Source organism: Gouania willdenowi, chromosome 15 (genome assembly GCF_900634775.1).
Source record: "Gouania willdenowi chromosome 15, fGouWil2.1, whole genome shotgun sequence".
NCBI classification, from domain to species: Eukaryota; Metazoa; Chordata; class Actinopteri; order Blenniiformes; family Gobiesocidae; genus Gouania; species Gouania willdenowi.
In genome coordinates this window covers 28,316,854-28,574,865 of record NC_041058.1, presented here as the reverse complement: position 1 = coordinate 28,574,865, position 258,012 = coordinate 28,316,854, and the positions used below count along the sequence as shown (strand labels likewise).

The 258,012-nt window shown below is 40.2% G+C and overlaps 3 protein-coding genes and 1 pseudogene across 12 annotated transcripts in view; 2 read left to right on the top strand and 2 right to left on the bottom strand.

The window, feature by feature from the left end:
- Positions 1-17,705: 17,705 nt before the first annotated feature.
- birc6 (baculoviral IAP repeat containing 6) lies at positions 17,706-197,286 on the top strand. Of its 9 annotated transcripts, none has more exons than XM_028467678.1 (73): positions 17,706-18,117; positions 27,921-28,102; positions 38,912-39,049; positions 40,537-40,730; positions 41,236-41,347; positions 52,098-52,180; positions 52,293-52,518; positions 54,573-54,742; positions 56,067-56,125; positions 56,238-57,881; positions 59,534-59,683; positions 59,781-60,006; positions 63,419-63,579; positions 64,236-64,367; positions 66,072-66,203; positions 66,272-66,438; positions 66,630-66,763; positions 66,873-67,031; positions 67,137-67,268; positions 68,614-68,711; positions 68,789-68,936; positions 69,014-69,147; positions 81,942-82,085; positions 82,173-82,360; positions 82,864-83,166; positions 83,474-83,573; positions 83,663-83,877; positions 83,980-84,188; positions 84,352-84,704; positions 84,782-85,001; positions 85,074-85,210; positions 85,314-85,451; positions 88,309-88,436; positions 91,304-91,435; positions 92,235-92,450; positions 92,540-92,723; positions 95,153-95,326; positions 95,787-95,920; positions 96,227-96,380; positions 96,474-96,590; positions 97,649-97,809; positions 98,134-98,260; positions 98,338-98,448; positions 99,323-99,581; positions 99,764-100,332; positions 100,992-101,167; positions 101,259-101,355; positions 101,794-101,988; positions 102,092-102,292; positions 102,372-102,651; positions 102,734-102,990; positions 104,659-104,767; positions 104,976-105,206; positions 105,620-106,457; positions 106,646-106,789; positions 109,723-109,852; positions 119,781-119,912; positions 121,270-121,431; positions 121,539-121,712; positions 125,220-125,419; positions 126,162-126,495; positions 126,622-126,839; positions 132,159-132,323; positions 137,574-137,745; positions 160,191-160,416; positions 161,699-161,844; positions 164,319-164,429; positions 164,766-164,983; positions 171,990-172,151; positions 176,404-176,481; positions 183,845-184,033; positions 192,571-192,705; positions 196,497-197,286. In XM_028467678.1, the coding sequence occupies exons 1-73, from the start codon at positions 17,907-17,909 to the stop codon at positions 196,659-196,661; spliced, it is 14,910 nt and encodes a 4,969-aa protein (XP_028323479.1). In that variant the 5' UTR covers positions 17,706-17,906; the 3' UTR covers positions 196,662-197,286. The 9 variants fall into 9 exon arrangements, with proteins under 9 accessions (XP_028323479.1, XP_028323475.1, XP_028323474.1 ...); XM_028467674.1 differs by having other exon boundaries at positions 95,153-95,356; XM_028467673.1 differs by having other exon boundaries at positions 66,272-66,447; positions 95,153-95,356.
- Positions 197,287-216,782: 19,496 nt separating this feature from the next.
- LOC114476991 (uncharacterized) lies at positions 216,783-219,573 on the bottom strand. The gene is made up of 2 exons (XM_028469014.1): positions 219,390-219,573; positions 216,783-217,470 (listed from the first exon to the last, which is right to left on the bottom strand). Exons 1-2 carry the CDS (start codon positions 219,416-219,418, stop codon positions 216,783-216,785), a joined length of 717 nt encoding a protein of 238 aa, XP_028324815.1. The 5' UTR covers positions 219,419-219,573.
- Positions 219,574-225,090: 5,517 nt separating this feature from the next.
- Positions 225,091-226,358, bottom strand: LOC114476988 (olfactory receptor 6N2-like; annotated as a pseudogene).
- Positions 226,359-247,809: 21,451 nt separating this feature from the next.
- Positions 247,810-258,012, top strand: part of ttc27 (tetratricopeptide repeat domain 27) — a 172,427-nt gene continuing 162,224 nt past the window's right edge. For both annotated transcript variants that reach the window (XM_028467681.1, XM_028467679.1), the window contains exons 1-2: positions 247,810-248,049; positions 254,734-254,917. In XM_028467681.1, coding sequence (XP_028323482.1) covers positions 247,959-248,049; positions 254,734-254,917 — 275 coding nt within the window. In that variant the 5' untranslated portion in view covers positions 247,810-247,958. The remainder of the gene's footprint in view (positions 248,050-254,733; positions 254,918-258,012) is intronic.

Genomic DNA, 258,012 nt, shown 5'->3' with positions numbered 1-258,012 from the left:
CAGTTAGTTGAAATCACAGCCGTCTCTGTGTGCTCTCTGGCGGGGACGAGCTGACAGCAGCAGCTGCTGCTCGGGGCAGTAACTGAGTGATTTTTGCATTCATGTCAGAGTCTCTAAAACACCAGAAAACTCTCCAATTACACAAGATGAAGTACCGACATTTGTCACTAGTCTCTATTGAGAAAAAGTAACTAAGAGCATTCACAAAATATACCGGTAAGGGAGGCTAAGTTTTGGTTTTGGTTTCAAAATGGAGTGGAGAGAGGATTCCACAAACTGCAGCTTTAACATGTAAATCCTGAATCATGCTACTGCACCAGGAGATACGCCGTCGCTATGGCGTTGACGTGACAAAGGTTAACCAACATGACTTCTGCGTTGACGGAACATGTCGCTCTACAATTTTGCTACCATGCCATCTAGAGGTTTGTGGCTGTGTGGTTTCAGAGAGGCATTAAAAAGTCATTGTTTATATTCCGGTCTCAGTAAATGTTTGATAGATTTTAAGACATCTTGAAATGCAATTTCTTTCGAGATTAAAGCCTGGACCTACGACATAGTTATGGCATAGACTTAACACAGAGGTTGGCCAACAGCACTTCTGCATCGAGGGAACGCATTGCTATTGCAATTGGCTGTCGTGCCGCTAGGGGGCTGTGGCTGTGTGTGGCTACAGACAAGCATTACAAAAATTCTCGTTTATCTTCCGGTCACGAATGTTTTGTGTATCTATGCATTATAGAATGCAATTTATTTCGGGATTATTACGTACCTACCTATTCATGTGTGTATTGTTGAACAGAAAACCACGGTTTCATAATGTGCGCTTTATTCTTCAATATTAACATATGCAACATGCAAACAAAGTATAAAAGTTTAACACTGTTGTGTTGTGCATCGAGTAGTAGACTTTAAAGACAACATAATGTCTGTGCTTCTCTGGCAACCTCTCCAGCATGTTGGTCATTGTTTGCCATTAATGAAACACACACATTGTAGGTACAGAGACGTGTGTGAGATTAATGAAAATCCAGAATGAATAATACAGTTCAACAAAATAACAAAAGGCAAAGCAGCGAAGAGTTAAGACAGCAGCGACAAGCAGGGAGCAGTGGTCATAGTCAGCTGTCCCACAATTTCTGCAGCCTTAAGTTTTTTCGGCCTAAAGGAATATTGGTGCGCCCATCTGATGCTGATAATTATACACAGCAACCAGAGCCAACAGGCTGCTAGACCCAGTAGTAGGCCTCAGTCATTGCAACCTCCGTCTCCCTTATCCCAGTGAGCAAAAAGTGGTCCGAAATACATTCAAAAGACGTCTTCTCCATATATCCTGAAGTTGTCCTCAGAGGAGCCAGAATGAAAGTTCTTTTTACATCTTTTCTAGACGTTTTATATTGGACGTTAAAATACGTCAAAAAGACGTTTTAGAATGAACATTTATTTTACGTCTTTTCTAGACGTTGTATAGATGTTCTATTTTGGATGTTATATAGACGTCATTAAAAGACATTGTCAAGACATAATTAAGACATAATTGAAGAAGCCAGAATGAACGTTATTAATATGTCTTAGTTGTTTGTATGTTCTTAAGTCATTAAAATATGTTTGAAACACAATTAATGAATTGAATAAGGTCAACATAGCCCACATCTTTTCTGGATCTTAATTCTTAAGAATTTAAACTGGGTTTACTAGTCAGAACAACTTGTAAAAGTAGCACACGTCACTATGAAATGCAGTGACCAGCTATTATACAATGTAGGAACCTTGAACAGGTGGACGTGTCCAACTATGCAACATACTACATGGATTTCCCGAAAGACATGATTTTGACACGACAAGCAGTGCAACACAGTTAGTAAAATGTATTTTAATGCTGTAGTTTGTCGATGTCTGTTAATTTGATGTGACATGCTGAGATCTTCAGGTTTACATGTGGTTACGGTAGCTGAATAGATTAGGAAATGCGCTTGAAAGCAGAAGGTCTACGGATCGGGGCCACCTTTCTTATTTTGTCTTTTTTGGGATGTCTGGAATACGTCTGCTGAGCAGACCAACGTTGAAATGACATGATGGCCTGAAGTTGAGACGATGTCTCTGGTGGGTGCAGAATGAAAATGTTTCCAACTTTCTAGCATTAAAATACATTTTAATAACTGTGTTGCACTGTTGTGTTGGGAGTGTACTATGAAGTGCAGCTGGTACACCTGCCATGACTGAGCGCTCGATCTTTCGGTGCGGGGAAAGAACCAGCCATACATATCACCCAGGCAGGCATCGGTGAATGGTGAAGAGGTGGGTGGGAGCAGCTGTGTAGCTGTGTGTGTCTCTGCTTATGTATTGGTTGAGGTTACAAGGGGCGGGGTCAATTATCATATGTGCGAAACATTTAAGTTCAACATTTATATTTAACATTTAGATATAAGATTAAGCATTTAGATATGATATATAACATTTAGATTTAATGCTTTTTGCCTCTATATATGTGGTTAAATGTAGGAAAATATGAGAAAAGTGAGATAATAATGAAAATGTGTTAACTACAACTTTAATTCTAAATTTTTACACTTGGCACCCCATAGATATAAGCTCTCCGATAAAATTTTCCGTCCAGCACTTCTATCCATAGGTGACTGTGGTTCACACTCCAACAAAGTAACCTACTGTATGGCCCTATAAAATCCGTGTTCACGGAATTGGGGACAAAATCGACCAATGGAAACAGTTAAACGCAGAAATGGACAGAATCGGCATGAAACGCTATCACCGTGGGGCAAAGAACGTTTCTTCAATGGGGAAATGTTTCCGGGGACCCCTTGTTAGGTGTACCGCCAACCCCCTCCTGTCCTGGCTGCATTAAACTCCGCCTAACACTAACTTAACCGCCACAAACTCCGCCTAAAAACAACGCAAAACATCACTGACTCCTAAATACAGAACCCTCAGTGCCCGTTTAACTTTGCTGTGCCTGTAAAGCTCCACCCGTTTTTCATGTTGCGCAGAGGTGCTCCGTGAGAATGTGATCAGCTTTAATCATCTTCCCCTGCTCAGTGTTTGAACTGTTGTGCCTGGCTAACTAGGAATAAGTCAGTCCGTGTTGTCCTTTAGTTGTTTTTATTCCAGCCTTTTGTCCGTGCCTCGTACACATTTACAGTCAGCAAGTTACCGCAAGTACAAACGTTTCAGTGGGAACTTCCGGTTTACAAAATAAAAGTCCGTTGGAGCAACGTTATTGGATTGTTACATTATAACAACATCTCATCAGAGCTACAGAAGATCCGTGGGAGAAGTTGTTCTGTTGTTGTGGACAAGACCACCATGTCAGGGATTGTAGAGTCTGAAACATCGTAAGTTAATGATAACTTCTGATACTGTCAAATATTCTGGCCCCTAGTGGTGAAATAACTGATCCTTCCTTGTGTCCATTTAGTTTTGTTTAATCATTACGGTCCGGAATGATGTCATCAGGATCATTTAAATTAGGTTAATTTAAACTAAGTTGATCAAAACTGAATCAATACCTGATCAGATTCAGTAAATCATTGATCCCTGAGAGGAAATCAGGTGACATTAAGGTTGTTCTCATACATCTTTATATAACATATAAATAATTTAAAAGGAGCAGTCAGAATAATCCATGTCACTATATCTTATATCTACTTTTTAATTGTATCTTATTTTAGACATAATTTTTTGTTTATTTATGTTTTTTATTTATTAATTAGTATTTATTTTGTTTCCTCACAGGAGTTAAAAACTAATATTTTCTTTAAAAAATGATAAATATTTCTAAACAAAAAAAAAAAAAACAGAATTAAAAAAATGAAAGTGGAAAACATGGAATTTGGGAAAAAATAAAACTGATTTTATGGGCCCGACTACTGTTGCTGACTATTGTTCTCTGTTTGAGTAACATCACTTGATCAAGCCTTTTCTAACATTCCACATTACAAAATAAGTAATAAAAGTATGTATGATCCGTGCTGATATTGTATCAGATCAATATCAGTATCGGCCGATACGCAAGGCTGCTATATCGGTATCATATGGAAATGAAAAATGTTGTATCGAGACATCCCTAGTTGACAGGACAAATAGTCTGTTCTGTGTTAAGTGAATACACCCTAAGAGTCCTCCTGCAACTGTCTCCTAAATATAACTTGCTTTGTTTCTCATCACTGCTTGCACTCTGAATTTTTATACAAACCTTAGAGACTGGCAGTATCAGGTCTTAAATTCTTCACCCAGTTGCACCACATTTGTAACGGAAGACTTCTGCCAAGGGTGTAGTATAAACAGGGGCGTTTCTAGACCCCCTGGGGGCCCGAGGCAAGAAGGACTATGGCCCCAGAATGATGATGAATGAAGTCCAGGACGACAGATAAGTAAAGAAAGACTTTATTAAATAATTAACATATAAAATAAATAGCATAGTCATCTAAACTAAATGCAAACTTTACACATAATATATACAGTAGATGCCAGAAAAACAAACACAACTGAAATGTGCAAAATTTTAAGTATGATAAAAATGCAACCAAGCAAAAAAACAAGGAATTGAAGTGGAAAGTAAGAGTACAATAACCATTGGATTTTCAAATCATTTCTCATTGTCATTTTGTAATTTTCTTTTGATGAATCTCCCGAGGTGGGTTTTCTGAACTTTAGGGAAGTCCATGTCTGTTATTTGGAGTGGTTCTTTTCTCACAATTTGACACTGAGCATTGTCATTGATAGCTTTTGGCCACAGCGCAGGATCACCTGATATTATTTGATTTACTATTGTTTGAGTACCTTCTGGTGATGTGGTGTCATGGGGGTGGTGAGGAGGTGGTGATGGAATGCTGTGCTGCAATGCTGCTGCTGCATGAAGGTACCATCATGTCCTACTCTTCTTCTTCAAGACCCCTCTCATGATCTGAGGTTGATATTGCTAGAAAGAAAATAGTATAAGTAGCAATTGTTTAAGACAAATATTTGTGTGCTCATATTAAATCAGATAGCTCCCATGATATATTTTAAACTTTAAAATGTATTTTAAAAAGTTAAACTAATTAAGTTCCTACTTTCATGTAGAGAGGTCTGCTGTTGCTGCTGCTGCTGATGTTGGTGTTGTTGTGGTCGTGATGGTCCAAAAAACTTCAACAAAACACCTCGAGGAAGAAAAAAGAAAAGAGCACAATGCATTTGGTTGGCTTGCATAAAGTAAGGTAAAGAAATGTGCATGCTACATAAACACTAAACATTTGAGATATGTATGAAATAATTAATGAACATTAATTTGCAGTAACAACTTTAATGCTTCATGTTAACATTTTATTTAATATAACATTTAGGTTATAGCAGAACATTTATGTATGTATCAGTTTTACCATTTGACAACAAACACTTAATTCTGTGAGAAAATATCATTGGCAGCAAAGGACTAAATTATTGTGTGGCTATGAATGTACAGTATGTACATGTACACAGTCATTGGCAACAAGACTTATGATGTGTAAGCAAAGCTGGACTACTTCTTAACCTTTAAGCTGTTAAAATAAGTAAGAATAAATATGTGCTCTAAGTTTGTCATACCACAGAAGTTTGTTGTTAACCACACTGTCAAATTTGAATGATTAATATATACACAAAAACACACTGTCTGTGTGTGTGTGTGTGTGTGTGTGTGTGTGTGTGTGTGTGTGTGTGTGTGTGTGTGTGTGTGTGTGTGTGTATGTGCGTGTGTGTGTGTGTGTGTGTGTCACTATACTATTTATTTACATGGGAACAAGTTGAAAATGACATAAAACTACAGCGAACACATAATATGTACATTTTGTTATTTAGTCCTACAAAGGTAATCATGATACAAATTTAAAGTTTTGGAATACTTCATGATCATCATCAGCTTGTCGAATGCTGATGCAACAGCTGACAGGACAATCTCATCAATTAATTTTGGCTGTGATATGGACGTCTAGATGATGGCCTAGCAGAACATCTATTTGCAACTCATTATGGTTGTCTATAGACGTCCAGAACCAGGTCACGGTGGACGTATAATCGCAATGTCTTTTATCAACTAATTCTGGCTTGGCTGTGATAGCGACGTCCAGATGATGGCCTAGAGGAACGGTACATCTGCCATCACCACGAGCTCGATCTCCGCCGCCGGGAAAGAACCAGCCATACGTATCACCCAGGCAAGCATCAGTGAAGAGGTGGGTGGGAGCGGCTGTGTGCGTCTCTGCTTGTGTATTGGTTGAGGTTACAAAGGGCGGGGTAAATTAGCATATGTGCGAAACTTTTTAAAAAAAAATTATATTTAGCGTGAGCATATCGATAATCGATCGTGCGAAAATATATTGCGATACATCGCCATTTCGAGATATCGTCACACTCCTACTCTACAGTACCGTAAATTACATTATTATCTGTCTGTGGAGGCCACAGCATTTAAAAAACAACTTTATCATATGTGACAGTCTCCTGCCTAGTAGGCCCTGTTTTGTCTTTTTCGTGGTGTTGTGATTTGTTTTGCAGGTACCTGACTGGTGGGCGGAACCTCGTCAGACTGACTGGGAGCACCTGGCAAGTCACCAGTGGATGGACTATTTAAAGATTCCCTGTCAGCTCCTCAGGGGTTGTTGATTTTCTGCTCCATTCTGGTGGCTCCTTGTTTTCGCTTGGTTGGCATTTGGCCTGCTTTTGGTTTAGTTTGTATGGTTTTATTGTGATTAAATCCTTTAAACTTACTTTACTGTGTACCTCCTTTTCTTTGTCATGGCTCAACAAGCCAGGTCGTGACACATACTGTAACATGACACATTTCTTATGATGCAAGTTCCGTGTTATGGCAAGGTATTTCAACATTTAACATCTCGCTATGGCAAAATAATTATTTAATGTTATAAGATGGTATAAATGTCACACCTTCACATTATGACAATATAAATATTTTGCATATTTCCACAAAAAAAAATAGTTGTTATACCACATTTTCAAGTTGTGTAATGATAAAGAAGATAAGATATAGAGAAGATATTTTTGGTTGTGTTATAACGTGATATCTTGTATGTTATAATGTGAAATTGGTGTTATAAAATGAGATATCACATGTTGTAGTCATTAATATTGTGATTTCCTGAACAGGAGTTGGCCCGAGCATGGACAAGCAGGTCTACAACTACCACCATTCCAGGGCCAGACGAGTGATAGAAAACTTTAGGTTATTTACATAACCCCGGTTCTATGAGTGAGATGTCTTACTATGGGATGCACACTCCATATGCAGCCCTCAAAAGCATTTTTCTCATACTGTCAATCCTGACATACTGATACTCCCACCTCCTATAAGAGGAGGAGGTGGCGGACGACACATCATTCAAAATAAGCACCTCTTCTCACTCACCCAAGCAAGAAGGGTTGTTTGGTGAGACATCACACTCATATTACTCATAGAACTGGGGTTATGTAAATAACCTAAAGTTCTATTTCATAATATGTCGTGAGATGTCGCACTATGGGATGTGGTAGCTCCGGTATTGCTGACATGCTTATTGAGCGTACACCAGCCTGCAGGGCAGAAGTCTGTACACATCAGGATAGTAAAACAGCTCGTGCCACGCACAGAGTGGAGATGTCCAGCATGTAAAGGCGGACAAACGTCAGGGGCGAGGTCCAACTTTCCTCTGCACAAATGTCCTGAACAGACACTCCCCTGAACAAAGCCCAGGATGTGGCGAGACCCAGAGTTAAGTGTGCGTGCAGATCCTGACTCGTATAAGACAAAGCTATTGCCTCCACAACCCAGTGTGACAGGGGTTGCTTAGTAACAGGCTTTCCCTTACGAGGATTTGCCCAGAAGATGAATAGTCGATCGCTCCTCCTGAGGCTCCTTGTCATGTCCATGTAAGTGCATACCACATAAACCAGACACAGCACATGAGGCCGCTGCTTACCTTGTGGGGCAGAAAAGGCCAACAGGTCACTAGAAGAACATGAGCCAATCACCTTCTGCACAAAGGCCGGGTTGGGCTTCAAAATCATCTTCACATTGCCCGAGTAGAGTAGAGTGAATGACAGTGCACCGAGAGTGCATGGATGTCACCCGCTGAACTGACGCCAGAGCCAGTAATAACACAGCCTTTAGAGAGGCAAACTTCAGGCCTGTCCCCCCCGGCGGTTCAAAATGACTTTTAAGTCCCGCCAGAACCACAGCCAGATCCCACGGTGGTACCAGTTGTCTGGACACGGGATCAGCCTCCATGCTCCCTTCATAAACCGATCAGTGGGTGCTGGCTTGCCGATTTTTTTCCCAAAGCCTATACGACAGGCAGCGATCGCAGCCAAATACACTTTCACAGTGGAAAAGGCTTTGCGCTTGTCAATCAGGTCCTGCAGGAATGACAAAATCACTCCCACCGGGCACTGAAAAGGGATCTCCTCTGGAGACACCATCCCTCAAATATCGTCCACTTGCAATCATAAAGACTTCTAGTGGAGGCTCGAGCACTCTGTATAGTGGAAATCACAATCTGTGAGAGTCCCACAACTGACAGATTGAGCCACTCGGGCCAAGCCCACAGCACCAGGCACTCTGGGTGCAGGTGGAAAATCAAGCTCCTCGTCTGCGACAGCAGGTCCCTGCGCAACCAGAGCTACCAGGGATGAGCACACAGAAGCTGGTAAATCTCCCCCAGCCAGTGCATGGCAGCCCAATGTGCAGCCACCAGGATCAGTGCATGACCGTGATCCCTCACCTTGGACAGAGTGGGGGTATCAGGGCCAACGGAGGGAATGAGTAAGAAGCAGCGGCCAACCGTGCGCTAGTGCGTCTATGCTGAGTGGAGCATCCGTGCTGCACAGGGAATAAAACATTGCGCACTGCTTGTTTTTCCCCGCGGCAAACACTCGGCCCATCTGTCTGGGTGCACTAAGTGGGCTGTGCCAGCGAAACTGCAGCTGAAGCCAAAGGTTTCCCGGGCCAGCTGGACGAATAGTGTTGAGACGGCGGGCGGGCCGAGGAGGCAACGGAGGCCGCAGGCTGTGCAGCCTGGGTCGGTCTGACCCATCTTTCTCATCTTCTCCTGACATGAGGAGGTCAGAGGAGATAGCAGCCAGGATTTGAGCTTGGAGCTCCAGCTGGAACCGTGTGCCGCCTTAGTGTCCATCAGGATGCCCGCCTCTTCTCTCACTGTGACGGAAGCGCCGTGAGGAGGAAGAAAGGGGTCCTTCTCAAACAAGCTACGATGTGCTAACTCCTGTGGAGACTCTTTGTGGTGAACATTGCACAGTGCTGACAAGAGCTGGGAAAATTGACCGCCAGCCTGGTATGTTCCAGCCCCAGACAGCTCGAGCAGACCTGGTGTGTGTCTTTGCTTGAGATTTTATTGCCACATTGGCAAAGGCATGCCTCAGAGCCTCCAAGCCCATTGGCCTCCATTTCCGCAGGCAGGGAGAACAGGTGGATAGCTTGATGCTACCACATAGCAGCTAGCAGGTCTGCCGGTCGTGATGCGGACCAACGTGCACCGGACCGTCAAAAAACGTCGAGGGCAGTGTTGGATCCGAGCGGCCAGCTAGTGTGCTATCGCCCGGGAGCTCAAAGACTGTGGTGTGGCGTTGAGTGTGGAGACAGGCCACTGGTATGTGTACACCCGCGAGGAGGACCCATGTGCACCGGACCACCGGAGGCATCGAGGGCAACGTTGGAACCAAGCTGTCAGCTGGTATGCTAACTCTCGGATGTTCAAAATCGTGGTGTGGCATTAAACCAAAGACAGCGCCGACCAAGCAGAAGCAAGGTAAACGCTGGATGTTTTTGACCTGGTGTGGTCCACCAAAAAGCAAGTGCGTCCAAAATCCTATCAGCGTACGTTGAAGGAGACTAAAAAAGATCCGCCCGACAGTTGAGCTGGTAGGAAAGACGCAAGAAATGCTTAAGAGTAAGAAGAGGTGTTTGCATCATGTGTGTCGTCTGCCTCCTCCTCATATAGGAGGGGGGAGTGTCCCTGATGGACAAACACATTTCACCAGCCAATCAGGATTGGCAGATTGAGAAAAATGATTCTGAGGGCTGCAGATGGAGTGTGGATCACATATTGAGACATCTCACAACATATTATGAAATAGAACACGATTAAGAGTTCTTGGGGGACCAATAGAGTTTCTGCCTGAGAAAGCGGTGGATGTAGTGATAGCCTGTGTGATAATACATACGTAACTACCTCACCTACACAGATGAGACAAGCACCCCATAGAGCAGATAGGTCAGTGCGGTGTGGCGAATGGAGACAAGTAACTACAACCTTGTGCAATCTGTCGATTCAATCACGACAATGAACCACAGCATGGCAAAATGACGTCCTCCTCACAGCAAGAAGGTTCTGGGTTCAAGCCCTGGGGTGGACACCTGGGTCCTTTCTGTGTGGAGTTTACATGTTCTCCCCATGCTGCGTGGGTTTCCTCTGGGTACTTAGGCTTCCTCCACAATCCAAAAAACATAACTGTAAGGTTGATTGGCGTCTCTAAATTGCCCATAGGAGTGAATGGGAGTGAGTGTTTGTCTGTCTGTGTTGCCCTGCGATGGACTGGCGCCCTGTCCAGGGTGTACCCCCGCCCAGTGCCCAATGAGAGCCGGAGATTGGCACCGGCACCCGCGACCCTGAACAGGAATAAATGGGTCTGAAAATGAATGAATGATTGGTACTGTGTATGCGCCTCAGTAGTTATAGCTGCTAGTTAACGCACACACACTGTGCTGCTGAGGAATATAGTATGTCCGGCTTCCTGTTTATTTTGTCATGAGTAAAGTGCATAAGAGATATATATATTATTTTACTGTCAAAGCTGCTTTGTTTTTCCGGTTTCTAGAGGCAATGGTATTTCACTAAAAATATGGAATGTACATACACATTTAAATATTTTGACAAATGTTGCTGCATCATGTGAATTTCTTCTCTGGGGATCAATAAAGGTGTATTCTGTTCTATTCTAATAGTAAATTAAATTGTATATACTTTGTTAGTGTATATTAAAATGTTCTTTTTTTTCACTTTTGTTGTATTTGAAATATTAGGTAAATATCGAGAGGTTGGATGAAACTATGTCCACATTATGTTTAAAAGGTGGAAACACCTGTCTGGGGCTGGTGTGCCTTAGATGATCTTTAGTTTTCATTACAATGCTGACATTTTTTCAAGTCTGAATGAGTGTGTGAAAGTGTTTTGTTGCAAATGTTTACTTGTTATGGAAGCTCTATGTGAAATTAAATGTAAACTGAAAGAAAAAGCATCATACGGTTAAAGACAATATTAAGACAATATTATTTTGGGTAAAAGGTTTTAAAATTGCTCATTTGAATATATGCAGTTTAAAAAATAAAGTAGATGATATTCAAGATCTAGTACTGATTATAATATACAGGTATTGGTACTTTCAGAAACACACCTAGATTCAACTATAAACAACCCCGCTCTGAGCATAGATGGATTTAATATTTATAGATTAGACAGAACTATTCATGGTGGGGGAGTTGCCTGTTACGTTCAAAGTCACATCATTGTCAAAGTTAGACATGATCTTACAATCACAGGAGTAGAAGTAATGTGGTTACAGCTACAACTACCTCATCTAAAGCGTGTTCTCATAGGATCTTGTTACAGACCACCAAATGCTGCAATAATATACCTCGACCAAATCTATAAAATATTGGATAGGGCATGTGATTCTGAAAATGAAATGCTTTTTTTAGGTGATTTCAATATAGAGTCGAAATCTGGAAGTTGTGCTCTAAAGAATAAATTATTCTAATTTGCCAATACCTGTAATTTATCACAATTGGTTAATAAATATACAAGAGTAAATGTAAAAGTAGATGGATCGCACTCGGAAACTGTAATTGATTTTGTCACATACAGTATGATGAAATGTAATGAGCAGCGTTATGACCCTGCTTTACGGCTGCCGTAAAACCAGGAAGTAAAAGGTACTGGTAGTGGACGCATGGGTTCCGAGCTGTATGCTAAGAGAGTGTGCAGCAATAAAGAAGTGTTGTAAAAGCAGATCCGCCTCGGTTCATCTTACATAGTGTCAGAAGTGGCTGATGTCATGGAAAAGGGAGTCACGAACTGCTGACGAGATGGAGAAGTTTAATCCACCAACTGACTTTCTTTTTCGATAAGCCGACGGAATGGCCGGACTGGAGATAGTGCTTTGAGCGGTACAGGGTCACCACGAAGCTGGACAGAGATGAAGGAAAAGTCCAGTGAGCGGCCTGATATACGCTATAAGCAAAGAGGCAGATAATATATTCAAATCGTTCACTTTTGCTGACAAGGGGCACAGGAATGACTTTGGAATAGTGGTGAGAAAGTTTGATGATTACTTCTTTCCACGAAGGAATAGCATACATGAGAGAGGGTGTTTCAACCAGCGCATCCAGCGGCCGGGGGAGAAGGTGGAGTGCTTAATTCGTGCACTGTATGACCTGTCGGAGCACTGCGAGTTTGATATGTGCCGGGAGGAAAACAACAGCGACCGTATCGTCGTCGGGATAGTGGACAAAGAGCTCTCACACCGACTGCAGCTGATGCTAAACCTGACGCTCGCACTGACGATACAGACCGTCAGACAGTCCGAGGAGGTGGCAGCTCAAGTAAGCCAGCAGGGAGACTCGGCAGGATCAGCACAAAAGGTACAACACAAATGAAATAAAAATGGTGGGAGACAGTGACAAAAAAGCTAATTTAAAGACAGAAGAGGGGGTGTAAAGGACATTAAATGTGGAAAAGCACAACACAGCAAAGCTGAAAGATGGCCTGCAGGCAGATGCACATGCTATCACTGCCATAAAATGGGACACTGGGCCAGGGTGTGCTGCAGCAGCAACAGGTCAGTTAACTAAATCACAGAGACTGAGCAAGCAGATGGGGTATTATTTTATTTAGGTTCAGTGAACAGTGCTGAGGGAAAAGAGCAGTGGACTGAGCAGCTGCCGGTGCAGACACAGGTGCTGATGTCAGTGTGCAAAGTGAAATATCATTTCAGAATATTAATCCACCAAAAGCTCTGAAACCAGCCATTTCATTAGACAGCCCGGGTGGTGAACTATTGTGTCTTGGCCATATACTGTAGATGCTACAATCTGCTACAAGGGAAAGAAATACCCACTAAAAGCATATGTTGTTCAGAGCAAGAGTGTCAACAATCTGCTCAGCCGACCGCTGTCAGTAAAAACGAACTTAGTATGGCAGGTGGATGAGGTAACAAGGGCTACCTACACATCTCAGCAAGCTTTTGGTGAGCAAGGCACCCTAAAAACTGAACCACTAAAAATCCAGCTAAAAGACGACACTCAACCATATGTTGTGCATACTGCTCGCCATGTCCCTTTTCCAATGTTACAAAAAGTACATAGCCAACTGAATAGTGTGTGCCCCTGTTGCAGTTCTGAAGAAAAACACTGGCAGAGCCAGAATCTGTGTAGACTTAAAGAAATTAAATTTGTCTGTAAAAAGAGAAATAATTGCCAAGTTGAGTGGAGCAGCTGTGTTCACCTCTCTAGATGCTGCAAGCGGGTTCTGGCAAATCGCTCTACATTTGGACAGCTGCAGACTAACAACCTTCATTACACTTTTAGTAAGTGACTGCTTTAAAAGATTACCCTTTGGAATTTCCAGCATGCCTCATATCTTCCAGTGAAAAATGTTAGAAACTCTGCAAGGCCTGGAAGGGGTTGAAATCTTGTGATTTCAGACTACTATTCACATTTCATGGTGATACTGTATTTTCCATCTACAACCAGCGCTCAAGTGGTACAGAGACTGAAAGTGTCCTTTACTAGGTTCGGGATCCCTGGGGAGGTGGTGAGTGACAATGGACCTCAGTTTTCCAGTGCAGAATTCAGAGAGCTGGCACAGCAGCTCAGCTTCACTCACGTTACGTCGAGCCCCCATATCCCTCAGGGAAACGGTCATGCTGAAAGGGCAGTGCAGACCGCAAAGAGGATCCTTCGGCAGAAAGACCCACTGATAGCCCTCATGTGCTATCGCTCGACCCCATGTTCCACTACTTGTTTCAGTCCTACAGAACTGCTGATGGGAAGAAAAATCAGAACAACACTCCCTATGCTTGAGAGAAATCTTCAGCCCAAATGGCCCAACAAGAAGACTGTTGAACAGAAAGATGCTAGTGAGAAGGCTAAACAAGCTATCTACTATAATCGACAGCACGGTGCCAGACGTTTACCAGCACTTTGTTTGGGGGACACTATTTACACAAAGCTAGACCACGAAAAAGGTTTGATAGATGCCAGCTGTTGTGTTAAAAGAGTGCTATTGTGTTAAAAAAGTCTGTTACCCCAAGGTCTTACATCATCGACTTCCAGGGAGGAGAGGTGCAGCAGCGGAATATACAGTACTTAATTTCTGGGCAGGACCCACTCCTCCGCCTGCAATGTCTGACCAACCAGCTCCCATGGTGGGTGCAGGTGTAGATCCCCAGTCTGCAGGTGTTGACTAATAAACACTCTGGTGCAACTTAGACACATCATCAGTGTTGTATCCTGGGTTCATTTTGTGTTTCGGGTCTCACAACAGACACCCTCACCCAGGTGACCCAGCCGAGGTTGATCAGGCCCCGGCTTGTGTCTGAGTATCTTATTTGGTCCACGGACCCCCCCTCTTGATTCACAGCCATCTTGATGCCGTCTTGATTCGCAATGTTCTCTGGGAACTTGAGCTGTTTCCCGAGATTAACCTTTAGCTGCCAGTCCTGAGGTGTTGCCAGCAACCCCCTGCTTGACTCCGGTGCCGCTGTGGCTTCTCTCCAGCCCTAACAAAGGCAAAGGACTGCCTTGTTGGTTGTTCGTGTTTGCTGATGGAGATCCCTGTGCTAATGACCTCTGCAATAACCCGTAGCACTTGGTTGTGGCACCAGCGGTATCATCCCTCTCCATTGCTCACGGGCAGCAGCTTAGGATGTGCTCCAGTGATCCACCTTTCTGTGCAGCGAGGGCACAGTTGGGTCTCGGCCAAGCCCCAGCGGAAGAGATTGGATGGATTTGGGAGTACATCATACACCGACTGTATGAGGAACTTGATCCGGTGTGGCTCAGATATCCATAGCTCTGTCCACGAGATCTACCGGTCAGCTGCCTCATCCCATCTGGTCCATGCACCCTGCTGCCGCATCCCTACTGTCCTACAGCTTCGGGCTTCCTCCACCTCCGCTTGGACCTCCTCCTGGATCAGCTAACGCCTTTCTTTTCCCTGGAACTTGTTGTATTGAGGTCTTGGATTGCTCCCGAGACCAGCCCGTCCAGATGCCACTGTTCCCATCAGCTCGCTGTGTTGCAACCGTGCCTCAGCCTGGTTGACTGCCTGATGAGCCTTCAACTTTCTGCCGGTTCTAACTTCTATGCCTGCCGAGGAAACTTTGATATCACTGGAGTCCCTATACAGCAGCACCTCTCTTGCTCAAGTTACCATAAACTCCTCCGTCAGACTACTGAAGGGCAGTTTTAGCTTGTTGTTCCTCCCGTACAAGGCATTGCTGCTGAGACTTTGTGGTAGGCCCAACCACTTCCGGAGGAAACAGTTGACCTTCCTCTCGAAGCACTCAATGGTGGTCAGTGGCACGTCATAGACCACTAGTGGCCAGAGGAGTTGTGGCAAGATGCCGTGTTGGTAGATCCAGGCTTTAAACTTGCCTGGAAGCCCTGACTTATCCACAGCTGTCAGCCAGGTTCCCAATTCCTCTGTTGTTGATCGGAGTGCTGCGGTGTCCTTCAAGGTGCAGTCGCAGATCTTGCCCAGGCTCTTAACTGGCTTCTCTCCCACAGATGAAGAGAAGATAAACTGGTCTGTGACCTCTCCCATCCTCACAACTTGGGCCTGGACTTGGCTGGCTTGAAGTCCATCCATGCCCAGCTGATGAGACACTCAAGGCCTTCCAGGATCCAACTGCAGCCCAGAACTGATGTTGTAGTCACTGTCACATTATCCATAAATGCTCTGATGGGGGGCTGCTGCATACCGGAGTTGGTGAGTGGGCCTCTGCCCCGAATAAGCGCATCTGGTGATAATGCCCTTCTCAAGCCGATGAAATGTAGATGTTACTGTTCCAGAGGTGACTCTCAAACTGAAGCAGCTGTAATAGTCCAGTATGAGGTCTCTGATCTGGATTCCTGGAATGTGGTGTCGTTCAAACAAAGTGAAGTAACTGTGTACACACAAATGCCGAGACGGGCCTCCATATATATATATATATATATATATATATATATATATATATATATATATATATATATATATATATATATATATATATATATATTATTTTGGTAGCAGGTAGCAAGAACATCACCAAAATTTAATCACCTGTTCCTTGTCCCATTTATCAATTTTCCTGAAAATGTCATCCAAATTCGTTCATAACTTTTGAAGTTATCTTGCTAACAGACTGACTGACAGATAAACGGAGGGTAAAACATAACCTTCCGCTCTTGGCGGAGGTAATAAGAGACAATCATATTATCATAGGAAGATCAAATATGCTAAATTAGAGAAAGCAAACCCAGGTGTAGGCAATCAGCCACTCAGTCAGTCCCACGCAGAACCTCAGTGAAGGGGAAAAAATGAAAGGGGTGGAGATATAACACAGCCATTCTTGTCCACCTGACATTATAATACTTTCTTTAAACTAGCAGTGCATCATAACCCTGCAGGCTTTAGAGCTCACAGTACTGATGACAGATGATGATGATAACTGATTTGCTCATCGTTTTTGAATACAGGAATGTAAGAAATTTATAAAATTGTGCTTTCCATACAAACTAACGTTCATGTTTCATTACTAGTATGACTTAAAAAAGAGAATTTAATTGTGGCTCGGTCAAAAAAATGTGGCCAATCCACACACTGCAATTTTATTAAAAAAAAAACTGTTACATTGCTCAACAACGAATAATGCCTTTCAAATTCAAATTTGAAATGGATTTCAATGACAATTCATTATGAAATATGTTCTGTTCTGTGATTTCCAGACAGCCCAGCCTGCCTCCTTGTAAATTAAACACTGGCTGCGTCTGAATAGTCCCTCCCTCTATTCCTATCCACTTTTCCTTAACGCTGTGGATGACGTCACGGGGTTAAGGAAAGGCGCACGGTGGGCGTGTCAGGAGTCTGGATGGGAGAATACGCTTTGTAGGAGAATTAGAGCTTCCTGGGTCAAGGCAAGATGGCTGTCCAATATTTGTTGCAATATTCAAACGGGTTTTCTGTCTGTCACAATTCCATTTAACCAACGTTTTTGGTACATCTGTAGTCATGGCACTGAACAGAAGTATCCATTTGCTGTCCAATAAGCATTGCTACTTCAGCCACATCATGCCCTTTTAACGCCAGAGACTCTTTTTGCTTTCAAGGGTGCGTTTGCTTAGCACAATTTCAGTAATTGTAAGCTGCTATAAATGTGTTTAAGTATCTAAATTAATTATGACTTTCCATCTCATAAATGTGTTCTCATAATTACGATTTTCTTTCTCATAATTATATTTTTGTGTGGCGAAAACGGGCTTCTATACTAAATATATTCTTAATAATTTAATTCAACACATTAAAAAAATAAATAAATCCATGTTTACTATTTTATTTCATCCCCTCGTCCTGGATAAACGTCAATCTTATGTTCCCGTCTGCTAACTCTCGCGAGATGAGGTGGAGCCATAGACAGCTCCGTCCACCCATGGTGTATCTGAGAGCTATCAGAGAGCCAGGCCTGGCGGGGAAGCCGCAGGAAGAGTCAGCAGTGGCAGACGAGGGACTTATCGCAGTTAGTCTCGTAGTTTGAACTAATTTTGTGTGTGTCATTGATTAATATAGAATTCATACGGGATAGGAAGGTGGAAAATAAGAAAGATGGCGGCCGCGGCCTCGCCGGGCTCTGGCTCGTCCACCTCCTCAGACTGGATCGTACTGAGAGACGGCTGCCTGCGCTGCGACGACGAGGGCCTGCGTAGCCTCTCCTATCACCCGGCCCTCAACGCTATCCTGGCTGTCACTAGCCGTGGCAGTATCAAAGTCATTGACGGCACGTCTGGGGCTATTCTACAGGCATCAGCGCTGCACGGTAAGAACTGGGAAACCCTGCCAATGCCAAACTTTCCCGATGTGAGCTCTGACAGACCGGACAACGAGTGTCAACATACTGCAAGCGGCTCTGCTGCCTAACCGCTAGCTCCTTGTAGCATTCGTCTTTTGGCCTAGTTAAACTTTCTGGTTTAGTCAAAGCTGCAATGTGTTTTAGTGTAGGCACCTTGTCGGTTTTGTCATTATGATACGTTTTCGGTGAGACAGTGCATTGTAACTTTCAGTTTTTTAGTTACAATGACACATTTTGTGATTAAGTTGATAGTTTCGATTGGGAGAATGTAGCACAGTGCTAATTTGCCGGTTAGCCATCCTCAGCAGTTTATTTGCTCTCGGAAATTTAGCGCCTTAATGTAAAAAGATAGTTAAAGCATAACTTTGACCGGTGAAGCGGGATACTTAATAATGTCTTAAATTATCTCAGCACTTGTAGCCTTAAAGCTAAGCAAGCCGCTAGTCACCAGCTGCACTTCCCTGTGCGCCGTACCTATTACTGGGATACAGTACGTGTTTAAACCGATCTGACTCATAATTCCCCTAAAACTGCCTTTACGTTTTATGACAATACGTAGTTTACATCCACTTTTATTTTTTAAGGGGGTCAGAAGAAACACTCTTTATGATCTCAAGTAGTTTCTGCAGTGTGGACCGTTGGCAGCTGCTTTATATATACAGTACTACAAAGAAATGAGGCTCTGTTACCCGTTTGAAAGAATGATTATCACAAGGGCAATATGTCACACTGTACTGGTGCACAATGTACACGGAACTGATCATTGAATAATTTCAACTTTTTCTTAGGGGCATGGTTAAGATGTTAGAATGCCTTGTTTGCATTGTATGCAGGTACAAGTGTAAAGGTACACGAGTGTGTAGAGGTGAATCTTTAATAACGGTAAGAAATTGGGCTTGTAATCGGAGGGTCAACTGGTTCGAATCCAACCTGGGCCATCACTGTCAGATTTTGAGCAAGTCCCTTAACCCTAACTGCTCGTGTTGTTCTTTGATAACAATCTGTTAAATAAAATTGTAATTTTAATACTTCTCCAGAAGGAAAGTGTTTTCTCCCAATAGACCAAAGACATTTAAGCTTCTACATTTTGGTATTAGGTCAAAGGTCAGATTAATCAATATACAGGCCTTGACGAAAGTATTGGCACCCCTAAAATGTTTTCATTTCTCCCAGAAATGGTTGCAATTACAGATGTTTTTGGTATATACGTGTTTATTTCTTTTATGTGCATTGAAAAGCCAACATTTACATAATTTTGCCCACATTAAAAAAGGCAGTGGCTATTCATACGGAAACATATGAATAGCCACTGCCGGTCTTCATGTGGAGTGCCCCTCCTTGGCCAGTTTAGGTGACGTGATAGTTAGGAATGCACCGAAATGAAAATTTGTGGCCGAAGCCAAATAAAATGTAAACGCTTGGCCGAATACTGAATGCGGTTAAGTTTTTCACTATTTTTTAAAGAAAGTAAATGTTTATTGAATATTCTGACATTTTAAAAAAAATTCCAGTAGCCTTTGCTTTTCAAAAAAGCACAACAAAGTTTTTCATTTATATTACCCCTTCAAATAAAACAAAACATGCATTCCAAAAAAAAAACATTGAGCTAGTGGTGGTGGAGGCAGTGGTGCATGGACATAACGACAAAGAGTTATTTCTCAATCTCTAAATAGATTTATTTGTTGAATTTTGAACCGATTTCCAAATTGTTTAATTTTTTTAAAAACGTCACATGTAGCTATGATACAAGGTGCTTGGATATATTTAAAATGCTGGTTATACCACTCTACACTTAATCTCCACACCCACATCCTTGAATATTTCAGTTCTTTGGCTACAATAATTAATGATGATGATATAATAGTAACAGTAATAATAGTAAAACAGTAATGGTAATAATAATAATAATAAGAAGCCAGTTACTATAATACAATAATAAAAATAATGATAAACAATATTTATTTATTATGAATATCATAATAGCAATAATAATAATACAATGAGGATACCACTAGCTATAATATAAAGTATTAACAATAATTAAAATACAATATTATGAGAATATAATTATAATAACAATAATACAGTAGTAGTACAATTACACAATAATAATAATTCTCAAATGCAATGTATAGCCTTAAACAATGTTGTCAATAAAAACCTGAGCACATCTGAACGTTTTCTAGGTTCCTTTTGTACTATTTATGTCCGTCTGTCGATCTATCTATCATGTCTGATGTTTGTGACAGCGATTTGTGACAATTTTAATAGTGTAGCACATAATTCCTTTATAGATGTAATGCACTGTAGGAGCAATTGCCACTGGTACAAGATGGCCGCCCTGTTGACACACTGCTCTGATGGGTGGCAGCAGTTGATGCGGCGTCTACGTATTATGATGTCCAGTGATGTTGGTAGGTTTTAAATGTAGTGAGTCCCCGGGACCCACAGGTAGTGATTTGAGTGGGTCTCTGGGAAATTCAATTGGTCCCTAATAAAAAAAACTTACTCCTTTATATTTCTTATATTCTTCTATTTCTTAAATTGTAATGTTAAACTCTTTTAATGGTGGTATGATATGGCTATAATTAGCAGATATATTCATGTATGTCCAAATTGTATCTTAAATTAAACAAATACAATTAAAATGAAAACAAAATGGTGTCTGTTGTACAAAAATAAATTAACGATAAAAGTGCCGATTTTAACACAAACAAAACATTCTCATCACCATGACGGAGTCAAAAAATAAATTGTCACCAAAATCTTCTTGTCTGAACATCAACTAAATCAAATGAACTGAGTCAATCACTGTGAAACTTATAGCACTTAACAGAGTGCAAAGTCTGTTGAGAAAAATAAAATGATGCAGATATGTTTGTGGTGTATTGTAAGCAGCTAGTTTACTGGCTGATTGTTGTTGTAGTGGCTAAACTAGCATGTACTCAAGGCGATCATGTCTGCGTTGAGTTAATGCGTAAAGGGGTCTGCTGACGGCTAGATTTCTTTTGCTAGTTACTGTGATTTTAAACATAAGTTGATGTTCACAATGTATCGTACCTAGTAGTGTTGTGTTCAAGACCACCCTATCCGAGACCAAGACTTGCCCGAGACCAGAATACACCGAGACCAAGACAAGACCAAGACTTTCGGGAGCCGAGACTGAGTCAAGACCAAGACGAGCCGAGACCAAGACCGTAAACATTTTTTTTTTTATTTAAAAAAAGATATAAATAAATAAAATTATGACAAGGTTCGACAGTTAAATAACATTCTCTCTTAATTTTAGTTTCTTTTAAATACATTTGACAAACAAAAAAGGTGCCTGCCAAAAATGAACTAAAATATGAAAACTACCACTGCTAAATTAACAATTATTCTACATATTTGAAAACAAGATTATGTCAGCTGAATGTACAGCAAGAGTTTAAAAGTAAAGAAATAACATGGCTGGTCACCTACACACGCAGAGTGTTTCCTCTTTACAGTTATTTGGGTCATTCTGCACTTGCCCGACTTGCGGTGATGACGCGCTGGTGACGACATAATCAAAGATGGCGGCGGCCCGGACTACAGCCGACACTATTTAATAAGAGACTTAAAAGACATGGATATAATGAAAAGACTGGATGGACAGAGTCATAAACATGCAGACTTTCACACAGACACACACGGACTTATTAAACACACACGGACCTCGGTAAATGGAACAGGCTTCACTGGACGGCAGGCACTAGGACCCAGAGGCGGAGTAAATGCGTCCCCGTACTGCATTCACAGGCTGTAAAATCACCAGTATATCATTTTACCAGTTGTTAGAGCTACTATCTTTACCAGTGAGCAAATATTTATTCATGGTGATTGTTTTCCAGAGTTTTACTGGGCTTTTTACCGGTGATTAGTTTCTATCTCCCTTCCGCTCCACGGTCCAAACTGAAACCGTAGACACACACATACACACATACACACTTTTACAAATGTATTCTTATTGATTGTGAAATTTGGTTTCACGAATCACAAAGTTAGTGGACATGTTTAGCTCCCGCCTCTCTTCTGCTTGTGTGTGTGTGTCACACACGTCACTCAGTCACATTAAGGAAGGTTGCGGGCATTATATGGGGTGGATTAAAGAATTATTAAAGGATTGTTTTATCCCGTTCTTCTCCTTGTGATTATCACATTATAAAAAAGTTTTAAAATAGCAGGAATTAGTGCTGGTCTTGAGGGAAAATCCCAACTCTGGGCAGCCTGAGTCCGAGACCTTTAAAATTTGATCTCGAGACCGGCAACATCAACATCACTGCATGTCTATGGGTTTTGCTACAGTGATATACATTCCTTAAGCTATATTCACAGGGTCAAAGTTGAAAAAATTGTTTCCTCCCTCCCTTGTTATTTCACATTTTGTAAAAAGTCAGCTCCAAGCGGGCATGTTGGATTTTGCCCACGTTGGCAGGTAACGTCACCTAACATGCTTCCTAGAACGTGAGCTCCTCCCTCTCCAACTATTTAATAGCTAAAACAAACACTGGTGTTTAATATAGAATATTTATTATACTTTATTGCCATATATGTAAATGCAAACTGCACTACTATTTTCTGCTGCTGATCGTGTTGGGAGTCACTGCTTGGAGCTACGGGTCCATTGTTTGTACACATCAGCTGTTAGCACTCCGTGCTAATGCTACACCAGCCAATGCAGTGACACCCGACATCGCTTGTAAACTGAGGAGGAAACAATGGGGTTGTTTACGGATTCGTGGCTCACAGCGCTAACAATGGACTCGGTTGTAGAATTGGACGGCTTCCAACTTTTACGAGGTGATGGACCACGGAGAGCAGTAAAGTGATAGGCTGGCTGTGTTTGTGAGCGGAAAGGAGGAATTTGTCGTGTTAAATATGTTCAAATGAAAAAATCTATATGACAAAAGTGGGATTCAAACCCACTTTAGCGTAAGGAAGAATCCTTGAGTACGGCGCACACAGGCACATTACGCTCATGTAGAGAAGGTCCGGAAAGCACGGAAACAATACCCATATTCCCATATTCCACTTTGATTAAAAAATGGACTTGACAAAATTGTTTGCACTCTTTTAAAAATGTGGACAATTCATTTTATTTGTACTATGTGAAGCTTGTTTAAACTCTCCTGTGACAAATAACAGGTGCTGGTAATCTAGAAATCGCACCTAAAGCCATTTAAAATGTATAGGGCCCTATAGAAAGTTTTCTACATTCATTTTTTAAAATTAAGTTTTTTTTTTTTTTTTTTTAAATGTTAATCAATTTTTTTTTGAAAATATTAGTTTTTAACTCCTCTGAGGAAACAAAATAAATACTAATAAAAAAGAAATACATAATTAAACAAAAATATATGTCAAAAATAAAATTTCAAAATGAGTAAGATACAAATCCTGACATCAATTATTCTGACTGCTCCTTTTTAATTATTTATGTAATATAAATGTATAATATGTATGATAGCATCATTATTATCACCCAATTTTCCCTCAGGAATAAATGGTGAATGATTACTGAATCTGAGCAGGTTTATTGTTTAAGTTTTGATCAACTTAATTTAATTAACTTAATAAAAATTATCCTATCAATAATTCCAGAATGCAATGATTAGACAAAAACAAATGGAGGCAAGGATGTTTCAATTATTTTACCACTAGGGGCCAGAATGTTGTACAGTATTAAAAGCTATGATTAATAGGGGTGGAAACCCCTGGGTACCTCACGATACGCGATACAAAGCTGGCGATAACGATTATCTCACAATATGACGATACTGCGATTACCGATATATTGGTCAGAAATATGATAATCTATGACAACAAAAAAGATTAAGTGAAAATACAATTTTTATTTTATATCTCTGAGATACAATAAACTGAAAGTGTCCTATGAACAGTGACACTATTTTAGTGCAACATTTCTGTAAATAACTGTCAACATACCAATGTAAACGAATAGGTATTTCCAATAGTGCTTTCTGTAAACAAAAAATAGTCTTTCTTACCAGTGACTCTATTATTGTACAATATTCCAGTAAACAAAATATTGGTTCTTTCAACAAACAGTGACAAAATTTCTGTGAAGATGACAAAGCAAAAAAGGTTTTTGGAAAAAAAAAAATTGATACTTGACGCAAGCATATCAATAATTGATCGTGCGAAATATTGAGATATATCGCCACATCGAGATATTGTCACACTCCTAATGATTAACCTACAATGTTTCAGACTCGACAATCCCTGGCATCAGTGGCATCTTCCACAACAACAGACAACTTTGTCGAGACGGTGTTTCGGGTGGTTTAGACAGTGTTTAAAGTGGCCAGGAAGCGAGGGGGGCGGGCGATGCACCTAATAGTGGTCCCCAGAAACCTTAATTGCATCGATATTAAGGTTTTTGCTACTGCGATAACGTAGCTTCAGATGCTGAGGGTTTTTCTTCCGTCTTCATCATTTGAGTGATACTGTATATATGTTCACCAATCAGAAATGCCGAGAACCGCCTTCCTGGGCTGCTGGCCAATCAGAGATAGTTACAGGACACGAGCTTGTATGCGCTGCAGCGAGTCTCAGTTACCCCTCAGTTGAGTGCACTAACAACAACTAGGGGCTCTAGGGCCCTATAAAATTCACATTAATGGAATCACGGAATCGACCAACGAAAATGGAATCTACCGTTGAATGCAGAAATGGATAGAATCTTGTTGAAACGCTGTCACCGTGAGGAAAAGGAAGGTTTTTTTTATGGGGAAATGTTTCGGGGAATGCTTGTTATGGTGCACCGCCCGCCCCCCTCCTATCCTGGCCACTTCAAACACAGTCTGAACCGCACTAAAACACGTCTAAACTGCCAAAAAACTACGCAAATCATCACTGACTCCTAAATCAGAGCCACCAGTGCCCTCTTAACTTTAACATGTCTGCTGACCTCTGTCCCTTTCTCATGTAGCGCTGCTGTGCACCATGAAAACATGAGTCAGCTTCACCTGCTCAGTGTTTAAACATTTCATCGGAGAAGATTTTTTATTTTATTTTTTATTTTTGTTTAATCATTACGGTCTGGAATGATGTCATCAGGATAATTTAAATTAGGTTCATTATTTAAATTAAGTTGATCAAAACTTAGTTAATAAACTTGCTCAGATCCAGTAAACCATTGATCCCTGAGAAGAGATTGGGTGCTATTAATGCTGCTCTCATACATACAGTATATGACATGAATAAATAAAAAGGAGCAGAACAATCCATGCCAGTACAACTTGTATACCTTTTAATTGCATCTTACTCATTATTTTAAATTCCATTTTTATTTTTGACGTACATTTTTGTATATAGTTTTCTTTGTATTAGTGTTTATTTTGTTTCGTCATATGAGTTAAAAACAAAAACGGAATTTTGAAAAATGTGGAATTTAAAAAAAAAAAAATGCATATGCATTTAAATAGGGGTGCATCGAATGTTCGGTGGCTGAATATATTTGGCCGAATATTGCAAAAAAAAGCCACATTCGGCCTTCAGTTTCGTAAGTTAAAAGCAAAGCCAAATAGTAGTGTGTGACGCAATGACGCAATCAAACAACCTGCAGTGATTTTGAATCTGAAAAGTGTGTGCGTGTTGCTGGAGTACCACAAGCAGCAACAGCTCTTCCTTTCGGCACACAAACACAGTCAGACTCTCTCCTTTCCGCTTACCGCTTTCTGTCGTTCATTACCGAGTCCGTTGTTAGTGCTGTGAGCCACAAATCCGTAAACATCCCCTCTGTTTTCTCCTCAGTTCACAAGCGATGTCGGGTCTTGCAGCATAGTCTTGTGTATAGGGAAGTAACGATTAATCGTAAGGCAGTTAAAAATCGATTCATAGGTATCAAGGTTCACATCGATGCTGTGAAAATTGAATCACGGTACTTTTTTAACCAGCAGAGGGCGCTATCCAGAAGTCATGGCGGCGGGCGAAATCTTTCAATACTTTCTTTCTGGCCGCCTTCTACTCTTAAACATATTCATAAATGATCCCTTACCCCTTTAGCACCAAAAGAATGTCTGTAATATTAAGTGAATATCTGTAAAAGTCACGTTTTTCTATTAACCCTGTCTGCTAGCGTAGCATCTCTTCTTCACTGCACTAAGCTGCATGCCAACCGACCACTGGGTTACCAGCGCCCTCTGCTGGTTCAAACAAATATCTGACGCAAATACAGTGCAGACTGTTTTTTTTTTTTTTAAGGTCCAATTGTTAAGTCACAAAATACATTTTCAGTTGCACTTTTAAAAAGAAAAATAACTATTATGCAGTTTTGTATTATTTACTATGGAACCAGAATTTAAATGAATAGGCTTCTTAATTTGTATTATTCCTTTATTTATTTCATTCAAGATTTATTTTTAGTTAAATTGCATTGTTTGAATAGTTCATCAAGGGATTCTTTTGACAATGAAAAATAAAAGGAAAATAGTAGTATTTTCTAGTTTTTTTTTTTTCCCCCAAAAAAATAAAGGAATATTTTTCAGTCATTTAAGTACAGTCCCATTTTGTAAAATGAATCGTGAGAGAATCGTATCGTGAACCCAGTATCGTGAATCGAATCGTATCGGGAGTTGAGTGAATCGTTACATCCCTACTTGTGTAGCATTAGTACGGAGTGCTAACAGTTGATGTGTGTAAACAATGGGTCCGTAGCTCCAAGCAGTGACTCCCAACACGATCGGCAGCAGAAAAAGTAGTGCAGTTTGCATTTACATATATGGCAATAAAGTATAATATATATTCTATATTAAACCACAGTGTTGTTTTAGCTGTTGGAGAGGGAGGAGCTCACATTCTAGGAGTGGTGTTCGGTGACGTCACCTGCCAACGTGGGCAAAATCCAACACGCCCGCTTGGAGCTGACTTTTTACAAAATGTGAAATAACGGGAGGGAGGAAACAATTTTTTCAACTTTGTCCCTCTGAATTAGGCTAAAGGGATGTATATCACTGGAACAAAACCATTATAAAGTGATTTTTTTCCATCTTACCTCCCCTTTAATGCACTTTAGTTTTTTTTTTCTTTTCGAATGCATGTTTTGTTTTATTTGAAGGGCTAATATAAATGAAAAACTTTGTGCTTTTTTTGAAAAGCAAAGGCTCCTGGAATATTTAAAAAATGTCAGAATATTCAATAAACATTTACTTTCTTTAAAAAAAAAAAAAAAAAAGTCTAAAAATGTATTCTAGGCTATTTATGCACTATTAAAAATGTAGTGAAAAACTTAACCGCATTAGGTATTCGGCCAGGCATTTATATTTTATTTGGCTTCGGCCACAAATTTTCATTTCGGTGTATCCCTACCTTTTATATTAGGATGTTTACTGGTTTTGCTGTTTATAGTGGTATTTATTTCAACTTTGTTTTTTTATTCTTTCCAACTTTTTTTTTAACTTTGTTAGCTTTTTTCAACTATTTCAACCTTTTCAAACATTTTTTACTTTTTTCAATTTTATGCAACTAATTTCAATGTTTTTCCAACTTTTAAAAAACATTTTTCAACATTGGTACTGCATTCCTTGATGCATCATTCAGCATGTGCATTTTAGCCGATGTATTCTCATTGAGTTTTCTTTAGAAAATGTGATTCTTTTCAAGTTTTTTTTTTTTTGTCTTCCATACATTTACTTTCTTAGTAGGTACAATCCTGATATGTCCTGGCATTTTTGTAAGTTTTAGCCTTATTGATTAATTTTTTATTACATTTTTCTATGTTCTTGTTCCAGCTAAACCTGGCAGTCGAGTCAGATGTCAGTACTTTCCCGCTGTCGACAAGGTGCTTTTTGTGGATGACTATGCAGTGGGATGCAGGAAGGACCTGAACGGCATTCTGCTCCTGGACACAGCCCTCCAGCCTCCCGTGGCCAAGCCAGAGGATATGGTTCAGTTGGAGCTACCGGTCACTGAGGTGAGTGTGAAATTTAGGGCTGCAATACACGATTCTTTTAGTAATCGCTTTATTCATCCTTTTTTAAATGATCGATCGAATCATCATGATTACATTGAAATGACACCTTTTCAGGGCCTGACATTGGCACTGGCCCACTTGCCAATGACAAGACAAAGTTTTGTGGCTAGTTGTCGTCATACCTTACTTGTCTAACCTGCCAAGTTTATTTTGTACAAGTTCAGTTTGCTAACCAAACCCACTAGCTTCTGTAGCAGTTCTTGATCGCGAGTTCTTATACCACCGTGTCGAAAACACTCTGTTAGCTTGGAGGTTAGCCATTGGCTAATTGTATTGTGCTGCCTCTGGGAGGCAGGTAACACAATAATTAGGAATACATTTTTGCTGATATTGGGCTTATATCAATATTGGATCAACTGCCCCTAAAAACTGAATTATTCCTTACTTGATTAAACTAGGGCTGCAAATAACAACTATTTTGATAATCAGTCGTTGATTAATGAAAGGAATAATCGACCAATCAGTTAATCAATTTAACAAAATCAAACAATAGATTTTAAAAAGGGCTTTTATTTTTTCATTTAGGAAAAGAGAAAACATTACATTTCATTACATAAACTGCAAAGACCAAAACATGAAAATATGAAACAAATTAAATCAACCAGTCACCAGCAGAGTACTAGCAATAAATATCTAAACAAATGCAACAAAAACAAATGAAGTGCTCCAAATACTTTTCCAATGCAAACAGACTTCTGTGGCTTATGGAGATAACATAATACTTAAACTTCTTCCACAAAAAGTTCCACATGCAGACTCTTTTTTTTTTTTTACAAATAAAAGGCCTTAAAATGTCTCAATTTGTCTTAAATTCTGAAGAGATGGGTCTTAAATGTGTTTAGTCACGTCACCACGAGAATTTCTTGTGAGCACGGACTGAACGCTCTTATTTTCTGGCTGCGTTGTGAGATTAAGTTTCACTGAGGATTTAAATGTGCTTTATATATAGACTTAACTTGTACACAATGGTGGTAATAGTTTAAAGATATAGCCTGGTCTGTAATGGAGTGAGGCTGGATGAATTGCATTTAGACAGGGGTTAAAGTAAGTTATCAAATTTGTTTGATTTTTTTTTTTTAAGGTCCTTGTACTTTATGTGCTAGTGTATGTGTGTGTTTTGCTATTTGGGCTACTAACTTGCCTTAACCTAATACTGCAAATAAAAAAATGTTAATTTAGTTGTTGTAAATTGTGCCTATACATACTAATACTATACTATATTTCTTATTTCATCAATGATGATAAACACATGATGTAACCACAGAGAGAATATCCTCTACATGATTATCACTGACATGAAGTTTGTGTCCATGATTGAAGATGAAGCTTCACTACAGTCATCCTCGCCTTTAATCCAGGACACATTCTGCCCTCAACGACACATTTTACATTTTACAAAGCTCATGGAGAGAAAATATGAAGAGAGTAAAGAAAGTGAAAAATGCAATTAACACAAACCGCAAACTGTCTCTCATTGCTGATTTACAGTAGTCCCTCGCTATAACGTGGTTCACCTTTCACGGCCTCTGTGTTTCGCAGATTTTCTTTTTACATTGCAATTTTGCGTGCATTTTTTTTTTACAGTGTACGAACGCGCATTGTCTTCTGCGCCATGATTGGCTGCTGCGTTTACACTGGATGCGTCATGAAATGTCCATACGTCCAGATTACATACAAAGTCAGTGGATAGATGCGGCCCAAATCTTTCCTCTGCGGCATTGCGGTCCGATCGTTATTTGTTGACGATGACGTCAGGCCGTCAACACGGACACTGGTCTGTTCACCCATTCAACCATGTAGTAGAAGCTGTGTGTGACCACCTGTAGCCTATGACATGGCCTATATAACCGAGACTGGACTAGGAAGGATTAGACGTGGAGGAGAATCAGCGAGGAGGCGGTAGGAGCCGGTAAAAGTTCTCTCTGTAGCACTGAGCTAGGATAGCATTAGCCGCTAATCACACCAGCTTTTTTCACTGGTGGTTTATGTTTATGAGAGGAGAAAAAGGAGCGCAGCTCCTCGCTTCAGCAGGCAGTGAAACTCACCAAGTTGGATGTGTCGCTGGTGGGCGGGTGAATGGGGAATTTTTTTTATTCTGCGCACACTGAAGTGCTGTATGTTTGCAAGTTTTCTCCCCGACAAAACCCACAATGTCTATGTCTGTCTGAGAAAAGTGTATAAAGTGTGTGTGGAGGGGTTTTACAGCCTTAAAACATGTATAATAATTGTAAAAAAAAAAGTGAGTACTTCGCAGATTTTGCCTATTGCGGGTTATTTTCAGAACGGAACCCCCGCAATAAGCGAGGGACTACTATATAGACACACGTATAGCTAATGAAGTCTACCTTACCTGTCACTACATTCATAATGAGACAAATAAAGAGGCTGTTTTTTTTATCCGATTAATCAATTAATTTATTGACCAATTATTCGATTATGAAAATAATAATTTGTTGCAGCTCTAGTTTAGAGGGAGCTGGAAGACAAATCAACTGAACTCAGGAATATGCCTTGATGTCCAGTCAGACATTTTCTCTTTCCCTTACCTTCTCACCTAACTTTTACCTCGCCCCAGCATTTCAAATGAAAATTGTGCTTTTCACATTATGTCTAAGGTGGTCCCGTAATGGAAATATAAGTTTTAATTTGCTAGGACAGAAATTAAACCGCTAATGTAGTAATATGCAAGTAGTATGGTATAGTGGCTTCTTTGCTGGAATTTTTTTTAAATTTATTGATCATTTATTGTTTCCTTCAAAAGACAGTTTTAGTTTAGTTCTTTACAGTTTCTTAGAAGGCCTAATTTCAGATCAAAGATCCACATATAGCATTACACAGTGAAGGATCTGATAAAAGCACTTTGGCGTTTGGTTTGCTCACAGGTTCCAGTCAATTTTTATTGTTTGGTTATTGTCCACTAATATTAAATGTTATGAGAATTGTTACAATAAATATCATTTAGGACAATGTTGAAATTTCTGTTCACTTTCCACATTAATAAACACATTTGAAGAATGTTCTTGAACTTCCGGCAGCTGAGCTGACAGCAGCAAAAGAGCAGAGCGGAGCTCACAGAGGAATTTATTTACTAAACATGAACTTTTTCTTCTGAGAAATGATACGATACCTCAACATCAAACTCTATCATTTACCCTCTGGCTCTGAGGTAATCATCTACTGCTTTTTTATTTGCTGGCTCAACTGGAAAGCTAAGTAGCAAGCTAGCTAGCTACAAGTAGCAAGCTAACTAGCAGAAGAATGGCTCTTTCCACAACAGAATACAGCAGTCTCCTCCAAAAGATTACTGAACTGGAGACTACAGTGCGAGGAATACAAGTAAACATTGAGGTTAATGGACACTGTGGATATGATAATGATACGACTGTGCCGCTGTTTCAAAACAGCGGAGTGGATAAAGCTAACTCGCTACCAGCCCGTGCTAACAAAGCTATCAGGCCTAGGGAGGATCCTGTTCCCGTTGATAAGCCAACAGGTGCGAGTCCTCCCTGGAATACTCTGGGAGCTAAGCCTAAGAAAAAGTCATATCCACTTCAAAGGCTAACGGGCCGAGCAAAGCGCCCTGATATCAATAATGAGACGGACTGGCCTGCACTGGCTTCGCAGACTGCAGCCTCAACATCAACTCCCTTGTCTGCCCAGGCACAAAAGTGGACATCTGCTAAAGGCAGGAGTATCACCAAGTCACAAACCCAGTTTCATGTAGAACTGGGTAATCGATTCGCCCCACTGCTGAATGACCTAGGATCTGGCTCTAATGAGGTCAACACACAACCTTCTGGAACTGCGAAGACTGAAAGTGCTTCAGGAAAACAAAAGCGACAGGGTAGGCCAAAGCAACAACCTCACACACTGATAGTGGGAGACGTTTCTGTTAAAGATGCTCAGAAGATGTTTAGCAGCAACGTGAAAGTGATCTGCTTACCTAATGACACAGTATCAGACCTGGCTGACAAAATCTTGCATATCGTTGCAGATTACCCACATTTGAAAAATGTTGTGATTCATTTTGGGTTAAATGATTTAGCCAAGGAGGAGTCTGAGGTGTTAAAGCAGGATTTCACCCATCTGCTAAAAACTGTGAGCTGTATACAGCCTAAAGTGTTCATCAGTGGCCCGATACCTCCAGTCCGCAAAGGAGATCTGAAATTCGCAAGGATTTACTCTTTGAATAAATTTCTGTCTTCGGCTTGTGCTGCCCTTTCACTAAATTTTATAGAAAATTTTCCTATTTTTTGGGAACGTCGTCATCTTTTTAGAGCAGATGGACTGTGTCTAAACAAGGCTGGAGTAAAACTCTTCACATCCAACTTGTTTTACTTCACCAGTCACACTGCTATCAGTTCTGATAAAGACAGAGGACAACATGTACCATCGGAGAACAAAACAACAAGGAAAGAACATGGAGTCAATGAGCTTCCAGCAAGAAATAAAAATCACCAAAATGAAGAGGTCAACCCAACCCCCGCATCTCAGGACCCACCTGCTTCACCCCAAAATTCACCTACTTCCACCTCATCCAGCTTCTCTCCTACCCCTGCCTTCTTGGATTTAACTGCCCAGATGAACGAGCTGGTTCTGGCTGGCACAAGACTAACACCCCACCCTTTACCCCACCATGGTCAATCTGCACCACCCATCCCTCCTCGACGATACCAGGCTCAGGATCACTCTTCTCCTCAGGCCAGCTGTGTTCAACTTAGAGCGACACAGGCCTGATGTGTGCTGGGTCCAGACTGCAATAGCTCTATTTTTAGGAACAACCAGAAAAAGCCAGGGCCCTATGGAGTTAATGCAGCTTCTTTAATTCCTGTGGTGACAGGTAACACAGGTAAAATTGTGAAATTAAAGAAAAGCAAAAAGCTTTATAGAGATAAAAATTTGACTCCTATAACATGTCATCCAAAAAGTCCACCAGTGTCTCCAGTAAAGTCTTTAAAATTAGCTCTTCTTAACGTTAGATCTCTTGTTAACAAGTCACTAATAATTAATGATTTTATTTTGACACATCACTTGGACTTTTTATTTCTTAATGAAACATGGTTGAATGATGGTATCAGTAATACTATTCTCAATGAAAGTGCACCACAAGACTTTATTTATTTAAATAAGTGTCGTACTTGCAGGAAAGGTGGTGGAGTTGCTGCCATTTTTAAATCAATATTTCAGTGCAAAGAAATAACATTTGGTGATTTTATCTCCTTTGAATATATGTCATTCTTACTGAAGGGTGATTCAAGAATTCTGTTTTTAGTCGTTTATAGACCCCCAAAATATTCTGGAGAATTCATGGATGAGTTTGCTGAACTGCTGTCAGTTGTATGCACTGAATACAACTTTTTAATAATAACAGGTGACTTAAATATTCATGTAGACAATAACATGGACAATACTGCCAAAGAACTGTATGCTTTAATGGATACTTTTGGTCTTACACAACATGTGACTGGTCCGACACACACTCAAGGTCACACTTTGGATCTGGTTATCTCTAAAGGTGTTGATATCTCTGCTGTTGATGTAAGAGACTTAGCTCTATCTGATCATTTCTGTGTCTTTTTTGACCTAGAGACTGTAACATCTGTTCCCCCTAGTTATGTGTGTTTAAAGAAAAGGTACATAAATGAGAACACAAGTGCACAGTTTATGGAAGCCATAGCAATGACACCAACATTGAGTGCTGAGACAGTTGATGATCTTCTGGATGAGTATAATAGAAACGTCTGTAATGTCATAGATGTGGTGGCTCCAATCAAAACTAAGAGAAAACCAAACACACAGAAAACACCTTGGAGGAGGACTGAGATAATGCAGAATTTGAAATCTGACTGTAGAAGAGCTGAGCGTAAATGGAGATCAACAAAACTCCAAATTCATCTAGAACTGTACAAAATAAGTCTGCGAAAATTCAATGATGGCTTGTTCAAAGCAAGGCAGCAATACTTTTCTGAAATTATTGCCAAAAATGTCAACAACTCTCGCACGTTGTTTTCTGTAATTGAAAAGCTCACAACCCCCCCAGATCAGATAGCCCCTGAATTACTGTCAGCTGGAAAATGCAATGAATTTGCTGTATATTTCAATGAAAAAATACAATCAATAAGGTCAAACATCAGAACAAACCAGCAAAATCACAAAAAGCTTGAACAGCTTCAACCACTGAGGGATGAGTCAACTACAATGTTAGAGTTTATTACAGTGAACCCAAAAACAATAGAGGAGACTGTTCAGCAGCTGAATCCATCAACGTGTTGCCTTGACACAATACCCTCAAACTTCTTTAAAACTGTTGTAAAGTCAATTGTCACTGATTTGTGTCAGATAATTAACTGCTCATTCCAATCAGGCATCGTACCAAAATCCCTGAAAGTAGCTGCTGTGAAACCGCTGTTAAAAAAGAGAACACTGGATGCCTCTATACTGGCTAACTATAGACCAATCAGTAACCTTCCATTCATGGCCAAGATCATTGAGAAGGTGGTCTTCAACCAACTGAGTCAATTCTTAACATTCAACAAAATATTTGATAAATTTCAGTCAGGTTTTCGTTCTCATCACAGCACTGAAACTGCTCTTATCAAAGTGATCAATGACATAAGGTTGAACACTGATTCAGGAAAAGTATCTGTTCTCATTCTGTTGGATCTAAGTGCTGCATTTGACACTGTAGATCATACAATTTTGTTGCACAGATTGCAAACATGGGTTGGACTAAATGGAAAAGTAATGCAATGGTTTAAGTCATACTTGGAGGAGCGAAGCTAGTTTGTAAGCATTGGAAACTTTGAATCTGACAGATTACCAATGTCCTGTGGGGTTCCTCAGGGATCTGTTCTTGGACCCCTTCTGTTTAACCTTTACATGCTTCCTTTAGGACAAATTTTACAGAACTGTAAGGTTGATTATCAGAGCTATGCAGATGACACACAACTATATCTATCACTGAACCCAGATGACCATGGTCCCATTGAGGTGTTGTGTGACTGTTTAGAAAAAGTAAACTGCTGGATGAGTGAAAACTTCCTTCAACTAAACCATGACAAGACGGAGGTGATTGTCTTTGGTAACAAGGAAAAGAGGACTGCTGTCAGCAATTATCTTGAGTCTCGATCTTTAAAAGCTAAAGACCAAGTCAAAAACCTTGGTGTTCTGATTGACTCAGATCTTACATTCAGCAGTCAGATCAAATCTATCACAAAAACAGCCTTCTACCACCTAAAGAACATCTCCAGAGTGAGAGGTTTAATGGCTCAGAAAGATCAGGAGAAACTGGTCCATGCTTTTATCTCCAGCAGACTGGACTATTGTAATGGTCTTCTGACAGGAATCCCCCAAAAGAGCATCAAACAGCTACAGCTGGTTCAGAACGCTGCAGCTCGGGTCTTAACCAGAACAAAGAGGTCAGAGCACATTACTCCAGTTTTAAAGTCTTTACACTGGCTCCCAGTCAGCCTCAGAATAGACTTTAAAGTTCTGCTGCTGGTGTATAAATCTGTGAATGGGTTTGGTCCAGAATACATCAGTGACATGTTAGTCAGGTATGAACCCAGCAGGTCTCTCAGATCTATGGACACAGATCAGATAGTGGAGCCCAGAGTTCACAGTAAACATGGTGATGCTGCTTTTAGTTGTTATGCTGCAAAGAAGTGGAACAAACTGCCAGCGGAGCTGAAGTCAGCATCCAATGTGAACATTTTTAAATCAAAGTTAAAGGCACTTTTTTTCTCTACTGCATATGATTGAGAGAGAGATTTTTTGTCATGTTGTTGATGTCATGATGATTTTACTGATGATTTTAATTGATTTTACTGATGCTTTTAAATGTTCTTATTGATTTAAATGTTCTTATTGATTTTAAACAATTGAATGTTTTATCATGTAAAGCACATTGAGTTGCCTTGAGTATGAAATGCGCTATATAAATAAATTTGCCTTGCCTTGCCTTGCCTTGAGCAACTGCCTCTTTTCATTTTTCCTTATTGTACATTATCAACTGACATCAATGCCTTTAATTGTAAAATAATATACTGAATTTTCCCTTTGGTCTGTGTTTCCATCGTAAGTTTGGTCTTAAATTTTCTTTAAGAGAGGGAGAGGGACCACCACCCCGGTTTGCCAATCCAGAGGCACTGTCCCCAACTGCAACACGATGTTGCAGAGACGTGTCAACCAAGACAGTCCTACAACATCCAGAGACTTAAGGTACTCAGGACGAATCTCATCCACCCCCGGAGCCCTGCCCCCGAGGAGCTTTTCAACCACCTCGGTGACTTCAGCCCGGGTGATGGGTGAGTCCGCCTCTGAGTCCCCAGCCTCTGCTTCCTCATCGGAAAACGTGGCAGTGGGATTGAGGAGACCCTCGAAGTACTCCTTCCACCGCCTGACAACATCCCCAGTTGAGGTTAGCAGCTCCCCCCCTGCACCGTAAACAGTGTTGGTGAAGCACTGCTTCCCCCTCCTGAGGCGCCGAACGGTTTGCCAGAATCTCTTCGAGGCCGACCGATAGTCCTCCTCCATGGCTTCTCCGAACTCCTCCCAGACCCAAGTTTTTGCCTCTACGACCGCACGGGCAGCAGCATGCTTGGCCGGCCGGTACCTCTCGGCTGCCTCCGGAGTCCTACCAGCCAAAAAGGCCAGGTAGGTCTCCTTCTTCAGCTTGACGGCATCCCTTACTTCCGGGCGCCACCACCGGGTTCGAGGATTGCCGCCGCGACAGGCACCAGAGACTTTACGGCCACAGCTGCGAATGGCCGCATTGACAATGGAGGAGGAGAACATGGTTCACTCGGACTCCATGTCTCCCACCTCCCTCTGGATCTGGGAGAAGCTCATCCGGAGGTGGGAGTTGAAGACCCCACTGACAGAGGGATCCACCAGACGTTCCCAACAGACCCTCACCACACGTTTGGGCCTGCCAGGTCTGACCGGCTTCCTCCCCTGCCAGCGGATCCAGCTCACCACCAGGTGGTGATCAGTTGACAGCTCAGCCCCTCTCTTCACCCGAGTGTCCGAGACACGTGGCCGGAGATCAGGTGATAAAACTACGAAGTCGATCATCGAACCCCGGCCTAGAGTGTCCTGGTGCCACGTGCACCATGGACACCCTTGTGCTCGAACATGGTGTTCGTTATGGACAAATTGTAACTAGCACAGAAGTCTAATAACAAAACACCACTCGGGTTCAGATCGAAAGGGCCGTTCTTCCCAATCACCCCTGTCCAGGTCTCACTGTCGCGGCCCACGTGGGCGTTGAAGTCCCCCAGTAGAACAATGGATTACCCGGGACACTGTCTAGTACCCTTCCCAGGGACTCCAAGAAGGCCGGGTACTCTGCGCTGATGTTGGGCCCGTAGGCCGAAACAACGGTGAGAGACCTGTCCCCAACCCGAAGGCGTAGGGACGCGACCCTCTCGTTCACTGGGGTAAACTCCAACACGTGGCGGCTGAGCTGGGGGGCAATAAGCAAGCCCACCCCAGCCCGCCGTCTCTTCCCGCGGGCAAAGCCAGAGAAGTGGAGCGTCCAGCCTCTCTCCAGGAGTTGGGATCCAGAGCCCAAACTGTGCGTGGAGGTGAGCACGACTTTATCTAGCCGGTACCTCTCAACCTCCCGCACAAGCTCAGGCTCAGTCCTCTCTGCACCCGAGCCCTACGGATCCCTCTGCGGGTGGTGGGTCCACTGGAGGGCGGGCCCACGTCGTCCTTTCGGGCAAGGCCCGGCCGGGCCCCTTGGGCAAAGGCCCGACCACCAGGCGCTCGCATTCGAGCCCCAGGTCTGGATCCAGGGTGGGGCCCCGGCTGCGCCATTCTGGGCGACGTCACGGTCCATGCTTTTATAATGTCCATAGAGGGTCTTCTGAACTGCGCTTAGTCTGTATATCAATGTTCTCTAATAATTTGGCTGATTTATCGGTTATCAAGCAATTTATCAGCATCCGCCGATTTATCAGCTTTTCAACCCCCACAAAATCGGTATTGGTATGTGCCCCAAAAGTCCTCAATTAGTTGGGCTTTGTTTACGAGCTCTGCAAATAACTACAGCTTTGATGATCTTATGATTGCACTGTTTGGAATATTAATTTTCATGAGAAAACAATAAATTGAGGCGATAAACCCTTTGGTTACTGGACAACCCACTGAGCCATGGGGCGACCATGGCTCAGTGGGTTGTCCAGTAACCAAAGGGTTGGGGGTTCAAATCCCGCTCTAACCGAGTCATTGTCGTTGTGTGCTTGGGCAAGGCACTTTACCCACATTGCCTTGTTTGAGTGAGTATGAATTGTGCATGAATGTTGGTGGTGGTTAGAGGGGCCGTAGGCGCGAAATGGCAGCCACGTCTCTGTCAGTCTGCCCCAGGGCAGCTGTGGCTACATTGTAGCTTACCACCACTGGTATGACTGTGTGAGTGACTGGTGTGAATGAATAATGGTTTCTGTAACGCGCTTTGAGTCTCCGCGAAGAAAGCGCTATATAAATTCAAGCCATTATTATTATTATTAAATTGTTCAGTCTTATGCCCAGTCACACTCTCACAGCAACCCTGGTCAGTCAATCAACTTGCTTTTATAGGAGGGGTGAAGCAAACAGTGGTGGTACTTACTCATTGGCCTTCAATCTCGCGCTCAAATTCAAGGCTATTGAACTTCAAGCTGGTCATTCTATCATATTCAGTCAGAAAAACTTACTGAGAAACCCTTCATAAGACTTATTATTCTGAATTTTGTGTCCATTCAGGCCCAGCAGATGCTTACAGCATGTCAAGAAAAGATTGATGTGTCCAACACGGAGGGCTATGAACTTTTTATCAGTCAGTTGAAAGAAGGCCTCAAGAATACCTCACACGAGACAGCAGCCAATCATAAAGTGGCCAAGGTGAGTCTCAGTTTCTAAGTTACTACTTAGTGTTTTCCTGTGCTACCTTTGCCAATGACAGATGTGAGATTTTGAATTTAGCTGTCTCTGACACAGGAGGGGATTTATCTTTCTCCAAACCATTTGATAGTGTTTCAGTGGAGTGACTCTGCATGATCATTTTTTAGTTATACTTTTTTTAGTGCCAAATTTGCGCTCAACTTTTATAACCTATATTCGGTGATATCATGTTAGCATTTCATTTTCAGTTTTATTTATGTAATTTGACCCGCAGTGTAAACAATATATAGCTGTGGTGTAGTGGACTGTGATGATGATGTGGTTAATGAGTGCTTGTTGTTTTTTAGATTGCAAAACAACTTCATGTGTAATGCTTATGCAAACAATTGTTTGATGCTTTGATTGTAGTTTTATTAAAATATTTGGACCACAGTTAACCTTGATTTGCCATTTACTACATATTTTGTTTAAGTAGTGCCTGTTTGACGGTGGCTTAGTGGTTAGCACGTCCGCCCCACAGCAAGAAGGTCCTGGGTTTAAGCTCTGGGGTGGACTTGGGTCCTTTCTGTGTGGAGTTTGCATGTTCTCCCCGTGCTGCGTGGGTTTCCTCCGGGTACTCCGGCTTCCTCCCACAATCCAAAAACATGACTGTAAGGTTGATTGGAGTCTCTAAATTGCCCATAGGAGTGAATGAGAGAGTGAATGGTTGTCTGTGTCTGTGTTGCCCTGTGATGGACTGGCGCCCTGTCCAGGGTGTACCCCCGCCCAGCGCCCTATGAGAGCCGGAGATTGGCACCGGCAGACCCCCGCAACCCTGTTAAACGGGAATAAGCGGGTATGAAAATGGATGATGGATGGATAGTGCCTGTTTGACTTGTGACAACAGTCCAATGATTTCAAATTGCATTAGTGCTGGCTCAGTTTTGTTTGCATTGGCTGTGCATTTTGTCCGATAATACTTTAGCAACCGAGACAGTATCAATAATATTTGAGGCAGTATTAGGAATAAAAATAGCATTCTGCTACTATTAGCAAACATCATTGCTGCTATAAATAAGTAAAGTAGGAAATGTGCTGGTCACATGTTAATACTACTCTTTAAGGCTCAGACAACTAATTGCTCAATGGGACTCGGAATTTTTTAACTGCAGATTAGTCATAATCTGGCAAAATGTTTTGCCAACCACATTATGGGATGGAGAAGTGGCTGGGAAGTTGATGTGTTTCAAATTCAGTCTGAAATAGTGGGAAATATATAAGCTTTGCAAAATTTTTGCAATGACTTTAGGATTGTAGTGATTCATTTTGGCATTCGATTCCAATCACGATTCATCGACCCATGACGTAAAATTAGTTGTTTTAGGTCCACTGTAATGTTAGGAAAACTGACAATATTTTGATGTTTTACAGTTTTCTTGAGATTTATGTATGGTATCTAGTTTACTCCTTTTCTTACCTTTTATTTTTCTCACACCTCTGTTTACCAGTGGGCAACAGTAACTGTCCATCTTCCCCACCACGTTCTCAAACTGGTGGCCAGTGCCATCATCAATGAGCTGAAGAAGATCAACCAGAACATAGCTGCCTTGTCTGTGGCCTCATCCATAATGGACAGGCTGTCCTACCTCTTGTCAAGCGCCAGGCCTGAGCTCGGGGTTGGCCCTGGACGTTCTGTAGATAGGCAAGTATGGCTTTCTAATCACATTCACGTTGTACGCACTGAACATTTAAAACTTGGATGACACAAAGACCAGAATTTAAGTAATGTCTTAAATGCTTGAAATAAAGTGTGGGAAAAGAATGGCTTGCAAAAAGCACCCATCTCAGATGTTATATTTTGTCTTTTGGCAACACACTTGATGAACACATGAATCACTCAGGTGTTGTAATGTCCATTAAATAGAAGTCTTGCTTTCGTCAGACTGCCCCAGGGCAACTTCGGCTGCACACTAAATAAATCCAAGTTGTTATTGCAGCTTTATTCTCATTTCATAACATCTGTTTTTGACGTTTTGGAAATTGTATGACTATACCAGAGTATACTTTCATGTGTATTCAGTTTATAAAGCCAACAATATATTGACCCTTTGTAGTAATTGGAAACAAAACAAACTTACAGTAACTTACCTTGTACTTAACAACAACACCCTAGTTATGGTTGTTTGTAAAAGGCTTTTTCCATCCAGATCTCTGATGTACAGTGAAGCCAACAGGAGAGAGACGTTTACATCATGGCCACATGCTGGGTACAGGTGGGCTCAACCTGACCCAATGGCTCAAGCTGGTTTTTACCATCAGGTAGGTTTAAGACGACCATCTTAGATCCTTATTTTATACTGAATGTCATATAGTTTGTGACTTAACCTTTTATCAGGTTTGCAATCAATCATATCATTTGAGGTACTAGTACAGTGCCCGTCGGAAGTATGTAGTGGGCGCTTAAGTAGAGTAATAACATACTCTGTAGCATTATAAAGGGGTATATTTTCAGGTGCAAAGTAAGATAGCATGTGCAATTTCCCTGGTTTAATTCTATTGGACATGCGCATGATATGTGTTGGTTTTTTTTTTTACTCATTTTTATATTTTTTTCGTTTGGTGTATTTTTCTGTAATGTATGTTTTTTGGAGTCATGTGTATTTTTGTATCTTTCTGTTGTCTTTTTGTGCATTTTTTTGTATAATTATTGTTTTTTGTTGCATTTGTAGTGTGATTCTGGAGTCATTTTGTATCTTTTTTTAGTGTAGTTTTTTTGCATTTCTGTTGTCTTTTGTGTATTTTTTGAATACATATTTAGTTTTGTGTATTTGAGTCATTTTCATATTTTTGTTGTCGTTTGGTGTGTGTGTTTCGGGGGGAAAGGGTGAATCCATTCTAAATGTATGAGCACCAGTCCATCCACATGTACCTGCCTAACTTTCACTAAACGTGTCTATTTTCAGTAGTTAGTAGGGAAGTAACGATTCACTCAACTCCCGATACGATTCGATTCACGATACTGGGTTCACGATACAATTCGCTCACGATTTTTTATACAAAGTGGGACTGAAGACAAATGACTGAAAAATATTCCTTTATTTTTTTGGGGGAAAAAACTATAAAAAACTGTACTGTTTTCCTTTTATTTTTCATTGTCAAAAGAATTCCTTGATAAACTATTCCAAACAATGCAATTTAACTAAAAATAAATCTTGAATTAAATAAATAAAGGAATAATACAAATGAAGAAGCCTATTAATTTAAATTCTGGTTCTATAATAAACAATGTAAAACTGCATAATAGTTCTTTTTCTTTTAAAAGTGCAACTGAAAATGTATTTTGTGCCTTAACAATTGGACTTTAAACAAAAAAACAAAAAACGTCATTGCACTGATTTACGTCATATTTGTTTGGACCAGCAGAGGGCGCTGGTAACCCAGTGGTCGGTTGGCATGCAGATATCTTGCAGTGAAGAAGAGAAGCTATGCTAGCAGACAGAGCTAATAGAAAAACGTGACTTTTACAGATATTCAAGTAATATTACAGATATTCTTTCGGTGCTAAAGGGGTAATGAATCATTTATTAACATATTTAAGAGTAGAAGGAAGCCAGAAAGAAAGTATTAGCAGACTCCGCCCGCCGCCAACACTTCCGGATAGCGCCCTCTGCTGGTTAAAAAAAGTACTGCGATTCAATTGTCAGAAAATCGATATCAACCGTGATACCGATGAATCGATTTTTAACTGCCTTACGATTAATCGTTACATCCCTAGTAGGACTAGAAGCCGACCGTGAGGACATCGGTCTGGACGTTCATGGTTTGTCGGAGGATGAGCTAGATGCGTTGTCGCCTGGGGAATGTGCCACCGCTACTGCACCGGTTAACCAGGACGACACATCTTTCTACTCTCTGTGCCGCCGTGCAGCTGAGAGACTGGAAGTGGAGTGGCCCTCTCCTCCCCCGGTTGAAAAACCGTCACGGTTTGTGGGATTTTTTCTCCCTCCCGAGCCTAGGGCGGTTAAGAATAGCCTGCCCATGTTCCCGGATTTTATCTCGGAGTTGACATCAACATGGAACAAACCACTGTCTACCCGCGTCACGGTGCCCGGCTATGGACAGTTTTTGGATTTAGATGGAGCGGAAAAGGCTGGCTTAGTCAACCCTCCACCTATGGAGCCTCCTCTGGCTGCGTATCTGGCGCCTCCTCGCAGCTGGATAAAATCTACAGAGCGCAGGCAGGCACCGCTCTTGCACTGAGCTCTGTCACCATGCTGCAGACCTATCAGGCTATGCGGCTGGCTGAGCTCAGTTCGCTGCTTCCCCCCGACAGCTCTCTGGCTCCTCTCCTTAACGAGGTGAGGGTCGCCACGGATTATATCCTCTGGGTGTCCCGCTGTGCAGCGCTCTCCCTTGGCAGAGGAATGGCGTCTACCGTGGTGGCACAGAGACACCTGTGGCTGACTCTATCGGATGTTCCAGAGAGAGACCGGGCCGTTTATTTGGACGAGCCGATATCTCCCATGGGTTTGTTCGGGCAATCTCTTGACGCCATTCAGGCACGTTTTGAGTTAGGGAAGAAACAAGCTGAAGCCCTGCGCAGCATCATTCCCAGGCGTGACGCTAAACCCAAACTCTCTGTGGCCCCCCTTTTGAGCCTATGGAGTCAGCAGATATGAAATTTCTTTCATATGACTGCACTACTTCTCGCTTTGACCTCCGCTAAGCGAGTGGGCGTTCTTCATGCTTTATCAGTGCATCCTTCTTGTACCCAGTTCACTTCAGATGGTTCTAAGGTCCCATGACGCCCAAACATGGCATATGTGCCTAAGATCATCCCTTCAACTCATAGCTCCATGATTTTTGAGCTAATGAGTTTTTGCCCTCCTCCTTTTGCATCTGAGGAGCAGAGGAGGTTACATTCCTTGTGTCCTGTACGTGCTCTACGTGAATACATAGACCGCACTAGGAGTGTGCGTTTATGTGACCAGCTGTTTGTGTGTTTTGCTAATCCAGCTAAGGGTAAAGCCCTGTCTAAACAGCGGCTTTCTCACTGGATTGTGGAGGCTATCTCCCTGGCCTACAACAGCAGGGGCCTTCAGTTACCTCAGGGTGTGATAGCACATTCGACCAAGGGCGTATGTACATCATGGGCTTTGTTTAGGGGGTATCTTTGAGTGACATCTGTCGTGCTGCCAGTTGGTCATCACCACACACTTTTGTTCGGTTTTACCGTCTGGACGTAACGGCCCCTTCGGTGGCCCATTCGGTTCTTTCCACTGGGTCGAGCATGCACTAGAGGTGCTGGAGGTTGATTTCCGGTTCATAGCTGCTCTGCGGGGCGTGTATACATGTCCCATACTATATGTGTACCAAGTGAATCGACTGAAAGGGAACGAAATTTTATGTCTATAACTTCTGTTCCTGAAGGAGAGGAACGAGGTACAACACTTCTTTGCCCCGCTACACAGATGGGCTCGGTGAAGAGCGGCTACTGAACTGAAGGATGACTGTGATGACAGCATATTTATGAGGCAGGCGGAGCCTCATTTACGTCATCACAGATCATCTGCCTTAAAGGCGTGATTAGAGGTTTTCTTCAGTAGGCCACGCGGGGGCGTGATATCCCATATTATGTGTGTTGTACCTCGTTCCTCTCCTTCAGGGAACAGAAGTTATAGACATAACATTTCGTTTTTAAACGTCATCACCAAATAAGGAACAGTAAAAAGTGTTTTTCCTCAAAAGAGAAAAGAGTTGTCCACAGGAGCTCTGGCACTGCCCGGAAGTGTGCAGTGAAATAGATATAGATGGTGCGCAGCTGAGGTCAAAAGCTGCCGTAAATAAAATAAAATAAAATAAACATTTGGAAATCACCAATTTACTCCAAAATAACAGATACACACACATGCACACAGACCTTCCTGTCATTATAGTATAGACTAGTACAGTGCCCATCGGAAGTATACATTCATGTAAAGTTAATTATGGCCAAATGAGTATATGTTTGAAGACTGGATGTACAAAGAGGTGTACATACTCTGTACTCTAGTGTTATAAAGGGTTTATTTGCGGGTGCAAAATAAAACATTTTGTGCGATTTTCCTGGTTTAATTCTATGGGACATGAACATGATAAATGTGTTTGTTGTTTTTTTTAAACTCACTTCTACATTTTTTTGTTTGGTGTATTTTTCTGTAATGTATGTTTTTTGGAGTCATTATGTGTATCTTTCTGTTGTGTTTTTGTATAATTATAGTTTTTTGTTGCCATTGTAGTGTGGTTCTTTTGTCATTTTGTGTATTTTTTTGTATAAATATTTAATTTTGTGTATTTTTATGCATTTCTGTTGTAATTGTGTGTACTTTTTGTATAAATATTTAGTTGTTTTATTTTACACATTTAGCATATTTTTTTTTATAAAGTGTGTCTGTCTACATCCATCTGCTTCGTGCACCTGCATTGTATTTTTCTGTAATGTATATTTTTTGGAGTCGTGTATATTTTTTATTTTTTCAGTTGTCTTTTTGTGCATTTTTTTGTGTTTTACTTTACTCATTTAGTATATTTTTATTATAAATAAATAAATACCGTGTGTTTGTGCTCCGTGAAATGTTTGAGACACTGATAACCAAACTCCATAGACATTGTAGCGCCAATCAGAAAAACAACAAAACTGCGCAAAACAAGACGTAAAACTCCAAACTACATGAGAGAGTAAGTAAATTAAAGTAATATCTACAATTCTGCTGTCTTTTAAAAAAACAAAAATCATGTTTTACCTTCGAACCGAGTGGTCAGAGCTTAGCTTCCATGCACGGCACCACAGAGAATCTGCAGTTTTCCAGATGGAGTATTGAACGGGTTGAGTTCAATACCGACTCTAGTGAAACAGCGCGTTATTGAACAACAGTTATATGGTTTAAACAATGGGAAACATGTCTGCAAAAGACTCACCAGTGGCTGACTTTTTCAGATGATCTATTCAGAGAGCTCCCGTGTTTGAGAAGCTACCGATAGCATGGCACAGGAGGAAGTGGAGGAGGGGTGGCCGCACACATGACTCTTGCTCGCGTGAGGAGCTGTGTAGTGAAATAGATATAGATGGTGCGCTTGCGCCCCCTCACACCCTGAGATCAAAAGCTGAATAGGTTTCATTTCGGGGCCGTCCAGAAGTGAAATAAAATTAAAATAAACATTTTGAAATGACCAAATTACTCCAAAAAAACAGATACACACACTCGGGGTATTTGGAACTCATTGACCGAGTTTCAGATCGAACTCGCACCGCGTCGGGGATATATTTGCAACACACACACACACACACAGACACCCCTTGCTTTCATAGGTAGATAATTAAATTAAGTATAACTAATAGGGTTGTAACGATTTTTTTTTAGCAACGCTTTGATTCGTATTACGATTCCTTGGTGCTGATTCAATCCGAAACGATTCAGAGACTTGAAATTGATTCAGTAACTTTTTAGCCAAAATAATTATTCAACCAGTGTGACTGAAATAAATATCTGGATACTATACAGTGCAGGTGAGGATTTATAGATTCCTGTTGTACGAGTAAACAACATTTACAGTGGGGCAGAAAAAGTATTTAGTCAGCCAACCATTGTGCAAGTACTCCCACTTAAAATGATGAGAGGCCTGTAATTTTCATCATAGGTATACCTCAACTATGAGAGACAAAATGAAAAAAAAATCCAGAAAATCACATTGTAGGATTTTAATGAATTAATTGGTAAATCCCTCTGTAAAATAAGTATTTGGTCACCTACAAACTAGAAAGATTTCTGGCTCTCACAGACCTGTAACTTCTTCTTTAAGAGGCTCCTCTGTCCTCCACTCATTACCTTTATTAATGGCAGCTGTTTGAACTAGTTATCAGTATAAAAGACACCTGTCCACAACCTCAAACAATCACACTCCAAACTCCACTATGGCCAAGACCAAAGAGCTGTCAAAGGACACCAGAAACAAAATTGTAGACATGCACCAGGCTGGGAAGACTGAATCTGCAATAGGTAAGCAGCTTGTTGTAAAAAGTCAACTGTGGGAGCATTTATTATAAAATGTTAGACATAGAAGACCACTGATAATCTCCCTCGATCTGGGGCTCCATGCAAAATCTCACCCCGTGGGGTCAAAATGATCACAAGAGCAGTGAGCAAAAATTCCAGAACCACATGGGGGGACCTAGTGAATGACCTGTAGAGAGCTGAACCAAAGTAACAAAGGCTACCATCAATAACACACTACGCCACCAGGGACTCAAATTCTGTTTGCTTGAGAGCATTTGGATGATCCAGAAAAGGATTGGGCGAATGTCATATGGTCAGATGAAACCAAAATAGAACTTTTTGGTAAAAACTCAACTTGGGATGCACCGAAATGAAAATTTAAGGCCGAAGCCGAATAAAATATAAACGCTTGGCCGAATATCGAATGCGATTACGTTTTTCTCTATTTTTTTAAATAATGCATAAATAGCCTAGAATACATTTTTAGACATGTTTTTTAAAGAAAGTAAATGGTTATTGAATATTATGACATTTTTTTAAATATTCCAGAAGCCTTTGCTTTTCATAAAAAGCACAACAAAGTTTTTCATTTATATTAGCCCTTAAAATAAAACCAAACATGCATTCCAAAAAAAAGCTAAACTGCATTAAAGGGGAGATATGATGAAAAAATCACTTTATAATGATTTTGATAGTGGTCATACATCCCTTTAGCCTTATTCAGAGGGACAAAGTTGAAAATGTTCGGTTTCCTCCCTCCCTTGTTATTCCACATTTTGTAAAAAGTCAGCTCCAAACGGAAGAGTTGAATTTTGCCAAAGTTGGGCAAAACGCCTCCTAGAATGTGAGCTCCTCTCTCTCTAACTATCTTACAGCTAAAAAAATACTGCTGTTTAATAAAGAATATATGTTCTACTTTATTGCCATATATGTAAATGCAAACTGCACTACTAGACGCCCAAACTGCTCTACTTTTTCTGCTGCCGATCGTGTTGGGAGTCACTGCTTGGAGCCACAGACACATTGTTTACACACATCGTAAGATTTTGAGTAAAAACCTCCTTCCATCAGCAAGGGCATTGAAGATGAAACGTGGCTGGGTTTTTCAGCATGACAATGATCCCAAATACACCGCCCGGACAACAAAGGAGTTGCTTTCGTAAGAAGCATTTCAAGGTCCTGGAGTGGCCTCGCCAGTCTCCAGATCTCAACCCCATAGAAAATCTTTGGAGGGAGTTTAAAGTCCGTGTTGCCGAGCGATAGCCCCAAAACATCACTGCTCTAGAGGAGATCTACATGGCGGAATGGGCCAAAATACCAGTGTGTGAAGACTTGCAGAAAATGTTTGACCGCTGTCATTGCCAACAAAGTATACATTCCAAAGTATTGAGGTGAATTGTTGTTTCTGACCAAATACATATTTTCCACCATAATTAAAAATCCTACAATGTGATTTTCTGGATTTTTTTTTATTTATTTTGTCTCTCATAGTTGAGGTATACCTATGATGAAAATTACAGGTTTCTCTCGTCTTTTTAAGTGGGAGAACTTGCACAATTGGTGGCTGACTAAATAATTTTTTGCCCCACTGTACTTGTTAAGCACATATGTGCTCTTTAAACAAAGGAATTTTTAAGACCACATCAGAAATGGGATCAATCTCCTTAATAAACAGATCCTCCAATGCTGATCTTTAATAACTAATTGGTTAAGTAAATCCTTGAGCATGAGCATTTATGGTGTAATCATTTCAGCTCCTCCATCTATTTTCATCAACTTATTTTACTCTGACTTGTTTTGAAGGGAATTGGCTAGGGCTGTATAATCCACACAACAAGCACATTGATAGTGTTGTATGCTGTTTTGCACAATTTAAATCTGATCTCAGAATGGATGCACTGTACGTCAATGAAGTGGCCAGCACCATTTATGAATATTAACGTGGCAGGCCATAGTGGAGTGGTTGCCAAATCGTCGATCGCGATTGACTGGTCGATCTTTGAAACAATCGCTGTAGATTGCTTCTCCTGTGTATGAAAGTGTGTGATTACTCGGACACCTCATCCACACAGTTGCTACGGTCAGAGAGCACACAGCCACAGCATGACAACAGTGATGAGCTGTTCATTAGTTCACTGATGTAAAGGATTAACGATGTGATGAGATGGTATTTTCCTCATGAGCGCCGAACATTTGCGGGGTGTGACCCTGGATTTCCACTGGATGCGTATCTGCACCGAAACTGCTCCACTGCGTGACTTCAGAGTATTCTGCAGTCCAGCAATTCCATCCTACTCCAGTGTTGCAGCAAGGACTCAGGAGATACTGCTAATTCATGTGTAATCGTGCGATACATATGTGTGATTCAACCATGGATAAATGCAATATGTGTGTGAAATGCGATTTTAAAAGTGCTAGGATCGGGTCAACCACGATATATCAATGGAAAGGTCAGTCCCCCGAATCCGAATATGTGCTTGGTTTTTGGGTTGAGTCCGAACTGCGTCCGCTCGAGCCGAAACGCACAATTATATTGCCGGAAAAAAAATTGTTTATTTTTTTTGGAAAATGTGATATCAGCAGACAGGTTTTATTCCCGATTACGAATATGTGCTCGTTGGAGGTCCCGGAAGGTTGGTGTTTCCCCCCTTGAACACGTATTTTATTTTAAAAATAATCCAGATATTTTATTCTGTGTCTATGTACTATTTCCTGTCCCACACGGGCGTATTTTTGTTAACTTGCTGCAGCACAGCTCCAGTGTCCAGCAAAAATAGAAGTGCTGCTTATTTGCTGTTGAGGGCAGCAGCATGACTCAGCAGTGACGATGCTGTGCTGCAGCAGATTCACATGTGATGGAAACCACATGACTGGAAACCTATCAGCTGCGTTGCTGTTTCGCAGCAGTTAGGGTGCAGTTACGCATCCAGTAGAAATCCAGGGTGACAGAAAAATATTACCACCCGTACATTCCGCGGTCAAGACCCCTGCGGCCGAACACAACGGTGTTAAAAACAATAGCTGCCCGTTTAGATGCCTGAACAAAACCACTGGAACACAAATGAAACATAGGAAATTTAAAATAACCGCAAAAAATAAATGAAAAAAATACCAAATACATTATGGCTGATTAATGTTCACTTTTGCGAACGCACTTTTCTCTTTTGGTTGCATAGACTGTATTAGGGGTGTGCCAAAATATCGATACGACATATCGCGATATTTCGTCTTGCGGTACGAATATTGTGTTTTGTTTTTTTTACACGAGTTTAGTACAAGTTCAGTGTTCTCAGTTTTTCAAGTTTACAAAGAACAAATTGATTAGTATTAGCACTGAAATGTATGTGCAGTCTGCAGTGCAGGTTTAAGTTGAACTTTACACATGGTGGTAAGTATAAGTTAAAATGTGTGCCCAGGTTTTCATAGACCACACAGTTGTTTATTTTATAATGCACTAACTGAAATGTAAATTTTTTTTATATGCGGTGAAATTTTCCAGTTTTCATAAAACAAGGTCATTGTGTTTGTTGAGCAGCACTGATATGTGTCCATGTTTACAGAGAACTTGATAATATTAGCACTGAAATGAGTTTTTTCTGCATTCAATTTGCACAAACATCACTGGTGAAGCAGTATTTTGTATCAGTCTTCCCTTAAAGACTTAAACATAACACAAGGACATTAGACTATTTGTGATCAATGTGTGTTAAGAAGAGCCACTGTGCAGTATACACTTTGTTTTACTTGGCTGTAGGGATGTAACGATTAATCGTAAGGCAGTTAAAAATCGATTCATAGGTATCACGGTTGATATCAATTTTCTGAAAATTGAATCGCAGTACTTTTTTTAATTATCCACAAGTGTAGGCGGCGGGCGGAGTCTGCTAATACTTTCTTTCTGGCTGCCTTCTACTCTTAAATATGTTAATAAATGATTGATTACCCCTTTAGCACCGAAAGAGTATCTGTAATATTACTTGAATATCTGTAAAAGTTACGTTTCTCTATTAGCTCTGTCTGCTAGCATAGCTTCTCTTCTTCACTGCAAGATATCTGCATGCCAACAGACCACTGAGTTACCAGCACCCTCTGCTGGTCCAAACAAATATGACGTAAATCAGTGCAATCACGGTTTTTTTTTTTTTTTTTAAAGTCCAATTGTTAAGGCACAAAATACATTTTCAGTTGCACTTTTAAAAGAAAAAGAACTATTATGCAGTTTTGCATTGTTTATTATAGAACCAGAATTTAAATTAATAGGCTTCATTTTCATTTGTATTATTCCTTTATTTATTTCATTAAATTGTATTGTTTTGAATAGTTTATCAAGGAATTCTTTTGACAATGAAAAATAAAAGGAAAATAGTACAGCATTTTCTAGTTTTGTTCCCAAAAAAAAAATTTGTCTACAGTCCCATTTTGTAAAACAAATCGTGAGAGAATCGTATCATGAACCCAGTATCGTGAATCGAATCGTATCGGGAGTTGAGTGAATCGTTACATCCCTACTTGGCTGTCATTCATGTGAAATTGATTGCCAATGTTTCGTAATTCCTGCGAAATGGATTCATTGCAGTCAATAAATTGTGAATTTCTTCAGTGACACAGATATTGTAATGTATCGTGTATTAATTTTCTCGGGATATATCGATTATTGCAAAACTGCAATAATGTTGTTGTGGGCAAAAATATTGCAATGTATCACGAGGTACCTGGCGATACCCAGCCCTGGACTGTGTGGTTGATGTTTATCTTTACTCGCACAATGTGGACTAAATAATTTTTGTGGTTCGCACAAATGCTTTTTTTGGGACATATGTTAGTGAAATGTTTGTACTGTCGAGCCCTGGCTGAGAGTGATGTATTTGTCAAACTTGGACAGAGGAATGGGGATTCCAAAGCACCTGATAAGGCCAATAAGTAAAGGATCAAAGAGTGGGAGATGTCAACCTGCTAATACATTTTTTGAAAGATAAAATGTTGGACCAAATGAGCTGTTGACATAATTTAATGACCAAACTTTTGTTTTTCCACAGCCTGCATCCACAGGAGATGACAGAGCAATGTGTTTTACCTGCAGCGTGTGTCTGGTCTGCTGGGAACCCACAGATGAGCCCTGGTTTGTGTTGATTGTCGATGTTTCGTATCTGTGTAGTCTAGCTACAAACCTGCAGTCAGTATAATAATGTCTCGCTTCTGATATTTTGTCACATCTCTCTGGTCCCTCTCAGGTCAGAACACGAGCGACATTCCCCTAATTGTCCCTTTGTGAAAGGCGAGCACACGCAGAATGTCCCTCTGTCGGTGACACTGGCAACAAGCCCTGCCCAGTTTCCCAACAGCCTCGATAGTTCAGACAACATCACCTGCTATGGTTTTGGAAGCTGCCCACAGTTCCTGGCAGCTGCTACCAAGAGGGGCAAAATTTGCATCTGGGATGTCTCCAAAATGATGAAGGTCAGTGTAGTAAAGCTAACCAGCTATTGGAGCCAAAACCGTTAACCACAAATCATGTCATCACATTTACTTTTGTTTAGGCTGAGGTTTATCAATCAATCAATCAATCAATCTTTATTTGTATAGCGCCAAATCATAACCAATGGTATCTCAAGGCACTTTACAGTAGAGCAGTCTTAAGGATGGACTCTTCATTTTATGGATACACACATATGCATATATACGTATATACACATACATATGTATCCCACACCCAACATGAATTCATCATGGCGGCAAGGAAAACCTTCTGTTAAGCAGCAGGAACCTTGTGTGGATCCCATTCCTATGATGAACAGCCATCCACGTTATGCTGTGTTGGGTGATTAACTGTTAATCAGCATTGGGTTTGTTAAGAGTAGGGCCAACATATGTCATCTGCAGACAACATGCATGATTAGATACTTAATCGTATTACCTGAACTTTAAACAGCTGGGATGCTGCCGCATGCACCCAGGATATGACGAGTTCATCTATTGCACACCTACTGATAAAAACACAAAAGATGCGTTAGCGTCATGAGGGGGTAAATTTCCAACCACTGACAGTTTAAAGATAAATTAACTATTGAGTGGAGGAACTAACTAGCAAGGATAAAATATAACAGAAACTTACGCGAGTATAGTAATTCTCCAATCATGCGTTGGACAATTACTAGGGCCCTATAAAATCCGCGTTAACGGAATCGCGGACGGAATCGACCAATAAAAATGTTTAAACGTGGAAATGCACAAAATCGGCATGAAACGCCGTTACCGTGGTGCAAAGAACGTTTTTATGGGGAAATGTTTCCGGGGGGCCCTTATTAGGTGCACCACCCTCCCTCCTCCTGTCCTGGCTGCATTAAACTCATCTTAAAACAACGCAAATCATCACTGACTGCTAACTACAGAACCTCTAGTGCCAGTTTAACTTTGCTGTGTCTGTAAAGCTCCGTCCGTGTTTCGTGTAGCGCAGAGGTGCTCCGTGAGAACGTGATCAGCTTAATCATCTTCACCTGCTCAGTGTTCAAACTGTTTCGCCTGGTTAACTAAGAATAACTCAGTCCTTGTTGTCTTCAAGTGCCTCAAGTGCAACCGTTTCAGTGGGAACTTCCGGTTTGCAAAATAAAAGTTCGTTGGAGCAACGGTATTAGAATGTTACATTCTGACATCTCATCATAGCTACAGTAAAATGCATGTTGCATTAATAAATTAATAAAAAATTAACTAATGAAACACAATCAAAGCTTATACTTGATTTTTTTAGTTAAGCAATGAAAAATTTAATATTTTTTTCTATTTATAGAGTGCATGGCTTATTAGCCAGAACATTTTGTTGTTTTCCTAAAAAAGATGTTTTGTTTTCTTTTGTTTTTTAACTTCAGTGTATTGCATGGTGTTACTTTCGTCCTGACTATGGGGGACAAAAGTAACAAAGTGCAACATCTAGTCAACAACAAATTCCACATTACACAGAAGATAGGTTAATTTAAGCTAAGTTGATCAGAACTTAATTATTAAACCTGATCAGATTCAGTAAACCATTGATCTCTGAGAGGAAATCAGGTGACATTAATGTTGTTCTTATACATCTTTATGACGTATAAATAATTAAAAAGGAGAAGTCAGAATAATCCATGACACAACAACATATATCTACCTTTTAATTGTGTACTTTATTTTTGACATACATTTTTGTTTAATTGAGTTTTTTTTAATTTATTAATATTTATTTTGTTTTGTTTTTATTTAGTTAAAAACTAATATTTTCTTTAAATGATAAATATTTCTAAAAAAAAAAACAGAATTAAAAAATAAATAAAACAGAATTTGGAAAAAATAAGAAATATTTTATAGGGCCGTAAATTACAAATGTCATTACATTTGTAAATGTAAAACAATTTATTAAAGAAATTAAATAAATTGTAAATGGTAAACCGATATTTATTAGAAGGGTTGGCACGAAATTGATTTATCTAATTGAAAATGTTTATATTTGCTCTGGATTAAAGTGAAACGTCTGTGTTGAGCAGGTTCACTTGAAGTTTGACATCAACCCCTATGACCCAGTTATCTTGAGGCAACTGATCCTGTGCAGTGGGGAGCAAAACCAGCAGATGCTGACTGAGTCTCGAAGACCAACTCTAGCTTGGTTAGAGAAGGCATCAGCCTGCTATGACTTGCCAAAGTTAGAGGGAGACAGGTAAAGCTCTCATCCTTGCTATCTCACTCACTTTGACACACACACGCACACACACACACACTATGGCTGAATGATTTTGGAAAATCTAATTGCGATTTTTTTTTTTTTTTTTCCCTCAATATTGCGATTTAATATGCGATTATTTTTTTCAAGGGCCTCTTTTCATGTATTTTCCAATGCACACAAGCAATGTTTCATAATAAACAATTTCAGAATTATTTAAACTTTAAATAATTATGAAACATACATTTTAAAGCACAAATTACAACAATAAAGCAAACATCTGTGGCTTTACCTCTTCAACACAAGGGATGGGTATACTACTATACTACTACTCTTATCGATCCTGTACTTTATCGATACCCTTATTGATACCTTACTTTTTTTTAAAACAATGAAAAAACACAAAAATCTGATTATTTTTTACATGATTTTTTAACAATATGGCACACAAAATAAATTAAAAATACAAAATAGTTCTAATCTAAACACTATAAATGTATAAATAAAACAGTAAAAAAATACCGTATGAATACATATTTTATATTAAAAAAGCACCAAACAAACCATCTAAACAATACAAATATTCAAATCAAGCATATCAAACATAAGTTAACAATGAAAAATTGTGCAAAAGGAAAATATGTGAGCTGTGCCTCTAATGGCTGCTGCGGCACTGGCTCGTGACAAAAGGCTAACTGTTGATTTATCCCTGTTTTACCTTTATTAACTGACGATGTTTTTGCTGTAAGATATTATATTATCCCAAGTCACTACTCCAACTATACGTTGACGGCAGCTGAGGCACGGTAGTGGTCGATGTGCGCGCGCACACACAACTCATCTCCTTCTGCTGCTCTGGTTCTGCAGTGGCACACACTTTTCTGACTCAAAATCACAATAGCCGCTTAAATAGCCATGTGTTTTATTGTAGTGTGCAGTTTTTTGGCTGAAAACAATAACAAATGTGTCTATAGCGTCTACAGACACACCTATTCATGAAGCGAGGCGAGTACTGTCTACAGTAGCCCCTCCGCATGTGGGTTCATAAGGTGGACTGACAGGCAGCACGGCAGTATCAATGCTTGTCTGAGGATTAACGCAACCTTAAAAACACCGGTAACAGGGCTGATAAAGATGTAGCTTGTCGGTCCAAAAAATTGCGTTTTATGATATTGTGAGAATATCGCAAATGCGATTACTCGTTCAACCTTAACACACTCACACACACACCACAGTGTCACCAAACTTGGTGATTACACAATTGAACAAAAACTAATTACGACACATTACTGATGATTTTAACCCATCTCATCTTTTCCAGCGATGACCAGTTAGTGGACTCAGACAATGATGAGCATTCCCGATCAGAGTCAGTGACAGGTAAGTGTTTGACACTTGAACATCATCTCTGCCTTTTTTAAAGAAGTGTGAATAACTTGCCCATTTGTTTTAGCATTAACAGCAAAAACTTCCAACCCTCCTTCTCTTTTAGGTCAGCCTTCTCAGTGGGAAAGCATGGATGTAAACCTTGAGGTTACAGCCCTAAGTGTGCTCCAGCAGCCAGAGAAGTTGCAGTGGGAGGTTGTGGCCAGTGTGTTGGAGGACACGGTCAAAGACCTGGAGGAACTGGGCGCAAACACATCACTAAACCAAACCAAGGCCCATAGCCAGGCCAAAACAAAAGACAAGGTCTCTGACCACCACAATATTCCCTTTCCCTGCCTGCTGGCTGGAGGTCTGCTTAGCTACTGCTCAGCTTCTAACACCCCCATGGCCGGACTTCCATCCACATCAGCAGTTCGCCGAACTACAGATGGTTCACTGAGGACTCAGATTCCTAAGCCTCTTAACCCTGAGCCTCAAGAACATGGTCCAATGGAGATTGAGACTTGCCACCCCCAGACAGTACATACGCAGGGTATCTGTAACTTTGCAAGTTCCCAACTTCCAAGCCCCACTTCTTTATCCACTGTGCGGAGGACTATACCTGTTTTGCTGTTGTACAGTATCAGAGAGGTTGATGAGAAGTCATCAGGACAGGTGTTTACCCAGATGAACAACCTCATGGGCAAGAGCCTCCATGAAGATGGCTTTACAGTGCCTCAGATCATTGAGATGGAGTTCGACACGCATGAGCAACTACTTCTTCAGGATCCTCCCATTACATACATTCAACAATTTGCTGATGCTGCTTCAAATCTTACAGGTTTAGATGGACATCCAGACAAATGGAGCACATTGGCTGCAGGGAACATGTCCACCCCCCCTCGACCTGGAGCTCTAGTGCAGTGCTTAAGGCTCCCCAAACACCTGGAGGAGGAAAATCTTTTTGTGGAGTCTGTTACACCCTGTTGGGATGGCGTGCACCTTCTGGTTTGCTTGCAGCCATGTGGCTCTGAGTCTCTCAGTGCCACAAACCAAGTGGAGGCTCTTAACAATCTTAACCGCCTGCATTCTGCCCTGTGCAGCCAGCGCAAAGGAGAGCCCTTACTTCCTGTGGCCAATGGAGTCGAAAGCCTTCAGGGTGGGTCACCACCTCCGACACCCCTAATTCTACCTCCTGGGAACCAACAGCAGCAGAGGTCCTTAAGTGGTGGCAGTGCAGGGGGGTATCTGGCACTCTATAAGCTCAACTACTCTACCCATGTTGTCACTTTGGACAGTGAACCCATCAAGGTGCAGCAGATCCGGGACCCCTGTGATGCCATCACCTCTTTAATTTTACTTCCCCCAGATGTGCTTGACGGCAGGGAAGATGACGGTGAAGAGATCCCTGAGATGTCTCACCCCTCGATGGCAAAACATGCTCCTAAATTTGGTGTTGGTCTGGCAGGCACAGCTGGGTTTGGAACTGAGACTGCATGTGAGGCAGCCTCAATCAGCAGCAGTACCACTTCAGCCAGCATATCCACCTCTGCCTTCAGCCACAAGGAATGCAATCATCCAGAGGTGGTTGGCCTCGGTCACCTTGTAGTCACTACGAGGGATGGCTACATTATGATACTTGACCTGTCCACGTTGGAGGTCCTTGCTAAGGTGGAACCACCTAAAAAAGAGGGGTTAACAGAGGTGACAGACCCTTTCGTCTCAGTTACATATTGCTCTGGGACAGACCGCCTTTGTGCCTGCACCAAAGGTAAGAGATAACGGCTCTGTCCCATAGATTGTTGACTACTGGGTTGTCCATCTATAGTTTGCACATTAAAGGGTTTATTTTTATTTTCTACTTTTTAATGGTTAAATGGACAAGGTATCAGTAACTTTTTCAAACAATTTTGGTTTCTCTTGCAGGCAAATAACCAATATAAAGCAGTAAGACCTTAGCAATTATCAATTTTATAGATAAATCATTGGTATCTGTAGAGATATCTATATTTTCTCTTAGTCTCTTTATGACTTTCGCTGTAATTATCTATTGTTATTTTACCTAATGGAGAAAATAACCACTGAGCAAATGTGCTTTTTTAAATTATGCTGTCCATGTTTAAAGCAACCAAAGTGGTTTTAACCACCCATTGGAAGCTCTTACGGAGTCATTCTGCATATTGTGATTATTGTACAGAATAGAAACCATTAATATACTGAATCACATTGAGCCGAGCTCAGAATGTGCATCTTCATATAAAGCATTGCCAAATGCCAGAGGCAAGTCCACAGGATGTTTACAGTGGTGGGAAAGTTTATTTTTTTAGTAGCTCAAACTTCATTTCCCAAATTTTAAAATGAACTAGTTCAGTTAATAGTTAGAAATTCAAAAAATGTTTACATTGAACTAAAGCACCCAGCTACTAAGGACTGAAATGAAATTTGATGTTATTTGTGTCCAGGTTTAAAACATTTTAGCACTACCGTCCTGTTTTTGTGTTAATAGTTAATCATTGCAAAGACCAAGTTTTCCACGTTTTTGAGAAAATGCTGTAGGGGTGAAAGCTGCGGCTAGCTACTACTGTGGGATGAATGGCTGCCATTTCAGGTTTACTGTTGATGTTGTCGATGTGCGCAGTGGTTTTTTGAAACCCAGCGGCCAATGTTTAATCATCCTGGATCATCACTGACATTCTTTTAAGTGATCATACGGAGATGCTATATTAATTGCAGGGACAGAATCTGAGGTGAAGCAGTGTTACTCTGTGGTGGCTGGGGTTGCCAGATTTTTTTCAATACGTAATTAGGGCCAGTGTGAAGCGTTTTAGCTGGGTTTACGTCTGAAAGGCTTTATAGAAATCTGGCACTCTGCTGAACGAAGTTAAGAGCGACAATATCATACCTTCAGTTCACATTCGCCCAAAATATGAACGATTGTTCATTGAAGGCGTTCAGGCACAACGCTGATATTTGATGTTTGCTTATACCTCCATCTTTCTTACCGTTAACCTGATTGGGTAAAGGGCACAGCAGCCTGTCTCAGCACAAGGTGAGACACCCTCAGTTCATCGCAAAGAAATTTTTTTTTAAGTCCAATTGTTAAGGCACAAAATACATTTTCAGTTGCACTTTTAAAAAGAAAAAGAACTATTATGCAGCTTTACATTGTTTACTATAGAACCAGAAATTAAATTAATAGGCTTCTTCTTCGTTTGTATTATTCCTTTATTTATTTAGCTAAATTGTATTGTTTTGAATAGTTTTTTAATAGTTTATCACAGTCCCATTTTGTAAAATAAATTGTGAGAGAATTGTATCGTGAATCGAATCGTATTGGGAGTTGAGTGAATCGTTACATTGTTTTGCTGGAGATTTTGAAAAAGTACAACATTCTGATTGTGGTTTTATTTCTACTCTTTAAAGGTGGAGAACTTCATTTCCTTCAAATTGGAGGTGTTTGTGATGATATAGATGATGGAGAGATGTTTATTGATGGCCCCCATTCTAAAGGGGCTGACCTGCTGCTTGAGGGGGCAAAACCCTCCTCCATCCCTTCTAGCCCTGGGATCACAGGTTGAAAAACATTTGTGACAAACAGTGTTAAACAGGAGACTGTGAACAAGGAAACTTCCGTTATTTCATCACTAAGTTCCAGGTGCTCTCTGTGCAGGAGTCGACCTTTTGGTGGAACAGCTGCTGACCACTGAGTGTCTCAGGTCATTGGTGGAAATGACACGTTTTGAGACACTGACCCCTCGCTTTTCAGCCACTGTCCCACCCTGTTGGGTGGAAGTGCAGCAAGAGCAACAGCAGCGGCGACACCCACAGCACCTACACCAGCAGCATCACGGCGATGCTGCGCAGCACACCCGTACATGGAAGCTTCAGAATGACAGGTAGCTTTTGCTTCTGCCAGGATTTTTATTTTCATTTGGCAGAAATAGGATGATTTCTCCTCAACAGTCTTTGTGGATCAGAGCCACATCATTGCATCGCATTAATTTATTAAATGAAAGTGGGTAACGGAACATTTTTAGGAACTTAGTTCTCAAATGTTATTTTGTTTTTTATTTTTTTAAACAATATCTTTATTGAATTTTCCAAGTGTAAAAACAAAAAGAAACAAAAAACAAACACAAGTCCAACAAATATTCAAGTAAAACAATGTGTTGGATGGGGACTTTTCAATGAAACAAAAACATTAAAACCCTACATTGGGTTTTTTCCCCTTTATGCAAATATGATCACTATAACTGTGCAGACAAAATGGGACCAAAAAATAAATAAGTAAATACACGACAACAAAACAATCAAACAGAACATGGCGGTTAACATAGTACTTCTGTAAAAATTAGATCATGAGTCCATACAAGTTTCTATGCAGTAACATCCAGTGACCCAGGAATGGGGGAAAAGTTAAGCAGAGGGTGCTCTTATTCTACTCAATGTTCGTTCAACAGATGAGACAAGTCTTTGTTTTTAATGTAATGAATAAATCGACCCCACACTTTTTGATTTGTCTCCTGTTTGTTCTTAAGGATGTAGGAATTTTTTTCCAAAGACAAACAGGAAGATAATTCACTAAACCACATTACACTACCTGGCCTACTCGCAGGTAGGCCAGGTATTTTAAAAAAGAATTTTTTAAAAATATGTTTAAAAAAATTCTTTCATGAAATTTTATATTATGAGCAGCTGGGTAGAGGCCCAGTAGAAATAGTTTGGGATCTAGCTCTAATCTGATTGAGAGTATGTCTTGCACATTTAATCTAACCTCTTCCCAAAACTCCCTCACTCTAGGGCACTGCCATAGGCAGTGAAAGATAGTGCCTCTGTCTACACCACACCTATTGAAAGTATCTGGGATATTCATATTACATTTATTAAATTTTTCTGGAGTGATATACACCCTCATCAGCCAGTTGTATTGTAGGAGATTTAAGCGAGTATTACTCGTCCCTGTCTGGGCTGCCTTACATGCTCTGTGCCACTGTTCCAGTGTTAGATCCTCCTGTAAATCACATTTCCAGGCATTAAATTTAGAGTCAGAAGACTCATTGGAGGAGGCTCATGAAAGTCATAAAAAACAGAAATGATGCCCTTGCCAAGAGGATTTTTAATCAGAGTTTTCCCCAGGAGGGTCAGGGGTGGGCAGGACATGTATTGTTCTTGATTTGCTCTCAAAAAATGCCTGAGCTGGAGATATTTAAAAAAATGCTTGCGAGAGATATTGTATTTTCTTATCAGCTCTTTGAATGTTAAAATATACCCGTTAATACCATAGATATCCTTTATTTGTTTTACCCCTCTATCTGCCCAGAGTTTAAAACCAGCATCCTTTTTTCCTGGGGTGAAAAAATTATTGCCCCAGATTGGACTGAAACAGGAAAAAGAGGAGGAATCTATTTGGTATTTCCTAACTTCTTGCCAGACTCTTATTATATTTTGGACTACAGGATTTGTGGATAGCTTTTTGAGTTTTTTAGGTTCATCTGAGTACAAATAAGTGGGGAATGTGAGCTTTAAGGAGTATGACTCAATAACCCTCCATAGAAGAGGTCCATCTGTGTTAAAGTGAAACATAAGCATCCTCAGCTGAACTGCCCAGTAGTACCACTGCATATTAGGGCACTGTAACCCTCCTCTGTCATAAGGTAGGTATATATAGGCTTATATAGGTATAAGCGGAGCCTGGGACGCTTATTGTTCCATAGGAAGTTACTGAATAGATTTTTCATTCTGGGGAAAAAATTTGGTGGAGGTGGCAAAGGGATATTTTGAAATAAGTATAGGAGCTTGGGAAGTATGTTCATTTTGAGTATATTGATTTTACCAATGAGAGAGACATGAAGGCTTGACCATCTTTCAAAAGTTTTAGAAATAGATGTAATCACCGGGTTATAATTAACTTCGACCATGTTTTCTAATTTAGGGGTGATTTGGAAACCTAGGTAAGTAAAATAGTCTACTATTCTAAAATGACGAGCAGAGATAAGAGGATTGGTCCTCTACTCCCAGTTCAGAAGCATTATCGAGGATTTTGAATTATTAATTTTATAGCCTGAGATTTTTCCAAACGACTTGATAAAGTCGAGAAGAGGTGGACTAGATCTATCCAATTTTTGAAGAAAAAAAAAACATCATCCGCGTAAAGAGCGATTCGATGCTCCATCTCTCCCGTCTTTATAACTGTAATTATGTTATGTTTTCTTACAGTCATTGCTAATGGTTCAATTGCAATTATAAATAGTAGGGGGGATAAGGGACATCCCTGCCTGCAACCTCTACTGATTAATATTGGTTTTGAAATGTTGTTGTTGGTAATGATTTCTGCATAGGGATCCATATACAAAATTTTAACCCAATTACAAAAACCCTCCCCCAGGCCAAAATGTCCCATAACTTCAAATAAGTAAGTCCACTCGACTCTGTCAAAAGCCTTCTCAGCATCTAGTGCTAAGAAGGCTGTATCTGACGCTCCCTTTTGGTCGTGCAAGATGTTCAAGATCCTTCTCACGTTATGGAAACCCTGACGACCAGTTATGAAACCATTTTGGTCCTCCCTTATTAGACCTGGTAATATAGACTCCAGTCTATTAGCTAAGATTTTGCAAAGTATTTTCAGGTCCGAGTTCAGAAGGCTGATCGGCCTCATGTTTTCGCACTTATCATTCAGTTTTCCGGGCTTCGGGAGTAGCGTGATCAGGGCACCCCTCAAGGAGGGGGGGAGAATCCCTTTTTGAAAGGATTCTGAAAACATTTCGAGTAGGGGTGTTCTCAGTTTTGATTCAAATATTTTACAGATTTTGATGAGTAGGCCATCCGGGCATGCTGCTTTCCCAGGATTCATGCATTGTATTGCTACCGAGATTTTTTCTAATGTCAGGTTTGCACCCAGCTCTGACCTTTCATTTTCCTCTATTTGGGGGACCTAAGTTCGTTTAGGAATGAATCTGAGCTATGGTCTGTTAGTCCAATGTTTATTTCAGAGCTGTATAACCCTTCATAAAAGTTTCTAAACCTGTCATTTTATTTTGTATTTTATAAGTGAAAGTTATTACACCAAAACCACATCTGAGATCTAGATTCTAAATTAGGAAACAATTATTGGCACTACGGCACCTGGTTTGCCTTTAATTTGTCTCACACCTCCAAGGACTAATGCATGACATGTTGGTTATCTACTGCTATGGCTTTTATCAACAGTGCTATGTCAAAACCGCTTTAGCTTTCAGATTGACACCTCTAGTTAAAGTACCTGACATGTAGTCAAAAGCTGTTTTTTTAAATTATTTTTTTTTTGTGCAGCTCCAGCTGGGATGAGCATGTCTTTGAACTGGTGCTTCCAAAAGCCTGCATGGTGGGCCACGTGGACTTCAAGTTTGTCCTGAATGCCAACATCATCAACATTCCACAGATCCAAGTCACTCTGCTAAAGAATAAAGCACCAGGGTTAGGCAAAGTTAATGGTGAGTCCTTGTTTTTGGTCTTTGACTCATGCTTTGACTTAAGGGCATCCTCCACTGCTTTTACAAATGTGGCTTAAAACCTTTGAAATGTTCTTATTAGAAGATCTATGTCTAACAGAATACATTATTTTGCACTACATTCATTTGATTAACCTTTAAAAAAAGTGACTTTACCGTTTAAAGACTTGTGCGCCGCCATCTTGAAACGACTTGATTGAGGACGTGATTAGCCCCTTTCAGCCCATTGTGTTCTATTGGAGTGAACCATTCAGGATCATTTAGCAGCTTTTTCAGTCAAAATGACAACTTGTGCTACTTTAGATTGCCCTAAAAAGTAATTAAAAGTAAAAAAAAATGTTGATGTAAACATTTTTTGTTTGCCGAAATAGGTTAAACCAAATCCATGAAAAAAATCTGTGACCACAGGGGGCAACAGTTCCAACTCTGCCCTTTCATAGACAAACATTTCAAATGTTTTAAGCCACATTTGTAAAAACAGTGGAGGATTGCTTTAATTGATTGAGGAGGCTTTTATTCTTTCTTTGATCTTTAGTTATTTTTTGATATCGGAAAATTTGTCTGAATTTAGTTATTTTTTGATATCGGAAAATTTGTCTGAATTTTTGACGCTATATGAGCACTTCCCTCTTGCACAGAAACCGCAGTGGACAGGCAGATCTCCTTCCCTCTCTCCACTGCCCTCCACGCAAATGGGGAGAGAAACAGCCAGCCCCTGCAGCATGACTTCACAGAGGACATCCAGTTCATGGATATAGAGGAGAGCTCAGGTCGGCTTCATAACATAAAATCTATCATCATTATTCATCATACAGATAGCTTTATTGAAAAACTTTCTACTTCAGTCCTATTATTTCTTCTGTAGATTAAAAAAGTACCCAATATTTTAACTTTCCTCACAGAATTTATATTTTCTTTAGTCCTTTTTAGTTCAGGAGAGATGATAATTAAGTAATATTACATGAGAGGTTGTGCTGAATATCAGCATTGGTGTGATTTGGTCACAGGCCTCGTATCGTAGATAATCAGAATCAGAAATACTTTATTTATCCCAGGGGGTAATTACTTGCCTTACAGAGGCTCAATAAATATTACAAATAAAAAAAAAATAAACACTAAACAAAGAAAGAAAAGCGTACATAATTAAGTAAAAGAATGTTAATTAAATAAGGATTAAATGCAAGTACACACATTTTAAAAGTAAGATTAATATTAATACATATATATATACAACAATCAAAGCAGTCAGGTTACAGTGATAAATTGTACAGAGGCAGGAATGATTTCCTGTGGCGTTGTGTTGAGCACCGTGGTGGGATCAGCCTGGTGCAGAAGGTGTTCCTGTGGCTGACCAGCACATCATGGAGTGGGTGGGACACATTCACCAAGATGGACTTCACCTTGGACAGCAACCTCCTCTCTGTCATCACTGTCATAGAGTCCAGTTTAATTCCTGCAATGTCGCTGGCTTTGCAGATGAGTCTGTTTAGGCTGTTGGCGTCTGTGACCCTCATTCTGCTCCCCCAGCAAACAACAGCATAGGGGATTGCACTCACGACCACAGACTCGTAAAACACCATAATCACACCAGTGCTGATATTCAGCACAACACATCCTCAACTGTGATGTTGCTTTTATAAACAGTTCTACAAGTGCATTTTATTAGTCAACAGTATTAAGATACAAGAGATTATGATTTGTTAATTTAATCATTTATTTTGCTCCGCTGAAACAATTAAGTCCACAACTGGAAGAAAGACGAGGCTGTTGCAAGGCAACACAAACATTTCCTAACTAAAAGTTGACTAACACTTAATAGAACACCTGCAGTGATAATGCCTGAAAAACGTCACGGTGCTGTTCTTACTCTGTATCAGCACTCATGGACTGTCTCTTGTCCAATTAAATGACTTGGTTTGAACTAACTGTTGTATGAAATTACAACTGTGAGAGGAGGAAGCCCTCCTCCCTCCTCTCAGCTTTTATAGGAGGGCCGGGGCCATCAGTGAAAGTTGGTGACGCACAATAATCTGTCTCAGCCAATAGCAGAATGAAATTGTATTAGTCGTCATTCAACCCTTACAGGGCAGTCACTCTGACATTTCACAACTAAATATGCAAAATTAAATATTTTTACTAAAATGTTAAAAGTTGGACAAGGATAAAGCAATAGCACTACTTAATACCCCTAAACATATGTTGGTTTGGGGTTTAGTTACTCTTTAATGAAGTTACAAAAAGTTTGGTCACACATCTTAATCATCTGCTTGATGAATCTATCCAGACTAACAAAAATTGAGCCAAAAGACCCAACAAGTATCGTTATTTAGATGTTTAGCCCATCTGTTCTTGATGAAAATTGCTTATCTCTAAACAAGTCTGAGGGTAGTTTTCTTTCTCACTACTTACTATTAGTGAGTCTGTTGGTGTCTAGTATTCTACCTGATCAAATATGTGTTCTGTTTCTGCTGCAGGCTCAGTGCTATGTCCATTTCTTGAGGACCACAAAGAGGATATCCTGTGTGGTCCAGTGTGGCTGGCTAGTGGGCTGGACCTGTCTGGACATGCTGGCATGCTGAGCCTTACCAGTCCCAAATTGGTCAAAGGTAAGTTTGTATGTTGAAAGACATCACATGAAAATGTGCTGACATAGATAATGATTTTTCTAAAACAGGTATTGCAGGAGGGAAGTATCGCTCCTTCTTGGTTCACATCAAAGCAGTGAGTGATAAGGGGATTGAAGATGGTCCCCGACCTGTGGTCAGGATGCCCTGTGCCAAGCCTCAGGGAACCAAAGCGCATGCCCTGTCCTCCTTACTGCAACGAGCTCAGGCTTCCAAGGTACATATTGTGAGTGTCATTAATCGTACTTGCTTACATGCTTTTTAGATTATTGTTTGTTTCTGCAGCCTGGTTAGCAATCAAAGTGCTTCCACTAGTTCTTCAACACCAACCAGTGATGTAACATTTTTAAGTGCAAACGTGACAAAGAAGGGATTTTCAATATATTTCACTTTTGTCCCTGTGTGTAGGAGAAGGTGTCTGCAATGAAAACTGAGACCTCTGCGCCTTCAAAGAAAGTAGAAAACCTCCGCGGCTGTGACCTGCTGCAGGAAGTTTCTGTCACTATCAGAAAGTTCAAGAAGACATCCATCCCCAAAGAAAGGTTCATTCTATGCTCAGCTGTAGCTTAATTACTTCCCACAGTTTTGTCTGAAGATGGGACATTTTTCCATGCAAATCTAACAGCCTGCGCTATTTTGTTTTGTCTTCAGGGTGCAGCGCTGTGCTATGCTGCAGTTCCCAGACTTTCATGAGAAGCTCTTGGATGTGTTGTGTTGGACAGAGGGCAGTATGACCACTGAACACACCCAAAGCCTCACGCTGGACATTCTGTGCTGGCTGGCTGGTGTTTTCTCAAACGGACCCTGCAGGTGTGCCCAACGACAGTTAAAACCACAGTAACCCTTCAATTTACAGAAGGATTCTTTATTGTTTGTGCATTGTACAGTTGAATGAAACAAGTTTTGTCCCCTCAGTCTGAAAGAAGGGAAGGAGGGTCTGTTGGTAAAAACTCGAACAAGACTGACCAGTATTGTGCGGATGTGTTTCTTCGAGGCCGGTCGCAGTATAGCACACAAATGTGCTCGCTTTCTTGCACTTTGCATTAGGTGAGAAATGGCTTTGCAGAAATGTTTATATGTATTATTGGAGGACCTTATTTAGGATATACTCTGTCTCTTTTGACTTGAAACCACAAAAGGTTTTCTTTGGAAAACATCTGTACCTTAATTTGCATAATCCTAATGGAGAGATGTGCATGTTCACCGGTTTCCCAATTGAATTACAATGATCTAACCTGTTTATATGGAGTCATAGCCATTTTAATGTATTTTTTCTTCTTTTTTTTTTTTTTTACTAAAAATAGGTAATTTATTGAGTCCAGAAGTGCGATTGCTCCTGAACAAACCTAATGTGATTATTTGATAACTTTAGGCCATTTATTATTTCCTACTAAGACAAACTGCCTCAGATATCGTACATTTTAAATCTTTCGGTATCTTTTAATTACCATGTTCCTGCTGTAGATGCATATGAGCTTGTTGCCCTGGTTCAGAAACATTTAAATTCAATTTATTATTTTTTTCTTTTCAGTCAAGGAAACTTCTTATCTATACCTTGAGGCTTATAGAATGAAATACATGAATCATTTCTGCAGTCACTCTGTCCTACTCACTTTCCCCCCCCACTCAAACATTGTCCTGGGCATACGAGTCTCATCTGTTTTGTGTGTTGTGAATGCATCACTTTTCCTTCAGCTTCTGAAGCTTGTTTTTGAACGTTTGGTTCACAAAGATGTACAGTGGCTGTGCGAGTTTAGTCTTCCCACCAGTGATGGTGGTCGGCACTAAACAGTTTTGCCTCCTGACAGCGACTGAACAAATGTGGGCCAACTTGCTGAAAAATCCCCACTAAAACTGCGCTGCCATGTTGGCCACATCCTCAGATTTAAATGAAAAAATAATGGCCTATACAACAAAAATACGGTAGATGTTAGATGTAGATATGACCAAATTACCTCACATCAACTTAAGTAATGGATATTAATGGCTCATACCCACAAGGTACCTGTCATAGTGATGAACACTGACATGAACCGCAGAGGGTGGCAGACACGGTTTTAAACAGTGTATGACCACCTTAGGTTAGATGTTAACTCAAAATACAAACATAAAAGGAGGCTCTAATTAATCATGTGCTGCCCGAATTGATTTAGAATTGACGAGGTTGCATCGAGATGTATTAATTCTGTACTGGCTCCTAAAAAATGCAAGTGCAAGTCATTTCTACAGATACCAGAGAGGAAGTAATGGATACTACCCTTAACATACATTCTATCCATTCCTTTCCCCTGAGAACACCTGATTCTGTATGCTGTAATTGCGACATTCTTTAATTTCTTTTGTGTGCTTGTAAACATGATGTAATGATGAACACTGTTCTTCCTCTCTGTAGTAATGGAAAGGGAGAGCCAAGTCAACAGGGTTTTGGTGGGAGTCTATTAAAGGCCCTGCTGGACAATATGCCTTACTTGCCTGCAGCAGCAACAGGTGGTGAGTTATCATGCTTCAGTTTAGAAGTCATTCATTACACTTCAGCTTTTCCCTGAGGTTTGTTTCGCTGCCTCCAGGTTCAGTGTTCTGGTACTTTGTGTTGCTGAACTATGTGAAGGAGGAGGACTTGGCAGGCTGCAGCACTGCTTGTGCGTCCTTACTCACAGCCATGTCTAGACAGCTGCAGGACCGCCTCACCCCACTGGAGGCACTGCTTCAGACCCGGTATTTGTTTTATTTGTTTTATTAACAGTATACTTTCACATAGGTACAATTGGCTCTGGTTAATCTCCACCCCACAGATATGGCCTGTACAGCTCGCCGTTTGACCCTGTGCTGTTTGACCTGGAAGTCAGTGGTTCCTCCTGTAGAAATGCCTTCAACAACAACGTTGGAGTCCAATCAGATGAGATTGATCTATCCGACATTCTCTCAGGTATGAGCAGAAATCGACATCAGTTGGTGCTTATCACATTCAACTAAATTTGTTAGAATAGGCGTCTTTATTAAACCAATATGAATTATAGTTTGCAAGCATGCAATTACCATTATTTTGACACAAGTAAACAAAACATGTCTCCTGGACAGCACACAGGAAAACAACACTGGAACCTGTGAAAGTCTTGTTTCACCACCAGTGAAAAAAGCCGGTGTGATTAGCGGTTATGCTATCCTAGCTCGGTGCCGACTTTCAAAGGTGAAAACTACAGAGATAACTTTTAACTGCTACTACCACCTCCTCGCTGATTCTCCTCCACGCCAAATCCTTCCTCGTCCGGTCCCGGTTATAAAGGCCCAGCTCCAGGTGGTCACACACAGTTTCTACTCCATGGTTGAATGGGTGAACAGACCGGTGTCCGTGTTGATGGCCTGATGTCATCGTCAACAAAGACTCTGATTGGCTTTCGTCATGCGAAACAGCCGCTGGAGTATGATAATATTATAATAATATTTTCAACTCTTGCGAATATGCGTAATATCGGGAGCGCGCTCGCACGGCCAGCGTACTTGACGTGCGGATCGGACTGCACCGCCTCACAGGAAAGATTAATTTGTATGTAATCTGGACGTAAGGACTTTTCTAGACGCATCCGGTGCGAACACAGCATTAAGGCTCATACTTGGGTGGATACCTCACGGAGTCCGCCAGGCCAATTAAATGCAAAGCTCAGACTTCTCCGTGTAGTTGGTGTCACGTAAAACACTGCACGGCATTGTATCGACCCACATTAAATGTAACACCAACCTGCATTTCACCATCCTGATGAAACAGAGCAGGAGAGATGAACACGAGATTAGAGGAGAGACTGGCAGATGAGCTACAAAAGTAGCGACACCTTTAAAACACGTCCCAGGAGTACAAGGACAGCAGAGAGGCTCTAAGAATCATGGGACATGTAGGATTTTAATGGAAACTACAACACAGCTCTGCGCCCGGGTCTGTAAGCTCTGAGGAGAGCGGACAGTCCTTGCAGAGCCCGTTGTGTGCGGGGTCCGCCCGAGTATGTTTGAGCCTTATTTCCCATGCAGCTGTAGTAATCCTTTTGTTGTATCATTGGTTGATGTTCGCTCAAGAACCAGACAACTTTTATTCAGCTGTTGCTTTACTCACTGAACAGTCTTCTTCACTTTACACAGACATCAAAACACATCTTAAAGTAGTGTGCCCCCTGGTCCTGTTATCTGTACAAGAAGACACTTAACAAACGTTGCTTTTTTTTTTTTTTTTTTTTAGAAGAAAACAAAACAAAACAAAAATAAGTAAACAGTTCTTTTAGCATAGAAACATTGGCAGGATTCTCGCCAGCACTGTTAAGCATAGGGGCCTTGTGATTTTGCTCCTATTTGGAGTGATTTTGCCCCTACGCTGTGTTTTCAACAGTGTTGGGGGGGCTTTTCTGTTGTTTTTTTCTTTTTTAATTAGTACCGTTGTAACAATTGTTTCACACTTGGACACAAAACTCTTTTTAATCTGCATAACTGAGAAACACATACATCAGCAACACCGTCTATTTAATTCAGGCGATTTGCTAGTATGCTCCTGCCTTTAACTGAGGACCCCTGCAACCCTTCAGCTGCCTCCGATGCTGCCTGTGTGCATTCTCAGCTTACGTAATCGTAATCACCGTCCACAAGTATGTTAGCTCCGAAGAGTACGGACATGTCCGCTCGAGTATGTTTTAGCCTTAAACAGTATACTTCAATCGGGATGTAGCTTGTAGCGACACATGAAGCTGCTCGTCATGTTTAGAACTCGCAACAGATCATTCTACATGCACGCACATGGATGTGAATATGGGTTGAAAAGTGTTCGGGCTTAAAGAGACATTGGCTTCATCTGAGGCCCACAGGTTTGGGTCGTGTTCTTGGACAGGGTACGGTCTTTTTCTGGCACGATTAAAGCTCTACTGTGTGCATCCTCTGCTCTGTAACCCATAATCCCGATCCAGTATATACAGTGTGCTTCATTATCTAAACAGAACCAATCAGCTACATAAAATAGAAAATTAAATAATGTGTGGTGGAGGGCGCGTGTCTATAACTATGCAGTGTTTGAGTATGTATTAGTGGAGGACCAATACCAGGCATGAGTAACTAACTGCATTCATCATGTCCCCTCACCAACTGATTTGATTTAATTTTGAACATGAACACAATAACAGTGTATTTACCACAATGAAAACAATAATAATAATAACAATAATAGGGATTCACCAAAATGAAAATTTGTGGTCGAAGCTGAATAATATTTAAATGCTTGGCCGAATATCGAATGTTAAGGTTTTCACTATTTTTTTTTAATAGTGCATAAATAACCTAGAATACATTTTTACATGTTTTTTAAAGAAAGTGAATGTTTATTGAATGCTCTGACGTTTTTTAGATATTCCAGTAGCCTTTGCTTTAAAAAAAAACAACTAAGTTTTTCATTTATATTAGCCCTTGAAATAAAACAAAAACAAAAAAATCTAAAGTACATTAAAGGGGAGGTATGATGAAAAAAATCACTTTCTAATGGTTTTGCTACAGTAATATACATCCCTTTAGCCTCATTCAGAGGGACAGAGTTGAAAAAGTTCTGTTTCCTCCCTCCCTTGTTGTTTCACATTTTGTAAAAAGTCAGCTTTAAACGGCCAAGTTGGTTTTGGCCCACGTTGACAGGTGTCGTCACCTAGCACGCCTCTGAGAATGTGAGCTCCTCCCTCTCCAACTATCTAACAGATAAAACAAGCACTGTGGTTTAATATAGAATACATTTTATATATATTGCCATATATGTAAATGAAATCTGCACAACTGGACGCCCAAACTGCACTACCTTTTCTGCTGCCGATCGTGTTGGTAGTCACTGCTTGGAGCCATGTACCCATTGTTTACACACATCAGCTGTTGGCACTCCGTGCTAATGCTACACCGGTTTATGCAGCAAGACCCAGTGTAGGGTAAGGAGGAAACAATGGGGATGTTTACGGATTTGTGGCTCACAGCGCTAACAACGGACTTGGTGGTTTTTTTAAAAAATCGTTTTATTTATAAAATGCAAGTCACAGACATCATTGTATACAAAAGTGTACAATTTCTTTTCTTTTTATACAGTTGAACAATTCAGACAAAAAAGAAACTTGATCCGAACAAAACAAAGAAAACCCGCCCTCCCCTCACCCCAATCCCCCTGAGCCTCTTAAATAATTACATTGCAAATATGACAACAAAATAGAGACGATAGAAATATACATAAAAAATATATACATGTACATACTGTATACATACATACATCTGCATAGCACATACACCACCACATATACACGTCCCCACACATACTTAAATGCACACGTGCAGCTACACATGAACCATGCATGTGCACATCCGCATGCCTGCCTGAATAGCTGTCATCAGCAGTACAGAAAGAATATCAATGGCTGCCTACTCCCTGGTTGTTGATGCGGAATCGTTATGCTGGCATATTTTATAATGAATACGTTGTGCGGGGTGGTCATCTGCCGTCGGTGGACTGACACAGAGGGAAGTTGTGCTCACATATGACCCCACAGTGGGTGCTTACAAATAGACTTCCGTAGCTGGGAGCCCATCCAAATAGGTGACAATGGTCTCCAGTGGGAGTAAAATCTATTAGAGCCTCTAAGTGAGAACTTGATCTTTTCCAGTTTAAGAAGAGGATGTTGTGTAACCAAACTTTGACTGATGGTGGTTGGAGAGACTTCCATAACAAGAGGATTCTACTATAAGCAATAAGGGAGGCAAAAGCTATGACATTGTTTTCAATATTTGTAGTACGAAGGTCATCTGGAGGTTTGCCGAAAATGGCAATTTGTGGGGTCGGAATTATATTAATGTCCAAAACATCTGAAATTGTTTTAAAGAATAGTTACCAAAATTTTGACAGTTTAGGACATGACCAAAACATGAGTGAGACTGCATGAGGTCTGTGAACATTTATTTCAATTTTGGTCAACTGTGTCTGGATAGAGCGTTGAAAGTTTCTCCTTGCTATAATGTAATCTGTGCAGGACCCTAAATTGTATACGAGAAAGGCTGGCGCAACTGGATGACGAGTTAACAGCCATTAAGGCCCCCTCCCAGAAATCCTCAGAGAAATGAAGTTGTAGTTCTGACTCCCAGTGTACCTTGATCTTATTAACAATAGATTAATTCATAGGAGGGAGTAATTTATAAACGAATGAAACATGGCCTTTTGTTCAGGTTTTAGCTTTAAGAACCAAGTCTATTCCACTGGGTGTTGGAGTCTGTGGGAATGATGTAAGTATGCGTTTTTGCGAAGTTTTGCTGTTGAAAGTACTGGAAGAAATCTGATTTATGTAGGTTGAGAGTAGAGATTAATTGATTAAAACTTGCTAACACACCATCCATGTACAGGTCCCCCAAATTACATAATACCTTTTTTTCTAAGGTAGCAAATCGTGGGTCGGCCTTTGCTGGAATAAAGAGATGATTACAAATAGGAGATGCTAGAGGGACAGTGAGCCATCCAAGGTGGTGTCTTATTTGGGCCCAAATTTTAAGAGTTCCAACAACAACCGGATTAGAAGTGAAATCTGACAGGGTGAGGGGCAAGGTACTGCAAGCCAAAGCCAGCAGGGATGAGGAGCATGAGACTGACTCGGATTTAACTGCTGTTGTTAATGAGGTCAAATTCCTCGCACGCATAGTTTGTATAGAGTGTGTAATTGTAATGCCAAGGTATTTAAATCCTGTGTTGGCTGGTTTAAAAGGAATAGAAGAGGGAGGTATGTCTTTGGCTGATTGGTTTATTGGGAAGTATTCACTTTTAGAGATGTTAAGTTTATATTCATATATGCAACCAAAAGAGTTCAATAGTGTCAGGATGTGCGAAATGCTTTTCAGAGGATTGTTGACATAGAGAAGCAGCTCATCTGCATATAATGAAACCCGATGTTCTATGCCCCATCTTTCAATACCCTCAAATCCTACCTCCCTTTTCAGAGCAGCCGACAACAGCTCAAGTCCCAGTGCAAACAGCAATGGGGATAACGGGCACCCCTGTCGGGTGCCCCGAAAAAGTGAAAACGCGTAGAGCGCTGATTATTCGTGCACACTAAAGCATAGGGAGAAGAGTAGAGTAATTTGACCCATGAGATAAGATTACTATTAAACCCAAAACTGTCGCAGGGTAAAAAAAAAGATATTCCCACTCCACCCTGTCAAATGCCTTCTCGGGGTTGAAAGATATTATGGCCTCTGGGACATTGGAGGAAGATGGTGAGAGGATGATGTTGAGGAGCGTTCTTATGTTAGAATATGAATGTCTTCCTCTTATAAATCCTGTCTGGTCATCTGAAATGATCAGGGGAATGACGAGCTAATAGTTCTGCAAGTATTTTAACATCTACTGGAAGGAGCGATATTTGGTGGTAGGATGCACAGTTTAGTGGGTCTTTACCCTTCTTGAAAATTAAGGAGATGGAAGCTTGCATTAGTGTGGGTGACAGGGTGCCTTGTTGAAATGAATGATTAAACATGTCGAGTAAAAGTGGAGCTAACTGATCTGAGCATTTTTTAAAGAATTCGACCAGGTATCAGTCGGGACCAGGTGATATGCCACTGTTTATTAATTGTATCGCTTCCTTGATTTTGGACAGACTGATAGCAGTGTCCAGTATCAGATTATTTTCAGGTGAGATCTTAGGTAGGTCTAGATTTTCAAAAAAATAATTTAGTTGATTTTCATCCGTGAGAGAGTCCGATGTGTATAGCTGGGAAAAGAATGATTTAAAAGTGCTATTCATTTTGTCCGGGTCAAAGGTTACGGAGCCTGATTCGTACATTATCTGGATATTTTGATTTGAAGAAGTTCTTGTTTTCAGCTGATGTGCTAATAGGCATCCAGCTTTGTCACCGTGTTCATATACTAGTCCCCGAGAGTGAAGGAGGAGCTGTTTAGCTTCAGTGGTGAGAAGGAGATCTAGTTCGGTTCGAGTCTTATTCTTTCATTGTACAAGTCCGGTGTACCTGTAGTTGAGTCGGTTATCCAAGTCTCCAATAGATTCCTCTAGCTCTTTCTGCCGGGACCTCCATAATTTATTTGCATGTGGAGTGAAAAATTATTCTACCCCTCAGATAGGCTTTGAGAGTGTCCCATAATATAGCTGGAGTGGTTTCATTATTTACAGTGCATACGGAAAGTATTCACAGCGCTTTGCTTTTCCCACATTTCTTCATGTTACAGCCTTATTCCAAAGGGGAGTCAATTCATTTTTTCCCTCAAAATTCTACACACAATAACCCATAATGACAACATGAAAAACCATTTTTTTTTCTCTCTCTCTTGTTTGCACATGCTGTCAAAGGTCAACACTACAAGAAGTGCAATCATTATGAGACAGCAATGCATGTTTTGTGACCATCACCAGCCCTCCCTAAGGAAGGGTAAGAAATATTTTATTATAGGGAGGATATAAAAATGGAGAGCAGTGTTACACCTATGTGGAGAGGGAGGGGGAGGGGAAAGGGAGCAGGGAGGAGAGACTCAAGGTAGGAAATAGAAAGGGTGGGGAAGAATAGATTGTTTTACAGTGAGGGTGAGATGTGAAGTTGTAGAATTTATTGTGCTTATTATGTTGTATAATCAAGCCTTTATAGTGACAAGTGTGAAGCTTAGCGATAATGGTGGTGGCTGTGGACAGGGGGAATTAGTGAGTGGTAGTACCTAAAGCAGGTATTTGGGATTAACGTGTCTAAAGTTAAGCCCAGTATGAGTTTTATCCCACATCCCAAGGCGTGCCATTGCATCGTATACCAGTATATGTGCAAAAAACCGCTACCGCAAACCCAGGAACTACCCGCGGGCCGGCAGATGCAGCCAGGCCAGCAGAAACAGTGAGGGCCAGGGAGCCCCAGGCCACCCCCCCACGGCCGAGCAACGCCCCCAAGATCCCAGGCTGAGAGGCAGCCACCGCCCCCCACACACACATCCGAGGAAGCCCCAAGCAGCCGAGCACCCAGCGCATCCCGCCACTGACCCCAAGGCCTCCCGCCAGCATCCCGCCCCACCCACACCCAAGCACCCAGAGAGCCCCCCGCCCGAGACCCCAGCAGCGGAGCTAAGGCCCACGCCCAGCAGACAGCCAGAGCCGCGCCGAACGGGCAGCCAGCGGGTACTCGCCGGCGGGCCCAGAGCCAGCAGGGACCGGACCCCAGGCCAGAAGGACCCGGAACGGAAGCAGCACCAAGAGCAGCGCCCCAAGGGACAGCGACCATGCCCATTGTCGCCGAGGGCACCAAGGGGATGCTGCAAGTTGTCTCGCCGGCCCCCAGGCACCCCAGTGCGCGCCAGATCGCCTTTCCTTGATACCGCCTGCGCGATGAGCCCTAGAAAGCCCCCCCGACCAAAGCTCCCAGCCACACCGCAGAGCCCGGCTCACAGGGCACCCCGGCCCACCGGACCCGAAGGGCACCACCGCAGGACAGGGAAACCCCAAGGGCGAGTCCCCGGGCCAAACCCCACGTGGGGGGTGCCCCCCCACCCGGAGTGCCAAGCAACCCCGGCGCAGAGGCCAGCACCCCTTAGCGCGCCCACACTGCCGCGGCAGGCCACCCCAGACCCACACACCGCGAGGCGCGCCCCAATGCAACCAGGAGACAAGACAAGCACCAAGCCCCACCCGTAGGGAAGGGGCACCCCCACGCCCCACCAGGCCGGCACCGCCCGGAGAGACCCCACAAAGAGAGCCCCCAGCAACTGCTATTGCTATTTCCATTAGCACCGAAATAATATCTGTAATATTACGTGAATTATTATTAGCTCTGTCTGCTAGCACATAGCATCTCTTCTTCACAGCAAGAATATCTGCATGCTATACGACCACTGGGTTACCAGCGCCCTCTGCTGGTTCAAGCATATCTGACGTAAATACAGTGCAGACTTTTTTTTTTATTTTTTTAAGTCCAATTGTTAAGGCACAAAATACATTTTCAGTTGCACTTTTAAAAAGAACAATAACTATTATGCAGTTTTGCATTGTTCACTATAGAACCAGAATTTAAACGAATAGGCTTCTTCTTCATTTGTATTATTCCTTTATTTCATTCAAGATTTATTTTTAGTTACATTGCATTGTTTTGAATAGTTTATCAAGGGATTCTTTTAACAATGAAAAATAAAAGGAAAATAGTACAGTATTTTCTAGTTTTCTCCCCCAAAAAATAAAGGAGTATTTTTCAGTCATTTGACTACAGTCCCAATTTGTAAAAGAAATCGTGAGAGAATCGTATCGTGAATCCAGTATTGTGAATCGAATCATATCGGGAGTTGAGTGAATCGTTGCATCCCTACCTTAGGGCATAAACCATGGAGAGCCGCCATTTTGCCCATGTCCTAAAACGGCTGTAATCCTGTTGTACTTCCCACCCGACCCCCTTCCCCAGCCCACCTCCTACCCAACCCTACCCACGTGCCTTGTCTCATGTTCTTTGACTGTGTTCTGCTTAAATTTATGTTTGCGGAGGCGGTGTTACACTGCTTTCTTTGTTTAGGGAAATCAGTTTCAGACTGGCCGTTTTTTCCCCTCACCCCTCCTCTCCTCCTGTTGTTCATCCCTTTTTCACCTAAATATGTGGGTGCCGCAAATGGCTGCTCCGGTGTGTATTCTTTCGCTGCAACTACCAAGTCAAATTCCTTGTGTTGTTCTAAACTGTACCTGGCCAATAAAGCTGATTCTGATTCTTCTGATTCTGATAAAGAAGAGCAAATAAACAGATCCAGGATGTCCCTTATTTATTTTATACACCTTATTTTATCATTCAACCATAAACAGAGCACTTCTGTGACGTAGCTTGATCAGTCAAGCAATAAATAAGTTTTAAAAAAAAATCCACTTTAGACTTAAATGTAAGATTAAATAATATTAAATAAAAATGTCTAATATAAAAATGGATAGTGCCTCATCTTAAAATACCCAACAGGCATGTTAACAAATAAGAAAATAAAAGGGCCTCAGTGCTGTAAAGTAAGGTCAGTAATGTGCTTTTAGGAACTACACTCTTAATGCATAGGGTGCTTTCACACATATAGTCCGGTGGACTCGGTGCGATTCAGTTTAGTCCGTTTCGCTTTCACACATTCTATTTGCCAAACGCACCAAACTTTCTGAACTACGTCACTCAAGCGAAACGTTTGGTCTCCGAATGGACAGAAACCTCCAATGCCGTGACAATGTGGCGCTGCCCTGTCACTACTGACAGTCGTGCCGTCATGTCCTATATTTGGCCTCTCTTCCTATGTTTTCCCAAAGGAAATCCTAAAATAATCCCCGCAGAAAAGTCATTAATGATCTTTCAAAAATAACCCATAATCACACGATGCAACAACATGTGCTAATGCTCTACATAAACACAGAGATGACTCCTCTCCGTCTATATCTGTCAGCGCTCAGAGCCGTCATATCACCGGTAACTTAATGGTAAGCATGTGTAATGTGTGAAGATATGAGTATATATACGCAGATAAAACAGAGCAGTCAAATGTGCAGCCATTGCTGATCATGTGAACAGTTTGGGAAAACAGAGATGAGTGAAATAAATGAATGATGTGGGAGAAATACGGAAGGGAGTGAGGAAATGTGACGTTTTTGCTGACAACGACTCTGAAAATGGATGGATGGACGGAAGGATTAATGGATGTGTGTGTATTGCTGCTGGAGCACTGGGTTGTGAATGTGTGCTCGTGTCTATTATCGTGACGGCAGGCACGCAGCGGCACATTGGCTGCTGCTGCGCTGTCACTGATGGAGTTGCTCCATTAACATTGCGCTTCAATGTAAAGTCCTAGGTCTGCTCCTGGTTCATTTCTCACATGGTTAAAGACCGCACCATGCTTCGCTTGAGCCGAACCGAGACCTGTTATCACTGTTATCAGCTCTTGTTTAAACATTTTTTTACCATTCTGCAGGATTGCCATGGCTACTCAGGGTTTTATTGTTTTTTAGCAAAGTGATTGCTTTATTTATCTCTTCAAGAATGATATCTGCCATTAAGATATTTTGATAGGTACCTATTGTTAGTAATTCCAATTGATTTAAGAAGGGTTCCATTTCACTCATCTGCCGCTAGGGGTTGTGTATATAGGCTTTCATATTTTGTGGCTCTGGCGCCCATTTCTTAATAACTCGGCTTTAGATATAAACATTTTTTCTGTTTTTTCTGCTTCTGTTTTTTCTGTTTCATTTAATAGTATGTCATTAATTTTGGTTTTAGTTTCCAGAATTTGCTGATACTCTATGTTCTTTTGTAATTGCATGTTGCTGCTCCAATTCCCTTAATCTTTCAGTTTGGTTCTTGTATGTTGTTAATGTCTTTAGTGATGCCGTTTTTGCTGTAAGCCTTCGCCGAATAACCACTTTCAGAGCATCCCAGACAAAGTCCCTGTTGGAGGGTGGATAGGGAATCCTCATTTTGCATGAGGGCCCATCCTTAGACATTGATGTATAACCATCTTGAGGCTCTCTACCCTGTCTAGAAGTGTCCAACATTTTTTAAACTTGTCCTCTCTGTCGGTTGGTAATGAATTACAACAGTTATAGTTAAAGTCCTGGTGTGCTGATAATCTCCCTCTGATGTATTTCTATGTAAATTTAACCTGTTTAATAGCTTTTTTTTATGCCCAGGTATGATCAACGTTTCTGAACAATCTTGGGTTGGTAATCGAGGTCAAACCCGATTATCTCTCCTCCCACTATCACCTTCTTCTGCCACACCTTTTTCAGAATCATTTTGGTTTCAAACTGTAGGAGGTTGATGACTACTGATCTCGGAGGGGCACCTGCGCTCCGTTTTAATGGCGGGGTTCTGTATTTGCAGTTGTATTTCCTCAAGAAGCTCCAATTCTGTTCTCAATAGTTGATCTACGTAGTTTATCATTGAATTTCCTTCAGATTCTTCTGGTAGACCGAATATGCAGATTTTGTTTCTCTGTGACCTAGTCTCCTTATCCGTTAATTTGTCTTGCATTGGTCGGGTCTGGTTTAGTAGTTTCAGCAGAGCTCCGTTCGCATCGGTATTCCACTCGTCCAGCTCGGTTATACGGCCCTCAGCTTTGGTTAGCTTAGCCTTTTGGTCTTGTAACGCTTTGTTATTTTCTTGGAGTTTGTGGTCAATGTCTTCTCGAAGCAAAGTCAGTTCATGTTTCATTTCACTCTTTATGTTGTTCTTAAATATTTGCAGCTCCTTTCTGATGATTTGGTGGAGGTCTTTTATGTCTCTGCTGATATTTACTAGCCCCGCTCTGTTCGTCTGCTGATTTCTTGATTCTGTGGCTTTCACGTTGAGTGTCTCCACTCATTACGAGATGTAAAGCATTTGTATATCGAGTTAACTTGTTTTAGTGGGGCTTTTTTAACCAACTTCGAGGAGCTCCAAACAACGCGGCTGCTCACTTTTTCAGACCTACATTTTTCAGAGGACCAGAGTTCGCTTGTTTGCTCCGCACCAGAGTTGCAGTGACCTTTCACATATCGCAAAAAGACCGGAGTATCTGAGGAAGCGAAACATGGTGCGGAGCAAAGAGGCATGTGTAAAAACACCGTTACTGTCCTCATTTAGTTTCACAGATTGAAATGTATGTTTTTGTTGATGAAAAGTATGACAACTTAATTTTGTTGGCATTGCAGGTGCAGAGCATGTAAAGTATTAGCTGCTTACTAAATAAAGCGTGTGATGTCTGCAGATGGAGGTTGATTTAGAACATACCTACACGTCCTGCTGTAGGCGCTTGATATAACAAATATTGCTGTTGATTGACTTGGGGTGGTCTATTCCAGGGGTGCCAAACTCATTTTAGTTCAGGGGCCAAATACGGAGCAGTTTGATCGCTTGTGGGCCATAGATTTTATGCAGGAAAACGAGTAATTTCAACATTATTGTGCCCTAGTTTGCACTTTTCCGTATACATAAAATAAAATCAGTCCCAACAGTATCTTCACTTTAAATTTCCTAAATCTAGTGACCAATTACTATTTAATTAAGGGAGAGATTATGGAATAATTGGAGGAAAAATGAAAGATTTTGTAAGATTTTTGAGTTTTTTCAACATTAAATATGACTGCAATCATGTGACTTAAGAGTGTTGAGTTTCATTTACACAATGATTCATGTTTTCGCTATAATTTTTTACTTACTCCTTCGGGCCAAATTGGATGCCCGCGGGCCATAAGTTTGACGCATGTGGTCTATTCCCACACACAAACACGCATTCACGTGCAAACAAACACTTGTTCGGTGCACACAAACACGTCCTCGAACATCTGTGCACAGTGCGCACACACGCTAGCATCAGGCTAGTTACCAGAGAGGCTAACGATATGTTTTGTCTCTTCTAAACAGAACAAATGTTGTAGGGATTTACCTGCTGTTGAACTCCTTTATTCGCAAATGTGTGGGAGCACGTCTGAGAACTTTGGTCTAACTCTCTACCTGTGTCCAACTTGCTCTGCCGACCCAACAACAGACAGGGCTCCTCTTTTTGACACAAGTTCTTCTGTGTCATTATGTTCTACTAGTTCTGCAGCTTCAGAACTTTCTTATTCATTTACACCGTAACCAGAGCACTAATATACACCGGTATTTGGTATGAACCGGTATACCGCCCGCCCCTATAATGATAATAAATATACATAAATACCCGAGTCCTGATCGGGAGATTATGTCCGATTTGTTTTTTTTTTTATTTTGTTGCAGGAAATGGAAAAGTGAGCAGCTGTGCTGCAGCAGAGGGCAGCTTTACTGCATTAACTGGTCTTCTAGAGGTGGAGCCTTTGCACTTTACCTGTATTTCTACCAGCGATGGCACGCGGGTTGAACGAGATGATGCCATGTTCACTGGTAACCCTCCTATATTTTTACTTGTCTTTTTCTGGAGCCTTTCTGTTTACACTGGTCATTTTGTGAACGTGTCCTGTTTACTTTTAGTGAGTACCTTTGGTGTGACGCCCACAATGGGCAGTTTAACGACAGGAACAGTGGGTGAAGCTTCCACCGCTCTGAGCTCAGCGGCTCAGGTAGCTCTTCAGTCACTGTCTCACGCCATGGTGTCAGCAGAACAGCAGCTGCAGGTCCTACAAGAGAAACAACAGCAGCTGTTGAAGCTGCAGCAACAGGTGAAGAGAGTAGTTGGTTCATATTGGAGCTGGAAAATATTTTCATGTTTAATAGTGCTATTAAAGTTTTTAATCAGTTTTTTTTTTTTTTAAGTTTTTTTTGCTCATACTTGTGGCAAGATTACAATCCTGCAACGATACAAACTACCCTCCAATGAATCATGGATGCCTTAAAAAAAAAGAAAGAAATTTGTGATTAATGCATGTTCAAATAATTAGCACTGATAAGATAATGCATTAACGTGATAACATGTTAACTTTGACAGATATTGTCTTTAATAAATGCTGCTTGTTTCTGGATGCTCAGAATTTTTTTTATAGTGAATTTGAACTTTTGCATTGTAAAGATGGATAGTTAGAGGAAACCAAAAATGTGTATCAAATTTCTAATAAATATGAAATAAGAAATTAATCTCAGGACAAGGTTTTCTTTTACTAAATTATTGGAGTTTATCTTACACTGAAATAATTTTTTTTAATGTTTTTGTGTGTGATGTAAGCAGAAGGCCAAACTAGAGGCCAAACTACACCAAACCACCTCCGCCGCCGCCTCAGGAGTGGGACCCATTCACAACTCTGTGCCTTCAAACGCCACCTCTGCCCCAGGCTTTTTCATTCACCCGTCTGATGTCATCCCACCAACACCCAAAACCACACCCCTGTTCATGACTCCTCCTCTTACACCACCAAATGAGGCTGTGTCTGCAGCCTTCAGTGCTGAGCTGGCTCACCTGTTCCCCGGCTCCATGATGGACGCGGGGCCCGTGAACCTGGCTGCACACAAGAACACCCAGAAATCCAAGGCGGTTAGTATCAAGCTGCCTAATTAGGAGCGATGATTCTTGATTGACTTGAGAATTGAACGATTTGCATTGTAGTAGCCACATGTATATTTTAATACACACTCATTGTAGATTTGTTGTATTCTTATCTGTGCGTGTGTGTGCTAGCACTGTGATAAACTGGAGGCCTGTCCTGATTGTACTCTACCTGTGATCCTAAAGTGTTAAGTGTTTTTTTGCCAGGTGTTTCCTTAAGCTAAGCCTGTTTATTTATTTTTAGAGTTGTTGTACATACTTGTTCAAGCAGCCAAATATTCTATTTATTCCACAGAACCCAATCGGCAGTGGTTTGGCTTTAGCCATTTCGCAGGCTTCACATTACCTGCAGCCGCCTCCGCACCAATCAATCATCATAGAACGAATGCACTCTGGTATGTTATGTGGCCTCAATGTTGCTTTGTTACCTCCAAATTCAACAGTTTTCTGGTTTGTGACAAAAAATGTTTCTGTTTTTTCCTAGGAGCACGTCGCTTTGTCACACTGGACTTTGGCCGCCCTGTCCTGTTAACTGACGCTCTCATCCCAACCTGTGCTGACCTGGCCTCTCTCTCCATAGATATTTGGACTTTGGGTGAGGAAGTGGATGGGCGCAGATTAGTAGTTGCCACTGACATAAGCACCCACTCTCTGATTCTGCACGATCTGCTGCCGCCACCTGTCTGCAGGTTCATGAAGGTCTGTTTGCCTTTATTGTATTTAAAAGTGAATAGGCTTTTTTACATTCCACAATGCTGGGTCTAAGTTCTCCTTTGCTTTTCTGTTGCCTCTTCCATGCAGATCACTGTGATTGGGCGTTATGGCAGTACCAATGCTCGGGCGAAGATTCCTCTTGGCTTCTACTATGGCCACACTTACATCCTGCCATGGGAGGGTGAGCTTAAGTTGATGCATGATCCTCTTAGAGGAGAGAGTGAGGCTGCCAGTCAACCCGATGTGGATCAGCACCTAACGATGATGGTGGCATTGCAGGAGGACATCCAATGCAGGTGGGTCATTGTCTTCACAATGTCAAACTTGGGGGCTTTAAGCAACAAGCTACTCTGTAACAAAAACAGCTTGTAGCAGCATGATTAGTTGCTTAATGCAGTCAGTTTTGTTTTTCTGACTGTGTTCTGGGTACAGCTCCATAATTAATTTTCTGTGATTTAGGTACAACCTTGCCTGCCATCGTCTAGAGATCCTCCTTCAAAACATTGACCTGCCGCCTCTGAATAGTGCCAACAATGCCCAATATTTCTTAAGAAAGCCAGACAAAGTGGTGGAGGAGGACCAGCGTGTTTTCTCAGCCTATCAAGACTGCATCCAGCTACAGCTGCAACTTAACTTGGCTCACCATGCTGTTCAGAGGTTGCGTGTTTCGCTTGGTGCAAGTCGCAAGTCACTCTCCTCCTCAAGTGCTCCAGAGGCTCAGGAACTTGTCCAAAACTCCTCAACAGAGCAGTTAAGGACCATTATCCGCTACCTGCTGGACACGATGCTCAGCCTGTTGCACTCCAACAACGGTAAACGAAAATACGTTTGTTAAAACATGTCTAACACAATGTTTCACTCTAATGCATGTGTGTGTGTATGATTTCAGGCCACAGTGTGCCATCAGTGCTGCAGATTACCTTTCATGCTCAGGCATGTGAGGAGCTGTTCAAGCACCTCTGTCTCAGTGGAACACCTAAGATCCGCCTTCATGCTGGCTTGCTATTGGTGCAGCTCTGTGGAGGTGAGCACTGGTGGGGCCAGTTCCTTTCCAATGTACTGCAGGAACTTTACAACTCTGAGCAACTGCTCATCTTCCCCCAGGACAGGTAAAACTCCTCAGAAGGCTAACAAAGTCTATTTGTTTCATTGGGACAATGAAACATTATTGTTTTTTCCAGGGTATTCATGCTCCTATCCTGCATTGGACAAAGATCTCTGAGTAACAGTGGTGTGTTGGAGGGTCTACTGAACCTCCTGGATTGCCTGCTGTCACCACTGCAGCAGCCACTACCTACAGCTCAGCACAGGACTGAAGGTAAATAATTCTGTAGAGCTGATAAACATCCTTCTGCACAATCAAAACACAAATGTACCTGAAGGTATCAGATTTGTTAAAAGAAAGTTTGTGTGTTTTCCAGGTGTTTTGGATATTCCAATGATCAGTTGGGTCGTCATGCTGGTTTCCAGGCTGTTGGATTATGTAGCTAGTATGGAAGATGAGGCCTCTGGTGCAAAGAAGCATCTTGGAGTGAAGGAGCGAGAGAAATCGTCCACGGGTATATGACGTCCACTCCCATAATATTCAAACTCAATTCTGTTTTTTTTTTTTTTTTTTTAAGTATTTGTCCAGAATTGTATGGATTTGCAGTTTTACTCTTAAACAAGAATAAGGTCTGTCTCCAGTAAATCAGCTTGTCAGAAATCAGAAATACGTTAATAATCCTAGGGGGAAATTACTTTTGTTCAGAAAGAATCAGAATCAGCTTTTTGTTTGCCAAGTACAGTTTAAAACAGCACACAGAATTTGACTTGGCAGTTGGTGCGAAGAACAAAAAAACAAAAAGCTCACCGAAACAATAATAATAATGGTAAATATAAAAGATAAGGGATAAATAAAGGATACATATATACATATATAAAAGTGCTGCAGGTAAAATTGTCTTTTTGGAGGTGGTGTTGGTGGTGTGGGATCAGTATGGGACTAGGGCTGTTTTCATGAAGCTGGTAGCAGAAGTGAAGAGCCTGTTTTTGTGTCTGGAGAAAAGAAATAAAAGCGCTCTGTGCTCCTAGTAATGAATGGAGAATAAAATCAACAGATCATACTTGGACTGCATTAAGAAATATATAATCATGAAATTAATTTAATTCAGCAAAATTACATTAATGTACACAGCTTAAAATGATTAAACCTCATTCACAAGCCAATTACTATATTAATTTACTTATTGTAGTTAAAGGTGCAGTCTGCAACTCTTATAAAAGTGAATTTTTGTCATTTTCTAAAGCTGTCACTATATAAGGACAGCTTTCCATGAAACTAGTAGTTTGTGTAAGTAAGTCATTTATTTATAAAGCGCTTTTTGCAGATAAAATCATAAAGTGGTGAAAATACAAGTGCAACATCAAAATAGAATCATAAAACATGGGTGCATATACATCATAAAAGCAGTAACACTAAAGGATAATAACATTTTAAAATCCAGTTAACTAAAAGCGTTCCTGAAAAGCAAAGTCTTCAACAGTTTTTTAAAAGTGTCCACACAAGTTCCCGGAGAGACTGATGCGGGTTATTCTAGAGTCTGGGGGCTACAGCCTGGAACGCCAGGTCTCCTTGGGTTTTAAATTTTGTTTTTGGGATCTTTAGGAGACCCTGACCTGAAGACCGAGGCTGGTTTTACCAGATGAGCCCAGATCACCAAGGGAGTTTTTAATCAGATGGATCTTTTTATCAGGAGCAATGATCAGAGTTTCTGTTTTGTTTGAATTCATCTGGAGATAGTTTGATGACAACCACTTTTTGATACAGGATATACAATCTAAGAACTCAGATAAAAAGTGAAACTGAGTCATTAAAGAAGCAGTACAACTGGATATTGTCAGCATAAAAATAAGACATTTTTAAAACCATGGATCAACTGATCAAGAGGCATTAGATACAGTAAAAACAAAACAGGCCCCAGAACAGAGCCTTGGGCTACTCCACATGACAGGTTCGACATATTAGACATTACATCATTAATAGCAACATTAAAAGTTCTTCCATTTATATAAGAGGTAAACCACTAGTTGTTACACTAGAACTCTGTGGTGCACGTGTTGTTTGAGTGCGCGCAGCAGCCTCCGTGTGGCTGCTGCGCGCACTCATAGAGAGAGAAGCGCTGCAGTAATATGCTTTTAACAGTGCATATTACTGTGATGTTGCTGTCGGACTAACGTTAGCTTGTTAGCTCCTCTGACGGAGGGACTTCGGAAAGTTTGGAGGCAGGGCAAGAGAGCAGCGGGGAGGGAGGGGGAGAGAGGGATTGAAAGTCGTGGACTGCGCCTTTAACTGTCCACGTTGGTAATTTTACCGTTTTATGTATTTGATATTAATGGTGGAGCAGACACAACTGACAGTTATTACTGTTATTGTTGGCCCTGCTAATCAATTCATCTTTTATTGTCTTGTGTGGCACAAGATACCATTCTGAAGCACTGTTACCTGCTGCAATCAAAGCGAGGGCGGCGATTACGGCACACAAGCAAGGGAGCGAACAAATCGTGCAGCAATAAAAGGCTGCTATAATTTAGACTTTTTAAAAGTCCTCCTCACTACTCCTAATAGTTTTTCACCTTAGGAGTTCTATTAGGGCCTAAGATGCTTTGTGATTTATTTCTATTCTAACAAGGACAAATTTTAAGAAAAAACGTAAAATGCGAGGAAATCTAAGATATTTCTAAGAGTAACATCACTAAGAGCTACTTTTAGCCACAGGTTGTTCTGGCTGCACCAGGACACCAGCCGGTCTGTCTCCCACCTGTAGGTGGACTCATCTCCATCCTAGATGAGTTCGATGATAGTTGTGTCGTCCGAAAACATCAGGAGTTTGACAAAGGATAATACGATTGTTGGAACCGGTATTAAAAATAATAGATGCGGGTCTATGAATTATTTATAACTTATATATAAAATAATAATTTAAATCAAGGGTTCTCAACTGGTCTCACCCTGGGACCCACATTTTGCCACGGTCAATAAATCGTGACCCACCTTTTTTGTTTTTTTTTTTTTAGAATGTGACCAGCCAAAGCTAGTATTTAAAAAAAAAAAAATATATATATATAAAGTCTTTTTTAAACATAAATCCATATATTTTTCTGTACAACATGTGCCTGTCAAAAGAAAAGTGTCTTTCAAAAGAAAATACAAGCTCATTATGAGAGACATTATGTATTTATTTTTGACCAGCTGTTTCCGACCCATCCAGTACAGGTCCGCGACCCACTTTTGGGTCCTGACCCACCAGTTGAGAATAACTGATTTAAATTACATACAATAAATATGTAATTGTTTATAGTAATGTATCTGTCATCACTACAATGGAAAATCCACAGTTGCCTGTGTTTTAAGGCATTGTTGTTTTCACCTGTCAGGTATTCAGTGGAGCTTCATCAATAACAGCCTTCAGACTCAGAACTCCAGCAGGTCAGCAAAAGGCAGCAGCAGTCTGGATCGTCTCTACTCGCGTAAGATCCGGAAGCAGCTTGTACATCACAAACAGGTAAATGTGTTTCAAACTAAACACTACCAAACATTATACACTTTTTATTCCATCATAAAATTGGTTGAAGGTCAAATATATAACTTTTCATGGTGTGTGTGTATATATACAGTAGGGCAAAAAAGTATTTAGTCAGCCACCAATTGTGCAAGTTTTCCCACTTAAAAAGAGCCTGTAAATTTCATCATAGGTATACCTCAACTATGAGAGACAAAGTCAGAAGAAAAAATCCAGAAAATCACATTGTAGGATGTTTAATGAATTTATTTGCAAATTATGGTGGAAAATATGTATTTGGTCAATAAAAAAAGTTTATCTCATTAGTTTGTAATGTACCCTTTCTTGGCAATGACAGAGGTCAAACGTTTTCTGTAAGTCTTCACACACTGTTGCTGGTATTTTGGCCCATTCCTCCATTACAGTAGATATGGTGTTCTTTCTCCTCCAAACACGACAAGTTGAGTTTTTACCAAAAAGTACTATTTTGGTTTCATCTGACCATATGACATCCAAATGCTCTCTAGCAACTTCAGACAGGCCTGGACATGTACTGGTTTAAGCAGGGGGACACGTCTGGCACTGCAGGATTTGAGTCCCTGGCGGCTTAGTGTGTTACTGATGATAGCCTTTTTTACTGTATATGTAACCGGTGTAGTCAAATAAAATTCTTAAAAGTCCACACAGAATTCAAAGGTCAATTTTTTATAATATATATAAATAAAAAATAGAACTGAATATTAATTGTTCAAGCCATAAATGGCCTGTGACGGGCCACGAGAAAACCAGGAACATGTTGCCCAGGGGGCATTTTCAGTTATTTACAGATTCTAAAAGGCCCCATTTTAAACAAGAACAAGAAGTGACAATGCAAAAGTTTTGTTGCGTTTTGACTGTTTTTTTTTTTTTTACACGGCAACGCAGTTAAGGTGCTTGAAAACTGAACTTTTTATTAACGGCTCCAGAGTGGAAGTTTTTGAAAAACACTTCCCCCTCCGTCTTTGCGTAAAAAAGGAAACAACACTTTCTGTGTTACGGGCATGTGCACTGCGGCTGCCGTGCCTCAGAGGCTAGCTTTAATCGGACCTTCAAAGTTAGAGGCGACCCGGAGTGGCCATCTGAATATGGCCCGAACCCGAATACTGACTGTTCATTCACCATGCAGCTTTGGACTCTAATCCAACCAGAGTCCGTGCTGTGATAAACACATAATCCCGAAGCAGCGTTTTATCGGACTCATTATCAGAATGGATGCTTAAGTAGCCATGTGTTTTACGTTTGTTTACATTTTAAAAACATTTTAAAAACCTCTGATAGGGTTATTTGAAGAATTTTTAAGTTCATCTAGCATGTTTTGTAGAAATCCGAAAATCACTATTTTTTCAGAAAATGAAGGTTTTTGTCCTTTACCTCATTTTCTCTCATGCCAACTTGTTAATGGTTTTCTCACGGTGCGTCATATAAAGGTCTACAAGAAAAGAGAAAAAAATGCATTGCTGTTCTCACGTATTAAAAATTAGCAAACTAAAATAAAACAAATGTACCTGTTACGAGCCATAGGATGATAGGTCTAGGACGATGGATCAAATAACAAAAAAATGTTTTACCAGGTGGGGAACATAAGACGGGAGTGGGTTGTCCAAAAATTAAAAGATTTATTGTACAAAAATTAGATGTAAATGTGCCACAAAGAATAAATCTACTACATCAAAATAAAAGTCTAACAAAAGAAGAAATGCTGCAGTGGAGGACCCACTGGTCGGTCAGCCTGGTCTGGTGTTTTCCCAGGTCTTTTATTCCCCAGCTGATTAGGTGCAGGTGTAGGACAGCATCAGAGCTGTGTGAGGAGATCTGGGCGAGTTGAGGCAAGGAAGATTACAAAGGATTTGACATAAAGGTCTTGGTCCTTAACAATACCCATTTCAGTTAAACAAAAAAAATCCACCCCTCCATAGAATCTTTTGTTAAAGATATATCCGGATGTGATATTGATTAATTGTTTTAATAAACTACGCTGTTTAATTAGAAAAATTGGATCTTGCATCTTTTGTCAATACTTTGAACTTAGCCACACTTGGTATGATGGCCAGGTGTAGACACTGGCACAAATGCTCATTTGTGAGTTGACTGTGGTACCGGTATTTGTTCTTCGATCAATCTGGGCTCTGACTTGTTGAAAAGTATCAGTTACCGGATTGCTTCAAAAATTAATTTGCAAAAACAAACAGCTTTTTCCCTTTGCGGAGTTGACACAGTGGAACACCATTGGAAACCGGCTGATCACTGTTAATACACCTGACACACACAACCCTCTCGTATATCTGGGTTTTTGGCCAGCAGGGAAAACAGGCTGGTGCATTAAGGATCTTACCTCAGAATGCACACTGGATTTTTTTCACTGCTAATGAACTGAGCCCAGGTTGCCATAATAGAAAGAGGTGTGAACTACTGCTCTCTCCGACAGGAGGAAGTAAGATGCTGAACATTGAGCGCATCACAGACACACTACAAGCCACGTAAGGCAGAGACAAGAGACTAAAAAGCATGTTTAGTTCAGAGATTGAGAACTGTTTAATAAATAGGAATCAATTCCACATAAGCTGCTGTGAAGCATATGGATGTACTGTATAACAGATGTTAGAGATGACACATGTTGACAAAACAGAAACACACGTGAAAGAGTCACATACTCACTGTCCGGGGGAACCGGAGGTTGCCTATTGAGGACTCCTGGTATATAAAAAATCATCATCCTAAAATTAACATCAACTTAAACTTCATTGAGAGTCCATGGGCAGTAGGTCATCATGGGTACCATAACAAGCTGCAGTAGACAAGTTTCCATATTTACCCTGCCTTTTTATTTGCAGCAGTTAAATCTATTGAAAGCAAAACAGAAAGCGCTGGTGGAGCAGATAGAAAAAGAGAAGATCCAGAGTAACAAAGGTTCTTCCTACAAACTGTTGGTGGAGCAGGCAAAGCTCAAACAAGCCACATCCAAGGTGAGCAGATCATCAGAACAACAACAAATGTATAGTAGGGATGTAACGATTCACTCAACTCCCGATACGATTCGATTCACGATACGATTCGAACAATGCAATTTAACTAAAAATTAAATCTTGAATGAAATAAATAAAGGAATAATACAAATGGAGAAGAAGCCTAATAATTTAAATTCTGGTTCTATAGTAATCAATACAAAACGGCTTAATAGTTTTTTTTCTTTTTAAAAGTGCAACTGAAAATGTATTTTGTGCCTTAACAATTGGACTTAAAAAAAACCCAGTATGCATTGTATTTGCATCAGATATTTGTTTGGACCAGCAGAGGGCGCTGGTAACCCAGTGGTCGGTTGGCATGCAGATATTATAGCAGTGAAGAGATGCTATGCTAGCAGACAGAGCTAATAGAAAAACATGACTTTTACAGATATTCACGTAATATTACAGATATTCTTTCAGCGCTAAAGGGGTAAGGAATCATTTATGAATATGTTTAAGAGTATAAGGCGGCCAGAAAGAAAGTATTAGCAGATTCCGCCCGCCGCCAACACTTCTGGATAGCGCCCTCTGCTGGTTAAAAAAAGTACTGCTATTCAATTTTCACAGCATCGATGTAAACCGTGATACCAATTAATCGATTTTGAAACTGCCTTACGATTAAATTTTACATCCCTAATGTATAGTATTTCTAAAAAGGCAATGTTGAGGGTTTTTTCTGAAAGTACTAGAGACTTGTCATTGTTCTGTTGAATTTGTGATCGGTTTAAAAAACTTCTGCGCCTTTACCTCCTTTCAGCACTTTAAAGATCTGATACGTTTGCGACGGACAGCTGAATGGCCACGCTCCACTTTGGACACAGAGTCCTCAACATCCAAAGAAGCCCCAGAGGTCGAACCGCTGCCTTTCACACTTTCTCATGAACGCTGCATCTCTGTGGTGCGGAAGCTGGCTCTCTTCCTCCTTTCCATGGACTTCACCTGCCATGCTGACCTCCTCCTCTTCATCTGCAAGGTGCATAGCTGGAATTCTGACATCAACCTTTCTTTACCTTTTTTGTTATTACCTGTAACCATCGACCAAATCTTTTGTATACTCCTCAGGTGCTTGCTAGGATAGCAAATGCCACACGACCCACTATCCACTTGTGTGAGGTAGTTTCTGAGCAGCAGTTGGAACGCCTGCTGCTCTTGCTTGTGGGGACAGACTTTAACCGAGGTGACATCTCCTGGGGGGGAGCTTGGGCTCAGTATTCTCTCACCTGTATGCTTCAAGACATCCTGGCAGGTAAGTTAAATACTTGCTGTCCAGTGTCGCAACTACTTCAAATGTATAACATGTTGAATTATCACAGTACACACTAGGACTATAACTAATTAAAGTATACAAGTATTGATAGTAGTATAGTGACTGACTATTGACATAATTAGTCAACTGCAGCTTTCCTATTATCATATAATCAAACTGGCACCTTTAATGCATTAAACATTGTGCTAAAAAGTGAAACGAAACCTTTTAATCAAGTCAATGGGATTAAATAAAAATCAAACAAATTTTAGGCTGATGTTGCAGGCCAAGTCCAGCAAGCGCCCAGCAGCTTGACTTCTGTCGGAGCAGAGCTAACTAAAAGCATTCTGTCTTGGACATGGCTAATTTAACATTGATGTAGTACTGCTGCTAGCTTGTTAACCCTAGCCTCTAGCTCACTGTTCCCTGCTTCAGGAGCTACCTATGTTTTTGTATCATTTCTGTTTTATCAGAACTACCTTAGTTCAGAGATTGAGAACTGTTTAATAAATAGGAATCAATTCCACATAAACTGCTGTGAAGCATATGGATGTATAACAGATGTTAGAGATGACAGTCATTTACACATGCTGACAAAACAGAAACACACGTGAAAGAGTCACATACTCACTGTCCGGGGGAACCGGAGGTTGCCTATTGAGGACTCCTGGTATATAAAAAATCATCATCCTAAAATTAACATCAACTGAAACCTCATTGAGAGTCCATGGGCAGTAGGTCATCATGGGTACCATAACCCAGAGTCGTTTAATGGTGACGCAATGCCATATGTGTCATAAATTAACGTGATGACGAGTTTGTCTGTGGGAACCAAGTTGAGCTGGTGATCACGTCCGTTCTACCATGCCAGAGGAGGGACGTGGAGGGGAGATTCCTGCTGTGAGCTTGGAACGGCCCTGGTTGCCAGTGTAAAACTTACAGGTTAGCCACAGATATAGGAAAGTTGATGGTCTGTAGATGTTGCAGGAGGTGAAATAGGAAGGTACTGAGTCATTGCACAACATGATTTATTTTAAGTTAACAAATTGTTATATTTTTATTCTCTTTGTCATTAATCATTAATAGCCTCTGTAAAAAATTACTTTATTTCTATAGTTTTTTTAAAGTTATAGAGTCATTGCAAAAGGGCCACATTATGCCCCAGAGCCGCAGGTTGCAGACCCCTGCTCTAAGAGAACCACAGCTGAACATCTGGCCTGGTATCATAGTCCATCAGTTCTGGTTCCTCCATGCTGAATCACTGCGCTCTGCACATTTTTCCTTTTTACTTCTGCCCTCAATGTGAGCGCGCACTCAGTGAAGGGCTTGTAATGCCTGGCTCAGTTTGCGGACCGTGCGCACTCCAAAGGGGCTCATTGGTGTTAATACTCAAACATTCATTGTTGCATTACCCGCAGCCACATTGCGTGACCGCGCGCCGTTTCCTCGGCTCACCTGCAGCGTGGAGCGAGAGAGAGAGAAGTGCACTCTGTGGGACGTGACAAAGCACTCAGCCGCTCCGTCCAAAATAAGGTCACCTATACGCACTCACACAGATGCAACCAGATAAAATTTTCACTTGCACACATTGAAAATATCTTGCATATGTGATCATTTTGGTCGCAGTCTCGAGCCCTGGCGCTGCTTCCTGTTGCTCAAGGGCAGGTGTCTCTATGTTGGACCAGCAGGGGGAACGCTGCTTTATACCCCAGAGAAAGTGTGCAACATTGTTTTGGCCTGTTTAGTTTTGAGCCTCTGCCTCACAAACTGGACAACTCATGCCCAGGCGGCCACCCTGTGCACCAGTCTTTACCTGTGTCACAGGCTATTCTCCCATATGCTGCAATCACTGTTTACAGAGTCGGAAACACTCATTTTGTGTGTGGCCTCATGGTTAAGGAAGCGGGATTGTAATCGGAGGGTCACCGGTTCGAATCTCACCGGGGCCATCACTGAGAGATGTTGAGCAAGTCCCTTAACCCCAATCCAACTGCTCCCCGGGCATCTACAATTGGCAGCCCACTGCTACCCCTCGAGGAAAATGGGTGTAAAGCAGAGAATAATATCATTACAGTGATGAATAAAGTTTACATTATATTGTTATGAAAACTGAAAGTTTTTTGGACATTTCAGCTCTCTCCTAATTATTTGATGTTTTTAGATGTCTAGACGAGCTCCCAGCCGTAATGGCGTGTTTGGATGAATGAGCGTAGACGGAGTCGAGCTTTAGGGTTGTTTTGTCAGTTTCTGACACAGGGTTTATTATCAAAAGTTGCAGTAGCGGACTGACTGCTCTGGGATTTGCAGGTTAATCGTCTGGGCAAGTGTGTCACTGCAAATCTGCTGCCGTTTAGCGCTTTAGTCAAAACATGTCCATCTCCTTGCAGAGACTTTGGTGTAAGTTATCAGTGTGCTTGTTTCTCTTTCAGGTGAGTTGCTGTCACCAGGCTGTTTGGATGTGATGGATGAGGTGGTAGTGGGTGAAGAGACCGGGGCCTCGTCTTCTTCAGCAGGGGCTGACTCTGATGAATCTCTGCCTCAGCCAGCACCCATCCCACTAGTAGAGAGCATCAATGAGGCCCTGGTGCCTGATATCATCGCAGGTACTCCCGGGACCTCCTCAGTGTTCCAAAGTGCGTGGGTTGCCCTGTCCATTCACCATACTCTACACAAAAAACACTTATCTTTTTATTTGTTATATATTTTCATGAATATTTTTCTCTTTCTTTTAGTGCTGCATAATATTATTTTGACCTTCTTGTTTTGGTACAAGTGGGAGTCCAGATACAAATAATTTTATCTTTTTAAATGATCAATTAGTTATTATTTAAAGAAAGTTGGAGATTTGTACTTTAACTGCCTGAGCCTAACTAAACCTAAGTGCAGATTTATTTTTTACTTTTTGTGTCTGAATCCTTTTTGATCTCTGTTAACGGGAGCAACAATTTTGGCTGGATCGGCATTAAAATTGCCCAGTGACGTGCTAAAGAAAGCGTTCTCTTGCTTGTGTATTACTCTAGTGTGCTTGCTTGGCAATATTAAAGCTGTTTTCATTACCCAAAGGTGCTCCACCTCTTTCATCTTTGGAAAAAGATAAAGACATAGACTTTGACTTGCTACAAGACCTGATGGATGTTGATATTGATCCTTTAGATATTGATTTGGAAAAAGATCCCCTCGCTGCCAAAGTGTTCAAGGTATGTAGACACTTTTTAGTCTTTCTGTCACGTTCTATGCATTGTCTAGTGATGTTATGACTTTACAGTTTAATACTGCAGTATTACAATTGATAGCTGCTATCAATTTAATCCAGCTTGAGCAACAGGCATATAAAACAGTGCTTCACATCAAGGGCAGGATTTTTTTTTTTTTATACTCAGATTTAGTAAGATAAATATCTTGTTCCACTTACATTGAACCTATAAATGATGTGGATGAGATGACTAAGATGTTTTTGTATTTCTGGCCTCATGTCTGTCATTCCCTCCGTCTTTTATTACCAGCCTATTAGCAGCACCTGGTATGATTACTGGGGTGCCGACTATGGCACATACGGGTACAATCCGTACATCGGAGGAGTAGGTATTCCAGTATCTAAACCTCCGGTTGCTGTGGAAAAGTCTGCATCGCAGAGCTTGTCAGTATCAGTGTCTCAAGGTGAGTGTAGGTCCAACTTTATCCAATGTATTGGCTTAATGGCCCTGTCGGGCCTCTTCTATTAACTTTAAAGCTTCTGACTGCATTTGACAGCACTGGATGCAAGGCTGGAGGTGGGCCTGGAGCAGCAGGCTGAGCTGATGCTCAAAATGATGGCAACTCTACAGGCCGACTCCATTATACAAGCCTTGACTTCAGGCTCATCTACAGGTAACCACAGAGCACTATATAAAGGAATATGTCCAATAAAATGGCTTTGTGAAAAATGAGTTTTAAGCAAATCTAAAAGCTTTCCATTTATTTTTGTTAATGCGATGTGCGATTAATGTGTCTTGGCCATTGATACCTGCACCAAGGTCAACTGTGGTGGTAGAAAGGTTGCCTTCTGATCGTGAAGTTGGGGTTCGATCCCAGGGCTATATCTGTCTGTGTCAAAGTGTCTTTGGACAAAACACTAAACCCCTAAAGTGAATGAGCTGATATTGTGAAGCGCTTTGGGAATACCTCAGTGGTTATAAAGCCCTATGCTAAATTAAGTCCATTTATCATTTACTTTAATTTATGTTTTATCATGTCACACTTTAATTAGCTTTCAAAGGATTTTTGTTTGTTATCTGTTTATCTTTCTGAAAACTTGTAGGTTCTTTTTGAATTTCTGCATTTTTCAAAAGTGCTGCAAAGACAAGCTTCGATTTGAGTACAGTATGGAGTACATCCTATCCCAATTCCTCATAGATGAGGGACTGGGATACCACTCTACCACCTGACCGTGGTAATCGAGAGGTGGGGGTTCGATCCCAGTACCTGTCTGTGTCGAAGTGTCCTTGGGTAAGAACCCAAACTTGCTCTTAGTGGTCGAATAGCGCCTTGAATGGCAGCTCTGTCCCATTGGTGTGTGAATGTGAGAGTGAATGAGGTGACATGTAAAGTGCTTTGGGACTGCTTCAGTGTAGGGATAAATCGCTATATAAATCAAGTCCTCTTACATGATCATGGACACCCTTAATAAACACCTGCAGGAATCCTGCATTTCTTGTCATGTCTGCTGGACCCTTCGAGCTGGAAAACACACAACTCTTATGTGATTTTATACTTGTTTGACACATTTATACAAGTGTGCTTTGTTGCACCTCTACTGTGTTAACTAAAGTGTGTTCCGTCTTCTATAACCCAAAAACCAAATGTTCTTTCCAGAATCTCACTGTCGTGCTGGAGACCCATTGTCTGTGCATGTCATGGCTGTATGATGTTTTATGTCTGACTTCCAGTGAGCCAGGCCTCCAATGGCACTGATGATTCCATGCTGAGAGTTCTTCATGGTGGAGGTTCTCCCCCTGCCACCAACCTGATGGTACAGCCCTCATCAATCCCCATTCTGAGTGCCTGCTTCAACAAGCTCTTCTCCATGCTGCAGGTTCACCATGTACAGGTTGGCAGCCTTGTTTTATGTACTAAAATTAATAATATATTACAAATATCCAAGAGCTCTCTTATGTTAAATATTAAATTCAATGTTAGATAATGTCACATCTTTCTTAAAGCCTTTGTTAAAAGCTCCTCTGCATTGTACAAATGGCATGTAATTTCCTTCTGTTTGCTGTATATAGTCATGTGAATCCACCTTTTGTCAATCCATCATCCTTTTTTAATCGGTAAATCTCTTTAAAGCCTCCTCCTTTACCTTGACAAATGCAGAAGTGTTGTGGTATAGCTCAAAGCCACACTTTATGATCAATCTGTCGTTGCCTGGCAGCTAGAGTCCCTGCTTCAGTTGTGGTTAACGCTCAGCCTCAACACCAGTTCACTCAGCAACGAGGAGAGTGGATCAGATATCTTTTTATTCAATGCCAGCCGAGTGCCAACTATCCCTCTCAACCAAGGTCAGGACACCAACAAATACTTTATGTAAAACAGGAATCTGTTAGTTAGTTCACCTTTCATTTCTTTCTGTGTTCAGCCTCTATAAGCAGCTTCTTAACAGTGCTGGCGTGGTACCCCAACACATCCCTAAGAACGTGGTGTCTGGTTCTGCACTCACTCACCCTGATGACCAACATGACAGCCTGCGGTCAGTAGTCGACTCTTTATTGGTTTCCCTTTGCGGACGAGTGTTTCCTGTAAAACACCGGCTGGGGTTGATCTTGTCTGGTTGAAACCAAAACAGTAAAAACAATCCATCCACTGGTCTTATCGGGCAGCAGGTTTGATATGGCATTAAACACACATCTCAGTACACCATTATTCGGTTCCTTTTTCTGTTGTGGTCAATGATGATGTGCATTCTTTAAGTTTTTGTAGTTTACAGATGCCTGTTTTTACAGTCGGCTGTTAGATTGGATTGAGCCCTACTTTATTTTTTTTCAAGACAGATGTCCTGTGAAGTGAAATTCTTCGTTTTCAATGCTTGAATGTTGCCTCAGACCAAATAAATCTCTCTGCTGACATAAAAAAAACTTATAAAATGAGTGTTTTTCAATGTTATTATGCTACATACATTACTTGGTGGTTCAAGGTGTGGCTACTTTTTTGTATTGGACTACTATGTTGTTGAAGTACAGTCATTTAAAGCTTTCCTGTACAACCACCACACTCCCAGTTCACAATCTGCTTTCCATACTGCTGTGGCAATGTGTCACTTTTTTAAAAGCTTGTTTTTGATTGGTGGTGGCATTTTATCAATAGGTGACCATTAAACAGGAATAGACTGTACAAGAGAGAGTGAATTGAGCAGTTACTCAAAAGTGCAATATTTACCAAAAAAGAAAGAGAAACATTGGTGTTACATGAAGTGCAAACTATTATGTTAATGTGGCAGTTGTGTGATATGCTGCTGAAAAAAGATGTGATAATCGCACTGTGAAGATGTTTACATCAGCATGATCTTTAACCTTAAAACAATCACAATTTCTGCGTTTTCATGACACCTTGGTTTATGCTTCCAGCTTCTGGCAATGGGATGATCTCTCAAGAAAGCACTGCTCAGCAGATGGTTTCGGAACCCATATTGGTTCATGTCCTGGTCCGCTTCCTGTCTGGCAGCAGCAACAATGGCACAAGTCAACACAGCTCTCAGGTGGGACCCACCGCCACTCAAGCCATGCACGAGTTTTTGAGCCGCCTGCAGGTCCACCTCTCCTCCACTTGTCCCCAGATGTTCAGTGAATTCCTTCTCAAGCTCATCCATATACTGTCCACTGAAAGGTAAGTTCTGGATATGCTAGTCAAAGCACCCAAATACACAGGAATTGAAACCTAAAGCATGACAGTAACAGTATTCTTGTAAAATCTAAATCTACAAATGAAATTATTTGTATTGATCTACTTATTTATAATATTTCAAATGAATTGTAATAAAATTGATCTTATGGTTTCTGAACCATCAGAGGCCCGTTCCAGTCGGGCCAGGGTCCTTTGGATGCCCAGGTGAAACTTCTGGAGTTCACCCTTGAGCAGAACTTTGAGGTTGTGTCAGTGGCTACTATCTCTTCCGTCATTGAGTCCGTCACATTCTTGGTTCACCACTACATCACCTGCTCTGACAAGGTGGTTTCCCGTAGTGGCTCAGATGGCTCTGTGGGTGCTCGAGCTTGTTTTGGGGGTCTTTTTGCCAATATCATCCGGCCGGGAGACGCTAAAGCTGTCTGTGGAGAAACAACACGTGACCAGCTAATGTTTGACCTACTAAAGTTGGTGAATGTACTGGTGCAGCTGCCCCTGTCCGGGGATAGAGAGTTCAGTGGACGGCTGCCACCTGTTGGTAGTGGAGCAACCGACAGTGTGTCAGATGAGGAGAAGGTTTGTGGCAGCAAAGAAAGTGTTGTCGGAGGATCGATATCCAGTCAGGGACCGACTGCTGGAGTGGCCGATCTGGTGCTTTCCAATCAGCAGATAATGAGCCAGATTTTGTCCGCACTGGGCCAATGCAACAGCAGCGCCATGGCAATGATCATAGGTAAGAAATGCTGCATGGGCAAAATGCATCAAATTACATTATGTATTGTATTGTCTACATTAAAAAACAAACAAACTGCAAATGATAGTATTGAGTAATTTTTGCTTAAGAAGTTTGCGTAGTTCTGAGATGCAGAGGACACACTCCTCACTTAAGGCTAAAACATACTCAGGTGGACATCTGCGGAGCATGGAGTCCACTCAAAGTCAATTAAATTTGAAGCTCATATTTTACGACCTTGCAGACTTGAAAAATATAGATATATACTGTACATTTTGGCCAATATTGCTCAGCCCTAATTTGAATGCTGCTTTACTTCCTGCCTCACCAAAGCTTGCTCTACTGCTTGATGCCCTCTCACAGTAAATATGAGGTGAATGCAAGTTTGAAATGAAGAAAGCATTTTTTTTGTATAATAAGTAATATTCCAATATTCACATCAAAAGTAAAACATGCTACTATTTGGCTAAGGCTGGTTCATTGTAAACAAACTTTTTTAGTTTTTTAATGATGGGATTTTTCCAACATCGTATCATAGGAAACAGTTAGAGGTTTGTAACAAAGGTATCCCCTGTCTTGGAGTGCATCACTAATGCATATTTCAGGCGTCAGGTGTAGAAGACCTTGGCTACCAGCTGATTGTTGTTTCTGTTCCTAAGGAGCAAGTGGCCTCCACTTGACCAAACACGAGAATTTTCATGGCGGTCTGGATGCCATATCAGTGGGAGATGGCCTTTTCACCATTCTAACCACCCTCAGCAAGAGAGCCACCTCAGTTCAGGTCATGTTGCAGCCCATTCTCACATACATGGCTTGTGGCTACATGGGCAGACAGGTGAGCTTTAATCTGATACACTTAGAACTTTGAGTATAAGCAGTCGCCATTACAGAAATGGTGCCAAATGCTTGTTCTGATGTTGTTGTAGGGCTCTCTTTCCACCTGCCAGCTGTCAGAGCCTCTGCTGTGGTTCATCTTACGGGTATTGGACACGAGCGAGGCACTCAAGGCCTTCCACGAAATGGGTGGGTTGACATGATGCATGAAGTGATTATTAAAAAAAGAGAAGGCAATTTGTTTAACTGCAAAATCATGCTCGGAGATTTACACACTGACCATTTGTATGTGTGAAACCTTTTTTTTTAATTAATTTTTTTATTAAACGTGATTTTTGTCGAGCATCATTTACCATTTCCAGTTACCTTCACACGTTCATTTGTGATTCATGCATTTAAAAAGGGAGTTTGGATGGTGGATGCCGAGCTACTTATATACATAAATGAAAAATAGCCATTAAGCTGACACTGGTACATTTACTGCAATGTTGATGAATGTACTTTGTCTTTGTAATATATATATATATACAGTATATATATAATATTAAAGTAGGACAGGCAACTTCGCTCTACTGTTGTCCAATGAATATACTGTCTGGCTCTTTTGTCTTTCTTTTACCTAACCAGGTGGTGTGCAGTTGATATGTAACAACATGGTGACCAGCACTAGGGCAATAGTGAATACAGCACGAAGCATGGTGTCCACCATAATGAAGTTTTTGGATTCAGCTCCTGGAAAGACGGCTGATGGGAACCTCAAAGCTAGAATGCTAACCTCAGAACCGGACAATGCTGAGGGACTCCACAATTTTGCACCTTTAGGTGATTTTTGTTTCATTTTATTAAAATGCAACAGCACAATAATATTGATTGAAACTAAATTTACATCCGTATTTAAGCTTTTGATGTCTTTGTTCCCTTGTAGGAACAATCACAACCAGTAGCCCCACAGCTCAACCTGCTGAGGTCCTGCTTCAGGCCACGCCCCCACATCGACGGGCTCGCTCTGCAGCTTGGTCCTACATCTTCCTGCCAGAGGAGGCCTGGTGTGACCTCACCATCCACCTTCCAGCTGCTGTGCTGCTGAAAGAGCTCCACATCCAGCCACACCTTGCTTCCCTTGCTAGTGAGTAACTCACAGCTGATCACTGAGTACATTGTTTCTTTACTGTTTGTCAAAAACAGCATCAAACTTTTTGCTACAGCCTGCCCATCCTCAGTTTCTGTGGAGATCAGTGCAGACGGACTCAACATGCTTCCTCTCTCCACACCAGTCATTACCAGTGGTTTGACTTACATAAAGATTCAACTGGTCAAGGCAGAGGTTGCCTCATCTGTTTGTCTGAGGCTTCACAGGCCACGGGATGCCAGCACATTAGGGCTGTCTCAGATCAAACTTTTGGGTCTAACAGCTTTTGGTAACACCTCTTCTGCCACAGTCAACAATCCTTTTCTGCCTTCTGAGGACCAGGTCTCTAAAACTAGGTACAAATAGCAGATCATTCAACAGCTTGTTTTTGTGTATCAGATGTAAAACATTGTAAACATAATCGTGTCTCCTTCACAGCATTGGGTGGCTGCGTCTTCTCCATCATTGCCTGACTCATGTGAGTGACCTGGAGCCTATGATGGCTAGTGCTGCTGCACCTACTGCCAACCTGTTACAGACATGTGCTGCGCTGCTGATGTCACCTTACTGTGGCATGCACTCACCCAACATTGAAGCTGTGCTGGTCAAAATTGGCCTGCAGTCAACTCGCATTGGACTGAAACTCATTGACATTCTGCTGAGAAACTGTGCAGCCTCTGGCACCGACCCTGCTAGTGAGTCACACACAAACACAACATTGCAAAGACATATTTATCAGCAAGACTTCCCAAATGCACCGAGGAGCTTCTAGATTTATTACTTTATTGCCTCAAATGCTTCTTCAATTAAAGTATTTTGACAAGCAAAGAAAGAAACAAGGTCACATTTTGCATTCTGTTTGATTCTTGAGCTACTTAAAGTATTTTTGTTATATCAAAAAACAGCTGCATGGGTTTTAAGAAGTTTTTTTTTTTTTTTTAAAAATGCTTGAAAAAACGTAATCTTTCTGGTGCTCATCAGTGTGGGGATCCAACTTGAAGTTTTGAAGAGATCTGAGGCACTTCCATCAATCTTGTATTTGTATAGCGCCAAATCATAACGGTATCTCAAGACACTTTACAGTAGAGCAGTATTAAGGACGGACTCTTCATTTTATGGATACACACATATGCATATATACGTATATACACATACATATGTATCCCACACCCAACATGAATTCATCATGGCGGCAAGGAAAACCTTCTGTTAAGCAGCAGGAACCTTGTGTGGATCCCCCTTACGTATTCTTCATTGTGTACTGCAGCAAGACACTTCACCCATTAATGTGGTGTGTGTTGGTGGTGGCTAAAGGAGCCAATGGTGGACCATGACCGCCTCACTTTCGTCAGTCTGCCCCAGGACAGCTGTGGCTACAATAGTAGCTTGCCACCACTAAGTGTGGAGTGAAAGAATAATGCCATGTACAGCACTTTGAGTGACCAAAAAAGGCACTTTATAAATCCAATGCATTAAAAAAGTGGGTTTACGGGTCTCTACTGTGCCATAAACAAACATAAAGATGGTAGCGGGATGCAACACTGGTGCCACTGTCTTACACGTAACTGAGGTAAAATGATCCTTGGGAGAAGAGTGTACCCAACAAATCACAACTTAAACACACTCACCAATCATCGAAACTTACAGACAAGTTGCTTCAATAACCATACCGTCCACCAGGGGGAGGTTAGAGCATTTTTTGACCACTTCTGGTCTCAAACTAAAAAAAAAACAAAAAACAGCAGGGGCGTTAAACAAGAGAAAAAAGGAAAAAAAATGCCGCTGCTCCGACCAAGATGGCCACAAGGCTACCAGCAAGTGATAACGCTGTTGGTTATTTCTTTTAGCTTCAACTGTAGCTCTATACAGCGGTATGCATGGCACGCGAGAAGAAAAAGGAAATGCACCTCTGACACCGAACTTATTACTTTTCTCGGCCTTCCAAGGGTCAAAGGTTATCTTGTTATGTATACTCGAACTGCACATGCGCATATGTAACATTTGGTGCTTTAAGTGCCGCCTCTGGCGGTCAGCAGGAATGAAATGGAACAAGCCTCTCACTTAAGATGAGCTTAAAATTAGTTTCCAAACAGGAGCAGACTCAAGTTGTTCACTTCTATTGATCCCCAAATTATAGGTGTGCAAATTCATTATTTAATTCAGTTATTTTTGCTCCACATGCACACCGCTTATGTGCACTCCAGTTAATAATGTCTCGGCCTCACAGACTAAGAACCATGGACGTGTTTGCAATGAACAAATAGTATAAAATGAATGTCTTCAAAAGGGGCACATGTTATTGTTGTATTAAAATATCTAACCTCACAGCATTAATATATTTTATTTTGTTTCTGTGATTTTAGATTTAAACAGCCCTCTGCTGTTTGGAAGACTTAATGGCCTGTCCTCAGACTCTACCATTGACATTCTGTATCAGCTGGGGACCACTCAGGACTCAGGAACCAAAGACAGGTAACTGAAATATTTAGCCATTACCTTGAGTTGAAAGCACATCAACATAAAAAACTATCTGTCAAGGTGAACGGCCAGACATTTTGTAGTAAATAGTATCCTTACAAACACCTTGATGATTTTTTATTCTCCCCTGGTGTTGCATATAAATGCAAAGATTTTTTAATCCTTCCACTTATTAAATAAAAACTGACTTTTTACCCTGCAGAATCCAAGCTCTACTTCAATGGGTTCATGACTCCTCTCAAGTGGCAGCCCATAAGATCAGTGTTCCGAATGCATACAGTGGACTTGGCACTTCCTCAGCAACATCCCGGGAATATGGCCTGCTCATGCCCTCGCCCTCTCACCTTCATTGTGTGGCGTCCATCTTGTGGCACAGCTATGAGCTGCCGGTTGACTACGACCTGCCTGCACTGCTCAACAGAGAGCTGTTTGAGTCAGTCACTGTTTATTTGGTCAAAATCAGTTTTTTATGTACAATAATGTTGTTAGGAAAGCATACAATCTCACAATATGATGGTAAAGATGATCGATCCTTTTATTGGGGCACAAGATAAACTGATTGAGATGAGCAAATAAAAGAATGCCTAAACATTTTGAAATTGAATTGAATTTTACAGTTTGCCTCAGCTGTGTTCTTGTATTCTGTTGATCAGTGTCACCAAGGATCCTTGTTACCCATCAAGCTACAATTATAAAGAAACCTACAAACACATAACTGGTTTTACATGAACATCGATTAGCATTGTGTGATAGACGCATTGTGCATTTTTCTTAAAGCTGTTGAGTGTAGATTTGTCTTGTTACTTTTCAAGTTTGTCTAATAGTTGTTTTGCTTTCCCCCATTAGGCTGCTGTATAATTGGACCATGTCTTTGCCGTGTAACATTGTTCTGAAGAAGGCTGTGGACAGCCTTCTCTGTTGCATGTGTCACATCCACCCATCTTACTTCTCCTTGCTCATGTCCTGGGTGGGAATTTTATCAGTGCCCAGTGCCAATCAATCCCAAGCCCAGTATCGTCGCCTCGCCATGACTGATGATGGAAAAAAGCAACATGCCAGCACAAATATTGCAGGGCTTACAGATGACTCCAAACATGCAAGGCTGCCTATAAATCTGTCGGAGTCCCAGTTAACTACACTGGCAGCTGCCTCCCAGTCTCCAGGAGCCATTGAGCAGCTGCTGGATTCAGGCTTACCTTCACTGCTGGTTCACAGTCTGGCACAATTCTGTGTCAGCCTCCTGGCCAATGCTGACCTACCACTTCCTGCCAGTCAAAGACACCACCATCACTTCTACCATCCGCCCTCCTCTTCCCTACACAGTAGGCCACCTTTGGCTGCTGAACTGACTGCTCCTGTACTGCGTTTCCTCACTGAAGTGGGCAGCAGTCAGACAATGAAGGACTGGTTGGGAGGACCAGAGGTTAATTCGCTGTGGACTGCCTTACTGTTCCTACTATGCCACTTCAGTGGAAGTGCCGGGGCCAATGCAGGATACCAGTCCCTCAGTGCTGGATCTGCAGCTGCACCTCCTCAGTCTTTGGGGTCGCACTGTTCCCTGGCATCCGTTGAACAGACTGGAAGTCTGTCCACCCAGCAGAGAACAGCTCTAGAAAATGCGACAGTGGCTTTCTTTCTCCAGTGCATATCTTGTCACCCTAATAATCAACGGCTCATGGCACAGGTCTGCTTTCACATCAGACTGTGCAAAATGCACTAGAAATTGAGTTTTAGATTTAAATTTTCACAAAACACCTCTAGATATATAGAAATAAACTTGTATTGATACCAGATTTTTTTAATAACTAATTTAAAAAAAAAAAAAAAAAAAAAATTATGTTGTCTTTGTCTTTTTTTGGGGGGGGGGGGCAGGTTCTCTGTGAACTCTTCCAGTCAGCGCCTCAGCGAAGCAGCGTGCCAATCTCTGGTAACATCTCAGGATTTATTCGAAGACTATTCCTTCAGCTGATGCTGGAGGATGAGAAGGTCACGGTTTTCCTCCAGTCACCCTGTCCGGTAAATATCTCTCTCTCTCCATCATTGATAGCTGCTTGTACACATGCTTTTTTTTCGGCATTTGCGAAAGAGATTTAAATAATTGCTTTAGACAACTTGTTCCGACTCCATACTGGACTTAACTCCAGGGCTTGTTGGGGTAGGTGGCCATAACAGGTTTTTTTACATTTATAAAAACAGTAATTTGGTTATAAAATTGTATAATCAAATTAAGGAGCTTTGGTGTCACTAATACAGTTGCCAGTGAAATTTTGCATCTAGTGATAATGTGGTATTTTTTGGAGAATGCAGAATTAATCACAGTATTACTAAAAGTCTTGCAAAGTGTGGCACGTACATCTTATTCGTTTTTTTCTGTTGTTGTTGATGCACGTCATTAACACATTTTGTTAACCTTATTAGCTTGTACTAGATGTCCACACACTTTTTTTTTTTTTTTTTTTTACATTATTGAGAAGTCGTGTGACTTATCTTGGTTATCTGAAAATATTAATGAAAATCCCAAACTTGATGATTTTGAACATGAATGTTGCATAAGTGACTGAACACTAGAAGGCACCACGGCATCATGAAGCAGAATACACTTTTCTCCAGTTAAAATGAAAAATTATTCCATCAGACAAAATAATGTCTTTCTTATTTGTTCTGGATGTCTTCCTAATGCCATGTGCTTACAGCTTTAAACAATGATGTTGATTTTATTTTGTTAGCTCTGTAGAAAGATAAAGGTTATTAACAATGGGTTACATGAATGAAAATATGAATTATGATTATTAATATTACTTCAAATTTTGCCAGGGTGCCAGTCCTTTTAACAAGAGAAATGTCTTAGTTGTTAGACTAAACCCATTAATTTGAAACCATGGAAGTAGATCGTACAGCAACATCTACACCTTAATACACAGCTTTAATGAATCAGAGGAATCAAAGATTACGTTTAACCTTTTATTCAAAATTCATCAATTAACACAGTCAAAATATCAATTAAAATGGGATAATTAAATCATGATAAAATGCATTTCTAGGCTAATAAAAGTGAGGATTATATGTAAAAGTGAAATCGCTATTCTAGGAGAATGCTAGTCTACTAAATATTAAAAAAGAAATGCAGGATACATATTTGAATAAGATCATAAAATCAAACAATAAAATCATAAAGAGAGCTCATAAAACAAAGAGGGGAAGACAGACGGGAGAACGGACAAACATGAATGAAATGAACTGTGTGGAACATGTTGTGAGTGTATGTAAGTGTGTAGCTATGGAAGTATGTACTGTATGTGAGCTATTGTGGATCAAGCTTGCTGATCAGAGTTCGTTCAGGTACCTTGAAGATAATGTCCGGTAGAACTAGCAGGTGCTGTGTTGAAGAAACGCAGCGGGACGTGCCACCGTTGAGTTCTGTTGCGTTTCCACAGATTAGCCCCTTCAGCCAATCCAGTTCTGGCCTTCGCAGCTGGGTTAGAGAACGGCTCGTGGCTTACCACAGTGGGTCACGGGCCGGGCTTCTTTCGGCTGTTACGCACTCACTATGCTGGATTTGTCCGAACCAAGCAAGCCGTTGTTTCCAAAAATGTAACCGTTTCAACTAAAAATGAATTAAAATAAATGAATAGATGGGGAAGGGAAATGCGATGAGCATGAAACGGCCAGCGTCCCAAAACTAAAGTTTTGGACGGTTTTCGTCCTTTTAAAAGATGACCTTTGAGGCTCGCCTCCTAAGAATGGGTTTTGTTGATTGGTTTAAAGTTGCCAGCATCTCAGCTAGCTGTGTGTGGGTGTGTCTGGGGTGTGTGTATATGTGATGACAATCATGAGGGATGATAATAATGAGTTCAGCATATTCAAATAATCTTTTCGACATATCATGAAATATCATGTATTATGAGACAGTTTGATACCAAACACGACTGGAAAATAGCCTAGTATTACTTCAGGAAGAGGTTAATAAATTTTACTTAAATTTTACTCTCAAAAATCACGTTATGCCTCTTCTTTACTATATGGTTGCAGTAGATACTTTAAACTAACTTCTGTGATGTTTACTGATATTATAAGCACTTTTGAAATGATGAAACTTCTAAAATAGCATTCTGTTGGGGATAGAATCACCTGAAAAGAGTGGCATAGGACAGACAATATTTACAATTTAAATTTCTGAGGGAACCATTCCAATAATGTTTTCTTTTGTGACTTTTCAAACATAGTACAGTTTCTTTGTTCTCATTTGGTTTTGAAAATTACTAATATTTCTCCACTGGGACACATCCCAGAGGAGGCCTGGGAAGTGTCCTTGTGTGACACACCACAGGTGGTCAGGGATCAATGGGACAAGTTCTGTGACCTTACAGCATCCCAAAGGTATCCGTTTGTGAAAGTGGGAGAAGACGGGGGTTCTTCCTCTTGTGTGGAGTCGTAAAAAGAGTTTGTACTGAAAAGTTCAAAGTGCTAGAGCCAGTCTCCTTGGCTCCGTTATTGGGTTCAAAGGAAGCATAGTGGGGTTAGCTATGCACCTCAAAGTTGCTGGAGAGGTATTCTGTAAACAGTTATAAAGAAACAGGCTCCTTGGTTAATCCTGTTAGAAAGAGGGTCTTTAGGTTAAAGTTTAGCTTAGATTGGTTTGGTTTCCTATTGTAGGCCCGAGCCCGAGGCACACCCGACGTAAATTATTCTTTTATTGAACGTATTGCAGCCGGTAGATTAATAGTGCGGTTGCCTTGTGCAGCGGCTTGGACCAATAATCTAAACTCTAATCCAGATACCTATGATTAGATTCAAACCCAAGCAACTATTCAGGCATGCATAATTTGACATCCACATAAGACATAAAAGACGCAAAGCTTTGGTTGATTAAGAATTATTTCTGAAAAGTAAATAAAGGCATGTGTGGACCTGAAGCTGAAGAAATTCTAATTCAAATCTTTACCCCCCAGTTATACAAAGGACGCATAAATGCCACCAGCCACATGATCCAGCATCCAATGTATGGAGCTGGGCACAAGTACCGCACTCTCCATCTACCCATCTCCACCACGCTGGCTGAAGTCCTGGACCGGGTCTCGGGTACGTTTCACACTTGTAGTGTTTAGTTCCACTGCAGATTGATGTCTTTGTTGTGCATTATGTCTCATTTTTTGTAAGAGTTCAGGTTGAGCATGACGCACACTACACAACATAAGCAAATTAATACACACTATCACACCAGTGTCCCATGTAGGCCAGAATGACCAGAGGGTCATTGGTTTTGCTGGGTAAAATACAGTTTTGTTTTTTGGCTAAAAAGAAAGTCTTTATTCATGCCACTGCTGTTATTGATCGACAGCTTTTTTTTTTTTTTTTTTTTAATCAAAGTCTTTTATTTTTCACAATGTTAAACAAGAAAAACACAAACAAAACTAAACGAAATGCATCCAAATGCATATGACCCATAACTTCTTTCACCCAATGACCATATGTTGGAGGACGTTCCATTTATACAATATTAGCCTTCGAGACAACAATGAGCAAAAAGTAATCATGCCGATTTGATGCCTACTCAAGGGAGCATCTACAGAGACCACCCCGAATAAAGCAGTCAAAGGACAGGGGTGTACCGCTTTCCTACTAATGCTGGAAAAAGCCTCAAAGACGGATTGCCAATATCCAAAAAGTTGCGGACAGGTCCAAAGTGTGTACATAAGCGTAGCAGGAGTTTGGTTGCTGCGGTCACATGAAGGATCCAGGTCCAGCTTGAACTTAGACAACTTGCCCTTGAACAAGTGCAGACGGTATACCATTTTAAACTGAACCACAGCATGTGTAAGTGAGATCGAAGAAGAATGAATGTTCTGTATGACCTTTTGCCAAACTGAGTTATGGTTTTATTCAGATCGGTTTCCCATTTCCGCTTAAGTTCTTCCAGGCTCGCCCTAACAAAGTTTCTCAGTTGTAAATATCTAAAAAAAAAAAAAATGCGACTTAGGAATATTGAATTTTTCCACCAACTGTTCAAAGGAACTGAAAGGACTGTCTATATATACATTGTGCAAAGAATGTATTCCATTCCCATCCCAGATGTTAAAGGCCTCATCAGTCACCGACGGAGTAAACATATGGTTCTTTGAAATGGGTGCTGTGAAAAATAACTTGGTCGACTTCAAAGACCGCCTCCACTGATTACAAAATGTAACTGTGAACTACAACTGGTTCGGAAGAATATGATGAGATGGACAGTTTGGGAACGATAATTCAGAACAAAGCAGTGCGGCAGGAGAGGCAGATATGATCGAGCCTTTCTCCAAAATTACCCAGCTAGGTACTGCAACGTCATTTCTTAGCCAGTGCAACACTGAGCCAATGTTTGCTGCCCATTAATAGCACATAAAGTTAGGGAGCCACATACCACCCAAAATGCAAGGTAGCTGTAGTATCTCTTGCCCATTCTTGGATACTTTTTTATTCCATATCAAATAAGAAATCTGGCTATTTAGATTTTGAAAGATTAATGGGTAGACTTTGTAACAAGTAAAGAAATTTAGGCAAAATATTGATTTTAACCGAATTAATTCTTCCCCCCATGGAGAGAGGCAACAAATCCCAACGGGCTATGTCTTGTTTAATATTTGACAACGGCGGTAGATAATTAGCCTTGTGTAAGTCTTTATAACTACTTGTTACCCAGATACCAAGGTATCTTAAGTATTTTAGAATTGCTTTTAAAGGGGACTGTTTTTGAAAAATTTCCTTCCAGTGATGTTTTGGGCATCATCTCACTTTTCTGGAGATTGACTTTATAGCCAGATATTTTCCCGAATTTACCAAGCGAATCTAGATGCTATAGCAGGGATGCTAGACAAAGGATTGGAAATAAACAAGAGTGTCATCATCATAAAGCAAAACTTTATGCTCTGAACCCATACTGTACATATTATTCCTTTAATGTCTATACTTTGCCTCATGGTTATAGCCAATGGTTCAATCACAACCACAAATAGAAGTGGAGAGAGCGGACACCCCTGCCTTGTGTCTCATTGTAACTGAAAATAGGATGATGTATTATTGTTGGTAAGGATAGCCGCCAATGGAGAAGCATAAAGCAGCCTCATCCATGACAGAAATTTAGAACCAAATTTAAACATTTCTAAGGGTTTGAAAAGGTAGTCCCACTCCACCCGGTCAAAAGCTTTTTCGGCATCTAGGGAAATTATCACCTCATCTTTATGACCAGGTGGAGTGGGAGAATACAAAATATTCACCTTATGTTAAAAAAAAAAGGATTGTCGATTTTTCACAAACCCCGTCTGGTCAGGTGAAACAATAGTGGGAATAACCCTCTCAAGGTGCTTTGCCAGTACCTTTGCTAATACTTTAGCATGTTAAAAAGTGACACTGGTCGGTAAGAGTTGCAATTTAGGGGATTTTTATCCTTTTTGAGTAGCAAAGTAAAAACAGCCTGACACATGGACAATGGAAGTAGTAACATAGTCAAAGATTCCATGAAGACTGACAGCAATATTGGAGAAAGCAAATCGGAAAATTTCTTTAAAAAATCAACTGAAAAGCTATCTGGCCTCGGAGACTTGCCACTCTGCATGTCACTTATTGCCAAGCCATTCTCAGCTGCCAAGATGTCTATGAAGGTAGATATGTTGCAAAATGTGAGAGCTTGTAAAATGTGGTGTCAGCGCTTCTAGAATGCGTTGTGAGCTTGTGTAAAAAAAAATCCACACACGTGAAATAAATTTAATGTCACAAATTATGAAAAAAAATGTAGACTGATATTTCCACATAGAGTTACAGCTGCAAACTTGTAATCCAGCATTTATTCACATGTTTCTTATTTACTTGCGTAGATCATAATTTACAACACACCTCTCCGGTTACAACTTCTCGAATCTACAGCTACAGATGATTAAACTACTTTTCTCGTGTGAATCTGCGCTGCTTGAGTTTTGCAACACATTTTGCGTGACGTCTGTATCAAAACTGATTTATGCTCATAAAAATGGTTCCTCCCCTCCCCGCTCCCCTGTGTGTGTGATTGGCCAATCAAAAGAGAGGATTTGTTCCCTCCCGAACTTTCAACAATACCACTGGGCTGCCAATATACGAAATATACTCTACTGGAAAGGATCCCAAAACTCTGATTCAACCCCTAAATGGCTTCAATAGGAACATTTGTCCTGTCATTCTACCTCTTAAGATGCATTGCTTAATACAAATCTTTCTTTACTTAAACGTATATTTGAATATTCTTCAAATCCAATAATTAAACACTCTTAAGATATGGACGCAATTTCGAAGAGTTTTTTCGTTAAAAGATAATTTAATCCACGCCCCTATAACAAGAAATCATCTCTTCAAACCATCAATTATGGACAAAGTGTTCGATGTCTGGGTTAAAGGAGGAGCCACTACAATTGGAAATGTGTTTATTAACGACACTTTTGCATCTTTTGATCAATGGACATCAAAATTCAATATTCCAAGGTCACATTTCTTCAGATATCTTCAGATTCGTAATTTTGTATCAACATTTATCTCCTCTTTTCCATCCACACTGACCAGCTCTCTCCTAGACTTGATTTTAAAACTGAACCCATCTTCTAAAGGCTCGATTGGACTTGTTTATTCTTGAATTAACACTCACGACTTGAAACCTTTGATCAGGTTGAAAAACTTTTGGGAGGAAGAATTGGTGTTAGAACTTTCTAAGAGAATCTGGGAAGAAGCTGTGGGAAATATACACTCTTCTTCCATTTGTTTAAGACACGCCATGATCCAATTTAAGGTTATGCATCGTCTCCACTGGTCCAAAATCAAACTATCTAAAATGTTTCCTGATATTGATCCCTTGTGTGACCGTTGTAGGCAAGCACCAGGCACTCTTACACACATGTTTTGGTCCTGCCCAAAACTGGATGGGTTTTGGAAACTGATATTTTCAACATTTACAGATGTCATAAAAACGTCATTAAAACCCACTCCCATAGCGGCAATATTTGGGGTCATACCACATGACTTGCATCTCAGTCGTCGGGCCAAAACTATGGTTGCTTTTGGTTCTCTTTTGGCACGCCAACTGATATTGTTTAAATGGAAGGACAAACATCCTCCGAGTTTTCAATCATGGCTAAATGATATTGTTCATTTCTTGAAATATGAGAAAATACGATACACCACAAGGGGCAGTGCCCAGAAATTTTATACTATCTGGCGACCTTTTCTCACTTACATAGAGAAAATGGAATCTATCATACTGTAAATTAGAGCTGATGATCCCACCACTTTTTGGGTAAGTTACTTATTTTGTTGTTCACTCATTATTTTTTTTCAATTCGTTTTTAGTTTATGTATGCATATATGTGGGTATGTATGTATTGTGTACATATGCATATATTTTTTTTGTATATTTTATATACTTTCTATAATTTACCCTTTTTCAGCATGTTTGAACTTCCGTTATTGTTTATAAAACATGAGAATAGCTCAGCTGGAGCTATGGGGTGGGGAAGGGGGATGTTTCACTGTTCTTATTTGAAACATCATTGATGTTAATGTTTTTGTTTATATGTATGTATAATTGAAAAAGTAACAATAAAAAGACCTTGACAAAAAAAAGAGAGGATTTGGAGACAGTGGGCTGTCTTTTTAGCGCAGAAACCGGTGATATGATGGAAACAAAGTAATTTTTCTTTACTGTAAAGGCAAAATGCTGAAATTTGCCTCCACAGATTGTTTGAAAAAGGTTGGTAGTCATTTACGAACAAAAATAGTCATAGTGATTCTCCTTGTTGAAATTTAGGGTAACGCTATGTGGAGATGAGGATCGAGAGCTGACAGCTGATGCAGTGGCCAAGCGGTTAATGTATTTTACAAAATCTACAATCTGTATAACGTGACAAAGCAATAAAACAATGAACATGTATGTGAACTGTCTCATAAAAATTAAGATTTTGAAAAAATACAATTGACATCTCCGACAATTAGAATACTGTGTGTTGACATATTTGGAATCATTGAGAAAAAAATATTAAAGAAGCCACAATCATTCCAGTTTGGTGCGTAGACCGAGGCTAAAATGACAGGGAGTGTGAATCCCTACCGCTATTACAAAGCGCCCTGCGGAATCTGCATGCACCTGATGCAGTAAACTGCATGTCTACCAATCATAATGGCTACACCTCTTGATCTTGTGGAAATTAGATTGGAACACCTGACCAGACCACTTTTTGCTCAGACTCTCACTATCCGCAGAAGTATTTTACTATATTTTAAGGTGTGATTAAGAGATTTCACATTCCAACTTACAAAATTGACTGGACAACCAAGGGGATACCTGATTACTGTCGTGCTAGCCATTTCACAAGTACCTTAGGTGTTACATGTACACAAACCATATTCATTGCACACATGCAGGCAAACAAAAGAGAAATAATCCAATAGCAAAGATCCGGTAAAGCAACCCCCTCTACTGTTTGAACCAGGAGACAAAAAACAACCAAAAAAACCCAACAATTCTGAACAAAAAAAATCCACACATTACTGTGCTTGTACTGGGTAATACTGCTTTAACCACTTGGGCTCCCAAGCAGCCTCAAGCTTAAAGTAACATAATAATAATAATAATGATTTATGAGCATAATAAAGTTACACAGCCTACTCAACTGAGCAAAAATACCCCCCTCACAAAAATAGGAATGTGGCTGATGTATGTGGAATGAAGATATCGATTATATGCAAACAAAAAGTAAACACACTTCAAAGAGAAACTAATGCGTCAATATACAACCTGAGAAGACCATGGATAGCAGGGTTACAGTCTTAAAGTCATTGTTCATCCTCCGTCACGGGAATAACTTTCTCCTTCACATACGCCATGGCAACAGCTGGATCAATAAACTCCAAGTCCTCTTCACCGTCTGTGATGTGGAGCTGTGTCAGGAAAAGTAATCCATAGCGCACTCCTTTTCGGTCGCGAAGAAGCCTCCTCACATCGTAAAAGCTGCTCAAGCCTTGGCCACGGTAGTAGTGTAGTCGGGAAGAATTGTATCCGGTGCATCCATGAAGCGCAGCGCGCCACGGGTACAAGCCCGATGAAACACCTCCGCACAATCTTGATCATAATAGAGCTTTGCCACTATCACTCGGGGTCTTTCGCCCAGTTTCTTTTGTCCGGATGAGCAATGTGCACAATCTACCAGCGGCTCCTTCTCAAGCTGTAAAACCTCTTTCAGCATTTTGGCCACCGTCACAGGGGAGCCATCTCGTCACATTTCCCCTTTAGCCCCTTTACCTCTGCTTTCAACTCGGCCACTGTATCTCGTAAGGCGACAACCTCATCTGACCAAGTGGACAAACCATGTCATTTACTTCCACTTTTACTTTGTCCGAACGAAGTGCAGCAGTGTTAATTAAAGCTGTCTTCACTGACTGTATTTCAACTTTAAGAGTGTTGAAATCCTCTGCTAGGGCCTCTTTCATCTCTTTCTTTATCATGGCCGAAATATCAGCTTTAAGGTCGAGAAGAATTTGTGCTTTCAGGTCCGCCATTGTGTCAGCTTTGTTGGGCAAGGGAGGGGCTGCATCACCTGTGGTCTTGGGTGAACTCTGGTCCGAGGCTGCGTTGGGCCTACCTCCGGCTGGTCCAGTCTATTTATATTTTCGGAGGTTTGAAGCCATTTCAGTGTTTTTAAGACGTCAAAATCACCAGTATCCAAAACGAAGCCGAATAAACCTGAATTTTGCTAGAACAACTTAAAATGCTTCTCGGGAGCCCTGATCAGACACGTCTTACTCCGTCGCCGCCATTCAGTAACCCCCTGATCGACTGCTTTTAATGAAAGTATACATCATGTGTTTACTGAATTGTAACTTCTACAACTATTAAATAATTTTAAAGAAAATGATGCCCTGGGATTGATTAAAGAAAATGGTGCAAAATTTTTGTACATTTTAAGATTAAGAAGTCTAAAAATAAAAAAAACGGAACAATGTGGTTATTTGCATGATTTAACTTTGCTTCAACCTTTACCCAAATTTATCTTTCTTGCTAAAAAAGTACAAAAACATGTATGAACATCAAACAATATTATTATTTTTTATTATTATTAAAGAACACCATTTCAAAATAACTTGCATGAGAACAAGACATGGTGTGGCTAACTTGGATAAATAAAATAAATGTCAAGGATGTCAATTCAATGAGTGTCAGTACATCCAATGTGTCAGAGCATCCAATAAAACATTTTCCAGTAAGAGAACAATTCCTATCTTTAGGAATCTCTGAAAGCAAGAAATGTGTACAGTATGTTATATAAAGTCTATAAAACATTCTAGGTGGAATGTCAAAAACTTTCTATGCATTTAAAACAGATTACATTGATTATGCATAAATTGTGCATAAACATCAAAGAAAAAAATGAGGTAACGGTGCTTGTGTCTAGTGTTGTGTTCAAAACCTCACTATCCAAGACCAAGACTTGCCTGAGACCAGAATGCACCGAGACCAAGACTTTCGGGAGTTGAGACCGAGTCAAGACCAAGACCGACACAAGCCGAGACCAAGACCGTATTTTTTTTTTTCAATTTAAAAAAATATATAAATAAATAAAATTATGACCAGGTTCAACAGTTAAATAACATTCTCTCTTTAATTTTAGTTTATTTTAAATACATTTGACGGACAAAAAAGGTGCCTGCAAAAAATTAACTAAAATATTAAAACTACTACTGCTACTGATAAATTCACAATTATTCTACATATTTGAAAACAAGATTTTTATGTCAGCTGACTGTACAGCAAGTGTTTAAAAGAATTTCTGCCAAGAAATAATGATTCTTGATTCTGATTCTTTGAGTTGTGCAGGTCAACAGGTCACAGAGTTTCACAAGATCATTTTTTAGTTTGAAAAAGCCTTTATACAGGCCATTTTTATTAATTGACTTAGTTGATATCGTTTAATTTGGTTGCTGTAATGCATCTAGAATATTCAATTAACAAAGGTTTCCAGCTGTAACTGTAAAAGTGAAAGTTTCTGAAATAAAACTACAAACAAGTTGTCATCAGTCTAAAAAACATAGAGCTACAGGTAGATGTGAAACTAAATAAAACAAACTCAAACCCTGGAACAATCATGTGACAAAACAATCAGCAGTTCTTGTTCAGAATTATTATTATTATTCTGGATACAGTGGAAACAAACTATAAAAAATAATTATATTGTGAACCTGTTTATATTGTAGAGAACATATTATATACATAAATGTAACTGGAGTATAAAGCCACCAAAAAAACACCACTTTAAAAAGATAATAGACTAATATAAGACCTCTTTACAGTTATTTGACTCATTCTGCGCATGTGTAACTTGCGTTGGTGACAACATAAACCAAGATGGCGGCGGCCCGGACGACAGCCAACGCTATGTAATAAAAGCCTTAAAAAACATGGATATAATGAAAAGAGTGGATGGACAGAGGCATAGACATGCGGCCTTTCACACGGACTTATTAAACACACACGGACCTCGGTAAACGGAACAGGCTTCACCGAGTAAATGCGTCTTCATACTGCATTCACAGGCTGTAATATCACCAGTTTATCATTTTACCTGTTGTTAGAGCTACTATCTTTACCAGGGAGATAATATTTATTCATGGTGATTGTTTTCTGGAGTTTTACTGGGATTTTTACCGGTGATTAGTTCATATCTCCCTTGCGTTCCGCGGTCCAAGCTGAAACCGTAGCCAGACACACACACACACACACACAAATGCAGTTTTATATTAATAATAATAATTGTAATTAAAATTACATGATCATTGCGCAAACTGCTGATCAATTGGCTGCAACACCTGTAGCTGTTATAAAAAGGAACCCGCACACAATGCGTAAAGACGCACAGCTTATTTGGCACTTCTGGAGGACGAGATGCACGGGGGACTCCAGAGGGAGAGGATCTACAGAGACCAGCGAGATCTGTAGGCAGGCAGGACCCCCCCCAATGAGTTGGATATTCACTCTTCATTGAAATCCAGAACTTGGAAAGTGTCTGTAAAATGAAAATCTGTCTTTAAGGCAATAGCAGGGTGTGTAGTTTTCAAGTGTCTGATCATTTTTACGGGCTTTAAAATGATACCCAACCCTAGATCTGGCCCAGACTCGGCCAGGTAATTTCCTTTATTTGTTTTTTATTTGGAGGTTTGCTTGCAAGATGAATTTAATGTGTTTTTGAAGCTTCTTATGACACAGTTGCACCTTTTTCTGTAATTCAATGTAAATGCTTTCAATTGTAACCAGGAAAGTGTATTTGTATTTGGGAGTGATACGCAAACTACTTACTAGAATTTTACTGATACGATCTCTGTCTTCCTTGGATGTACTAACATAGTTTAGTAAAACAAATATGGCCGTTCTAGTTATACAGCAATATTGTTCCTCATCCAATAGCAGATTAACATAGGCTTTTATGATTGATAATTTCAGAAAATATCCAATAGTTTTGTTTCCAGTTAACATTTTACCATAACAAATGAAAAAGCAAATTGTTCAGAATATTGCTAACTTATTTGTTATTCTTATGACCATGCTTTAGCATATGAATGGTCCGTAAGAAATTTACCATTATTGATGAATAACTCAGCCCAAATTATAAAAGCATGTGCCAGATAACACCTTCATGTTTTCTTTGATGTGCTGTTCGTAGTTCACAAAGGTCTCTGGTATGAAGGACAGGGGTACGCAGCTTATCCTGTGTGCTTCAATACTGTAGTGCCCCTTTGCTTTTAGCTAGCCATGTACATGATTAGTGGCTCACTTCTTGCGACCTTGAACAGCTGATATTTCGCCAGATACACTGTATTCTATATTCATGGATTTAAGTGTGTGCGCTTCAAGTGTGTAGTGTGTGGGTAGCTTCAAAAGTTTTTACTTGCTGTCTTAAATATTTTTGGCATTATATTGCATTAAGGTTTTATTTACCATATGGCTCTCCTTTGTTCATTTGCACAGACACACCAAGCATCACAGCTAAACTGATCAGTGAGCAAAAGGAGGACAAAGAAAAGAAGAATCATGAGGAGAAGGAGAAGATGAAAGCAGACAGTGGCTTCCAGGACAACTACAGTGTTGTTGTGGCCTCGGGTACTTAAGCCATCTTATTCTTTGTTGTTTGGGAGTAAGAGTAGATAAACAATCTAATAAAAGCTTTAGCAAGCTTATTTTTCCATGTTGGCTGTGATACTATCCCCAGCTTGATTTATTTAACATTTTTTAACCTTCGTTAAGGCAGAGCAGACTAAGAACATTTTTATTTACAACTGCGGGCAAATTCTTTCATACTCTTTGTGGTTACAAGGATCATATAACAAAATAATACTTGTTATAAAGCAGACTGGGAGATTGCATATTACTTATTTAAGTGTTTTAAAACATGCAGAACGGTGGCTCTCCATGAATGGAGATTGAGCCCCCCATCGTAGCCTCCCCCAGCTCGGTACAACACCCTCACAAAGCAAAAACAGTACTTCAAACCAGAAATGGTTTTAGGAACAAAATAATCACACCTTTATCAGCCTTGCTTTGAGATAAACTAATGTAGTTTTAAATGTATTGACATGCACATTAAAACAAATTTTAACCTGAAATTTACAAAGTGTCACTATTTACGATGGCTGCCAACTTTGGTCGTTTAGTCGACTAATTGATCAATGCCGTCGTGGTAAATCAAGATTTTCATTGGTTGACCAGCAATGGTATCAATTTCAATACCGTAAAAAAAAATGCAATGCACTTATATAGGTGATAAGGATTAAATATCAATATCATGTATTTAATGCGTAAACATGATTCTATGTCCAGCAACAGCTCTGTGTAAGTGCGTGCGTGCTGCGCTGCAAAAAAAAAGTGTTGCGCTTCATCTGTCACTGCGCAGTGCGCCGTCCTCAGAGCAGAGAGGGAAAAAATTAAGATGGTCTTGAAACAAGCATCCACTGTTAAATCAATGGTTTTTCTGCACAAGAACATGGATTGTTTTTATAATTGATACGTGGATTATGTTAATTGTCAGTTTCAGGTCAGGTTCTGATATTGATACCTAATGTCTGTCGGACCTGTAGGTTTCAGTTTTGCTTTGTCCGGTTCTGGTCAAAGCTTGAAAGTTCATATCATAAATGGTCTGTTTAAAAGCAAATCGGCACCACAAAAAGCCAAAACAAAATTTTTTTTCTCCTCGTCCTCCTCTGCACCTGCTCATTCATTTTTGTTTTTTTCTCCATTCTCAGTTTTTTTTTTTTTGGTCGACTAATCGCTACCTGTGCCATAGTCTTGGTCAATCAACCATTGCCTTGGTTGACTACAGTCCTACTATTTACGTTACTTGAATTTGTTGGCTGTGTTTAAAAATGTATGCTTATTGAATAAGTCATACAAGCTCAGTAAATAGGACTATGCTATAATTAGTTGAAGACCAACAAGAGTAATTTTTTTTTTTTGTCTTTAGGTTTGAAGTCCCAGTCAAAACGAGCCTTGTCAACTCCTCCTCGCCCACCATCCAGAAGGGGTCGCGTTTTGAGCGACAAGTTGACAGCTTCATCTGGTGTGGATCCATCATCTAAAACCATCAGCGTACCTGTCTTCCACCTTTATCACAAGCTGCTTCCAGGTACAGCACACAGTCTATTGGAGACAGCTTTGTAAGACAAATATGTAAAATCTTTCTATATATCTTGATAAAATGTCATTGAACGTCTTTCTGGCTTTCCCCTTCAGGCCAGCCCCTCCCACCTGAGATGACCCTGGCCCAGCTGTTGACACTCCTGTATGACCGCAAGTTACCACAGGGCTACCAGTCAATTAACCTTACAGTGAAACTGGGCTCCAAGGTCATTTCAGATCCCGGCCTTTCAAAAACAGACTCCTTTAAGAGGCTCCGCACTGAGAAAGGTAATGTTTTATTTATCACTTTGCTGTCACTTTTGGTTTGGGCTATCTTATTGTATTAAATACACTATATTGGCTACATTCCAATAATTCAGCATTTTTCTAAGAAAAATCCATACAAAGGCCACATTGTAACATTGGTCACACTCTATTGGCTGATTAGGGTGCCCTTCAAACATCTCGGCTAATCAAAATGGGCAGAGAGGCGGGCTGCTATGCTAATGTTAGATTTAATGGAGATTTTTGTGTTTCAACTAAGTTTCCTTCTCCACATGAAGTCGTCTCCTCACTGCCCCACGTCTACTGTGTGGGGGGGGGGGGGTGTCAGTCATAGGCTGTTTGCTGCTCCTTGCACGCTGGAGGCTAGATCCATTCCATACATCTACCATACACAAACGGATGTAATTTGTATATATTACTCTGCGGTGGACTGATATGTGAACGCATAGACCGCAGCGCTCGCGCTCTGTACGTACCTGCTTGCGACAAATCACAGAAGTGGACTTAACTGGTTTCACTTGACCGGGAAAACGCGCAGATTCTTATCAGGTATGTAGTGCCCTATATCGTTTAGGAATCATTTAATCAACCAATAAAAATTGAATCCACTGAAAGTGTCATATTGTGAATGAAACGCCATCATCATGAAAAGGCCGTTCATTCATTCCCCCCTGCTCCGCACCCCTCCCGCTCCAGAGCTGAACACGTCTAATCAGTCACCTGCAACACCGACTAAACTGCCAAAAAAAACTGTTCAACTTATCAAGCACTCTGAATTACAGAGCCGAGCAGTTCCTGCTTAACTTGTGTGTCTGTGAAGCTAGACTCGTTTCTGGTGAAGCTACAAACGGGGAGGGAGGAGCTGAGCAGCCTTCGTCAGCTTCAACTGCTCAAAATGTTAACTGGTAATTTGAACAACATCTCATCAGTTCTACAGAAGATCTGTGGGAACAAGTTGTGTGTTGTTGTGGACGAGACTGATTCCAGTGATTGTTGAGTCTGAAACATCGTAGGTTCATCATAACTTGATAGCTTTGAATATTCTGGCCCCTAGGTTTTGTGTTTTTACTTGTATTGTTTGACTGAAAATAAAAAATAAAAAAATTGTTTTTTTGTTTTTTTTTTAAATTTATGAATCAATTTTGAATTGTGGATGATTAGAATTGTGATTCTTATGTGAATCAATTTTTCCCCCACCCCTACTGACTCACGCACACACATGAAAAGCATCACACCTGTATATTACATCCACACCTCTCATTTACAGCAACACATCTGGGCAAATGCATCCACACCTCATTTACAGCAACACATCTGGACAAAATCTTAAGAATGCTTTCAGAATCGTTTATTTCCTTGCCAGTGTTTGTTTGACTTTAGTGGGCGGGGCCTCCGTATCAGGTATATTTAAATGCGTAACATGTTAATGATGATCAAATTCAACTGCCGCATTTATCAACACCCGATCATTGGTACGCTGGGATTAGTCAAATACGAATGTTTCATAACTCCCAAGTTGGTCCTGTCGTACAACACAATGTGCATTCAGATTTGCACCCATTTTCACGCAAGGTTGATAAATGAGGGCCAGTGTCTCATAAGGCTCCTCCGATTATTTCCTCACTGTCCTTGTGATCACTGCTGTGGATCTGCTCTGGCACATACATTTCCATTCTAGTCAATGTATCATTTCTCACCGCCTGCTGATGCGGTGTGTCTCAGCTCTGGAAGGAGTCTGACGCCCTCTGTAACGCTTGCGCAGAGCTTTTATTTTTGCCAGGCGCTGGAACACGGTGTATACATTAAGCAAAGTGGTGCACAGACACGTAATCCAGTTTATTTTTATAATAAAATGCTCCGAGTTCAAGGCGGATTGTATTTCCATCCATTTTCCGACCCACTTGCTTCTTTTCAAGGTGGCGGGGGTGTGCTATCTCCAGCTTACTTCAAGTGCTAGATGGGGATACACCCTGGACAGGGTGGCAGTGAGTGGATCATATTTCACTTGTAGATATTGCACACATCTATGATTGAATCACAATAATCTCCATAAAAGCGCAATATCTACAGGGCAGGACCAAATGATTTATTTCTGAATGGCCAAGTTGGAAGAGGTGAGCCAGGCCATGGCCCAACAGAGGTCGTACATATATTTTGTAGATGGGAACCAGGCTAGCTTGAGGGCGTTGCGCGCACACAAACCAGGCCAGCAGGTGGGAATTTGGAATTAGGCTGTAACATATCAAAATGTGGAATAAGTGAAGCGCTGTGATTGTTTTCCGGATCCACTGTAGCTTTATGTCAGTCACGTCTTCTAATGTCCCACCCTTACTTCCTCCTCCTCTAGCTTTCCTCCTCACCAGGGTGTAACACTAACCTCTCTTTTTATGTATTCCATTCTAATAAAATTTAGCTCACCCTTCCTTAGAGAGGGTTGGTGATGGTCACAATTAAGCAATTAAATAAATATATATTTTCCATGGCAATAATAAAACGTGCATAGCTGTTGCAAAAAGATTGGACAACATTTAGTTTAAACCTTCGACAGCCTAAACAGACAAGGTAAAAAATAAATGTTTGTTTTCAGTAGAAAAAAGTGGTTTTGGGGTTTAGTTACTTTTTAAAGATAAAGCAGGACAATGCTGTGAATGCACCTTTTTGTAAGAATGGGAAACCAGGAATGAATGAAGGCATTTGTAGATGGGCTTTGTATATGAAGCTGATATAAAATGTGATTGTAGGACTTTCTATTTCTCTTCTGTGAAGGCTGGAAAGCCACATTTGCAGTCTTAGAAACAAAGTAATGCCAGTACCTGCAGTGCATGTAAAACGGAGCTCAAAATAAACACATTGTTTTGTCATGTTTTTTTTGACATTCATTTAAGTTTTTTTATTCTTCTTGTTGCCCTAGCAACCTAAAAATACCCACTGTGGGATGAAAAAAGATCTTATTTATGTCTGTGTTTTCTAAGATCAACTTTACTATTTGGGTGCAAGTGTAAAAGTACAAAGGAATGTTTGTTGATGTTTTAGGGAAGCAACCAAATGAGCCTCTCGTCAAAAACTCACCGAAAAGACAAGCATTCTGTTTAGGAAGTTCGAACACGTTAAACCCTTCTATTAACAGTCTCTGACATTTTTGTTAAATGCCTAGATAGAGGAGTCTAAGAAATACGATTAATCAGCGAGTCTCCCTTTTGAAGAGATAAGATTGTAAGACGACCCATCTATCAACCTGACTTTTATGCAGTCATAAATTAACAAGGCAGTCCGGCCAAAAAAAAGAATTAATGGAGATGGGATCTGTGTTTTCTGCCTTCTTTTTTTATCCTTCTTTGGCAACATTATTGAGGCATGAACAACACATTGGTATTAGTCTTCTTGATCCATACACTGTTCTTGGAGGGAACAGAGATTGTCTTCATACTCTGCTTGTGTTGCACTGCTATTTGGAGTCCCAAATACAATTACATACGCACACAATAGGTCCTGTTTTTGCTCTTCTTGCAGGTGACCACTGTGACCTGCTGAACAGCTGTCCTGAGGATGAGCCAATGACACCATGTGAAGAGTGTCTGGATTCTGCGAGAGACGAGTCACTGTTGGAGACCTGCCCCATCCAGTCACCACTGCAGGTCTTTGCTGGCATGGGTGGCCTGGCCCTCATCGCAGAGAGGCTGCCCATGCTCTACCCTGATGTTATCCAGCAGGTGAATCTCACAAGCTAGACAAAAATTTCCATCTTCTTTCATTTCGGCTTTAATTTAGTATAATGCATTAAACAAAGTTCACAATAAATTCATATTCAGGTATAGCTGTTATTCATTTTCTAAATGTTATTGGTTGTAGCAAAAGCCTTAGTTGAACACCATGAGATTTTGAAGTATTAACCCTTGCCCCAGGAGCAGTGATCAGACTTGGTGTAGTGCTCGAGAAGCATTTTGGTGTTAAAGGGCTTGCTCAGAGGCCTGCAGGGGTGAAGGTCAATGGGTGATTCCAACCTGTAATCCTCCAATCACTAGTCCCCCTCTTCAACCCTACTGTTCAGAAGATATTTATCCTTTCTAGAGGTGGGCTATTCAGGCCCTCCATGGCCACAGTCCTGCATGTTTTCGAAGTCTCCCTGTTTTCGCACTGCTTTCAAAAGCCTAAGGAGCAGAGAGAAAATTAAAACATCCAGGACTGGATTGTCCACATTGACCTATTGCATTGACATGGACATGTTTAGTTTTGCATCATGCAGTAAAATGTAGAAATCTAAAACCTGATTGTCTTTTGCTCTTCTAATCAGGAGCTTTATTTTAGGATTTTCATTGTATTTAATTAAAGTCAGCTTCCTTTTCCACCATGCAGATTGAACATATGACAGTGCAGAATCTCTTTTCTCCTGACCTGTCAGTATCAGCATTATCTGCTGCTTTGTATATAACACTTGGCAATGGTTCTTCATAGGTCAGCACCCCTGTGGTGTCCTCAGCCCAACAGGAGAAGCCGAAGGACAGTGACCAGTTTGAGTGGGTAACTATCGAACAGTCAGGTGAGCTGGTGTATGAGGCACCGGAGTCCATGGCAGCTGAGCCTCTACCGATCAACAAACAGCAGTCCCAGTCGTCCTCGTCCTCATCATCCTCTGTGCAGACCATGTCGCCCATCCCTGCCCACTCACTTGCTGCTTTCGGGCTCTTCTTGCGCCTGCCGGGTTATGCAGAGGTGCTGCTCAAAGAGAGGAAGCATGCCCAGTGTCTTCTTCGCCTTGTCCTGGGTGTCACAGATGATGGCGAGGGCAGTAAGTTTATAAATACTTCTGTCTGTAGACAGTTTAGTGTTAAAAGGATCCACATGCACAATCATTTTTTTTTCTGTGACAATTCTGTTACACAAATACCTGCAATTAATTCCTTCTCCTTCTCAGGTCACATCCTACAGTCTCCATCCGCTAACGTGTTACCCACATTGCCTTTCCATGTCCTAAGAGCATTGTTTGGCAGCACTCCATTAACCACAGATGATGGTGTGCTTCTGCGTCGAATGGCCCTGGAGATTGGTGCCGTCCACCTCATTCTGGCTTGTCTGTCAGCTCTTAGCCACCATGCTCCTCGTAACCCCAATACCAGCAGTAGTGTATCTGAGGTATAATACTCACTCTCAAACATATTGATGTGGAATTGCTTTGGACATGCATTTTCTCAAACAGAAAATTGTTTTTAAGCACATTTTTTTAATTTTTTTGGCCATCACCATGCTTATATGATTGAAAGAATCTAAAACAGCTTAATTGTTTATTCAAACAGCAAGTAGAGAAAGGTAGCACTGGAGAAAATGACGCTTAGTGCAGTCCGTTCCTTTCAGATCCCTCCCTCCAAAGTCCCTCCCTCAGAGAGCTAACAAGCTAACGTTAGCCCGTAGCGTTAGCCAGTAATGCCAGTAATATAACGTGCACTGTTAAAAGCATATTACTGCAGCGTCTCTCTCTCTCTCAATGTGCACACACCAATCTATCAGCAGCAGCAGCGTAACAGCAGTGTCACTCACAGCAGCCCGCACGGAGGCTGCAGTGAGAGTAGCGTGCACACGAACAAACACATGCACTACAGAGTTCTAGTGTAACAATTACAAATCAAACATAATGTAAATCAAGCAGCAGTAATTACCTTCCAAGCAGAAAAGTCGCCAATTCCATCTTCTACTCTTCCAGACCATACACTGTAAAGAAAAAGCGGCACTCCAGGCGCTACCTTGATATGAGCATTGCTGCATTTTGGCCATGGTGGAAAGGCTGTAAGCAACAGCTGTCAAACAGTCCATCAAACACAATCCTGGCTCTAATTGGTTCTTTTTGCTCAGTCGCGTTGCATCTACCAAAGGCAGCAGGTGCAGCAGGCGGGACTCAATGAGCCTGTTTTTTTCACACAAACTACTAGTGTCATCTAAGGCTGTCCTTACATAGTGACCGCTTTAGCAAATATGACAGTCACCTTTATAAGAGTTACGGACTACTTTAAATGGTGAATGGCAGGGGGTAGTTTTTATTATGACTGGTCGGCTTCCTTTGTAGTAATTTTTGCTGGCTATCATAAAATACCATCTGCAGCTTTTTATTCATTTTGCCAACCAGAAAACCACAACCAATTAGTTGTTTTAAGTGTGCATGTACATAATTTTGCAAATATTTGGAAACATTCCTACTTAAAAATTTGCTAAAGATTTTACATCTTTTTCTGATTGATTATGCCATGTTTATCATAGTTTGATCAACCATGTTTATTTATTAGGACAAGGACTGTACATTTCCCTGTGTCAGCAGACGTCATATCACTAGACACATTCTGTAGGGCAGTTTCTGTATAGTGGTGTACTTGAAACCTGACTGAAAAGTGTCATACATGCTATGAGTACCTAGGAAAGACATGAGCTGTTTTGAAGCCACCTTTTCCTGAACTTTGGCCACAAATGGGTGCTTAGATATTGTCCTGAAGTTCTTAAAATCACTGTGGGCCAAGCTAATTTTTTTGTATAGGCTTTACGAGAACAGGCTTAAAAGAGGTCGGAAACACTCCAGACAAAAGTGACCGATTGAACATTTTGGTAACCCATGGACCAGTTGTGTTAAAAACATTAAAAAAAAGTGAAGTGGAGAAGACCTTACTAGTGCTGAATGACGGTTTCCTTTTAACTAGTGTTGCAGCAATGTCTTCCAATGATACAGGACCATTTTTGATGGAGAAGTTTGTCGTGGGCTGGACTACAAGAAGGCGGAGGTTTTTTACTTTTTGAATCTTGATTTTGTTCATAAAAAAGTGAAAAGGGTCATTGTTGTCTGCCTTAATGAGCACAGAGGCAGAAGGACCAGAAGGGGACACAATTTAACTTAGCGTGTCAAATAGAACTTGGGGTTTTTTTTGTTTGTTAGATGCTATCAGTTGAGCAAAGTACAGTGATCTTGCATTCTGTTTTTGTTGTATTTGACCCCCTTGGATTTGACCCCCTTTGCTGATGGTATCCAGCTTTACTGCTCTTTTAAGCCGTCTGAGATGCAGTAGCTTAACTCCCTACTGCATTGTTTAGTGGAAATAAAACAATGGTTAAGCGACAACTCTGCTGCTAAGTGCAGACAAAACAGAAACGCTGATTATTGCCCCTGATGACTCAATTCCAGGGATTAAACAGTTCTTGGGTGACTTAGGCCAGTCTGCTAAGCCAAGCCTGAGAAACTTGGGAATTATCTTTGACAAAGACATGTAATTAGTACTCTTTTGTGTTTTTGTTGTTTTTTTTTCTTGTCTACTTTGAGACAGCAATGCATGTTTTGTTATTGCAATAAAATAAATTGATTCATTTTATTGCTTAATTGTGACCATCACCAGCCCTCCCTAAGGAAGGGTAGGAAATCCTTTATTATAGGGAGGATATAAAAAGGGAGAGCAGTGTTACACCTAAGTGGAGGGGGAGGGGAAAGGGAGCAGGGAGGAGAGACTGAAGGTAGGAAATAGAAAGGGTGGGGAAGAATAGATTGTTTTACAGTGAGGGTGAGATGTGAAGTTGTAGAATATATTGTGCTTATTATGTTGTGTAATCAAGCCAGTATAGTGACAAGTGTGAAGCATAGCTATAATGGTGGTGGCTGTGGACAGGGGGAATGAGTGAGTGGTAGTACCTAAAGCAGGTATTTGGGATTAACGTGTCTAAAGTTAAGCCCAGTATGAGTTTTATCCCACATCCCAAGACGTGCCAGTGCATCGTATACCAGTATATGTGCAAAAAACCGCTACCGCAAACCCAGGAACTGCCCCGGGCCCGCAGATGTAGCCAGGCCAGCAGAAAGAGTGGGGACCAGGGAGCCCCAGGCCACCCCCCCACGGCCGAGCAAACCCCCCAGACTCCCCCACCCACAGGCATGGTAGGGCACGGCCCGCACCACCCTCCCCGGAAGACCCCGGCCAGGCCCGCCGGACCCCAAGGGCACCACCGCAGGACAGGGGACCCCAAGGGCGAGCCCCCGGGCCAAACCCCCGTGGGCATGCCCCCAAGGTAACCAAGAGAAGAGACAAGCACCAAGCCCCACCCGTAGGGAAGGGGCACCCCCACGCCCCACCAGGCCGGCACCGATCGGAGAGACCCTGCAAAGAGAGCCCCCAGCAACACGCCCCCCAGAGAGCCACTGCCCCGCCACGCCCGACCGCACCCTCCCGATCCCCACACTGCGGCCCAGCCATCAACAGAGGGGCTCGGCCCACACCCGACAGGCCCGAATGTGTGAAGTTACCCACCACCCTGTTATGGTGCCTCTCCATTCCCCAATGGAGAGGCACTTCCCTATCCCCTGAGTGAATGTATGAAATGCTATTAAAAAGGGTGGATGGAGGGGAGCGGTGCACCACATCCAGCCTGTGTATAAATGTGTATGTGGTGCAATAGCTCCGGAGGTTGGAAGTGGTTGTCCCATCCTCCGGGGGGTGGTGTGTTGAGGTGTAATTAAAATTGGAGGGATTAGGGCAGTCAGAGGTGGGAGTGCCGCCCCTGTGCCACTACTTAGTAGCACAGGCGGAAGCCCTCTCCACCCCCAGCCCCCCAAGGGTTGGGCATGTGAGTGTGGTGCAACAAGTGGGTGAGCCAGACCAGCTGGGAGTGAGTGATGTGAAGTGCCCATGTAGGAAGCCTGTCTGGTAGGAGCCCGGCCCATCCGCATGGCGGGCCACCGGTGAGGGTAGATGGCGCAGACGGGCACGCGGCACTGCCGGCCCCAGGGACGCACTGAGCAGCACAACCGGAACTGGTCATACACGCATTTATATCATCACGCATTGACTTTTGTAATTCTGTTTTTACTTGTTTCAATAAGTCGACCCTAAACAGACTCCAGATCGTTCAGAACGCTGCTGCCAGACTTTTAACTGGTGCTCCCAGAACATCCCACATCACCCCCATTCTTTCTACTCTTCACTGGCTTCCAGTTAAGTTTCAAATAGAATACAAAATCTTAGTTCTTACGTTCCAAGCGTTACATGGTCAGGCCCCTCAAAATATCACGGACTTGTTGTGCCCCTACACTTCAGGGCGAAGCCTTCGGTCTTCAGGTCCCAAAAACTAAATTTAAAACCCGAGGAGACCTGGCATTCCAGGCTGTGGCCCCCAGACTCTGGAATAACCTGCACCAGTCTCTCTGGGAGCTCAACTGTGTGGACATTTTAAAAAACTGTTGAAGACTTTGCTTTTCAGAAAAACTTTTAGTTAACTGGATTTTAAATTTTCATTATCCATTTATGTTGTTGCTCTTATGATGTATATGCACCCATGTTTTATTCTATTATGATGTTGCACTTGTATTTTCACCACAGCTCTGTAAAAGCGCTTTATAAATAAATTACTTTATTTATTTATTATTATTATTATTTATTTTTTTTATATAGCGCTTTATCACCACACTGAAGCAGTCTCAAAGCGCTTTACATATCAGCTCATTCACCCAATCACTCTCACATTCACACACCAGTGGGACAGGACTGTCATGCAAGGCGCTAGTCGACCACTGGAAGTAACTTAGGGCTCAGTGTCTTGCCCAAGGATACTTCGACACATAGTCAGGTACTGGGATCAAACCCCCAACCGCTCGATCAGAAGACGACCCACTACCACCTGAGCCACGGTCGCCTTATCTTGTCTTGTCTGTGACAGGTGCTATAGAAATCAATGTTACTTACTCCTCTATGATTTTGTTTAGGGAAGACATATGGTCATAAGCTGTGTTTTACATTTACATGCAGCTGATTGACCCAAATCAATATCAAAAACATGTGAATGAGGTGTGAATATGTTGAGAAAGTTGGTATATTAATCTTCCTGAACCTGAAAACCAAAACTAGGAAGCCTCCGGGCAGGGATTTTACACTAAAAAGAGCCTAACCTTACCATTTTAAAATCTTCAATGCTGTTTTTTAAAGCATGGAGTGGTTTCTTCATGACCTAAATACAAATTACCAACAAGCCATTTCTCTTATTTCCTGCTGAGCTGTGCTCCTGGATTGTGTGGGTGGGGGTGGGGCGGTACTACCAGCCTGTGACAGAGGGGGGAGGAAGAGGAGGAGGTTTAACACAGATGTTGATTAATCTGTGACATGCCAAAATCGGCCATATTAATCGGTCAGACTCTAATGACATATATATATATAGAATATTAACGGAAAAACATCCCAATGCTCATATACTATAAAACGTAGACAGAGGGAGATCTAGAGTGGTTCCAAGTGTAACAGGAATATTTGTTAAAAATATGTCACGAGAACTCTCCCGTAGCCCTAGGCATGCCTGTGCTACCACAACAGATGTGCGTGTAATTGCTGCTATTGGATCCCATACTGCTGCCCTGTCTGGGATATGTAGTCCCAATAGTGCACACCAAAAATACCTGCAAGCTAATTGAAATGAGATATTTTCTTGCATGTGTTTTTGCAGCCACAGATGTCAAGTTGTCATGGTGGGGCAACCAGTGAGGAACAGCAGTTGTACTGGGCAAAAGGAACTGGTTTTGGTACTGGTTCTACGGCATCAGGCTGGGACGTGGAGCAGGCCCTCACCAAACAGCGGCTGGAAGAGGAGCATGTCACTTGTCTTCTCCAGGTAAATCACATCACATAACTTTGTCTAGGGCAGTGGTTCCCAAATGGTGTGCCGCGACACATTGGTGTACCGTGAGGCAAGTCAAGGTGTGCTGTGGGATTTTGTGACAACCATACTGTTGCGGCGATCTGCCTGAGTGCTTCAAGCACGGGGTGCGCTGTGATGTCATTTTTGGCACGGGCACCTCATGACGTCTCGCGCCCGTCAAGCATAAATCAGGCTGGGTGCATGTGCCGGTCCACGCGCATGCCGGCGTGCTCATACTGATCCGTGTGCATGCAGCCTTGCACACTGCTCCGTGTGCTTGCATGATTCTCCGAGCCACACCTCAACGGGTGAGCGCAATCAAACTAATGAGAAAGTCAACCTATGAATGGCCTTTAACTGTGCACAACTTAGCTGAGAACCGCTGAAAAGTGCACTGCACAATACGCACAGGAAAAGGACTGAAAGCAAAGGGCTACTGGGGAGCTTTTAAGGACTAGACTGTTAAAATGTAAACTCATCATTATTTAATGAATTTGCTCAATTCATTTGGTGAGTTACGTTGTTTATATGAGAAGAGGAAAATAGTTTAAAATTTGCTTAAAACCTTGTTTATGTATTTAAGGGCTAAAATAAGTTAGTATTTAAAATATAGCAAATTTCTCTTTAATAAAATTCAGAGTGAAATATTTATTTTATATAGTGTATAGGAATAGTATGATATAAAAGTATTTCTGTTGAGAAATTGTTGAAATAAAAATTGAAATTGCAATATCTATAATTGATATAAACCTAAGGAAAATGGTTTCAGGTTATAAAAGTAGACCTAGTTTTCTGTTTGGTTAATGCCTATTTTTACAGATTACTACCTGCATGGATTTAATTTAAAAAAAAAAGTATAAAATATACTTTTACCAAATGAAATGTACTGACGTGAAATTGTGTTTATTACCTTACCTTGTTTGGTGAAAAATTATGAAGTTATTTGCATTGTGTTTGGTGTTCAAAGGTTTTTCACCTTTGTTGTCACTTGAAAGAATAAAAGTAAGAATAGGTGAAATCCTTAGTCTAATCAAGTCCTTCCTTTTTCAAGTGTGGGAAGCCATGACATAGACACTTGACACATACATTATTATTGCAATACAACTACACAAAAATAATTACATTTAAATGTACTACTTTGTATGCACTTATTTCTTAATAGAGAGGCAAACTCTATACCTAAGAACAAAGCAGTGAGAGGGAAACATGTCATAAAGGCTATTTTGCACAATAGGTGTGCCTTCAGATTTTTGCTTTTCTTTTGGTGTGCTTTGGGCACAAAAAGTTTAAGAACCACTGGTCTAGGGTCCTAGATCTGTTCATTTAAAGTACAGGATCTCAGTGTCAGTTTCAAAAGTGGATTGCAAGCTAAGTGTGTTTTTATTCTTTGCAAGCTTTTGAGATGCACCAAAATTCATATCTGGATATTTTTTCAACAAGCGGAAATATACTACATAAACCTTACCATTTTTTTTCCCCCAACAAGCTCGTTCCAGAAAGAAGAGGAGAAGTGAGTAAGGCAGTCACTGACACTTAACCCTGTTAATGTTTTTGGTTTTTACTGATAAGTCCTATCCTTGCATATTGTGCATCATAAACAAGCAGTTCTGCTACTGACAAGGTTTTCCCTCTCATTTTGGAGTGGATCAACAAGTGGGCTGTGAACTCAAAATCAAGCCAAATCGAATTGATAGATGGAATATAAGCTGTTCTCCGCCCATTCGGACTGAGTCCTGGACTATATTCGTGTGAAAGCAGTCTAAGTTTTATAGCATAGCTTGTTTCAGGGCAGGTCTGTGTTGCAGCATTCAGTTCTTAAGGCACACTCTGCAATCTATCGTCATCCATGTGCTGTTGTAAGAGTACGTGGCCCCTTTAAGAGAGGAGAGATCAGCTTACCACATGGTTTTGAGAGAGGGAGAGACCTAGAACCAGTGTCTGTCACACTTCTGTTGATAATTGCTTGTCAGGCTTGAACATAGTGAGTTTGTTAAGGATAGGAAAAAATGCAAATTTTTTTCACATTGTCTCAGAGATTCCAACACTTGTACAGCTGATGGTGTTATACGAGGATATGATCAGATGTCTCCCTGATGTTTCATACAATTAGCTGCTAATGCAGAAAGTCAACGTAGTTCATCAAACTCTGCTGTTGCGTCATTATGTTGCCTCTCAACTTGTGAGATTGAGTAAGTGAATGAATAAGTGAGTGAGGGTGGGGCGTTTTTACTCAGAGGTTGTTCTCTGTAAAGTGGAGTTTGTGTGAGAGCCAGGCAGAAGAAGTAGCAAAAGCAGCAACTCCTTTAACTTAAAAATGTAAAAATATAAGCAATACTGTACATTTTAATATGATCTCTCTATATATTGTTATTAAGCAATGTCACATGAGTGGGAGTGTTGTTCTAATGAAATATCAGCCCTGGTGTGATTTAGTCATCTGAATGCCGTAGATAATCACACCAGTGTTGATATTTCATCACAACAGCGCGAGGGCTTCTGATTGGACAGGAGGGAACAAAAAGCCCCACAACAAATCTTTTCTTTTCGGCTACAACATTGAAGACCACATAATAAGAGCTGTTTTCACTTTCATTTTTTTTTTTTTGAACAAGGTTTATTTATGATTTTTACAATACAGTCATCAGAATAAGCCATTCTCATTATTGAAATAAAACAAGGAACCCCGCCCCCTCCACCCTCCCACAGAAACATTGAGGAAGCCACAATAGTCAAAAGATTACAAAATAATAACAATAATAATGAAAAACATACAGTAATTAAACAAGATAACGATAATACCTAACAATGATAACAATAACAAAGAAGAATATATGTATACATATGCATACACACATAAAATAAAGACGAGTAAACAAAATACAGTCCAGTGAGTTACAATAAATTATACATTACGTCATCTTGGTCACAAACTGACTTTGGAAAGCATAGCTGCGCGGAGCAGTGACATGTGAACCAAAGGGGCACCTAAAGACCAAAGAAAGTTTCTAATGTTTGGGTTTGTAATATCTGTTACAGAGAAAGAACTTAAGGTTCAGTCACTTATAAAATTATCAGAGCTTAGACTTTCAACATGACTTAGAAAGGGCTGCCATGACAGTAAAAATTTGTCAGCTGACCCTCTGACTGTATACCTTATCTTTTCTAGTTTAACAAAGTACAGCATGTCTTTAATCCACTGTGTAAATGTTGGAGGGTTACATTCTTTCCATCTAATCAAAATCTGTCTTCTGGCTATAAGAGTGGCAAAAGACAGACAGCTTTGTGTGTGGTGTTCCAAGCCCAGGTTTGTCGTCTCCACACCAAATACAGCCAGGAAGGCAGATTGTCTTAAGTCCTTGCCTATAATTTTGGAAAGTGTATCAAATATGAACTTCCAGTAATTAGATAACCCAGGGCATTCCCAAAGCATATGAATTAAAGTGGCTGGGAATTGCTTGCAACGATCACATATGGGATTTATATTTATTAAAAATCTTGAAAGTTTAACTTTGGTCCAGTGTAGCCGGTGAAATATTTTAAATTGCATGATGGTATGTTTCATACATGTTGAAGATGTGTATATTCTATAAATCATCTTTGACCATAGGATGTCTGAAACGCTCACACCGAGGTCCTTCTCCCAGATGTTTTTAAGAGACTTTAGACTGGTTGAGCCTTCTCCCATTAGTAACGAGTAGATGTCACCTATCTTTCCCCTCTTGGATGATCTGAGATCATAAATCAAGTCCAGGAGAGTGTCTGGGGGCTTTAAAGGGTTCACTTTCATTTTTATTTTAATTTTGAGCAGCAGCTCGACAATAACATACTGTTTCACTTTTTTCCTCGGAGCAGGAGAAGAGAGAGAGAGTAGCAGAGAAGGGAGGCTGAAGCCAGCAGTTAATGCAACAGCTGTTTTACCACCACAACACAGGACGTTCAGTGAAAAATTAACTTCATAATGATCTGCGTGTCATTATTGAAGCTCTGTGGATCTGTTGCTTCATGCTCCGATGAAGCCTGTTCCGTTTGTCGATGTCTGTGTGCGCCTAATGAGTCTGTGTCCGTGTAAATTTCCGCATGTTTATGCTTCCATCCATCCACTCTTTTCATTATATTCATATAAGTCTCTTATTAAAAAATAGTCTTGGCTTCAATCCGGCCGGGCCAGCTTGGACTAAGTTGTCAACAGCGCATCATTGGGAGAAGTCAAACATGCACAAAATAACCGGAATTAACTTAAAGCGGAATTTAGTGTTTGCAAAATCGAGCCACCTAATTCTGATTTAAATTTATTTTGCATTACATTTGCGTTCAGAATTAAGTGTTTGCTTGGTAAGTCTAAAGAGGAATTAACTTTTATTCTGAATTAAAGGGGAATTAACGCTCCCATGTTCACGTGGCTACTGTGTTTTCACAGGTGGCATAGAACCTTAGGGTTAGTGTACAAGGGCTAAATATTATCCAGATATATATCAAGCTGAAGGTCAAAAGCTGACGTGAATATCCAAGTAACAATTAAGGGAACAAATCCACTTTTACTATTTACATAGTATTTTAGTATAGAGTTTAGGGCTGTAATCAACCAAGGAAATGGTTGGTCGACCAAGACTATGGCACACGTAGTAATTAGTCTACCCAAAAAAAAAACGGAGAATAAATGAGCAGGTGCAGAGGAGGGTGAGGAGAAGGAAAAGAGAGACCAATATTTTGTTTTCCCGTTTTGTGGTGCCGATTTGCTTTTAAACACAGACCATTTATGATATGAACCTTATTCAAGCTTTGACCAGAACCCGACAAAGCAAAAGAAAAACCTGCAGGTCCTACAGACATTAGGTATTTATATCGGAGCCCGACCTGAAACCGACTGCGCAGTGACAGCTGAAGCGCAACATTTTTGCAGTGCAGCACGCACTGCTGGACATATAATGTCTGCTGGACATATAATACATTATATGTCCAGCTGTTGCTGGACATATAATGTATTTAATGCCTAAACATGATTCTATTGATATTTAATCCTAATCACCTATGTAAGTGCATTGCATTTTTTTTTTGTTACTGTACTGAAGCTGATACAATTGCTGGCGACCAATGAAAATCTTGGTCGACCAAGACGGCATCGATCAATTAGTCGACTAAACGACCAAAGTTGGCAGCCCTATTAGATTTTGCATGTTCTCCATTGGCTTGTCTATTAAAAATTGGATTTTTTTTCCCCTGTAGGTCCTGGCAAGCTATATCAATCCAGCAGGCTCCAGCAGCTGTCACAGCGCTGATGCATGTTCTTCAGACAGTAGAAGCCACAACAGCCCAGCCCTGCCAGCAGTGCTGCAGGAGCTCTTGAGCCAATCCTGCCTCATTCCTGCCATGTCGTCCTACCTACGCAACGACTCAGGTAATCCAAGTTTTCTCACTGAACAAAAGAAGGCAGTGTTTGGCGTAAAGCAAGGAACATGTGACGACGTAGGTCCTGTGAACCTTGGAAAAAGTTCTATGTATGAGTTCACCTGCCCCTTTGTTTTCAAGGCTTGTAATTATTTTTATTTATTTATTTTTTTATTTATTCAGTTTATTTCCGACATGGTTACATTCACTTTTTTTTTTTTTTTTTTTTTCTTTTTTTTCTTTTTTTGTACATGCCGAAAAAGGAGACGAGAGAAGCAGTTTGCTTATCCGGGTCCCGTCCCCTGTTTTACCATCGCAAATTTACATGGGTTTACATGTCTCTCTGGTCAAACATTCTTGATTTCTTCTGAACGTCCATCTGTAGTCAGTGTTGTCCTCTCTATCTTTGTTTGTGTTGGCTTTGTTCCCTGCCAGACGTTGTTAGCATTCCTCCAGTTCAAGAATAGTTCCTCTTTCGAAGGTGTTTGGAAGGTTTTTCCCTTTTCATCCACAATGTCACCTTGTTTTGTCTCTACATCAAGGGTAATCCAGCTGTTGTTAGTTCCATTGGCAGTGTTGTATCCTCCACTGTCTAATGATGGGATCAGATCCAACTTGTATAAACACATCACTACATCCCAGTTCACAAGCAAGGCAGTATTTTAATGTAATATATCTTAGTTCATAAGTGTGTTTCTAACTGCTGTTGTTAGTTTTATTGGCAGTGTTGTATTTTCCACTGTTAGATTTAACTTGTATAAACACATTATTATATCTTAGTTCATAAGCAAGGTAGTAATTTCATTGTATATAAAAAAAATCGTGTTTCTAACTGCACATATGACAATAAACACTTTGAATTTAAATTTAATGTAATCCTTAATCACCCCACCACCTAGCAATTGAAATGAATAAATGACAGACCTTTTTTACTCTTGGTTTCACATTTAAATCGGTCTCCGTAAAATAATCACAGTCTGAGTTTTGTTTCCAGTGTTTATATAGATCTGGGTCCATATCCATGATTACCATCAGTAGTGTTGTTGTTTAGGTGGATCCTTCGTATTTTCCCAAGTTGTCCATCGTTTTGATGAGAAGTGGTTTTCCGTCCTCTTCTTCCAGGATGTAAATCCTGCAGTTTTTTGACCAAGTCTTGACAATCTTTCCTTCTTTTTTTATTTGACGTGCCTTCCATGCAATGCTTGCATTTTGTTTCGTCAGGTTTTCATTGATGTACACCTTCGTTCCCTTGAGTTTATTTCTTTGCTTGAGTATTTCTCCTTTGAATTTTATATTCGTGAAGGTTATTTTTACAGCTCTGGTATCATTTCTCTTTGGCAGGAGATGGCAGGAGTTGATGTTGTCAGGGTTCAGGACAATGTCCTTCGACTTCAGGAAGTCAATGACCTGTTGTTCAATCGATTTTGTTTCTTCGTCACTCCTGGGTTTTATCTTTAGGCCTGTGATGATGACATCTTTCTCTCTTTCCTTTTGTTCCAGCTGTTCAACCCTCGCGTTCAACAATTTTATCTCTTCAGCATTTCTTTCATTCTTTTCTTTCAGTACCTTTGTTTCGCTTTGTAGTCTTTCCAGTGAGTTTTCCAGCGTCTTTTCCAACGACTTTATCTCGGCAGATAGGTTTTGTAGACCCTCGCGTATCATCTCCTTGACCTCTTCCAAACCCGAATTGGGTTCTGAAGGGCCTCCCTGCGGTTTTTTCACCATTTTCCTTCAGTCTTGGGCCCAGTTTTTCAGGCTGTTCAGGCTGTTCAGCTGTAGCCAGCTGTAGCCAAGGTCGTGTTATCGGAGCAAACGAAAACACGTCTGCTCTCTCCAAAGACCAGAGAAGTTAACTTTGGGTTCAGTGTCTTGCCCAAGGACACTTCGACACATAGTCAGGTACTGGGATCGAACCCCCAACCTCTCGATCAGAAGACGACCCACTGGTAGAGACGGTAAAGCAATAGGAGATCCACTGTGCAGGTGCTGTCACCAAGCTATAGGAGGAGGGAACACTTTTTTTTTTGTTTTTTCCGCACGGACTTAGAACGATTTTTTTTTTTTTTTTTATTTTGTTATTTTTTTTATTTACAGAGATACTTACAATGTACAAACAATATTTACAAATCATATACATACAAAGGAGGGATCACATCAATCTCATAAAACACCAGTGACATCACCCAGAAAATGCATACAAATATAGTTTTCTCAGGGAATCAGTTCCTGTTTATTGTATTTTATCCTTTATGGTTTATTATGTTAGAGAAGAAGCATTATTGTCAAATAGTTTTTTTTTAAAAAGACAGTGGATTTGTTATGAGTTGATTATTTATATTAGTTAAACATAAATTGATGTGCAAAGGAAACTGAATGATTATTTTTTTTAATTTCAACCATATAAATTCTAACTTCATTTATTAGTTTTTTTTCATTATTATCATTTCATTATATTCTTTTGTTTATGTACTCTGATCATGCACCAAACAACACTATAAGTAATTCATAAGTATTTCTAACTTGGACAAATACAATAATAATAATACAAAAAGGCTTCAGTATTGCGATATTACCCGGAACTGTGATACTTTGTCTGGTATAGTATCGTTGTTACTCATTTTGGTATTGTGACAACTCTAATTTTAATGTTTTTCTTGCTAAATCACACTAAGAACTTTTTTTAAAAAACATTAGTTCTGTGCATTGGAAGGTCTGAATTTTTAACCTTAAGTATCGCATAGGACTGGGATAAATGATTACTTTTTTAAACGATTAATCCAGCGATAATTTTTTCGATGCATCGATTATTCTAACGATTCATTTTTCCAATTCTATTCGATTTGACTCGATTCAATTATCGATCATCTCCCCATTAATTGATTAAAAGTAATTTATACATGTTGATTTACATATTTAAAATGAAAAAAAATACATGAATTGCTTAACATTGCAATATGTTTATTGCTATTTAACTCAAAATTCCAAAATAAAGTTCAAGTACGAATATAAAATTGTTTGGAAAATGCAGCACATATTAAAAAAAAAACCTGAAAAGAAATGTCCTTCTGTAGCAACATTGTTGATAAAGGATGAGGGTTATGAGGAATAGCTACCTTCGACGAATGAGTGCGTGTCAACACTGCCTTGCACTTTTGAATCTCCGAGGAGCCACTCGCGTTAGTTATTCTTTGCCCGCCGCCATCTTTGTTTTGGTCTGACGACGCATCGGCGCGCATATTTTGCATCGTCCCGGCCCTAGTATCGCATATTCTAGAGCTGGGCAATATGGATACAATCCTATATCTTGATAATTTTTTCTCAAAGTGACGATATACAATATAAATCTCGATAATTTTAATTTAAAAAAAGTCTTTCAAGAAAGACAATTCAAAATACAGATACAAAATACAGTAAGCAGAACATTAAACTGTGAGCCAGATAGCTAATTAATAATTAACATGTAGGTGGTAGCAGCGTACCTTAGGATGAGAGATCACCCGTGATGGGCAGAGCTCAGAGGAAGAGGAAAGGAATTTACAAAACAGAAAATGGCGCTACGAGAGTTGATGCTGAAGTTCCCACCAGCTCACAGCCGCGCACACTTGACCAGAGCATGTGTGGAACTAAGTGGACCATTGGGTGGTGAGAGAAAACAATCAACTAACCGGGCTAAACGGGTCATCTCTGTCGGGAGGAAAAGGAAGTTGCGTGTGTGGAGAATGATGGGGGAGAGACTTGGAGGATGGCCAAAATACAGTAAGCAAACCATTCAACTCTGACTAAGACAGCAAATAATAATTTTGCCATCAAAAGCCCGTTTTCAAAGTTGTTTTTGTAGTTTTATAGAAGGAAACGAATGTTGAGATGTCCCTAAAGCAAAAAAAAATGCTTCAAAGTCACTAATACATTTTTTCAGAAAAAGCCGTTTTTCTCAGCTTTTTGTCACAAACTAAAGATTTGTGTGAAACTTGCCTCTATTCAACTGCGGATTACAGAAGAATGAAACAAGCTTGAAAATTTTCTGATGAAATTACAGACTTTAATCTTTGAAAATCTGGTGTCAGAATTCAAATTGGTACAAAATATTCTGTGGGTCTTTATAAATCAGTCAAAATGCTCAAAAACGGCTGGCACTCTAGGGGGTAGAAATTGTGAAAATGGCTGGCACTGAATGAATTAATGCATTTTTGCTACATTAGTCACATTTCTGCCACTTCTCTATCAGATTTTAATGCCTTTTCTGCACATTTTTTTCACTTTTGAGACATTTTCCGCACTTATAAACCCTTTCCACCATTTTTACCACCTAATGTTGCATATATTGACCCATTATTGTCACTTTTAACTTCTTGTCACCATATCATGCTTATTTTTGCCAATTTAACCACATTTATGATTAATCATGTCCTTTATTTGCCAGTTTAAACTAATTGTTTCTACTTTTTAAATTTCATTATCCCAACCCCTAAAACATATATTAATATAAAATAAGTGAGAAAGACATGTATAGATATAGGCGATATTCTAATTTTCTTTATCATCAAAATAGAAAACTCGATATATCTTATATATTAATATATATCCCAGCCCTAGCATATTCACATAGATATTTTGTCTTAATGTTGTTGGCGTTGTCTGTTTGTGATTGTATCAAGAAGGTTTTCTTAGGGATATTAAGATCACGAGTCTTTCTCCTGCTTTTATGACTGCATTGGCTTTGACCAGGTACTCTGATCTCCTCTCAGAACATGTATGTTAGGTCCATTGAAATATCAAGTACAGCAAACCTTAAAAAAAACCAGATCTAATTTCCAAAAGTGTTGGTATGCTAATGTAATATAATTGGACAGAAGGACGGACACACAACAGTGTAGATTGACCATCAAATGTATATAAACGGCTCAGGTTTATTAGCCCTGCAATGGACAGGTGACCTGTAAATAGGCATTCTTGGCCTAAACATGGAGACTTCTAAAAAAAAAATTCCACTTGTACGTAGCCTTCTCTGTAGATGGCTGCTTCAAGACCAAGTTAAACTGATGAAAACAGCATTTTTTTTTCTGTCCTTTATTTTTATTTTTTATATTTCTCTAAAATAATAGAATAATGTCTCTAAAATAGTGAAGTTAAAATGACAGAACACATCCTAAATTTGATCAAATACTAAATGTTCAATAAATTTGGTCAATAGTAATATGAAATACTGAAAGTTTCCAGTTCATGAGAGCTAAAACTTAATTAAATAACCCTAACATATAATGTAGTGTCATATTATGTTTTTATATTGTTACGGCAAAATTTGCGGTTGACCTCATTTGGAGACATGATTTATTGCTCTGGTTGAGTGATGGAGTCCAGGCGAAGCATTGATGATTTTATAAAAAAGGTTTATTATAAAACTAAGTAAAAAAAAAAAGTACAAAGTGGAACAAAAAGAAAAGGTCCCAACCCTGAAAGAAAGAAAAGGAGGGAGTCAGATGCTCCCACAGTGGAAATGTTGGAGGATGATGAAGATGTGTATATTATGAGGAAGATTGGGCGCCACTCTTATCTATCCTTGATCGTGTGTGCGTTCGTGTATATCTGCATGTGAGTTTGAGTTTTGGCCTCAGCAGAGACTGTGTTGCACTGAGTACAATACGATCTGTACTGTTTAATCTAACATGATTCAGCTGTTCAAAAGTGTAAAAAGTAATGGAGTCATCATGTATTAAAACATGACAAATTGTACACATGAACATACATTTGACGATATGATGATGAATATAAAAATCTGCCATAATATCTAAAAAGGTACAATCATACTGAATATCCATATCTTTTATACCAGCTGTTGTGACCCAACAATATGGATCAAGTACAGTTGCAATGAAGTGCAGATAATTCAAATAGATCTCTTTGAAACATGTGCTGACATACTCTAAATCCTAAATTATGCTATTTGTAACTACAGCATTGCTGTGACGCAGAAACACTTGACAGTGTACTTTTCATTGTTTTAATTCCATTGTTTGTTTCAACCTCTGCTTAGATGACACTGAAATACTCACATATACTGAAATACAGTGGGGCAAAAAAGTATTTAGTCAGCCACCAATTGTGTACTCCCACTTTAAAAGATGAATGAGGCCTGTAATTTTTTCATATACCTCAACTATGAGAGACAAAATGAGAAAAAAAAATCACATTGTAGGATTTTTAATGAATAATTGGTAAATCCCTCTGTAAAATAAGTATTTGGTCACCTACAAACAAGCAAGATTTCTGGCTCTCACAAACCTTTAACTTCTTCTTTAAGAGGCCCCTCTGTCCTCCACTTGTTACCTGTATTATTGGCACCTGTTTGAACTCGTTATCAGTATAAAAGACACCTGTCCACAACCAGTCGCACTCCAAACTCCATTATGGCCAAGACCAAAGAGCTGTTAAAGGACACCAGAAACAAAATTGTAGACCTGCACCAGCCTGGGAAGATTGAATTTGCAATTGGTAATCAGCTTGGTGTGAAGAAATCAACTGTGGGAGCAATTATTAGAAAATGGAAGACATACAAGACCACTGATTATCTCCCTCGATCTGGGGCTGCACGCAAGATCTCACCCATGGGGTCAAAATGATCACAAGAACGGTGAGCAAAAATCCAAGAACCACATGGGAGGACCTAGTGAATGACCTGCAGAGAGCTGGGACCAAAGTAACAAAGGCTACCATCAGTAACACACTACGCCACCAGAGACTCAAATCCTGCAGTGCCCGACGTGTCCCCCTGCTTAAGCCAGTACATGTCCTGGCCCATCTGAAGTTTGCTAGAGAGCATTTGGATGATCCAGAAGAGGATTGGGCGAATGTCATATGGTCAGATGAAACCAAAATAGAACTTTTTGGTAAAAACTCAAGTCGTCGTGTTTGGAGGAGAAAGAACACCATATCTACTGTAAAGCATGGGTGTGGTAACATCATGCTTTGGGGCTGTTTCTCTGCAAAAAGACCAGGACAACTGATCCGTGTAAAGGAACGAATGAATGGGGCCATGTATCATGAGATTTTGAGTGAAAACCTCCTTCCATCAGCAAGGGCATTGAAGATGAAATGGGGCTGGGTCTTTCAGCACAACAGTGATACCAAACACACCACCCGGGCAGCGAAGGAGTGGCTTCGTAAGAAGCATTTCAAGGTCCTGGAGTGACCTAGCCAGTTTCCAGATCTCAACTCCATAGAATATTCTTTGGAGGGAGTTGAAAGTCCGTGTTGCCCAGCGACAGCCCCAAAACATCACTGCTCTAGAGGAGATCTGCATGGAGGAATGTGCCAAAAATTCCAGCAACAGTGTGTGAAGACTAACAGAAAATGTCATGGCATGCTCGGTTGGAGAGAGGTTGGAGAGGGCGTTAAGAGAGAGGTCATTTAGGCTAGAGAGGGACCGGAGAGGGTCCCATTCCTCTCTCAAACACTCCCTCTATGTCTGCTTCTTCCCTTGTGTGTTTGCTCCTGTACTCCTTCTGGCTTTTGTCTTGCAGGTCCGTGGGATCCTCAGTGTGGAGTTACAGAGTCTCAGCGGCTCTGTCTCCACCCTCTCCTCTGCACACACCCAACACAGCATAACGTGGATGGCTGTTCATCATAGGAATGAGATCCACACAAGGTTCCTGCTGCTTAACAGAAGGTTTTCCTTGCCGCCATGATGAATTCATGTTGGGTGTGGGATACATATGTATGTGTATATACGTATATATGCATATGTGTGTATCCATAAAATGAAGAGTCCGTCCTTAAGACTGCTCTACTGTAAAGTGCCTTGAGATACCATTGGTTATGATTTGGCGCTATACAAATAAAGATTGATTGATTGATTGATTGATAATGTTGTGTAAAAGCACTTTTAGCCATCACAAGTCCACATATTTTAAAATACAAATGAATATGAAATTGTTAATGACAAGCAGTCTCCAGAGATAGAAATGTCAGTTAATGGAGAGTTTGTCTTCCCTGTCAGACTATAAATGGCATCAGTCCTCATATCTGTGATGCTCCACTCAGCCTGGTTCCAGAATTGCTCTGCTCCTGCCATGTCTTCCAGCCATTTTTTTTATCTCCCTGGTCTGTGGCTATGACTTTGTAATATCGCTTGTTGGTCTTCATCCTTGTCCACTCTGGGCTCTTTCCACCACCCCCATCTCGGATAGACGTTCATGTCAAAGTTTTATGTTGCCAACGCTGCTCCTTTGCAGCGGCTTTTTTTTTATTTTCCACTTTTTTATTTTGAATTTATTTTTGGTGCATTTTACAATGTGGTGTAGATGTACACAAAAACAATCACAAAGAGATCCAGGAATGTGCCAATATTAACCAACATGGCCAAGATAGATTGTATTTCTGTTCCTTCTTGATCTCCAGTGCCCTTACATCATCAAGGTGCCCATGATCCTGTTGCTTACCTAATGTTAAAAAGGGAAGCTTATCTGAAACAAAAAAAAAAAAAACTTTCAAAGAATAATTAAACAGAACAAAAAGAAAGCTACATGCATTATTTCATTTCTAATCACTTAACTGGTGGTAAAATCAAAACAAAGGCAGTGTAGAGCAAGTTTGGAGCTCAGTTTGTACGTGTTTATGACCAGCTTCGAGCTCTGGTTCTACACCATTGTGAGCTCTGTCACCTTTTCCTCTAACTTAGGTTATATGCAGTGTAACTGACAGCAGTTTCATTTTAATGTCAAAATAAGAGATATGTGTTTTACATAAATGACCACCCCAACCTCAGGTCCTTTAACCCCTCTATCTCTATGAAGTAGTTAAAAGCTGTTTTAGGCATCATCTAAAAACAATGTCATTTGCAGTGTTAGTTTTTGAAGGATATACATCCTGTTAACCTGGCAAGAGCCAGATTGATGTGTACCCCTCCCTCTAACTCGAGTTCTCCACAATCTGGGTTCGTGTCAGGTGAATCCTTTCTGAACCAGGGAGGGAGGGACATGAACAGAATGCTTGAAGCTGATTGGGCGAAGTGCCTGTCCACCATAATTTGTTTTAGCCAATCACACGGCAGAGACGCTGCTATGGCTACAACAACAAGGCTCCGCTGGTGAAATCGTATGTCTCGATACAACTTTTTCACTTCCGATAATATACCGATATTGCAGACTTGCGTATCGGCCGATACCGATATTGATCCAATAAGATATCAGCAAGAATCATACATACTTTTATTCCTTATTTTGTAGTGTGGAATGTTAGAAAAGGCTTGATCAAGTGATGTTACTCAAACAGAGAACAATAGTAAGCAACATAGGTATGAGAAAAACTCTCATGCATTTAGGTTGTAAAACCACATTATTCAACATGCTGTTAAGATCTTCAAAGGAAATCGATTACTTTAAGGGCATTGCACATGTGGTGCCTGCGAGTTAGAATGGGAGAAAGGCTGGCTATGATGAATGGTCCCAGTGCCTCTGAGCCACTTTCAGAAAAATTTAAGCTTCTAGGCAACAACACTGTCATTGACATTTTTTATTATGTAATTTCCCTGGTCCCCCAGTCTATAGTGCTAGCTCTCACGTTCAGCAACCCCAAATATTTTCATAGATTAAAATGTGTCCGTTTTCACCTCAAATTCTATTATCACCAGTTTTGCTCCACTGACGGTCTCTGTTTAGGAATCTAGAAATATATTTTAATTTTCTTAACTTGATTTCACTTGCCTTCTCAGCATTCCCATTATTTCATTTCTCCTTTTGTTGATTTTATAATAAAACTGCATTACCTCGATTCCATGGACACCTGATTGTGTCTTGGTCTAATCCAGTAGCTACTAAAAAAGGTTAAAGCAGGCAAGATAATTAATAGGTTTGTTATGAAAGGTGGTATTCCACAGAAGCAGAAAGAACTGTAAAATCTAAGATGTAAAAAATACATCAGACTGCTACTCTGCCTGGATCTGCATGGATCAGGGAAAACACTGCTCTGGCTGGTCTCTAGTCATTACGGGAGGACTGCATTGCATAACCCTGCAGAATGATGGCAGGAGAGAGAACGGCTCCTGATGGTTGTACCAATGAAGGAGCGCATGAGAGAAAGGGAAAGAGGTAATGGAAAAGAAGAGGTGCTCACAGGGAGGGAGGAGATGGCATCGTTCAGTCTTATTTATAGTAGTCTCCTCCTTTCTTTCTTCTGTGGAGGCTGTTGAAAACTTCTGCAGTAACACAGGTTTCACAAGAGGACATACGAAAAATCTGCTTTTGCAGTTTTTTTGATCACATACAGTATGAGGTAACACGAGTGTCCACCGGCACACAAAATGTGAAATAAAACCATCCAGTGGTCTGTGTAAGTCTTAGGACACAGAGGAAATTGCTCCGTTTAAAATGTTCTACATTTGTGATATCACAAGTGAAATCGGGAAAGAAAATACCCTGCACTCTGCTGGTATCTCCACCCATGGACTCCACCTCCAACCTGATGAAAACTTTTGCGAAAGTTTGCCATTGTTTTTCCGCTACAGAAGGAGTGTTGGCTACCTGTAAAACTAAATACAGAACTTGCCTGCTGCCAGTGCCGTGCCTCCACAGTCTACATACTGTAGTGTAAGCACTATTTGTTAATGCGGAGGTGTACTCAGCTCTTGTGGTTCGACGCATTGGCGAACCTGTTTTATCGCCTTGTATTGCTGATCTGTGACGCGATGCGACGCAGCAGTTGGAGAAAACAAATGATTATCACATTAAATGCACTATTCCTGTAGCTAGAAGAGCAGAGGAGGAGAAAGTGACTTAGCAGCTTCACACTCCGGTGAGTTTGAATGACTGCTGCTGCTGTGAGACCCTAAGCACTTAGATGGACTCACTTAGTGTTTTACTGTAATGTGCAGTTTTTTGGCTGAAAACATTGTGTGTGGATAGCAAAAATAAACTCGCTTTGGTGATCACTGATCACCCTGTAAAAGAGCGAGACATGAAGTGAGTGAGCGTCTATAGACACGCCCACTTGTGAATATGCATAAGTAGGCCCCTAAATGGCCCGATTTCAGAACTGCTCAGAAAGTGTTTTTTCAGAGGGCTAAAACTCTAGAAAACAGGCGAGTTTGGGAAATTAAACCTCAAATACTATGTTTTTGGGGTTCTTAGAGCAAATTAAGATGGGTGAAAAATTACACAATATGTCCCCTTTAACAATTAACATGCAAACACATCCAAATAGAAGGTAAATTTAGCCTCAGTGTACAGTGCATCATCAGCTTTTGTTATTTTGGCAGACCTGAGGAGAAGCAGACAAGGAGGAAACAATAAGAGGAGACAGAAGAATAAAGCAAAAATATGGTTGTGTGGAAGACTGAGAGTGGGTCACTGAAAGATGTGGGAGTGCAGACATTTAAATCTCTGCGGGGCAGCTTTGTGTTAAATAAAAGAAGAAAGTACAGGACTTCATACTGATTTAAGGCTAGATAGAAAACAGAATAAAACTAGAACTGCAAGCGGTTATGAAAGGGAGCCAAGCCTTCCCGAGCGACTCGGCCCCCAGGTTTCGCGGAGCCCATGGAAGTACGTCACGAAGGATGACAGGCTTGGGGCGAGTGTCAGGACACAGGCCAACGTGCCATTTGCATTGAACAGGTGGATATGTCATTTTGGAAGCTGAGATTGAAAATGTGCACCAATTATAGCGCCACCTAGTGGCTCACTTTTTGGTAAGGGTGATCTGTGTGCTCTTCTATATATATTCTGTAAATTTCACAGCCCTCAACATAATAAATCAGCTGAAATAAATGTTTGTTGATTTACATGTTATGTTGTAATAAGCCACGCCCACCTTGACCAATCGCAATTAACTTTAAGATATGGCCTCAGGATCAACCCAAGGGCTTACCCACCAAGTTTTGGCAAAAATTGGTCTTGCCATTTAGGAGATATACATTTTCCATATAGTGACCTAAATTATTCAAATTTTGCTCACATGCCAACCAAGGAACTTAGATTTGGTGGTGTTAGCCTTTATTTTGACCGAGATATGCACCAGTTTGTGTTTTTATAGCTGGCTTGAAAACTTTTCTCGTTATTAATTTTCGCGTTTTTGCTCGAGCAAAATTATAGTCTGAACTTTAGATCAGGTCCAACTGAAGACTCTACGTGCCAAGTTTCACGCTGATAGGACAAAACCCCAAGGAGGAGTTCGAAAAAGTAGGTTTTCCAGTTTTTGCAATTTTGCACCAAAAAAACTATAGGCGGAAATGGGCGTGGCCTAGCCCAGCTGATTCAGTGCTATTCAGGGTGTCTGTGGATATGAAGTTTTTGAATATGCGACATACGGTGTGGGAGTTATAGGCCAAAATGCGTTGACCTTTGTTATAGCGCCACCTGCTGGTGGACATGTGAATTTTTATGTCAAAGGTAAGCTGGGGGTTTTGGACCCTCCAAAGAGCATAGCCCTCCCTTGCACGGTTTAGCCTGCAGCAACACTTTTACCCAAAGAAAAATAAAAGGTAACTATAACTATAACTGCAAGCAGTTATGAAAGGGAGCAAAGCCTTCCCACGCGACTCGGCACCCAGGTTTCTCGGAGCACATGGAAGTTCCTCACAAAGGATGATGGCTTGTGGCTAGCATCAGGACACAGGCCAACGTGCCATTTGCTGTGAACAGATGGATATGAAGTTTTGGGAGATGTGATTTAAAATGTGAAATTTACAGGCCAAAATGCGTTTGCACCCATTATAGCGCCACCTAGTGGCGCACATTTTGGTATGGGTGATCTGTGTACTCATATGTACCCTGTAAATTTCACAGCCCTTAACATAATACTTCAGCTGATATAAAGGTTTGTTTATTTATGTTGTGTTGTAATAAGCCACACCCACTTTGACCAATCGCAATTAACTTTGATATACGGCCCCAGGAGCGACCCAAGGTCATGCCCACCAAATTTGGTAAAAATCGATCTTGCCATTTATGAGATAAAAATTTTCCATATTTGCAGCGCCCCCTAGTGGCATAAAATATTGAAATTTTGCTTATACCCTTACAGTCACGTGCAAACCAAGGATCTCAGATTTGGTGTTGTTAGCATTTATTTTGACCGAGATATGCAACAGTTATGCAATTTTATAGCTAGCTAGAAAAATTTACTCAATAATTATTCGTGCATATTTTGAGCCAACAAAATTATTTTATCAACTTTAGATCAGGTCCAACTGAAGACTCTACGTGCTAAGTTTCATGCTGATTAGACAAAACCCCAAGGAGTAATTCGAAAAAGTAGGTTTTTGATATGTAATGACTTACAAAAAGCAATATGCCGTAGGAGTGGGCGTGGCCTATGTCAGAAGATGCGACTCTATATAGGAAACTATAGGATATGAAGTTTTGAAGATTTGAATTAAAATGTGAAAAATAAAGGCCAAAATGTGTTTGCAATTATAGCGCCACCTAGTGGCGCAAATTTTGGTATGGATGGTCTGTGTTGTCTTCTATATCTACCCTGTAAGTTTTACAGCCCTCAACATAATAATTCAGCTGAAATAAATGTTCATTTCTATGTTATGATGTAATAAGCCATGCCTACTTTGACCAATCGCAAATAAATTTGAGTGAAAATGTGGTGAAAATTTGTCTTGCCATTTAAGAAATATAAATATTCGTTATTTGCAGCGCCCCACATACCACACATAGTCACATGCCAACGAGGGACCTCAGATTTGGCGTTGTTAGCATTTATTTTGACCGAGATATGCGCCAGTTTGCATTTTTGTAACCAGCTAGAAAATTTTACTCGATAATAATTTGCGCATATTTTACCCGAACAAAATTATTTTGATCAAGACCAACTGAAGACTCTACGTGCCAAGTTTCACGCTGATTGGACAAAACCCCAAGGAGGAGTTTAAAAAAGTAGTTTTTCCAGTTTTTGTGATTTTGCTCCCACAAAAGTTTCGGCGGAAATGGGCAGGGCCTAGCCCAGGTGATTCAGTGCTTTTCAAGGAATTTGTGGATATGAAGGTTTTAAATGTGCAACAAACAATGTGGGAGTTATGGGCCAAAATGGAAGATGTGGATACTTGTTAATAATTTATGCATATTTTGCCCGAACAATTTTTTTTTTTGAACTTTTGATTAGGTCCACATTAAGTCTCTTCGTTTGTTTTACTCAGCCTATCAAGATAATTCAAAAATTGGTACATAGTTTAAATGGACACTGATGCTTCATTTTGCCGCTGTGATTCGTCGACTCGTGAGGGTTATTGTTTTGTTTCGCTGCGTAGCCAGCTCTCCTGCCCACTCACAATGTCATGTGCTCCACATCATCGCCGATATTTCCTGTAAATAAACTGAGCCGCGAGCCGCTCTTGACTTCCGATGGAAACACTCCTCGTCCGGCCAAAACAATTGCTATAGAATTTGCCTGCCTGGTCATCTCTAGACTATGTTTACGTGTTCACACCGCTCAAACATGGCGGACTATCCAGGCAAATGAATCCTAGAGCATTTTAACCACTCTAAGATTATTCTGCGTGAACGCACCCTCAAAGGCAAGCACAAGGATGCAAAAGTATATCCTCATATACTGGATTGCCAATCACAGAAACTGATTAATTTACTGATGTCCTCTCATGAAATAAATCTTGTTTGATTAGCTTTGCAACAAAAGGTCTTGGTGCAAATACAAAAAAGGGGTGAGCCACACAAGCCAAGCTTTTTGACACAGTTGTTTCTGTCACCCATTATTTTTCAGCTTGGCAAGTATGGCAAGAGACAAATGAACACTTAATTCCTTTTAAAACCAAGGAGTCTTCAAATCAGCATAACACTTAGCTTTGGCACTAGGGATGCCCATGGGTAAGCGAAAACAAAAACCTAAACCGATTTATACTAACGGTTAATTTTTAAAAAATAAGGTACATATGTCAATCAACTCATGGAGGCACATGAACGCAACACATGTGTAACATGAGCGCCCTCCCTAAAGCAAAAAAAACTCGCCAGTTTTCTAGTCTACGACTTACTTCGCACGTAACAACAAACGCAAGTTCCTCGGGCTCGTGTCATGTATGATATGCATCCTGTGTGAGACTCTCAGAGGAAAAGCAAGGAGGAAGGGTGAAGGACGGACCAACATTTGGATGATGGATCCCCGTTTTGTTTTCACTTAATCCCAGCTGACAGTGGCTCAAGCAGAGAATCTGATTAACAGACCAGGCTGACCTTAGAGGATATACTATTCTATTCTCAGTGGAACATTTAAATCTTAATGGTTCTTAATCGTTAATGAGCCCCGGTTATGAAAATAAATAAAAATGTGCATCCCTATTTCAAGGTTCAAGATTTTTTGTTACGATGTTACCATAAAAATTAAATTTGGTCCTCGGGACCAGAATACAAGAAAAGTATGCTGCTGTAGCTATACCAGCCTGTCATTGCCCGATCTCATTACATCTCGAAGGCTAAGCAGTTCTATTTCATCCTTACTGACCGCCAGAAAAGCACTGGATGTTCCATCTCGCATATGCGCAGGTCGAGTAATTATATCAACACAGTCATCTGTGACCCCTGGATGACCCGGAGAGTCTATCTACCAGTGTCATCAAGTGATCTGTTCCTTCTATCTTCTCACGATTGCGGATAACGATAGCAGGTCAGTTGTTTGCTATTCACAGCTTGTCGCTTGTAGCTTCGGAACCGTAAGGTTGGCGCCTCGAGTGTTCTCGTCCGCTAGAAGCTGCGACTCGCTGTTTTCCCTTTAAGTGGGGCTGGGACTTAGTGACCAGTTTACCAGGGGCTGGTTGAGGTGGTTAGTACCGTACACTTTGATGTCATCGGCGGTGTTTTGTCTTGTGATTGTGTGCTGATTCAGACTCGGTAGCTACGCCGCTGTCTCTTTTCAGTGATTAAACGGCTATGGTTAATCTGCTGTGTTGCTATGCTGCTCTGTTAGCATCGTTAGCGGACCTCCCGGCACGTTGCTGCTAAGCGGCGGCCGGTGTTTTGAGTGTGCATGTTGAGCGGCTGCGTTGCATCGCCGCTTTTCTTTCTCTCTCTCTCTCTCACCTGCTAACGGCAGTGTGCACGCTGCGTTTTGTCAGGTGTTGCTCCAGTTAGATTCACTGGGAGCACAGTTTGATCACTCCAGGCCGGTGTGCTCGCTGGCCTGAGTGAAGTTCCTTAATTGAAGCCGCTGCAGCTCGTATATATATATATTTGTATATAATTAATATAATTATTATCATAATTATTATTCATATAATGATCATTTGTATAGTTGTTATTCATATAATAATAATTTGTGTAATTATTTATATAATTTTATTAATAATATTAATTAATATTAAGGAAGAATGGACTGCCATTTGTGTCTCTCCTGCGTGGCCCCCCTTCAGGCAGAGGATGGTCACGATCAGTGTCCTGCTTGCCTGGACATTGACCACCTAAGAGAGGGGTGTCCGGTAATCCGTGCATGAAGTGCAGTTTTATGCCTCATGCACTGTGACTCTCCAGGTTGGCTGAGGCTGAGGGCACAATAGACCTGCCCTCTTCAGGTAGAGCCACTGGCGTTGCTAAGCGTGTCAGCACAGCGTCTGTCGATCCTCCTTGGAAGACAAGGAAGGTTGATGCTCTGGCTAATAAGGTGGATGCTCTCACCACCAAGTTTGCTCAGATTAAGGCCATCTTGCTTAACCTACAGACAAAGCCCAGTGCGCCAGCCTTCGCGGCTAAACCTGTTGCAGGTCCATCCCACCTTCAGGAGGAGGATGCGCTGTCCACGGCAGCGGCATGTACCCTGTTTGGTGACGCTGACTGGGATGGGCATGGGGAGCTTGCATCACAGGCTTCTGATGCTTTTTCAGAGGGTTCTAGTGGGACCTCTTCTCTAGGTTTAGTGTCCAGCCGTGGCACTGTGCAGGCGGCAATGCGCACGGCCTTGGCACGCCTTGGGTTGGATGAAGCCCCGCTCCCTACCCGAATGGTCAAAGCAAACAAGCGATGGCAGGGCTCTGACAGCCATGGCTTGGAACAGCTAGCTCCAGTTGAGCCTGCCATTGCAACCCTGATAGTTTCCCCAGATGAGGCTGTGAGACCGGATGCACGCTGCCCCTGGCCTCAGTGCAGGTTGACTGACGATCTGATGACTCGCAGTTATAACATTGCTACCCGAATGGGACGGTTAAGTAATTCTCTGTCACACCTGATACTGGCTTTGTCGAAAACTTTGCAGGATTTCGGGGGGAGCCTGCAGCTCAGTCTCACAGCGATGCCTCATTGCAGACATTTGCATTTATGACCAGGGAGCTGGGCGGGCTAATGTCGACGATAATGCTGACTCGTCACCAGGTCTGGCTGGTACATTCCCCTCTATCTGAGCCATGTCGCAGAACATTGCGTTCTCTTCCGGGTGTGCCGGCCTGGACCTTTGGCCGAGCGGCATTCCAGGCCTTGGAGCGTAGCGTGCAGGTTGGCCAAGTGAGGCAGCAGTTTGCCAGTTTGCGTCAGGCTCCCCATGCAGGGACATTTGGCAGGAATGGCAGGGACATTTGGCAGGAATGGGTGCAGATAACCCATACCTACGGCCGACTGCTCGTTTGCCTGGGCAGCCCAGAGGATTGCAAGTCACAGTGCCAGGAAATCGGCAACGCCGTGCAGCAACACGTACATCGGCTCAGGGGCTGGTCGTCGGACTCTTTTCCCAAAAGCAGCTTCTCTGCTGGGAAGAGCAGACCACAGTCCCTTGGGTAGTGTCCACGCTATCCAGAGGTTACACATTACAGTTCCGACGCTGGCCCCCTACATTCAGCGGGATCAAACGCACTGTGGTCAAAGATCCCGTAAAATCCCTTGTGCTACGTCACGAGGTAGTCACCCTTCCGGGGAAGGGTGCCATCGAGCTTGTGGAACCAGAGGCTTGCCTCAGTGGGTTTTACTCCACTTATTTTCTTGTGCCCAAAAAAGAGGGCGGATTTCACCCGATCCTGGACTTGAAGGGGTTGAACCGGTTTCTCAAAGTTCTCCCCTTCCATATGCTGCGTGTAGCAGATGTCCTTCGGATTGTCTCAGCAGGAGACTGGTTAGTGACGGATCTGAAAGATGCTTACTTTCATGTTCCCGTTGCCCCTCATCACAGACCATTCCTTTGTTTCATGTTCATGGACAAGGTTTATCAGTTCAGGGTTCTACCATTTGGGCTATCCTTGGCCCCTCGAATATTTACCCGGTGTGTGGCAGCTGCTCTGTCACCGTTACAGGCCAGCAGAGTTTCAATACTCCCCTATCTGGACGACTGGCTCATTATTTCCCCGTCTCGGGAGCAGGTGTTGAGGGACACTGCTGCTCTTCTCAGTCACGTAGGCAATCTAGGCCTCAAGGTGAATTATGCCAAGAACAACATTGTACCCAGCCAGGTGGTGAGGTACTTGGGGCTTGTGCTGGATTCATCAGTAATGCGGGCCTCCCTCTCTCTAGAGCCGAGTCTCCGCCATCCTATGCCTTCTACGGCGTTTCCAGCATGGCGCCCTCCTGCAGTATGGCCTGGTCCTGCGACTCATGGGGATGTTGGCCTCGGCATCCATGGTCGTACCACTGGAGCTTCTAACACTGCGCCCATTTCAGGTTTGGATGAACAGCCTGCATTTAGACACCAGCCGCCACCGGCTCAAGGTGGTCAGGGTAAACTGGGTATCTGCCCAGTGTCTCTTTACCCTCCAACCCTGGACGAGGGAATACTTAATGTCGGGTGTACCCATAGGGAGGGTAGGGAGGGAGAGACGGACGCCTCTCCTATGGGTTGGGGTGCTGTGTGGCAGTCCAGGACTGTCAGGACTGTCAGGAGCCTGTGGAGTGCCCAGTAGAAGCAGCAGCACATAAATGTGTTGGAACTTCAGGCTGTATTCCTGGCGCTCAGGCACTTTCTCCCTGTTCTGAAAGATTGGCATCTTCTCGTCCGGTTAGACTATACCTCAGCTGTGTACCACATCAACCACCAGGGCGACACCAGATCTCTGACGTGTCTGCGGGTGGCACACTGGCTCCTCACATGGGCTTACCCCAACTTCCTGAGCCTCCGGGCAATGCTTGTTCATGGTCTCGAGAACACTGCAGCGGACCTCCTCTCCCGTCAGAAGCCTCCATCCGGGGAGTGGAGACTTCACCCAGAGGTGGTGGCTGTGATATGGGCCACGTTTGGCGGACTCTTTGCCCCGGAGGCAACGACTCACTGCCCTCTATAGTTCTTTCTGAGAGAAGAGACCAGCCCCCTCGGGCGGGACGCCCTGGCGCATACCTGGCCGGACGGCCTACTTTATGCATTTACTCCACTCCCCCTCATATCAGCAACGCTTCACAGGGCTCAGCAGGGTGTTCTCCGGCTGCTTCTGGTTGCCCCATGCTGGCTAGGAAGACCATGGCTCAAACTCCTGTGTGGGACACCGTGACGTCTTCCAAAAAGGAAAGACCTCCTGTCTCAGGGCAACGGACGTATATGGCACTCGAGTCCGGGTCGTCTGAGGCTGTTCTTGTGGCCCCTATAGTTGTGGACCCACTTTTGACATCCTGCGATAGGGCGGTGGCCCACACAAATTTAAACTGTCGAGCACCATCCACCAGGGCGCTTTACGCTAACAGGTGGAGGCTATTTGTGGAGTGGTGTGACTCTCACAACGAGGTGCTGGGGACATGTTCAATGGTGGCAATACTGCGTTTCCTGCAGTCAATTTTTGACAGAAACAGGACTACTGCCACCCTCAGGGTGTATTTGGCTGCTATCTCAGCCAATCGTTCAAAGGTGGATGGCCAGACAGTGGGATCACATTATCTAGTCAAGCAGTTTCTGAAAGGGACTCAGAGACTCAGACCACATCGGGTCTATGGGTCGCCATCATGGGACTTGCTAGTTGTCCTTCAGTCCCTTTCCCAGCTGCCCTTTGACCCGCTGGGACACACTGATTTGAAGTGGCTGTCTCTCAAGATGGCCTTTCTTCTTGCTGTGGCAACGGCAAAATGTGTGGGGGCGCTGCATGCGCTGTCAGTGAGCCAAGCATGTCTTTGCTGGAAAGCTGATGCCTCTGGGGTGAGTCTCAGGCCAAATCCTTTGTTTTTGCCCAAGCGGTTGCCCCTCATCATGTGAAACAGCCTATCGAGTTGGCTGCTTTCAGTCCTCCGGGCTCCTCTCGGGGGAATGGCGAACCATCACCACTCTTGTGCCCCGTGCGGGTGCTTAAGGCTTACATGGAGGCGACTGCTAGCCTACGAACGACAGACAGCCTTTTCGTCTGTCATGGAGGCTGTAGAAGGGAGACCGCACTTTCTAAACAGAGACTCTCTCACTGGGTAGTGGAGGTCATTCATTATGCCTATAGTGCACTGAATGTCCCAGTGCCTCAGGGCATAACGTGCCATTCTACTAGAGGCATGGCTGCGTCACGGGCCTCCTTGAGGGGCGTTCCCCTGCAGGACATCTGTTCTGCAGCTACCTGGTCCTCATCATGCACCTTTGGACGTTTCTACAGGGTGAACGTTGCTGGTGTCCAGCCTATGGCAATGACCGTGCTGTCCTCAGCTTCAGGCCTTGAGTAGGTGAGGATTCTTTCGTGACCCTTCTGGTTTAAGTCATCCAGTGCTTTAAGCACCGCCTCTGGCGGTCAATAAGGATAAAAGAAAACGAGAGTTACGTACGTAACTACGGTTCTATGAATCCTGGATGACCGCCAGAGCATCCTGTCACTCAGGATCCTGTGTTCTCGCGAGAAGATTTTGACAGGAACAGATCACCTGATGACACTGGTAGATATAGACTCTCCGGGTCATCCAGGGGTCACAGGTGACTTTGTTGATATAATTACTCGACCTGCGCATGCGCGAGATGGAACATCCAGTGCTTTAAGCACCGCCTCTGGCGGTCATCCAGGATTCATAGAACCGTAGTTACATACGTAACTCTCGGTCTGGGCCTTGGTAGTAGTTGGATGGGAGACCACTGAGAATTCCAGGTGCCACAATGGGGGACAGTCGCTCAAATGGTATGTCATTTTGTTCTTGTGCAAGACACTTCACCCATATTGTCTAGTATGAATGTAGTGTGTGAGTGAGTGTTGGTGGCCGATGGTGCACTACGGCAGCCTCGCTTCCGTCAGTCTGCCCAAGGGTAGCTGTGGCTACAATAGTGGCTTACCACCAGTAAGTGTGGAGTGAAAGAATATTGCCTTGATTCTGTAAGGCGCTTTGAGTGTCTATGATAAAACGCTATATGAAATCCAATGCATTATTATTATTATTACTCCTGTATTAGCCTCTCTGCATTGGCTTCCCATAAAATATAGAATAGAATTCAAGATTCTTCTTCTCACTTATAAAGCCCTAAATGGACAGGCACCAGTCTATCTCAAGGAGCTTGTAGTGCCATACAATCCCCCCAGAACACTACGCTCTCAAAATGCTGGACTACTCGTTGTTCCATTCATCTCTAAAAGTAGTATAGGAGGAAGAGCTTTCAGTTATCAGGCCCCACTTCTCTGGAACCATCTACCAACCACGGTTCGGGGGGCAGACACCCTCTCTACCTTTAAGGTTAGGCTCAAAACATTCCTCTTTGATAAAGCTTTTAGTTAGGAACCAGCTCATAGCTCATAATTAAGATGCAATAGGCATAGACTGCCGGGGGGGGGGGTCTGGCATGCTCGGTTGGAGAGGGCGTTAAGAGAGAGGTCATTTAGGTTAGAGAGGGACTGGAGAGGGTCCCATTCCTCTTTCAAACACTCCCTCTATGTCTGCTTCTTCCCTTGTGTGTTTGCTCCTGTACTCCTTCTGGCTTTTGTCTTGCAGATCCGTGGGATCCTCAGTGTGGAGTTACAGAGACACAGCGGCTCTGTCTCCACCCTTTTCTCTGCACACACCCAACACAGCATAACATGGATGGCTGTTCATCATAGGAATGGGATCCACACAAGGTTCCTGCTGCTTAACAGAAGGTTTTCCTTGCCGCCATGATGAATTCATGTTGGGTGTGGGATACATATGTATGTGTATATACGTATATATGCATATGTGTGTATCCATAAAATGAAGAGTCCGTCCTTAAGACTGCTCTACTGTAAAGTGCCTTGAGATACCATTGGTTATGATTTGGCGCTATACAAATAAAGATTGATTGATTGATTGATTATTATTATTAAAAGAAATATTAACCTAAATATAGTGCAATATAAACATAATACAATACAAATAAATAATAAAGTACACACAATACTCTCTCCTTAATTAATATTTTCCTGAGTTTATTCATGAATATATATTATATTACATATGTTAAATATATAGAAAATACTTCCACTGATAATCTTCAACAGTTGAATGTGCACTAATAAATTCTTGCCAAAGGCCTCTTGTTGAGGAAGTATTATTTATTTGGTGTTTTGCGGTATTGTTAAGTAGTTCTTTAACTTAAGCATTTGGCAACTTTAACAATTTTTCTCCCATATCTGTGAAGTTCTAGATATGGCGAGACACGTGCCCTTGTATCGAGCACTGCTGGAGTTGCTGAGAGCAATTTCTACCTGTACGTCCCTGGTTCCTTTGCTGCTGCCTTTGTCTGGAGATCATGGACAGAGTGAAGAAGAGGATGAGGATGAAGAAAACTCTGAAGTACAGACATCTGTTGGGATGCTTTTGGCTAAGATGAAGACATGTGTAGACACCTATACCAACCGCCTCAGGTAAGAAGGTCAAACAATCTCACTGATCAGTGATCACTTCTTGATGAATGGCGACACGTAATTTAAAGCACCAACTTGCAGTTCGGAAAAAAGTTTCAAAAAGTATTTGTTTTATTCGTAACTTTTAATGTTTAACATCATATTCAACAAATGTACCTATATGTCAGTCCCTACATCTTGCAGCCTTTGTCATGATTATTGCAGCCAATTTTCAGCCTTTTAAACCTTACCGGGGTAATCAATAGGTGGCCCCGAGCCGCATATTTGCAGACCCCTTCACGTGTATGTTTTGGTTTGGTCAGTGCATGTTAATGTGCTGTCATGTCTAATCCATATGCTTCACAGCAGTTTGGGTGTAATGGATTCCTTTTATTAAACATTTGCAAGTCTTTTAAATTGACCGTGCAGAGACGGTCTCTCGTCCCTGTCTGCCCCGATTTTACACTCAACGAAATCTCGATGCCAACAATGCTGCTGCAGCGTGAACTGTTCCTTACTTTTTTTTTCTTTGAGATAGTGCAGTGGTTCATCCTCTGGTTCAGTTGACAATTAACACTCTCAAAGTTCAAACCTTTGTTGATTTTAAAACATAAACCTGTTTTTAAACATACAGCCTTTCAGAGTCACACTGCTAGGGATCAGACATTGATGCCTAATGCATTCAGAGTCTTTATTGATGATGACATCAGGCCGTCAACACGGACACCGGTCTGTTCACCCATTCAACCATGGAGTAGAAACTCTGTGTGACCACCTAGAGCTGTATGACACGGCCTTTATAACCGGGACCGGACGAGGAAGGATTAGGCATGGAGGAGAATCAGCGAGGAGGTGGTAGTAGCACGTGAAAGTTCTAGTGGTTTATCTTTATGAGAGGAAAAAAAGGAGCACTGCTCCTTGCTTCAGCAGGCAGTGAAACTCACAGAGTTGGATGTCTCGCTAGTGGGCGGTGCTTTGATTCAAACATGCATATGAAGCGAATGGGAACATTTTTTGATTCTGTGACACATGTGGAACATTTTGTGAGGCAGATGTGGTGCCACAGGAGACACATTCAGTGTGAATGCAGCATTAGCCAATCATGACACAGAATACAATGCACGTTCATACGCTGTAAAAAAAATTCATGCAAAATGCACTGTAATAAAAATCTGCGAAACACCGAGGCCACGAATGGTGAACCACATTATAGTGAGGAACAACTGTATATTAAAACTGGGAATATTCTGTGTGTCACAAAAAATAATTTCACATAATACAGCAGGGCTAATATTTGTTTCAGGTCAAAGAGAGATAAGGGTAAAGGTGTGATGAAGACAGACAGCACAGACCCAGAGCCAGAGGGTTTGACACTGCTGGTGCCTGACATCCAGAGGACAGCAGAAATAGTCTACGCTGCAACCACCAGCCTGCGGCAGGCAAACCAAGGTCTGTATGTTTATGGGGATATGATTAATGTTTAACACAGAAGTTCATGGTCTGATGTCTTGACATCATTGATTAGCGTTTGTCCATCAGTGAAACTTAATCAAGATTCACTTTTTTGTAGCACCTTTTAATCCTCTCAAAACATAAAACCCAACACCATTCAACCTTATTAGAATCAAGAGTTTGAAGTTTTGGTGCTGTTAGTGCTTGTCCATGTAAGATAGATAGATAGATAGATAGATAGATAGCTTTTATTGGCATTGTACAAAACAAGTCATACAACAAAATTGTTGCAGCTTGGAATAGTGTTACAATATAAAAAATACAATAACAATAAAATCTTAATAAATTAAAAGCATATAAATATCTATTTACAGTGCAAAGGTACAGCAGTGCAATCAATGTTTATTGTTGTTTATTTCCTTAGTATGTGTTAGAGTTAGGGGGCAAAGGAGGGGAAATTGCATATGTAGGTTCAGAGTGGTGACTGCTTGTGGGAAGAAGCTGTCTCTTAGTCCTGGTTTAGATAGACCTGTAGCACCTACCTGAGGGAAGCAGGTCAAACAGGTGGAAGGCAGGAAGGATGCAGTCCTTAGAGATAGCCTGGGCTCTGCTGAGGCAGCGCGAGTTGTGAACGTCTTTCAGAGATGCACCTCAGCACTTTTCAACAACTCATTAATTTCACAATTTAAATACACAATTTCGACCTTTGCTTTTCTGTTTGCATGTCGTTTGCTATGTATCTAATAAAATTGTTTCTCTAACAGTTGGTTAAATCTACACATTTATACTGTATATATATATAATGCACATGCAGGATGATGTGTAACAATAATCAGTAAAATTAGCTGTAAACACATTTTTAGAACTAAATATAAGGTTATGCTGTGAACAGGAAGAAAGGAAGACGAGCCAGATAATTCTAAACTTTAGAATATAATACAATCATAACTTTTAATTATAAATATGATTCCTCAAAATAACAACCTTTGATATGTTTGTCACACAATATCTATGCTTCCAGTGAATAACTTGCAAATAAAAAAAGTTCACTGATGGTGACATTGAGAGCTCAATGTCACCATCATTTGTAAAGTATTCACTGGAAGCTTCTCTGGTGGCTCTGGTTGTTGTTGTTATTATTGTATGAAGGCAAAATTACTGCAGCCCTCCACATCATTGTTGTCCTGTTAAAGTCTCTTTATACAAAGACTTAAAAACAATCTGAAATTAGTGGTGACTCAAGTCAATCACCTTTATCTTGCATTATAACAATCTGTCCTTCAAACATATCATATAAACCTTCCTTAAGTCTCTAAATTATTGAAACAATGAAAAACATCTCCTATAAAATAAAATTACAGAACATTGAATAATCATTTAATATACATTTCAATAAATAAGTGCATCCCATGGTCCCATGTTGACTCTGAACTTTATTCTGTCTGTTGTCTATGGAAGTCTAGACCAGATGATGGAGACTAAGATCAGCTCATGGTTTTAATGTCCAGGGAGGGGCATGTCCACTCTGCATGGACTTAAAGAAGAAGAAATAAAAAAAGAGTTAAATATTGTCATGTTCATCAAAAGGGAAACTGAAAGTGATGGAGATATGCTCAGATGGACTCACACACACACAAAGTTTAAACAAACACACAAATACTCTGTCCTAAACTGTCGCACACATTAAAAGCATCTATTTACACTTACATTAATGTACACAAAGACTAGCGCCACAAAAGCAGAATGACATTTATTGATCCAGAAATTAAACTGATCTTTACCTTTATAGGCTCAGTTTCCTCCTTTGTTGTTAAATCCATTTGAACCTCCATTCACGGTTGGTTTTTATCAAGAGTCTTTCATTTTCAATAAATTCGCTGCTATTTGGTCTGTTTTAATCTCTCTTTCTTTCTCACTCACTTGGTTCTCTCTCTGTTCCTCGTATGAATTTCGTCAAAACAAAGCGGCATCTTTAATGTTTCCTTTACGTGTGAGTAAAATTACCGCAATGTACCGGCACAGGCTGTAAAGAGCAACTACTTGTCGTTCATAAACTGGTGGAATTTCTTCGATAACGCAAATATGTGCAGAGTTACGGTCCTTTAAATTAACATGATGCGTTCAGGGGCCCTAGGAAATAATCCAGCTGTGAAAAGAGCACGTGTCTGGGTAAATCTGGACTTATAGTTACCCTACGCAACAGAAACTATGAAATTAACAACATGTACTGTCAACAACAATGGGAGGATAAAGTCTCCAAAATATCATCTTGCACCTGTGGAACAACAACTTTTAATTCTTGCGAGGTATTGTTTAAAGTTTAGTACATGCTGAAATAATAGTCATCAATGTCCATCTCTGTGTAGGTTAATAAAGTATTCCAGGGGGGTTTTCAATGGGGTTGTTTTTAGACATGTTTCACTGTTTTCTGTTAAAATCTCCATCTTTTCTCTTTGTTCTCTTTACAAAAGAGAGGAAGCTCGTTGAAACGTCAAAGAAAATGTCCAGCCGGCCCAAGCCCCTGTCTATACTTCGTTCTGTAGAAGAAAAGTATGTAGCTGCTATGAAGAAATTACAGTTTGGTAAGTTATTATCTTCTCTTTCAAGTTTTTGCCTCCATGATACAAGGTATTTTTTTTTTTTCAAAAGACCTGCTCCCCTCGAGTTCATTTTTTTTTCGCCGGTCCACCAATGCTCGGACTCTGACAGGAAATCACATTCCGTCCCACCCTGCTCATCATTTTGTCTTGTCATTCTCCATTTACCCATGTTGTAATTAATTACACTGCTTTAGCTCTCTTCCAATTGATTTTTCGTAGCCACTTGAGCTAAAGTTAAAATAAAAAAGGGAACATTTGGTGTTGAAATCTTTTTTTTAAAGTCGCACCTGTGCTGATTATCCTCTTCTTTCTATTCAGACACATTTGAAATGGTTTCAGAGGATGAAGATGGGAAGTTGATGTTTAAGGTCAACTACCACTACATGTCTCAGGTGAAGAATGCCAGTGACACAAATAGTGCAGCTCGATCTCGTCGCCTTGCCCAGGAAGCAGTCACCCTGTCCACCTCCCTGCCACTATCATCATCTTCAAGTGTCTTTGTCCGCTGTGATGAGGAACGGCTTGACATTATGAAGGTATCATACAATCTAACTATTCTCATAACAGCATACGTTTGAGGGAGCCATAATACTGTCCTTTATAGATGGACAATCAAACAATGCTTCGTAGTCTAGAAGATATTATATTTTTACCTTTTACTTTGTAGTTTTTTCAATGTTTCAATTTTTTTTTTTTTTTTTTAAGCTTTTCCTAAAACATTCATTAAAATAATTTCTCCATTTGTTGCATTTAACAGAGGAACTATAAATAATTATCCTGTAAAAATTTGCATTGTATTGTACAGTGACTTTAGGGCAGGGGTCCGCAACCTTCACTCTCAAAGGAGCCATTTTGCCTCATCTCACTTAAATTAAAGTCTTCCCTGAGCCGAAAAAAATACCTTCTCAATGAAGTTTATTAAATCCTATACAATTATTATATAGAATAGTGTTTGATTTAATTTGATTTATATTGATCATGTAAACTGCACCTTAAAAACAGTTTAGAATAAAATAAATTAACATCAAGAATTAGCAAAACAGTATGTTGCATCTTCAAATTCTTATGCATCTCAGTTTACATAAACACAATGCTATATAAAGAAGATTTTTTATTAGTTAATGTATTTGAAAACACATGCTTATTGCTCATTTCTTGCCACACATAAAGCATGCATATTTAACCAGTACATTGTCGGTTAAATGAATCTGTCCCCACACAATTAAAATCTCTATTTTCTTCCAGAGTAGTGTTTTTGTTAGTTTAGTTATTTTACCAGGGACTAAAAGTTAAGGTTAACCACAGATGCAATGAAAGTTGATGGTCTGTATATGTTGCAGGAGGTGGAGTAGGAAGGTGCTGAGTCATTGCACAACCTGATTTATTTTTAGGCTAACAAATTATTTCATGGTTCTATTTGTCATTAATCATTAATGGCCTCTGTAAGAAAATAAATGGTAAATGGACTTGATTTATATAGCGCCTTATCACCACACTGAAGCAGTCTCAAAGCGCTTTACATATCAGCTCATTCACCCAATCGCTCTCACATTCACACACCAGTGGGACAGGACTGCCATACAAGGCGCTAGTCGACCACTGGGAGCAACTTAGGGTTCAGTGTCTTGCCCAAAGACACTTCGACACATAGTCAGGTAGTGGGATCGAACCCCCAACCTCTCGATCAGAAGACGACCCTCTACCACCTGAGCCACGGTCGCCCGTGGCTCAGAGTTTCAATACACTGAAACTCTTTATTTCAGTGTATTGTTTTAGAGCTATAGGGAGCCATTTCAAAAGAGTCAAAGAGCCACATGAGGTTCCAGAGCCGCAGGTTGCAGACCTCTGTTTTAGGGTATTTGTATTTCTTTCTTTATTTCTTTTTTTTTTAATCCAAACACTTGCAGCGAAAACCTTAGCATTAAGAAAAATCTCCAGATGCTCTAATATTGCTCTGGTTTATTGTAAATTAGTTGCATAAATAGAAACAAGAAGGAGAGACAAAAAATAGCTTTTTTTCCTCAACAAAATGTTACTCCTTGTAAAAGCAGCCCTGTTAGATCATCATTAATAGGCTGTTGCTCAGCTCAAATAATTTCTTAATTATTGTACTTTAGAGTAGTCGGTAATTACAAGAGGTTTAAAGAGAACTGATATATGTTACTCAAGTAGAAGTACTGTTACTTCATTAAAATTGTACTCAAGTAATTCATACATAAAAGCAACTCAGTTATAGTAATGTCAGTACTTCTAATCAGTATCTTTCACCTCTTGTAATTATAAATCATTCATTATAGAATAAAATTTAAACTATATTTGTTGTCAACTGGGCAACGTATTCTGAAAAGAAAGGTTAATCTTAGAAATAGTGATGTAATATTGTCATTATTGTTTTTTATTATTACATAATTTTTCGTTGATCGTTTGTCGTTTGGTAAAGCAATTTTTTTTTGATGAAAGTGCGAAGAAATATATTTGCCATTAAAACCACCGCTGCAATGTTGTGCAATGTCTTGGGGTTAAGCCCTAGCACTGCCCGAAGACTTGTCATCAGCACCTTATTAATTCCCGTGCTGACATGTAATTATTGGCTCCTGCTACACTTGTTGATTAATGGCCAAGACTCCTTTGCTAAATGTCAAAGTCCACCTTGGTTTGAGTGGAATTTTGCAGAAGAACATTGTAGATTTAGACAGCAACATCCTAAAGCAACATTTAGTCTAAACATGTTAACACACTACCATATACATACAGTGTCATTGCCACGTTATCATTATAAGTTTGTAAATACTTGTTAATATAAACAAAAAATCAAAATTTTTATTACATTTGCTGATTCCAAGCACACCTTAGTGGTGCCGTTGTTTTTGCAAACGTCCTCACTGATTTGGTTGAATTAACTATTAACCTTTTCATCCCCTGCTACATCTGTCCCAAGAACATAGTCAATGTCCAAAGATTGCTGCCAAAATGCATATCTATGTAATATGCCCAAATTACCCGTATCTTAAATCTTGGCTGTGTAGACTTTTTGTTTGTTTTAAAAAATGTGAAATACAAAGTTTATACACAGGAATATTTATTTTAAAGAGTGTCATGATGATGATGACATGATTTGGTTTTAACTTTAGACTGACATGAATTGTCAATGCATGTTTTAAAATTTTATTTGCATTTGAATTTGTGGCACTTTTTGTACTTTGATTGAATTTTTATTTTTTCAAATTCTTTTGACTTTATGCCTTACTTTAGCCTTAACCTCTGAAGTTGGGTCATTTTTTCAATTTTTACCGTGTTTTGTGTCTTATTGCATTCTTAGCCCGTTTTAATTATGTGCATTATATTTACAGTAAGTTTTACTGTCTATTGAGAATCTTAACTAATTTTTTTTTTTGTAACTTTTTGACTTTGTGCCTTACTTTAGAATTTGAGTAATTTTTGGATATTTGCCAATTTTTGTGCCTTATTAGATTCTTAGCCCGTTTTAAGTATGTGCATTATATTTACAGTAAGTTTCACTGTCTATTGAAAATTTTAACTCATTTATTTTATTTTATTTATTTATTTTTTCTTCATGCCTTACTTTAGCCTTACCTCTGAAGTTGGGTCAATTTTGGTTATTTGCCATTTTCTGTGCCTTAATGCATTCTTAGCCCGTTTTAAGTATGTGCATTATATTTACAGTAGTTTTTAGGGTATATTGATGGTTTTACCTCATTTTTTTTTTTTTCAAAATTTTTTGACTTTTTGCCTTACTTTAGCCTTACCTCTGAAGTTGAGTCAATTTTGGTTATTTGCCATTTTTTGTGCCTTATTAGATTCTTAGCCCGTTTTAAGTATGTGCATTATATTTACAGTAAGTTTTTAAGGTCTAATTATAGTCCTAATTGAATTTAAATTTTTTCAAATTTTTTTGACTTTAGCCTTAACTCTGAAGTTGGGCCATTTTTGGATATTTAACATTTTTTGTGCCTTATTGCATTCTTAGCCCGTTTTCAGTATGTGCATTATATTCACAGTAAGTTTCACTGTCTACTGAAAATCTTCTCAATTATTTTATTTTATTTTTTTCTTCATGCCTTACTTTAGTCTTACCTCTGAAGTTGGGTCATTTTTGCCATTTTTTTTTTAGCCTTATTGCATTCTTAGCCCGTGTTCAGTATGTGCACTATATTTACAGTAGTTTTTAGGGTCTAATTATAGTCTTAAATAGGAAAAAAAGCTGTTCTTATTTATGTCAGTTTATTTTATTTTTCTAAATTTCTTTTGACTTGAAAAGGTCATACCCAGCGTATGTATGCAAGTATTCGTACTGCAATATCTTCATCCTTTTTTCCCTTTCAAAAATACTTTATTGCAAGGAGCCCATTACAGTAAATTGTATCATGAACTCTGTCCATCGTTTCATCCCTAGTATTAACACTCAGTCATGGGAGAAAAGGAATTTCACAAAGAATGCACTGAGGTGCTTGTGGGTGAGGTGAAGGCTGGAGAAAGTATATTACTTGTTGTTGTGATATCACTAATTAAAGAAAAGCACGTGAGTGGCAGCACGTCATCCCAGCTATTGACAGTGTGAGTCCCACTTTTTGGAGAAGAAAGGACACAGATTTGCAGAGAACACAGAGGAGACTAATAAAGTTAAGTTTTATCTGCTCATTAAAAGTATTTCAGAAGAGATAATAGATAATGGAATTATGTGTTGTGTCCCTAAATTAATCCCAAGTTGGAAGCGGTGGGTGACGAGGCCTCTCCCCAGCAACAGTGCGTTCAGCATCAGTGTTTTCTGAGCTCCTGGTGCAATGGAAATGGTAGTCATGACTGGCACTGTCTTGTAAACACAGAGGGACAGCATTATTGCAATCAACAAATATGTACAGGGCGACCGTGGCTCAGGTGTTAGTGGGTCGTCTTCTGATCGAGAGGTTGGGGGTTCGATCCCAGTACCTGACTGTGTCGATGTGTCCTTGGGCAAGACACTGAACCCTAAGTTGCTCCCAGTGGTCGACTAGTGCCTTGCATGGCAGTCCTGTCCCACTGGTGTGTGAATGTGAGAGTGATTGGGTGAATGAGCTGATATGTAAAGCGCTTTGAGACTGCTTCAGTGTGGTGATAAAGCGCTATTTAAAATCAAGTCGATTTACCATTACCATTTACAGTGATGAGTAACATATGCGAAGTCATGTCTGAAATTGCCATCTCTATTTAATATCTTGTTTTAAAAAAAGAAACATACTTCCTGTCTTGTTTCAACCATCACATGACACCGCTATCTGGCATTGCGCCCTATTGACACTCTTAATATTGGGGAGGTTGCTATTGCTTTACAATGGAGCATGCACAGTTGCCAGACACGTGAAAGCGTACCTTGTCTGGCTTCTGTGGGTTTGATCCGGAAAATGCTAATAAATAAATTACATTTTTTTGGGTGCTTTCACACTAAAGAATCCTAGAGCAACACTCTTGGATTTGTTTCCTGTCCAGCACTACTGTGATCACAGACCGAGCCAAATCAAGGTGATGAGTCCGAGATTATAACGGTGGGAAAGGACCCTTAGTTGCTCATGACACAGGAAAGAGTGGAGCTGAGCTTGCTGACACATATAAACTGAATATAACAAGCATGATTTATTATTCACCATGTAAAAACAACCAAACACATCTTGATATGATTCCAAGGGAGTTCTGCTGTATTCAAGTACATGTTGTATATATACTGATAACCGAATGGTTAGCTTTTTATTATTTACAGTAAAATATTGTATGATTATCTAACTAAATCTTAACATTCAGTGTACTATAGAATAGATGCTTTACTTTACCTACATTTTTTACGGCTTCTTTTAACTTTACTCGCCATGCAGTGCCCTTGTCCATCAGTTAGCTTTACATCAGAACTGTGAAATGAGCCAAATTTGCTTATAACTGCTTCATTAGGACAAACTCATAATTATCTGCCAATTTTACAAAATAACATTTTGTAATAAAATAAACATTTGGGTAAAACTGGAGAAGTTTCGGTGACAGCCTACCACCAGGTATTCAAAGCTTTCTGCCTCCTCGGATGTGTTGGTTAAAGTGTTGTCTATGGTGGCTGGGATTCGAGCTATGATCACAAGTTAAGTGTGCATAGATTTGTGGGAGTATGTTCATTATGGTGTGATTGTTATGATTCTGTCTCTGTTTCTGCTTCCACCTCTGTGCTCCCTGTTTCTGTGTTCTAGGTAGCTGCCTGCCTTAGTACCGCTGTGTTTACAGTATCTCTGCGTCAGAAGGCGTGTCTGTTTGTTGTTGTGTGCTTGTTATTACGATTGAGTTCTTCAGTGGGCAAGTGGTTTGGTCCCACACTTTAAAAAACCCCTGCATTAGACGAAGCAGGCTGACCCCCAATTTCCACGGGATGCGGCTCCGCTGCGTTACGTCACTGCCGCGTCACCGGAGCTGATAGGTTTCCACTTTATTCTGTGTGTTCATTTCCACCGGGTCCGCTGCGGTGCGTGTCTGCTCCTTCCCAGATGCGGTAGTCCGGTGCCCTCTGCCAGATATACGCACGACGCATCAATCAACACAGAGCAAATGAAGCTTAACAGGAAATTAAGCACGTATTCCACAATAAAATATCGGGTTACTTTTCAAAATAAAACACTTCAGATTATATTTCAAGTAAATACATCACCAAAACGTTATGTGTAAAAACAAATTTACATCCACTATATTGATTCCTCTCATACTGTAACTGCACTGTAAATGGCAGCAACTTTGATTTAGTTCATGTTTTACTGGTGCAGTTTTATCTCTTCTCTGTTGGCTGTTGCTAAAAAATCCAGTGTCCAACATTCTTGTTCTCCTTCATTAGGAACACTGACCTGTTTATTGTTGCGTTTATAACACATAGCTTTAACTGCGTTCTCGTGCGATTATATAAATATTGTGAGAACTGCTCTGTCTCTTGACGTCACAATCGTTCAACCGGAGTGCACCGCGGCGCACTCAAAACGCAACCGGTGTGGATTACCGGACGGCGGACAGTGGGGGAAAAACTGGATCGGTGCCGTGGCGCAGCGGAGACGTATCCAGTGGAAACCCCGGGTTAGTTCACCACTGGCACCACTAGTTTTCCACATTTTTAAAATGGTTGTGTACAAGGATTAATGTTGATTTACCAAACATTCTCTCATGTAGTGTAGTGACATTTACACGGTTTTACAGCCGCAAACCTGTAGTAAATCTGCCCCTAAGTTTGTGGAAAGTAATGCGTGCCTCTTTCAGGCCCCAATTTTTGCATAAGCAATGTTTATTTAAAGGACCCTGGTCATTCTTACTTTCTGTAATTTCACCCTTAACTTGGTAAATCTCATTGCTCAATGTATGAATAATATGATCTCCATCTCTTTTTTTAATCATTATTTTGGTTTTGTTCGTTGTCTACAGTGGTTGCTGTTAGACTTTTGCCTTTTTAATAGCCCCTAAGGGCTAAATAAAGTGTTATACATTTAATTACAATTAATCAGTATTTCCACCTTTATTCTTTTGTGTTTCCAGGTTCTCATCACTGGCCCAGCTGACACACCATATGCCAATGGTTGCTTTGAGTTTGATGTGTATTTTCCCCAAGACTATCCAAACTCACCCCCACTGGTTAATCTGGAGACCACCGGTGGCCACAGTGTGCGCTTTAACCCGAACCTCTACAATGATGGCAAAGTAAGTTTTTTTTAATTTGTAATGCATTTCAACACTCATATAATTAATTCAGGGAATTAAACTGTTAAAAGTCTGTTGACTTTAGGCCATTGAAGTCTAGTTTATGTTTAATAAAAAAAAAAACAGAAATGGGAAGTGCACACTCCCATTAGTGAACAGAGCAGACTTTCTGTCAAGCATTTTAACTGCTGTTCTTGTAGTTGCTTTTGGTAAAAACAGGTATAGCCAAATTAAAATTACTGCAGCCCTGATTTAATTCTGCTGACAATCAAAATAAATGTTGGAAGCGCTGTAATGAAGACTGTCCAGGGATGGGAATTGATAAGAATTTAGCAATTCCGATTCCATTATCGATACTGCTTATCAATTCGATTTCTTACCGATTCTTTTATCGATTCTCATTAGGTGAGGGAATTAAATAATACAAATGGATTTGTTTTCTTTAATTCTTCATGATATTATCTTTGTCTCTTTAATTTCCTGCAGGAATATCAGCTCTCTTTTAATCCACCAGGTATAGATTGTTTTCACTGGGTAATAATGTATACAAAAGCGTTATATTTGTTTATTTGTTTATTTGAGCAGTTAAAGTTCTGCTCAAAAGGAGTGGGCCGAAGCAAAAGCTTATAAGCGCCCACCCCCGAAATCATTACAATGAAAATTGCATATCACATAGTACAAGGGAACAAATTACAAGGAATAAAGTACAAGAGCATAGGAACACAGCATGCACACAACACACAACATATCCGGTTGTGATTCAACCTTAGACATTATCAATGATACATTTAGCACATCATATTTTGATTGAGATTTTACCTCTTTCGAAAAAGAGAACCTGTTACACATCAAAGTGGCTGTTTTACCACGGACTACACTTACAGAGCACTGTTTGAAATGTTCATATAATTAACAGAAATGAACAGAAGCGAAGCACAACTACAACTACGGTCTCATTTCATGTACGATGTCTGTTACAAAGCAAGTGACAAAAGGCGATAATTTCTTACTTACAGATGGTTATCAATCAATGCCAAACATAGTGAACATTCCTGAAAGTCACTAGTTATGTGTTAAAAGAACATTAACATACATATTATCCGTGATCTTGCTACTTCCCAATTGTCATTTCCATCCTTGATATGGTATTGATTAGTGTACAATTTTGGTTTTAAAGACGAGGTATACAAGTCCATTGGGAGGATCCCTCTCAACAGATTTGTAGCTCGCCTACTCTAAATCTCTACAATTACAACTCAACAATGTCGCAAAAATTCATGATCTTTGATCTTAAAAATAATGAGTTTGTGTGGTCAAAAACCCAACTTTATGAATTACTCGAACAGCTCTTTTTTGCAGCATTACTATTGGTTTTAATGTGCTTTTACAAGTACTACCCCAAACCACAGTGCAATAATTCAAATAGGGCAAAATCAGAGAACAGTATAAGATATGTAGAGCTTTGATATTTAAAATGTGCTTTGCTCTTGCTATTACTGCAATGCTTCTTGAAATTTTAGTAGTTATATATTTAATGTGAGATTTCCAAGTAATTCTATCATCTATAATAACTCCAAGGAATTTAATTTCATGCACTTGCTCTATAACAACACCCTCTATTTGAATTGCTGCCTGGGCATTGGAATTACAGCTGCCGAATATCATCATTTTGCTTTTACTCAGATTTAAAGATAGTCTGTTTTGTTTGAACCACTTTTTGACACTTTTGAGTTCCAAGTTAACAATCTGACACAGTTGTTGTAAATCGCCTCCTGCTGCAAAAATATTTGTATCATCTGCAAACAAAATGAATCTTAAGAATTTTTGATGTTTTACAAATGTCGTTTATATACATATTAAACAATTTTGGACCCAAAATGGAACCTTGAGGTACAGTGAACCACACACAATTTCTTGACCACTCGGCTGATAATCACCTATTTTCACACATTGTTTTCTTTTTTTTAAATAACTGGTGACCCACTGTAGTGCTATCCCCCTAATCCCATAGTGTTATAGCTTTTTAATTAATATATCATAATTTATTGTGTCAAATGCTTTACTTAGGTCAAAAAATAACCCAATTGCATATTTCTTATTGTCTACAGCATTAGTTATTTCATCAGTTATATCAAAGAACGTGTGTGAAGTTGAGTGATTATTCCTAAAACCAAACTGATTATCAGAGAGTAAGTTATTTTTTTCGATAAAGCTGTCAAGTCTAGAGTTAAAAACCTTCTCTAGGATTTTGGAGAATTGCAGTAAAAGGGAAACAGGCCTGTAGTTGGTAAAGAGATGTTTATCTCCTGCCTTGAACAGAGGAATCACTTTTGCAACTTTCATACTGTCGGGAAATTGTCCAGTTTGCAACGATAAGTTACAAATATATGTTAACGGCTTAGAGATACTGTCAATAACAGTTTTTAAAGTTTTCATATCCATGTCATAATAATCTGTCGAGGTTTTATTTTTACACCCTCTTACAATGTCAGTATCTCCTTTTCCTCAATATAAAATTGATGAATTATTATTATTCTTATTACAACAAATGACATATTTTGGCTACAAACATTTTAGGATATTTACAGTGCTCATTTTGAACTTGAACAACTTGATCCAAAACTACTTCAGACACAAAACAAATAATTCTTCTGTAAAAAGGAACATATTAACCAAAAGTACAGCTGCACTTACTGTTGTGTATTTAAACAGTAAAGCTTTGGTTTAGCCTTTGTTTACATTTCTCTAAATGGACCTTCAGAGACGCCGTCCCCTTTGTTACATGTGGCGTCATCAGCCGTGTGTGTAAATCAGTATGAAAGAGCATGCTAAAGACAACGATCAGTATGAGTCCGTTTCCCGTGTATGATTACTAGTTATGAGGACATAAACTGGCGACGAGGTGTGTTCTTGCTTAAGTTTGTTGTTTTCAGAAGAAGTGTCTGTGCAAGAAGCAACTTTTGTACGAGTGTACAGAACCCGTAAGTGAGTAGTGTAGCAACAGAGAAGCTACAAACACAGCACGAAGGGCAGCCCAGCTGTGGGTGGAGGAGGTGGATTTTCCACGGTTGACAGCAAACAACTATATGGTGGAAGGAGTTTCACTTGGCGCTAGCATAAACAATATACAGGACCTGGAGGAGTTTATCGTTACGTATTTGCGACGTAAGAAGAACCAATAAGTGAGGTTGTCTCGATCCGATCACGTGATGGGAAATCGGGCCTGATCACGTGGTTTCAGACTCGTTCAGAATCGGACATAATCTCTCGATCAGGACTCGGATATATATGTATATTTATTGTCATTATAGAGGTGGGCGGTATACCGGTTCATACCAAATACCGGTATATAATTTTGTTATGATATACATTTTTAATATACCACCGTACCGGCATATTGATTACTCAACGTTCGGAATGCTACGCTGGGCTATGCTGCTGGAGCCTTTTCAATGTTGTACTGCGAAGGTAAACAGTAGTGCTCTAGTTATAGTGTAAATGGATAACAAAGCTCTGAAGCTGCAGAACTAGGAGAACATGATGACACAGAAGAACTTGTGTCAAAAAGAGAAGCCCTGTCTGTTGTTTGGATGGTAGAGCAAGTTGGATGCAGAGCGGAGGTGGAGAGTAATCCCCAATTTCCTGCGTTACGTCTCCGCCACGCCACCGGACCTTATAGGTTTCCACTTCAGTCCATGTGTTAATTTCCACCGGGTCCGCTGCGGTGCGTGTCTGCTTCTTACCAGCTGCGGTAGTCCGGTGCCCTCCGTCAGATATACGCAGGGTTTCTATTTCTGACAGACACCGGAGCACGACGCATCAATCAGCACAGAGCAAATGAAGCTAAACAAGAAGTTAAGCACGTATTCCGCAAGAAAATATCGGGTTACTTTTCAAAATAAAACATTTCAGATTATATTTCCAATAACGACATCACCAAAACGTCACAATGTGTAAAAACAAAATCACATTCAATACATTGTTTCCTCTCATACTGTAACTGCACTGAAAAACTGCAGCAACTTTGATTTAGTTCTTGTTTTACTGGTGTAAATTACATTGAGTGAAGCTATTTCCCTGATGCAAAATGTTTGTGATGACGTGTAATAAAAATGCTCTTATGCACTAAAGGCCTCTGGTTCAACTGGTCTAAGTAATGGTGGGGTATGAGAACAATCCCAATGTGTATTTTTAAGTGTCCACATATGCTTCATAAATTGTTGTCTGTAATTTTTATTTCTTTTGGTTCCAGGTCTGTTTAAGTATTCTAAACACATGGCATGGGAGACCAGAGGAGAAATGGAACCCACAGACCTCAAGCTTTTTACAGGTAAGATGGAAATTCATCATGCCAGTGTCACCTGTCTGAATAGATGATTTGGACTGTGTCCAGGTCTTAGTGTCGGAGTCTGTAGTTTGTCACTGCCCTGTCCTTATGCTCCTTCAATCCACGTAATAATGGACTTGGTGTTTCGACGGCTGACATGAAATATCCTTTTTAAAGTCAAGTTAATTTGTTCACAAATATCTTGTGGAGGAGACCAAATCAATTGAGCCTCCCACATCTACCTGCTTACACATTACACATCCCTTACCATGAAGTCACGAAGAACAATGGATTTGAATGTGTTCAAATCAAGTATTGTCAGTCTGCAGAGTATTGAAGTAATTTGTATTAGTTCTGCCTTTATGTTTTACTATATGTATATTGTGTATGAAATGTCTTCTAAACATCAGGCATTACAAATCACATCATTGATAGATGATGATTAGACATAGGGAATGGCTGTCCCAACAGTAATTACAGGTAACAAGTTTCTTTATAAGAGGTGTGAAATAGGTGATCTATTGTAAAGATAAAAAACTACAAACATTTTCTCTGGCCTTAATTTAGAATGAGCTAAATTCACTTTAAAAAAAACTGACTAAAGAAGTTTACATTAAGGTAAATATTTGCACTTAATCAGATTTCACCTAATATTGTACAACCTATGATATTTCACCTAGCATTTAAGTTTACAACTACTCAAATTCTACAACTGAAAGTTTTTTTTATTTTTAATTTAACCTCAATTCATGAATTAACTTTGGGTTAAATTTCTGACACAACAGAAATTGTTTTTAGCTTTTGGGACACATTTTTCATAAAATCAACAGTATCTGTATTAAGACAACAGAATTATGTAAATCCAATGGTGTATCCGAGTGTATTATTATCACTTGGTGTAGATGCTTTATGGTGCATAGAGATGTCTCGATTAATCATACTTAACACTCCGGATAACATTGTGCAGATCAATAATGAAAAATGAGGTTGCTGGAGAACAGAAGGTTGGGGAGTAGACTGAAATCAAGTCACCATCAACTGAAGTAAATATCAGCTTTAGAATCAGGCAGTCCAGCTCAAAACTAGTGGATCACATCAGTTGAAGGTCATTTTATTGGGACTCTAACGTTTATTCAGCTTCTCTGTCGATGGGGCCAGCCGACCTCCAAACCTGACATTGTCTTAATTACCTACGCAAAGCGCAGAAGTGGCTCGAAGCGCAGAGCGGACGGTTATGTTTTACCCTCTTTGTCAGTATGTCGGTCTGTCAGTCTGTTAGCATGGTAACTTGAAAAGTTATAAACGGATTTGGATGAAATTTTCAGGAAAATTGATAAATGGGACAAGGAACAGGTGACTACATTTCGGTGATGTTCTGGCTACCAAAAGAAAATATATAGATATAGATATAAATCCCATTCATTTTCCTATCCACACTGTAGAACTCCTTGTTGATGATGTAATATGTTGTCTCAGTCAACCAGCAGCTCAATGTTGACAGGTAGTCATGGTAACAGCTCATTTTTGACAGGTACTCATGGTAATCCTGAGTTTACCATGTTGCCTTGACCAGAGTGTGTTAGCTGAGCTTGAGCTGCTTGGTGAAGGTCTGCTCTCTCTGAGTGCTTCTAGTTATTTATTGGCAATGTAATGGTTTAGAACATGAAAAACAATACATGATGATGTCATGAGTCTCATCGAGACAGGCAAAATCATGCTAGCTGTGTAGATATATCTTCGATAAATGATAAGTAGGGTTGGGCACCGAGAACCGGTTCCTAACATGGTTGTGGAACTGTTACGAAGATGTTTGAATTTCGATTTGTTTTTTTCTGATTCCTAAATGCCCGCGCTAGTTTGTTTCCCCGGCTTGCTCTGTTTGTTTACGCGGGGTATGTATAAGGTGTGTTCAGAATGCAACTGTTGTGACTGCAGTTTGTCTGTCTGTACAACTCAAAGAATTGGAATCAAGAATTGTTTAGAACAGGAATCGAAATTTGAGAATCTTAAGTAACAAAAAAAACTAGACAAAATGACAGAAAAACATACAAATCAACAGCAAAATATATTTGTTCATCCTTGTATCAATATTCAGATTGGTCATTATTATAAATGCTGATCTAAATTTTGATAACATGGCCACCAGTTTTGACAATCCTTTTTTTGAGGCCCCTTTTATGATTTAAGTTGGCCATCACTGTTTTAGGTTTTGATTTTATGGAACTGAAATTATCCCTTTTTTGTGTGTTTCTCCAGTACTCATGTCAAGTCAGTTAGGCTGAGAAACGATCAGTGAGTCTGCTGAAACCTAGGAGGTCAAAGCCATTTTTGTATTAATATTAATTGTACAGTGCCCATCAGAAGTATGTCTTCATTTGGTGGGGGCTTAAGTAGAGTTATCAATTATGGCCAAATGAGTATGTTTGAAGGTTGGATGTACAAAGAGGTGTACATACTCTGTACTCTGTAGTGTTATAGAGGGTTATATGTGTGGGTGCAAAGTCAAATAACATGTACAATTTTCCTAGTTTAATTCTATGGGACATGCGAATGATAATTTAAACTTATCTTTATATTTTTTTCATTTGGTGTATTTTTCTGTAATGTATGTTTTTTGGAGTCATTATGTGTATTGTTATATCTTTCAGTTGTCTTTTTGTGCATCTGGAGTCATTTTGTGTATTTTTTGGTGTAGTTTTGTGCATTTCTGTTGTCATTTTGTGTATAAATAGTTTTGTGTATTTTTTTGTAATGTTTGTTTTTTGGAGTCATTTTGTGTGTTTTTTTAGTCTTTTTGTATATTCTTTTGCATTTCTGTTTTTGTGTTTGTTTTGTATAAATGTTTAGTTTTTTGTTTTATTTTACTCATTTAGTATATTTTTTATTATAATTACTGTGTGCGTGCGTGCGTGTCTACTTGTTGCTACCTTCATCTCCTCCATGGGTTCTCTCACACACACACACACACGCATCAGCTGCGCTCATGGACATAATCTGTCATAGATTGTTGAGAGAAAAAAAAAAAGGGAACCGAAGTACCACGAAAAATAAATGTTTTGCAACACCAAAGTTGCAACTCTCTCTCTATACGCACTCTCATACATGCACACGCGCATCAGACGTGAAAAAAAACGTTACTTTCCTCTGTCTGAAGAACCAGATAGTTTGTGGTCGCTATTAGCCGTCATTACCATAGACATTATTTACGTAGACTGACGTTGCCTATTGTAGCTGACAATCAGCGCAGCCGCCATCTTGGACAGGTCTCTAATGCGCCTGGCCTGCATTTGTTTCCACTGAGGAAGGTTTATCCCCAATTACAATAATCATCATAACTCCCTGAATTTTTACCTGAGTTTGTTACAAATGGCAGAGATTTAGTTATGATACAGGACACTGTCAGCATTGCAAAATACATGCTTTCATGCTAAAAGACTTTGTATTATGCTCTAACAAAGACGTGGTAGGCTATGGAATATTGGTAAATTTATAAATGAATTAATTTGGTATTTCATCAAAGAAACAAGTTCGATTGTTCATTTGAATTTATTACACACACAAAATGTATTTCAGATTTAATAATTTTTTATTAATAATGTACTATATATATATGATGGAAAATTATATAAAACAAAACAATTGAACAGTACAAAGTTCAAATGTTTTAATCAAAAAAAATAAAAGTGACGATGAAGTCATGCACATGTCCCATAGAATTAAACCAGGAAAATAGCACCCACAATTATACCCCTTATGCTCCTACATGAATGCATACTTCCGAAGGGCACTGTACTAGTATTATAAATGATAAATAAACCAAAAGTATTGTTCAATCTTACTTGTAAATGGTAATCCCACGGGATCTGGTTTGAATACTGCGCCGGTTATTACAATTAAAAGCTGTACAAAACACAGGCATAGTTCAATCAATCAATCAATCAATCAATCAATCTTTATTTGTATAGTGCCAAATCATAACCAATGGTATCTCAAGGCACTTTACAGTAGAGCAGTCTTAAGGACGGACTCTTCATTTTATGGATACACACATATGCATATATACGTATATACGCATACATATGTATCCCACACCCAACATGAATTCATCATGGCGGCAAGGAAAACCTTCTGTTAAGCAGCAGGAACCTTGTGTAGATCCCATTCCTATGATGAACAGCCATCCACGTTATGCTGTGTTGGGTGTGTGCAGAGGAGAGGGTGGAGACAGAGCCACTGAGACTCTGTAACTCCACACTGAGGATCCCACGGACCTGCAAGACAAAAGCCAGAAGGAGTACAGGAGCAAACACACAAGGGAAGAAGCAGACATAGAGGGAGTGTTTGAGAGAGGAATGGGACCCTCTCCGGTCCCTCTCTAGCCTAAATGACCTCTCTCTTAACGCCCTCTCCAACCTCTCTCCAACCGAGCATGCCAGACCCCCCCCCGGCAGTCTATGCCTATTGCATCTTAATTATGAGCTATGAGCTGGTTCCTAACTAAAAGCTTTACCAAAGAGGAATGTTTTGAGCCTAACCTTAAAGGTAGAGAGGGTGTCTGCCCCCCGAACCGTGGTTGGTAGATGGTTCCAGAGAAGTGGGGCTTGATAACTGAAAGCTCTTCCTCCTATACTACTTTTAGAGACAGATGGAACAACAAGTCGTCCAGCATTTTGAGAGCGTAGTGTTCTGGGGGGATTGTATGGCACTACAAGCTCCTTGAGATAGACCGGTGCCTGTCCATTTAGGGCTTTATAAGTGAGAAGAAGAATCTTGAATTCTATTCTATATTTTATGGGAAGCCAATGCAGAGAGGCTAATACAGGAGTAATGTGATCTCTTCTCCTAGTTTTAGTCAGTACACGTGCTGCAGCATTTTGAACCAGCTGAAGTGTCTTCAGCGACTTGCTCGGGCAGCCTGCTAAAAGAGAATTACAATAATCCAGTCTAGAGGTAACAAAAGCATGGACTAGTTTTTCGGCGTCGCCCTGAGACAGGATAGATCTGATTTTAGCAATGTTACGGAGATGAAAGAAGGCAGTTCTTGAAGTTTGTTTTATGTGAGAGTTGAAGGATAAATCCTGATCAAATAGAACCCCAAGATTTCTAACAGTTGTGCTTCGTGCCAGAGTAATGCCATCTAGGGCAGTTAGGCTAGCATAGGTTTCTCTAAGGTGTCGTGGGCCCAGTACAATGACCTCAGTCTTGTCTGAGTTGAGAAGAAGAAAATTTTGGTCCATCCAGGCCCTAATGTCCTTTAGACAGACCTCAAGTTTAGATAGCTGATTTGTCTCACCTGGCTTCATTGATACATACAGTTGGGTATCATCAGCATAGCAGTGAAAGTTAACAGAGTATTTTCTCATAACATTACCAAGGGGGAGCATATAGATACAGAAGAGGATTGGACCTAGCACAGAGCCCTGAGGAACCCCGTAGCTTACTTTAGTGTACACAGAAGACCTATTATTCACGTGTACAAACTGGTACCTATCAGATAGGTAGGACTTAAACCAGTTTAGGGCAGTCCCTGTGATTCCAAGTAATTTCTCTAATCTCTCTAGTAGAATATAGTGATCTATAGTGTCAAAAGCTGCACTAAGATCTAATAAAACCAGCACTGAGAGTCGTCCTTCATCTGAAGCCTAGAGTAGATCATTAGTTACTTTAACTAAAGCAGTCTCTGTGCTGTGTTGAGCTCTAAAACCTGACTGGAAGTCCTCGAACAGGCTGTTGTTTTGAAGAAATTCACAGAGCTGAGCCGCCACAACTTTCTCAAGAATCTTTGAAATAAAAGGAAGATTAGATATAGGCCTGTAGTTTGCTAAAGTGCTGGAATCAAGAGTAGGTTTTTTGAGAAGGGGTTTGATTACAGCTACTTTAAAGGACTGTGGCACGTAGCCTATTGATAGGGATATATTTATTGTCTCCAACAAAGATGGGCAGACTAGGGGAATAACTTCTTTAAACAGCTTAGTTGGGATCGGATCTGAAAGGCAGGTCGATGGTTTGGAGGATGAAATAATAGTTAAGTTCCTGAAGTCCTATATGTGTGAAACAGTTTAGGTTAGGCCTATTTACATTTAATGGTACAGCAGGCCCAGGTGAAGGCAGGGAGTGGCTAATTTTATCTCTAATCTTATGAATTTTATCGTTAAAAAATGCCATAAAGTCCTCACAGCTGAGGGCTAGAGGAATCATGGGCTCAATAGAGCTCTGACTTTGTGTTAGCCTGGCTACAGTGCTGAAAAGGTACCTCGGATTATTTTTATTTTCTTCAATTAGTGAGGAATAGTATGTAGATCGACTATGTCGTAAGGCTGTCATGTATTTACTATGGCTTTCTTGCCAGAGTATTCGTGACTCCTCTGTTTTATTGGTGCGCCACATTCTCTCTAATTTACGGGTTGTTTGTTTGAGTGTGTGAGTTTCAGAGCTAAACCACGGAGCTTTCCTCTGACGTTTAATAGTTTTTTCCCTCAATGGGGCAATTGAGTCCAAGGTGGATTTTAGTAGACTAACAGAGCTATCGACAAGCAGATCCAGTTGAGAGGGGTTATAATTAATATCATAGTTATTTATTGGATGGTGCACTGAGTTTAAGGCAGCAGGAATGGCCTCTTTAAATTTAGCCACAGCACTATTGGACAGATTTCTACTCGTAACTATTTTATTGCACAGTGCGAGATCCTCTAGGATAATGTTAAAAGATATTAAAAAGTGATCTGATAGCAGAGGATTTTCAGGGTAGACTTTTAGTTCATTAATATCAAGGCCATAGTTGTTCTCTAGTGCTAGCTCAGAATGAGGAGACCGCTCCAATATGGTGGTGACATTTCATGTGTTTCAGCACGTCATGAGGCATCTACGTATATAATGTCTATGGTCAGCACAGCTGCCGCGTACAGTTCATGGAGACGGAGGAGGAAGTGGAATCCAGTTTGGGATCACGAGAATAATTTTAAATAATCATGAAATATTAACTTAGATAAATTTTAGCAGTACGAAAATGTTTTTAATAATGACCTTTTTTAAACCCAAACAAACTGACGTCATTAATCGGAAGCCTGAAGTGAATACCGAGAGGGAGCCGTAATCTTAAAATTGAAACGAACGTTTTGCAACACAAAATTACTCCAAAATAATATGCGCACACTTGGGTATTTGGAAGCCATTGACAAAGTTTTAGGTCATACTGCCCCGGGGAGGTATTCGCTCCACAAACACACACACAGAACTTTCTTGCTTTTAGAGGTAGATGTAAATGTATTCATGAAATTTCACTTGATTTTATATCATTTTTAAATAATCCACTGTATTCCCAGTGTAATTTAATTTTTGCTGTTTTGTATTTGTCAATCTGCTTTAGGTGCTAGTGTCTGTGCAGTCACTTATTTTGGTGGCTGAGCCCTACTTCAATGAGCCAGGGTATGAGCGCTCTCGTGGGACCCCCAGTGGCACCCAGAGCTCCCGGGAATATGACGGCAACATTCGTCAGGCCACTGTCAAGTGGGCCATGCTGGAACAGATGCGCAATGCATCACCATGCTTCAAAGAGGTAAGAGAAACAGATACACAGACATATTTTGGAGACGATATCTAAATTTAGACTTTTGGAAAAGAAAAAATACAAACATTAAATTTAAAAAAAAAAAAATGTCTTGGGCACCCGAACACTAAAAATTTGTGCCCCTTTCTTCTTCAGTGAGGAACATCTCTGATTAAAGGGTAATGGACACGGTCTGATATTTGGAGCATGACCATATACTGTATGGGTTGTGATGTAGAGACCCGACTCCCTTCAGCTTCACTGTAGTGCTGAAAGCTGATAGCATCATAATTATTACACACACTACTCTCAAATGTGCCTCCATATTGTGTAGCAGTTCATTGTTAGAAAATGTTTCATTATTTACATGAAGCCTGATGCTTCTATAGCCTAAGCACAGACAGCAGGGCTCTTACAACTCTTACTTTCTTCTTGCTTCTCTCGACGAGGACAGTCGCACTCTCTGTTTCTCCCTCCCTTCCATTTTTATCTCTCTGCCAGCTGCTGCTTTGTCTGGTCTTGTGAGCCTAACAAGAGCCTCTCTCTGTAACTCATCCAAAACTGGAATAATGGAATTAATTAGTTGGTCTTTCAGTGCTATCGATCAGATTTTTTCGACGAAAAGAACCGGGGGTGGTGAACCCGCATGTCCAAGCGGGACGTTTGCGGCTGGATACACACTTGACCCTTGGAACAAGTGGCGAGTTGTGTGTCTGTCCATCCTTTCCGTGGAAGATGTGAAGGACATCTACATGATTGGAATAATGATTGTAGGCATGCTGCTGATCGGAGCTGGTGGCTTCCTAATCTATCGAAAAGTCCGTACTACGCTGGCGACTGTTTTGGAAAAGCTGCCAGTGATTTCTGAAGGATGTAACAGGGCTCTGAACACTCAGACTCATGTGTTGATCAATATCAAAAGCAAGCTGCTTTTGGATCATCTATGCGTTATGGATAACAACTGGGAGAAGTTGGAGACCCGGCTTGGAAGTGGAAACTAGGTCATTGGATTACAGCAGAGAGACCCAGGACAGAAGGCTATTGGAAATTGACATAGCCTGTATCAAATCACATTGCTTATCTCCCTTTCGGCTCCCCAGCCAGCCAAGGTTGTCTCAACTCTTATCACCAGGAAGTTTCTGCAGACGGCGGCTCTTACCCCTACTCCCTCCCCCCGCTCCTTCCCTACATTCCCACCTGGAACTGTTGATGCTGAACTTTTCCACACGTCATCTGGTTGTCAGTAATGCAGCTACAGGTCTTCAACTTCAAAAGCCTCGTTGGCCATCTTTCCCCACCTCCCATCCGCAGCTGCATGGAGGCGTGGTTGCAGCGCCCATTGGCAGCACGCCCATGTCCCCAAATGGCTGGAATCCTGCTGTTCTTCCCACCTGACCCCCTCCCCCAGCCAACCTCCCACCCAACCCTTCCCACATGCCTTGTCTCGAGTTGTTTGACTGTGTCATGCTTACATTTATGTTTGCGGCGGCGTTTTTTTTTTCCTGGTTTCACACTGCTTTCTCAGTTTAGGGAAATCAGTTTAAAACTGGCAGGTTTTTTTTTCCCCCTCACCCCTGCTCTCCTCCTGTTGTTGATCCCTTTTTCACCTAAATATGTGGGCGCCGCAAATGGCTGCTCCGGTGTGTTGATGTGTCTTCTTTCACTGCAACTACCAAGTCAAATTCCTCGTATTGTTCTAAACTGTACCTGGTCAATAAAGCTGATTCTGATTCTGATTCTGACAAAAATCTTTGAATTCCTCAAATTTTCTTTTAAAAGTAATTCACAAACATTCTAGGCCCTAAAGGCAGGAATACACTGTGATTTTATGCTCATTTTGAGCCGATTTTTAACTTGTGAGACTATTTTGTGGGATCGTGCGAGTCTCTGCTAGATCGTGTGTCGTGCATTGTGTAATGGGGTCACGAGAAGCGATTAACACCTCACGACTAGCTCCCGATCAGCAATCGTAGGTCGTAAGGATTTGAAATCCAGTCGCTCCTTGTGAGCTCCTCGTGAGGGTATAGCACAGTTGAAGCAGTACCATGGACCAGCTTATCGTAAACGCTCACACCGCTGTAAAATTGACGGACGATTGAAAAAACGCACCGTGTATCCCAGCCTTAAAAGAGCTCCTGAGGTGTAAAATTGTTAGGAGTGAGGATGACTTTTAACTCACTCAGTGTCATTGACAAGATATCTCGTCATTTCAAATCCAAACGCTCAGTGCCATTGACGAGATAACTCGTCATTTGCGGTTTTTCACAGGGATTAATAGAAAACACCCTGGCGGAGGTCCCTCATCAATATCTAAACTGTGGGTTGTTGTAGTGACCAACTGTGCCCAGAAGATGGCAGCAGTGCACCTTTAGATGTGAGATTAGCCACTGATGCTACCCAGCAAAGCAGGAAAAATGGAGATTATGGCGCTACAGAGAGATATTGTGAAGTATCCAGCAGCTCACAGCTCCACATACTAACACAGAACATGTGTGGACCTGAGTGGATTATTGATAATGTTGTGATCGTGAGATAAAACCAACTAACAGGGCCAAACGGGTCATTGCTGCATGTAGGGAGGGGTGGTGTGGAGGGGTGTACAAAAATACCCCCAGCCTGTGAGCCAGATAGCAAAATAATAGGTGACGTAGGAGGTAGCAGCGCACCTTTGGATGAGAGATCATCCACGCTCAGCGGAGCTCAGAGGAAGAGGAGGAAAGGCGTTTATGAGACAGAAAATGGCGCTACTTAAAGAGCTGACATTCCCAGCAGCGCACAGCAGCGGATACTCGACCAGACTGTGTGTAACTCATGGATAATGTGGTGATGGTGAGATAAAAGTAAGAATTGCATTCAACTCTGAACCAGATATATAAATAATAATAATTTTGAATCAAAAGCCTGGTCTCAGTGTTTTTTTTTTTGTTTTATGTAAGGAAACAATGTTCAGATGTTAATTGTCACTAGAGCAAAAAATAGCTTTAAAGTCACTGACAAGGTTTTTTTTAGAAAAAGGCTGTTTTCTCAGCTTTTTGCTCTGAAACTGAAGATTTGTGTAAAACTTGCTCTATTCAACGGCTGATTACAAAAGAACGAAATGAGCCAGAAATAAATGGTTTTTTTTGATGAAAGTAGAGGCTTCAATCTTTCAGAATCTGGTGTCAGATTTCCATTAGTCATAGTAGAAAATATTCTGTGGGTTTTTAAAATCAGTAAAAATTCTCAAAAACGGCTGGCACTGAGGGGGGTACAAAATCTGAAAATGGCTGGCACTGAATGAGTTAAGAAGCCTAAAATTGTCTCAGACAGAAAGACAGAGAGGAAGGACATATATTCTCTGCATGGTTAACGACAGTGATTTAATAACACGCTATTGGCTTGATCATGCAGAGATAATGTTTGTGATTGACGTTGACTGTACTTTTCCCATACAGCATATTAATAGAGGAATGCTCAGTCAGACCATTACAGCGCTTTCACCACCTTGTATTGTTGCGTGGTTTGTTCGCTCCCTGCGATGTCCTCCCCCTGAGCAGTTCAGTGAATCAGCATATAATTATTAATATCAAAGTAAGCGATGTCAGCTTCCCGTAGCAGCTCAGAACAATGATTACATGGGTGCTCTGTAAACTCATCAGTCTGTTGTTTGCTGTAATAAACCGAGAAAACAAAGCTAAAATAAAAAAAAAAAAAAAAAAGCTTGTCATCCTCTGGCACTTGCCCTGCGCAATAATGAGTGGACAGTGGGCCTGCCAACTTTGGTCGTTTAGTCGACTAATTGGTTGATGCCCTCGTGGTCGACGAAGATTTTCATTCATAAGTCCAGACTTATTTAATATGGGTGACATTTGTGTGATTTTAATAATGTAGTCTACTGATATATTTTGTAAGTACACAGGCTTTTTTCCTAACTCTCGCCGCTAATACGCATGCATAGCAGACAGCATCAACCTGACTCTCATCCGCACACTCATCCTGCTGTGCAAAGAGGATCCATTTTCGACGAAATGAAGGATTGCACAGCATACCATCCATGCTGATGAATAGTTGACTTAACTGGCGTATCATAGTTTTGTATGAAGTAAAGATTGACAATGACATGAGATATTTGCAAAATGTTTTCATGTGTTAGTGACAATATTAAGTTTTTCTGCAACAAGCAGTGGCTGAAATAACAGGTAATTTATTTTATATCATTTTAAGACTTTTATTTTTAAAATAACAGCAAAGCTTAACAACAGGTTACGTGTATTCTGTTTTTTTTTTTTTTTGCAGAAATGCTGTACTTAAATTAACTTAACAGTAGCATAACTTAGCATCTGCATTGCTTCACCCCATGGAATTAAATTCAGAGGGTCCAGCTCTTATCGTGGGGTCTCCTAACTCTCTTCCCCTGGTCAGTGGTCTGCAACTTTTACTCTACAAGGAGCCATTTAACCTCATCTCACCTGGATTAAAGTCCTCCTGGAGCCATAAATACCTTCTCAATGAAAACAATACAGTGTAATAAATTCTATACAGTTAAAATTATATAGAATAATGTTTGTTTTAATTTGACTTATATGGATCATGTAAATGGAGACTTAAAAACAGTTTAAAATAAAATAAAAAAATTGACATCAATAAATAAAACAGTATCATCTTCAAATTCTTACACATCTCAATTTACATGAACTAAATGTTATATAAAAATTATTTCTTTTAGTAAATGTGTTTGAAAGGCTACAAAAAGTAACTTGAATTTGATAACACACGATCATGTGGTCAACACATGCTAATTTCTCATTTCTTGCCACACATAAAGCATGCATATTTAACCTGCACATTGGCGGTTAAATTAATCTTTTCCCACACAATTAAAATCTCTAGTTTCTTCCAGAATAGTGTTTGTGTTGGTTTAGTTATCTTACCAGGGATTTAAAACTTATGGTTAGCCACAGGTGCAGGAAAGTTTATGGTCTGTAGATGTTGCAGGAGGTGAAGTAGGAAGGTAGCAGAATTATTGCACAACATGATTTAATTTAGGTTAATAAGTTGTTGTGTTTTGATTTTATTTGTCATTAATCATTAATGGCCTCTGTAAAATAATAACTTTATTTCAATATTTTTTTTAAAACTATAGGGAGCCATTGCAAAAGAGTCAAAAAGACACATTAGGCCCCAGAGCAGCAGGTTGCAGACCCCTGCCCTGAGAGAGCCATAGCTGAACATCTGGCATCATAGTCCATCAGTTCTGGCCCCTCCATGCTGATTCTGATGAGCGTGTATGTTCTATCACTGCGCTCAGCACGTTCTTCATTTTTACTGCTGCCCTCAATGTGAGCGCGCACTCAGTGAATGTCTCGTTATGCCTGGCTCCGTTCCCGGACCGTGTGCACTCCAAAGGAGCACATTGGTGTGTTTATACTCTGCGCATTCACTGTTACATTACCTGCAGCCAAGTTACGTGAGCTTGCCCCGTCTCCTCACCCGCAGAGAGAGAGAGATACCTGTCAAGTTTTGGATTTGAAAATAAGGGAAATTTTCAAGCGCCTGCTACGAGCCGTCCCACCCGCCCACCAAGCTCCAGTATCCCTTATATTTTAAGACAGGTGTACAAGAAAACTATCAAAACTCATATTTCAGTTTATTTTCTCAAAATGGTGAAATATGATATAAATCTCGATAATTTTATTTCAATTTAAGTCTGACCAGAAAGACAATTCTGAGTTAAATTTGCTGATGTAAAATGCCACACAGGCTCATTTATTAACAAACAGCTGAATAATATGTGCTACTTTTGGCTTTTTCACCTGTAAGGGACAGCACGTGTGAGTGAGTTCTGTATTGTAGCTTGTTATGGGGAAGGTCTGGGTTAGGACGCACTCAACCCATTTAACTGAGCTTTACATTCTGTTCTGAGAAGTGAAAGCAGCAACTCCTAAAATTATTATTTTGATACAAATTAGCTATAATATATATATATATATATATATTTATTTATTTTTACAATATTGTAGTTTTCATGGTGACTTACATCATTCCTTCCCCCGTGGTAGACGCTAAAATCTCAGTTACAAATCTTACATAACGTGTGACTGTCACATCCTGCTGCTCTTTAACGTATTTACACGAGTTCTTTGTTTTTCTTCATTCATTCATCTCTTTTCTGAGTTGTTTCCGGGTTTGTTGCTGCTGTCGGCACAAATCTCACGAGAACTGCCACTCAGGCCACTTCGGATGGCAGTTCTCGTGATGGTAGTGATGGTGTTCAGTTTAGAGAGGCATATTTTAATTATTAGTGCATTAAAATATTTATGGGAAAATACTAATATGGGATAATGGTGGGAAAGAGGGGTAAATTATGGGAGTTTCCCGCCCAAAACGGGATACTTGACGGGTATGGAGAGAGGTGCACTCTGTGGGACGTCACGAAGCACTCAGCCGCACCATGCAAATTAAGGTCATCCATACGCACTCGCACAGATTCGACCAGATAAAATTTTCATTCGCACACATTGAAAATATACTCGCATATGCGACCATTTTGGTCGCAGTCTCGAGCCCTGATTTATGATATGAACCGAATTCGAAACTGAAATTGACGGGTCTGGCAGATATTAGGTAGTTATATTCGTGCCCGACCTGAAACCTACAATTAAAACCTATTTTTTCCTCATACAAATGACACATTTACATTTGTTTTAGTGGTAAGACTGCTTTTATTAAAACTTAACAGACAACTATTAATGTCATCAGATCTGAGCACGGGGAAACAAGTGCACGTCAAACATACGTGCGCAGTGCGCGCCAGAGATGGCTCTATTTACATAATCACATATAATATATAAGGATAATCCATGTTGTAAAGAAAAAGGATTGATTCAACAGTGGATGCTTTAAGCGTGTTTTAATTTTGTCCCTCGGCTCAGATCAGAGGACAGTGCACTGACAGCTGCAGCACGGCACGTTTGTTTGGTTTTTTTTGTTGACCAATCACTGTGTGCCATAGTCTTGGTCGACCAACCATTTCCTTGGTTGACTACAGCCCTAGTGGATAGCATTATCTCAAAGGTCACTGATTCGCTGGCTCTCGTCAATTAAATTAATCTCTGACCATGACCTCAATGTACTAGTGTGCATTTCCCTATGTACCTGTGGATGAGTTTGTGTTCCCATGTTTATCGCTTGTATTTCCTGAAAGGTACTTCATCATAACATTTTAATCCCACTTATGCTTCATGATAAGAGAAAGTTTACGTATCTTGGTTCCCTTTTATTGCTATAATCAATGGCTGTGTCTAAATACTAAAGGTCAAACAGCTACCTCTCAAAGCCCCAGGGAAAATACCCACTTTAAACCAGCAAATATCTGATCATATTCTTGCATAATGTCCACCATGTGCTACTGCCTTTATGCTTCTCATCAGTAGCTACTGTAGGCATGGGCTGTACATTATGAGCCTCTTATAATTCACTGCTAAATGAAAGCTCAACCAGCAGCTGATCTTATGTATACCAAATGTGACCTTGAAACATATCCTTTGAAAAGGGATTGTCTCACTGACTAGCTAGATGACGCTAAGAGTGACACTAAGGTTGCCTTTGTGGTGGAGATGAAATCGAGATGTTGGAGAGCAACAGATATTAAGATGGAGGGAGAAATTATAGCTTTCACCAAACCACTTTGCTACTTTCTTTTGGTAAACTGCAAATCAGCAGCCAAGCTACAGTCACTGTCACTTAACAGGCCCTGCTGCATACTAATGTCCCAGTCATGGTAACTGTTGCTAGGAAGTTGACTGAAGGGGTAGCAGCTTGCCTTGGCTTGGGTAGATAAATTTGAACACATGCATTGACCAGTGCCACACTTATGTCAGAATTACTTCAATTCCCCAAGTGATTAACAACACCATAGTTATAATGAAGTTGGGAGATTTATATCCCCTTTAACTTCAAATGATATATTAAAACAATGTAAATTATTAAGTTGCTAATTGATCAGTGATTGATCAGTGCCACAAACCTGTTCTTAGAATTCATACCTACTAAAGCCATTTTTACTGTTGGTGTGTTTTGTAGTGATGTTCTCACTTAATAATAGTGTCTATTTTACATCAGTAAAATTACAAATTATTCATTAAATCTAAATCGGACCGAACATTGTCTTCCTCATGATAAGGAAATGCAGCTGTCAAAGACACAGCAGCAAAGTAAAGAGCATGAATTTTTGTTGCATCTTTCTTTTTTCTTTGTAATGTTACATGTACAACTATGTATTAAAAAAGGGGCGATGTGCAATATTAACCCTGAATGTTGCCATTTGATGCATCATAGCATCAGCATCTGTTTCCGACATTCAGGTGAAATAATCTCCAACTTTTAGACAGTTTAGGGCACAGCACTATGCCACTATTTTGTTTGTCTTAGTTAACCATAAGTAAAAGAAGTAACCGCTATATGTAGCTTTTACTCCTTCAACAGGTAAAAAGAAGCTTATGCATTATTCATTTCTAATTTACATTTTTAGGATATTTCACTGAATTTCTCTGATTTTGTGTTGGCAGGTGATCCACAAACATTTCTATCTGAAGAGAGTGGAGATCATGTCTCAGTGTGAAGAGTGGATTGCTGATATACAACAGTACAGCAGCGACAAGAGGGTGGGACGCACCATGTCCCACCATGCTGCTGCACTCAAGGTAATGTGTTTTGAGCGGAGGGTGACTTGATGGTTTGCAAACAGGGGACACTGTGTTTCCCTGTAATGCTTTTTTGGAAGTGTTAACCTTTTTTTTCACCAGGATAGTCTCATTGAGATTAAGAATCTCTTTTTCAAGAGAGTCGTCTAAGCAATTATGTTTAAGGGACTTTCTAAAGGTCCCACAGTGGATTAGAACAAGCCTGTTTCCTTATCCTTAAGCCCCCACTGCCGACAAGTTGGCTAGTAGTGAAGTACTGGTCCTTTACTTGCAGAGCAGTTACTGGCCTGCACCTCCAATGTTGAGTCTGTTTTTTTTGGGCCCTCTTGGTCTTTTGTACCCTATTAAAGCATTTTTCAAAGAAAAATTAATTCAGGGTTTAATCAGTTGTTAGAAGCATTAAGTATATTTTGTGTTGTTTTTTATTAGTTAATTTTTTAGATTAGTGTCATTACATCTTACATGTCCTTAGACATTATTCAGTGATTTAATGGAATATAAATGAGTTGACAAATTAAACATATTTCCTCATAATTTACAGTTTTTGCCATTTCAACCCAGTGACACTGGCCATGTTTACATGATGTGTTTTTAAATTCTGAATTAGTTATTCCAAATTAAATTATTTGGAAATAAAGTGTTTTACATGGAACTAGTAATTCCTAATTGAGGTTTACATGAAAAACCGGTTTATTCGGCTTTATTATTCAATTCCTCTTTAGGTCTAGTTTGGAAGGCTCTGATTGGATAGGGGGAGTACTCGTGATATCACTTCTAATGGTGCCCGGGAAAAATACACAACAAACCTTTATTTTTTGGCTACACCATAGAAGACCACATAAGAACTGTTTTCACTGGTTTCGCTTTCATCCGCGGAGCAGAAGAAGAGAGAGCAGCGGAGAAGAGCAATGCAAGTCCGTACTTTGGTCAATCAAAGCCAGCGATTAATGCAACAACTGCTCTACCTTCACTATACAGGACGTTGAGTGGAAAATTTACTTTATAATGATCCACACATCATTAGTGAAGCTCTGGAACTTCATGCCCTGCAGCACCGATGAAGCCTGTTATGTTTGCCTAGATATGTGCGTTTGTGTAATTAGTCCATGTGAATGTCTGTATGTTTATGCTTCCATCCATCCACTCTTTTCATTATATCCATGTCTTTTAAGGCTCTTATTAAATAAATAGTCTCGGCTCTACTCCGGTCGGTAATCCTGAACTATATCGTCACCAGCACATCATCGTGACAAGTCCCGCATTTGCAGAATGACCGGAATTAACTTAAAGCAAGAAAGAGGAATTATTTAATTTGCAATTAAAATCGGAGTGAATCGGCAACTTAATCTGGATTTAAGTTTAATTCGGAATTAAATTTGCATTAGGAATTACGTTTTTAGAAGGCCAGTTTATTCTCAATTACAGAGCAAATAAAGCCCCCATGTAAACTTGTCCATTGTGCTGCAGCACTGTGCAATGACCTATTGTGATCATTACTATGAACTAAGGGTGTAACAATACATGTATTTGTATTGAACTGTTTCGGTACAGGACGTTTGGTTCGGGTACAGGGTTGTGCACGGGTGAGTTTCTGGAATGGAACGGAAGTTGCGTGTTTACTTCCGCCTGCAGCCCGTATACGTCATGGCTAACGCTAGCGAGAAACCTGAGCTGGAGGAACCTCCCCTGTCGCTTAAGTCTCCTGCTTAGGAACACTTTGGCTTCCGGGTGAAATACTGCAACTGAAAAAGTCAAGTGGATAAAAGGGCAGTGAGATCGGGTATGTTTCTCGTAAAACGATGAACATGCTAACTCACTTGAAACGGCACCACCCGAGTGAGAATATCACTGCGACAAGAAAGAAAATGTCCTTCGTGCAAACGCAGCTGACTTCGGCATTCAAGCAGTTTCTGCCTAGCAATTCAGATCTGTCCAAAGCTATAAAAACCCATCGGGGTCTTTATAGCAGTGGATAAAAGCTGTTAAGTTGTGAGGAGCTTAAATAATATTTTATGTATTTTTTGTTTGAGAATATTATTACCAGGCAGCACTTTACTTTCATGCTTTACGCCACTGCATCCGATACTTTGAATTGTACTTATTTCATGGTATTGATGGCCTCTCAGTTGTAGAAACCCAAGTAAGAAATACGTACTAATTACTTATAGTGTTGTTTGGTGCATGATAAGAGTACATGAACAAAAGCAAGTCAGCAATACAAAATGAAAATAGAATTTATATGGTTTAAATTTAAAAAATAATTTAGTTTCCTTTGCACATCAATTTATGTTTAACTAATATAAATAATCAATTTAGGATAACAAATCCACTGTCTTTAAAAAAAAAAAAGGATAAAATACAATAAACAGGAACTGATTCCTTGAGGAGACTATATTTGTATGCATTTTATGGGTGACGTCACTGGTGTTTTATGAGGTTAGATGTGATCCCTCCTTTGTATGTATATAATTTGTAAATATTGTTTGTACATTGTAAATTAAAAAAAAAAATTAAAAAAAGACAAGTTCGTGCGGGGAAAAAACATAAAAAGTGTTCTGTCCTTTGGCTCCTATAGCTGGTGACAGCGCTTGCACAGTGGATCTCCTATTGCTTTACCGTCTCTACCTCGTTTAAAGAGAAATTAGTTCCAAATGGGACTTTTGTAGTTTGTTTTTTTTAGCAAAATTAGTGATGTCACTGACCCCGCTGCGGTAGGCTCGCCTCTCGGGCCCGGTTCTTCTGCCATGTGCTGTCTCATGTTTGTGACTGTTAGCCGTCCAGGCGAGACAGAACTTTAGCTTGTTTGTTTTGAAGTGAGTTTCTGTCGTGGAGCTGTCTTCATGGAGTTTCCTCTGCCGGTAGAAACACACAAACAGCCAATCAGCTACAGACGGGCGGACCTAGCATGCAGAAACATATCTCCGGACGTCACCAGTAACAGGCAAACAGCCAATCATTCAGCAGCTGTGGATTTCGGTTGCCATATTGGTTTGTTTTCAAGTGAATAGCGTGCAGTGAGCTTAGACTGTGTAGTGAGAAGCCGGGAGGAGAGTAGTGGCAGCCGCTATGTAGCGGAAACTGGCACCGGTAGTATCGTAATCCATGGTAGTACCGTCATGTTGAATTTCTAGCATAGTAGGAACAATTACAAATTACAATTTGGCACCGTGTGTATCGTGCAACTATAAAACACACTGTTCTCAAGTTGATATTTGGGCCTCACAAGGTTTCAACTGGTGATTCTGAAAGTTGGTTAATTTTATACACAGCAAACTGCAGTCCCTGCTTCCCTTACTCAGTTCCAGCAAAGTGGTTGAACTAATGGAACAGCCACAACCTTTGACTGTGGACTTTTGAGTACGGAGGCAAATAACTTATAGGTTTGTGTTCCTATTGAGACATGCTCTTGATTGCCATGGGCCTGGGCTGCAGATTTGATAGTGTTAAATCATCTTAAACAAGAACACCCAGACTGCAAATTCTCCACCAAGTGCCAAATATATTTTTTTTACCAGATAATCTTTTATCTCAATCAGTGTTCCTGATATTGGTACAATGATCATTCACACTTTAAAGGAGCAAATTCACCACATCAATTTTTCAAATTTAATCTTTTTTTAAATTGTTGTCAAAAAGTGCTTTTAATGTAATCCTGCCAACAGAAAGTAAATAAACGGTGATGAAAGCATTACCTCCTGGCGTTGTAATTAGCATGAAATCTGTCCTTTTCAGACTGTCAATATTTGTTTTTGAAAAATTCACTTTTAATGTCAATTGTGTGTGTGTTACAGAGGCACACAACTCAGCTTAGAGAGGAGCTTCTTAAGCTGCCTTTCCCCGATGGCCTAGAGCACGACACTGACGAGTTCTCAGAGAAGAGCGCCACACACATGCTCAAAGATCTGTCCAGTCAGGAATCAGAGAAGCCGGGCAGCAGTCAGGAGGGCCAGCTATGAGCCAACCAGCTCAAACACTTCCAGCATCTCCAGTTCCCCTCATCCTCAGTATTCTGACTCATGGAAAGACTGGATGGCTGCGTCTGGAAGCCACCCCTATGTTGATATTTGTATGTAAAGATCACATGATGAAGAGCTAAGGGGGTGGAAGGAAGTGCCTCGAGGCAACCAGACAAACTCTTAACTATGCTATGCCCTTATTGAAGAGACAAAATTTGTATTTACCTGTAAAAGAGTGTAAACATTTTGTGCTTTTTTTCCAGTTGTTAGATAACCACTGATTGGTATGTTATTAAACTGTTTATGTATCATAACTGCAGAGGAAATCTCAGATTATATAAGGGAAACTACCTTTTGAATGGAATGTTAAATTAATGTTAATTTTCTTTTGGGTTTTTTCTGACTATTGGAACAAGTTCAAGGGTTATATTGTTCAAGGAAACTATTAAATCTAAACACACAGGTAACAGAGTTTAAAGAGTCAAGCCCTTCCAGTCATTTGTTGCTCCATCTGACTCTAGGATCATATCATATCTACGCCAATAAAGGTTGGAATGGACATTCTAAAATGCTGTTATCCCTTTTCCACCCTCGAAAATTAAACTGCACCATGCTCTGAAAAAAATGTTGTGGCTGCTTTCCATCAACATAACAACAGATCGTAATACTGGATATGTACATAATAATGGGAGAGAAAGGTCAAGCTGCAGCCAGAGCCCCTACAACCCATGCCCATACGATGCCACGGTGGCTGTGGAGACCGATGGCACTTTTAAAGTACCAGTAACTGGAAGGGAAACTAAGTAATAATGGGAGCAATACAAACAATGCACTAGAAACAAGAAATTATCTAAAAATAGAAAAGTAATACAAATAAATAAATAAAATATTTTGAATTAAATAGGCTGTACAGTTCACAAGACTAGTAAATAAATGTAACCATACACAAATCTTTAAAATATGTACCTTCAAAACACAAAAGTTAAAAAGTTTGTTTTTGAAAAAAGATGAGACAAGACGGCCAGCAACAACATTTACTGGCATTAACGTAAAACATTCTCACTTAACATACATATGACGCTACATCGGACTGTACAGTGGAGTAGTGGTTAGCCCCACAGCTACAAGACCTGGGTTCCTTTCCTGGTCGGCCCACATCTGGGCTTTTCATTGTGGAGTTTGCACGTTCTCCCTATACATGCATGGGTACTCCAGCTTCCTCCCACCATTCAAAAACAAGCTTGGGTTAATTGGTCGCTCTAAATTGCCTGAAAGTGTGAGCGTCAATGCTCGTCTGCCTCTTGGTGTCAGTCCTGCATTTGGCTGGCGACCAGTCCAGGGTGTGGACCGTCTCTCGCACGTTGATAGCTGGGATATGCTCCAGTGACCCACAACCCTGAAAATAATAAGCGGTTGAAAATAAATGGATGGACACCACACTACAGCCTCTTGAAAAACGCAGTCCACATTTCTTCTGAGTTTTTCAATATGTTTGTATTCTCTGTCGTCCCTCCTAGCTCATGTCTTTTTACATAATGAGCAATTTCTCACTGATCAAATGAAAAAATTGCAATTGGTAAAAGAAATTTTTTACTGAGACTGTCATAAACAAGTCACAATCTCCTTATGTTTGAAGCATTCCTCAAGTCATACTTAAGTCCATATTTCAATATTTCTGTGGCTCTGTCAAGAGAAACTGAACAAAAGGACACTAAGGAAGGGTAAGAAACATTTTATTATAGGGAGGATATAAAAGGGAGAGCAGTGTTAAACCTAAGTGAGGGGTGGTGTGGGAGGGGGGAGGGAGCAGGGTGGAGAAACTCCATGCATGAAATGGAAAGGGTGGGGAAGAATTTATTATTTTAAAGTGAGAGTGAGATTCGAAGTTGTAGTAGAACATATTGTGCTTATGTGCTTGTTGTTTTTTTTTTTTCAGTAACGGGGTAATCTAATTACTTTTTACGCCATTACAACGCCGTTATCGTTACTGAACGTTCAATGCGGTGCGTTCCATGTATTGATTGAATAAACTGTGATCCGAAAGCATCCCCGGATCTTACTCAGCTGTAGTGAGGTGGTGGGTTAAAAACAAGGTAAGCGATTATGATTGACTAAGGCCCGCACCACCCTCCCTGGAAGACCCCACCAGGACCAGCCCAGCCAGCTGGCCAGGCACGCCGGATCCCAAGAGCGAGCCCCCGGGCCGAGCCCGGAGGGTGGGACCACCACTTCCACCCTCCTGAGCTATTGCATCACATACACATGTATATATACATAGGTTGGTGGGTAGTTTCACACATTTGGGCCTGTCAGGTGGGGGCCCGGCCCCTCTGTTGATGGCTGGGCCGCCGTGTAGAGTGCAAATACATCAGGATGGTCGGGCTTAGCGGGGTGGTGGGTCTCTGGGGGCGTGGGGGGAATGTTGCTCGGAGCTCTCTTTGCGGGGTCTTTCCGGGCAGTGCCGGCCTGGCGGGGCGTGGGGGCGCAGCCGGGCACCAGCCACATCCCCCAGCGGCCAGGGGGTGACCCCCGCAGCCCCAGGGCGGCCCACCCCGCCAAAGCAGGGAGCGGCCGAGCAGGAGAGAGGCCAGTGCCAGCACAGGCACCACGATACAACGTCCTATATTTGGAGGCGGCCCCGGCCCTCCCAACGAGCGAGGACGCCACCAACCGCCCAAGCAGGGCCATCCCGCCAGCCACGGACCGATAGGCAAGCTAACCTAAGCACCCCCAGCCAGACGCCGCCACCCCACACCCCTTCCCACGGAGGTCACCCTCGATCACCCACATGCCGACACAAGACACCCCCCCCCCCCGACGCCAGCACAGCTCAGAGGACAGCGGGCCCCAAGCCACCAGCCCCACCCCGCCAAAGGCAGGGTGCACCCTAGGGAACCAAGCCAAAGCGCCCAGATGGGCCGGCGGAGCAACCCACAGCATTACCCCGCCACTCAACAACCCAGGACGCAAGCGCCGCCCCCAAACAGAGAAACACGCAGGCCCCCAGCCCCAAGGGCCACTCAGATGTGCACGGAGGGGGCAGGAAAGCAACATCAAACAGCCGAAGGACCACGAGAACACCCGAAAGGGACGCACGCTCGTGCAGAGGCACCCAAAACACCCCGGCAAGCCACCCAGGTCAAGGCCATCCCACTGAATTTCTAGAAAATGAGGAAATAAACCGACAAGATCATGCTTACATGTCAGTGGAATATCCAATCATGCCTGTTATATACATACTTCCAAAAATCCATAAAAAATATACAGACGTGCCCCCTGGCCGACCAATTGTATCTGCTATTGGCTCTTCAACTGAGAAAATCTCAGCTTTTGTTTTTTTTTTTTTTTTCAAAATATGTTTATTGGATTTTTGCTTTCAAAAACACAAGATATAATAGAACAGCAAAAACAAAAGCAGATCAAACAGAGAACAAACTAACAACAAAAAAAAAAAAACAAAAAAAAAAAAACAAACATTCCGGCTCAGTTTAGACAGGCGGGATAGTCGAACGCAGAGAAGAGAAAGATGCAGTTAAACATACTGTAGGGGTTGTCTTAGAGGTTCACACAGCACCTCTATAAAAAAGGGTGGAAATATCCATACCAATGTACGACATAAAAGGGTCCCAGATTTTGTGAAACACATCATCTTTACCATGTAATTTGCAGGTTAAGTAGTCCAGAGACACGTATTCCAGTACTGTCCGATGCCACTGATCTTTGCATGGCGCTTTATCCAAAATCCAGTTCAGAAGGACACATTTCCTCGCACAAAATGTAAGCATTCTATAAAGTCTCCTTTCATATTTTCCAGTGATAGTGACATCAGATATTCCAAGTAACATGGTCAATGGATTACACTCTGTAGTAACAGAAAGTGAAAATATTTTCCCTAGTTCACATTTTACAACATACCAAAAATATTGTATTTTTGTACAGGCCCAATAACAATGTGTAAGAGTGCCCACTTCAATCTTACATTTGGGGCATAACGGAGAAAGGTCAGAATTAAATTTATGACGTAGGGAGGGAGAGATATGAACACGATGTAAAATTTTAAATTGTAGAGCTTTTACTCGATTACAGACACTTAGGGAGTTAGCATTACTCCATACATCGTCCCAATCCTCATTACTAATTTCCATCCCCAATTCTTTCTCCCACAGCCCTCGCAAATGGGAAATGTTAGTGTTTGAATACTCTTTAAGTATGTTATAAGATGACTTAATAGAGGTTTTAAACTTGGGTAAGAATATTTGCTTTTCAAAGTCAGAAACAGATTGGTCCGACAGTAATGAAGTTTTCTTTTGAACATAATCTCTCACTTGCAAATAGCGGAAAAAATCCTGTCTCTTGATGTGATATTTATCAACCATTTGGTCAAAGGACAGCATAGAGGGTCCGTCCATTAAGTTTGAGAGAATAGAGATCCCTTTAGATTCCCAAACCCGAAATCCATAGTCAGTCGTTCCCGGTGGAAAGAGAGGGTTATCACACAGAGGTGTAAATAAAGAAGTCAGTTGAGATCGCCCTTCCAATTTTTGAACTATTTTCCATGCCTTTACAGTGAGAATTGAAAGTGGATTACTGCAGGACAACTTCAGATTTTTTAACTTTTTAAGAAATAACAAATTCTTCAAAGGGAATTTGGACATGGAGCCCTCTATATCCAGCCAGAGAGAGACAGGATTTTGAACCCAGTCAGCTGCAGCACGCATGTGAGCACTGAGCTGATATTTCCTTATGTCTGGGAGGTCGAGGCCTCCTTTTGAGGATGGAAGGCATAGTGTGGAGATTTTTAAACGTGGTTTCCTTCCAGCCCAGATGAATGAGCTCATCCATCCATTCAAAGTTTTTATTGTCTTATGTGTGAAAAGAATTGGGATCATCTGAATCGGATATAACAGTCGGGGCAGGACATTCATCTTTAGGAGCGAGACACGGCCCAACCAGGAAAGGGGCAAATTTTTCCATCTCTCAAAGTCCATTTTAATACGATCAAAGAGGGGAATAAAATTACATTTATACATTCTATCAAAATTGGGTACTACTTTGATCCCTAAATATTTAAATCCTTCTGGTGACCACGTGAAAGGGAATGGAGAGGGGATTTTAGGTTTTTCTTTTAAAGTGCCCAAAGGCATAACCTCTGATTTGTTAAAATTTATTTTGTATCCTGAGATGGCACTGAATCTACTGATGGTCTCAACAAGAGAGGGAATGGACACCTCAGGCCTAGTCAAGAAAATAAGGACATCATCCGCGTACAAAGTAATCTTATGATGCCTCTCACCGATAGCTATACCGTGTATGTCCGTATTGACTCGCACAGCTTCCGCTAAAGGCTCGATGGCTAAGGCAAAAAGCAGCGGGGAGAGGGGACAGCCCTGGCGTGTACCCCTCCGAACCTGAAAGCTGGGAGACCGCAGACCGTTTGTTAGGACCGCCGAGCAGGGGCTACTATAGAGAAGCTTAATCCAATTTATAAATGTGCTACCCAAACCAAATTTATTTAAGGTGTAAAACAGAAAAGGCCATTCGACACGATCAAATGCCTTTTCAGCATCAAGAGAGGCAACCAGACCATGCATTGACTTTTGTTGAAAAATTTGTATCACGTTCAGCAACCTACGCATGTTATTGTATGAATTGCGGCCCCTAATGAAACCTGTTTGGTCTTGGTTGATAAGCAAGGGGAGTAGTCCTTCCAGACGTTTTGCTAGCACCTTCGAGAGAATTTTCAAATCGACATTTAATAGAGAGATTGGCCGATACGAAGCACAATCTTCAGGTGGTTTTTCCTTTTTGAGAATTAGTGAAATATTGGCTTCCCTCAAAGACGCAGGCAATAGGCCTTTTACAAATGAATCATTATACATATTTAGAAGTGGATCTACTAATACATCTAAAAATTCTTTATAGAATTCGGAACTGAGTCCGTCAGGTCCTGCCGCCTTCCCAGACTGTAATCCTTTAATAGCATCCAAAACTTCTTTCCTAGATATTGGAGAGTCTAAGGAAGATTTTTGATCCTCTGTTAATGTAGGAAGATCGAGATGTGAGAAAAAGCTATCCATTAAACCAGAATTATTAGTATGCAACTGTGAATTATATAGTGTCTCATAGAAATTTCTAAATGTATCATTAATTTTTGCTGTGTCAAAAAATTGCATGCCATTTACATCTTTAATTGAAGAAATATTTTGAGAGTCTGCCTTTTTTTTTGTTAAATAGGCCAAATATCTGCCTGGCTTATCGCCATGTTCATATAATTTTTGTTTAGCGAATCTCATTTTCCGTTCTGCTTCATTTGTTAACAAACAGTCTAGTGCGGATCGAAGAGCAGAGATCTCTTTGAGTTTGCCATTTGAAGATTTAATGAGGTAGTCTTGTTCAGCTTTCTTTAATTTAGATTCTAATATAATTCTCTGTTCTGTTTGTCTTCGTCGTTTACTTTTAGTGTAGGAGGTAATTAGGCCTCTGGAGTAAGCTTTAGATGTCTCCCATAACAATGATGGGTTGTCTGTGGACGCTGCATTGATTGAAAAAAACTGTTTGAATTCCTCCACAAAAAATGAAGCAAATTTTTTATCATATAATATTGAGGAATCGAAATGCCACCTACTGGTCCGATCAGACATACCCCCAATACTACACTCAATAAAGACGGCAGCGTGGTCAGATATAACTATACTACCTATAGAACTTGATGTGATAGATGGCAATAAGGATTTGGGCACAAAAAAATAGTCTATCCGAGTATAGCATGTATGTACCTTTGAAAAAAAAGTAAATTCCTTATCTGTCAGGTGTTGTGCCCTCCACACATCTACAAATGCCAGCTCTTCGCATAGCTTTGAAATTAATTTAGCTTGGGGTAGTAAGTGTTGCTTACCTGCTGGGGATTTGTCCATTAGTGGATTTAAATGGCAATTAAAATCTCCCCCAACAACTAAATTCCTAATATTAAGATTAACTAATTTTGTGAAAGCAGAAACCACGTAGCCCCCCGGTTGTCCAGGGGGGCAGTACAAACTCATAAATGCAACTTCCTCTCCATATAAGATGCCCCTCACAATCACATAACGCCCTCCTGTGTCCTTAATACAGTCTGCCAGTATAAAAGGCACATTTTTCTTGATTAGAATTGCTACACCCCTACTCCTGGATGAGAAAGAGGAGGAATAAACATATCGAAAGACACCCTGCTGTAATTTAGCATGTTCTTTATCATCTAAGTGTGTTTCTTGTAGCAAGGCTATATGAACCTGTTCCCTCCTAAGATAATTCAAGACCTTTCTCCGTTTGATTGGCGTGTGAATGCCATTCACATTCCAAGTACATATTTTCAGTGTCGACATGGTATTAATTTTTCACTTATATAAAACACACATTATTTTAAACACTATCCCATAATATTGTCTATTTGTAAAAGTATTCAACAGAACCGGCCGGAAAAACACATTACGAACACCAAAACAAATGGAAAAGAAAGAAAAACTGCCTAACATTGGCAAAGAACAAAATACACTATTAATCTCCTAATCTGTAGGAGCACAAGTGTAAGGGTTTCCTGGCAACAAGAGTAAGCTCTTATAATAACAAAGAAATAAAAACCTAGCTTACAAAAGGGAGTATTGATATTAGAAATACGACCCACTGTTGTCGAACAAATGCTTACGTATGAATAGTCGTTTCAGTCATTTTAATGCGTGTGAAATATGTCAGCGTGCAGCAGACTGCTACTCACAGAAATACGGAGGTAGCTCACGAGCATCATGGAGACACGTTTTAGTCCGGAGAGTTCTCAACCTCAGATTGTCCCAGAGAGTCCAGGTATTTATCCACATCAGCCGGATTCGAGAAAACTCCGGTGGTCCCACGATGAGTCACCTTGAGTAGGGCGGGGTACAGCATCCTGTATACAGCCCCCACAGACTTCAACCGTTTCTTCACCATATCGAAACCTTTACGTTTACGAACCACCGCGGCTGAGAAATCTTGAAAAATCATCACTGTTGCATCGCCATGTTTCAGTGGCTGCTTCTTCTTACTTTTCTCCCACGACGCGGTCATAATTTTTTGCTTATCCTGGTAGTTGTGAAGTCTCACCACGACCGGACGCGGTCTCTGGTCCCGGGCTGTGAGCGGTCCTGTGCGGTGTGCTCTCTCCACTTTGATGCGGCCCGTCTTCGTCTCGATATTCAAAAGTTTGGGGAGCCAACTCTCAAAAAACAGCGTGGGATCGCCGCCCTCCGCCCGCTCCGGGATATTAAGAATTCGGATGTTCTTGCGTCTGCCTCGGTTCTCCAGACTATCGGCGTATTCCTCCAGCTGTGCCACCTTTTTCTCCAGCGACTTAACCATGGTGTGTATGGGCGCAGAGGCATCCTCTATGGCCGAGATCCGCGTCTCGGCCTCGTTAATGCGCGTCTCGTGACTCTGCAGCTGTTCCTGCTGAGACTGCAGGAGCTGGGATATTGGCTCAAACTTGTCTTCAAAAACTTTAGTCAGGTTTGCTGTTACGGCGCGAATCACCTCCTGAAGTGCCGGAGTCATAGCCTCTGTGTCGCTAGCAGGAATGTTAGCCTCTTCATTAGCCTCACTATTGGAAGCTCCAGCTGCGTCAGACACAGGGCTTTTATTGCGTAGCCTGCCGTCAGACTGCCTTAAAAAGTAGCTATTGATGCTCATTGTAAGTTTAGGCAATGCAAAAATTACAGTCTTGCTGCTAATAAGTGGGTTTTAAGATACAAATTGTAAAATTCTGCGCTGGTACTCCCAAGCCCGACTTTACTTCACGCCGCCATTTTGAAAACCCCTCCTCAGCTTTTGTTGACAACACACCTTTGGTTATCTCACTGCCATCATATGTTAAAGATTCCATGGAATTTTTAAAGTTACTACAAAGAAATTTCAGAACATTTTTTAGTGACCATGGACATCGAATCATTGTATACACGTCTCGTTTCAGGGTGGACTTAGTGCCTCTGAATTCTTTCTGAACCCACGTACCCACCGTACGCACCACCTGCATTGTTGAACTCATTAATCTAGTTCTAACCTCCAATTATTTTATGTTTCAATCTGATTTTTACCTTCAGTTGTCCGGCACCAGCAAGGGCTCCAAAATGGCTCCAAGCTTTGCCTCCCTCTTAGTTGGACATTTTGAACACATCATCATCTTCAATGAGAGTTTGAACCCACACCTTGTGAACATCATGAACTGGAAGAGGTACATCGATGATATTTTTTTCATCTGGAAAGGCTCTGTTCAACAACTTAAAGAGTTCCACAGCTTTGTAAACACAAACAATTATCACCTTAAATTCACCATGGAACACAGTGCCAATCAAATGAAATTCTTAGACATTCTTACGTATAAATAGGGTAACACACTTGGCTCTAACCTATTCAGAAAGAGTACTGACAGGAACTCAATTCTTCATGGCGCTCTTTTCACCCAGTGCCCTTGAAAAAGAGCTTACGTGATGCAGTCAGAGTGAGAGGATCCACTCCACAGGCCTCCTGCCCTAAATGCCGTTTTTTCTACATTTCTACTGATTAAACCCCAGCTACCTCGGTGATTTTTGTTTCCAACTATGTCCGGAGCTGATAGGAAAAGTTATTTATGAGAAACATCGAAGAAATCACGCACTAAAGCAAAAAAAAAACCGACACACATGGCCAGCATGGATGCGAATTCGGATAATGGCGACAGCGTGTCGGCGGAGGAAAATGTTGCAACCGCTATTGCCCAGAATGTTACGGAGAAACTCAGTGCCCTCATGGAGCAGAAGTTTGCCGAGCTGCAGTCCACTTTGGACAGAATGGGGAACCGCATTGAGGACAACGTTAAAAGGATAACTGAGGCTGAGAGCCGCATTTCCGTAGGCGATGACCGCACCACGTCCCTGGAGAACCGAGTCGCTGAACTTGAACAAAAAGTTAAGTTCTTAACTGACCGAACCGAGGACAGTGAAAATAGGAGCCGCAGAGAGAATATAAGAGTCATCGGTCTCAAAGAAGGTACAGAAGGTCGACAGGCAATTAAGTTTTTTGAAACCTGGCTCCCAAATACGTTCGGACTGGAGACCAAGCGAGGGACGGTTAAGATTGACAGGGCGCACAGAGCCCTTGGGCCGCCGAAGACAAATTACAACAGACCTGTCATTATTAAACTTCACAACTTTTAATGACAAACAGCGGACTCTTACAGCGGCCAGAGAAAAAGGTGAGCTCACCTACCAGGGGAGCAAAGTTTACATCCGCCAGGATTTCTCGGGGCAGGTGAGGGATGCCAGGCGGCAGTTCAACGGGACGTGTGAGCGGCTTATCCGAAGGGGAATACGATTCCAAATGCGCTATCCGGCCACCTTATACTTCACTTTCAACGGAGAGGAACACTCTTTCAAAAACCGTGAGGAGGCGGACAACTTTCTGAGCAAGAATGGACCCGAATGACTGTGCAGACGGCAGCGCTCCAAGAGACACAATTTCTGACTCCTTCCCCCTCTCTTTATCCGAAGAAGAGAATCACAAGGTGCGTACATGACTGTAAAGACATTAGTTTGCCAGAGCAGGCTTCTTATTGTTATTATTTTCCTTCTCTCATTGCACTTAGCCTACCTATTTAGGCTAAAGGGGAGGTGCTGGGAAGAGCATCTGTTGTGCGCTGTCTGTTTTTTTTTTTTTTTCCCTGTATTTCTTTGTGAAAATGCGCTACATTATACAGACTGGGGTTTCATCATGTTGTTGTTATAAGTCGGCACGGGGCGGGAGGGATGTGGGGAACGGCCTAGTTGTAGGACGGATAAGCCTGCCGCTGATGGGTTTGCGTTCTCTCTGCGGTGGAGAGAGCTCAGCTTCACCTGTCCCAGGGAACTGTTTGCCATTTGGCTGGTTTTTGTTCTTGTTTTAGGGGGTTCTACATCGGGATGCAATCCATCGTTTGGGGATGGGTTGTCACAGACAGTCTTATTAATTCTGTTATTTCTTGCTTATTTGTGCATGTATTTTATTACATTGGTTATGATTTGGCGCTATACAAATAAAGATTGATTGATGATTGATTGATATTACATCCCATTTGTCAACCAAGTGCATTATAACTCCGCTATCTGTGTACTTCTATTTTTTAATTTAATTTTTCATTATTATTATTTTATCCTACTTCTCTCTCTGCTGAATGAGTGATCTTATGGTCGTTTCACTCAATGTGAAAGGTATTAACCATGTCATTAAACGCCAAAAGATTCTAGCTTATCTTTATGAAAGAAAATTGTCAGGTAGCCTTTCTCCAGGAAAGCCACCTTACAGATTTAGAGCATATTAAATTAAGGAGGAGCTGGGTGGGTCAGGTGTTCTACTCCTCATATAACTCAAAAAGTAGGGGGTTGCTGTTCTCCTACATCGCAGCCTGCCTTTCACTCTCGATAAAACCATAAGACCCAGTTTGCAGACACTGGCGGCTGAACCCGACTTTATTAACCAATCATGGTTTGTTGACTATGTCACTACTGAATGGGAGCACTTTATAGCCATAAACAAAACTCCAGATATAAGCCCTTCTGTTCTGTGGGAATCTGGGAAGGCATACATAGGAGGAGTTATTATATCCTACACATCAGCACAGAAAAAAGAGGCTCTTAAGACACAATTAGATTTGGAAAAAAATGTAGCTGACTTAGAAACGTAATTCAAGCAAACTGGTAGTAGTTATCTGAAAAAACAACTTTAAGCTGTCAGATCTGCCTTGAATCAGTTATTAACCAGGAAAGCGGAGACACAAATTTTCTTTGCAAAACACAGATTGTATGAGTCCAGCAATAAACCCGGTAGGTTGCTCGCACGCCTTGCTCGCAATAGAACTGAGTTAAATGTAATCTTTGATAAAAAAAAAATTGGTCTAGGCACCTTAAATTAGCTGATATAAATAAAGTAATGAGATTGTTCTACAAAGACCTCTATAGCTCCGAATGTACATCTCCTGAAGAGACCAGAGCAGAATTTCTGAATAAGATAAGGCTCCCGTCTTTATCCGATGAACAACAGGCTGCTCTGTGTCGGCCGATAAGCAAGGATGAAGTCTCAGAGGCTATATCCACTCTCAGGATGGCAAGGCCCCTGGACCGGACGTTTTCGGGCCTGAATTTCATAAAACATTTGGTAAGATATTGACTGGCCCCCTAACAAACATGTTTTTAGATTCTTTTGGCAGGGTCCGTCTTCCCCCCACCTTAAACCTTGCCAATATTTCTGTAATTTTGAAGAAGGACAAACCACCTGATGTGTGTGGGTCTTATAGGCCTATCAGTCTATCTGTTGATAGTAAGCTGCTCTCAAAACTTCTTGCCAGGCAGTTGGAAGACTTACTTCCGACTCTTGTTAACTCAGACCAGACAGGCTTTGTTCATGGGCGCTTCTCAACTAGCAACGTGAGAAGGCTTTTGAATGTTGTACAGTTTACCTAACAGAAGAAACAGAAAGCTCTGGCCATCTCCCTAGATGCTGAAAAAGCTTTCGACCGGGTCGAATGGGGCTACCTGTTTGATGTACTGGGGAGATTGGGACTAGAGGGGACTTTCTTAAAATGGATCCGAACCATTTATCACTCCCTTTTCCTTTTAAGTGGACTGTTAACGGTTTTACATATCTCGGAATAAAAGTGTCCCCCGATTTGAAGGATATGTTGAAATTAAATTTTACCCCAATTTGCTTATCAACTAAAAAGGATTTGGAGCGTTGGCACAAACTTCCACTGTCTCTGATGGATCGGATTAGTCTCATCAAAAAGAATGTCCTCCCTCGCTTACTATATTCCCTTCAGATGCTCCTCCTGTACATAACTAAGAAAACTAATCAGGATTTAGAAAAAACATTTTCAAAATTTATTTGGCATGGCAAAAAACCAAGGCAGAAGCTCAAGATTTTGCAACTACCCACAGATATGGGTGGCTTCTCTTGCCGAACTTGATATTTTATAACTGGGCCTGTCACGCACGCCATTGCTGGCTATGGCTACATGCATATCTTAAAAGAGAGACTTGTATTGACTCTTGGGCATGCTTCCCGCACTCCCCCTGGAGCTTGGTTACTTGTGATGCAAGCAAGATAAACCCAGAGGTTAAGAGTAACCTTATTATATACAACAGTGTCAGGGTATGGCACGATTTAAATAAATACATGGGAAGGAAAAATATTAAATCTTTGCTCTCCCCTATAACCCATAATCCGGATTTTCTTGCTGGCATTGGCTCATCCGTGTTCTTCTGGCGGGATATAGGGATACAGGTACATACTTCACAGACTTCATATCACCCCCGTCATCTTGCACAAAATGAATTATTCCTTTTCCCCTTTATGTATTAAGTGCTGCACTGATAGGGCAACATACTTTCATTGCTTTTGGGAGTGCAAGATGATCTCCAGATTTTGGACGTTTATTTCCAAGGAGATAAATGGGATTATTAAGATTAAGATTAAGATTAAATCGGGCTTTCGCCTTTAATTGGCCATGTAATGTTAGTACATTATTGGAATTTGTCTTCTGCACTTAACCCATCCCTGAGGAGCAGACGGCAGCCATTTTGCGGCGCCTGGGGAGCTGTTCGGGGTTAAGGGACTTGCTCAACATCCCACAGTGATGGCCCAGGTGAGGCTTGAACCGGCAACCCTCCGATTACAAGCCCAGCGTCCTTAACCACTAGGCCACCACTCACCATTAAATTAAAGATTAATAAAGACCCCGGCGTTTTCCTCCTTGGCCTTCCCTCTAGGGTACTATGCCTTCCTGCTATACATTACAAACTTCTTGAGAAGCTCCTTGTAATTGCCCGGAAATGCATTTTGCACAATTGGATTAGAGATTCTCCACCGAGTGTTACCCTTAAGTACAGAGAGGTGTTTGGCACCTTCCCTCATGAAAGATTACAGGCTGTCTTAAAGGGGAAAGATGATCTGTTTCTAAAGATCTAGACACCTTTTCTAGATTATTTACCTGCAGACCTGAAGAATTTGCTTCTCAAGGGAGGAGTCTTCTCTAAGTGGAAGTCCCTTCCAATGACCTTTACATGATGGTTCTGATGACTGGTTACCCTAAAATGTACATATAGTGGGCTGGAGATATATTAGCACTCTCAAGGCTAACAGTTTATCATCATCATTATTATTATTTTCATTATTCTTTATTTTTGCTTTATTTCTTTACATGCCGCTTCAAACTAATTATTTTTATTATTACCTCTGTAATTTTGTGCTCTTTTATTGTGTGACTGTCTGGGGGAGGGAGGGGGGGTGTTATCTGTTTGATTGTCATTATTTGTATTGTAATTATTCATTATTGTCATGTCATTATTGTAAAATTCAATAAAAAGTATTACAAAAAAAAAAAGAGCTTACCCATCTCACAATTTAATCGCATTCGCCGGATATGTAGTACAGACCCTGACTATCAAACACAAGCAAATTATCTGGCCAGAAGCTCCAAGGAAAGACAATATAAAGACAAATGGGTTTCTAGAGCTCATAAAAAATTTGACTCACTTTCACAAATGGACTGCCTACAACATGTAAAAAATAAAACAACAGATTCCAAAGTCAATTGCATCATTGATAATTCTCCTTTAAGAAAAGACTTCAAACGGATTATTAATAAACTCTGGCATATAATTTAGTCCGACCCAAACTTGAAAGATCTCTCCGAACCCCCTCGCATTGTCTTAAAAAGACCACCCAATTTAAAGAACATGCTGGTAAGAGCGGACTTACCTTCACTCACCCAACCTAGTTTTCTTTCACAAGTACTGGAAGGGAATTATCGCTGTGACCATTGCACTCAATGCAACTTCACCCAAAAAACAAAGATGTTCAAACATCCGAGGATAATATTTCATATCAGAGGGATTATCACATGCAGTACCAGTAACATGATATATATGCTGAAGTGCCCTTGTGGCCTTGCATATTTTGGTAAAACAAGACCTTGAAAGAATAGAATCTCCGAACATCGTTCAAACATTCGTAATTGTGATGAAAGAAGTCCTGTGGCAACCCATTTCACTCAAGCACAACATAATGTCAGTACTCTTAAATACACTGGTATCGAACAAGTCCACTTACCCAAAAGAGGTGGTAACATCAATACTATGTTCATTATAAGCATTCATACTCCGGTGTTATGTTGTCTCTTTTCTAGTGGACCATCACTGCAGTGTTTATTTTGTAATTCACTCATATGTTTCTGTATTTGTAACTGTGGTCACTACACCATATTAAGATTAGTCTAGGACACACCTACATAACAAAGTACAATATTTCCATACAATATTATGGATACCCTGATGTTTGTATGATCATAAATGTAAAATTGTAGCCTAAGAATGTTATATTTATAATTAGTGTAATACATTTTGAAAATATATATATATTATATTTTTCTATATATGTAGTGTATATTTATAGTGTATAAAGTTAATACACATGGTGACTATAAATATATGTAAGATAAATGACACTAACATGTATCATGTGATTAGCCTGTTCAATCATGCATACTATAAAAAAAACAGGTGTGCCTAAAGACTGCAACTCATGTCTGATGAAGGGTGGTCAGCCCGAAACATCACGTTTTGGTGTAAAATAAAACAGAAATTGGGAGCTAACCACGCAGTTGTACGGACCTTTTTTCATAGCATCCTTGGACCTTTTTGATCCAGCACACTGCCTCCAAAAAACAGTATATGATTGTGCTTGATAGAAAGTCCTCCCATTTTTTTCTTAGAATTTTTTCCAAATTCGCTGTCATAAAGTAATGAAGTATTAAAGCGCCATAGAGAGGGTAATTTCTGATTAGAGTCACACTTCAGGGTGAGGGATATGATCGCTAATGATTATAGGATGTATTTTAGAGGAAATCTTATGTGCAACAGAATTATTTGAAAGAAAGAAGTCAATTCGGGAGAAGGATTTATGCAGAGGGGAGAAGAAGGTGTATTCTATTTCAGTTATGTTGTTCAGTCTCCATACGTCTCCTATCCCAAGATCTTCCATGTAATTCATTAATACTTTAGCAGATCGAGATGGTTTTGTATTTGGGCACTTACTGGATCTGTGTAATGATGTGTTGAGTGTCAGATTGAAGTCACCTCCGATGATTACAGATGAATCTGAAAAGAATGGGAGGACTTTCTATTAACAAACGATTCTCTGGAAGTGTCACCGTCCTTACTATGGGAAACCGGCAAGGCTGTCATCAGAGGAAAGAACACAACACCAAATCTGAGATCCATAGTTGGCATGTGACTGTGAGGGTATGCGCCAAATTTGAATGATGTAGGCCACTAGGGGGCGCTACAAATAACGAATATTTATATCTCTTAAATGGCAAGACCAATATTTACCAAATTTGGAGGGTATGATCTTGGGTCCCTCCTGAGGTGATATCTCAAAGTTATTCGCGATTGGTCAAAGTGGGCGTGGCTTATTACATCATATCACATAAATAAATAAACATTTATTTCTGATGAAGTATTATGTTGAGGGCAGTGAAATTTACAGGGTAGATATAGAAGACCACACAGACCATCCATACCAAAAATTGCGCTACTAGGTGGCGCTATAATTGCAAAAACATTTTGGCCTTTAACTTTCACAATTTAATTCACATCTTCATAAAATTTATATCCACATGTTCCCTACATAGATTTGCATCTTCTGACATAGGCCACGCCCACTTCACAGCACATTGCTCTTTGTAAATCACTACATATCAAAAACCTACTTTTTCAAATTCCTCTTTGGGATTTTGTCCAATCGGCATGAAACTTGGCACGTAGAGTCTTCATTTGGACCTGATCTACAGTTCAGCAATAAATTTTGTTCAGGCAAAATATGCGCAAAATATTAACGAGTAAAGTTCTCTAGCCAGCTATTAAAACGCAAACTGTTGCATATATTCGTCAAAATAATTGCTAACACCACCAATTTAGAGATCCTTGGTTGCCATGAGACTGTGGGGGTATGAGCCAAATTTAAAAAAATTAGGCCTCTAGGGGCCACTGCAATTATGAGAAATGTATATCTCCTAAATGGCACAAAGTGGGCGTGGCTAACAACATCATAACAAACATTTATTACTGCTGAATAATTATGTTGAGGGCAGCGAAATTTACAGGGTAGATATAGAAGACCACACAGACCACCCATACCAAAAATTGAGCCACTAGGTGGCGCTATAATTGCAAACACATTTTGGCCTTTAACTTTCACAATTTAATTCACATCTTCATAAAATTAATATCCACATGTTCCCTACATAGATTTGCATCTTCTGACATAGGCCGCGTCCACTCCCACAGCACATTGCTCTTTGTAAGTCACTACATATCAAAAACATACTTTTTTCGAATTACTCCTTGGGGTTTTGTCTAATCGGCATAAAACTTTGCACGTAGAGTCTTCAGTTGGACCTGATCTAAAGTTGATGAAATAATTTTGTTGGCTCAAAATATGCGCGAATATTTACTGAGTAAATTTTTTTAGCTAGCTATAAAAATACATAACTGTTGCATATCCGGGTCAAAATAAATGCTAACAACACCAAGTCTGAGATCCTTTGTTGGCATGTGACTGTAAGGGTATAAGCAAAATTTAAATATTTTACGCCACTAGGGGGCGCTGCAATAATGGAATATATGTATTTCTTAAATGGCAATACCAATTTTTACCAAATTTGGTGGGTATGATCTTGGGTGCCTCCTGAGGCCATATCTCAAATTTATTTGCGATTGGTCAAAGTGGGCATGGCTTATTACATCATAACATATAAACAAACAAACCCTTATTTCAGCTTAAGTAATATGTTGAGGGCTGTGAAATTTACAGGATAACTATAGAAGAGCACACAGATCACCCATACCAAAAAGTGCACCACTAGGTGATGCTAAAATGAGTGCAAACGCATTTTGCCTTGTCACTTTCACACTTTAAATCACATCTTCCAAAACTTCATATCCACCTGTTCACGGCAAATGTCACGTTGGCTTGTGTCCTGCCGCTCGCCACGAGCCCGTCAACCTTTGTGACAAACTTCCACTGTATCCATGAAACCTGTGGGCCGAGTCGTGCGGGAAGGATTGGCCCCCTTTCATAACTGCTTGTAGTTCTAGTTTTAATTGTAATTGGAAAAAATGCCCATCAACATAATCATAATTGCGTTGTAATTGAACATGGATAATTGAATGCGTAATTGTAATTTTAAAATGTAATTGACTCCAACCCTGATTCAAGCTAAAGTTTACATGCACTAGATTTACAACCTTTTAAAATGATTGCAGTAACAAAAGTGGTGAAGTGGTATAGAAGATTCACTGAAAAGATAAAACTAACCTGAAAAAAACCCAGCAAAACACACTGTATTTATTACAAAATATTTATTAACAGCAATTCTAATTAGAAAATCAACTTTTTTACACAAGAATGAGAATGAAGGAGATGCAAATAAAGTTTTCTCAGAGATTTCATCATCAGAGTCATCCCTCTGTTTAGTTCCCTCTGTGCAGATGTTGAGCAAAAGATGGAAAGGAGGTCTTGTATCTCGCGGATGAAAGCTATGTAGATTTGAATGGGGGTACCAAGTGTAAAAATGTAGTATAAAAGTTGTAGCGAACAGATTTTCATTATTTATCTCACTTTTCTCATATTTAGCACATGTTCCTACATTTATCAACATTTAACCACTTAAAGGAAAAAAAAGCATTAAATCTAAATATTTAAATCTTAAATGGTATATGTTATATCTAAATGTTAAATCTATATCTAAATTCAATTCAACTCAATTCAACTTTATTTATATAGCGCAAAATACAACAAAGTCATCTCAAAGCGCCGAACAAAATATAAAGTCCATAGTAAAAAAGAAGAAAGAACCCAACAAGATCCACATGAACAAGCATTTAGCGACAGTGGGAAGAAAAAACTCCTTTTTTTTTATAGGAAGAAATCTCCAGCGGAACCAGGTTCAGAGGTGGCAGCCATCCGCTTCAACTGGTTGGGTTAGTGAACAGAGGGACAAACAGAATATGATAGAAGGATAGTCCATCCGAGTGTTCCAGACTAGTTGAGCCACGAAATCCTATATCTAAACATTAAATCTAAATGTCTAGATTCTTCACCGATGCCTGCCTGGGTGATATGTATGGCTGGTTCTCTCCCGGCGGTGGAGATCGAGTGCATATCACCCAGGCAGGCATTGGTGAAAGGGCGTGTGGGAGCGGCTGTGTGTCTCTCTGCTTGTGTAATGGTTGAGGTTACAAGGGGCGGGGTCAATTAGCATATGTGCGAAATATTTAGGTACAACATTTAGATTTAGATTTAATATTTAGATATAAGATTAAGCATTTAGATATGATATATAACATATATATTTAGATTTAAACATTTAGATTTAACATAGGGGTGGGCGATATGGGAAAAATATCATATCACGATTTTTTCTTTGTGAAATCACGATCTTATCACAATTTTTTTCACTCAAATCATTTAGACTATTTTAAAGTTATTTTAATAAAACCTTCTTAAAATCATCGCCCTAAATGGAAAAAAAAGGAATAAAAGATCATTTAGGACAAGGTAATTACAAGACAAGTTATTTTAATCCCAGTCTTTTTACTTTGTTTAACTAAAGTGGTGTAGCATTAGCATTAGCAACACTTGCTACATAACAAGGCAGCATATCAGTCTAGTGATTTATATTTGTTATTGAGGAAATACAATCATATTAATAAAATCCTACTTTAAGCAGTGTTTGAATGCCTCATTTCACACAGTTTAGACAATCATATTCTTTACAAGATAAAATGTTACTGCTTTGGTTACATTAGGCCTGTGTGATATGGACCAATATTCATCTCTCTATTTTTTTCCTCAATATGACAATAGATGATATAAATTTCATTATTATTATTTTTTTTCAATAGTTTTACAAGAAAAACAATAATGGGTCATTTTTACACTTGGCACCTCATAGATTTGGGTGGGCAGTAGATAAGCAGTATTGTACAAAAGGGGTGGGGGTGCCACCAGGTGACCACAACCAGCCCCCCCTCCTCCTCCTCCTCATGCTTAAGGCCAGCTGATTGGTGTAATGTTCTTTTTATGTCCAGAGACGGTTGCTGTACTGCTTTTTGTCACTGAGAATGTCCTTATTGGCATAGTTGCCCCAGAGATGGTCCTTGTTGCTATTTTTGACTCCTTTAGAAAGTTCTGGAGGGTGGAGCGGATGCTTGACAAGAATAATTGGTTTCCCTCATCAGAGAAATTAACTCCATCTGAAATAAACAGTGCTCGTTTGTAGAATCGCAGGAGAGGATGTTCAACAACGTCTCCTTTGAAACAGACAGACGTCCTCTTGACAAAATGATTGATGGTTTTTCTGTCCCTGATGATCTGGGACAGCTTCCCGTACCTCCAGGATCTGCGTTCATTAATGGAGGAGAAGAGGATCTTCATTGCAGGGAATTTAATGTGCAATTTGGTCAAGTCCTCTTTAATAGTGTAGGCCAGACTATTTGCACTGTTTATGCCCAGGTTGTTTCCTCCGGCGTGAACCAGGAGGATGTCAGGGGGTCCCTGGGTGGAAAGCTGAGCATAAAAACAAGGAAGAACTCCTTCCCACCTCATCCCTCCTTTTCCAAACCAGTGCACGTTGGCATCCAGTCCCAAATTGTCACCAAAAAACTTTAGTGCAGCCTCCTCGCCCCGCCGGATGTAACTGGAGCCGATTATCCACACTTTGTCCTTTCTCTGTGATCTGTAACATAGACATGGAATCAGGTTAGGATTCATGAAAATAAATACAAAAAAGTACTCATCATTGTCGTTTAGCCTGTCCATGTTTTATCATCTTATTAGCTGGAAGTGTGTAGTTCCAGTTACGAGTTAAGCCTCACTTCAGATTGAAAATTCTAATTAAAAGTCAGCTCTGAGATTCTTTTTCTCTCCAATGGCTACAGGTCATTACTTCATACAGTATAAACCAGTGGTTCTCAAACTTTTTTGACTCAAGAACCCCTTTTCTCTTATTTCTGAATCCAAGTACACCCTTTTATCTGACTACAACATTTTATTCAGAACTCTGTGAAAAAACAACTATAAAGCACAATGATGGAAATAATCAGTGATAACACAAATTTGAAAGAATCTCATTTTGAAAATAAATAGAATGAAACAGTATTTAGTGCCTCCTGAATAGATTGATTTCTATAGATTTGACCATTTATGATCATCTCCCTCATCACGTGGGACCAAGACTGACCCTTGTATTTTCAGTTCATGTTCTAATGATTAGAACATGAACTGAAAAAAAAAAAAAAAAAAATTAATATTAATAACTAATCAATATCATTTCTAACATCATTTTGTGTGTTTTTAGTGTCATATTGTTGTTGTTTGTCTGTTTATTTTTTTTTTATTATCCACTATATTTTTCTCTTATTTTGTGTGTCTTTCAGTGTTGGGAACGTTACTTTAAAACAGTAATATTATATCGTAATTATAACTATTAATATTAGTTATAGTTACTCACTAATTGATCCAAAAAGTAACTGAGTTAGTAACTTAATTACTCTATAATAAAAGTAACTCATTAACAAGGAAAGTAACTATTTGCGATACTTAAAAAAAACAAAAACAAAGAAGAAGCAAAAAAAAAATCGTGTGTCATTGTGAGGTGCTTCATTAAATTCTAGTTACTTACAACGGATGTGGAGAAAGTCTTCACTCCTGGATATAAAGTACACTTCACATTCACGTTCTCGCCTTTGACCACAATTAAATTAAAGTAGTATTTGTATCGCCACCTTAAAAATAACAACTTTTCATCGGAATGCTCCATGCTCGTCATCTCTGATTCTTCATCAAATCTGTAGTGGTTGTGTGTGTGCTGCCACATGTGTAAAAACACTGTCTCTGATTGGCTACCATGAAACATGACGCCGTCTTAGCCAATCATAATCGCTCACCTTGTTTTTAACCCACCTCTTCACTATAGCTGCATATGAAGCCAGGGGATCTTTCTGATCACAGTTTATTCAATCAATACATGTAACTCACCGCATTTAATGTTCATTAACATTAACGGAGTTGTAATGGCGTAAAAAGTTTATTAGTTAGATTACCCTGTTACTGAAAAACAAACGGCGCTTCCTAGCGCAGTTAGTTATTTTAAATACTGGTGTATTTGTTGTTGTTTTGTGTGTTAGCTGGTAATAGTAAGTCATTTTCTCTCTTTGTGTGTGTGTGTTTGTTTGTCCTTTTGTATATTTTTCTCATATTTTGTGTGTTATTAATGTCGTTTTGTGAGTTTCCGGTAAAATTTAGTATGATAAATTTTAACTAGAAATAAACCTCATAAAACCCCATTTTTCAATGCTTTCTATTGTTAATTTTACTCTCTCTCAAGTACTCCCTGTAGTGCCATTGCCTACCCCCTAGGGGTACACGTACCCCCCGATGTGAGAAACACTGGTATAAATCATACGTTTTCATTATTTCTCCAACATGTGGAGTCTTTCTGAACTACTACAAAACATTTGGAAGTGAGGCTGGACCATTTTTTAAATAAATATTTACAAAATTATGAAGGAAATAGCTATAAATATTTGATTTTAGCCCCTCCCAAAAAATAAATATAAATAAAAAAAAAAATGAATTCATAAAAAAATGTCTTACCTTTCAAGCTGATGCTGCTGGGCCGTCATTTTTTCATCCAGTTCGTCCAGTTTCCTGTTTCCACTGGTAGAAATGTGGTTTCACCACAAGATGTCGTCTGATCAACACAGTTGTAGAAAATTTGTTTGAAGAGCTCCACAAAAATGGTGCTGTTACTCACAGAGATGATGAGCAACTGAATATAAAAGTGGACTGTGGGGTGGTGTTTAGCTCAGTGGGTTGAGCGCCCGCCCCATAAATGGAGGCTGTAGTTCCTCACCTGCAGCCAGTCCCGGGACCCTTTGCTGCGTGTCATTCCCTGCTCTCCCTTTCCTGTCAAGCAACTGTCATATAAAGGCCACTAGAGCCCAAAAAATCCTTTAAAAAAAAATAAAATAAAAAAAATAAAAATAAAAGTGGACTGTTAGTAATGGACAGTTAGGCTTGTTCCCCAGGCAACCCAACCTCTCATCTGATTGGTCAACACAGTTTTTTCAGCTCAACAATTGCGTTTAAAGGAAAACAAAACATTTCAGAAAACAAAATGACAAATAATTCATTTTAAACAAACAAACAAACAAACAAAGCAGTTATTGCGATTTTACAAAGAAAAAATTTTTTTGGAGGGGGGCAATAAGGAAAAAAAAAAAAATCACAGTTTTTTCTTTGTAAAATCGCAATCACTGTTTTTTTTTTTTTTTTTCAATTCAGATCATTTAGATTATTTTAAAGTTATTTATCAATAAAACAAACCATTTCACCAACTTAAAATATTGCCCTAAATGAAAAAATTGGATACAAGATAATAAAAAATGGTGTAAGCAATTTATCAAACTGGTTCTATGTACAATTTACATCAAACAAAAATGTTGACAAGTTATTTTTAGTGACAGCCTTTTTACTTAGTTTAACTAAAGAAGTGTAGCAATAGCAACACTTGCTACATAACAAGGCAGCAAATCAGTCTAATGATTTTTTTTAAATTTTTTTTTGAGGTAACACTCATGTTAATAAAATCCTACTTTAAGCCGTGTTTCGGACCCCTCATTTCCCACAGTTTGGACAATTACATGCTTTACAAGATAAAACATTACTGCTTTGTTTACATAAAGTCTGGGTGACATAGACCAATATTCATATCTCTATATTTTTCCTCAAAATAGTGATAGGTGATATAAACTTTTTTTAATTTTATTTCTCAATATAGTTTTACAAGAGAAACAATAATGGGTGAAAGTCAGTGGATAAAAATGTCACAAAGATCCTTTTATTATTCACTAGCAGCACATTATCAACATTTTGTGTCACTTTTGACTTTTTCCTTCATTAAGGCTGAAATGTGTGATTTAATACTGTAGTGTTGCTAAACCACATTCAGAACGTTGTCTCTTTAAGAAGTGTGTAAACAGTCCCAGAACCCATAAACAAGCCAGAACAAATGTAGTATATACAATGGAGTGAATGAGTGTGTGTCAGGGTAATTATACTTTTTGAAATGTAATTTGTTTTTATTTGATTTGAGTTTTTCAGATTTTTTCTTTTTTTAAGTTAGTTTGTTTAACTAACTAATTAAATAAAAAGGGAGTCATAAAGGAAGCGGAAAATGAACATACATCATTTAAGACCTCGTTTACAAAATATGGACTTTTTCAAGATTTGGAAATTATCAAATTTAGTTTGTTCTTAGCTCCTGGTGACAGTTTGGAGAGTGTTGGACCCCCTCCTGAAGGGGGGATTTGTGTTAGGTTATGTTTGGTTTTAGTTGTTTTTAGCTCTTGTGATCCTCTTAGTTTTTCTGTGTCTTTGTTTATTCTGTTTAGTTTCAATTCTTGTTCTTGTTAAATGTTTTGTTAACATTTTGTAACATTCGTCTTTGTGTTAACAGGTATTCCTGCTCGTGTCTCCACCTCCCAGTGATGCCAGTGTGTTTGGGTTTTGAGTGATTAGCTTCCTCATGTTTTGCACTCAGGTGTGGTCCGTTCCCAATCAAGCCTTCCCCACTATCTGACTGCTTGTACACAGAATGAATGTTGGTTTATGTCAAGAGAATCAGCGAACATAAAAGCTCCATCACATGTGCCAATCCTAACTACTTGTATCCAGTGCCCAGTAATATAATGCTGTTTCACACCCTATCTCTTCTGTCATTTCCAGGGAATTCAGCATGTACAGTTGCCAAGAGGATGAGACACTGACAAAAATAACTATTTTGGATTCACATACGAGACTCTCAACACCCAAAGAGCTTAAATATAGATTTTGATATGATTTAATATAACATGGATTATTGTAGATTAGCCATGGTATTAGACATGGACACGGACTCTTCATTTTATGGATACACACATATGCATATATACGTATATACACATACATATGTATCCCACACCCAACATGAATTCATCATGGCGGCAAGGAAAACCTTCTGTTAAGCAGCAGGAACCTTGTGTGGATCCCATTCCTATGATGAACAGCCATCCACGTTATGCTGTGTTGGGTGTGTGCAGAGGAAAGGGTGGAGACAGAGCCGCTGAGACTCTGTAACTCCACACTAAGGATCCCACGGACCTGCAAGACAAAAGCCAGAAGGAGTACAGGAGCAAACACACAAGGGAAGAAGCAGACATAGAGGGAGTGTTTGAGAGAGGTATGGGACCCTCTCCGGTCCCTCTCTAACCTAAATGACCTCTCTCTTAACGCCCTCTCCAACCGAGCATGCCAGACCCCCCCCCCCCCGGCAGTCTGGGGTGTCTGCCCCCCGAACCGTGGTTGGTAGATGGTTCCAGAGAAGTGGGGCCTGATAACTGAAGGCTCTTCCTCCTATACTACTTTTAGAGAAAAATGGAACAACGAGTAGTCCAGCATTTTGAGAGCGTAGTGTTCTGGGGGGATTGTATGGCACTACAAGCTCCTTGAGATAGACTGGTGCCTGTCCATTTAGGGCTTTATAAGTGAGAAGAAGAATCTTGAATTCTATTCTATATTTTATGGGAAGCCAATGCAGAGAGGCTAATACAGGAGTAATGTGATCTCTTCTCCTAATTTTAGTCAGTACACGTGCTGCAGCATTTTGAACCAGCTGAAGTGTCTTTAGCGACTTGCTCGGGCAGCCTGCTAAAAGAGAATTACAATAATCCAGTCTAGAGGTAACAAAAGCATGGACTAGCTTTTCGGCGTCGCCCTGAGACAGGATAGATCTGATTTTAGCAATGTTACGGAGATGAAAGGAGGCAGTTCTTGAAGTTTGTTTTATGTGAGAGTTGAAGGATAAATCCTGATCAAATAGAACCCCAAGGTTTCTAACAGTTGTGCTTCGTGCCAGAGTAATGCCATCTAGGGCAGTTAGGCTAGCATAGGTTTCTCTAAGGTGCCGTGGGCCCAGTACAATGACCTCAGTCTTGTCTGAGTTGAGAAGAAGAAAATTTTGGTCCATCCAGGCCCTAATGTCCTTTACACAGACCTCAAGTTTAGATAGCTGATTTGTCTCACCTGGCTTCATTGATACATACAGATGGGTATCATTAGCATAGCAGTGAAAGTTAACAGAGTATTTTCTCATAACATTACCAAGGGGGAGCATATAGATACAGAAGAGGATTGGACCTAGCACAGAGCCCTGAGGAACCCCGTAGCTTACTTTAGTGTACACAGAAGACTTATTATTCTCGTGTACAAACTGGTACCTATCAGATAGGTAAGACTTAAACCAGTTTAGGGCAGTCCCTGTGATTCCAAGTAATTTCTCTAATCTCTCTAGTAGAATATAGTGATCTATAGTGTCAAAAGCTGCACTAAGATCTAATAAAACCAGCACTGAGAGTCGTCCTTCATCTGAAGCCCAGAGTAGATCATTATTTACTTTAACTAAAGCAGTCTCTGTGCTGTGTTGAGCTCTAAAACCTGACTGGAAGGCCTCGAACAGGCTGTTGTTTTGAAGGAAGTCACAGAGCTGAGCTGCCACAACTTTCTCAAGAATCTTTGAAATAAAAGGAAGATTAGATATAGGCCTGTAGTTTGCTAAAGTGCTGGAATCAAGAGTAGGTTTTTTGAGAAGGGGTTTGATTACAGCTACTTTAAAGGACTGTGGCACGTAGCCTATTGATAGGGATATATTTATTGTCTCCAACAAAGATGGGCAGACTAGGGGAACAACTTCTTTAAACAGCTTAGTTGGGATCGGATCTGAAAGGCAGGTCGATGGTTTGGAGGATGAAATAATAGTTAAGTTCCTGAAGTCCTATATGTGTGAAACAGTTTAGGTTAGGCCTATTTACATTTAATGGTACAGCAGGCCCAGGTGAAGGCAGGGAGTGGATAATTTTATTTCTAATCTTATGAATTTTATCGTTAAAAAATGTCATAAAGTCCTCACAGCTGAGGGCTAGAGGAATCATGGGCTCAATAGAGCTCTGACTTTGTGTTAGCCTGGCTACGGTGCTGAAAAGGTACCTCGGATTATTTTTATTTTCTTCAATTAGTGAGGAATAGTATGTAGATCGACTATGTCGTAAGGCTGTCATGTATTTACTATGGCTTTCTTGCCAGAGTATTCGTGACTCCTCTGTTTTATTGGAGCGCCACATTCTCTCTAATTTACGGGTTGTTTGTTTGTGTGTGAGTTTCAGAGCTAAACCACGGAGCTTTCCTCTGACGTTTTCCCTCAGTGGGGCAATTGAGTCCAAGGTGGATTTTAGTAGACTAGCAGAGCTATCGACAAGCAGATCCAGTTGAGAGGGGTTATAATTAATATCATAGTTATTTATTGGATGGTGCACTGAGTTTAAGGCAGCAGGAATGGCCTCTTTAAATTTAGCCACAGCACTATTGGACAGATTTCTACTCGTAACTATTTTATTGCACAGTGCGAGATCCTCTAGGATAATGTTAAAAGATATTAAAAAGTGATCTGATAGCAGAGGATTTTCAGGGTAGACTTTTAGTTCATTAATATTAAGGCCATATGTTGGAACAAGATCAAGAGTATGTTTTAAACGATGAGTAGCTTCATTAATAGTTTGAAAAAAGACTCTGGGAGTGTAAATGTTTGGTTAGGTCAAACCCGTGAACAAACAGACAGCCTGGCTCTGTACATCCAGCTTTGTATTGTAGGGCCGAGATGTTTCATTTCAAAGAGGTTGTAAAGCGTGTAGCTTGTTTATTCCATAAAGAGTACATTTGGCAAATTATGGACAGCATCTTACATAGAATTAAGTGCAAAAAGAAAATGTATTGCTGAAATTCTACCAGAGAATTTAGGTTGTGGATGAGCTCATGTGCATTCAAGAAAAAACATTAATGAATATCAACAATGTGTACATGCTGGTGTTCAAGGTTTTCCATTTAATAGAAACTCAAAAATTACATTTCCCTTACAAATACACACAAAAAGCCATGACTGTTTAAAAAAAAAAAAAAAAAAAAAGCAATTCTTACTGGCTTTGGCATTAATAAACACAAAATATAAATATGTTTTAACAAAATGGTAAATAGAAGCACATCTTAATGTTGTAAAATTTTAATGACAAATGCAATAGCAAATAACTGGAGCTTTCGTGTAAAAGTGACACTCTTCAACAAGAAAATGGAAAAAAATAAAACCTCATGTAAAAAAGACCCTAACCTCATATAGACACAATGACTGTTTCAATACATCCCAACATTCAGTGCATCTAGAGTTGATTATTGCCACCAAACATACTGCAATTCAAAGGTTTTAAATGCATTAAATTACTTTGGCTTGGCAGAACAACCTTTTCAAGTGTTTGGATATTTGCTTCATCTTCAACCCGTACACTATTGGGTTAAAGAGGGGATGATACTAAATGGCTTGAAAAGTCATCAACAACCGTACAAGCTTTGAAAGGTCAGTCCCGAGCCGAACTATAACGACATATGTGCACAGAAGAGAGAAACTGACCAACACTAGCAGGTGGGGTAAACGTGTGCGCAGCTTTTTTCCTGACTTCTCTGCCGCTTCGATAAGATATTATGAGTATCCTGGTGTATGTGAAAAGTATTAAGAACACAGGGAAAAGAGCAATCATCACCATTGCAAAAATACCCAAAATAATATGCGCATCAGAACTCTCGCAGTGTAGATTATGAGAATTGTTACAAAAAATGGCATTCAAAATCCACTTAAAGATTTTCATTTTAGAACTCAGTGTTATTACTTCAAGCAGGCACAATCCAAGCCAAGCAGAATAAAACCCACAGTGGCTTTCCTCATGATTGTTGGGTAATGTAGAGGTCTACATATAGACACGTACCTGTCATAGAATAGAAAATACTGAAAGAGGCAAGCTGAGTACGATATGAGCTGCTTTTCAGACAAAATGTCACTCAGCAACTTTGGGTAAATATTGGTGCTGAAAAAAGCAGCGTTCAGTAGCAGAGCAGCAATAAAGACATACATGGGCTCATGAAGGTTTTTGTGTCGACAAATAAGAAAGACAATAAGATTGCAGCAGAGGATTAAAATGTACAAAGTCTGTTGTCAGAGTTTTGTGCAGCAGCCCAGCGTGAGCCTCCTCGTATACTCGCCTGAATATCTTCACTTTGTGGAGGAAAGTAAAACTGCGTGGCCATCAGTTTCGTTGCATGACCGGAACTACTTTTTATTAACAGATGGAGTTATACATCGCATCACACAGTGCAAACAGGTGGGGTCAGGAGTCAAACATAATAAAGTAAAAATACAATTGAGAGCATATTAATTATTTACATACATGTGTTAACAATATATTAACACAGTCAATAAAGGGAAAAAATAAACATATCTGTATTTTTGCACTGCCAGGAGTCCATCAAGAGTAACGTATGTTGTGTTTAGTTCAGGATTCATTGCTGTGTGAAAAAGGAGTGGAATCCAAACAGATCAGAAAAATGCATTACTTACAAAGTTGAAAGATGCATGACACGTAAAAAATACCATAAAAGCATTCTTGGTGATGAACAGCTGACCTCAAATTGCACTTGGTGCAGATGCATGTCCGAATGATACAAAACAATAATGTAGGACGCCTTCAACCCTAATCAGATGATGTAAGGCTGTTCGAAGTTTGTACAAACTTGTTTTTATCAGGTTGCTTCATTCTCTATGGAACTCATTAAACTCTCATTACACATTTCAAAATAAAGTGACAAATCTGTTTCGACCTCTAAGTTAACCCCTTCTCCTCTTTGATTGTCATGATGTATTTTATTGCCCACATAATACACACTAGTGTGAGCTTGTGCATGCGAGGGGTCGAGAACGAGCAGGGAGACGTGATTGTTTAAAAAAAAAAAGGTTAATTTTTTTCTATTGGTCAAAGTTATTACAGATTTACAGCTGCTACATTTGACAGATTTTCTTAGTTCCTTTTTCAGAGCAAATAAGATCTTAATTTCTGTCAGGATATGAAGACAATTTCAACCAAAAACTAAAAGAAGTGTATCTGGAGGAAATCGCCTACCCTAGCTTTAACATAAGTAGTTTTCCTATGTTTTAGGTCTGAAAGTTCTTCATCTTTTTTTTTAACAAAATATTTTCTCTTCATAACAAAGACAAATTCCTGAAACCAAAGTCAACCCTCTTTGTTATGCAAAAAATATTCTATCCTTGAAAATGCTAAAAAATACCATCACATCACTCCCTCTTTGAAACAATTGTAGCAATCTCATCTCTCAAATTTCAAACTCAAAGCTTACTGACTGTCATGGAATTACTGCAAAAGTGACAATGCGCGGAGAAGCATATTGTTCATTTTTAGGTAACAAACTGTATGTAGAAGAGTGTGCAGAAGAGATTACTGTGTATTTATATGGAGGAGATGGTGTAATGGACATTGTGTAATGCACAACTACAGGTACAGGTCAGATGTAAGGCCATTACCAGTGTATGTCTTTGAAGGGATCAAATTCAGTTTGTGTGTGTGTGTGTAGTTTTTTTGGATTGCTTCCACACTAAAATTAAAAGTAGTACACTATTCGCAAAACCTTACATTCAAGAAGCAAAACATCAGCCCATATTTGCACAACTATAAGCACATTGTCAACCTCACACTTTTTGCAAAACTCTACACACAGTGATTTGCAAAACACTAAACACACTTAACATACATAACACACAAAAATCTATCATGAAGTCACTTCATTGCAATACCAAAGCACTGACTGTCAAATTACCACACCGTCCAACCAATTAGTTCAACAGTCATCAGGTGTGCAAACACTTGTTTGCTTAATTGTAGACACACCAATCAGGTGTGTAAGCCCTATAAAAAGCAGCATGTGAGTTTGTCACTCTTCAAGCACAATGGAAAGAGTCAGAGAAAAAGGAAGATGAGGATGAGGAGAAAGAGGAATCAACAGAGGAAGAGAAAGAGGAATCAACAGAGGAAGAGAAGCAGGCCATGCTGGAGGAAGAGGAAGACAAGAAGGTTCTCAAAGAGGACCGAATCTGACAAATGAGATCCGCGCAACACTAGTTGACCACGTTGTCAACCACGGCCTGACGCTGAGGGAGGCTGGACTCATAATCTTTTACTGTACTGTAATATATATACTTGATCGACACTGAACTACACAATTTTGCCTGATACTGTTCTTCAGAGAGATCTACAAATGGATGGAGAGGAGATCCAGCATGAGTTCATGTACGCAGATGAGGCTGGGTTCAACCTGATGAGAACACAAAGGAGGGGCAGAAACATCATTGGCCACAGGGCTATAGTCAATGTCTCAGGGCAACATGGGGGTAATATAACACTCTGTGCAGCCATTACACAGAATGGGGTCCTCCACCGCCATGCCCATATGGGCCCGTACAACACAGCACTCATACTTACATTCTTGGACAAATTGCACAACATAACAGCAGTAAATCGATCATATGCAATACATTGTTGTCTGGGACAATGTGTCTTTCCACCGCTCTGGTTCAGAACTGGTTTCAGCAACATCCACATTTCACCGTCTTATATCTTCCACCATACTCTCCATTCCTCAACCCTATAGAAGAGTTTTTCTCAGCTTGGCGGTGGAAGGTATATGACCTCCGTTTCCAGGCTGAGGTTCCCCTCATCCAATCCATGGAGGAGGCCTGTGACCAGATGGAGGTAGCAGCAATGCAAGGGTGGATTTGTCATTCAAGACGTTTCTTTCCAAGGTGTTTTGCTAATGACGACATTGCCTGCGATGTAGATGAAATTCTCTGGTCAGATCCAGCTAGACGAAGAGACGATGTCTAGTTTTTTTTTTTGTTTGTTTTTTGTCACATTTTGTTTCAGTTTTATGAACCTCCATGTCAACATCTTGGGCCTGTTGAGAAATAAATTAGTTTCTTCAGTCTGCAACATTGGTCTTGTGTAGTGTTTACATTATATTTGTACTTTGTTGATAGTAGCCTACTCTAATCATAGGGAAGTAGAAGTGCTAATAGTGTTTTAGGTTTATCACAGCAGAGTGTAACTCGTGCAAACAGAGTACAGTAATGTGAAACATGTGTGTTTCATATGGTAACAAAGTGGTTTTTAAAAGGAAGTGTAAAGTTTTTACAAGAGTGTTTAATTATGCAAAGGATCTGTAGTGTTGTGCTAATTGTGTGTGTGGTTGTGCTAATTGTGTGTAGTGTTTTGAAAATTGTGCTTAAGAGATCCAAAAAAACTGTAAACAAACGAGTAGGGATGTATCGATTCACTCAACTCCCGATACGATTCGATTCACGATACTGGGTTCACGATACGATTCTCTCACGATTCATTTTACAAAATGGGACTGCACTTAAATGACTGAAAAATATTCCTTTATTTTTTTGGGGGGGGGAAAAACTAGAAAATACTACTATTTTCCTTTTATTTTTCATTGTCAAAAGAATCCCTTGATGAACTATTCAAACAATGCAATTTAACTAAAAATAAATCTTGAATGAAATAAATAAAGGAATAATACAAATGAAGAAGCCTATTCATTTAAATTCTGGTTCCATAGTAAACAATACAAAACTGCATAATAGTTATTTTTTTAAAGTGCAACTGAAAATGTATTTTGTGACTTAACAATTGGACCTTAAAAAAAAAAAACAGTCTGCACTATATTTGCGTCAGATATTTGTTTGAACCAGCAGAGGGCGCTGGTAACCCAGTGGTCGGTTGGCATGCAGCTTAGTGCAGTGAAGAAGAGATGCTATGCTAGCAGACAGAGTTAATGGAAAAACGTGACTTTTACAGATATTCACTTCATATTAGACATTCTTTTGGTGCTAAAGGGGTAAGGAATCATTTATGAATATGTTTAAGAGTAGAAGGCGGCCAGAAAGAAAGTATTAGCAGATTTCGCCCGCCGCCATGACTTCTGGTTAAAAAAAGTACTGCGATTCAATTTTCACAGCCTCGATGTGAACCTTGATACCTATGAATCGATTTTTAACTGCCTTACGATTAATCGTTACTTCCCTACAAACGAGTGTTTGCACACCTGATGACTGTGTTGAACCAATTGGTTGGACGATGTGGTACTTTGAAAGTCAGTGCTTTGGTATTGCAAGGAAGTGACTTCATGAAAGAATTTTGTGTGTAATGTATGTTAAGTGTGTTTAGTATTTTGCAAATCACTGTATGTAGAGTTGTGCAACAAGTGAGAGGTTGACAATGTGCTTAAAGTTGTGCAAATATGGGCTGATGCTTTGCTTCTTGAGTGTAAGGTTTTGCTAATAGTGTACTACTATTCATTTTAGTGTGGAAGCAATCCAAAAAAACTGTAAACAAACAATCTTCTGATAGGGCAATCTGTTAAAGCTGTAATAATGTAATGAAAAATGAAACATCAAACTGTCAAAGATAATAGATGGCATTGTGGGTGGGCAGGATATCGGCTATGGCACAAAACATAAAAACTCTGTGAAAGAGAACCAGCTCCTGCAGGTGAAGTCTTCCACCCTGTGTGCGCTGAGAGCAACTTCACAACAGGAATCCTGGAGAGACGCACGGATATGAAGTTTATATAGGCCTCAGCAGTCTGCACGCTTAAGACAATAAAAATCACATTAAAATAAGTTAACTATTGAAATGCTTCAAAAAGCCTTAAAAATTACTAAATGTTCAGATAATTGACTTTGCAAAAGTGGGGAAGCATTTTACAGTTCTGTGGCTTACACATATGTAGTTAAAATGATTAAAATATGTTTCATATCATAACCTGTCCCCTTAAGGATCATTTTACCATTAAAAAAAGAAAATAAAAATAAAATCTAGGGCTATATACTGACACAAAAATGCTCAGACGCCCACACCAAAATTATTAATGCTAATATTTTCATGAATAACAAAGCCTAACAAGGTAACCAAGAATTGAGACAGAAAATTAGATAAAAGATAATATTTTTTACTGTATTCTACAGCTGACTTAAAACATGGGTCAAAACCGACCTGGTATCATAACCGATTGTTACAGAAAATTAAAGTTTGTGATTAATTGTAATTTAGCTTCAGTAATTCAGAACATAAATGTAATTGAATTTCAGCGGAAAATATGTTTCTAATTAGGGGGCCAAGCCCGCAGGGCCAGCGGGGCTGGTAACCCTATTGTAATCGTTCCGATTATTATTATAGTTACCTTTTATTTTTTCCTTGGGTAAAAGTGGTGCTGTAGAATAAACCGTGTAAGGTAGGGTGATGCCCTTTGGTGGTTGGGTCCAAAACCCCCAGGGGACCTTGGACGCAAAAATTCACATATGTCCGCCAGCAGGTGGTGCTATAACAAAGGTCAACGCGTTTTGGCCAATATCTCCCACACCGTTTGTTGCAAATTTAAAACAACACCAAATCTGAGATCCATAGTTGGCATGTGATTGTGAGGGTATGCGCCAAATTTGAATGATGTAGGCCACTAGGGGGCGCTACAAATAACGAATATTTATATCTCTTAAATGGCAAGACCAATTTTTACCAAATTTGGAGGGTATGATCTTGGGTCCCTCCTGAGGCAATATCTCAAAGTTATTCGCGATTGGTCAAAGTGGGCGTGGCTAATGACATCATAACACATAAATAAACAAACATTTATTTCTGCTGAATTATTAAGTTGAGGGCAGTGAATTTTACAGGGTAGATATAGAAGACCACACAGACCATCCATACCAAAAATTGCAAAAACATTTTGGCATTAAACTTTCACAATTTAGTTCACATCTTCATAAAATTCATATCCACATGTTCCCTACATAAAGTTGCATTATCTGACATAGGCCACGCCCACTCCCACAGCACATTGCTCTTTGTAAGTCACTACATATCAAAAATTTACTTTTTCAAATTCCTTTTTGGGATTTTGTCCAATCAGAGTGAAACTTGGCACGTAGAGTCTTCATTTGGACCTGATCTACAGTTCAGCAATAAATTTTGTTCAGGCAAAATATGCGCAAAATATTAACGTGTAAAGTTCTCTAGCCAGCTATTAAAACGCAAACTGTTGCATATATTCATCAAAATAATTGCTAACACCACCAATTTAGAGATCCTTGGTTGCCATGAGACTGTGGGGGTATGAGCCAAATTTTAAAAAATTAGGCCTCTAGGGGCCACTGCAATTATGAGAAATGTATATCTCCTAAATGGCACAACCGATTTTTATCAAATTTGGTGGATATGACGTTGGTGCGCTCCTGGGACCGTATCTCAAAGTTAATCGCAATTGGTCAAAGTGGGCGTGGCTTATTACTACATAACATATTGTTACGGCTGAATTTACGGTTGACCTCATTTGAAGACATGATTCATTGCTCTGGTTGAATGATGGAGTCCAGTCGGAGCATTGATGATTTTATATAAAAAAGTTTATTCTATTGCTAAGTAAAAAGGTACAAATGGAACAAAGTGAAACAAAATTAGCGTACGTCCAGGCGGACGTCCGAAAGAAGTGCCGCGCCCCGCTCCAACAGTTTCAAAGCTTAAGCTTTTTATACAGATAAGAAAAGGTCCCAACAGTGAGAGACAAAAGGGAGGGAGTCAGATGCCCATAGTGGCAATGTTGGAGGATGATGAAGATGTTATGAGAAGGTTTGGCTCCAGTCTTTATCTGTCTTGATAAGTGTGTGCGTCAGTGTATGTCTGCATGTGAGCAGAGATTCTGGCCTTGGCAGAGACTGTGCTGCACTGAGAATAATACGATCTGTACTGTTTAATCATGATTCAGCTGTTCAAAAGTGTAAAGATTAATGGAGTCGTCATGTATTAAAACATGACAAATTGTACACATGAACATACATTTGAGGATATGATGATGAATATAAAAATGACCATAACATTCCCCACTTTTGGTCGCCTCAACGACCAAATCAAGAAACAAAATTATTATATTCCACCTTTGCTGTCTGTCAGGGTTAACCATTAGCATCGTTATTGTCATACATTGGATATATTCTTCTTTTGTGAGGCACAGATATATCAAGAAAAATGTGGAAATAAACCTTAAAAAAAACTTCATCATTATTATCAATGGCATGAATCATCAAAAATCATCCTTTATTACATCTAGATAAGCAAAAATCATCATTTGCATCAAGGACATCACTCGTCTTCATCGGCTGAGTTCAGTGGTAACTGGGGTAACCAATAGCATCATGAGTGAAGAACCTTGAGTATTTTCCTCAATCGTAGCAGAAGGGTTTATGACTGTATTCCTGCAGCTAGGTGTGAGGTTGTCCTCCCTCAACCTAGCTATGAGCATTTGGTGTGGCTTATAAACAAAGCTAGGCCCTTGTTCTAGAGCGTTTTCTTGTGTGTGTCTCAGTGGCCTTGTCGGTTCCCCCTTCATTGTTCGGTCAGCCTCCGTCTCAGCATCAGCTGGTGTCGGCAATCATCTTGGATCCATGTTGCCTGCTCCGCGACCTTCACTGCCGTGTGGGTCGTTCGTTTCCGGTCGGCGTTGTAGATGATTGGTTGTTGTCTGAGGAAGGGTAGTCTCCACACACCTGGCAACCTCTCTTGGGATCGGAAGGTACCTGAACAGAAGAGGGGGAAAAACACCGAAACAGAACTCTTGGGATTGGCTGGTACCTGAACACAGGCGCGATCCCACTACTGAGGCTTTAGCTGGTACCTGGTACCTGGTAGGCTTTAGCTGGTACCTGGACAGAAAAAAAAAAAAAAAAGGGGTGGGGGGGAAAAACACTCACCCAAAACTAAGAAAAATAAAATAAAATAAAATAAAATAAAATAAAATAAAAAATAAAAAAAAAAAAAGTTTAGGGGTGTTAGGTTTAGTTAACTAACTAAATGAATAGTTAGTATGGCCAGGAAGGCAGAGACAGGTCAGAGGTCAGGATCTGAGAGCTTTTCAGATCCTAAAAGGTGCTGCACAATCACACAATGGTTAGGTGTGGGTTAGTGAGCTTTTAGCCATGCTTGCTCTGTAGCCCATTCGCACGCGAGTGGGAAAATATGAGGCTGAAAGAAAAGCAGGAAGTATTAATTCGATTTTCTTTTCCTGGAGTAAGGAGAAGCATAGCTGGAGTTGCAGTGATTATCTGTGGTACATCTACTTACCTGGTGAGAAGCAACAATTTGAGAACCACTGTTTACAAGGACATGCAAGTCGGACGAAGAAGGACATGCAAGTCAGACGGAGAAGTGTGGAGTGTGATTACATGTCTTCTCAAGATGAATACATACAATTGGGAGACATGGAGATGTGAGAAAGCTAAATGAGTTTAACCAAATAAATAAATAATGTTATTTATTTATTTAAATTGTTTGTTTCATTTTTCGTTGCTATCTCTTATTTGTGAAGGAGAAATCTTATTCTATCCTTTATTTATTCTGAATAATGTTAAAACTCCACACCTATTTACATAGCCTAATTCTTTTATAGAGCTGAATTTGTCAGTTCATTTATTTCATTATTTTCCCTCATAATTATTATTTGAGATTTAATTTACTTAATTTTGAAGGTCAATTGGTGGCAAAAGTGTCTCCTATTCTGTGTCTGAGTTAGAGTTAAGCAAGATTATTGGCCCTTTAAGGTTAGACAGAATTAAAGTTAAGTTGAGTCGAACAATCATATTGTCTTTTGCTCTCTGTATTTATCCCATTCGTAGGGGTGACGAGCCCCAGCACGGTTTGGAGAGCTTCCTTAAATGCTTGGAAGTTACTTAACTTTAAACTATCTCTTATTTCAATCAATTATCAAGAATTTCAGGAGGACCCTTTTTTAAATCTCAGGCGACCCAGATTGGGCCACCAACCCAATGTTGAGAACACTTAATTTTTCCCTTAAAAGTGTCTACACCCAGTGAAGGTGTTTTATGGTCTTGCACGCTAAGTGCTGGTGGAACAAGAAGAAAATGGTTGGAGGGTTTGAGGTATATTTTCCTATGATAAAATATAAATCAAGAAATCAGAGGGACGTTGGCCCCTCCCTTCCCTTTTTTACATAAGAATACATTTGGATTCTTAAAACCATATGATAAATATCATTGGAAAATCACTTATCTGATCATTTTGGATGTGTCTCCGTTTTCCTCTCTCTTGTGTCCGCCTGCCTTTGTGCCCTCCAACCTCCTCGACCTCCTCCTCCTCAGCCTTAAAAGGTCAAAGCCAGGGTCAACTGTACGCTCCCTTTGGAAATTTGAAGATCTGTCCCCACTTTTGCAGTTGGATTGGAAGTCTCTGTAGTCTCTGGAATAGATATTATGTTAGAACATCCACAATATGTCATATTGTCACGTGTCTATTTCTATTTCCCCTTTGTTTCCCAGTTACAGTTATGGACAATACTTCCCTTTAATTCTCATCCTTTATCATAAGAGCAGTGACCAGGCATGGCGGCGAAGAGGTAGGATCGGAGTCGAGAAGGCGGTGGCATTTTCTGTTAGGAAACACTCAGAAACAGAAAGAGAGGAAAACATTAAGACTTAAATGAATAATTTAAAATATCTCTTTTCTTTAGTTGGATCTGATTCGTCTCCTTTGAGTATACAGCCAGCGACCTGTATTTTGGAAAAAGCTACACAACAACAACAACTAAGACGAAGACATAGACAAGTGCACACCACAACGAGTATACACATATAACAACAAAAAAACATGGACACTGAACATGTAAGGTCAGTCAAGGTCAAAGCCAGTCATTCCACTGAAAGTGGTATCATATATAAAAACGTCGTTTGGTGTTTTTAAACACCCAGAAAAAAAACCTTTAAAACCTGGTAACTTTTTAGAAGGCCCAAGGCCTAAAACCTTAATTTTTAACAAGCAGCAGTGTTTTCTGAACACCCCACTACATAATTGGCAAAAACAGGGAGAAGATCAAGTGCATCAGAACCCAGGAGGAAAAGAAGGTGAAACAGAGGAACATGTGTAGTCAAACAGCCATTCATCGGTCAATCACTCAATGACACGTCCACGGCACATTCGCACTCACAACGCGGTTCTCTCAGGCATACGTAACGTGTCATCATTCAGTCATTCATACGCCGCACACGTTCATGCCTCAATTTTCACGTCCATGCATTCACAAGGTTTTGCTGCATAGTGTCTAAGTAGAATATAGGTCTCATCTAACCCACCAGCGGCGATAGCCAGTCCACCTCGTCTCTCGGGGTCAATGAGCTCTTATTGCCCCCCCATGCTTGGCAACCTTTTAGTGTTAATTAATTGCTTTTTACTGGTATCGTCTGATTACTAAGAGGTACGCTCCTTTTTACTTCCGCCTTGGCGGAGTCTTAGATTATCGCCCGTGGTACTGACAGTCTGCTCATCTGCTGATCAGGCAGGAATAGCACAGCCGTGTCTAACTCAACAAACTCAACCGCGGTACCAAACCGCGGGAAATTCACCCGCCGTCCGTCTCCAGAAATGTAAAAAAGAATCTCTGAATCAGCAGGGCTCAACCACCGCTCTTGAAAATAAGAGTTTGGGAGAATAATTCACAACAGTACCAAACTGAAGGAAAACACAACCTCCGGTACCAAACCTGAAGGAAAACTCACCCGCCGTCCGTCTCCAAAGATTATAAAAAAGAATCTCTGAATCAGCAGGGCTCAACCACCGCTCTTGAAAATAAGAGTTTGGGAGATAATTCACAACAGTACCAAACTGAAGGAAAACACATAAACTCAACCTCGGTACCAAACCGAGGGAAGATTTCGCACAACTGTCAGGACTTTTATTGGGCACCTCTAAGATAGAACAGAGCACGCAACCTCTAATAACCCTCACTCTAAGGGAACGTAGAAATTTGTTCAGAACGGTATTCGGTTACCAAGCATGTATCAAATCAGGTGGACCGCTATCCCCCAAAGAGCGCTTTCCCTAGCAAGGTTTATCCTTTTTCTGCACATTAAACCAGGACTTCTTGTTTGAAAAGTAATTGCCTATGTACTCATAGCAACTAATGGGACATTTTTTCTCAGGAAAAATTTGGTACCCCCCCCATGCTGTCGAGTGGCTTTGGGCCGGCCAGACAGTCCGACGCGGTAAGGGGGAGGCGCGCAAAATGAAAACAATGAATGTTGAACTAGGCTGTCTGTCGCAAGCAGCTTCAAAAAGGGTAAGGTACAGATTGTTTACGAGGGTATCGGTCAAAAAATGTCAAAATTTAAACTTGTTGAGGCTGCAGTCCTCAATCTCTGTCTCAATTTTCCTGAAATTGAGTAAAAACAAAAGAGAAAAAGAAGAATCGTTCAGAAATAACAAAGGAGAAAAACGTGTGAGCTCAAAAAAAAATCATGGCCAATAAAATAATAAAAAATTAAAACTTCAGCTCCAAAAGCTGAGGCAACAGAGGGCTCTTTCTTCAGCGGATGTAACCATATCTTGCATTGTGGGGGCCTCCCCTCAATCAAGAAAATAAATGAAAGAAAAGCAAACAAAAACAACCTTATCAGTAACACTATTTTCTTCCCCTTTGTTTGTTCTTTTCTCATAAAGGCAACAGCAGTGTAAATAAATGAGCAACATAATGAATAAAAGCAAAGATAAATGATGGGCACACTTGATCTCATGTGGCAAACTGTGTTTCTCATAGTTATGAATGTGGGTGTGTGACTGTATGTCTGCATGTCTGCGTGTGAGAGAATAAATGAAAACAAAATAATCTAGTGCACAGTCAGAAGATAGAGGGGTTAGTATTGTGCGAAGGAGAAGCTTGTTGGCTATTTGCTAGTTGTCCCCCTCCATGCCAAAGTTCAAGGCTAAAGTGATTTAGCACTACCACCAAAGGCTGTGGTGGACTTCTTGTTGCTTGGTATCCTTGTGGCTTTTGAAACAGTGTCTTTTTGGTGAAGATTTCCAGCAGACGTGTGACCAGTCTGCAGTTGCTGCCCATCATTCAGGCAGTAGTCGTGGCGTTTAACTCGCAACTCATTGGTGGGGGGAGTGTCCACTCCGACGCCCACAGGTTCTCAGTCTTTGATGATGGGGCATTGGCATGCGGCCCATTCATAGACGATGAAGAGTTGACTTGGGACTGAGCGAGTTATTTCAGCATTGCTTTGCTGAATGGGAGTTGAGTCCTTGAGTCCTGAAAGGTCACACACCTTTGATTGTCCATTTCCTTCTGATGCTTGGTCCTTTGAATGATGTTGACATCCCATTAGCGTAAGAGTTGAAGGTGATTTCATTCTTTCATTGAAGATGTCGTTTCTTCAGGGGGCAACCACAAAGCCAACAGAAACTAACAATTTTAAATAATAAAAAATGATAATGATGGTAACAGTAATATTAAAATAAAATAAAATGAAATACTGTATTCATCTGTGTGTGTGTGTTGCCCATCAAACATGAAATCAAAATAAAATAAAAATAGTGTCTGTGTGTAATGGCACTATTCTGTAGGCACAGGAGAGGTGAGAAATCACAATGTTGTGTCACAAGTGTGTAGTGCACTAAACTGGCCAGTGAGGGGCGCCACCTCTCTCTTGGGATGGGTGTGGCTGTGCGTGTGCGTGCGCCCGTGCGCGTGCCTGTGTGTGTGCTCTCTCTCTCTCCCTTTCTCTCTCTCTGTACGTGTGTGTGTGTGTGTGTGTGTGTGTGTGTGTGTGTGTGTGTGTGTGTGTGTGTGTGTGTGTGTGTGTGTGTGTGTGTGGTCACACGTCCAAAAAAAGAAAAACACAGCAGCGACGTGTGTGTGTGTTTGGCTCTCTGTCTTTCTCTCCCTTTCTCAAAAGCTGACACTCGTCCAAATGAAAGCATTAAAGCCAAGCCAAAGGGAGAAATCTGATTCCACGTTTAAACAAAATAAAAACAAAGATAAAAAAAAGTAAAACTCGCCTGAAAGCATGATCTGAGTTCACATCGTACCAAGATTGTATATGCGTATGCATATATTATTTGTTTATTGGGTTGTTCATCTGTTTGATTCACAGAAACACAATTTAGGTTAGGTTCGGGGTTTTAATCTTTCGGTACAGAGGTGAACTCAGATCATGGCACCGCTGGGATGTTTTGGAAACCTTGTTTGCCCGTCTATCTATGGTCAGGACCTCACAGGCTGTGGGTGTCCGAACAAAACCAAAGTAAATAATGACCAGCCGCACCCGATGCCTAAACAAAATATCCGAGCCCGAAGAAAACCAGAGAGAGCCTACAGCATTAAAAAGCATTTGAGCCTTTCTCATGGCAATTCACTGCGTCAAAACACAGAATAGCTGAGGATCAAAATCAAAGCTCAAAGCTGAAAATCAATACAATGCTTGACTGGTTCCAAAAAAAATCAACACAGAGCAAATATATATGTAAATGAAAATTTATACATATATGTTTATAAAGGCAGCTTTACCTTAGTCCGAATTGGTGTTTGAGGTTCAACCGATGGTTCGTGCTCCAGTCTCTGTCCGAGGGCGGACCACCGCGGGCCAGCCCCGGGGCTTCAAATGTGTCGACCCAGTGCTGGTCCACGGTCGACGCCCCACAGAGCAGAAGATGGATTCAGTTCGTCGACGCCAATTGTTACGGCTGAATTTACGGTTGACCTCATTTGAAGACATGATTCATTGCTCTGGTTGAATGATGGAGTCCAGTCGGAGCATTGATGATTTTATATAAAAAAGTTTATTCTATTGCTAAGTAAAAAGGTACAAATGGAACAAAGTGAAACAAAATTAGCGTCCGTCCAGGCGGACGTCCGAAAGAAGTGCCGCGCCCCGCTCCAACAGTTTCAAAGCTTAAGCTTTTTATACAGATAAGAAAAGGTCCCAACAGTGAGAGACAAAAGGGAGGGAGTCAGATGCCCATAGTGGCAATGTTGGAGGATGATGAAGATGTTATGAGAAGGTTTGGCTCCAGTCTTTATCTGTCTTGATAAGTGTGTGCGTCAGTGTATGTCTGCATGTGAGCAGAGATTCTGGCCTTGGCAGAGACTGTGCTGCACTGAGAATAATACGATCTGTACTGTTTAATCATGATTCAGCTGTTCAAAAGTGTAAAGATTAATGGAGTCGTCATGTATTAAAACATGACAAATTGTACACATGAACATACATTTGAGGATATGATGATGAATATAAAAATGACCATAACAATATAAATAAACCTTTTTTTCAGCTGAAGTATTATGTTGAGGGCTGTGAAATTTACAGGGTAACTATAGAAGAGCACACAAATCACCCATACCAAAAAGTGCACCACGAAGTGGCACTATAATGGGTGTAAATGCATTTTGGCCTGTAACTTTCACATTTAAAATCACATCTTCCAAAACTTCATATCCACCTGTTCACAGCAAATGGCACGTTGGCCTGTGTCCTGACGCTCGCCACAAGTCCGTCATCCTTTGTGACATACTTCCACGGACTCCGCGAAACCTGGGGCCGAGTATATAAACAATAAATTCCCATGTCAGAAATTAGTGAGGACCACGGGCTATTTGTCCCTCAATTTAGACAAAAATGTCCCAAAGAAATAATCTTGTTCCACGGGACAATACTGCCCGTTTGTTGTCACTGTATTCTCTGGAAGCACAACGCTGCACGCACGCACGCACTGGGCTAATTAGCTAATGCTAACCACTCCATATATGGAATAGACCAAGTAAAAAGAACACGTCTTACTGTCATAAAGCCACAGAGAGCCATCGATTAATTTATGGTTAGATTTAACACTTGTATGAAAGGATAAAAGTTAAACATGTCAAACGTTGTGTGAAATAAATGTTAGCATAATATCAATGTCACTATGCATCCGTCCAAACTTGTGAAATGAAATAATAAAAAGGAATATAAGAACAGCAATAACAACAATACAGTAGTAGTATAATTAGATAGGGATCTGATATTCATAGTGAAAGTAGTAATAATAGTAATAATAGGTTAATATTGACACTAAAATATTTTGCAAATATATCTCAAGTCACTGTCAATCTTTACTTCATACAAAACTACAGTACGCCAGTTAAGTCAACTAATTATCAGCATGTATGTCTATGCTGTACACTCTCTCAACTAACAGAGAAAGTTGGTCACACCAGTGCCACCACTGGATAAGTTTGTGTAGAGCCCTGATAATAGTCAAGATGATGATCCGGATATAATATCAACAGCGAAAGTAGTAATAGAAATAATAGTAATGATTATAATAGTAATAATAGCAATAACAAAGTAATATATCAAGAATCTAGTAACAAAAATGATAAAAACTATAAGAAACCATATTAAATAATAAGGTAACATGATGATAATATAGCAATGCTAATAATACAATGAGAATACCAGTCACTATAATAAAAAGAATATAAGAATAGCAATAGCATTAAATAAAGTAGTAATAAAATTATACACTAATAATAATAAAATAATATGAGAATCCAGTAACTATAAAATAAAAAAATATTAAGTATTTTAGTATAGTAGTACAATTACATAGGGATACAATATTAATAGTAGAAGTATTGACAGTAATGGTTATAATAATAGCAATAAAATATGAGAATTCAGTAACTAAAATACAATAATAAAAATGTAATAAGGTAATAGCAATAATATTACATTATAATACCAGTAGCTATAAGATAAAATATTAATTAAGAATATAAAAATAGCAATAACAATAATACAGTAGAAGGACAATTATAAAATAATAGCACTAACAAAATACTGTAATGAGAATCCAGTAACTATAATACAATAATAAAAATAAACAATATAAAATAATGAAGTAATAGCAATAACTTAATGAGAATACCAGTACAAAAAAAACAAAAATAAGAAAGACTAATATGTAAGCACATTGTTCCTCTCTCTCTCTGGGCTTAGCTTTCTTAACTGCCGATGCTGACATAATTCAAGAAAGGTCTTTGCAGAATTTTTGGAGATTCTTCCTGTGCGCTATAAACTATGTGCATGTTAAACGTCTTTGCGGGCATTTCGCTGCGGTCAAGCTAGCCGTGGTTCGCGTTAGCCTGGTCAAATCGGCCCTACATTGTTTTCTTGTGCGCGACTATACTAACACTTACGGTAATCACAATGAGACCGCCCTGAGGAGCTGCTGGTAAAGAGAAAAAACATTTAAGGATATTTCACCCAACTTTGATGTGGTACTCAATATTATTTATGCAAGTAGTCTATGAAGTCCCAAGTTTATCAAAATATGAATCATTGACTACTTATGGAAATGTATCTTAAATGTATCCTTAAATTTGCGATCTGTACATGATTTTGACAGAGGGTTACTCAAAAAGTACTTAATATTATTCATGCAAGTAGTCTATGAAGTACTAAGTGAATCAAATGAATGGCTCGTTATCATGCTTCTGCAGAACTTGATCACAACACATTGGTCTCCACCAGGAGTGTTTGAGTAGGGACACATCTAAAAGTCTCAGGAATCCGGCCCTCGAGGACTGGAGTTTGACACATGTGCTGTAAGTGTTAGTATATTCGCGCACAAGAAAACAACGTGCGGCTGATTTGACCAGGCAAACGCGAACCACGGCTGGCTTGACCGCAGTGGCATTTCTGGGTATTCTCTCTGTGACTACTAAAGGACTACTTCAACGTGTGATGCTCTGCTACAAAGTAAAAGCCTCACACGCTTTTGTTTTGCCTACGTGGTGAAAATATGAACGTTGTTTACGGATAAACGTGCATGTTTACTTAAAAGAATAGTACGTCCCACACGCTCAATTGCTGGTTACATGGAGCTGGTTCATCTTCTAACAATACTAATAAATTGTTAATGATATGTTATTACATACAGGCATAACGTTACAAAAACAAACTTACAATATTCACTGCCGTTAGATTAACGTCGATGAGAATAGATGAATTACAGTTGATCACAGCTCACCTGTTTCGCCGTCAAAATGGATACCAGAAGTCGTCTGAACTGTCATCAAAATGGAAGTCTTCTCTCAACAAATGGTGCACTAGCGCCCCCTCACACTCTGAGGTCAAAAGCTGAGGAGGTTTCACTTGCCGTTCCGTCCAGAAGTGAAATAAAATTAAAATAAACATTTTGAAATGACCAAATTACTCAAAAATAACAGATGCACACACCCGGGGTAATTGGAACCCGTCGACAGAGTTTCAGGTCGAACTCGCACCGCGTCGGGGAGATATTTGCTCCATCCTTGAATTGTAGTATAGACTAGTACAGTGCCCGTCGGAAGTATGCATTCATGTGGGAGCATAAGTACAGTTGTCAATTATGGCCAAATGAGAATATATTTGAAGGTTGGATGTACAAAGAGGTGTACATACTTTGTACTCTGTAGTGTTATAAAGGGGTTTATTTGTGGGTGCAAAGTAAAATAGTGTGTGATGTCTCTGGTTTAATTTTATGGGGCATGTGCATGATAAATGTGTTTGTTTTTTATACTCATTTTTTTGATGTATTTTTCTGTAATGTATGTTTTTTGGAGTCATTATATATATTTTTATATCTTTCTGTTGTCTTTTTGGGCATTTTTTGTAAAATTATTGTTTTTTTTTTGTTGCCATTGTAGTGATTCTGGAGTCATTTTGTGTATTTTTGGGGGGTTTTTTCTGTAGTTTTGTGCATTTCTGTTGTCATTTTAGTATATTCTGAGTCATTTTCATGTCTTTGTTGTCGTTTGGTGTATTTTTCTGTAATAGATGTTTTTTGGAGTCGTATATTTTTGTATCTCTCTGTTGTTTTTTATAGTCTTTTGTTGCCATCGTAGTGTAATAGAGTTGTCATTTATGGCCAAATGAGTATGTGTTTTGAAGGTTAGATGTACAAAGAGGTGTACATACTCTGTTACTGTTATGAAGGGGTTTATTTGCAGGTGCAAAGTAAAATAGTGTGTGCGATTTACCTGGTTTCATTCTATGGGACATGTGCATGATAAATGTGTTTGGTTTTTTTTTACTCTTTTGTACATTTTTTTCGTTTGGTGTATTTTTCTGTCATTGATGTTTTTTTGAGTCATGTGTATTTTTGTGCATTTCTTCTGTAATTATAGTTTTTTGTTGCCATGTAGTGTAATACTGGAGTCATTTTGTGCGTTTCTGTTGTCATTTGGTAAATGGACTTGATTTATATAGCGCTTTATCACCACACTGAAGCAGTCCCAAAGCGCTTTACATATCAGCTCATTCACCCAATCACTCTCACATTCACACACCAGTGGGACAGGTGTGTGTGTGTACCTCTATCTCCTCCGTGCATTACCTCTCTCACACGTGCCGCGCACATTATGCTCATAACCCGTCAGGTTTTTGAGAGATTTAAAAAAAAAAAAAAAAAAGATTGGCTCTGGCCGCGCACGTGACTCTAGCTCAGTTGAGGAGCTGTGCAGTGAAATAGATATAGATGGTGCACTAGCGCCGCCTCACACCCTGAGGTCAAAAGCTGAGGAGGTTTCATTTCGGGGCCGTCCAGAAGTGAAATAAAATTAAAATAAACATTCTGAAATGACCAAATTACTCCAAAATAACAGATACACACACTCTGGGTGTTTGGAACCCTTCGACAGAGTTTCAGGTCGAACTGGCACCGCGTTGGGGAGATATTTGCTTCACAAACACACACACACACACAGACCTCCCTTGCTTTTTAAATTAGATAGAGATTATTTTTTGGAAAATAATTTATTTTTGTATGGAGTTTTATTATAATCATGTTTTTTTCCAACATGTGCTTTATTTTTATCCAAACAGAATACATGTAATAATAAAAAACTGCATTGAATAAATTATAAAACATATTTTTTAATACAAACTCAATACATATAATAATAATAAACTGCATAGAATAAATCATAAAAATATTTTTAATACAAACTCAATACATATAATAATTAAAAACTGCATATAATAAACCATAAAACATATTTTAAAACTTTTTTTTCCTTTGCAATCCAAACACAATACATGTAACAACAAATGAACAGCATAGAATACATTCTAAAAAACATGTTTTTTTTTTACTCACCATCCTCTTCACAACACCAACATAGGAACTTTGTCAATTCGGTTACTACTTAGGGGATCTTCTCACAGCCACGGTGGAACCAGCCATTGCAGACGTCCATGTACGGTTTACAGCAGTGACAGTAATTACAGTGTTTTTACGTGGCTTGGATGAGGCAGGGATTGGTAGCATAACACCAGTTGTGAAGCAGCTAACCAAGTTATAGCACAGATCTTGTAAAAGTAGACCTCAAGGAATATAGTTATTGCTATATATACCATAAATCTAATATTAACGACATCAGTAAAATATACAAAAATGTACATTTTGTTACAGTTGTGAATAAAAATATTGTTATTAACCTATTAAGTATACAATGCCAGATACAAATACATTTACATTAGAACCACTAAAACTTACCTTGGCGAGCACTAACAGTAAATGTTACAAAGAAGTATCAAACCAGTGTTGTTTAAGTTATAAGCAAGTAATATGGATAATAATTTGCTAACTAAAGACACAAATAAGTGGTTGACAAAATGCAATATTTAGTAATGTCAAAAAATGATGTTATGTAAGATCAACACAATAACAATATTAAAAAAAATACAATGGGCTGTAAACATGATGAAACTTAAGGAAGACATCTGTTTTTTGTCTTTATTTAATTTCATTTTAATTCAACTTTATTTATAAAAAGCCAACTAAAACAAAAAGTCACATCATAGTGCTCATAACAAAATATAAAATACTAAAAACTACTCAGCGCACTATATACATTATCATACACACAATACAAAAATGTAAAGTGACCAGTTAGGAGATAAATAAATATGGCTCAGTGTATTACACTTCGATAAGGATTATTGCACATGTAGTTTGAGTCATTAGAGGAAGATGATTATTTTTTGTTCAGGGTTCTCATGGCCCATGGATACAAACTGTCATTCTGGAGGTGGAGCTTTGCTTCATGTGTAAAAGATGCATCTGAAAAATAATAAGGTTTAAAACATTAACCATCAGTGAATGAAATAGGTTAATTTGGAAAAAGTTGCTTTAATTCTATAATAATACATAAAAAGAGAAAACATAAGATTTGGTGAAAGAATATTTTTTATGAAACAATCAACACAAAACCTTCAAATCTACATTTAAAACGCATGAAGATTTAATTTACATTACGACGAACCTCTGCTAAATAAGACAAACCATGCCATCCTTTTTAATGGACACACAAATACAACAATACATCAAACTACATTTTTATATTTCCCAGGGTAAACTGTGAAACCATTATTATAAATACGTACTCGATTACAACTGTTATTACAATCTAATGGTATAAAAATTAATCCTTGTGACAAATTTCAATGTCATGACAAATAATAGAAAGATTTTCCATTTCACCTATTTGGAAAAAACTAAGCCATGTTAGCTTGGCCTTTTAAAAATAACAAATGCTTTGTGCTAATGTAATTATTGTATTTTACATCGACAGATCATTTGAAGAAACTAATAGTAGATATAGATAGTTTTATTGATCCACCGTTATGGCAGCTCACTTCAAATAAAGTGCAGTAAAAAGACAAAAGAAGTCAACACACAGGAAAATTATAATATATATTGTGTTTTATTTAATTATATATATAAAAATATGTATATTGGCTACAAAAGAACATCAAAACTGACAAACATACATTTGTAATTATTTTTAAATAGCAGGGTTTCAACCTTTTAAATAGTACACAAAGTCTACAGTTGTCTCATGTTTTCAGTCGCTTATTGATCAGTAGTTACAATTTTCAGATAAGTTGTTCTTATCATTTTATTGTCTTCAATGTCCGTTTTTCTGTGTTGTTTGACAGTTAATGTATTGTCATTTGATGTTCTGTTGTAGCCAATATGGTTATATAATTAAATAAAACATAAAGAACTGCCTTCTTTCATCTCTGTAACATTGCTAAAATCAGACCTATCCTGTCTCAGAGCGACGCCGAAAAGCTAGTCCATGCACGTGTACTGACTAAAACTAGGAGAAGAGATCACATTACTCCTGTATTAGCCTCTCTGCATTGGCTTCCCATAAAATATAGAATAGAATTCAAGATTCTTCTTCTCACTTATAAAGCCCTAAATGGACAGGCACCAGTCTATCTCAAGGAGCTTGTAGTGCCATACAATCCCCCCAGAACACTACGCTCCCTAAATGCTGGCCTACTTGTTGTTCCATTGGTCTCTAGAAGTAGTATAGGAGGAAGAGCCTTCAGTTATCAGTTGAGAATCCACAACGATTGTCGTCTCCACGGCCACAGGTCCTCGTGTTGGTAGAATTCAGCACAGAGCGGACAGACGGCTCCTCCTTCACAATGACACACCTCACACAGTCCAGGCTATCATGACAACCACAAAGTTTCAGACACCACGCCAAAAATCCCAGGTTTTGATCCTTTTTCCTTAGTGTTAAAGAGAGCTGACTATCACTCAACCTCCCTCCACAGTGCACATGGAAAAGATGGTAACCACAGTCACACTGCCACCTAGCGGATTTTGCCCTCAAGTGTCTGTCAACTGCTGTAAAGTGTCATAAAAAAAATAATTATAATCCAAAAAAAAAATTGACACAAATATATAAATAAAATAAGGACATAGCCCCACCACATTTGTCTACTTACACATTGACATAGAAAGCTTATACTTTGTTAATGATTTACTGAAAACTTAAATATGTATTTATAAATGCTGAATACTTAACATATCAAATAACAGTAACTTTTAGGTGGGTTACATATCTATCTATCTATCTATCTATCTATCTATCTATCTATCTATCTATCTATCTATCTATCTATCTATCTATCATGTCTGACGTTTGTTACAAACAAACCTTGTGAAAATTGCTTGAGAATTCAGCGATTTGTGACAACTTTAATTGTGTAAGCATGCCATTCCTATAGATGTAATGCACTGTAGGAGCGATTGCCACTGGTCCAAGATGGCCGCCCTGTTGACGCACCGCTATAGTGGGCGGCAGCAGTCGATGCAGCGTCTACGTAATATGTGTCTATGGTTGTTTTCCCACAATGCACCGCGTGCTGTCATGGCTGCTCCCTGCGGACACACCACATGGGTGGAAAATAGACTGTAAACAGGAGACGGATTTGGACTGACTCTTCTCAGTGTTGCTGCGGTTGTTCTGCTTCAGTGAGTAAAGCGGACTGCAACAACCCTGTTGGTGTGCGCTATGCAGCTGGACGTGGAAGTATCTGTGCTCCGGGGTTTTTTAACGCCCGGCGAAGTGGACAAATGGAGGCAGGACATCTACATTTCTACAGGTGAGAGATTAGGCTATAGAAGCTCTACAAATATACACAGCAGAGTGTGGCTGTAAGAGGAAGATCAGATATGGATGGAGAAGCCCCAGTGACGGTGTCTACAGTAACAGTCTCAGCAACTTGTTTGTGTGATTAGCTACTGCTCTGCCGAACTTATTAAGCCGCGCTATTAAGCAGGTATGCGGCACACTTCCTGTGAACTTAGACTACAATTCACCATTCGTGAGTGGAGAAAAGTATTTTTTATTTTGGCCTTTAATTAAGAAACGTATTAATGATTGAAGTTGGGAGGAAATACATCCCTTTTTATTGAATAGCAGCCGACGTTTTATCTATGACTTACATCCCTGTGACACATTGTGGCAGTCCAGTCCAGTCCATCTGGTGGCAGCTGCTCCGTCCGTTCCGCTGCTTTCTGATGCCAGAATGAAGACGATGATGACTACAATGTTTGTGTCTCTCTCCATCCACTAGTGTGCTTAGTGCAAAAGTAACTCAGGATGCAATTCAATCCATTGCTCAATGTACTTCTAAGTTGGTGTCTTTTAAGAGACTCATCAAATGGCAAATTAAAACCAACCTAAAATCCTAAGCAGTAGCTTAACGTAAGGGACATTTTACAAGAGGGTAACCATCCAACCAGATACTTCTCAAGGTCTTTTATTTCCTCTTTTTTCTTTCATTATTCTTGGTCTCAAACTTCACAACAAAAGCAACATCAAAACTATAAAAGTAAAACATTGAATACTAGGGATGCACCAAAATGACATTTTTTGCAGTAATTAAAAATGCAAAAACCAAGGCTAAAAGCCTTAAACACTGAAAAAAATTAAGAAAATTATTGTCATAACCCTCCTTACCATCACGACCAATTCTCAACATAAGTTGAGGGAGATGCAATTAAAAGGTAGATATAAATTGTAGTGACATGGATTATTCTGACTTCTCCTTTTTAATTATCTATGTCATAAAGATACACGAGAGCAGCATTATTCTAACCCAATTTCCTCTCAGGGATCAATGATTTACTGAATCTGATCAGGTTTAATGATTAGGTTTTGATCAACTTAGTTTAAATTAACCTAATTTAAACGATCCAATCTTCTGTAGCGCTGATGAGATGTTGTTAGAATGTAACATTCTAATAACGTCATACCAACGGACTTTTATTTTGTAAACCGGAAGTTCCCACTGAAACTGTTGTATTTGAGGGAGCTTGCTGACTGTGAATAAGTATCTGCAAGACACGGACAAAAGGCTGGAATAAAAAGAACTAACAACACGGACTAAGTTATTCTTAGTTAACCAGACACAACAGTTCAAACACTGAGCAGGGGAAGATGATTTAAGCTGATGATGTTTTCACAGAGCACCCCTGCGCTACACGGAAAATGGACGGAGCTTTACATTTTGAAATGAAATCCGCATTAACTTGCTAGTTGTTGCAGCGGTGAAACTAGTATGTACACAAGTAATTTGGTGTTGCAAAACGTTCATTTTAAGATTACGGCATTCTCGGTAATGAGCGCGGTATTGAGCATGCAATTTCCGGTTCCGGGTCACCGGGTCATGACGTCACTGTGTCTCAGTTTGTTTGAGTTTTAAAAAGGTAAATATTAAAACTGTTTTTAGACTGCTAAAAGATGTTTTAGTTAATATTTCATGGTTTATTTAAAATTATTCCCGTGATCCCAAACTTCCTTTAAATCATGGGTGACAGAGTTCACTTCTTCCTCCATCTCCATCACTGTGCTTGGCTGTACTGACTGCCAATAGCCGACCATATCACAAATTATCTTGTTCTTCAGACCGAGGAATGTAACTTTTTTGTGAGCAGTGTGTGCATGCGTGTGTGTGGAGCTAAATTCTCCCAGACGCGATGTTTGTTGGACCTGAAACTTTATCAATGGCTTCCAAATACCCTGAGTGTGTGCATCCATTAATTTGGAGTAATTTGGGCATTTCCAAATGTTTTTTTTTAATTAAAGTTTAGCTGGATGGCACATTCAAGTTTGTCCAGAAGTGAAACCTATTCAACTTTTGACCTCAGTGTGTGAGGGGGCACTAGTGCACCATCTATATTTATTTCACTGCACAACTCCTCACCTAGAGTCACGTGTGCGGCCAGAGCCAATCGCTGCACGCACAGACAAGCAGACACGGACTGCAAACGCACGAGTGAGAGAGAGGAAGATAGTTTAGACTGGAGAGGGGGGAGGGACGTCTGAGCAGCCGCGCTCACACTGATTTACAAGCAAAGCTCTCAAGTCTCACTTATTGGGCCTGATGTGAGTCACTGATGTGCATGTATGTGCGTGGCTAAAGGGCCTGCATGTGTGTGAGCCACGGATTAGTGAGTCTCACACACACACACACACACACACACACACACACACACACACACACACACACACACACACACACACACACACACACACACAGACTCCAAAATGACTCCAAAAAACATATATTACAGAAAATTACACCACCGACAAACAAAAAAGATTTTCTTCCATGGATCAGTCAGGACACAGTTCATAGACCAGAACCTGCAGGACCAGGACTTCGTCCATGGTCCATAACCTCCAGCTCATGATGAACTCCTCAGCACTGGTTGGACTGGTGTTGGTTCTGGAGCAGATAGAGGCAGACTTTGGCCCTTTCTAGTAGAAAACCCACAATCATTTTTTAAGTTAATGTTAATATATATTGAGTTGGTTTGTAAATCTATTTTACTTTGTGTAAATAAAGTTACTTATTTTGTATTCTACAAGGACTTTGTTCATTGTTTGTTGCCTACTTGTAAGCACACGTATGTAGGGGAACAAAGGATGATTAATATTCAAAAATATTAATTATTAATTTTTAATATGTTCGTTGCCAGGGGTGCCATCTAGAATTGAGTTTTAAGTGTCCTAGATCACTTTATTTTAATTAATTGTTACAGTTCCCTGTTTTGTGGTGGGTTCTTGATGTCAGAATAGAGGTTTAATAAAGGTTTAAATGTCAATAAAAACACAGCGTTTACAATATGTACATGTTTATTTTACAGGCTATTACCACGATGATAAATTCGGCAGTTTCACAATTATTCACAGTTATTTTGACTCATTGGTATCACAAAAAATGTACATTTTAACACAGCTGTATGGTATCTACACATTCTGAGTGTTTTAGATGTTTGCGTGAATTTGGGATTTATAGAGATTCCTAACGCTCTGAGGAAGAGGAAGAAGGAAAATGGAAAGTTAAAGTAATGAAATTAATAAAACTTTACCAAAATGAAAAATATGGACTATGAATCTAGAATTTTCGATTGAGAGAATTTGTTAAGTTATAAACCACCTTTTTGCCAGAATTGTGTGTGCGTGCAGTTTTACCCTCCTTCGAACAGGCGTGATGATGACAGCTCCTTCTGCGTAACCAGCAGTGTGTGGGGAAAAAGCTTTTCCTGCGTTTTTCCGAAGATGTTTTCCGCTCATTCACTGTACGGGCCCGCGGGATACTGTCGGCCTGGCTGGGGTTCTGGTTCTCCTACACGGCACCACTCCTGGGCGTCGATGGGTAGTTTAACTAACATGTTCTCCAATCAAAGATGCTAGAGTTCGTTAAAGCTTACTCATGGGAGGCTATAAAAATTGATTTGCTCCAAAATTAAAAACTGCTTGGTTAATTTAAAAAATGGAGAAAAACTTAAAGTTAGTCATTGTGAAAGTGGCTAGTAGCCCCTTTCTGACTGGAGAGAAGTTCAATCAATATCTCAAAAATTCAGCATCACTAAACTGAATAACATCTAACTGTTAAGTCAGATGCAAAGAGGAGGACTAGAGAGAGGTAAGAGCCAGACGTAAGAGCGAGACGTAAGAGAGAAGTAAGAGAGAAAGAAAAGGGGGAGCGAGGCCTTTTATAAACATGTCAAGAGGTTATCTGATTGGTCAAAACACATCTGCAGTGTGGGAATGAGTGAAACCTGATTGGCTGGCAGAAAGAAGCGGGAGGCTTAACTTTCCTGTAAAGAAGACAAAATGGTGTGGCTATCCCACATGTGCTTCTTAAACAAAGAGTCATAAAACTAGATAGGGTGTTACCATGTTAGGTCTAAAATGGAGCATGGGTGTGTGCCAATTGCATGAACCCTTGAGAAATGACTTTCAATTGGTTATTCCTTAAATGACTGATTTGAATTATTTCTAGCTTTAAGCATAACAAAGGAGGACAAATACACTTTTGATCAATGATCATGGAATATGAAGTTATAAATATTTCCCTTGAAATGTGATTGCATTAGTGCTTAAATATGTCAGATGGAGGCACACGATGACTCTCTTTCCTGTAGACAAATGGTTAAAATCGAGGTCCCATGTCTGAAATTTGTTTAAATCACAGTTCTGCCTTTAAAGCATCAGATGGTGTATAGGTTTTATTTTTATTTCTTCCTTTTTAATCTTCAAGATTCAATTTTCAGAGCATCGATGTGAACCGTGGTACCTATGAATCGATTTTTAACTGCCTTACGATTAATCGTTGCATCCCTAGCGATGGGCATCTTAAGCGCCAGCACCAAAATTCAATGATTTGAATTTTGCGCTTTGGTTTTATTGTGGTTTAAGCGTTCCTAATGGTCGACGTGTTTTCAGAAGCCAATCAGATTGCTTTGGTTGGATCATGGGTTGCTGGTTGTCATGTGGGTGTGTTCTTATCAGTTGAATGGAAATTATTTGGAAAGAGAAATATGCAAATAATTCAGAACAGAACAGTTAGATTATAACCTTCAAAACTAGATGAAAGCAGAGATCATATTTTCTTGGTTATTCTGACACCAAAACATGATATACTTTATGCCAGATTAATGAGATATTCACTAAGAACACTTTAACTGTAAAAAACATTTATTCTAAGGGTTTCCTTTTTTTCTATGAATAAAACAGTTATTGACAGTGTAGAAAAAATACATTTTAAACTTTTATCAGAAATTTGTGTTCACTTTTAGAATGGTTCATTGTTAATTCTTGGAGAAAGCAAAGTGTGTCTTTGCCTTTGTCCTTTGATAAACAGGAGGCAAAAAGCATGTGCTCCCCAGGTCATAAATTCCTGTGCCATTTGTTCTCTTGTGATAGCAAGGAGGGGTAAAGACAAGCAGGGGATAGATTGTTCCTTTAGTTAGAGGGGTGTTGTGGTATCAGCCACAAACATGGTCTCCTACACATCCATTTTCAGAATGGCTACCCTCCTCACTGCCAGTCATTTTAGAGCATTTTGACTGATTTTTAAAGACCCACAGAATACTTTGTACAACGACAATCTGAAATCTGTAACTAGATTCTGAAAGATTAGTCTCTACTTTCATCAGAAAAAAATATTTTTAGCTTGTTTCGTTCTTCAGTAATCAGCAGTTGAATAGAGGCAAGTTTCACTCATCGCCAGTTTCTGATTAAAAAAAAAAGCTGAGAAAAAAGGCTTTTTCTGAAAAATCCTGACAGTGAATGAAACTTTTTTTAGTCTTAGTGACACCTTAACATTGGTTTCCTTTTATAAAACATCTAGAACCACACTGAGACTGGGCTTTTGATGGCAAAGTTATTATTTTGTTATCTGTCAGAATAGAATGGAGTTCTTACTGTTTAATTTGGGCTTACTCCAAGTCTCTCCCCCCCTTCCCCCACACACCATTTCCTGCTAAATGAAATTGTGTTTGTAAGAAAATAATTGTAATTGATGCGTAGTTTAGATTTTTTTTTTGGAGCCACAAGTCATGCTGCGGTGTTGGGGTCTGTGTCGACAGAGGGCTACACATAGCTACAGTGTTGACGTGACACCGAATCATAAATGGCAATTGAGAGTGAACTTTGCATTGTTTTCACTCCGTGGTCCGTCTCAACCGCTTTGCATAAATGACGCTTTAGTCCTCAGATGTATTGAAATACTGCTGCTCCATGGACATATTGGCCAATATCCAGACGCCCGCGGTGACTGCAGTGTTTGGTCGCGTCATCACAACATCCTGTTTTGGCCGGGGTGTTCTGGTGAAAAAGGTGTTTCGGCCAAAAATGTTGGGTACATCACTAATTTTGATTAAGTGGCTAAAGTAATATGTTTATTAGGGCCCGAGCACAAAATGTAGTGATGCCCCTATTGTTGACGTAAGGATTTTTTTCTTTTCTTCTTATTTTTCTTGAGGCCCTTTCCTTGGGTACAATTTCATAAAATTTGGCAAGACAGTATAGTTTGGTGAAAAATGTTGTGTAGTTCTTTGATGCAATTTCAGGACTTATTAGCTTATTAACTTTTTACTGGTTTGAACAAGCTGGATGGCATTGGACCGTAATTAGCAAAAATGTAATTTGGACCTATAACCTAAATCCGACAGGAAGTGTGCAATTTAAAATTTAGCTGGTCAAATGTAGCACTTTTTCTCAATTTATGGCCAAACCACACCGTCTTTAAAAGAAAACTCCTCGTAGAGCGTTCATAAATTCTACATGCAATTTAGGATTTATGTTATTGACAATTTGGAGAAAAATCATAGTGAAAACGGTGAGTTTTTACAACATTGCCAGGCCTACATGGGGTGCTCAAATTTTATAAATTTTAAAACAAGACATTTTTAAATAACACAGCTGACTCATTCAATCGAAACCCAACGTCATGTCTAGTTTTGTCTAACCGTGTGTCCAATGATTGCAGAGGCAGGTTCTCTACTAAACAGTTTGATGGAGGGAGACTTCGAGGGCATTCTGCTCAGCCCACGGGTGATGAGTCTGGTCCGTGCAGATGGAGGTTGCAAAGAAGAGGAGGGCATCGAAGCTTACCTGGAAAGATGCATCCTTTTCTACCTGAAAAATGGCAAAGAGGAAGACCAGACTAACAGGTAAAACTCAGCCTAATACTGATTCTGTTCCAGCTTTGATGCACTCCTCCAATACGTGGAGACAAATAAACGGACAATGTCCTAAGTGTATGTATTGTCCTAATAGTCGGGGAGCCAAAGTCTCAAAAATTGGTTGAACCTGTCTGCCATACTTTTTTTTGTGTTTTTTCTGTAAATTTTGACCCTAATGACCAATAATTGGAGGGTCTGCTCTGCTGGATATATTGCGGAACAAAATTGTGGCCATTTTAGTGTATGTTCCCTGTATTTTTATCAGAAAAATGTGAAAAACTATTTTTTCCCTAAAATCCTCAGTGGGTTGGGAAGGCTGTCAGCATTCCAGATAAACAGAACACATGTGCTGAAAACATCAAAATATAACTCTTAAATTATGTTTCTACATGTCTTTGCATCAATTTAATGCAAAAGAAGTAGGCATTTTCTCATGAACAGGGATGAAGATATCCATCGTCTTGCATCGTCGGATGCAGTCACACTTCTCTGGGAGGCATCCAAGGAGCTGCTTCAGGTACTTTCCTTGCAGTTCATGAAAGGTGCTGCTCCCAAGATGTTGGTAATGTTGAATGAAGGCCATGGCATCTACTACCATTACAACAGGCTTGTTGGTGGTACTACGGTGGTAGTTTGTCTACTTCCCCCCATGAGCTGCCAAGGGCTGTTTTGATTGCAACCAGGTAGTCTGCCTTGTTTCCTTTAAACAGCTTCTGAAGCTTTTACCTGAAAAGCACGAGGTGTGTTAACATCACTTCTGTATTCTCACCTTAAGCATTGCATAACCTTGGTCAAGGGACGGATCTGGCTCAACCAGCGGTGCTGGGCAACTTGTCCATTCATGGCCAAACACTTCCACTTTCCTGTCTTCTTCTAAGTCTTGAACAAAGTACAGGTTCCGCACAACTGCACTTTGTTCCTCATAGACCTTTTTGCCTTTGAATGCCATGGACATTGATTGGTTGATGGTAATTAAATCATCACAGATCCAATGATTTTGATTGGATTTTTATATTTTTTCTGTGGAATGAGTATTATTTTGTTGAAAATAATGGCATATTGACTGATGCCATAACTTGATAGAATAGTTGATTGACAATGAAGTAAAGATGAAAATATTGGAAAAAAGGCAAAACACATTTCTACATAATTTTGCATTAATTTAATGGCGTTTTCTAAGAGTCATATTTTCAGTGGATGTTGTCAGCACGTGTTCTGTATATAAAAAAAAATAATTAAATTGGGCTTTAAGTTTTTATTGGTCATGTATATGTTGTTACACATATATTGAAATTTGTCCTCTGCAATTTAACCCATCCCTGGGGAGCAGTTGTCAGCCATTTTGCGGTGCCTCTGGAGCAGTTGTTAAGGGACTTGCTCAACATCCCACAGTGATGGCCCAGGTGAGGCTTGAACTGGGAACCCTCTGATTACAAGGCCAGTGTCCTTAATTACTTTTTAGGGAAAAAATAGTTTTTCACATTTTTCTGATTAAAAAAAAAATACAGGGTGCATACACTAAAATGGCCACTATTTTTTTTTTGTTGCAATATTTCGAGCAGAGCAGACTCTACAATTATTGGTCCTTAGGGTCAAAGTTAACAGAAAAAAAAACAACAAATAAAAAGTATGACAGACTGTTGCGTGGAGCAAATATCTCCCCGACGCATTGCCTGTTCGACCTCAAACTTTGTCAACGGCTTCCAAATACCCCAAGTTTGTGCATCTGTTATTTTGGAGTAATTTAGTCATTTCCAAATATTTATTTTTATTTTATTTCAGCTTGACGACACATTCATGTTCACCCAAAAGTGAAACCTATTCAGCTTTTGACCTCAAAGTGTGAGGGGGCGCTAGCCACCTTCTGTATCTATTTCACTATAAAGCTCACATCCGATGCGTGCCACAGCTCCTGTGGACTTCTCTTTTGAGGAAAAATACTTTTTTACTGTTCCTTATTTGGTGATGGCATTTAAAAATGTTTATTTTCATGTCAGTTTGACCATTCGCTATTTAGACCCGGAAGTTATGACGGGACCCATAAGTTATTGACCTGCAATGGCTGCTGTGTTGAAAGCTGCACATTTATCCGCAGCATGTGTGAGAGAAAACCAACGGAGGAGATTAGATAGTGTCTCACACACACACACAGACCAGATCAGGTGGGCTTCACTATCGATCACCGTCTATGTGACATGTGAGTGTTGAGTGTATAACGGACCACTAGTTAGTCTGGTTACAGTCTGTGTCACGACACACGTCCATTGGGTGGTAATGACTGTAGTGTTACGCTCTGAGTCAAGATACAAAAATGCACATAATAACGTAAAACAAAAAACTAAACATATTTATACAGAAGGTACACAAAACAACAGAAATGCACAAAAACATACAAAAAGGCTTCAAAAACACACAAAACGACTCCAAAAAACATATATCACAGAAAAATACACCAAACGACAACAAAAATATGAAAATGACTCTAAATACACAAAACTAATTATTTTTTACAAAAAATACACTAAAATGACAACAGAAATGTACAAAACTACACAAAAAAGATACACAAATACATAACATGACTCCAGAATTACACTACAATGGCAACAAAAAACAATAATTATAAAAAAAAATGCACAGAAACACAACAGAAAGATAGAAAAATACACATAATGACAAAAAAAAACATACATTACAGAAAAATACACCAAAGGAACAAAATATAAAAAATAGTATAAAAAAAAAAAAAAGCAACACACATTTATCATGCGCATGTCTCATAGAATTAAACCAGGGAAATCACACGCACTATTTCACTTTGCACCCGCAAATATACCCCTTTATAACACTACAGAGTATGTACACCTCTTTGTACATACAACCTTCAAACACATACTCATTTGGCCATAATTGACAACTCTACTTATGCTCCCACTATATAAATACATACTTCCAACGGGCACTGTACTAGTCTATTTACAAAGCAAAGAAGGTCTGCGTGTGTGTGGAGCGAATATCTCCCCAATGCGGTATGAGTTTGACCTGAAACATAGGCAACGGCTTCCAAATACCACAAGTGTGTG

Coding starts and splice junctions, on each gene's coding strand:
- birc6 (XM_028467670.1), top strand. CDS start 17,907: ATGGCGGCCGCGGCCTCGCCGGGCTCTGGCTCGTCCACCTCCTCAGAC. Junction 121,713..125,219: donor GAGGCTCCGCACTGAGAAAG/GTAATGTTTTAT, acceptor CTCTTCTTGCAG/GTGACCACTGTGACCTGCTG. Junction 172,152..176,403: donor ACCTCTACAATGATGGCAAA/GTAAGTTTTTTT, acceptor TTTTGGTTCCAG/GTCTGTTTAAGTATTCTAAA.
- LOC114476991 (XM_028469014.1), bottom strand. CDS start 219,418: ATGACGGCCCAGCAGCATCAGCTTGAAAG. Junction 217,471..219,389: donor CAGCAGCATCAGCTTGAAAG/GTAAGACATTTT, acceptor TCTATGTTACAG/ATCACAGAGAAAGGACAAAG.